The sequence below is a fragment of the Cervus canadensis genome, chromosome 7, assembly GCF_019320065.1.
Source record: "Cervus canadensis isolate Bull #8, Minnesota chromosome 7, ASM1932006v1, whole genome shotgun sequence".
Classification (NCBI taxonomy): Eukaryota; Metazoa; Chordata; class Mammalia; order Artiodactyla; family Cervidae; genus Cervus; species Cervus canadensis.
This window is the reverse complement of record NC_057392.1, coordinates 71,515,366-71,770,791: the sequence shown is the minus strand read 5'-3', so window position 1 is coordinate 71,770,791 and position 255,426 is coordinate 71,515,366. Positions and strand designations below refer to the sequence as shown.

General features: G+C 41.8%; 3 protein-coding genes and 2 non-coding genes across 8 annotated transcripts; 3 read left to right on the top strand and 2 right to left on the bottom strand.

The window, feature by feature from the left end:
- The first annotated feature begins 14,633 nt into the window (after positions 1 to 14,633).
- SKIL (SKI like proto-oncogene) lies at positions 14,634 to 41,051 on the top strand. 4 transcript variants are annotated; one of them, XM_043473756.1, is made up of 7 exons: positions 14,634 to 14,775; positions 16,415 to 18,185; positions 29,956 to 30,053; positions 31,578 to 31,810; positions 35,103 to 35,344; positions 35,637 to 35,792; positions 36,557 to 41,051. In XM_043473756.1, exons 2-7 carry the CDS (start codon positions 17,088 to 17,090, stop codon positions 36,713 to 36,715), a joined length of 1,986 nt encoding a protein of 661 aa, XP_043329691.1. In that variant the 5' UTR covers positions 14,634 to 14,775; positions 16,415 to 17,087; the 3' UTR covers positions 36,716 to 41,051. The 4 variants fall into 4 exon arrangements, with proteins under 4 accessions (XP_043329691.1, XP_043329688.1, XP_043329690.1 ...); XM_043473753.1 differs by having other exon boundaries at positions 35,637 to 35,861; XM_043473755.1 differs by lacking the exon at positions 14,634 to 14,775 and adding an exon at positions 14,813 to 15,144 and having other exon boundaries at positions 35,637 to 35,861.
- Positions 41,052 to 47,850: 6,799 nt separating this feature from the next.
- On the top strand, positions 47,851 to 47,922 carry TRNAY-GUA. Its single transcript has one exon. It is a non-coding gene; the product is annotated as a tRNA-Tyr (tRNA).
- Positions 47,923 to 57,766: 9,844 nt separating this feature from the next.
- Positions 57,767 to 71,402, top strand: CLDN11 (claudin 11). Its single transcript, XM_043473752.1, has 3 exons — positions 57,767 to 58,207; positions 62,258 to 62,422; positions 70,114 to 71,402. Exons 1-3 carry the CDS (start codon positions 57,982 to 57,984, stop codon positions 70,344 to 70,346), a joined length of 624 nt encoding a protein of 207 aa, XP_043329687.1. The 5' UTR covers positions 57,767 to 57,981; the 3' UTR covers positions 70,347 to 71,402.
- Positions 71,403 to 93,729: 22,327 nt separating this feature from the next.
- SLC7A14 (solute carrier family 7 member 14) lies at positions 93,730 to 201,040 on the bottom strand. Its single transcript, XM_043473751.1, has 8 exons — positions 200,828 to 201,040; positions 148,609 to 149,063; positions 127,774 to 128,010; positions 126,029 to 126,246; positions 115,687 to 115,833; positions 113,298 to 113,506; positions 109,202 to 110,079; positions 93,730 to 97,103 (listed from the first exon to the last, which is right to left on the bottom strand). The coding sequence occupies exons 2-8, from the start codon at positions 148,910 to 148,912 to the stop codon at positions 96,781 to 96,783; spliced, it is 2,316 nt and encodes a 771-aa protein (XP_043329686.1). The 5' UTR covers positions 148,913 to 149,063; positions 200,828 to 201,040; the 3' UTR covers positions 93,730 to 96,780.
- TRNAC-ACA lies at positions 143,952 to 144,024 on the bottom strand. Its single transcript has one exon. It is a non-coding gene; the product is annotated as a tRNA-Cys (tRNA).
- Positions 201,041 to 255,426: the final 54,386 nt, after the last annotated feature.

Sequence of the window (255,426 nt, the reverse complement as noted above, 5' to 3'; positions counted from 1 at the left end):
TTTTTCTCTGGAATTCATAAGTGCCTCAAAAAAACTTTGCTTACTTTTTTTTATTTATCTATGAACCACTCATTCATTATCAGACTTTCTCACTACACAATAAGGCTCTCTCAGTACATTCAAACATTAGGAAGTATGTCATTTTTCTATCGTTTCTCACTCTGCTGTGTTACACTGGATTGGAACACACTCGTCATTCTGCGGCTTCCTTTCCCCATCAGTCTCACATTTCCCTTTGCCCTCATTTCTTGAATTCCTTTTTTTCTGCTGTTGTTCTTGTGGTTTTATGCTTACTATATTCATTTGCTTCACTTATTTTTTAGAGGTATCTTTTAAAAATATTTATTTATTTAAAAAATTAAAAAAAAAATAGAAATATTGATTTATTTTGGCTGCAGTGGGTCTTAGTTGCAGCCTGCAAGATCTAGTTCCCCCACCAGGGATAGAACCTGGGACCCCTGCATTGGGAATGCAGAGTCTCAGCCACTGGACCACCAGGGAAGTCCTCCATTGACTTCACTTTTAATGAAGGTACAGGAAGATGCAGATACTAGCAGAAAATGATACTTTCCAATCTCAGTCTTTTAGAGTAAAGTCATAGCAGCCTCTCAGAAACAGCAGCATCTGAAAAACAAGACCCTGCATGGGTGCAACACCAATGACACAATAAGAGAAGCATTTCCTCCAGCTGTTGCTGACTCCAACCATCTGCATGATGGTTGACTCCACAGTCAAATGTAGAGTCCTCTTACACTCTAGTAACACATTAAGTTGGGGCTGTAAATATCACATTATATAAATCCTAACATCATTCTGTAAGTTCTGAAAAGGAGTTCTTAGTCATATGGGAAAGTGTGTGCTCACATGATTGTGGTCATTCATCTCTAAGAACCAAAGCGGCCGGATGGGTTCTTAGCAGCCCCAGGGCGGGACATTTTGAGCAAAACCACACTGTAATGGATTGAGATACATAAAATGTGCTGAAATCTATGAGTTCATAAGGACACAAGAAATTAAAACCCCCCAAAACTCCTTGGTTATCTTTGGAGGATGGTCATCCTTCTGAAAACCGGTAAATAAAAGGAAAGAATCAAATATCCTGCCTTTTCTGAAAACAATAACAAAAAGCTGTACTTCAGGTTCAGCAACAGATGGAAAGGGAGAGTTCTTTTTTTAAAAAAAAAAAAAAAGTTATTTGGCTGCAGTGCTGGGTTCTAGTTGTGGCATGCAGGATCTCAGATCTTTATCACAGTATGTGGGATCTTTTTTAGTTGCAGTATGTGGGATCTAGTTCTTCGCAGTATGGGCCACCAAGACCTGGGTTTGATCCTTGAGTTGGGAAGATCCCCTGGAGAAGGGAATAACTGCCCACTCCTGTATTCTTGCCAGGAGAATCCCATGGACAGAGGAACCTAGTGGGCTACAGTCCATGGGGTCACAAAGAGTTGGACATGACTGGGTGACTTTCACTTTATGTGTGGGATCTAATTCCCTGACCAGGGGTCAAACCTGGGCCCCCTGCATTGGGAGCACAGAGTCTTAGCTACTGGAACACCAGGGAAGTCCTGAGAGTTCTTTTTAAAAAACATCCCCACTAATGTATGCTGCTGCTGCTGCTAAGTCACTTCAGTCGTGTCTGACTCTGTGCGACCCCATAGATGGCAGCCCACCAGGCTCCCCCTTCGCTGGGATTCTCCAGGCAAGAACACTGGAGTGGGTTGCCATTTCCTTCTTCAATGCACGAAAATGAAAAGTGAAAGTGAAGTCGCTCAGTTGTGTCCGACTCTTCGCGACCCCATGGACTGCAGCCTACCAGGCTCCTCCGTCCATGGGATTTTCCAGGCAAGAGTACTGGAGTGGGGTGCCATTGCCTTCTCCACACTAATGTCTGAGAAAGGAGTAAATAAGTGCAGCCCCTAAGGAAACAATGGATCCAGGCAATGATCATCAGCGGTTACTAAAACCAATTACTGAAAACTGATGGGGATCTTTGTAATGGCGTGGTTGTAATTGCTGAGTATGAGAATGTGTGCCAGGGTCAGTGATAGGGAGTGGTGGGGCCGTGGTAAATCTATCTGAAGTCATTTAAATTCAATGTCAGAGAGAGAAAGGGAGAACGAGAGAGTATGAATCAACACTAGAGACCAAAGAGCACAGGCCTAGGCTATATCCTTTAGCCAAAGTAGTGATCCCCACTGCAGACCTGAAACTATGCTTGGGCCATATCTCAACTTTTTTCCAGAGGTATTAATTCAACTTTTGGCCATTTCCACCTCTTGGACAGTCAGTAGAGAATTCTAGCATCTAGTCAGAATGGATTAAAGAATACTATGCTTATTGAACTGACAAAGCAAGAATTGGTAGGAAATGCCCTACCAGGAAAAAGGCAGTCCCTTCGGGAGTCTGTCTGTGTTGATTTAATGATAAAGAATCTGTACACCAAGGGTGTCAGCCAGACCGGAAATTCCTTCTAGTGGAGAGTCAGAAGTGCCCCACTTGGACTGATAGGCTGTGGCCACATTGATTGGCTCCAAAGGGCATCCATATACACATACAGACAAAGGGCATATCTAAACTTCTCAGTCACTGGAGGCTTTCCTGGCCTCTGAAAGGGAGTGGAAGGAAGTGGGTGAAGGGCCTAAGAAAGTGGCAGAAAACTTACCTCTTCTTTCCTCCCTGTGATCAATTGATTTTTATTCAATTTAAAAACAATTCTAAGATTCTTCCTAAATACTAGAGAAATGTCAAAATTTGGTAGAAATTATTTATTTTTTAAAAAATGGGCTTATTGCTCTGTTTCAGGATCTTGCCAAAAGGATTATTAATTTACTTGGTGGGTTAGCAGAAAGACTGACTGTATCAACTTCTGCACAGTTAAGAGCAAACACTTCTTGAGAGTATGATGTAAAGAACCATACCAACCCCTGTGGTAAGACAGTTGTAAGTAAGAGGCAGTTCCCGCCCTGCCAGATCTTAAAATATAGATGGAAATCTGAGATTGTAAAATAACACTGTAAGACATAATGTGGTAAATGTAAATGACTGTGAAATTAGGAAAGGCAGAGTTGGATAGACAAAGCTTCACAAAAGACCCGGGGATTGACTCTAGTTTTGAAGGGTGGTCTGAATCTCAGTAGGCATTAAAGGGAGAAAAAGTTTTATTCCCATCTAATTCTTCCATGGTATACTAGATGTTTTCAGGGCATGCATGTCTTCATTCCCTCTGAAGAAACTGCCTTGCCCAAAGGCTCTCCTAGGCAGTCATGTTTCAATGTCTGCAACCCCCATTCCAGCAGGTTAGGCAAGAGGTGGTTTCCTGTCACTCCCGGTGTAGTCTGCCTAGTACAGCCTGGCTTAGATAGACATTCTGAGCCCAAGAAAGTCTTCTTTTTGATAATTTAAATGTAGGAACATAAAAGAGCTCAAGTTAAACAATCCCATGTGTGGTCAGTTGTGTCTGACTCTGTGACCCCATGGACTGTAGCCTGCTAGGCTCCTTTGTCCATGGAATTTTCCAGGCAAGAATACTGAAGTGGGTTGCCGTTCCTGACCCAGGGATGGAACTTGCTTCTCTTGTGTCTCCTGCATTGGCAGGCGGATTCTTTACCACTAGCACCACCTAGGAAGCCCAAAAAGGATGCCATATGTAAGTCAAAGTTAGGAAGGAAAGAGGGTGGGGCCAGGTTACCTTGGAGCACAAGGGCTTTCTGGTTCCAGTAACAGGTCTTCTTATAACCCTCCACCTCTAAGTGACTTGAAGTAAATGCAATGGATAACTGTTCCTTGACAAAATTATCTGATTAAATTCTATGGACAAGATGAACGGAAATAGTAACAAAGTTTTTTTTCTCTCAGCTCTGAGACTGTCTTGGTACAAATACCTTGAAAGTCATCTTAGTAATTATAAGGTGGACATTGGCCTTGCATTTGTATGTGAGAGGATTTGACAAATGGTGTAAGTTAGTCAGAACCTCCCGTTTCTCTCTGTTTTACCTCCAACTTCTTTCCCACCCTCCTTTATTTCTTGTCTCACAGATGAAATAAGAGCAATGAGAAATCAGGTGGGAAATAAAATCAAACCAAGTATAGAGTGAACACACAACTGTGTCTGGATGTAGCCTGCAAATTTGCTTCTGAGCGTCAAAGTACCTGAAGAGAAACCTGGTTAATAACAACCTTTTTAGTATTTGCAATAGAAGCAAAACAGTTGAAGCTCAACAGAAATTTCTCTCAAGGGTCCTCATAAAGGGAATGCCATTCTCAACCAGCAGATGACAGGTTCCTCTTATAAAAATCCTGCTAAGGAGGGGATCTCTCCTTGTTTCAAGTATGAAGACTTTGAATGGTTGATTTGATCCAAGGGTGGGGGTGGGGGGTGGAAATCTAAGGCGGAGAAGACATAACATGCCTAAGAAGAGTGAACGGCTTTCCAGTCCTCAAGGAAATCTTTGATGAATAGTATTCCTCACAACTGTATTTTGATAAGAATTAAAGGGCAGAGAACTTCCCTGTAGCTCAAACGGTAAAGAATTTGTCTGCAATGAAGGAGATCAGGGTTCAGTCCTTGGGTGGGGAAGATCCTCTGGAGAAGGGAACGGCAATCCACTCCAGTATTCTTGCCTGGAGAATCCCACGGACAGAGAAGCCTGGCGGGCTACAGTTCATGGGGTCACAAAGAGTCAGATGCGACTGAGCGACTAACACATACAACGTATGAAAGTGCAGAGAGGGACTTTCCTGGTGGTGCAGGGATAGAATCTGCTCATCAATGCAGGGGATACGGGTTCAACCCCTGGTCCAGGAAGATCCCACATGCTTGGAGCACCTAAGCCTGTGCACCACAACTACTAAGACCCACTCTAGAGCTTGCTAGCAGCAACGACCGAGCTTGCATGCTGCAACTACTGAAGCCTGTGAGCCTAGAACCTGTGCTCTGCAACAAGAGAAGCCACCATAATGGGAAGCCTGTGCACTGTGACGAAGAGTAGTCTCTGCTCGCTGCAAACAGAGAAAAGCCCATACAAAGCAAGAAAGACCTAGCACGGTAAAAAATTTAAAAAAAAAAAATTAAGAAAAAGGGGAGGTGGCAGAGAGACTGTATCCTGAAGGATAGAAATTGTATACAGCTGACAACCGCAGATGTGTATTTCTGACATTTTGGTATTGTGGGCAGTCAATATAGTTGGCCTCACTTTCTGGAAGCAAGGGACCAAACTTGGGAGAGGAGAAACCAGAAGATCTTCCAGTTTAGGTGAAGTTCTCAGTTGAATGTCTGAGCAGATGTGGGTGTGCTGATGACGTCCTAGAGGCCTGTTGGAGACTGGACTCACTTCCTTTTGGGCTGACCGTGGACTCTGCGGTGTAGACTTTGTGGAAGCCCTTAGGAGCCTGCAGTAGTGTGGGTAATTGTTTACAGCTAAGTAATTTGGTAACATTTCTTGGCAAGTTGTTCTCCATTTTCTTACAATTATGCTAATACAATGTTTATTTTGTCTATTTTTAAATGTGTAGAACATACTGAATGCCTGGCCCTTGTCCATCCAGGAGAAGGCAACGGAAGCACATGAGGAAACTATTATGCAGAGCTTTTTTTCGACAAACTGATTTATTTAAAAACCAACAAAGTGGCTAATGGAACTTTAGGGTAGTAATTTCACATTTATATTACCCTTTAATGAGCCCATGTGGTTTCTTTAAAATCTATATTACCTGTGTAAAGAAAACCTATTCATTAGAAGCCCAGTCTCTGATTTCAGTAACAGAGAAAATATTCATATCCCACAGAGACCAATTCTAGTGAGCTTTAAAATTCAAGATATTTAACTTTATGAATATAAGACTTTATTATCAACACTTATTTCCCATGCTGTCAGCTGAAAGAATATGTTGACCACCTATTGTAACTAGTTTAACTGGTAAATGATTGAGACATTAATGGATAAAACAACAGAGTTGTTAATATTTTTTCTAGGAAAATAACTTTCATACCTATATTCGGCATATTTGCAAATAACCATCTAACTGTCTGAGGTTTTAGTATATAACTTTATAATTAATTTATAAATAAAAATGTATATGTCAATTCCAATTGGCTAAGTCTATATTTTTATGTTAAATCATACAAGGAGAAAGTTTAATTGGCCTTATTAATTATAATCAACTTCTATGTGTTGGCTTTTTGGGTCAGGCTAAGACTAAGTTGTTGACCAGCCTGTGGTTTGGATCCCACTCCTGATCCACTCAGTAATCATCCTTCATTTTTTTGTTTTTGGCTGCCCCACTAGGCATGTGGGATCCCAGTTTCCTAGTTCCCCAACCAGGGATCAAACTGGCACCTCCTGCAGTGGATGCGCAGAGTCTAAACCACTGGATGGCCCCCTGCGAAGTCCCAATGATCATCCATCCTTTTTCAAAGAAAAGTCCGGGATCACAGTAAGGGAGTGTGAGCAGGGTGGTTTCTGTCGTAAGAGGATGGAGGAGTTGCCTGCATCATGATTGATGTATTTCACATTAGAACAGTTCAATCTTTCTGTATTATTAACAACATTGATACACAATCTTATTATACACTTGTCCATGTTTTGCACTTGTCCATTAACTTAGGATGAATTTACAAAAGAGTAACTGTTGAGTCAATGGGTATAAAATTTTTTAATTTTGCTACCTATCTTGTCTCATTTTTACCATTATATTTCTCTTGTTCTCTTAATATTTCAGTTATTGAACACTGAGAATATAATACTCCCTCTCTTCATGTGTGTAAACATTTAAGAAATGAAAGTTTCACTTCTGTAATTAACTCACAAATATGGTTGAGTCTTATGACCTTGTGCTTTTCCTTTTTTTTTTTTTTTCTATGAAACTGTTTTTGAAAGAATTTTAATATTATTTTGGGAAATATTCCTATTTCTAGAATTTTTTTTTTTTTTTAATTTCAGGAAAAGTTAAGACAGCTTGACTGCTGCTAGGGAGATTACAATCCAAGAAAGAAGGAAAGATAAAATTCCAGGTGCTCTTTTTCGCTTAATTTGGCAAATTTTGTAAAAGAAAATTAAAAAAAAAAAAACCCCAAACTGGTCTCAGCATGGTGGAACAGCTGACAAAGTTTGAAAAGTTGAGCCCGGCTCTTCTGTCAGGAAAGACTCTGCCCTGCCTGCCCAAGTGGCTGGTCTGAGGGATCCTGTTTCTGTGGGCATCACTGGTCACAGTTCAAGGAGGAGACTTCTTCCCTGTGCTTTTCTTTATACTGCTTGTGGTGGAGAGCTTCTCAGATGGAGAGGGCAGAGGAGCATCTGGGCATTTATGCAAAGTAGAGATTTCTGTGTTCCAGTCTCTGAGATAGTCTAACTACGTAGTTCCGGGGCCCAGCGATCTATTCATTTAAGAAGTTTCTCAGATAACTGGCCCAGGTGCTTGATAAACCACACTTTGAGAAAAATGGCTTCAGGGACTTAATGGGTACTTTTGGGGTGAGAGGAAATGAGAATTAAAAGTTTTCTATTTAAAAAGAGCTTGTTCTATTTTAAAAAATGGTTACGCTACTCTTTGTTTTAGTAAGTCAGTTCTGGGTCTTATCAAACAACTTTCTTAAAGAGTGTATTGAACTCTGTCTCTCCAATACTTTGCACACAAGAATGGCAATTGTGCTAAGTCACTTTAGTTTTGTCTGACTCTTTGTGACCCTATGGGACTGTAGCCCAGCTGGGTCCTCTGTCCATGGGATTCTCCAGGCTAGAATGCTGGAGTGAATTGCCATGCCCTGCTCCAAGAGATTTCCCCACCCCAGGATGGATCCTGCATTGACAGATGGGTTCTTTACCACTGGCACCACCTGGGAAGCCCAAGAATGCAATTTGCCCTTGCTTTTTCCTATTATCCATCCTATTTAATTGACTCTTCTGTCTCATAATCTTCCATTCCTGAATCCTCTGATTCTCCTTCTCGACCATGACAGAATCCACTGAGGAGCTCTACAGTTTCTCCAGATCCTACTTTAGGAATTAGTATTTTGAAAGACTAGTCACAGGTCAAGGAGTATGTGGGGAGGTCATTTGGCTGTCTGCCAGGAAAGGATCCAGCTGATGTTATCTGGGCTAATTAGAGCCTGGCTCTTTGCCTTGAAGGTTCAGATATTTGATTTTGTCAACAAACAAGACTGGATTTGGTCTGTGAGCAGGCAGGTTCACTTTAACCAAAGTCACAGCCAGTGGTACACACAACCAGCCTGCCATGTATTTGTTTGCAGCTAGAAAGGAACTGGAATACTTGCATTCCAGTGCTTTGGGAAGTCCAATCATAATCAGAAGTTGCTTCCTGGGTAAGAAATCAGAATAAAGGAGGTTCAATACATAATTAGCTTTCTGGGTACCTTAAGGCTGGTGCATTCATTGCAACAACTGAGATAGCCTTGCTAATCTTGCTGCCTGGATAGCTTACGAAGGGATACATTTATTTTGTAGATTTGTTCATGCTGTCAGTTGTTTTACTCTGACCAGAGTACTATCCTTTTTCTTCAAAATGACTTTACCTGTCTCTGCTTCCCTTCTTTTTTGTTTTGTTCCTTTCTCTCTTTTTGTATATATTTACAGGTAATCCAGTACTCTTGTCTGGAAAATCCCATGGACTGAGAAGCCTGGTAGGCTACGGTCCATGGGGTCGCAAAGAGTCGGATACGACTGAGCGACTTCACCTCATAGGTAATTTTTATTATCCTTCTCCCAAGTTATACCTTAGAGTAGGATGTAAGTGATGCGGTTTACAATTACTGGGTCAGGAGCTTCATAGTTGTGTCCTAATGTTTCTGCACTGCTCCCAGTTTCCTCTTGATTCTCATCTTGACACTGCAAACAGACTTTACTATTTGTATCGTGTTACAGAAGAAAACCTATTTTCTATAATTAGACAGCTATGTTGTCCAATATGGTAGCCACTAGCCACACGTGGTGGCTATTTAGATATATTTTAAAATTTTGGGGAATTCCCTGGTAGTTCAGTGGTTAGGACTCTGGGCTTTCACTGCCAAGGGCACAGGTTCAATCCCTGTTCAGGAAACTAAGATCTTGCAAGCCACATGGCACAACAACAACAACAACAAAAAAATCAGTTTCTTTGTTGCACCAGACACATTTCAAGCACTCAAGGCTTAGGTAGGGATTCTCTGTTGGACAACACAGATATAGAACATATCCATCATTGCAGGAAGTTCTTATTCAACAGCACTGGTCCACAGACTCCTACATTTAAGTGAGAGGATCCTTAAATATCTCATATGCCAAAGACAAAAGAAAAAATAGGGTGTTTTTTTAATTGTTGGTTTGGTTTGGTTGAGGACTCAACTGCTAATTAGATTTGGCAGTTTATAACTAAGTCCAGTGATACATAAAATTGCAGTGTGTGGGTCTTTCTGCCACTACTGCAACCTCCTACTTCTTCTTCAGACTTCCTGGTACAAAGTAACAGAAACCTACTCTGACTAGCTCAAGTCAAAAAGGGGATTCAGTTCAAAGCTGCAGGATCATCCAAGGACAGGAGAACAGCTCAGCCTGTAACCAAACTAGAACCTAAGACTTAGGTGTTATTAGCACTCCATCTGCTCCTCTCTTTGACCTGTCTTATTTTGGCTTCTCTCTGTAGACCAGCTTACACTGCTTTTCTCCATGATACAGCAAGTGTGACCACCAATAGCTCCTGAGATTATATTTCCTCCACTCAATAGGCCAGCTAGGCTGAGGCTAGGCTCTTTCAGGGCTCATTCCAATCATCTTTGGGAAGGTGTTCATTGGCCTAGCTTGGCTCAGGTGTCTATTCCTGGTCCAACTGGCTGTGACTGGGGGCAAGGTCAACTATAGCTACATGAAGCCTTGCTTCCATTGCCATGTGGTTTAGAGGGTTAGACAGGAGCCAGAAGAGAACACAGAGCTTGGCAGCCCACTCCCTGGGAGGCCACTGCAAGTCTCACTCTATGTTTTGGTGGCCCAAGACTCCCCTCTTTAGTCATTCACCTGAGCTCCCCTGAGAAAATAAAGAATGGAAACTTCACTGATTGGGGGTCGGATGCATTTAGTTCTAACCCCTGCTCTGTTACTGATCAGCAAAGTAGTTTGGCACATGACCTAAACTCTGTCTCAATTTCTCTCTATTAAGAAGGGAATTTTTGTACGGATCTCAAAGGGAAGTAAGTACTGAGAGCTCTATAGTCCAGCACTACCTATAAACTAGACAATACCTCTCAACTTGCAGGTTTTGAATTATAGCTTGGCAACATCTGGGGGTTATTTATGACTCCTCTCATTTTTTTTTTTTTTTTGGAAACCCGCCCCCTACCCCCCAGCACACACACACATTTGCAGCAAGTAAAACTTCTCTAAATTCTCTAAACACTCATGGATTTCCAGAATTGATGACAAAATACTTAATATATCTGTTACATTGATTTTCAAGTTTATTGAAACTTAAGCTGAAAATGCAAACATTTGTGGCATCACTTTTTTTTATTTTACCCTTTCCAGCTATTCCTTTTTGCTTTCTTCCTCTTACTTCCATTTCAACTGCACAGAGCCCAAGTTAAAACCTGAAGAAAAGAATTGCTCTATGACATTCAGGAAGAGGAAGTTACTTGTTTTTAAACATCTGGTTCTCATCTTATTTAAAATGGGAATTGGAATCTTGTAGACCCAATATTGATTTGGCAGTTAAGAGGAGAATGAAGTCCCAAGGAGGAAGTCTAGTCAGTGAGGGGGAAGGAACTTTGCACTGGCGGAAATATTAGCATTAAACTAATAAGGGGAGTAAAGTGCAAGGGAGGAGGATTGGTAGGAAAAAGATAAAAGTGCTCTGAGAGCATCATCATCATCATCATCATTGTGACAAGTAGAAATCAATGAAAAGCTACAGGAAAAAATGAGACGGGAAAAAAATAGTTGCAATTCTTTTGTGAAACTGAAGAAACTTATAGCATCTGACTTATTTAAAAATATTTCAAACAAATAATTGTTGATATTTAAAAAAAATATTTGTCTTTGTGGTTCAAGGAAGCAGGAGGAAGAGAACCATCTAGCTTAACTAGTTTCTCTTTCTAATGGAAAAGAGCAGAAAGTATAAATGAAAACAGAAGCCTGTTGCTGTGCTTGATAAACATTTGACTTTTCTTCCCCATACTTCATTAAACTAAAATGAATTTACATTGAACATTTGCACTTCACCCTATCTTTTTTGCTTCCATGTTCTTCATAATTAATATTAGTATGACAAGTTTGTGAAAGTTGTTCAGTTGTGTCCAATTCCTTGTGACCCCATGGACTGTAGCCCATCAGCCTCCTCTGTCCATGGAATTCTCCAGGCAAGAATAATGGAGTGGGTTGCCATTCCCTTCTCAGCGATCGAACCCAGGTCGCTTGCATTGCAGTCAGATTCTTTACCATCTGAGCCACCAGGGAGGCCTATTATATTAATAAGCTGTATTAGTAGGTCACTATCAATAGATCATCAAATGGAGACAAGAAGAAAGCATCTGCCTCAAACCATTTATCAGATCAGAAGGCAGAACTGGTCTTCAAATTTATAACCTTTAAATTCTTGGTTTATATTACTTGCGACATCTATAACTACTGAATTAGAAATTCTAGACCACCCAGTACCAGTTAGTTTGCATCTTGTATCTGTGCTGCTTAATGGAAATTGAGAATGCGTTAAGGCCACCATAGCCCCCTCTGTACCCCCAATCCTAATCATTTGGAATTTTAACATGCACACAGACTCACATTCACACTGTGGTCTTGCTCAGCTCTTGCTGACAGCCAACATGGTAGGAGGAGACCATGCAAAACCAATGTAATAGCTATTTACTAACCAATACTTAAACTTACTTTTCTACAGTGATGAAGACCATCTGTATGTTGGGATTACAATATTCATCACCAGGCTTCCCTGGTGGCTCAGTCAGGTAGAGTCTGCCTGCAATGTTTGAGACCTGGGTTCAATCCCTGGATTGGGAAGATCCCCTGGAGAAGGAAATGGCAACCCACTCCAGTATTCTAGCCTGGAGAATTCCATAGACAGAGGAGACTGGCAGGCTACAGTCCATGGTGCGGTCACAAAGAGTTGGACAGGACTGAGTGACTAACACTTCATTACCTCACCATGACTATTTTTTCTAGGGCCTGTGTTCTCTGGGTCCATTCAATTCTGTTTCGGAGATAAAGAACCATTATCATTTGTTTCGGGGCTTTTTGTTTTATGTTACACAATCAATTTTACTGATAATTTCTGAAAATCCTGAAGTAGGCCTGCAAAACCGTAGCTTGGTGTGTACCTTCCCACCTGCATCAGATCTATGCAAAGGTACCCTGCTCAGTTTCACTTGAGTTCTAACCTGTACCTTTGACGCCAAGGCCTTAGGAATTCAAGGGAAAAGTGAATTTTAATTTGGTACATTTTGTACTTTGATGAAAAATGAAAAAAAAGAAAGTCCTCAAAGCCTGATGGGTTCTAGTCACACTTGCCTGTCACTATTTCTCAAATCACTGTACACAAAACTACAGGCACAAAAGGTTCTTCATTCAAAAAACAGATTCCTGGGGAAAGCAAATCAAAAGAACAGGGGAGAGGATAAACTGTTTGATTTTTCAAGTCTATTTACTGTCCAGTTGATTCTGCTGCTTAGACCTTTGATTGTACTACCAAGTAATTATTTCTACGGTTGATAAAATGAGTACTGTATATTTATTTATCATTAATTGCAGTTTGAAATCACTTTAAAAAAAGATCTGTCATTTTGGCTTCTAAAATTGGTTTCTTCTCGTTAGACATGAGCCAAGTGCCCAGAGCTGACCAGATTGCCCACTCTCAAGACTGTCCAGTCTCCCACACTAGACCTTCAGCCGGGCCTTCTGACTATTCTTGAGGTTAGAAAACCTGTCCCCCCACCCCCGCCCCCCCCCTTCTCGCAGATGCTGTTCTCCCCGCACCGGCTCTGCACAGAACATCATTATCTTTGCTGAGCTTCTGTCTCTATGGCAATAACAGATGGGAAGTGCTGCGGAATTATTCATGTTCTGGAAAGGAGGCAGTCAAGGAGGGGAAGGTGGGGGGTGGGAGAGGGGGCACGACCTGGGAGCCCGGCGATGGGGGTGGGAGGAATGGAACTTGGGTGTGCAGGGAATGAGAGGCTTGTAAGCCTCGGGTAGGCCCGTTGGGAGGAAAAGAGGGGAAAAAAAAAAAAAAATCTATGAGCACAGGAGTATTCCCAGTCGGTTGGCTCCAAATGTGGATCCCATGAGTGACCTCGAAGCAATAAAACCAGAAGAAATTGGACGAAAATGCGCAAAAAGGGGAAAAAATCGGGGGGGGGGGGGCGGGGCTGGGGGGCACAATGCCAAGTCTTCTGAATTCGGTGCACTGAGATCTGGGGTACTATTTCAGTTCCTAATTTTGCGGTGGGGTGGAAAAAAGGGGTTTTTCTTAGTGTTTCGAAATATGACGGAGCAGCTCGGCAGAGTTCAATATGCTAATCGACCACAGCAGAACACCGACAAGGGAGACGGCTCTGTTCGGCCCCGAGGGTCACAGCCGAAAGCGCTTCGGTCATCGCTTTCCTCGTCTCATCTCCTGTTCGCCTCCAAAACAAAATCCCAAACCCCTCAGGAAACACTGTAGAAGCATGTAATTTCTAGCTCCCTTTTGGAACCGAGAGAGCAGTCTGGTGAGGGGGTAGGGGGAGGGAGGCTGAGAAGTAGAGACAAAAATGTTTTCTCTCGGTTTTGCCAGAACTTCTGCCAGCCCTCCAGCCCGGCCCGATGGCGGAGAAGGTCAGCCCAGGGAAGGCGTCTGGGCGGAGGCCGCCCAGGCAAGGCGGGGGCCACCGGGGTGGGGCGGAGCGCAGCGCAGCGCCGGCAGCTGGCGGGGCGGCCCTCGGGCGGGAGGCCCCGCGGGGGCGGGGGGCAGCCCCCGCGCGCAGGGCCCACACGGGGGGCGCGGCTGGGCGGCCGCCACCCGGCTGCCTCCGGGGCGGGGCGGCCCAGCTGCGGCCCCGCGGGGGGAGGGTCGCCTGTGCCTGACCTCGGGCCGCGGCGCTCGGCCGGGCGGGCCTTGCCTCCGCCCTGCCGGCTGCTGGGGTCGCGCAGTGCACCGCGCGGTCGCCCTGCCCCCCTCTCTCCGTGTCGCGCGGCGGCCGAGCGACCAGGGCGCCCCCGGGTCTGGCCCGTCTCCACGGAGCAGCGGGTGGGGCGGGGGCGGGGCGGTGGCGGCCCCAGACAGCCGGCTAGGCGACTCGAGGAAGGAAGGAGGGAGGGCGGCGGTGGGGGTGGGGCGGGGAGGGAACATCCTGTCTGCGCCGGGTGCACCGCAGACAGCGCCGCGCGCCAGCCGCCCAGACGGCGCGCGGGGCCAGGAGCGCCGAGCGCGCGCCTAGGGGGAGGGGCGCGCGCGCCAGACGCCTGGCTGGGGGAGCCCTAGGGAGCCACTATAGGGCAGACGGCGCGCGCGTCCCCGAGGGGCTAGGAGCCGCGAGGCGGCGGCGGCGGGCTCGCGCGCGCGGTGCCGCCGCTGGCTCAATTCTCCTCTCCTCCCCTCCCCCCCGCCGCCCTCGCTCTCCCCCGGGCGGCCGGAGACGGCGGCGGCGTCTGCGGGAAGCCGTGTGTCTCCGCAGTGACGTGGGCGGGCCGAGGGCTCGGTGACGTCAGAGGGCTGTGTGTAGCGATGTGTGTGGGGTTCGGAGCGGCGCCGGCACAGCCAAGGGGAGCGGGCGAGCGGCGGCGGCGGCGGCGGCGGCGGGCACAGGTGCGGCCTCGGCTCGCGGGGGGCGGACGCGGCGGGAGGCTAGGGGCGCGCGGCTCCCGGGGCGCCCGACGGCGGCCCCGGGCGTCAAGGGGAGTTAACAAAGATCGTCGGGCTTCCTCGGGTGCGGAGGCCGTAGTCGGGGGGTCCGGATGCTCGGGTCCCGGGTGGGGTCGGGGCCACTGGGGGGCGCGGGCCGGGTGTCCCACGGCGGGTCATGCCTCGCTGATCCCGGGTGATGGGCGCGGGCAGGGGCCAGGTGCTGCACTTGACTGGACCCGTCGGGACCCCGGACCCTGGACGCCAGTCACTGTCCCCTTCCGCCCCCCGCCGCCCGTCTGCGCTCCGCGGGGATGCCCCGGGCTCGACCCGGTAGGTCGGCGCTCAGCGACTGGGAGGTCCCGGCTCGGCGCCCCTCCCGCCCGCGGACCCCTCTCTCCTCTGCCCTGGGCAGGCAAGGGGAGGTGCAGCCTTACGGGTGCTGGGGTAACACCCGAGAACTTCCCGGGGAGAGGGTGCGCGGGGGATTTCCACAGTCCTGCCTGCGGCCCCCTTAGCGGGGCGGTGTTGGGAGGGCACCGGGGTGTTCCGAGACTGCGGGGGGGGCGGGGTTGGGGGGGACTCCTTTTCTTCCACTTCCCACTACCCGCTTGCAAGCCCGAGGCGTCCCGGGTCCCTTGCCCTCCTCTCCCCGCCTCCGCCTCGGGTTTTTAAGGTGGGTGAGTGGCTTTGCGTGGGCCGAGGATTTCAGGGTTTGAGGGCTCCCCATTCTAAGTCATGTCTCCTGCCCTCTTCCTTGGCCTGCGTAGGCTGAGGTGTTCCTGTGGTGGGCGAAAGTCAGTACGTTGGCTAGTGGCCTTGGTACTTAACCCTTTGGGTCTGTTTTAAGGTAAATTGCTGGGAGTTTGGCTGGCAAAAATTTCTGTTTACTGGATTTCTTTTGGATTTTCTCTCAAGAAGGAAGTGGAAGAAGAAGCTTTGCTTTTTCCCTCTTCCTCCATTTGCATTCTTTGTGAGGTCTGTCTGCCTTGTGCTTTTTGTCCCGGATTAGTCTTATTCAAGGATGGAGATTCCCAGGAGTGGAGTCTATAGCTTTTGGCTTCCATTAAGCAAATTCGCTAACCTTTTAAAGGGAAAGTTAATTTTTGCCTACAGCTATTCCAGAAAAATAACGTACACTGACTAGATGAATTATGCACTTAAGATTGTGACTTGCGTGTAGTAGATGTGTTATAACTGATATTTGATTTTTAGATGAAACTGGTGGGTTTTTTGTTTGTTTTTGTTTTTTAATTAAGAGATGAAGTAATAGGTTATTTTAATTAAAATCTCATAACTGAGGAAAAAACCTCTAGTATTGAGTTTTGGGTGAGATGATCTGTTTAAGGTTTTTCCTTTTCTGGGTTGGAGTAACCCTCTCCCTTTTGAGGGATATTACTGCTCCCTTTACTCATTCGCCAGTTGCTTTCCTATTTAAATGAAGGTACTTCTAATTAACTGGTGTTAGATTTAAAGAAATCACTCAAGTGTCACCTTTGGTAAAGTGAACTCAGTTTAAGATTAAGAAACTAGTTTCAAACTGACCCTTTGGCCTCTGGAACAAATTCAAATGTAACTCTTCCCCAACCCCCTTCTCTTCCAGATTAATTAAAAGAAGAATGAACAGTAATCCTTGAAGATAAATGGGCAGATTTTTCTTTAGGTTTCATTTTTAATCACTGAAATTCAAGTGGAGTCAGAGTCTCTTGTTACTGGTGTGAGGGTTTATTCAAGCCTTCATTTTGTCCACACAGACCAACAGATCATCATTTTTAGAGAAGATATTCCCCCCCCCCCCCTTTTTTTGGTGTCCTTGGTGCCAAATACTAAATTTGGGTGTATAATTTGACACAAGTGATTTTTGACACAAGCATAAACTTTTTGGGTTTTGTGCCTAAAACCAAACCAAACTGTTGCATTGAACATGGACATCTTGAATTGAGAGAAGTGGTAACTTTATTTTAGTACATATACCTGGAGATTAAAAAAAACAAAACCAAAAGGTTTCCTTGGAGGTGTGCCTCTTAAAATTATTTTCTTTGCTATTAGACATAATTTTTTTTATAGCACTGGTAGTGCTTATACTGAAGTATTAGCAGAACCAAACAAAGTTGCAAAATCTATTGAGTAGTGTAGGGATCTCTTTGGAAATTTAAATTTTCTTTGAGAATAAGTTACCATAAGTATTGGTATACATCAATTCTCTCTCTTAAAATAAGCAACTAAATAATAATGCAAATTTCAGACTTACTTGTTTAACACAATAGTTTTTAGCAATGGAAAACCTACAGACGAATTTTTCTTTGGTTCAGAGCGCAAATAAAAAATTGAATGGGATGGAAGATGATGGCAGCCCTCCAGTGAAAAAGATGATGACAGACATTCATGCAAATGGAAAAATGATGATAAACAAGTTGCCAACAGTAAAGAAGGAACACTTGGATGACTATGAAGCACCAATGGAAACCGATGAAGAGCATGTCAAGAGGACCTGCCCCTCTGTGCCTGAACCTTTACATTTAAATCCTAGTTTGAAACATACTTTGGCCCAATTCCATTTAAGTAGTCAGAGCTCTTTGGGTGGACCAGCAGCCTTTTCTGCTCGGTATTCCCAAGAAAGCATGTCACCTACGGTATTTCTGCCTCTTCCATCTCCTCAGGTTCTTCCTGGTCCACTGCTCATCCCTTCTGATAGCTCCACAGAACTCACCCAGACTATGTTGGAAGGGGAGTCTATTTCTTGTTTTCAGGTTGGAGGAGAAAAGAGACTCTGTTTGCCCCAAGTCCTAAATTCTGTTCTCCGAGAATTTTCACTCCAACAGATAAATACAGTGTGTGACGAATTGTACATCTATTGCTCAAGATGTACATCAGACCAGCTTCATATCTTAAAGGTCCTGGGAATACTTCCATTCAATGCCCCATCCTGTGGGCTGATCACATTAACTGATGCACAAAGACTATGTAATGCTTTATTGCGGCCACGCACCTTTCCTCAAAATGGTAGTATACTACCTGCAAAAAACTCATTGGCCCAATTGAAGGAAACTGGCAGTGCCTTTGAAGTGGAACATGAATGCTTGGGCAAATGTCAGGGTTTATTTGCACCCCAGTTTTATGTCCAGCCAGATGCTCCATGTATTCAGTGTCTGGAGTGCTGTGGAATGTTTGCGCCCCAGACATTTGTGATGCATTCTCACAGATCGCCGGACAAAAGGACTTGCCACTGGGGCTTTGAATCAGCCAAATGGCATTGCTATCTTCATGTGAACCAAAAATACTTGGGGACACCTGAAGAAAAGAAACTGAAGATAATTTTAGAAGAAATGAAGGAGAAATTTAGCATGAGAAACGGGAAGAGGGCTCAATCCAAGGCAAGTTTTTTTTTTTTCTTTTAAATAGCAATTTTGTACACTGGTAATGTTGTACTTTGAAATTGTCTATTTAGAATATAACTTAAACTATTACTACTCATTCAACAACAGCAAAAAATATTGATCTGTATAATATGTTTGTATTACACATTTTAGGCTGTGAAGTGCTGTCCTGTGTGTGTGCTCATTTGATGTTCCAAACAACCTGCTGAGAGAAATGGGATTATTCCCATTTTACAGATAAAGAAAATGAGGCTCAGAGAGATCAAGTGACTTTCCCAAGGTTATATAAGCAGGGAGTGGAGGATTTGGGGCTTTTTTCTCGAGTCTGCTTTCTTTTTCACACATTTTGCCTTTTGATGACTGAATCAGTTGTTTTCTTAGGACTCTTAGTTTACACTTTGGTCTTATCTCCATTTGCAAATGGTGTATAGCTAGCCAAAACAATTCTGGTGATGGGCTCCAAACAGTATTTTTCAAAGGTATATTTAGGATCTCTGACATTGTTTCTGTAATTGAATATTCAGACTTCATCAATATTGGAAACAAATGCAAAAGACAGATTGATCTGAAGACTTTGTGATTCTAGTCGCCAAGATTTTTTTAAAGAGAGGAATAATTTAAAAAGTTGTGACAGCTAGAGTAAAGATTATTCTAGATTAAATAAATATGAATATAAAAACTTACCAGCAAAGAGATTTTAAAGTTATTATTTTCTCACTGCATTATTTGGTAGGCTAAATGAGTGTCTTTATTCCAAGAGTTTGAGTACCTGGCTAATAAGATTTAGGCTATTAAATATTCAGTGTGTGGATCTGGTTTTAAAATATTTTCCTACTTGAATAAAATCAGTATAATAGCTAACACTGTTAAAATGTACCAAGCATTGTTCTTGAACAGTTTTATACACATAATTTTATTTTATTGGTACCACAAAAAAGTTGGCTGTATTTCATCTTAAAAATCTAATCTTTCCACTGTTAATTAGCTTTTATTCCTTGAAAGAGTATCTTTTCTCCTCACAGAAGAAATGAATGAAGTGTACGAAATGACCGAAGGTTATTTATAGCAAGACTAGAGCTTAGACAAGAACCCAAGGTTTGGTGTCCTGTCCTTCAATAGGGTATCTTTCCCTATTGGGGGAAATTTAGTTACAATGTAGGTCTAATACAGTGATTTGCTTCTGAAGCCCAGTGAAGATACTTTCAGACTTGAATTCAGGGTAGTTTGCTCCTTGCTGAATCCAAAGCATCAATACTTTGAAATTCCTTGCCTGTGGCTACTAGATAAGTTTATGTTGTTCTGGTGCCATTATTAACTGGTTTTAAAGCATAGTTGACCTCAAGCCAGTTCTCATGTTGTTGGACTTGCTTACAACTGGCCTGGTCACAAGCTGACGATTGTGCTTATTATATTATTAGAACTGTCTATATTCTCAAAATGTGGAATGCCCCCCCTTAATATTTATGGTATTTTGCCCTAACCTAACTAGAACTCTTACATGTCTGTAGGTGGCCACACTATTTGCTAGATGTTCTTGGTCTGATCTTGATTGCTCTGATTTAAGCATTTTGGGGATAAACTGCTTTGCCTAATGTTCCTGCTCTGTGTTTATGAGAAAAAAATACTTGAGAACCATGATAAAGGTAAAAAAAAAAGGTGATGAATTTACTTAACTGAAACTGAATGTGCTAGGGTTTGGTTAAAATTGAAACCGTCCTTCATCTGGATGTAGTCCTTTTATTGTATCAGAATTTATTAATTTGAATTCAGTTTTTATTTGGGGAAGATGTGAGATTTTTTTCGCCATCTTTTTACTATGTTATTTTTTGCAGTATTTGCTACAATGTTTTTGGCATATTTTGGTATTTTTTCTAATTTAATGTGAATTTTAAGCAATTTAAGAGAATTTAAGAAAATTTCCAATAATCAAGCTTTTCAGAAAGAAGTTTGGGGGCAGTTCATGTATAGTAATGTGTGCTTGCCAATTCACATTTTGGAAATACGTTCCTCAAAACATGTTAAAGTATTTATTTTTTAGAGTTCAGATGAGGGACCAGTCTCAGATGGGTTGCATGCTCCTGGCTGTGTAACTGATAAGACAGTAGAATCAGGAATTGAATGCAGGTCTTCTGACTTGAAGTCTAGAAATTTTCACTACTTTTCCCTAAAGCACACTCCATAGCAGAATCTGAATTTTGAGAAACATTAACTTTTCTTGTCAACTTACCTTCGTATAATGGTTCTTAAGCTCTCTATTAACTTTTATATAGTCTAAGACCAAGGTATTTTACTGGGAAGGAAGTAAGGAGAAGGTCTTTTGACTGGGGAACATTTTTCATTATCTTCTGTGAGTCATTGAATTAGTTGCCCAACAAACCAAGTAGATCCAGAGGAAGATCATTTTAAAAGTCAAAACAGACTTTAAAAAAAAATTAAAGAATAACCTACCATATAGCTCAAGGAACTCTGTTCAATGTTACGGTAGCAGCCGGGGTGGGAGGAGAGTTTGGGGGAGAAAGGATACATGTGTATGTATGGCTGAGTCCCTTTGCCACCCAACTTGAAACTATCAAAACATTGTTAATTAGTTATGCTCCAATACAAAACAAAAAGTTTAAAATGCTTAAAAAATTAAAGGATATACTAAATATATTAAATTTTTATCTAAAGGGCTTTAGGTTTAATCTGAACACTAATGTAATTGGGTATGTTTAGTTAAAGAGTAGATTTTTGCTTTTAAAAAACCCCCTCAAATTCAGTAGGCAATTGTTTGAAATGTAGCAACTGTTAAATTATCTCTAAGGATGAAAGTTATATTGGTAATGGTCACCAAACTATTTGCATAACTATATTGACTGCATAGTTAGGACTTAGATGAGAGAAATAAGTGGGATATGGTCAGTGTTCTAAGTGGAGAACTGACTATTCTTTGCAGACACCAGAGATAACAGTATTTTGAACTCTTTCTTAGGTCACCACAAGAAATAATACTTGATATTAGATCTGCCTAGCTTGCTTCGCAAAATGGTGTTATAAAAACTAAACTATCTCTTCATATCATTTGAGTTTTTTATGTTTTTATTAGAAAAATGATTATAGCATTTTACAGTGTGCAAATATATGCAAGAATATAATTTTTGATTCTTTTCCAAGCTTCGAGTGTTATTTGATCTAATTCTGATTTTGTTGAATGTTTCTATCTGGAAAAAGGTTTGCCAAGCAAACTGATCATTTGTAAATAAAATTTGAAGGGTAATGTTTACTTTAGATTATTTTTAAGCACATTAGAGAAACCTATTTGTAGTCAATTGATAAGATCTTTATAGGTGATTCTTTCCTGTTACAGCCTGTGGCCAACAATCTCCAGTTCACTGAGTAAAGATGATTTATGCCCTTACTTTTTTTTAGGAGTTAAAATTTAGATTTCTAGCATTTCGACTTGACTGTAAAATAGTATGGGGTTTACTCTACTTAGGGAAAAGGCCCTATGGATTATCTGTGATGCGAATAGATTACCTAAAGATATCAACTTAGAAGTTTTCCTCTTAAAGTCTGTTCAACATTTCACTTTTTTTTAGTTTTGCATTTTTCTTCCAGTTCATTTTTGTAGAGGTCATTTGAAATAATAATACTACAAAAACTTTCTCCCCTCTTGTAAGCTATTTTTGAGAGCTACTTTTGTTTAGAAGTTGTCTTTCTTTGTACAGACCTAAATGAGGGAAGGAAATAAACTAGAGAGGATGGGTAACTAGAAGAGTTGTGTTGGGACAAAGTATGTAACAGTAATAATTGTGATAGATGTGATGGTACTTTGTTACATCAGAGGCATAGTTTGCATTTTATGATTAGCATAAACTTTTATCGAGTGGTGGTAAGGTCAGAATCAAATGAAGTGTTTGTGCTCATAGAAAGGACCAGTATGAATATTTTTGTCTGACTTTCTACAATTAACAACTATCTTATTGAGTTTAGAGACTCCTGTTTTCCCAGAATTTAGTCTGGTGTTTGGCATGTCAGTTACTCAGGGAAAAGGAAGCTTTTAAACTGAACAAATTTTTAAGAGAGAATGCTGTATTTTAGAATAATTGGGATTTTTTTTTTTTTGAAAAATGATAGTTTAACCCTTAATAAACATATAATTTGCAAGTAAACTATTGAATAAGACAACTGATCAAATGAGGGAATGGATGTAAAAGTATTTTAAAAGTTGAGTCTAGAAACATACCATGATACTTCAAACTATTATTGAAATATTTACTAATATGTAGTTTTGGATTTTTCCTTTCCCCACTTTTTTGATTTATCTAGAATTATCTGAAGATATTTCTAAGTAAGATAACTGAGTATTGGGCTCAAATGTATCTCACATTAATGGTTTGTACACAGTAATTATACTAGTTGGATATTTGTTTCCTTACCAGAATGAAGTTTACAAGAACAAAGTACAAAACACGTTTGTTATAAAATATGTTATAGGGACATTTCAAGTGGAATCATTAGAATGGCTTTGGGAATAGTGCCCCCTTATGGTTTAGAAATACAGTCTATTCATTTTTATCATTAAAAAATGGTAGAACATTTGAAAATGTTAACATTTTAAAAAAGGCTTCTGATAAAAAACTTTATCCTTTTGGTCTGAGAAATGGGGAAAAACTTCAAGGAAATCAAGTCTCCTTAAGAAACTTTAAGGAAGAAAAGGGATAGGCCTGAATCAGTGCATAGTCAGCCAAATAGTGTTCTCGTAGCTATGCATATGTTATAATTTATGTCAGTTGAGAATAAGGAGGAAAGCAAGAATTGGATAATTTTATTGCCTTTAGAATTCTGAAAGCAGAACATATGGAGCCAGAACTCAATTTGATCAAGTAAAGAGGTAAAACTAGTTTGGGAATATGTATTTTGTCCCATGTGTAAAATTTTGCTCTTTTGAGGTTTTATGTATGCTACATATACATTAAGGTAATGTAAGGATTTTATTTGACTACAAAAAAACCTAAAGAATATATAATTAAACCTTAACCATTTTTAAGGGTGTGGCTTAGTTCCATCACTAAATAAAGTACCATAGCCCCATGTTAGGCAGAAAGAGGAATGAATAGGACAGATGTAAAGTTAGTTTCCCTGGAGGGGGCCATGGTGGCCCATTCCAGCATTCTTGCCTGGGGAGTCCTGTGGATGGAGGAGCCTGGTGTGCTGTAGTCCATGGGGTTGTGAAGAGTTAGCCATGACTGAAGTGAATGAGCGCACACACACAGTTAGTTTAAAACTCATTTTGATTCCGAAACAGAAATGGATCACAGAAGAGTGTGTGTAAAGACTAGCTGGAGGAGGCTCCCTAGGGCAGGAATTCATCTTGTAGTTTCTAAATGTAGAAGGTGGTAGATGCTTAACAAAGGTTTGGATAAAACTGAATGAAAAGTCCTAGCAGCCGTAGAAAGCTACTAGTGATTTTCAAGGAGGAAAACAGTTTAGTTTTAAAGCAGTACAGCATTTTGTTTTTATTTGTGGTATTGAATTTATCTTACGATTTCAAATAGCCCTAAAAGTATGTATTTTGATTATCTTACGGGGACAAAGAATACAAAAATTAAAGAAACTTAACTAAAAATCACTTTCGTACATAAAAATAGGGCTTTTACTTTTTTTTGAAAAGGTTTTTTGGTGTGATTATGGAAGCACTATAGGCCCATTATAAAAGTGCAAAGAAGAAAACAGAATTTTCTCATCATTTCACCATGGAGTGATAACCACCATTGGAATTTATTCCTTTATATCTGTAATGCTTTGTATTACAGATCTGCGCAAAATCATCTGTAGAGTGCACTTGTTAATTTAGGACTAATTGTTGAAATAATACATTTGGACCAACTGTAGAACTTGGAGCAGTAGTCATCAAATTGCAGTTTTTCATCTATATACCCTTTCCCATCCGGGGTTCTCTGAGGAGAATTAAGCCCTTTAGAAAGATTGTATATAGTGCTGTTTTAAGTACTTTGGAGCGAAGTTAATTTAATGCATACAATGGAAACTTTGCAGAATTTAGGCTTAGTTCTCTTGAGAACCTCAGTTGAGAAGGATGGGAGGATGTAAAGGAAGTCAATTCAGTGGGTCATCAGCACTTTAAAAATACATGAAATAGAGTAAGATTTTAAAAGTGCAATCTATAGCACATAGTAAAATAATTTACATTCTGATGTTACATTATTTGAAGGTCAAAATAATCTTAGTTTTTTAAAAGCGTATATGCTGAAATGGAATAGAAAAGCAACAATCTATCTACATTTACATAGATTAACTTTTGACAGTTTAGTGAAAGGATGTATATGACATGTACATTTTCAAATAATTTGCAATATTAAGTGAACTAGACACCATAGAATTCCACTGTAAAGAAGTTAACTTTTTTTAAGTCCCAGAAATTAACAGGATTTTTATTAGTTTGTTCTGATGGAAAAGGTAGTAATGTCGTACTACTGATTTTTACATGTCTTTTGTTTCCATGAAGGATTTAAATGATAATTGCACATAAGAATGTGAGCCTTTGCTTTTCCTGTGAGAGTTTTTACGCACTTTAAACCTAAAATTGGCTTTGTGAGGTAGATGATACCATTTTGTAGGGTTGAGTAGCAGGAGACATTGTTGATTGCTGCTTGTTGTGGTTGTTGCTTAGTTGTTACGTTGTGTCTGATTCTTTGGGATTCTGTGGACTTGCCAGGCTCCTCTGTTCATGGGATTTCCCAGGTGTGGGTTGCAATTTCCTTCTTCTGGGGATCTTCCCCATCCAGGGATCAAACCCGTGTCCCCTGCATTGGCAGGTGAATTCTTTACTGCTGAGCCACTGGGGAAGCCCATGATTTCCTGCAGATCATCTTTGATAAGTTAGTGGAAGTTGTTAGATCGTATTGTTACAGGTTTGTATCAGCTTGATTAATAATTACAATTAATCATTACAGTGATTATTTTTACAGTGAAATGAGGCACAAAACTAAGTCTTAAAATCTCTTAAGCACCTATTGCTACCTTGTAACACTATTCCTATTTCAGTTGTTGAAACACTCATTCACAACATGTTGAAAGTATTGAGGAAACCTGATCCTACTCTGAGAGATTCAGTTTCTTTCAGTAAGAGTATGTTGGCAGCTGTCTGATAGAGTGGTAGGGTGTCTTGTGTCCTGAAATCATTTATGGACCACTTGAATGTCTTAGTATTATATATAATAAAAGGAACTTGGCAGGGATATTTGCTTTATACTTAAGGAGTTACTGCTTGTGAGTTCAGTCGTGTATGTACTAAGGTTGCTAACAATTTATGTTTGACTTGTACAAAATAATGTGTATTTAATATGCATTATATTTTACTTAATGTAAGCACACCATTATAGGAGGATAGACTATGAAATTTACCAATCTACCAGTCCTTCATACATGTACTGGCTTATAAATACCAAAATGTACAAATTAATCTTTGTCTTTCTAAATTCTATTTTAAAAAATTCTTTTCCCACATATTAAAAAAAAATCTAATCCTGATTTTTTGAGGGGAACTTTTAAAATCCCATCAATACTTGGAGATACTGTCTTGATCACTTTAGTTCATCAGTGTTTGTCACTCAGTTCGGTCGCGTCTGACTGTTTGCGACCCCGTGGATTGCAGCACGCCAGGCCTCCCTGTCCATCACCAACTCCCGGAGTCCACCCAAACCCATGTCCATTGTGTTGGTGATGCCATCTGACCATCTCATCCTCTGTCATCCCCTTCTCCTCCTGCCTTCAGTCTTTCCCAGCATCAGGGTCTTTTCAAATGAGTCAGCTCTCCACATCAGGTGGCCAAAGTATTAGAGTTTCAGCTTCAACTTCAGTCCCTCCAATGAACACCCAGGACTGATCTCGTTTAGGATGGACTGGTTGGATCTCCTTGCAGTCCAAGGGACTCTCAAGAGTCTTCTCCAACACCACTATTCAAAAGCATCAATTCTTCGGCGCTCAGCTTTCCTCACAGTCCAACTCTCACATCCATACATGACCACTGGAAAAACCATAGCCTTGACTAGACGGACCTTTGTTGGCAAAGTAATGTCTCTGCTTTTTAATATGCTGTCTAGGTTGTTCATAACTTTCCTTCCACGGAGTAAGCGTCTTTTAATTTGATGGCTGCAATCACCATCTGCAGTGATTTTGGAGCCCAGAAAAATAAAGTCAGTCACTGTTTCCACTGTTTCCCCATCTATTTGGCATGAAGTGATGGGACTGGATGCCATGATCTTTTGTCATGTTTGTCATTAGGGTTTAATTAAAGATTACAATATTAATCTGCCACTATAATTAGAAACTAAGAGTGCCACCTAAATTCAAAGTTTACTATTGAAGATAAGTCTGGGAGTTTTAAAGAGTTTTTGTCTTATTGGTCTATATTTTTTTTAGTGCAAATTGGAATATATAGGTACTAATGGTGCTGAGTGGATAAAATTGCTTTTGTTACTAGAAAGTGATGACAGAAACTCTTATTGGTCTTTTTGTAAATGAAACCAAGTTCTCTATATTATTTGTCATTGTGAGACTAATAAGCATTGTACCGAAATACAGTAGTTCTTTTATCAGGATGCCTGATTATTAAAAGGTCATGTATACATAACACAGTAAGTTGAAATTTAGAGAAATTTTGTGTAAAACATTTTCTAATATTTACTTATTTAAAATTAATTCTTCTACTGTACATTTTGGACTTGTTTAAATTTTGCTTTCTTAGACGTATTTGTTGTTTTATGACTTAGAGAAAGAACTTTAGGAATGAAATCATATGTCTGAAATTTTTCTTATGTGTTTCCAATGAGGATGCCATCTGTTCATTTTGTGGTAGATAATGATGGGGAAGTTGAATGATAAAAGTATTTTAAAATGTTAAGGCTCTGACTTGAGCTACTAAGGGATCTATTTCTTTTCTTTGCTAAATAATGTAGTCTGTTTTAGTGTTTAATTACTTGAAGGGAATAAATTGTCCTCATATTGAAAGGTAAAAGAAAAGGCAATAGCTGTGTGTATCCTGGTGTCTCATTTTAAATTCCTGATCAGTAGTAAGTAGCATTACTGCTCTGCCATTTAATTATACTGTTATTTTTTTGAAGACCTAATTTGTATGTTGCCACAAATGCAGAATAGACGAGAAGATCTGGCATGACTGTGAATGTTCTGTTGTGTACTGTGTGCTTTTCTTAATTGTTTTTAACACGCAGTTAGGATAATTTGTTGTAAATGTGTTTATCGCTTACCACAGAATATTAGGTAAACTTAACTCCCAGCATTTTATCATGGTTAGTGTTGTGCATTTCCCCATCATTTATATTATTTAATTTGTAAGTCTGATCTCTAAAAATGCACCCAGAGACAGTTGAGATTCTTCGGCACTTCATGGAATAAAGGGGTATTAGTAGATGTGAAAGAGACTAGTAGCAGAGTAGCCTTAAAGGGGGCCACCCTGGGAATTTAATGAGCTACACTGTCATTCAGAATTCATTCAACGAGTATTTATTGAGTCCCTACTGCATTGCCAGGCGTGGTGCTAGGTACTGAAAATACGAAAGTAATTAAGACAGTCCTTGACCTCAAGCTGCCACTTAAGCAGAGGCCAGATAACCACTCATCAGGAGTTTTGTCTAGGAAATTCAGACATTTGCTAGAGGACTGCACTAGATGATCTTTAAGGAAGGGTTTTTTGAGAACCCCCTCCTCTGGGTTTCTCTTCGTGGGTAGGTGCAAGAATAGGAAACAAAATAAAGGTCAGAAACAAGAGAGGGATGGGTGTTGAAAAAGAAACGAATGTGCTAACAGTTACTTAAGGTGGCATTTGAAGTTTAGAGATTTTATCAAAACAAAACTATACTGAGTTTGGATCATGAATAAAAAAGTAAAACTTATACAAACTTATCAAGCTATAGAATTTTGAAATGAACGTGATCAAAATTGAGTCAGATTTGAAGTCAAGATCTTTGGCTAAAGAAGTTTAGAATTTATTCTGAAGATTTAAAATTCCAGCTATCCATAATAGGAAAAACTTTTAAATATAAATATCAATTTTAATAGTTTTAATTTAAAAAATCTGGAAACAGTTGATTTCTTGGGCAGTAGCACATCCAGGATGTCTCAGATATAAAACTGATGTAAAGTGGAGCTTTCTTTGTTTTCTAAATAATGAATTTAACAAATGACCTCTAAAAAGGAATTTCTCGTTTAATTGGAGCTGATCTTATATTTCATTGATTTGTTAGAATGAGCTTTTTGTTCATTAACACCTCTTTTATTACAGTGTTGGGGTGAAAAATGTTCTGCCTAAATGAGTTTTCTAGATAATGAAACTATTCTCAGCACTGTCTTTTTTTAAAACTTTAACCTTTTTTAAAATCTAAAATGTCAAATACTGTTCAGTCTAAGTGTATGTATGAGTACGTATGTATATGGTATGCTACTTATAAGTATAAATATTGACTATAGCTATGTCATATTGACTCAAGACGTCTTAAACGTCAGATACTCTGTTGGAATGAGGATAGGGAACAGTTGAGATATGTTATTTTTCCTAGCCTATGTATGATAAAGCCCTCAGATTGTCTTGTTTTTGAATCAGTTTTTGTGTTTCTGTCTTGTAATTCTTCTCTGTAGGCTGTCAGCTGGCACCTGGCATCTGTCATTTAGTATTTCTGTTGCCAGCAGTCAGTTCCCCTTCTAATTTATGGTAGAACTAAGCTATAGGCTGAGAAACTATGTAAACAAATGATTGTTGTGTTTTTTAAATAAGCAGTTGATGTTTGCCCTAGATCCTGAACTTCTTTAGAACACTTGACCAGGATTGTGAAGTTTTAAAACAAATTCTACTCTGTATATAGAGTCTAGAGGCCCTCACTGAATACTCACCTGTTAAATCCTTTCAAAATATTATTCTTTTCCCTATAATCTTATGGCCTTGTTAGTCTTTTAAATTCCTTGCCCATTAATTCTTAACAACATGTTGATTTCCCAGTATGTGTATGTAGGGGGAGGGGAGACATGTAAAACAAACCAAATGAGGAAGTTAGTAACCACAGGTTATTTATTCTTTCTCAGTTTCTGAGCCTCAGTTTTCTGATCTGTAAAGTGGAGATAATTGTACCTACTTAATAAGCTATTTGTTAGAATTAAGCAGGATATAAAGTTCTTATCATGAACTTTGAGGTAGCCAGTTACCCACTCCTTTTCCTTTACTTACAAGTACAAGGCTAAAAAGAGCTTTTCATATATGATAAAATGTGGTTTACTGATAAGTGTTAGCAGACAAAGTGGTTTCAAAATTTGGCAAAGTATTGTTGTAGGATGTTGTCTAATATAGTATGCGAAGAAATACTCTAGGGATGGAGCGGGTAGGTTATAGCTGATTGTAGTAGCAAGAAGAAGAATCAAAACTTACCAATGCTGTACATTTGCAGAGTACTATTATTTAAAATGGATTTTTAACACAGATTCTATAAGTATGATATTTGATGAAATCATTTCTGGTAGTCCATGTTAATATACATGCTGAAGCTGTTCTTGTGATGGGGTAGTTAATGTCTCTTTGAGTTTTAAGTGACTAGACATGGTATTTTAAAGAAAGACTGCCCTATTTGAAGATGATTCTTGAATTACATAATTCTTTACTAGTCAGTGTTCTCCAGAGGCAGCCTATGGCTCTGTTGAATAAACACGTAAGATTTACCATCACATCTTCAATAAACTTTTCCACTTCTACATTTTTCTACAGATAGATACACCGCCAGGAATGGAATTGCAGTCATGGTATCCAGTTATAAAACAGGAAGGTGACCATGTCTCTCAGACACATTCATTTTTACATCCCAGGTGAGTGGGTATTAGCTCGTTCATTCCTTCATTCAACATCTATACAGCAGCTGCTTTTCTCGGCTCTGGGAATTCATTATATCATTTTAGGGTTTTTTTTTTTTTTGCTAGTTCAGGGAATGAATTCTAAATGGGTTGAATATTTGAATTAACTTCTTTTGTGTGTTTCCATGTTTTTTCCTGGAAATACATTATTTCCTTTTTGCCCTAAAGTGGAAAAAATGAAAGTTTTTAAACATTTTCCTTGTTTCCCTTCGAGAGGTAAACCAACTTTACCAAGAGTGTGGTGTGCAACTTTGATATTTTAAAATGAACCTTTTTTGGAACTTAGAGGTTTTCATAGTAGCTGCACCCCTCAAAATCAATGTTCATATTTTCAATAAAGATGCACCTTAGATTATAAACTTTTTATTTAAAAAACCTAGACTTTCATCTGCTGCTGTACACATTTATCTCCCCAAGTACAGTGATGAAGAATCTCAATCTTACTTACATTTGTATAGTTCCTTCTATTCCTTTTACATTTGAAATAAACTTTGGAGCAGTATTAAACCTGTCAGTTTTCTTAGCAGGATACTGAGTTTTCACCCTCAGAATTTATGTAATTGGTCAAGAGGGACAATATAGATGTCCTGTACAAAGAAAATGTAATGTAAGAGGAGATTATTTAGAACTTAGAGGATGAAGTGTTAGGTCACTTAAATGGTTGCATCTTTTGGCTAAAGGTTAAGCAGATTATAGTTAATCATATGGTACTTAAATATCTAGCTCAAATTTGTTCCATTAGTCTCTCAGATAATCTCTTGCATAATTTTATGTGAGCTTTGAGCAAAATTGGTATTGGTGGTTATCCCTTTGATCCTAGCTTTGCTTGATTTTATTATTGCTGTTTTATCAAATTAGGTAGGAAATATCGAGTATTTTCAGAAGATTGCTTTGTGGAGTTTGATCCAAGGAGGATAGCCCAGTATACGGGCAGTATTCAGAACGCGGATTATCTTCTTGAAAAGGGAGAAGGGCCCTGGGAGCTCTTCGTTGGGGCTGCGGTGAATCAGGCCATAGCCATGCAGTGTGGCCTGAATCGGCCTCACGGTAGCAAAGAGCACGGACTCCTTGCTTTGGAGGGGTGGCACACGGGGAAACGGTCCTCCGAAGTGTCACGTAGTCTGTTTTCTCTCGGCATGAACATGACCGACTCAGGGTTGTTGACCTGCTCTGTAAAGTACTTCTTGGTTTTAGTTCTCATGAGGTTTTGAGGGAAGGAAAACTGGTTTTCTTTTCAGTGAGTATCTTTGTACTGTTTAGAAACTACTTTTTGCAAAATAACAAATATCCTCATAATTTTGCTCTTTGTGCCTCAACTACTTAATGACATTTTCAAGAATTCTTTTCTAAGACCCTTATTTTCTGAATTGTTGCGTTATATTTTTTAGTTAAAAAAAATTGTTTAACTATAGAAATTGATGTTAATATATTTTTACCTAAATGTAGTATGTATCTTATTTTGCCATTCTTTGTTTTCAGCTACTACTTATACATGTGTGATAAAGTGGTTGCCCCAAATGTGTCACTTACTTCAGCTGTACCCCAGGCTAAAGAGATCACAAAAACAGAGGCAAACAAATCTATACCAAGACAGTCAGAGAAGCCTCACAGTAGTGGGAAACATCAAAAAATAGTGTCTTATCCAGATGTCTCTCTGGAGGAACAGGAGAAAATGGATCTAAAAACAAGTAAAGAATTATATAGCTGCCTAGGTAAGTATTCAGAAATTACCTTTTTAAAACCATGTACCTAATCAACATATTTATCCAGCATTTTCAAAAAGAGGGTTTCTTTTAATAAGAGAATTTTCCTGATAATTGAAGCTTATATCTTAAAAAAAAACAACCACCTTTCAAAACTCTGAAGTCTGAGAAGATCCCACGTGCCAGGGAGTAACTGAGCCCATGCACCACAGCTGTTGAGCCTCTGCTCTAGATCCCAGGATCGGCAGCTGTTGAAGCCCGCACGCCCTATAGCCTGTGCTCTGCAAGAAGGGAAGCTACAGCAATGAGAAGCCTGCACACTGCAGTGAAGAGTAGCCCCCACTTGCTTCAACTAGAGAAAAGCCCGTCTAGTAACGAAGAGCCAGCACAATAGATAGCCAAAAATAGATTAATAAAATTATCTTTAAAAAATACATGATAAAAAAAAAAATACATGATAATCTGTAAAAGTATTGAATCAATTATGTTGTACACCTGGAACTAACATGATACTGTTAATCAACTATGCTTCAATTAAAAAGAGAAAGGGTACTAAGTGTAGTTAGGTATAGGACTCAGAGACATTAAGTTGTGGAATAAGCAAGGATTGAAAATGAATAGCTGTGGGAGCCATGCAGATGGCATAAATGCAGAATGCTGGCTGGACATTAAAAAGAAAAAAGCTGCATAGCTCCAGTGCCTTTTAAAATATGGTCTACCGAACAAGATGTGTCTGCTCACATGCTGCCTATGTTACCCTCTCTGTAGCTGCAGAGTTTTGCCTACAGCTTAGGCAAATGTAACAGTTCTTTCAGCTTTCTCAGAGCAATGGGAGAGTCCTTTGGTTATGTAATTGTTTTCATAGATAGTTGCAATTCTTTGGGGAGAGTTTGTACGTTAATTTTGAGATTTTCCTTGGATTTAAGTATAGCAAACAATAATTAGTAACATACCTTTATACCATGTTTGTATTATTTTTCCTAAAGTATTGTAGAGGCTTTAAAAAAATTGGGGTGTAATTCATATACCATAAGATTTATCCTTTTAGACTGTACAATTGAGTGGTTTTTAGTAAATTCACCAAGTTGTGTAATGATCACAATTAATTTCAGAACATTTCATCAACCTTAAATCCTGTAATCCAGAAGTTATCTTCATTCTTCCCTTTTACCAGCCTCTCATCTGTTTTCTGTTTTTATGGATTTGCCTGTTCTGGACATTTCATATAAAATGATTGTATAGCATGTGGCCTTCTGTTGCCTGGCTTCTTCCACTAAGGATGTTTTCTCAGTAGATGTTATAGCATGTGTTAGCACTTCTTCCCTGTTTATGGCTTAGTAACTTTCTGTTGTGTGGGTGGATAAGACCCTGTTTTGTTTATCCATTCATCAGCTGATGGACATTTGGATGTGTCCACCTTTGGCTGTTACGACTAATGCTGTCATGAACACTTAAGCACAGGTTTTAATGTGAACATACGTTTTTATTTCTCTTGGCTATATATTTAGGAGTGGATTGCTGGGTCATACGGCAACTCTATGTTTAATATCTTGAGGGACCGCCAAACTGTTTTTCAAAGCAACCATACCATTTTCATTTCTAGCAACGGTCTCTGAGGTTTCCAGTTTCTGCACATCTTTGCCAACAGTTGTCATTGCTTGTCTTTTGATGAGAGCCATCCTAAGTGGTTGTGAAGTGGTATCTCATAGTTTCGATTTGCATTTCTCCAAGTTGACTAATGATACTGAATATCTTTTCATGTTTTTATTGGACATTGCAAATCTCTCTTTTTTTTTAGTGTTTATTTTACTTATCTGGCTGCGCCAGGTCTTCCTTGCAGCACATAGGTAGGATCTTTAGTTGCATGTGAGCTCTCAGTTGCAGCGTGTGGACTCTAGTCCTCTGACCAGCGATTGAATCCAGGTCCCCTGCATTAGGACTGCAGAGCCTTAGCCACTGGACCACCAGGGAAGTCTACATTGCAGATCTTTGGAGAAGTACCTGTTGAGCTCCTTTGCCTGTTTTTAAATTGGGTTGTCTCTTTATTATTGAGTTGTAAGAGTTACTTGTACATTTTGGGTGCTAGAGCCTTACCAGATAGAGGATTTGCCATTGTGTCAGTTGTCTTTTCATTTTCTTGGTAGTGTTCTCTGAAACACAGAAGTTTTAAATTCAGATGAAGTCCAATTTGTTGTTTCTTTGGTTGCTTACTTTAGGTGTCATGTCTAAGAAACCATTGCCTAATCCAGTTAAGAATTTTCGCTCTTAAATTTAAGTCTGTGATCCATTTTTAATTAATTTTTATATAAATGTGAAGTTCAACCTCAATCGTATATAGACACAGTTGTCCCAGCACGGTTGAAAAAGCTACTGTTACTCATTGAATTGTTTTGGCACCCTGTTAAAAACCAGTTGCCTGTAAAAGTATACATTTATTTCTGGACTCAGTCTTTATGTCAGTACTACACAGGTTTTGATTTCTGTAGCTTCTTAACAAGCTTTGAAATTGGAGATTGTGAGTCCTCCAGCTTTGTTTTTCTTTTTCAAGATTACTTTGGCTATTTTGGTTTCCTTTTATTTCCATATGAGTTTTAGAATCAGTTTGCCAAATTCTGCCACACAGCCAGGTGAGATTTTGATAGGGTCTGCATTGAAAAAGTAGGTCAGTTTGGGACTACCATTTACTGTAGTCTGTTTGGGCTGCTGTAACAAAAATAACATGACTGTGTGACTTATACTGTAGACACTTACCCTTTCACTGCTCTAGAGGCTGGGAAGTCTAAGATCAAGGCACTAGTGGATTTGGTCGCAAGGGTTTGCCTCCTGGTTCATAGATGGCCGTCTTCTCATTGTGTACTCTTAATTGTGGGAGAGCTGTCTGGAGTCTCTTTTAAAAGGGCATAAATCCCATCATGGGGTCTCTACCCTTATGAACTAATTATCTCCTAAAGGTTTCATTTCCTAATACCATCACACTGGGGGTTAGGATTTCAGCATAGGAATTTTGGAGATCACTGACTTCCAGATCATGGTATCATCTTAATGATACTAAGTCTTCCAATCCGTGAACATAGGATTCCTTTCCATTTATTTAGGTCTTTTATTTCTTTCAATAATATTTTATAGTTTCTGTTGTATAAGTTTTATACTGCTTTTGTTAAATTTATTCATGAGTATCTTTATTATTTTTTTAATTTCATTTATAAATGAAGTTGTTTTCTTAATTTCATTTATGAATCATTCTAGTGACTTTTGACAGAGTGGTATTTATATTTTGTTACTTCTTTTTTTGCCTTTGAAGATCCATCAGTCTCAAATAATTCTACCAGCAAAAAGAAACCTGAGTCTACCACTTGCAGCTTAGCCAGAGACACAAGCAAGTCAGGAACTGACTGTGATGTTGCAGCTTCATCTCCACTTCTTGTCAAAGATGTCGTTTGTGAGGATGATAAGGGAAAAATCATGGAAGAAGTAGTGAGAACTTACGTAAAACAACAGGAAAAACTGAACTCAATTTTACAGAAGAAGCAACAACTTCAGATGGTAAAATTATTATTTAAATGATAGTCCATTGTGAAAAAATACTTTTTTGCATATTCTTCAAGATGAGATGCTGTAAATACATTTAACATTGTTCAGTTTTATACTTACAAGAAATATTAATATACTTTTAAATTTTTAGAGAAAATAGTTTTCAAGATAACTACTTATGTATAGAATTGATATGACACCTCAATTTTATAATAGATATTTTCTGTCCTGTTTTTTTCTGAATTGAAAGGTTTGATGTGATGGAAATAAAGTAAAAATTACATTGTGACTCTTTAAATTACAGGAAGTTGAAATGTTGAGTAGTTCAAAAGCTATGAAGGAACTTACTGAAGAACAGCAGAATTTACAGAAAGAGCTTGAATCTCTGCAGAATGAACATGCTCAAAGAATGGAAGAATTTTATGTTGAACAGAAAGACTTAGAGAAAAAACTAGAGCAGGTAATGAAGCAAAAATGTACCTGTGACTCAAATTTAGAAAAAGATAAAGAGGCTGAATATGCAGCACAGGTAAGAATTACACAGTTTGTATAGTGTTGCCTTTTCAATGTGGAAATTGAAGCTATTACTTTAATTTCATTAAAGAAATTACTTTTTGTTAAAAGTCATTTCATTTAGGCTAGACTTCAAAACAGATAATTCTGAAAAAAAACAAAAACAGATAATTCTGTTAAACAATTTTATGCTATATCATTTAAGATGATTGTTTTGATCTTGGTTGTTGCATTACTTTAAATTTTTATTGGATTTCTGTAGTTTAGTTGTCCTAATTGCTAATCTCTAGCTATCTGACTATCAGTGTTATTTTAATGTAATATATGGGCTTTCAAATCAATGGCTTAACAAATATAAACTGTTGCCTACTATGTTCACAAGCCCTGGGGCAAAAGTGGATAGTAGCTCACAATTTGGGAAAGATGAACAAATAACTCCTAATCTGAGCACGCTGTGGTAAAAGGTATACTGAGGTGTAAGGCATAATGAAAGTGTTCCAAGTGTTCAGTTCCCTTGACCCTTTGTTTTGCCCTCATTTTAAGGTCATTTCAAAGTCAGGTGAATAGTATTGGATACTCAAGAGATTATAATATGCATGAGTAGTTCATTTTTGCAAAAAGTGGTTTGAAAGTAGGTCTTTGCCATGATGTGAGAAGTAATGGAAAACCAAAACTGAATGAAAAACTGACAGAGTCTTCTAAATCACACAGCTGGCAGAGCTGAGACGGAGATTGGACCATGCTGAGGCTGATAGGCAGGAACTCCAAGATGAACTCAGACTGGAACGGGAGGCAAGACAGAAGTTAGAGATGATGATAAAAGAGCTAAAGCTGCAAATTTTGAAATCATCAAAGACTGCTAAAGAATAGAAACCTTCAAAGAAATCCATCTGTGTATTCCCAACAGGGTTTATTTTTATTTGTTTGTTTACTTTGGTAAATGGATTCTGAACAATTTATCTGCATGAAATAACTAGGCATTCTATCCATTTGTAGATCAGAGAAAGTGAAGAGATTATATATTAGTATATAAATTTTTACATTTTCCAAATGAATGAAAATGTATGTTTCTTTGTACTTTTCTTTTCAACCAGCTTCAGATCAGTACTTTGCAGTTTCAACTATTAGATACGATGCCTATATTTCTAATGCAGTTTAACAGTTGCATACTTTTTAAAAGCTGCATTGTGTGATGGAAAATAGTTTTGATCAATTTTGTTATCCATATTTTAGACTCAATTTTAGATACAATGGTGGCTTCATATTTCATATATAGAGCTACTCAAGGAGTTTTCCATTTTTTTCATTAACACAATCTCCTTTCTAAGTTGAAAGTATACTCATTATTATAATCAAAATTTTTTATTTTGTTTCGTCTTGTGGCATGAGTTTCCACCAGTTCCTTTCTATTTAATGTCTCTTAAGAGACATTTTGTCAGTAGAGGAATTTCATTGATGAGGTTATAGCACACCCCAAGGGGAAAGATAATATGCTTTCTTTTTTTTTTTTTTTTAGATTAAAATTCTTTTTTATTTTTTTTTATTTTTTTATTAGTTGGAGGCTAATTACTTCACAGATAATATGCTTTCTTATACACTGCTGCTAAACTCAAGAAGCAGTTGTAATTAGATTTTCTGTTTAAATGTGGTTATACTTAGAGAAAATTTTTTATGCAGCAACTTTCGAAGAGGGAATAAAATGTCATAATTTTTGAACTTTTGTTTATGTTAATAGTGAAATTGTGAAAATATTAATGTACTTGAGAAAAACTGATACCATTGATGTACATCGGTTTCTATATAATCCATAATCCTGTACAGTTTTTATATGTAGTTGTGAGTCTTACTGAAATTTATATAATGGATTTGTTTTCCTTTAAATTGTAAGATATTAAACACTTTGAAGGTTATTTTGGACTTTTGTATGTTTAAATGTTAAGTCTTACCAAATGTGCACGAATGGACCATTTTCAGTTATTATTTAATATCAAAATCAGGAATTTACAGTCAACTAGTAGTGTATGATAGGTTAATATAGGGAAGTTTACTTATCTGCTACTAAGAGGTTTTTAGATAGTTTTTAGAAGACAGGAATTCCATAGTTTGGGGAGGGACAACTTCTTCTGCACTTTTTTTTTTTTGCACAGAAAAGTCTGTCATTCTTTAATGGCAAATTTCATGTTAGTTAATTCTTGGCTTAAAAGATACTAGGTAAAATTCTTAGTATGCATTTTTTAAAAGAAATTTTCCTGAAGCTACCGTTAATTGACATTATTATCCCATGAATTTAATTTTTATATTCTTGTTTATGGTACTATATGAAATTACTTGAGAGCTAAATTTATTTTTTAAATAAATCAGCTAAAGTTAAGGTTTACTCTTCCCATCATAGACAGTAGATGCTTGGTATAGAACTTCAAAAGTAAGTAGGTTATCATTTAACCAGTTATTTTCATATTTTGCTTAATGGTACTTACATAGCCTAAAAGAATTTTTGTACTTCCCAAAGTATAGTTTCTTTACTAGCGTATCATCTAAATGTGTATTTTCTATTTTCCATTTAAGTTTTACTGTGCTAACCCTGCAATTTAATTGGTTGATCCTTGGAATCTCCTTAAGGAAGAACACATGTTAAAATGACATATAGGAATAAATATTAAAAATGACATATGCTTCTAATACTTTTTATTTGCCTTTATCTGGAGAAAGAAAAACAAAGATATTTTATGACACAGTTTCGTTTTAGTTTGTGGATTAGTTGCGTCACAGCTAAGCTTTTTGGGAGGTAAAACTCAAGCCTATATAATTTATTTTTCTATTTCACTCAAAATCTACTTATGTTACTTAGTTTAAATGATAAGCTATTGAAGTTTCAACTCAGAACATCTAAAATAATTTGTTTAATCGTTAAAATAAGTTTTTAAAAATTCTAAGCAATGCTTAATCACTTTTAAATTATCATAAGCTCTTAATTTATTAGCTTTGAATAAAGAACTATTTTTTCTAGTCCTTCACATAAGGGAAACTTGCCACATGAAATTGTATAGTCTTCATTTTTCAGAAGATACATTGATGTGCCATCAGTTTCTAACTTCTTTGAAAATAGTGATTTTTTTTTAAAGTCAACTGTAAATAGTATGCCTATTCTAGATAAAAGTAATTTTAAGTTAAACTGTACAACATAGCTTGAAAGTATAGAGATTTTGTAATACTTTACAAGTGGCCTCTGCTAAAAATATCTTATCCATATAATTCTTCTTCTATTCTTTGCATGCTCATTTTGTGTGTTGGTTGTTAGCTTAAAGTTTGTTTTAATGTTAACTTTTGTGTGCCAACTCATCAGGCAAGCAGATTTTCCCTCAGACTTCATGATATTTTTCTTTTTAGGAAAAATATAAAAGTATTTACTTTCAAAAGCTGTGTTAAAAGAACGACATATCAGAAGTGCTAGAACATCTTTGAAAGGAAGAAAAGATAGAATATTAGTTGACTGGGTGATAAGTGATGTTAAATTTGAATGATGATAGTTTCTGTATTCTAAACTTGATGAGAAAAAGGTACCAAATCTATTGTAAATGTAAAACCTGCTATCATTGAGAAAGCTCTGAACAACCCTGGTTTTGCAAATAACACTTTGAAAGAATTTGACCAATAATGTAAGTTTGGCTTGTGCTTTAGTTTTGTAAGGCATACTCTTTTGCTTGAATTTCTGTGTCCAGGAGAGTTTGGATGTTTTTTGGTTCTTGAACTAATTTTATAATATATTTAATATATTACCAGTTGAGATATAAAATCATTTGTACATATTGAATTAAAAACCAGTTGCTAAAATAGGTGTAATAGACTGAGTACAATGATACTTGCAGGTTACCCATATGTTCTAGAAGTCGTGACAGAACAACGAATTTATTTACACGTCTTTGGTTTCTGTTTGAAGAAAAGTAAAATGATAAAGAAACTTGAGCAGTGTAATACATGCTCAGAGTTATTTCCCTATAAGTAGTAGTAAAGCTGGTGCTGAAGATTTTTGATCAGTTTCTAAAATTTTCTTCTCAATGACTTATGTTTTGATTGCTTAGGGAAGAATCCTTACTTTTATTTGCTCTTATGCATTTAATCTGCACGACAGCATATTACAGATTAATAGAATGAAAAGTTGTGCTCATACTGTACATTTATTTCTGTGCTTAAAACTACTTGTTAGTTTTTATTGAAGCTGCCAGCAATAAGGGACACGTTACTGCTGTATTATACATTGTGAGATTGAATAAACAGCTTAAATTTTTTTCCTGGCATAAGACACTTAAGCATTTCCATTATTGGAAGGAATTTGTATGGGTATTCTATATTGCATCTTGTTTAAAAGGACAGTCTTTTTTTTTTTTTTTTGTAAAATCCATTTTAAATGGCTTCTAAACTACATAATGCAATATGGAGCCTGTTTTTTTTTAGTGATAGTAGTAAATGTTTTATATAGTGCTACTGTGTTTGAATTAAAGAGAACAAATGTAAAAACTGAAATTAAAAAATTAGGCCCAGAAAACAAAATAGTGTATTTAGTTGAATGTAAAAGAAATTTATAAGATTTTTTTCCTTTAATATAGATACCTCATTTGAAAATAAAGCACAGCATACTTAAAGTAGTTATAGTTAAAAAAAAAATCCTACTAAAAGAATTGCTAAATCTTGAACAACTCTTGGGGAATTGTAGTTTGGGAGAAATAAAATATACTTGCTTTTAACCATCCTGTTAGAAGTATTTATTTATCCTGATAATTTTAAGCCAACACAGTAGTCTTATTTCTGAATTTCTAATCTGTGAAAGCAGTAAATGAAAGATCTGTTGTGCAACTGTTGAAACAAATTGTTGACTACACTGACCATAATTCAATTTAAAATCTTGCCAATGATGTACAGTTTTATGGTTAAAATTGCTGTGGTTGGTTGCATTACATGACACACAGAACTGTCCTCTACCTCACGTGAAATAAGTATTTTATATGGTTTTACTATAAAACAAGACTCATCTATCTGGTTACTTAGTTTACAAATTTTGAATTATATTTATTGAAACATGACATACTGTGCTCTTAGCTTATACCTCAATTGTATTTTGTGCTGTTTTCCATTTTTCATGCCTTGTAAATAACTTGTATAGATTGTGGATCAAATTCCAAATAAAAACTTTTAATGCCAGTGAAATTGATTTAAGCCTTCTTGGTATCCTGTGTGAACTCGACTTTCTTATTTCTTAAGATTGACATTTTCTCCTTTGGTTCCTTTAAAGTCTATTCATTACACAGCAAGTGACTGGAAACTTTTTAAAAATAGTAAAATGTGAAATTCTGTGTGATTTTGTTTTATTCTGTTAGCCATACTGCACGACATCTGGGACTCTAGTTCCCTGACCAGGGATCTAACTCTTGTACCCTGCGTTGGAAGCACGGAGTCTTCTAGTAGACTGCCAGGGAAGTCCCCTATGTGATGTTTTATGTGATGAACATCTTAGCATTTTGTGTTTATTCTTGCTTTAACATCCTTTCCTCCCTCCACCTCAGGTATTAGTTATCAATTGCTATATAACACATTATTTTAAAAGCTAGAAGCTTAAAGTATCACATGCAGTGTCTGAGGGTCTGAAGTCCAGGAGCAGGTTGGTTGAACGTGATGGCTCTTAGAAGGGTACTTCTATGGCGTTACCTGGGGCCGAAGTCGAATGAGAGCTTGACGGCTGTGATCTGCTTCCCAGCTCACTCACAGGGCCATTGATTGACAGGAGCTCAGTTCCCACTGTATGAACCTGTCCATGAAGCTCTTTCAGTCTGGTGAATGACATCCCTCAACTGAGTGATCCAAAGGAGGGAAAGAGTGATGCCACAATTTCTTTTATGATCTAGACTCTTAAGTCATATGCTGTTAGTTTTGCCTTATGCAATTTGTTAGAAGTCAGTCACAAAGTACAGCCTGCACTCAGTTGGAGGAGATTATACAAGGGTATGGACCCCAGGAGGCAGGGATCACTGGGGACTTAAGAGTCTGGTTACCATATCCTCCAAATATTTTTGTGTGTGGCAAAATGTACATATCATTAATTTTACTATTTAACCATTTTAAAGTAATTCAGTGGCATTAAGTACATTCACAGTGTTGTGAAATTATCATCCCATATCCAGAACTTCTTAACTATCCCAAACAGAATCTCTGTACCTATTAAACAGTAACCCCCTATTCCCCCTCCCTCCAGCCCTTGATATCCTCTCTTCTATTTCCTATCTCTATGAATTTGCCTATTATAGGCAATCCACATCTACAAGTGGAATCAAAATATCCTTTTTCTCATTCTGCGTTGTGTTTCACTTAGCATAATGTTTTCAAGGTATATCATGTAGCATGTATCAATTTCATTCCTTTTTATGGCTTTATAACATCATTGTATCTGTATACAACTGGAAGAATGTCTATCCAGCTGCTTTGCCCATTTTTAAACTGGGTTTTTTTTGTTGTTGTTGAGTTGTAAGGCTTTATAAAATGTTAGGATATTAATTACTTATCAGATATATGATTTGCAAATATTTTCTCCCATTAAAAAAAAAATTTATGTATTTATTTGACTGCACTGATCTAGTTGTGGCATGCAGGATCTAGTTCTCTGACCCCATGTCCCCTGTGTTGGGAATGTGGAGTTCTGGCCACTGGACCACCAGGGAAGTCTCTCTCTCATTCTTGGGGGTGTGTTTTCACTCTCAGTAGTGTCCTTAAGTTTTGATCAAATTCATTTTATCTATTTTTTCTTTTGTAGTCTGTACTTTTGGTGTTATATCTAAGAAATCATTGCCAAATCCAATGTCATGAAGCTTTCTCCCTTTGTTTTCTTCTGAGAGTTTTTATTTTTAGTTCTTACTGGACTTGTGTTAGTTTCCATTTCAGATTGTTTATTGCTGGTGTTTAGAAAGTACAGTTGATTTTTGGGTGTTGATTCTGTATTCTGGAACTTTACTAAATTTTTTTATTAGCTCTGTGTGTGTGTGTGTGTGTGTAATCTTTAGGGTTTTCTGTGTGTAAGATCACATGACTTGGTGGTGGTTTCATGGTGGTGGGCTTCCCTGATGACTCAATTAATAAAGAATCCTTACCTGTAATGCAGGAGATGTGGGTTTGATCTTTGTGTTGGGAAGATCCCCTGGAGAAGGAAATGGCAACCCACTCCAGTATTCTTGCCTGAAAAATCCCATGGACACAGGAGCCTGGCAGGCTACTGTCCATGGGGTCAGAAGAATTGGGCACAACTTAGTGACTAAAACCACCACTACCAAGATCACATCACTTGGGAATAGAGATAATTTTACTTCTTCCTTTCCAATTTTGATTCTTTTTGTTTCTTTCTTTTGCCTAATTGCTCCAACTAGAACTTGCAATGCTATGTTGAATAGAAGTGGTGAAAGCAGGCATCCTTGTTTTTGCTCTTGTCCTAGAGGGAATGCTTTCAGTCTTGTACCTCTGAGTATGATGTTGGCTGTGGTTTTTTCATATATGGTCTATATCTTGAAGAAGCTCCCTTTTATACGGAGTTAAACGGATTTTTTTTTTTCTTTAAATGATGAAATGGCGCTGAATTTTGTCAAAGGTTCTTTTTTGTATCACTGGAGATGATAATGTAGTCTTTCCCTTCATTTTATTCCTGTGATATAGTACATTGCTTGATTTTCATAAATTGAACTGTCTTTTGCATTCTAAGAATAAATCTCACTTGTTTATAGTGTATAATCATTTTAATGTGTTGTTATTTATTTATTTGAAATAATTTGACATACAACATCCTATAAATTTAAGGTGCACAACAAGTTCATTTCATACATTTATATGTAGCCTATTATTCTTCTTTAGGCTATATATAGCTTAAAATTCTTCGAGAGATGGGAGTACCAGACCTCTTTACCTGCCTCCTGAGAAATCTGTGTGCAGGTGAAGAAGCAACAGTTAGAACTGGACATGGAAAAATGCACTGGTTCCAAATTGGGAAGGGAATACGTCAAGGCTGTATATTGTCATCCTACTTACTTAATTTATATGCAGAGGACAACATGAGAAATGCCAGGCTGAATGAAGCATAAGCTGGAAACAAGATTGCAGAGAGAAATAATAACCTCAGATATGCAGATAATACCACCCTTACGGCAGAAAGCGAAGAGGAACTACAGAACCTCTTGATGAAAGTGAAAGAGGAGAGGGAGAAAGTTGGCTTAAAACTCAACATTCAAATAACGAAGATCATGGCATCCAGTCCCATCACTTCATGGCAAATAGATGGGGAAACAATGGAAACAGTGACAGACTATTTTCTTGGGCTCCAGGATCACTTCAGATGGTGATTGCAGCCATGAAAATAAAAGATGCTTGCTCCTTGGAAGAAAAGCTATGACCAACCTAGACAGCATATTAAAAAGCAGAGACATTACTTTGCCAACAAAGGTCCGTCTAGTCAAAGCTATGGTTTTTCCAGTAGTCATGTATGGTTGTGAGAGTTGGACCATAAAGAAAACTGAGCGCTGAAGAATTGATGCTTTTGAACTGTGGTGTTGGAGAAGACTCTTGAGAGTCCTTTAGACTGCAAGGATATCACACTAGTCAGTTGTAAAGGAAATCAGTCCTGAATATTCATTGGAACAACTGGTGCTGAAGCTGAAGCTTGAATACCTTGGCCACCTGATGTGAAGAACTGACCCATTAGAAAAGATCCTTATGCTGGGAAAGATTGAAGGCAGGAGGAGAAGGGGATGACAGAGGATGAGATGGTTGGATGGCATCATCGACTTGATGAACATGAATTTGAGCAAGCTCCAGGAGTTGGTGATGGACAGGGAGGCCTGGTGTGCTGCAGTCCATGGGGTTGCAAAGAGTCGGACACGACTGAGCGAGTTAACTGAATATGCTGAATTTGGTTTGTTAAATTCATGGATGTTTGTAGCAATAGTCATAAGGGATACTGGTCTGTAGTTTTTTGTATGTTGGTTATTTTGCAGTGTCTTTGTTCTTGCGTGCTTGCATGCTCAGTTGCTTAACTCCTGTCTGACTCTTTGCAACCTTATGGACTGTACCCTGCCAGGTCCCTCTGACCAGGGGATTCCCCAGGCAAGACTACTGGAATGGGTTGCCATCCCCTCCTCCAGGACATTTTCTCAACCTAGGGATCAAACCTACATCTCCTGCTGCAGGTAGATTCTTTACCTCTGAGCCACCAGGGAAGCTCCATCTTTGTTGTTGGTATTAAGTTAATCCTGCATCATAAAGTGAGCTAGAAATTGTTCTCTCTGTTCTGATTTTTTTGCAAGAGTTTGAGAAGGATTGGTGTTAATTCTTCTTGCAATATTTGATAGAACTCACAAATGAAGCCATCTGGTCCTAGGCTTTGCTCTGTTGGGAGGTTTTGATTGCTGATTTAATTTCCTTAGTAAGTTATAGGTTTATCTGTCTCCTGTTTCTTCATGAGTCACTTTCATTTGTTTCTAGGAATTTGTCAGTTTCATCTAGTTTATCTAATTTGATGGCATACAATTATTCACAGCGTCCTCAAAATCCTTTTATTTCTGTAAAATAGTTTAAAGTGTTACTATTTTCATTTCTGATTTTAGGAATTTGAGTCTTTATTTTCCCCTTAGTCAATATAGGTAAGGGTTTGTTAATTTTGTTGATCTTTTCAAAGAACCAAGTTTTGATTTTTATTTTCTTTTTATAGTTTTTATTTTACTTATTTCCACTCTATATTATTTCCTTCTACTAGTTTTGAGTTTAGTTTGCTTTGTTTTTCTAGTTTCTCAGAGTTTGATTTGAGATCTCTTTTAACGGATGCTTTTGTAGTTATAAATTTCCATCTTAGAAAATAAAAAATAGTTACAAACCAAAATTGCAATAATTCTGGCTTTTATGTTTGTCCATGTATTCACCTTCACTGGAGATCTTTATTTCTTCTTACTTCTTTAAGTTACTGTCTAGTATACTGTGTCTAGTGTACTGTCTGCTGTGTCTTTTTATTTCCATTTAAAGGATTCCCGTTAACATTTCCTGTAAGACTGGTCTAGTGGTAGTCAGTTTTTGTTTTTTTTGTGCATGTGTGTTAGTTGCTCAGTCGTGTCTGACTCCTTGCCACCCCATGGACTGTAGCCCTCCAGGCTCCTCTGTCCATGGGATTCTCCAGGCAAGAATATCTGGAAGTGTCTTAATTTCTCCTTCATTTTGGAAGGACAGTTTTGCCATATATAAAATTCTTGTTGAAAAGTTTTTCTTTTGGCATTTTACATCATTCCACTGACTTCTAGTCTTCAAGGTTTTGACTGAGCCACTGTTAGTGACCTTACTGAGAATTCCTTATTCATGATGTTACGTTTCTCTAGCTGCTTTCAGGATTCTCCCTCTATCTATGTCTGTCAACAGTTTGATTATAATGTGTTTGGTGTGGGAGTTTACTTTATGTGCAATACATTAAGCTTTTTAGATTTGTAGATTTTAAGTATTTTGTCATATCTGCATTGTTTTCAGGCATTATTTCTTCAAATAATCTGCCATTTTCTCTCTTCTTCTAAGACTCCCATAATTTTTCAGAATTTGGTTTATTTTTAGAATTTCTATTTTATTGATATTCTTATTTTGTTCATAAGTTATTTTCCTGATTTCCTTTATTTTTTGTCCACATTTTCCTTTAGCTTTTTGAGCATATTTAATACCTTTATTATGAAGTCTTTGTCTAACAAGTCCAATGTCTGGACTTTTATGAGGGTGGTTTCTGTTAGTTCATTTGCTCTTTGTAAAGGATTATATATTTCTCTTTTTTTTTTGTATGATTTTTTGTTACTGAAAATTAAGCGTTTGACAACTATAATGTGGTAACTGGAAATCAGATTTTCCCTCTTCCTGAAGGTTTGCTGTTTTTTTTTTTTTTAAATTATTATTGCAGTAGGCTGTGATAGTCCACTTGCTTTGAGATTTTTCCACACTGTTTTGCAAAGACTATTCCTGATTGTGTGTGCTCATGAAAGTGTTTATTCCTTTAGCTCATGTTCAGCTAATGTTTTGACGGAGTTCCTTGAATGCCAGGAGCTAAACAAACAAAACAATAACAAAAACTCACAAAACAGAAAAGCAGAAAAATACAAGATCTAACTACTTCTCTCAGCCTGCAGCTTGGCTCTAAGATGCTCCTGCAATACTTAGGTAGGCTTGCTCTGATCCTAGGAATCAGTCCAAAGTGAAAACTTAGGGACTCTTAAGTCTTTTCCGGGTATGCATCTTGTTTGGGCTTTCTAAATTCCACATCTTATAGACAGCTGTTTTTGAATGTTCTAATTTCCCAGAGAGTCTCATCCTAGTACCCTCCCATTCTTAGTCTGTTGGTTTCCCAGGCATCTGAGTCTATAGTTCACCTTGCATCTTTTACAAGCAGTACCCACTGCTTTTTCCATCTAAGTTCCAAGTTAGGCAAATTGAAGATGAAAGTCTTGTGTTGGTAGTACAAGGATTCCCCAGAGAGGTCAGATCAGATGTACATGATGGTTTTCAAATAAGGTCTGCTTTGCTCCCTTGTTAAAGAGAAGAACTGGCAACAGGGCTGCTGCTGCGCCGGGATAGAAAGTGAAAAAAAGTGTAAGTTGCTCAGTCGTGTCTGACTCTGTGACCCCATGGACTGTAGCCCACCAGGTTCCTCAGTCCATGGGATTTTCCAGGCAAGAATACTGGAGTGGGTTGCCATGCCCTTCTCCGGGGGATCTTCCTGACTCAGGGTTGAACGTGGGTCTCCTGCATTGCAGGCGGACTTTTTCTCTGATCTGAGCCATCAGGGAAGCCCTAGGAAGGTGAAAGCATGAATAAAAATGTCCCAAACTTTCCTATCATTTTGAAGATGGCTTTTCTTGATTGGATGTTTGCTTGGTTGCTATAAGCATTTGACTGTTTTCCGGAGCAACAACAAAGTTGGTCCTGACATTTTCTTGTCTCTCTCTTTCTCTCTCGGGGCTTCCCTGGTGGCTCAGATGGTAAAGCGTCTGCCTGTAATGCAGAAGACCCAGGTTCAATCCCTGGGTCGGGAAGATCCCCTGGAGAAGGAAATGGCAACCCTCTCCAGTACTCTTGCCTGGAAAAGTCCATGGACTGAGGAGCCTGGTAGGCTACAGTCCATGGGGTTGCAAAGAGTCGGACACGACTTAGCAACTTGACTTTTCTTTCTCTCTCTTTGGATCTTTTTGTGGGAGAATGAGAGCTTGGAGTTTCCTAGTTGATCGTTTTTCTTACCACTCATCTATTTAGCCACAGTCTTTTTATAGCCTGATCTTGCAAGTGATACACCATCACTTCTGTCATGTGCTGTTCGTACAGACTCACCCTGGAACAATGTGGGGCGAACTACACAAGAGTGTGAATCCTAGAGGTGGGGATCACTGGACATCATCTTGGAGGTTGCTTACCACAGGCTAGGACCAGAACTTTCCTCCAAAGTGATTTGGGTTGAGGCCGCAGCATTTTAGACATTCAAACTAGAACTTTGGTTTGGAAAGCTTTAAGAGAAGGTGTTTAACTTAGATAAAAATGATTACTGTTTGCCTGGCCTGACACTGATACTCTGCTAGATATTGGACTTCCTAGAATGAGTCAGGCATAGCTTTGGCCTTTGAGGAACTCCCAGACAGCTGCATAGCAGAATGACTCAGTCCTATACAGAGGGCTAGGGAAACATGAGGAGTAAACTTCACTCAACCTGGGGTGAGGAACGTTCCAATTCCAAATGATACCTGGACAGAACTTAGAAGTGAGCTGGAGAGAGAGCTGTGGCTGTGTTGGAAAGCTTTCTAGGGAGAAGGAACTATGTGAGGATAGGTTGGAGGCTAGTAATGAATGCCATATTATGAAAGTGAAAGAAATTGTTAGTTGCTCAGTCGTGTCCAACTCTGTGACCCCATGGACTGTAGCCCACCAGGCTCCTCTCTCCATGGAATTCTCCAGGCAAGAATACTGGAGTGGGTTGCCATTCCCTTCTCCAGGAGATCTTCCTGATCCAGGGATTGAACATAGGTCTCCTGCATTGCAGGCAGATTCTTTACTGTCTGAGCCACCAGGAAAGCAAAAAATTCAGTAATGAATGCAATATTATACTTTCTGAGAAACAACTCACACAGTTAAATTAGAAACCAGATGGTAAAATATGGATAATTTAAGTTTTGTTGAAAACATGCACAAGGTATTATGGGAACTGTTCAGAACTTCATCAGAAGAGGTAGGATAGTCATGTCACAGGAGGTTCTTATGCTAATTTTGGGTGACTGAAAATTAGCTGGGTGGAGAGGTCACTTCTTGCAGGACGAAGGGCAGGTATAAAGCATAAGGGATGAGACTGTGATGTTTCCCTACGAGGAACTACCAAGGGGTTTATTATGACTGGTGTGGACGTTACGTGGGGTAGGGGGCTATACAGTGGAGGGAAGAGGTATTGAGGGGGTTGTGTCATAAAAGGCCTGTATCCTGTATCCTCAAGGGCTTGAATTATATTCCAAAGAGGACTGCCAGTGAGGTAGTAACATGATCATCACATAGTGTACAGGGACATGAGTATTCTTTATAGACCCTTAAAATAATGAGTATTTTTAAAATGTGAAAATCTTTAATTAATTTATTTATTGGCTGTGCCACATGGCTTGTGGGATCTTAGTTCCTAGACCAAGGATCAAACCCTTGCCCTCTGCAGTGGAAGCATGGAGTCCTAACCACTGGACCACCAGAGAACTCCCCCCAAATATTTTAAATTTAAAAATTAAACATTTTTTTCTCATTATAAAATCAACTCATGTTCATTACGGAAAGTTGGAAAATGCTGAGGCACAAAAGAGAAAAACCCATCAATATCACTGCTCCAAGGAACTGCTTGTTAACATTTCAGTGTAATTTTCCAAATATATTTATATATATTTAAAGATCAGTCTCCAACTGCACAGATATTTTGAAATTAAATTAGCAGTTTGCACTTTGAAATTAAAGTGTGATAAGATATCATCTACTTCTTAGTTGAACACCTAATTGAAATGTAAATTGAAAAAGTTAATTGAACACTTTGATAATAATTTTTTAAAACTTTTTTATTTTGTGTTGGGGTGTAGCCAGTTAACAATGTTGTGACAGTTTCAGGTGAACACTAAGGGAGTCAGCCATACACATACCTGTGTCCTCTCTCCCCCAAACTCCCCTCCCATCTAGGCTGCCACATAATACTTTTTTTTAGATAGACTGTTAGAAGCTGATCAAAGAATATACATATTTTATTCTATTTGCTATATATTGCTGCATTACTTTTGAAAAGAGATTTGTCAGTTGTGTTATTGGCATTTTTTGATGTTCATTCTTTGAATTGGTAATTTTTTTTTTTTTTGAATTGGTTATTTTTATTGAATCATTTTCCGTAGCATTAATGAGAGACTGTGCGAGCCCTCTAGTGGCCAAGCTAATTCCTGCAAAAATATTGTCAGTGGATTAAAAAGGAATTGAATTTAGTTTTCAAATCTTAATGGTAGAAAGAGGAGAGTGGCTAGAAATAGCTGATAAAAAAGGGATTATCCTGTAGTCAGGGAAGAGATGCCATTGGCTTTCCTTTCAAATTCTTGCTCATCTGCTGTTAGACTATGACATGTTTTGAATTTCACAGCTTTGTAAGATGAAGGTTAAGACTGTGTTAATTTCAAACAGGTTTACAATCAACTGATTAACTATTTTTGGTGTAAAAGCTAATACATATTGAGTACTTACTATGTATTAGGCAATACTGCAAGCATTTTACATGTAGCAATGCATTCTCCATGGCTATTATGAAATAATTACTATTCTTAATACCATTTTACTGACAGGAAATAGAATTTGAGTTTCTAAACACAGTTACTTATCACAAAGGTTAAATAAGTTGCCCAAGCCTGTATACCTAGTAAGTAACAGAGCCAAGATTCCAACCAGTGCCCTTAATTTCCCTGGTCGAATGCCTCCCTGGGAACTTGGTGTCCAAGAATGTTCTCATCCAGGATCGTTTCATAAAATAGAATCTTTATTTATGTAAGAAACAAACAGTAAAAACTATTGGTGTGATTGAGACATAAGCTTCTCTTCTAGCCATTTAAAAAAATGGAAATGGTATAGTATTGATGCTTCCTCAGTAGCTCAGCAGGTACAGAATCTGCCTGGCATGCAGGAGCTGCGGGAGAAGATTTGGTCCCTGGTCTGGAAGATGCCCTGGAGGAGGAAATGGCATCCCACTCCTGTATCCTTGCTGGGAAAATCCCATAGATAGAGGAGCCTGGTGGACTACAGTCCATGGGGTCGCAGATGGCGGCACAGACCACAATAGGCCTTCACTCTGCCTCTTGCCCTCTTCCTGCTGCTGCTGCTGCTGCTAAGTCACTTCAGTTGTGTCCGACTCTGTGCGACCCCATAGATGGCAGCCCACCAGGCTCCCCCATCCCTGGGATTCTCCAGGCAAGAATACTGGAGTGGGTTGCCATTTCCTTCTCCAATGCATGAAAGTGAAAAATGAAAGTGAAGTCACTCAGTCGTGTCCGATTCTTAGCGACCCCATGGACTGCAGCCTACCAGGCTCCTCCGTCCATGGGATTTTCCAGGCAAGAATACTGGAGTGGGGTGCCATTGCCTTCTGCCCTCTTCCTAGACCAGCTATAATCCCCACTTGATTTCTTCTGTGCTGTGTTTTCAGAGCCCCATCTGCTAGAGACTGTGTATTGTGTCCTACCATTCATACGGGGAAACCTAATCTTCAGTGTGATGATGTTTGGAACTGGTGTCTTTGGGAGGTGATTAAGTCGTGAGGATGGAGCCCTCATTAATGGGATTGGTGCCTTTATAAAAGAGATCCCAGAGAGCTCCTTTTTGTTCCTTCCACCATGAGAGGACACAGTGAGAAGACTGCTGTCTATGAACCAGGAGGAGGACTCTAAGCAGCTGGTGCCTTCATCTTGGATTTCCCATCTCCAGAACTGTAAGAAAGAAGTTTCTGCTGTCTATGGTATTCTGTCATAGCAGCCTAAACAGAGTAGGACAGCATCCCAGTGAAACCTGGAGGCTTGCAAATTCAATCTCCTTTTTGGAAGGATCCTTCAATTCACCTGGGAAGTAGGGGCTTCCCAGTAGTACCACCAGGAAACTGGTGGTAAAGAATACGCCTGCCAGTTCAGGCGACATGAGACTTGGGTTTGATCCCTGGATTGGGAAAATCCCCTGAAGGAGGGCATGGCAACCCACTCCAGTATTCTTGCCTGGAGAATTCCATGGACAGAGGAGCTTGGCGGGCTATGGTCCGTAGGGTCACAGAGGGTCTGAGACGACTGAAGCTACTTAGCATGCACACATATGCACTTGTTTAGAAGCATCCAACTGATATTTACTGAGCACCTTTATGCGTGCCAGGCACCGTGCTAGACCCAGACTTCAGTGACCAACCAACCAGACAAAACCCCCAAACTCCCAGGGCATTTAATTTTTTTTTTAAGGGGCGGGTCAGAAAAGATTTGTTTTATGTTTTTTTATATTTATTTTTATTGATGTATTTATTTTATTCTTTATTGCTTTATAACATCCTATAAGTTTCATGTGTACACATTATATTTCTAATTCCGTATACCACAACATGCTCCCCGCTGCAAGCCATTCCTTTGAAAGCTTTGCTTTCAATGTGGGCTTTTGATACCTTGCCAGTATGATATGCATTTGTGCCCTAACTGAATTACACTGTTTGATTAACTATTTTTAGGCATAAATGGCAGAGGAACAGTTAACCAGGCTGCTTCCTTTGTTCAGTTTCTAGCCATTATTATACAGTTGACACCTTTTACTCATTATGCCTTCCTTCTGCCCCTTCTCCTCTGATAAACACTACTCTGTTCCTGTATCTACATGTTTGTTTTTGTTCGGTTTACTCACTTATTTTGCTTGTTCTACATATGAATGAAATAATACAGTATTTGTCTTTCTCTGACATTTCACTTAGCATTAATACCCTCAAGATCCATTCACGTTATCACAAAAGGCAAGATTTCACCTTCTTTAAGGCTGAGTAGTATTTCACTGTAATATACCACATCTTTTCCCATTCATCTGTTCATGGACACTTCGGTTGTTTCTATATCTTCATTATAGTAAATGGCATTTCATTTTTAAAGCTTATGTTTGATACATTAATTTACACTATGGATTTGCACTACAATATTTCTAAAAATGTGTGTGTATGTGGAATTTTTCCATTACCAAATAGAAAAATCCACAAGAGAAATTTCTCCTTTTAAAAAGGGATCCTATTAAAAGTACATTATTTTTAAATGAATAATCTCACCTAAGTAATTTCATATATGTTCTATGTTTTCATGTTTGGTTTCCTAAAGAGATGCCTCTTAATATATGAGGAGAACTTTCTCGAGTAAATGTACATTGCATTTGGATCGAATGGTCATGCATTTGGAATTTGTGGTTAATCATGTTTCCCTGTGAGTCAGGCTCCTTTACACAGAAAATGTTTTCACCAGCTATGCAGTGATAAAAGATAACCACTAGTAGGCGCTGCGAGCCCATTCCTTTGAAAGCTTCGCTTTCAATGTGTACTTTTGATGCCTGTCCCCAAATACATTTGCCAGTATGATATGCATTTGTGCTTTAACTGAATCACATTGAGTTTGATTAACTATTTTTAGGTATAAATGGTAGAATAACAGTTAACCAGCCTGCATCCTTTGTTCAGTACACATCTGGGGTTTAGGACACTGGCCATTTCTCTAATCTTCCCCTTTAAATATCTTTAAATAAGAATAAGGTTGAGAAAAGTATGCTCAAACCACAGGAAAGACCATTCTTATATTTCTCATAATGGAAAGAATGTTGGACTTAGGGACAGAAGACCTGAATCAGATTTCAGGTGTACTTTACTATTAATAGCTCTGCTATATACTAGAGAAATGTGAAGAGATGGCAAAATTTTGTGAGAGAAAATTAACTGGAAAAACCTCTGTCCAGGAGGTCTGGGGATTCATTGTTCTCACTCATCTGCCATGACTGGACTCTGAGAGACTGTTTCTCACAACTAAAAGGATACCCGGAACAGTGGTAGACCTAGAATGTCAGTTTATTAAGTTACACTATGTTGGAAGTCAGATTCTAATTATGGGGAAGGCTTAGGGGAGCAGAGTCACAACCAAAGAATGCAGATGACTTTAGGAAAAGTCCCTTGGCTAAGACAGCTTGAGGGACTTCCCCACTTTACAAAGAGCCTTGCCAAAGGGACCACATCCTTGGATTCTGTGGCCACCATACCATCTGCATCTCCTGTGGATAGCAGAGGATTCTCATGGTCTCTCTCTGCTTTTTGGCTCCCAGTTTTCTGTGATTGCAGGGCTGCCCAATTTCCTTTCCAAGGGACACACTCTCTTTATTGACAGCTAATTCCTCCAAACAGGGTATTCTTTGCTGGCCTCCCTTGAGTAGCCTTCTGTCCATCTGTGCTGTGATTGTTTAGACACAGATACAATCTCCCATTAATAGAAAATGATAATAATAACCTAATTATTTAAGTTTTAGTCTTTATCAAAGGTAACTCATATTTCCAGTTAACCCATTTTGCCTGTGAATAATACTAACAGTAGTTGACATTTCTGAGAATCCATCCATGCTGGGCATTGTGCTTTGCATAATTGTTAAAGTTATCTCAGTCCATACAATAACCCTGTGGGGACATCTGCTAGTCTTACTTTAAAAGATGAATCACATAGGATAATGGACAGCCCAAGTGGTAAAGTCAGACTATGAACTCAAGAAATTCCATTCCAAGATCTTAACTTCACAACTCTTTCTACCAGTTAGTGCCTAAGTTCTGAAATCTGTCTTTACAAAGCTTCTATGTGTATGTGTGTGTGTGTGTGTGTGTGTGCGTGTGTGAGTGACCTGTGGGAGATCTGAGCATTGTTGAATTATGATTGGTTTAATTTTTATCATTAGAATGTCAATTCTGTGCTCACGCCAAATGCATGAGATCAGATTTCATAACTGCTGTTTCAATGAATGATGTTGCTAGGGTTTTATATTTATATTGTACTTCATATAAAAGCTCTTTTTTTATGTTATAAGGAAATACCTGAAAGCATCCAGGTCAATAAACCCTGGTGATGACAAGCCCCCAGACACAATGACTCACTCCAAAAAAAGGACATAGTCCTATAATATAGTCGTTTCCACAAATCAGACTTGTATGAATTCAAGAACACATACGAGTACCAAAGCAAGAGTTCTGAATTTTATATAGATAAGAATTCTATATACAAGAGCATATGTACATATACAATAGCAGCCCAGGTTCCCTGAGGTCTTACTTTGTATCAGACATTGTTTAAAGCTTTAAACACATAATCATTATGATTACGTGATGATTAACTCATGTTGTGATTATCACAGCTCTTGCACTTGACACTCTGGCATCTATTACAGAGGTTTTTCTGTCTATGCACTTGATTTCTTTGGGGTCTCCTTGAGGCGAGTCTTCTCTAGGAAACACGGTGATTTACCCTGACACCCAACAGAGATAGAAGGAAGCTTAGTACTTGTGACTTACAATCCATATCTTAAGAGTGTTGAGTAGGAAGTTTTGTGTTTGCTGAAATCCTTCTCATCTTTAAATCTCATGATTGTTGATAGAAGGATACAAAAAGCCAAATGTATGAAAGAGAGTTAAAACTGTTTAATGTAAATATAGCCCAAGGAGGGCCTCTCCACATGATAGAAAAGTACATATAATAGGTCATTATTGAATGCATGGTGAGAAGGTGACTTGATGTTGACGGTGGTAATGATGGTGATGGTAATGATGGTGGTGGTGGTGATGAAGGCGATGGAGATGATGGTGGTGATGAAGGCGATGGAGATGATGGTGGTGGTGATGGAGATGATGGTGGTGATGAAGGTGATGGAGATGATGGTGGTGGTGGTGATGAAGGCGATGGAGATGATGGTGGTGGTGATGAAGGTGATGATGATTGATGATGGTGGTGGTGGTGATGAAAGTGATGGAGATGGTGGTGGTGGTGATGAAGGTGATGGAGATGATGGTGGTGGTGATGAAGGTGATGGAGATGATGGTGGTGGTGGTGATGAAGGTGATGGAGATGATGGTGGTGGTGGTGATGAAGGTGATGGAGATGGTGGTGGTGATGATGAAGGTGATGGAGATGATGGTGGTGGTGATGAAGGCGATGGAGATGATGGTGGTGGTGGTGATGAAGGTGATGGAGATGATGGTGGTGGTGATGATGAAGGTGATGGAGATGATGGTGGTGGTGATGATGAAGGTGATGGAGATGATGGTGGTGGTGATGAAAGTGATGGAGATGATGGTGGTGGTGGTGATGAAGGTGATGGAGATGGTGGTGGTGATGATGAAGGTGATGGAGATGATGGTGGTGGTGATGAAGGCGATGGTGATTGATGATGGTGGTGGTGGTGATGAAAGTGATGGAGATGATGGTGGTGGTGGTGATGAAGGTGATGGTGATGGTGGTGGTGATGAAGGCGATGGAGATGATGGTGGTGGTGGTGATGAAGGAGATGGAGATGATGGTGGTGGTGGTGATGAAAGTAGTGGAGATGATGGTGGTGGTGGTGACGAAGGTGATGGTGAAGATGTGGCGGTGATGAGGGTGATGGTGATAATGATTATAATGATGATGATGACAGCTTACACTTGCAGAGCACTCGTTCTAGGCTAGGTAGTGTTCTCAGTGGAGAACAGGTATTAACTTATTTACATTGAGAAGGCACTGTCAGCCTAGCTTTTAGGGTAACAAATGAGACACTTGAGTCCTTTAGGAATTTTCAGGAAGTGATAGGATAGGTTCCCAGGAATGGTCAGTGAGGAGGGGTGAGGTGGGAGGGTGGAATCTATCCCTTCCTTGCTATTGTACTCAGCCAACTTACCCTCTCTCATGCTGCCTCTTCATGAGTACCATGTATAAACAATTGTTCCTAGGACAAAGGACAAATTGTTCCTACGTTTAAACAAATGTAGCAATCGTTTAAATGAGATAACTACGTATGCAAAAACACATTCATCAGGCTTCCCCGGTGGCTCAGTCGGTTCAGAATCTGCCTGCAATGTGGGAGACCTGGGTTCGATTCCTGGGTTGGGAAGATCCCCTGGAAAAGGGCATGGCAACCCACTTCAGTATTCTTGCCTGGAGAATCCCCAGGGACAGAGGAGCCAGGTGGGCTACAGTCCATGGAGGACTGAGCAACTAAACACAGCTCAAATACAAACACATAGTACATGACGCAGCTGCACAAATGTGAGTGGCTACAGACAGCAACAACGGTGGTGTTGTCATGTCCATGGCCATGGCCACCTCTGATGATTTGGGCAAAGGTTCATTTTCTTTCTGCCAGTAACTAGGATATGCTGAATGCTTCGCGGCTGTTCTTTAGGGCAATTCTCAGCTCATCAGTTACCATCATGGGTCGAGGAGGAACTGTACTGGGCTCCCCCTGGAGTCCCACGGTCCCTGCTCTCAGCTGGGGAAAAGGAGTAGGGAGAAGCCGAGGAGGGATGGAGCGAAGCGGAGACCCAGAGATAGAGATGAAAGAAGGGCAGCAAGAAGGGAAATAATTCTCAGCAAAATAGAACTCGCGCCCTACGCGGGCCCTCTTGTCGCTCTTCATCACTGGGACGTGGTTCGATTTATTTTATTTCCAAACTTTGCTATTTCCAACACTAACCGTGCAAAGACCGCCCGCGGGCCCCCCTTCTCCCGCTTCCCTCCACATCCCACTCCGGACCCCGCCCTGCAATTGGCCAGAGGACAGGGAGCCGTCGCGGATTGGAGCTCGCCGGCGTGGTCTGCGGGGTTTAAAGAGGGGGGCGGGGGCGCGCTGCCCAGCCGCTCTGCTATCCCCGCCGGGTGCCCGTCGCGCAGCTGGGCTTGTAGCCTCTCTTGGCCTCCCGCCACCTCCAGCGTCCCGCATCGCGCCGTCACCGGCCGGCGGCTCGAGAGCGCGGGAGAGGGGCAGGCGCCGTCCAACCCGGACGCGGGCACAGCTAGTAAGGGGCGAGGCGCGGGGACGCCAAGCTGGCCACCATGGTGGCCACATGCCTGCAGGTAGTGGGCTTCGTCACGAGCTTCGTGGGATGGATCGGCATCATCGTCACCACGTCTACCAATGACTGGGTGGTGACATGCGGCTACACCATCCCCACCTGCCGCAAGCTGGACGAGCTGGGCTCCAAGGGGCTGTGGGCCGACTGCGTCATGGCCACGGGGCTGTATCACTGCAAGCCCCTGGTGGACATCCTCATCCTGCCGGGTAAGGACCCCTCCCCATGCCCCGCAAGTGGCTGCTCCTGAATAAACCCTTTCCCTCTGGGCAGACGCGGGAGGGGGCATTGGGAGGCGTTCAAAGAAATATGTGGGCGCTTGAAGGTTTGGGGGGCACCCTTTGACATCTGCAGTACCACTCGGTTGAGGAGGAATTAGGCAGCCCTGAGATTAACCTCTCTCGGTCTCAGTTTTCTTATCTGAAATTTGGGATGATAGTGGTGACCACTGGCCGAGTCACCCTGAGAAGGTGATGAACTGGGACGTGGACACACAGTTGGAACTCCTTGCATGTTAATTACCTCCGCCCCACCCGCAGCCTGCTCCCACCGTCCATGACAGATCAGAAGTACTTCCACACCCCCCACCCCTCCCCACCTCCCCCAGGCGCCCTGCTTTCCCAGTAAGAATGTACCCACAGGGGCGAGGAGGAAAAAGAGAAACACAAGCATTCCTGCAAACGGAACAGGCCCAGGCTGAGTTTCCCAGTCCTTGTGGAACGGCCGAGGTGTCCTGGCCAAGTTAAGGTCCTCCTAGCTGCGCCCGAAGGGTCCCCGCGGCCCCCGCGGCCTGTCTCTTTTCCCCCACCCTCTGCCCCTCGATTAGTAATAGTAATATTAGTCGGGCCTGCCGCGACTCCCCTTCGCGGCTCTGCACCCTGGGGTCGGACAGAGAAGAGCGCTGGAGGCCCCACCCACCCTAGGAAAAGGCGCACCGCCGCGGGCCGCCCCCTCCTCTCCGGGAGCGTCCCACAGTGGGGAGGGGAGGGAAGATTGCCTAGTCTCCTCTTTCCCCGACGCCACTCGAGTCCCATCCTTACTTGCTGCCCCGGTGAAAATTCTGGGCCAGTTTCAATTCAGATTTAAACCTCGAGCCAGTTGGGTGATTGACAAGGTGTCGGGCGCCCCTGTGGGTTTTCTGCTCGGAATCTTGGCTTATCCCTGCCCTGGCATAAGCACCACTGCCTTCTGGGCCGCTAGCCTTGAGGATGGTGCGCCTCTGAAGGCCTTTCCTGGCTTCTTTAACAAGCGGAGTAACTGGGGCCCCAGGCCGCCAGCCTGAGATCCTCTGGCTTTTGCCTTCCCTGGGTGAGCCTTTCGCTCCCTCCCTCCTAGAGGCTGTGTGTGTGTGTGTGTGTGTGTGTGTGTCTGTGTGTGTGTGTGTCTGTGTGTGTGTGTGTGTCTGTGTGTGAAAGTCGCTCAGTCGTGTCCGACTTTTCGCGACCCCATGGACCGTAGCCTCCCAGGCTCCTCTGTCTATGTGATTCTCCGGGCAAGAATGCTGGAGTGGGTAGCGATTATTTTCTCCAGGGGATGCAACCGGGTGGAACGCGGGTCTCCCGAGTCTCCTGCATTGCGGGCAGGTACTTTACAGTCTGAGCCTCCAGGGAAGCCCCGCCTCCTCCCCGCCCCTTCCCCCCCAGCCCGTCCCCCGTCCAGGCTCTGCCCTTCTTTAAGCCTCACCTCAACGCTTCCTGTTTCCGGGTCTCTGTAGTTGAAATCTATCCCTTCCTCCTTGTTACCGTGATATTTGACTCTTTTCCCCGTTAGTGCAGATTAAGGGCTTTTTTTGCTCATTGTTTGTGAGTCAGGTTCTACTTTGTTGTTCAGTCGCTAAACTGTGTCTGACTCTTTGCGACCCCATGGACTGCAGCAGCATGCCTGGCTTTCCTGTCCTTCACCATCTCCCAGAGTTTGCTCAAACTCATGTCTGTTGAGTCGATGATGCCATCCAACCATCTCATCCTCTGTCACTCCCTTCTCCTGCGCTTACTCTTTCCTGGCATCAGGTTCTCCTACCACATTTTAAATTCCTCAGAGATATAGAGATAGCATCCTGCCCTTCCTGCATCTTCCCCTGCTCTGCTCTCCATTTTAGACTTTCAGAATGACAGAGGTCAGGGACCCAGATCTGGATATGCCTTCAGTTAAAGCTGCTGTTGGTAGATCTGGGTCAGACTCTGGGATCCAGCGCTCACAACCTGGGTGACTGGGGACATGTTACTAACCTCTATGAACCCCAGCTGTCTTCTTCATTCTATCTTTCAGAATTGTTTTGGGGATTAAATGAGATGAGAGATGCAAAAGCCTCCTTAGATGTAGTAAAGGCTTCATAAATGGTAGTTTTATTAATTTTTTTTATTAAAAGCTGGGCATGGTATATGTTAGACTCTGAGTGAAGCAAATAATTACTCTCTGCTTCCTTTTCCTGAAATTAAGTTTGCTGAGCATTTGGTGAAAAGTGGTTTGTTTTCAGAGAACACAGACCATCCCACAGATGGGGTGCGTTTTGGGGAGGGACTCATTCTTCCTGGGGTCCCCTCTCTCACACTCTAGGTGGGGACAGGGACTTATCTCAGTCTCCTTCTTTAGATTCTCAAACGTGGCCTTGGCACCTAGCTTGTGGACTGCCTGAGCCATAAATTTTGGAACCTGGGTGGCTGACTGACTCTCTTTTTTGCCAGGCCTGGTTCTCAGCCACAGGGGCACGGTCCTGTGGTCAGAGGTCTTGCCTCAGACCACCTGTAGCTGCTTTCTGGGGGTCTTCAGGTCAACAGATACTTGATTGATTATCCTTAATTCAGAAGAAACTGAGGTGAGCGATGGTTGAGAGTGCCCTTGTGGACTCCTGCGGTTCAATTGCTCAGTTGTGTCCAACTCTTTGCAGCCCCATGGACTACAGCAGGCCAGGCTGCCCTGTCCTTCACCACCTCCCAGAGTTTGTTCAAACTCATGTTGGTGATGTCAGTCGCTGTGGACTCTGAATTCTGGCAAACTACATCTTGCTAAGAGGCAATCTTGCAGTTGGGTCTTGGTGCACAGGTAGGCTGGTTTGGTGTCAGGGTCCTGGCACATGAGGCAGAAGTTGGGGCTTGTTTCTGGTTTTGCCATTATCTCTTCCTCCCCCAGGCCACTGGCTCTACTTTCCACTGAGTAAAGAGGAGGGTTAGATATGTACCATTCCCCTCCTTTTTTGGAAAGAAGGAGTGTTTTAGTGAGAAACAGTGTGTTTAAGTCTGTCTTATTCTCCCAGCATTTCATATTTATTTTACATAAACATTGAACATATTCTAATCTGTTTCTTAATAAAGTAGTTACCTGGCATTTTATTGGAGAGTATAAAGTTCAGGTAGTTTTGCTCCACTGTTATTATTCAACTTGTTAACGCCATCATTCATAATTGTATGTTTGCATCATCTGCTGTGACCACTGTGTTAATTCCACAAAGGCCAAGGCAGGTGTCTGTTCTCCAAGAATCCTTGGGGGGGTTGGAGAGATTCCTTTATGGATAATTGACCATTGTGGAAGTATGTCCAGGGCACTGTGGGGGAGCCTGACCATCTTTGGGGAGAGGATTCATGAGCATAGCAGCTTCTCAGGAGATAATCAAGAAAATGACCCTGAGCCTTAGCTTAGTCTAGTTAGAACCACACACTATACACAATGTGAATTAAAAACACATAGTTAAGGGACAAAAATCACCCAGTACACCTGGAGATAAAAGTACTGCCTTGACACAGAATAATATTGGCAATACCAGTAATAATAGCGGACCCCTTTTGCAGTACTTAGATTGGGTTAGGCACTGTTCGAGCACTGCATGAATTTACGAATTGAATCTTAGATTCCATTGGCAAGACGTAGGTGCTATTATTATTTTTACTCTTTAGATGAGGAAAAGTGTCAAGGCACTTGGCCAAGGTCACGCAGGTAGAGCACGTCAACAGCAGAAGACTTCTTGGAAGATTTAGATTTCAATCTGAATCTTTTAGAAGGTGATGTAACAGTGTAATTGGACTCTTGGCGCCTTCATCTTGGAAACTTGGATGAGTGGTCTAAAACCAGGGATCCTTGTTCAGTCTCTCCTGCCCCCAGCCTCTCTTTCATCTGTCACTGCGTTTGGACACCTTTGAACATATTTGAAGTCCTGCAGTGGGACAAAGGGAAAGCAGGCACATGGTGCTGAATTCTGTGAGGCGGGATTCAGGATCCAAGGGGACCTGTGGCCTAACCCACCCTGTCTGCGCTCTTGTTTCCAGGCTATGTGCAGGCCTGCCGAGCCCTGATGATCGCTGCCTCCGTCCTGGGTCTGCCGGCTATTCTCCTGCTGCTCACAGTTCTCCCGTGCATCCGAATGGGCCACGAGCCTGGTGTGGCCAAGTACAGGCGGGCCCAGCTGGCTGGTGTCATGCTCATTCTTGTGGGTAAGACAGCTTTTTGTAGAGCACCCCAACTCGGAGCGGACCTGAAGAATCTCAGGTCTTGCTGCTCAAGAGATGTGGCCAGGAAGACATGTGAATCCACTGGGGAAAATACCTCACCATGTGTATTCCTTTATGTTTCCTGGTGGGTGAGGCAGAGGGACAAATAATGTCTGTGGGAGTCACTGGACATAAAAATAAGAAAAAACGAACAAAAAGGATTTTGAGGGAATACGTAAGAGAGAGACCAGAGGGCAGAAGAGGGTTATAGGGTGGCCCTCCACTCAGGCTTCACCATGGAGTCTGTTTTTGGAAACACCTGCGCCCAGGTCCCACTGCAGGTCCATTGACTCAGAATTTCTGGACAGCTGACCAGGCAAAGATATTTTTTTGAAAGCTTCCCAGGTGGCTCTTAAGTGCAACCAAGATTGAGAACTTAACATATAAAGACTAGAGGAAAAGAAGGGCAAGAGAAAAGTAAGATGTCAAGGGTAGTAGATCACTAGGTGATGAATCACTCCATCTTTTATTCTGTACGCATTTCATTGAGCACTTGCTGAGGGCCAGGCACCATGGTAGACACTTGGCACATTGGCAAACAGAAGGCAGCCTCTGCCTTGAGTATTCTTGGACATCTTGATAGAGCGTGGGACATGCTTACCTAGAAAAGGTACACGGGCTGTGCATACCTGAGCAAGGTATCTGGTTCAGACTGGAGGAGTTTCCCAGAGCAGAGGATCCCAGCGATGACTTTTGAGAGTTGGAGAGAAGATGGTCAGGTCATGGATTGGAGAGAGGGACAGCTCATACCAAGGACATGACATGTGCTTGTTCAGTGTTCCTATTACGCCTGCACACTGGGGTCGTGGTTTACCAACCTGGGGAGGGTCCTTGCTCTCATCAGTGATTTCATCTCTTGGTTTTTTTTTGAAGGTTATTTCTACCATTCTAAATCTTAATAGAAGACAGGCATTTTCAGAATGGCAGCTCTTGTTGCAAAATGCACTGAGCTATCAGTGAAGAGACATTGGTCTGGGTATAAGTTAGATATAAATTAAGTTCCCCTGGGACAGGAAATTTCCATCCCCAAACTTGGTATCAGACTGGGTGTTTGAGGGGGCAAGGTAGGGAGTCAGAGTTCTGTGTAGGTCAGTGCTATTTAGTGATGGTCACCCACAGTGTCACTGGTGAGGTGAGGGGGACATAAGAAATAGGGGTGCCTATGATTGTAAAGGTGTTTAGAGACTTGTGAATCTGTGGAGAATTCAGAGGAGGGGCTTGCCTGTGTATGTGTGAATAGGAGTAAAAAGATCAGAAAACCTCTATAATTTGGGGAGAAGAATCTGGGCATGGACCTTTTGGTTCCAGCCACAAAGAATTTCTGTGGGAGTGCCATGAGGAACACATGGTGGTCAGCATCACATGTGTTTCATCCAACTCACAGGGTCCTTCCTTGTGAAGCTTTTTGGTGGTCAGATCTTTGTATCTGAACTCCCTTTCCAGTAAGTAGACCAAAGTTCTGCAAGTAAGCTGTTTTGCAGAATCCAGGTGAAACCCTTCTCATCCTAGACGTTTGCGGTTGTTTGTAACTTTCCTTACAGTGTTACAGAAGCCCCAGCAGGCTCTCTCTTTGACTCTGAGGATGCCAAAGCCAAAGAATGGGTCTGCTGTGTTGAGTGTTCATCTTTAGAAACCCTGGTCATCCGTATGAGAGTCACATTAAAAGAGAATACATGAAAATATCCCAAACCCAAATCTTGTAGGAAATAAAGACATAAAAGCAAAGTCATACACACAAATTGGTATTTAAAACTCTCCTGAAAACCGCTGAATTATCTAGTTGAATATAATGGCTATTAAAAAAAAAATAGCAACCTATTGTCTGAAACTTCCTAGTCAAATTATATACAGTTAATCTTTTTCAAGTGGGCTGGTGGATATAGACAGAATCTTAGGAGATTGTGAGGTGGGTGGGCAGGTAGGGATGGGAGCTCCTCAGTCCCTGTTTGCAGCCTGGAGGGAGCCGGTGGAGGGGGCGTTGAGTGTTTGGACGCCCCGCCACGTGGGGAGGCTGCCCCTTCGGACCGTCACTGTTATGGTGGAACAAGGGCACCGCTCCTTGCATCTCCAGCGGTGCCTGCGTCCTCTTTGATTGCTCCTGTCCGGATTTACTTCTCAGTGGGTCGCCCCTTGCCTTTGGGCTGGATGTTGTTTAGACTGGAACCAGCTCGCCCACTCTGGAAATGTAAAGCTCATTGTCTCAAGTGTGGCACCTGCTGGCCTCGCCTGTCTTCTCTGCTGGGAGCCCAAGAGCCTTGCTTCCCCGGCTGGCAGCGGGTGGGAGGAGCAGGAGAGAGTGAAGGCTCCCTTTGTGTGGCTGGGAGGGGCTGCTGGGGCTCTTCTAGCAGAAGCTGGCACTGGGCTCCTGCTGGGTCCTCGGGGTCACTGACAGTGCTCCAGGTGAGGTGTGGTCCCTGACCAAGCACACTTTGGGTGTGGGGACCTGGGAACCAGAACAGAGTCGAAGCTAATCTTGGAATGAAAACTGTAAGCACTATTAATTAAAATCCATTCTTCCTGACTCTAGAAACCTTTATTTTTCTGAAAGTTTAAAAAATTATGTCTCCCATACAACAGCTTGTCGTCTCAGGAGTCTGAGTTCAGTGGTGTGAGGATTTGGTTCCTGCTTTGAGGGAAGGAATGGGAGCCTGATGCTGCTGACTTCTTAAGCCAGATGAGTAGTTCAAGGAGCATCTGGCTTCTCAGATCCAGGATGTATATCATTCTAATCTGTGGCTTTTCAAGAGCTCCTGCCGAAGCAGGTGATACCTATGCCTTGAGATGCTTCATCTTATCATGTGGAGTCAGACCAACTGTACTAAATCTCAGACCTGCCGCTTTCTAGCTCTGTGAACGGGGACAGTTAAAGTCACTTAAAGCCTCTGAGGCTTTATATAAAATGGGGACAATACTGCCTACTTCTGAGGTTGGTAAGAACAGTGAAATGAGATATCCAAGTTATTTAGTGTCCTGTCTGGCACATACTAAGTGCTCAACAAATGGTTGCTATTTTGTAGCTATTGTTGGTTACAGGAAATAGAGAGGTAACCTAGAAAGGAGCTGCCTAGAAGGCAACTGGGTATTCCTTCCATCATGTCTAATTTCTGCAGGGTCATGTCCACACGTGGAACTGGTAAGGAGAGATGACACCACGTCACATCCTGGTCTAATGGAAATACTGCCTTTGCTTGCTTTGTGGAAACTAGAATGTAGGGCTTAATGGTTTGAGTTTTTGGCTTATTCCATTATAAAAAGTCACAGGAAGCTATACAATTGAAAGTGCTCAAGCTTGGTTCTGATTCATAAATGCTGATTTCCTATTTTATACATCTGAAATTTATATAATATGTTAAGTGAAATATATTTCAATAAAATTAATTAATTTAAAAAAAAAGTTTTTTCAGTGCTTAGTATAGAAAGTGACAAAGTCTGAAAACAGGTGTTCGTTGGAGGAAGGAAGAAATGTAAGAATCTGCTGCTCTTTTGTCTCTCTAGGCTTCTCTGTCTATCTGTCCATCTCTTTCTAGGTTGTTACCTCCAAAGCTAAACACCTGTGCCAATTTCATTTAATTTCATCATACTTATTTAACTCCATATATATGTGTTGTCTAACCCTAAAGAGATGAAAAACTGCACTTAATATTTCATTGCTCTAAAACTGCTTTCCCAAATATTTTCTGTTTGGCTACATCAAGATCATTGATAACTTTTAATGAGGCTGTTTTCTATCAACTAAAGAATTGATTATATTAAATGATTTGAAATTTATCAAAAGAGACAGACTATTTTCCTTTATGAAGAGCATGGAATTTTGCTTGTGAGAGGACCAAGTCCAGATGAATCTCTATCTACAAAGTGAAGCTTTCTTTCTCCCCTTCTTCTTCTTTTGATTTTTAAGATGGTGATATTTCTGATTTTCCCTTTCTACTCCCCCGCAAGTGGCAAAATTTTTTTCCTCTTGTGCAGTTAACTGTTGCATCTTCTGAAGGTAGAAGGGGAAAAACAGAAATATCTGAGTGTTAAAATTCCCCTGTCTTATTTTTAGAGACTTAAATTCTGATGACATAAAAATAAATGAAAGTTCCCTTCCATGTTCTTTACTTTATGGGTAACTGTGGGTTTTTAAGAAAAACATTGTATTTTCCTCAGATATGGAGAGAATCATTACAAATTCGCGCGTGCACACGTGTGTATGTGTCTGCAAGTAGAAATAAGTCTAGCAGGCCTTCTATGTCTTTAAGAAAGCCCAAAATTACTGCCAGTTCTATTAACATTTCACATCTTTTAGTTGAGTATGATATGACTTGCATTTTTAACTTTACTGATTAAAACATATTCTTCTTTCCCTTCAAGCCATGCTCAAATTGAGTAAACTCTCCCTTTTTTAGTTCTCAAGCATTCTTCAATGTGAGTTCAACTGAAGGTCACTCTTCCCAGTGAACCTCTCATTCCCTTCATGTTGTGTGGTGGTCTGTCATCTTCTAGTGGTTTTTGATGTGGTTGGTCTCTGAGAGCCACAGGAATTCCACCCAGAGTTCAATTATCTATGAGGAAATAAAGGGTCTGCTGGTGCTCATTTGCCTTGTTTTGCATGGATTGTAAAAGAAGGAAATCTAATGAGGTAAATCATGAGTTTGTAGCTTTGAGTGTGTTAAGTTACATTAAAGTTTTATAATTTTAGAAGCCTATTTTGGTGTGAATGAAGTGGAGAATAGACTAGAAATGGGTCTACCTCTCATCTATCCATTTGTCCATCCATCCACCCACTCACTCACCCAGTCCTATAAGTTCATTATTTAAATCTTTAGACATTTTTCTGATTTTTCCTTTTCCTAGTAAACTATATAGGAATAAAGTCTAACAAAATCTAACACTCAAAATCAAGACTGATGGTTACTTTTGGTATGTTGAGCCTGATTCTTTCCCTATATGAAAATAACCTAGTTTTATTACTTTGCTTAGTAAAAGAGGAAGAATTCAGAGAAATTAGAGGCAATATTTAAATCTTACTCTGTAAAATCTAAACCAAACCTGGAAGTTAAGTGAGATTAAAATGAAATGTGAAGAATGCCCATGTGTGTATGTGTGTGTGTGAGTGTGTATGTGTGATATGTGTAAATAATTGGAAAACATAAAACTTTACTTGAACCGTAACCTGTTTTGAATCCAGTTAATTGTTTATAGGAAAGATCAATTGGATTGAGCCACATCAACTGGGAATCAAATCTTTTTTTCCTATGGAATTCAGCTTTTCCCTCTAATCAAGCATGGGTGTTTGGAAGCTCTTGCTAGATTGTCCATCTCAGAACAAATGCCCCCTTTTGGTATTTAAGCGTGTGTAGCTGGATCATATTTTGATGTGGAGAATCTAGAGCAATTCTTTCTGGCTCAGACACTCTAGATTATAACTATGACAATAGCCAAGCAGTTCTCCAAGAGTGCCAGACTTGGAATCTGTGGCCAGAGGAAGAGAAAGAAAAAAATGTATCATAGATCTTTAAAGCCCTGTGCTGGAAAGGGAAGGTTTGGTCAATCAGATCAGCTGGTCTTTTTGAGTATACTCTATTCACAGAAGGAAAATACATCTTCTCAATCTCATATAAAAATTTTACAGAAGCTGGCATGATGGGGCTTTGCTGTTTAAATAAAGTGAAGTTATTAACATATGAATAGATTTTAGCATCTAAGATAATCTATGTAAACTCCTTAAATATGTGAGTAGTTCACAACTAATGGAGTGGGTTTAGGCTGTTAGAAAGCCAGTTGGAGCAATCAGAGCCCCCAAATTCACTTCTTTACTCTGACTTTCACTTAGAATCTGTACATTTTTAGGACATGAATCATGTCTATTTATGTATATCTATACATACCTTGTGGGGATGGGCTTAGTGTGTTGTCAACAAAACCTTATTGTACAAGCTAGACAAGTGCAATGAAATAGTCTAAGAGGTCTTTCAAGATGGGTAAGACTTAAATCTTTTCTTTAGTTTGGATCTAATGTACAAGGCTGTAAGATTTGAGTGCTATTAAAGAAAAATTACGTTTTTTCTCTGTGGGCATAGAGGTCAGTTAGAAAATTACTCAGGATGAGCAGAAATCAGAAAAAGTGTGCTAAGTGGAAGTGACAAGAGTTCCCTGGGTAGCAAACAGTGCAACGACTGCCTTGAATTTATCAAAGTGTTTATGACTAACAATTAGAAACATGTTTATTTTGGCCTGTCAACTTTAATGTGGCATCCTAACTTAAAGTTTTTAAAAATATATTTATTTTAATATTTGTTTTAAAAAATGTTTATTTGGCTGCCTCAGGTCTTAGTTGCAGTGGGCAGGCCTTAGTCCCCCTGCAACATGTGAGATCTTAGTTCCCCAACCAGGGATCAAACGAGTTCTTTGCGTTGAGGAGTGGATTCTTAACCACTGGACCACCAGGAAGTCCCCCCACTCAAAGCTTTACCTAAAATTTCTGTCTAGTTGTAGTCATGAGAAATCAGATGATACCAAAGTAAGAATAAAGTTACTTTCTAGAGCTTTGTGGCTTAGTACATTAGCCGCTAGCTACGTGTTCACTTAAATTTAATGAAAACTCAGAATTTGGTTTTCAATCTCACTAGCCTCATAAGAAATGTTCGATAGCCCATGTAGCTTGTTAGCTACCCTATTTGGCAGTGCTGGTGTAGACGTGTAAAACCTTCTAAAAAATCGTTATAGGCTCCTGTCTCTCCTGTTTTGTTACTTTGCTTACGAGGAGGGGAAAACTAACTGATGAAGAGGCTATTTCTTATGATGATGACTTTTATTGTGATGGGTCACAGTCCTTGAATGGGTAACTTCTTTTACTCTGGGAACTGTTCATGTGTGTGTGTATGTGGAGGTTTTGTGATTGTGAGCAGCACAATCAGACTCAGACTCCTAGCTGATACTCCGCTGATATCTGGCAGTATTCCCCACAGCAAGAGAATTTGTATAGCTTCTTCAGGTCTTTGTACTGTGAATTGACCAAATAGAAAAAAAGAGTGGACATTGAAATGGGTACCATCTTGTTTCTCATTTCTGAATAGCTCAGGTCATCCAGTCATTCACCTGGTATACATCAAGCACATACTTTGTACTTGGTTCTGAGCTAAACACTGACTTTACAAACATAAGACATGGGCCCTGCCTTCAAGGATCTCAGAACTTGGAATGGGGAATAGAGTTGTAAAGAGATAATTACAATACAATTAAGGAAGTGTAAGAATAGAATTATAAGTATATAAAGTCAGGATATATAAATAAATACAGATGCATAGTTTTTGGACTTAAATGATTTATTTCTAGGTTTTTACATTGGACTTTTATTTTGTTTCTGGGGAAGATCCTCTGGAGAAGGGCATGGCAACCCAGTCCAGTATTCTTACCTGGAGAACTCCGTGGACAGGAGCCTGGCAGGCTACAGTCCACAGGGTCTCACAGAGTTGATGTGAGATAGATGTCAACCTTTAGGTTCAGATTGTCCGCGAGGGAGCAGAGCTGAGCGTGCTGAGTTTTGGAGTTGGTTGGAAGCCAGAGGGGCGCGTGTGTGGACTGAAGGGGAGCCTGGTCTTGTGGGTGTGCGATGGGGCTCCTCAGTCACAGCCCTCTTCTTGTCCCCCCAGCTCTCTGCGCCATGGTCGCCACCATCTGGTTCCCCGTGTGCGCCCACCGTGAGACCACCATCGTGAGCTTTGGCTACTCCCTGTATGCGGGCTGGATCGGTGCCGTGCTGTGCCTCGTGGGGGGCTGTGTCATCGTCTGCTGCGCTGGAGATGCCCAGGCGTTCGGGGAAAATCGTTTCTACTACTCTTCAGGCTCCAGTTCCCCTACTCACGCCAAGAGTGCGCACGTATAAGACAGCTGCCAGCCTGCCCACGGAGGTGCTGTAGATGCTGGGCCCCTGGCCCTAGGTTCGCTTGCCACTGCGAGGGGGTGGGAAGCCCACTCCTCTGCCAGGCTCCAAAGCCAAAGTTCTAGAAGAGCATGCTGTCTGGCATTCTGTAGTCTTAACATCTCCTTCTCCTTCTGTCGCCTTAAAAGAAATGTTTAGCTCAGATAATGCCGCACATTTTTTTCCCATGGTTTTGCCCATTACTAGCTCTTTTCTTGGGCATTCTTTTGTCATACATATATATATGTATATATATGTACACACACATATATATATTAAAAAATTTTTCCTCTCTCTTTAAATTTCAAATATCTTGCAAACATTGCCGAGTTGGGTGTGGGGAGAGAAATAAAAGACACTTTCAAACTGTTACAGATGACAATGGGAGCCTCATAGAGATGCCTCTCTGTTCCCTCCCTCCTCTCAGCTCCAAGGTCACTTAGTTATAACCAATAGAAAAAGATAGAATTGGGAATGCGGGGTGGGGTAGGGAAGGGCATTGTGGACCTTGCCCTCCGTGGGGATGTTTCCCTTTTGTAAGGTGAGGGCAAGGGGTGGGGATATTTTTTAGTTTGTGATTTTACATTTATCTGTACATACTTTTTAGGGTTGCTCATTTTTATAACCACGGTTTTCCTGAAATTCTCAATGCATCAGTATGAAGGAAATGAACCAAACAGACTTTAATGATACCGTAAATAATAGCACAAGTGAGTATAACTAACTGACATGCCACAGAACATTCTTGATTTCCAGGTTTGTAGGATATAGTTTTTAATCCTACACTTGCATATGCTTCAATTTAACATATTTTAAAAACTTTCTCCCTTTTCTATTTTCATTCTGTTAGCTGTCTTGAAGTGGTATTGTTTAACATAAATCGTACTGTTGAATTTGGCTTTACGGGTGCAAACACTGATGGTGTACCGGTATCCAAGACCCTAAACTCTCCAAACATTGATGGTGCATTTTGTTCTTTAAATGAAATCTGTGCAATAAAATAACAGACTGTCTGCAAAACTGGCCTGTAATATTCTGTTGTATCCAGAGGTATCTTCCATCAATTTAAACTTTTTTGTTGATCTCTACTAGTAATTTATAGGGAATCTGGTCAGGGATTCAAGAGTAAGCCTTTCTGCCCTGAATAGTTGAAAAGATATTTTATTCACTGTATCGTGATGGTTACATGTGGTCATAAGGGGAACTTAGATGCTCTGTAGGTCTCTTAAGGAGGGACATTATGGCTTCTTTAAGTCATACAAATAGGCAACCATCAGATACCGAGTGCCAAGTATCACATACACTCCTTTATCTATTCTCAGCATAGTAAAGGAATTGGCTCAGTATAAAAGAAACTATAAAACAACCTCATTTTTATTGGGTCTTCAGGTAATAATATCTAAGTGCATTTTGTTGGAACATATGCATGTAGATGTTTAGAAATTTTGAACAAAGATGGATATAGCGAATTGATTTTTGTTTTTTTTTCTATTCCAGAAAGTCTGTTAAGTTATGAGTCTGCTCTTAGGAAGAACAGATTATAATCTATTTTGGTAGTATTTTTCCAAAAATACTAATTTCATCAGCTGATAGGATAATGGTTGGCAAACATTTCCTCTTTGGAAATATCCACTTGGACTAATCATTTTTGTAGAGATTTGTGTACATTAGGAGATTATAACCTAGTGGAAAGTATTTCTAAATTAACTTGTGGAGAAAAGATAGTCTTCATGTTGACCAAAATATTTGCTCAGTTATGACAGCTTTGTAAGGATGCAAGTTGTGTGATCACATTGCAGGACCCTGTCTACCTCGTGAAAACTTGCCAGAGTGTAATGACTGTGACCCTGAATGGAGCAGGAGGGCCTCGGGGGGTGTGGCCAAGGAAGACTGTAGGTCTCATACCCCTTCGTCTCCTCACAGAATCAGAAGTGTCCTCTTGTGGATGTGCTCACTCACACACCTCTTTCCCCGAGGCTGCTGCATGCTTTCTCACATGACGGGGAGTGCTGTAGGAGCCCCACTTTCCCCTGCAGCAGAAGAAGAGACGCCCCCAGTGTCTCCTGGATGATCATTGCCTCATTAGGGAATCCCATTTTGTACGTCATAACTCCAGTGCTGGGCTATATTATCAGTGTGAGGGAGGAGGGGAGGGATCGATGTTCCCCCTGAACAGCACTGTCCAGTAGAAATATAACCTGAGCCACATATATTATTTAAAATGTCCTAGGAACCACATTAAAGAGCTAAATGTAAACAAGTGAAATTAATTTTTAATATATTCTATTTTATTCCAGTGCATTCAAAGTATTATCATTTCAATTTGTAATCAATTACATTTTTACGTTCTTCTTTTTGTGTTAAGTCTTTGGACTCCGGTGTGGATTTTACACTTACAGCATCTTTGCATTTGTCCTGCAACACTGTAAGTGCTCAGTGGCCACATATGGTTGATGGCTCTTGGACTGGACAGCACAGCTATAGAATAACATGTTCTGCCTTAGTGACAAAAGGGGGATGATTCTTGATCTTAGCTGCCCTCATTAAAGCTCCATGAGAACCTGGCACTTAACAGTGACAGTAGATTGCCACCCAGGGAAGACAACGACCCCCCAGTCACAGGTAAAATGGCAGACCCAAAGAGCTCTGCCTGAGTAATAGGGAAAAGGGAAGACCTGCTCTTGAGACCTGTTTGTTCCAGGAACTTCACACACTTAATCCTTCTCACAGTCCCTGTTGTATAGATAAGGGAAAGGAGGTGTAGAGAGTTTAGGTTATTTGTCAAGGTCAGATTGCCCTTATACAGAACTAAAATAAGATTCAAGTCTAACTCTAAAGCCTTTGTTCTCCAAGATAACAGTCACTACAGAAAGTCAGGTAAATTTCAGATTCACTTCAGACACCAACTCAGTAGATGGGGGTTGGTACCCAAGAACCTGCACTTCTATTGTGCATCCCCGGTGATTCTGAAGAGGTGATCCCCATGCCACAATTCAATAGAGTGAAGGCAAGGGCCCCTTTCTCATGTCTTTTGGTAGTGCAGCTGATCCCCTCCCTCATCCCTTTTAGATGGTCCTCAGAGGCAAGATGACTTTGTTATACCCAGCCTCCCTCCAACTCCTCGGTCCCTTCTGAAGGGACCACATGCAGAGGGTCTTTAGTTTGAAATGAACCAGTTCTGCTCATCCTTTCCAAGAATTTGATAGAAACCAAATTAAAGAAAGAATGTTTCAAGAAATCTCTGCATCTACAGATGCTAGTTACAACAGCAAAAAAAAAAAAGAGAGAGAAGATTGTGTACTTTAACAATACAAGTTACATATTTGTGCTGAACTGGTGGTTAGGGATAACAATAGAACAAAGTTGGGTTGTATCTTGTCCTGTAGTTCTCTCTCTCTCTCTTTTTTTTGAAATTTCAAATCTGCATGTCAGTGTTTCTCTATACAATGTACACAATGTGAACTGCAACATCTTAAATGTTTGGCAGGACATTCATGCTCATGACATCACATGCTGGGAAGACAGGGAGGCCACTGTAGGGCTGGCCTCGGGCAGAGGCAGCATCAGTGCGGCCATTGAGATGTCCCCACAAAAGAGTGTGTGACAGCCAGCTGGGCAGCCTAAAGGAGACTGAACCAGAATTGTGGGTGGAACTCTGGCACATGCTGCTTATGGCTTGAATAGCAGCTCTTGAGGAATCTATATTATTCTACCTCATGCAGAATCTCAGAGCTCAGGCTTTGTGGCTCCGGGACAGGGGGAGGGAGTGGAGATGGAGGAACTTGTCACTGCTCCATGCCCCATTGTCGAAATGAAAAATGTGGACACCATAAGATTGGAGGGTTGTCGAAGGTAAGAACTGCTTATGCTTTACAACAAAATGACCTTATAAATGGCAAAGGGCACCTAGTTGTCACAGTCGGGTACTTTCTTTAATTAAAATGTTACATTGAGTTATATTCAACTTTGCTTTTCAAATTGTAAGGGACACATGGATCACGTGGGGGTCTTATTAAAATGCAGTCTCTGATTCAGCAGGTCTAGGGTGGGGCCTGGGACTCTGTCATCTAACCAGTTCTCAGGGGATCCTGATGCTGTTGGTCTAGACTCAAACCTGATGTCACAGACACTCATTAAAGAAAATCTGAACGCTAGAAAAAGGCAGTTCACATACTCTTAGAACTTGGGTCATCCTAAAACGGATTTTAAGAGCAGCTGCTAAAATTATTTATTTATTTATTCATTCATTCATTGATTCTTTTTTAATTAATTAAACAAGCATTTGATGAGCCCTTGTTATATGCCAGCCATGTGTTAGCCACCAGATATAAAAAAGAATCACGAAGTCAATCCGAGTCCTCAATTAAGTTGTAGTCTAGTGATGTAGTTAAGAGCATCATGAATAGTGATGCTGTTAGCTTCTTATCATTGTCATCTTTAATTGACTTTGGAAACTTACAATCTGACTGAGAGGGGAAAATAAAATACCAGCAGAAGCATATTAGTGCACAGATGGAAGATGAGAGTTTACAGAATATTTGATATATTATAAAGACATGTTGACTAGATCTTCTTCCAACTTGATACATTTTTAAAATGGGTGTTGAAAGTCAGCCAACTCCGAAACTCCTTAAAGTCTATGGATTTAATTATGTGCAGAAGAGTGAGGAATGGGCCTTGTCCAGGCTTTTGCCGAGTCCTGCTGAAACCTTCCACAGAGGAGCTCGCTGATTTTTAGGGCTGGAATTTAGTTGAAGGTGTCAATCTCTCTGGTTTGAATGTTTTACAAAATTCCTCTCCAGGGATTTTCCTGGTAGTCCAGTGGTTAAGATTCAACGCTTCCAATGCAAGGTGTATGGGTTCAATTCCTGGTCCAGGAACTAGGATCCCACATGCTGTGCTGTGCGACCAAATTAAAAAAAATAGTGAAAACAAACAAAAACTTCCTCTCCTGGTGACAGACTCAATTTTTATTGTGATAAGTACAACAGGGGCAGCAGAATCTGCTGGCACTGATTTGTACTTAAAAGGCTCAGCCAGGTACAGTGAGCAAAGTGGAAACTTGAAGCAGAGATCCCCAAGCTGGGCCTTGTAGATGATCAGAGGGTGCTGAACTGTTCCCAAGAGAAATATGAAGAATAATATATGTTTTCCTAGTTGACTGAAAACAAACAATAAAAATGAAAATCTAGCCATTCGTTGAGTGACTAATATAGAGATATACTATCACATGAATCATTTCATGAAATCCATTCCACACAGTGTAAAAGTTCAGCAATCCACAGTCTTGGCTATTTAGGTGCTTCTTCTTCACAAAGCCTTCAGGGATCCTGGCTCCTTCCAACTCACTGCTTCACCAAACCCAGGGGTCCAAGATGGTAACATCTACATTTCAGGTGGAGAAAGGATCAAAGGAGAAGAGCAAAGGTTCGTGCCCACCGTCTCCTAAGATAGTTCCCTGAAGCTGCTGCAGGAATCTGCTTGCAGTAAGTCACATGGCCACATGTTGCAACAAGAGACACTGGGAAGCTTTTTTTTTTAATCAAGATTGGCTATGTAATTTGTAGAGCCCAGTATAAAATGAAAATATACAACTCCTTTTATAAAAAAACAGGGAAAAGGTGTTGTTACTTAAAACAGATAGCTTCTACCTTGTTTTGTGGTCTCTCTCTTGATTTGTCAAGGTGGTTTTTTGTTTTTTGTTTTTTTTGGCTATTTAATGTGGTCCTAAAGTAAAAAATGAAATTTTTCTAAGTATATTTTCTAAGAAAAACAAATTACAAGCATGAATTTTACCATTTTTTAAAATTGTGCAATCTGTTTTAAGTGCAAATAAAAGATCATTTCACTTTTTCTGTGGAAACACCAAAACCCCACAATTTGTATTTGGTAGCATGTACACATTTCAGTATTACTCATTAGAATAGTGGAAACATTGCACAAAACTAACTCACTTATATTTTTATTTTACTTCTTGATATGCACCCATTCTGCCAACACACTCTGCCTTCAGCTTACTGAAGAGTAAGAACGAATGAAATGAATGGGACCGAAATGAATGAGACCTATCTTTCCCTTTCTATCTATGTCATCATTTTCAGCATAAAATGGTTGGCGAATACAGGGAAATTATTAATATGAGCCTAAGGTCATTCATGTTTCTTAGAACTCCACTGCCTTCTTCCTACATTTGAAGAAAGTTGTGGTTTGAATGGTAATGTGTCCTCTGGGGACTGTCAGTGGTCCTATTTACTCAGTTTTAGCCTGTGCAGGCTGCTATAACAAAATACCACAGACTGGAAGCTTATGAACTACAGAAACTTATTTCTCACTGTTCTAGGAAGTCCAAGACCAAGGGACCAACATGGTCGCTTTCTAATGAGGACCTTCTTCCTGGCTCAGAGCTGGTGTCTTTCCCTGTGTCCTCATGTGGTAGAAGGGGTGAGGTGGTTCTGTGGGGCCACCTTTATGAAAGCCCTAACCCTGTTATAAGGACTTCACCCTCATGACCTAAACACCTCCCAAAGGCCCCACCTCCTAATACCATCGCTTGTGGTTGTTGGGATTTCAACATATGGATTCTGGGCAGATACAAACATTCAGACCATGGAACTCAGCCACAGGCATAACACATGCTTACCTCTGAACTTCTGAGTCCTGCTGAACTTCCACACATTGTGGGTCCACCGGAAATCTGTGCTCATGGGGTATCATGGGGACTATGTGCGGATATAGTGGCAAGAAGTGATGGACACGTATACTGCATGTATTTTCTTTCCTCACAAACATGCTCCATGGTCTCCTTAGACTTCACTTACAAAACACAAGTTCAATGAAAAAATTATTGAGAATCCAAAATGCCAACAGAACAGAATTAAACCAGGGTTTAATAATCCTTCTGCTTGTGGGGCCTGTGAGGCTACACAGCTGACTCTGGCCTTTATTCTATCTGGCTATGTACCTGGTTAAACTTTTGAGTGAGTTCCTAAAAAGAAAACGTAGATTTTGAGGGAAACTTGTAGCCTATGTTATATCTTCTGACACTCTTAGGAGGGCATCTGTCTTAGTCAGTTGGGATTGCTACAACAAAATACCATAGACTGGGGGGCTTAAACAATCTACATTTATTTCTCACAGTTCTGGAGGCGGGAAAGCCCAAGATCAAGGTGTTGGCTGATCTGGTGTCTGGGGAGGACTCTTCTGCTGGTTTGTAGACAGATGCCTTATTGCTATGTCATTGCTTGGTGGGGAGAGAGGATGAGGGAAGAGAGAGATAGAAAGACAGGTTCTAGTGTTTCTTCTTCTTACAAAGACCCAAATTCTATCATGGGAGCTCCATCTTCCTGACCTCATCTAAACTTATTACTTCCTAAGGGACTCACCTCGAAATATTACATCAGGGATTAGGGCTTCAGCACATGAATTTTGCAGACCACACATTCAGTCCATTCAGCGATCAGTATCATCCCTCTTATCTACATGACGAAATTGGAGGTTAAGGAGGTGAAGTAATGAGTCCAGGCCACAGAGCTAGTAAGTATCAAGGTCAGGATTGAACCCATGTCTTCCAATGCTAAGGCCAGTTCTCACACTGCTACATCATATTTGGAATTTACAAAATGAAACTAAATTAAGTGTAATGAAATACAGTAGAATGAAATGTCAAGGGTATGTGTCTTTCTCATAAGATATTAAAGACAAGCATACATTTTAGTTAAAATAGTAACTGAGTGCACCATACATATATTGTTCATTCAGTTCTTCTAACAATTTAATGAATTGAGAGCTATCATATACCCATTTTCTAGATGAGAAAGCAGAGACACAGAGAGGTTAAGGAGATTGCCTAAGGTTCCACAGCCTTGCAAGCCTGATTCTAAAGCCTCAAGTACTGACCACTGCTCCAGCCTTCAAGTGAAATTTGTTCTTTGAGAAAAGGGAATGAATTACTATAGAAAGCCATTTAATGAAAGGACAGATTCAAAATTAGCTTAAGATTCTTTTTTTTTTTTTTGGCCATGCTGCTCAGCTTGTGGTATCTTAGCTCCCTGACCAGGGATCAAACCCCGGGCCCCCTGCAATGAAAGCACAGAATCTTAACCATTGGACCTCCAGGAAATTCCCTTAAGATTCATTAACATAAATATTCTCCCAATTGAGAATGTTAGTTTAGGAGTAAGGTTAAATTCTGGACCTGTTAGTCTTCAAAAACAAATGTCCTAAAAACAAAAACAAAATTGTTCTTAGAAATGGTTCCTTTAATCTGTGGTAACTGGAAAATAGAGGGAATTCAAGCTTCTCTATAGGGAAGCCTCACACATGCAAGACTCTCTATAGTATAAGGGCTAATGAATATTTGTATCTCTGGAAAGAGGAAATGTGGACTCATATTCTCCACAAACAGATTTTCAGGAAATAAGGGGAATTAGCTACTAAAGGGAGTATACTCTGTTGTAGCCTTTGAAGTTATAGTGAATGACAGAGATCATAATCTGTGCATAAAAAGCAAAGTCACAGAGGAGCACGTTTTGCTGGGAACAGACCACTGTGGTTACTATGTGTTAGCAATTCCAGTGTTAAGGGTGAGAGGTGAGGTGGGGGATGATAAACAGAGTTCAAACCATGGGTTTGGTTTGCAAACAAATGCCAAGATGAGTGAGTACACTTTTTATTTTTTAGCAAAGAAATCATTGGGCTGGAAAACCCTCAAAATATCAATCACTCAATAAGGCCTCCTTAGGAAAACAATGCTATGATTTTTGTACAGAGACCTTTGAAGTCAACCAGTTTTGGCTTAGAATTTGAAAATAAAAAAAAAGAGCACTGTAGGTCAAGAGGTCTTTCTGAACTACTTTGAATTCCAAAATGCCCCTCAAAGGGAAGTAGGGCCTTGATTTTGTTAAAAAAGTATATTTAGCTTCAGAATGGGAAAGAGAGAGCCAGGATTCTGATTTCTTAGTCACGTACTTTCCTCCCTAGCCCAAGGAGGGTTGGTGGGCCAAGACTTGTTGTTCAGTCTCTTGGTTATGTCCAACTCTTTGTGACCCCTGGACTGCAGCACGCCAGGCTTCCCTATCATCACCAATTCCCAGAGCTTGCTCAAACTCATGCCCCTCAAGTCAGTGATGCCATCCAACCACCTCATCCTCTGTCGTCCTCTTCTCCTCCTGCCTTCAGTCTTTCGCAGCATCAGGGTCTTTTCCAATGAGTCACTTCTTCACATCAGTATTGGCCAAAGTATTGGAATTTCAGCTTCAACATCAGTCCTTTCAATGAATTTTCGGGACTGATTTCCTTTACAATTGACTGGTGTGATATACTTGCAGTCTGAAGGACTCTCAAGAGTCTTTTCCAACACCACAGTTCAAAAGCATCAATTCTTCAGTGCTCAGCCTTCTTTATGGTCCAACTCTCACATTCATATATGACTGCTGGAAAAACCATAGCTTTGACTAGAAGGACCTTTGTCGACAAAGTAATGTCTCTGCTTTTTAATACGCTGTCTAGGTTGGTCATAGCTTTTCTTCCAAGGAGCAAGTGTCTTTTAATTTCATGGCTGCAGTCACCATCTGCAGTGATTTTGGAGCTCAAGAAAATAAAGTCTGTCACTGTTTCCATTGTCGCCCCATCTATCTGCCATGAAGTGATGAAACCGGATGCCATGATCTTCGTTTTTGATTTGCTGAGTTTTAAGCCAGCTTTTTCACTCTCCTCTCTCACCTTCATCAAGAGGCTGTTTAGTTCCTTTGCTTTCTGCCATAAGGGTGGTATCATCTGCGTATCTGAGATTATTGATATTTCTCTCTGCAATCTTGATTCCAGCTTGTGCTTCATCCAGCCCTGCATTTCTCATGTTGTCCTCTGTATATAAGTTAAATAAGCAGGGTGACAGTATACAGCCTTGATGATATACAGCCAAGACCTGGGATTCTATCAAAGATGCCCTCTGTGTAATAGGATCTGGAATTTATTTCTGATGTCATGGTAAGAACAGAATAACTTTGCTCTGTGTCAGGCTGGAGTGACTGCCGTGCTTTTAATGGCTAGAAGAGTGGGATTCAGGTTCTCCTTGAGGGCCATCTCCGGGGCAGGGAGTTTTCCCCAACAAGCCTAATTTCCATTTAATAACCCTTTAGAGAGTTTTTCTCTCTGAATGTATCTGAACCTTCCATGAACCCATTTACGCTTCAGTTAGCACTGTCACTTGGATTTAACGAGTTCCATATGTTTGCCACCCATGGTGAGAGTATTTTCCTTTGATTTGTCCTCAGATCGTCCCTGGTGAGCTGGTTGCTTTTGTCTCAATCAGAGTTCCCTTGGTTGCCACTCAGTTTGCTCACCTCCTTTCACAGGTCAGTAAGCTGATCTCAGCAACTGAGCCGCTCTTTTTCTTTTTCCCTTTCTCAAGATACTTTATTTGTTGGAAAATATTCATGTCAATGATTACCATGGGTTTTTAAAAATGGGACTATGGTTGCTTTACAAGGTTGTGTTAATTTCTGCTGTTCCACAAAGTGAATCAGCTATAGTATACATATATCCCCCCCCCCCCTTTGAGCCTCCTTCCCAGCTCGCCCCCTCAGCTACCCCCACCCCCCGCCCACCCCCAGGTTGTCCCAGCACACCCAACCCACTCCCTGAGCAGCTTTGGAGATGCAAGTTTGGGGAGGAAGATTGGGTAGATATTCTGTAGCAATTGAGGATCTGGGCATAGTAACAAGTGAAGCAGCTTCCAATGCATCCATCTTCTAATCTGTTAAATGGAAACAAAAGCTCCACAGAATTTAAGAGAAGAAAACACAAAACATGTTTGAATCCCATTTTCAAAGCACTATATTGCTCTATGATGATAAGTGATAAAAACACCTCATTTCCCTCTGAGCAGTTTCTGGAAACAAAATTTCATTATATTCATGAATTCAAATCAGGGTCCTCTTAGGAAAGATACTAGAATGTGCCTTTGTTTGGTCAAGTGACTTTATTTAATGATGAGATGAGAGTTTGTCAGAAAATGCCAATAAATTTCAATATTTAATTCCTCTCTGAGAGCTGAATGTATGATTTCACGTCTTTATCTTGCACAGTGCTATAATTTACATTCTGATCTTCTATTTGGTGCTATAGTTTAAATTCTAGGACACCAAAACTTTTAGAGAGAGTTTCTCTCCTCTTAATTACTACAGAATAAGCAAACAGTAGCCTACCTAAAAGTATTCCCCCCTCCCAAGTTTTAAATTTTTTTCACATTCTGTGCAGAGGATCCATGGGCACTTTTTATACTTTTGCTATTAAATTTTATGAGAAGATTTTCATTCTGCAAACTTTTATTAATTATCTCTTCTGTCTCTAGATAAACCTGTGTATGTTTATTTACTTATCTCTATAGATGAACAACTGTATTAATGGATTATGTACAGTATAAAATGTACAAAAAGTTGGAAGAATGGGGGAAAATGGCATAATATTTTAATTTTATTTCATATTATTTATTAATTACACAAGCTATTTTTCTTTTTACTAGTAATAATATTTTAATGAGAGCAATGCTTTTGAACCTACTTCATTATTTAATACTGAGATAAAAACATTCAGAAGTCTAATTCTTAGCTCAGTTAATTTTACTACTTGGTTTTAATAGCTGCTTTAACTGAAAAAAGATACTTCATATGTATACACAGAACCATATAGAAGAAGTACATCATTGGCCATATTCCTCAATCGTTATACTCTTGTGTCAACCTCCTCCACCAATTTTGCAAAGATTTGTATTAAAATTTGGCAGGTCTCCATATTCCTTGATGCCTTTCAATTGTTTTTTCAAACTAATCAGGTAGGTTGCATGTTTTTATTTGTAAATAAATTATTTGAAAGACTATAGATACTCTGTAAAATTTCTTAATCAGGCTGTAAAATTTTCTACATGTACAGAACTGTTTTCCTAGTTGATACACATTATTTTCAGTAAGAAAATCACATACGTGTCCAAATATCTTTTTACAAAATGATTTCTCTTTTGCGTTAATTTCAAAATGCAACTGCTGTCTCATGAATTGTACAAGACCATTGATTAATAAGTTTTATTTTGTTTTAAATTCTTGTCAGATAGCAAACTTTTGTACTTTTAGCTTCGCTGTTTTTGCTGCAATGGGCTATTTTATGCTTTCTTTGCAGGAATCTTTTTAAATGACTAGCTCTTTTTGTGCAGTCAGTGTGGTAAAAACAGATAATACAATCTATGTGCGTGTGTGCTAAGTCGTTTCAGTCGTGTCCGACTCTTTGTGACCCTCTGGACGATAGGCTGCCAGGCTCCTCTGCCCATGGGATTCTCCAGGCAAGAATACTGAGAGGGTTACCATTTCCTTCTCCAGGGGATCTTCCTGGTCCGGGGATCAAACCCAAGTCTCTTAAGTCTCCTGCACTGGCAGGTGGGTTCTTTACCACTAGGGCCACCTGGGAATGCAATCTATAAATCTACTTAAATGGATATGTGTATTATACAAAATATCATAACTTGAATGAAATAGTGAAGGTGGTGAGGGCGGTGCTGTATACCCCTCCTCATTGAAGACGAACCTCTAGCATTAGGAGCTCTTCAAGACCCAGATGACCATTAGACCCTTACAGGGATAGTCTGATGAATACGGGCCTCAATAGGATCCATATAATAATAATACAATACAAATCAAATTATGCCTTATATTTAACACTGAATATATTATTACAACAATATGTTATAATCAACATATTATATTCTTACTTTAATATATATTGTAATCAATACATTGTAATGTATTGCTATTATATTATACTAATTTAAGGCTTAATTTTATTCTTAATTTTTAGATGAAAAGTATTTTAGAAAAACAGTTCTAATAGTTTTTTCATATTTTTTGGAGGCTTATGATCTATAGCAGAAGAGAGACATATAAACAAATAACTGTATTCAACATGTAAAATGCTATATACATGGGAAAAAATGCTATGGAATCATGTGATCAGGGTAGGACAGAGGTTAAATTCCAGAAATTCAGAGAGAAGATACATTTGAGAGGAGCTTGAAGGATGAATGGGAGATTGTTGAGTGGGTAAGGGGGTGAAGGATATTCAAGGAGACACAAGAAGACAAGAGAGTATACCCAGAAAATCTCGAGGAGTCTGCTGGGATCAGAATATAGGATGCCTGGGGGGAGAGTTAGACATGAGACTGGAGATGTGGATGGGATTCAGGCAGTGAAGGGCTTCATTCCATTGGCAAGTGGGAACTACTGGAGATTTTAAATAAAGGAATGACCTCAGTGAAGGATGTATTTCATTTATAAATCATGAAAAAAATGCAGGTTTTGAAATAATTAAATTTTTGGCAGGTGTGAGTGAAATTCTGTTCAATCTAACTTAACTAATATTACTGACCATATTCTGTGTGACAGGCTATATCCCCAAGGCAACACAAAGGTATATTGGAGCATATTTTACTTGGTAGAAGAATTAAGCTAAGTATTTACAACTCAATACGCACATATCTGCGTTTATTCTTTACCATTGTGATGTCTTTTTGATATCCTCAACATCTGGAACAAATTAACACTGGTATTTAATACTTAACAATACACATGTGATCCAAGTACCCAAGCTTATGAACTCGAGTTTGGATTTCTTCTGCTGAAGGAATATGGGCATCCTACAAGTGCCAATATATAGAGAGAAATCTGCCTATGATATGGCTTTGAAAGGATAGCTTCTATTGTTTGTGTCATTGCTTGCAGGGAGGTGCCAAGGTGTCTTACTGGTTTGCCATTTAGGATGTGACAAATATTTGAAGAGGCCTTGTGTCACAGGGACTAAACATTAATTACATTGTATCTTTGAAAATGAAAGTGAAATATGCTTTGAAGAAAGTCTTGAAAAAACAGAAAATCATAAAGAAGAAAATGTAAATCTATCCCAAATCAGACTTCTCAGAGGTAACAATGGTCTCCCTCATTACAGGCAGATTCTTTACCAGCTGAGGCACAGGGGAAGCCCACAATGGTTAATACTTTATATAATCGCCTAAACGTTTTTTATGTGCATATGTAAAATACATGTATTTTCAAAACTAAAGACATTATATATAATCTTTTCATCTTATTACCTTAAAAATTTAATATAGCTAGTGAATATTTTTATGTCATGGAATGTTCATTGAAGATATTTTTATATGACTGTGCAGTATTGAGTTCTAAAATTATACTATAATTTATTTAAACAATGTTCAGTTTGGGACATTAGATTGATTATATTTTTTTTTCCTGTAATTATAGAGATATTCTTTGGCATAAATCTTTGACCACATCTCTGAATATTTATTTTTTTAGGATCAATTTCTAAAACTCCTCAAAGGATCTGGAATTTGTAGGAGAGGTGATCTGTCGAATATTTAAAGAGAGTGATTGAAATTGTTCTCCATTTTGGCAAAAGCATATGGAGGGCCTTTGTATGATAAGAGAACACTTAACTTCTATTCATCCAGCCCTTCAACAAATATTCTCTGAATGCCTCCTCATCCCAGGCTCTGTTCTAGGTGCTAAAGTGCAGCTAGAAGCAAGAGAGATGTATTCACCTCCATCACGGCAGTAATCCAGAAACTGAGAAATCATGGGTCAACTTCCTGTTACAGAAAACAGGGCAAGCAGCTTGTCCGGTTTTACACAGCCATCCACGGAGAGCCAGGACTGGAATACAGGATTCTCTCCTGCAGTTGAAGCCTCTTTGCACCCAACCAGCCATCTCTCCCCTCAGTGAGATCTTGAGGGCATCAGATCAGGGCTGGCTTTTGGTGTCTTCCGTACTTAGAGCTAACTCTCAGCAAAGTTGTGAAGTGAATGGGGCCAAGCCTGTTGTTGGGGCTTGGGCGTCTCCCTTTTGTGCCATTTCCCCTCCTGGAGTCCCCTAATCCTCTCTCTCATCATCTTTTCTCATGACTTGTGAAAACTCCCCTTTCTGGAAAGGAACTGATATCAGTCACTTGTATCCCAATGTGAATGAATTAAGACAGTGTTTCTTCTTCCAAGGGGTGTTAACTGTGAAGGCATTTGAAGATCTCTTTCTTATCAGAGAATGCCAGACTTTGTTTCCAATGGAGGCATTTTGGGCATCAGGGAGTAGGTATGCAGGGGTGCCCTTCCTTCACAGCACATCTTCCCACACCATTTCTACCATAGTTGGTTAGCCCAATCTCCCCCTTAAATACAAGGTTGACAAGGCTGGGTGGGGAAGTTGAGGACATTGTATCCATATCCTGAGTTTATTTCCAGTATATTACAGGGGCTGCTTTAGTTTCAGGAAGAGTGGATACCTGTATATGTAAGGCTGAGTCCCTTCACTGGTAATGTGAAACTATCACAACATTGTTCATCGGTTATATTGCAATACAAATTAAAACATTAAAAAAAAGAGGCTGCTTTGAACCTAGAGCTTCAGAGAAGAGGGAACCCCATGGTTAGGAAACCCCCTTCCCCCTCCCCACCTGCCCTGTGAGGAGTGTCTCCGCTAGGAAGGAAATTCAATTACAGTCTTCCAGTCACCAGAATTGAATTTGGATGGACTATTTCCTCTTTGGATTCTGTTCCAAATTGTATTCCTGTTGCTGTGTTTGAAGTTAATTAGAGTCACAAATCATTCATATTTTCCTTCTCTGAAGGCAAGTCTGCCACAGTACTTATCTCATCCAGTTAACTGACTTTCAGAGGGCTCATCCCTTCCTGAAAACACTCTAAATGACTCTGTAAGCATCAGACTTACACATATATGTAATAAGCACTTGGAGAATTCAAGTTTTAGGTCATAAAAATGGTGGGGGGGCACGCAGTGAGGCTTTTCTCTCAGAGCCTCACAGCTTAGAGTTTTTCTTGATTTCATTGAGCCCAGTATGAGAATGGAAGGAACTTCTCCTGGGGCAGATGCATGTGGGCTGAGGAGCGGAAGGGAACTTGACACAGAAAGGACTCTCATCGCCAGTCAGTGAACTCCTAACAGTTGGAAATAACATGTGGAAGAGCTGTCCATTGAATGTTTGAGATATGTGAATTCTTTACATTTCTAATGGGTATTTAATTTTTAAAAATGGTTTTGAGTTATAGACTAAGGAGAAGATGCCTCTAAAACACCTTCAGTCCTCTGAGTAAACCTTTTAATCTTTTTTTTTTTTCCAATTTTTAGAATTATGGTAAAATATACATAACATAAAACATACCATAGTAGCCATTTTTAAGAGTACAGTTCAGTGGTATTAAGTACATTCATATTGTTGTGCACATGTCAACACCATCCTCTCCCAGCGAGAAGCTCTACATCCATTACACAGTAACTCTGCACTATTCCCTCCCCCAGCCCCTGGAAACCTCTATTCTTCTCACTGTCTCTATGATTTTGACTACTCTTGGTACCTCATATTAGTGAAGTCAAAGAATTAACATTTGTCTCTTTGCAATTGGCTTATTTAACTTAGCATAATGTCCTCCATGCTGTAGCATATGTCAGAACTGTATTCATTTTTAAGGCTGAATAATTTTCTATCCTATGTATAGACCACATTTTCTTTATTCATTTATTCATTGATGGACATTTGGTTCCCTTCATGTGTTAGCCATGGTGAATAATGCTGCTATGAACAAATACCTTCGAGACTCTACTTTCATTATTTTTGGATATATGCCTAGAAGTGGAATTGTTGGATCATATGGTACTTCTATCTTGAATGCTTTGGGGAATTGCCAAGCTGTTTTCACAGCAGCTGCATCATTTTACATTTTTACTAACAGTGCACAAGGGTTCCATTTTCTCCAAATAGTCATCAGTATTTGTTATTAAATAACCTTTCAACCTTAAGACCCATGTAATCAGGTTGTAGTTTGGAATATCAATCCAATTATTTTTGATCCTGATAATCCCTAGTTCCAGGTTGCCCTATCTTATTCTTCTTGGATACTGTTTGTAAACAGGCAAATGGGCATCCTCCCACCATTAAGACTAAATTACCAGGCTATTGCCCCTCCGGAAGAAGGATAATATGTAGGGAAATCCTTTTCAGACTGAAACAAGAGGGCTAGTCCAGCCACTACTGGTCCTGCTGGATGATGGGGAGAGGAAGAGAAATAGAGGTAAGACAGAGAGGGAAAAACACATGTCCAGGCTCTCCCCACTCTGTGGGCAGGGTGTGATAGGAGTGAGAATGCCTGAAGACATCCGAAGGGTTATGGTACCATTAGCTGGAAAGGATATAAGCTGTGGTGTGCTTGTTGTTGTTCAGTCACTAAGTTGTGTCTGACCCTCTGTGACCCTATGAATGCCGCACACCGTCCTTCACAATCTCCTGTTTGCTCAGATTCATTCCACTGAGTCAGTGATGCTATCTAACCATCTCATCCTCTGCTGTCCTCCTCTCCTTTTGCCTTCAGTCTTTTCCATCACCAGGGTCTTTCCCAATGAGTTGGTTCTTCCCATCAGGTGGCCAAAGTATTGGAGCTTTAGCTTCAGCATCAGTCCTTCCAATGAATATTCAGGATTGATTTCCTTTAGGATGGACTGGTTTGATCTCCTTGCAGTCCAAAGGACTCTCAGGAGTCTTCTCCAGCACCACAATTTGAAGGCATCAATTCTTTGGCACTCAGCCTTCTTTATGGTCTAACTCTCACATCCATACATGACTACTGGAAAAACCACAGTTTTGATGATACTGACCTTTGTCAGCAAAGTCTTTGTTTTTTAATACACTGTTTTCATTTGTGGTTTGCTTATAAAGGTTTAATAGACAGCTCTCTGGGAAAGAAAAAAAAAACAACAACCCTGATCTTGCAGCTTGTGCTAATTTGCATGGCATAAATAACACTCACCGTGGCTGATTTCAAGCTATCAGTGTGAATTCACTGAACACAGAGCTGGGAAGAAAAGTGTAACAGCACATCATTACATAGTATTTCCTCCATACAGACATAACAGTTGTAAATAACCCCAAGAGCATAGATCATAGTTACATATCAATAAAACAGTTTTGAGTATTTATCACCTTTACTTTCAATATAACTAACTGTAAGTTTGTAGAAGTTAAGTGTTAATTATGATTGTTTCCGCAACTGAATCACCAAAGTCATGGAAAGTTAATCGTTCTCATGAGCAGGCTGTCACACACCACTGACTATATGCCTCCATGAGCAGAGCCCAGAAATGATAGTGTATCGTTAGTGACAGGAGTGGCTGCTACTTGAGCCCCAGGTGGTTCTCTTGGTTCTCAGGCCCAGAAGGTGTGTGGTGGGATGCAGTGAATTCTAATCCAGAAGTGCTGAGGCTTCAGCAGACCAGCAAAGGCCTGGAGTCCAGCTGAAGAGGCGTCAATGTTCAGGACCTTTTCCAGAGTTAATCGCCAGGCCTATGAACTTTGTAAGTGAGTGTCATCATGAGACCCACACGGCCAATTGTTCTTCAGTGGTCATCTGTCCAGGGAGCTGCTTAGTGAATCCTTCTTCAGGAGCATCCATTAGCGATCCAGAGAACCCTAGTTCTCATCTACACCCAAACTCCCCACTCTTATGAGATCTCATCGGCTCTGCTCCCAGATGCCATTTTGGAGAGAAGCAAGGGTGAAGGGAGGAAATCCAGAAGATGGAGAATTTATTACAAAGAGACTAGATCATCTAAAAAGAGACCAAACTGGAAGGCAAATGTGATTCCATAAATTAATATATTTAAAGTGTTTTTCTCTCCCCTGCTACCCAGTGGGGTAGACCTTTGCAAGGGAGATTAAGGAGTTGTAGGTAATAAAGACAAGGTAGATTCTTCACATCTCATGTGGTGTAGACAATATGTGACCCTGATGGTCCTCTCTATCTTTTCTACAGGGGTCACTACCTATGCCATCAAAAAGTAAACTAAATGAATGCTATCATCATTAATTGCGTTTGAGACTATAGGCAGGTAATGTTCTTGCAATTAGGCCATAAAATGAATGTGGGCAATGACTCTAACGTTCTGTGGTGCCAAGGGTGGAGGGGTGTGTGGCTGTGACTGGAAATTGGAACTGGGAAAGGGGTAACTCATGAGGCAGCGTAGTGGGCAGGGTCCCAGGGAGAGCCCTCTACCTTGCTGGAGGAAAATGGTGAAAGGGAGATGGAGTCACTTCATGTTTTCCCAAGTCTGCTAAAGAGGAACTTTTAGTTTCTTTACAGAAGTAAAGTGAATTTTAAAAGGTAGGATGGCACTGACTTTCTTCAAATTTAAATTTTAATAGTCGATTACCTGTAATTTTTAAAATATTTTTTTATTCTTAAAATGAATTTTCCACAATAATGCAATTAGTTCCAAAAAATGAGCTCATTTGTCTTGCTTTTCTACAAAGGACAATTGAAACATTTAAGGCAAGATTCACTTATTCATCTCCATTTTAATATGGAAAGAAAGTAGCAGACTTCAGATATTGGTTAAGGTTAACAAAATATGGGAAAGCTCCTTTTTCTTTTCTTTTTTTTTCTTTTGGTCGCTTCCTGTATAAGAGCTTTACATTACTATGGATATTTTATAGTAAGACACTTTTGTTTCTGACTTTCTTTATAAGCCCATTTTTAAATTTAAAGGCACACAATAAAGCTTTATGCATTTATTAAAATATACACATTTTGGTAAATTTAGAATTTTTCCCTTAGTATCTTGATAAATCAATGTATTGTCAACATCACAGTCATTTAAAAATAAAACACACTTCATAACATATCTGCATATTATTTCTTTCCTCATAACACTACACACCCCATTGTATAGTGCACCAATGGGAATTTGAAACCACAAAACGAACAAACTTTTAACAAATACAGAAGTTCATACCAGGAAAAAAAAAGCAGAGAACAACACCAGAAGTTACCATCTGCAGAAGGCAATTTGTACTTCTCAAGGACCAAACAAAAATGAAACATGTTAGTAAAATTTACAAGCTGTATTTATAACTTTGGATATGAATTAAACAGTAACATTTCTTTTCCACAGTGAGAAAAGCTAGAATGTGATTCCTGGTTAGATGGTGTGCCAACATGGGATGAGGACTGTAGCTGCTCTTTAAAAGACCTGCAGCCCCTTCTATCAGCCCAGACAGATGAGGTATTTATGCACCATCATAGCAGTAACCGTGCTTTTGCTTTGGAAAGTAGGGGTTTCTGATTTCCAGGGTAGATTCTAGCTTTTGTGAGCATGAGTGAGTGAGGCAAAGTATCTGCAACTGCAAAGACCAATCAGTAGGAGATGTACAAGGAACAGCTTCCTCATCCCAATACCAGAATGAACACAGTCCTTCATAGTCCGCACTTTCTGGGGGACTCACATGACCCACAGTTCCCATTAGCCAATGTCACCAACGCCAATGTCAGAAAAATGGGGGAAAAAATCACAGAGTCTACATGAAAAAATCCACAGACTGCCCCTGTTTCCTAGTTCTAATACCAAGCCATTTTCTTTCCTTATTGTATCAAAATACACTACATGTTCTTATAGAATATGGAATTACAGTTGCCGGCTTTCAGAAGACTTCAAGCCCAAACCTGTTGTGCATTTTGTTAACTCCATACAGGTAGTATACTGTTTAATGATTTCTAACCCTATTTTAGCTGATACTACAGAAAATATGTTCACTTTCGATGCAAAACTTCCACTAATCCTTTTTGGGCTTTAAGTTCTAAAAATAGAAGAGAACGTTTTCTTAGAGAAGGAGTTTTGGCAAAAGGCAAGTGCCTATGTATTTCAAAAGGATGCGTGAGTTACTCAAGCCAAGCAAAAGAAGGAAAGCTTTTTAAACGAACTTGTTCCTGAGTGGGGAGAAAATTACACCAGCCTCTCCTCTAAAATCTTTGAGACAATGAAAGTAGATACAGGATTATCATACATGATAGGGGTTTCTTGCTGCTGCAGCTGCTGCTAAGTCACTTCAGTCCTGTCCGACTCTGTGCGACCCCATAGACGGCAGCCCACCAGGCTCCCCCGGCCCTGGGATTCTCCAGGCAAGAACACAGGAGTGGGTTGCCATTTCCTTCTCCAATGCGTGAAAGTGAAAAGTGAAAGGGAAGTCGCTCAGTCGTGTTCGACTCTTAGTGACCCCATGGACTGCAGCCCACCAGGCTCCTCCGTCCATGGGATTTTCCAGGCAAGAGTACTGGAGTGGGGTGCCATTGCCTTCTCCGAGGGGTTTCTTGTTACCCAGCATTATTCCAGCTGGGAAATACAAATGCCTTGGGAAAACAGCACCCGGATTTCCGCTCGCGGCGGAGGCCTGCTGGCTGGGACGCTGTCCTGCGCGTGCGCGTTGTTCACGTACACATGACTGGCTCTTTCAGGGCGTCACCATTGCTGCTTACAGGTTGGCGCCCATCTTTCCAAGGGGCTCTAGAGGCCCCTTGTAGACAAAGGGGTGCTTAGAGTCCGGGAAGTGCATGCATATGGGAGAAACCGAGGCTCTGCGAAAATTTGGGATAGAAAAACGCTCCTGAACAAGTTACGTTCTGAAACAGCAAGAAAATGGAGTGCAAATTCCACGTGGCGAGTCTGGTGGGTGTGTTTCCTTTGCTCCGTTCTCTCCACTAGCATAAGATATTAAGGCCAACTTCGGAGTGCTCACTAACCCGAAGGCTTTAGTCCAAGAGTGGACTGCTGACTGCCTCCTGGACTCGGTGAGTTGACCCCAGCTGTGCCTTCAGACACGCTTTCTGATTTCTGACATCTCCACCCAACAAGGCAGTCTAATTGGAGACACAAAATCAGTAAACCTGTGGCTGAGCCTCAGTGGGCTTTTCTCTGACATCTCAGCCCTGCTAAAACCTGGTGAGAAAGTGGACAGCGATTTCCTCTAGTCTTTTAGGCTGATTCTCAGGCTCTTGTAGCTTCTCTTTATATTGCCGTGAAGAGTTATATAGCCCCTTGTAAAGTAGATTTCCAACAAGTGGGGTGTAAAGGAGTTCAGGTTCATTAACTCTTTTCGGAATGGAAGACATTTCTTTGAAGGAGTTTGTGTTTTATTTTCCCAATATTACTAGGTTTATATCCTGACCAACCCATAGGTTTTAGAGAAAGAAAGGTCATTAAATTCAATAGTTTTCTCCCTCTGTTTGTTAAACAGGCTCATCATAATCAATATGTTGATATTTGATTAGTTGTTAGTTTGTTACTAAGAAGTAGAACTGGATTCTTGACCTAATTCTGTCATTCTTTTCCTTTCACTAGTTCAAAGTGGCTTTGTACCCAGGTTTGAGTAAAATCTTGAGCTGCAGTTTTACGTTTAGGTTAGATAGATATAAAATGTTGTTAGCTTTGTTGTTTAAACGTATTACTGGAAATTTTAATGTGGGTGGGAATAACTGTGTTGTCTGTCCACATGTTGAATGAACAAACTTCTCCTCGCCTAATGATGAAATCAGACAGGATTTCAAAGCAAGTATCATATGTTGTTTTAAGTATGGATATTTTTCCCCTTAATATATGAAATCAACCTGAAGTGTGTATGTGATTTATTAGCTCCTTGCCAGGGCAGAGGGAGCCATTGCCCCAGCTTCTTAAAGTCCAGCCTTCCCTGATTCATACTTTCATCATTTTCTCAGTGCCTCCCCACCCAAGGAGAGCTGCTGAGCTGAGTTCAACATTCATTTCTATCTGTCATGAGCCCTGACCTGCCTTCTCAGCATTATTTCCTACAGTTCAAAATATAAATCATGTTTTCTTGTCAAACTAGCTTCTTGCTTTCCCTTGAAGGAGACACAGTACAAATTATTAGTCAGGAGATAGTTATCAGCCACAATCTATACCTTACTCATGCTGATCCTGCATTTGGCAGGCATCTCCCTCATTTCTACCTGCAAAATTTTGCCCATCCCACAAGCCTCAACACGAGGATTGCGTTCTCTTTGATCTTTCCATTGGAGGAAGGTCTTTCCCATATTTGAATCTCTATAGCACATAATATGCTCTCCACAAATATTGTTGAATAAATATTTCATTTTCCTTTCATTCATCCATCTACCCATCCATCTGATTATCAGATATTTATTGAACATCCACTATAAGCCAGGCACATGTAGTTGGTAAAATCTAGCCCTGAAGCTTATCTGTGGGTGTCAATGGTCTATGCAATTGCAGTTCTCCGCCCTCATGAGGAAAGATTTATTCTTATCATGCAGAAATACTTCTTGCTGTCATTATCAACAATTTCATTATTTCTTAAGTTGCTCCCTCATTGGCAAATTTAGCAGTGCACATAAAGGTTCTACATTTGTGCACTAAATACACTTCTAGCTTTGTCTTATCCTTTCTTTTCTATTTTTATTTGCCTCACATTCCTCATTTCTTTTTTTGGTATTATATGTATTTTAATAACCACTTGAAATCCTCTTGAAATGAAGGCGAGTACTAATAAGTAGCATACATTTAAAAAATCAAATAATTAGCTCCTAACCATAAATCCATGTGATGAAATCTCACTGAACGAGCTCTTGCTACAGAGGATTCGGTAACATATAGGTCTTCCTAGGATGTTGTTCAAGGGGCTAAGTGTCTGAGGTAATTATAGGGTGATCTTACTTTTAATGTGGCCCCACAAATATAGTCTTAAGAAAATGAATTAGGAAATGCTAATATCATTCTAGTGATTAATGGTATTTGAAAACTGCACTGTGACATCTGAGATTATTTCACAGAGGCTGGGAACCATGAGGGAAAAACATGTCTATTTATCTTGAAAAACTTTTTCTATCATAGTGACTAATTTTAAAAAAAACCAAGGTCACTGGTGAAATGACTAACCAGTTTAGAGCAATAAAGAGAGCAAAGCTTAAAAAAATATACTGTTTGAGAGGAATGACTCCTGAAATGTGGGTGATTTCGAGAGGGTCTATATGAAATCAGTACCAACAGGGTTTTCCAAGCACAGGTCCTCTCTTCTCATGCTACAGAAACTCCACACATCTGCCAGCAGACAGTTGTTACAATAATACTTACACCTTATTAGTAAAAGGAGGCTCTTTCACGCATGTTAAGGTTTTGTTATTTTGCATTCGTATTTCTCATATTTCTCTTTGAACACTTTTAATAAATACAACTCCACCCCATCTGTCTGGATATGTCTCAAGTCTAATACATTATATTTAAGCTAGGCAGATTTGTTCAGTCCTAAGACCAGTTCCAAAGTTTGTTTTCACAAGAAGTACTAATTTAATCCCCAAAGATATATTTCACACATCAGCCACTGTATCTTTATGGTTAATCTTAGGGGAGAGAGAAATGGAATTGCCAAGCATTACATTAAGATGAATAATTGACCTCAGAAAAACCAGAGTGCTGAACAATTACTATAGAGGAATAAAAAAAAAAAAAAGATCTGGAGAACAGTAATTATTTGAATTTAAATGGCATACATGGCTTTGGGTGGGATATCCAATTTATTAAAGAAAAACTAGTTTCAGTTGGTCTTTTTATAAATATTATTATTTTTAAAGCCCAGTTCATCAACCAAGAGGACTTGCCATGTTTGGTTGTCTTATCTACATTTATCAGGTTCTGGTGCTGCTGTTTCCCTGGGTTGTGAACCTCCAAGGGCAGATGTTACATTTCTTTTTATTCCTATTGTTTAGGATTTGGTGCATTTTTGATCAGTGTTAGTTTCACATAAAAATGTGCTTTTGTGTCCTGTCTATAATCCTGAACCATGCCAAGATGGCACAAATCTCAACCTTTAAGAAAGAACAGACTTAAACATTCGTTGATGTTCTGGAAAACTTTTGGCATAACTCGAGATCCAGGAGACAGAGAGAGCAAAGAATTTACTATTTTGTCCTGCTTTCAGGAAATCCTCACAAAGATTTTAGCTTGATCCAAACTGTGCCTTCATACACATGTGTACACATCTCAAGGCACTGTATGAATCCCTGTAACCCAAGACTAGAATGCATAGACCATGTGTTTTTTTCTTGTTGCAAGTGTCCTCTTCCAGTTTGTTTCTGCGAAAATAATCTTTAAGAGCCCCTCTAATGGTCCAGGTTTAGACCTTGTGTGATAAGTCGCTTCATTCGTGTCTGACTCTTTGCGACCCCATGGACTGTAGCCCACCAGGCTTCCCTATCCATGAGGATTCTCCAGGCAAGAATACTGGAGTGGGTTGCCTTGCCCTTCTCCAAGGTTTAGACCTTATCAGGTAGATTTTTTTTCCTCTGGGCTTTAGTGAAACTACTTTGGGAAATAACAGGAAAAATCCATGTCTGAAAGTGAGCTACTCCAGAGGAGTAAGGTTCAGAATGAAATGTGATCTCATGGAATGTGATTACCTAAGTAGCTGTGCTTCATTATTTTTTTGTTTTCAGAGTAGCACCCACCAGTCAAGTGGTTGCATATCTCAAAAAACTTCAGAATTTATAATTTTAGAAATCTGAAAGAGAGTTTGCAATGTGATCTCAGTGGCTGGGTCACTTCTCCTTGTAAAGCTTTTTTATCTGATCATAAAACAAATAGCCTACTTCTTCAAGGCATATTAGTGCCATGAAATCATGCTCTGCTTTGCCCTCTTTCATCCTATCAGCAGGAGCTTAGAGTCTGGTATAAGAGAAGGCATGACATGACAGAGTTAGTTTTTGCCAGTGCCCTTCTGGCCTTCACTGCAAGAGATGGTTATTCAGTTTTTTTTTTTTTTTCCTGGGCATTTAAGTTGATGGTGCTTCTTACCTTGTTATTGGGTCTGACTGCCTTACGGTGAGTCTGAGATCTTTGGGATCATGGTCTCAGAGTTCCTGACCTTTACTGCATCCTAAAGTTCTAGTTTGGGGACTGTGAGAACCTTGGCGAAGGAAAAAGAAGTATGCATCACCATGAATTTGTTTTTGTGAGATTTCAGAACAGAATGTTGCTTTCTGAGGAAGTGCCAAGTGCCATGTGGCCTCGAGGAGTGGCTGTCAGCCTAGCGTGCTGAGAACAGGGCTTTGCCCTTGAGATCTCAGGTGGTTGAAATGCTGCCTTGTGCCCACCTCCACCTGCTTTGGCACATCTCCAGGGGTTTTACTCCCTGCTGCTTGGGGCCTTAGTAAGAAGCAAAAAGATTCAACCAGCAAAGCAAAGGCCTGGGAGACACTGCCATCAGCTCTGGTGGTTGCACCTGATAGAATTTCTCATAGCTTTTAGTTGTTTTCTGTTTGTTTTCGCAAGGGAACTAGTTATGGGAGCCAGATGAAGCCCTTCCACAGAACTGTCGTGAAGAGCAGGGGTGCAGATGACAGGCTATGACTGGGGACTGACTTTGGGGAAGGCTGGAGTTTTGAAATGAGAGCCAAAGAAGTTTCCACCTTCTAGCCCACAGGTGAATTTACTGAAAAGAAATCACCGTCATGTCTGCACATTTCTGGTGTGTGTGCTCCTACTCTGGAGAGTAATCTAACTCATCGTTTGCAATCAGGGCCTCTGAGTTCTGTTTGTGTTTGCTTTTGCTCTTTGCCTTGCTGCTCGTCCGGGTGCTGGGCTGCGAATCTGACATCTGCTGGTAATAGAAGCCTTTGTCCTCGGCCGGCCCGCCCCAGTTCTCCTGGCTCTCGCCCTCCGTGGCGTAGGAGAAGCCCTCCTCCACTGAGAAAGGGTCGTCCACGTCGTAGCGCTGGTATGTGCTCTGGTGCAGAGCTTCTTCTCTGGCGCTGATTTCCAGGGTGCTATTCCAGATGCCATACCCAAAATAAATCAGCATACCTGCAGCAGGGGTGGGGTGAGTGGGGGGAAGCACAGGTGAATAAGTTGTTGTTTGGGGATCCACGCATCAAGCAGGGGGCTGACTCCCAATGGTGAGGGCAGACCTGGTGGTAGATGTGTTTTCTTTGGTCTACACAGTGTTTTGAAAAGACTCGACTTAGATACCATTTAAAAATGGTCGATCTTAAGCAACCCCTACTTAGAGCAGAAGGACGGACAATGCTATACCCACATTCCTACATGGAAACTTCTGGCTGGAGGTGAGAGCTGGCCATCTCTTTAGTTGGCATATGACGCACTTGAGGTCACCTCAGTCCCCACTCCCCTGCTGACATCTAGCTCACTGTACTCATGTAGGTGCCAGCCAGGAATTTGCCTTTTCTTTTCTGGTTTAAATAGTTACGGATCACCCACAGTGTACCCCCAGCCTGCTCATTTTACTATCCCAGATTTCCACTTACGGACTCATTCTTTTATTTCACCACACGTGTGGGTGCTGAGTTGCTTCGGTCATGTCTGACTTTTTGCAACTCTATGGACTATATAGCCCACCAGGTCCCTCTCTCCATGGGATTCTCCAGGCAAGAATACTGGGGTAGATTGCCCTTCCCTCCTCCAGGTTATCTCCTCGGCCCAGGATCGAACCCACATCTCTTCTGTCTCCTACATTGGTGAGCAGGTTCTTGACCACTAGCGCCCCTGGGAAGCCCCATTTTACCATGTAGCAACATGCATATATGGTCCTACGATTTACTTTGCCACTTTTCACTCAGCAGAGTCATCATACTTTACCGTCACTCAGCTGTCCACTTAGAATATCTGTTGTGTGATTATCTGTATGGGTTGGTTCTATTTTATAGACTGTAGAACACTGGCACTTAATGTTTGTTGAAGGCATGAAGGAGAACTCCCAATGAGCATGAAATGTTCAATGCAACCTCCTTGTTTTGATGTCATTCCAAGCAAAGGAAAGAAGCCTGCCTTCCTAGTTAACCTGTAGCATTATACGGGCTAATGTCTCATTTCTATAAGAATTTTTAGGAAAAAAATATATGAAAATAGTTTGAGAAAAGCCCATGGAGGCTCAGGGCGTGGAATGCTGAGAACCACAGCCTTGGAGGCCAAGGGGCCTGATGGTTAAGAAGGTGAGGTCTGAGTACAAATCCTGCCTCCATCACTGTGTAACCCTGGACCAGTTACTGAGCCTCGTTGTGGCTCAGCTTTCTCTTGTATGAAATCTCGAGTGTACTGTACCAATGCATGGGGCTGCTGTGAGGAGGAAACAACATAAGCAGTGATTCTCAACCCTGGCTGCACCTGGTGGTCACCTGGGGCATTCCTGCACAACCCTGATACCTCATCCCTTGGAGATTCTGATTAATCTTCAGTGTGACTCAGGTGTAGGTATTTTTAGAGCTTCACAGGCGATTCCAGTGGTCAGCCAAAGCTGAGAACCCCTGAGATAGGGAACCTTAAAGCTCCTGAGGCAGGAATTCCCTTGCAGTCCAATAGTTAGGACTTAGCATTTCATCGCCCTGGGCCCAGTTCAATCCTTGGTCGGGGAACTAAGATCCCGCCAGCCACACAGCTTGGTGAAAAAAACAACATTGGGGGTTGAGGCTTCAACATGAATTTGGGAGGGACACAATTCAGTCCATAATATTAATATAAACTAACAAAGGAGATAAAATGGACTCATAAGACACCACCACAAGCCTCGTGACGTGGCCAAAAAAAACCCCAAACTCCTGATGCGTGTGCTCTACTGCCAACTTTGGCCCTTTGGTGGCCTGGCCACTGCCGTCCCCTCGGTTATGCACCTCCTTCCAGGTACCAACACACTCTTCTGGGTGGCACCTAGTCTCTCTGACTTTGCTAACCCTGCGGGCATCTGCTGGGCTGTTTGCTTAGAACCACAAGGTGAAGCCTGCTTTCCGCTCTGGTCCCCGAGGTATTCTGCTTCCTTTTGAATTTGAAGTGTGTCTTTTTAAGCTTGGATTTCTCCCTCCTTGTCTCAAATGACTCTCCCTGCCACTTTCCCCCACCCCCCCATTTTCCTGTGAAATCAACTTTCCAGGAGCCAAAGTAAGCAGAGATTTATACTCCTAATTGGTAATAAATCCTGGAGTTAATCATTGGCAGATGTGGCTGTTCTCAAATAGCAATTTCATTTTTTTCTGAGCTTGGATCTTACTCTTTCTTGTCTGGGGCTGAGGGTGGGGTGGGCATGGGGGGATAGTTCTTATCGTTGTGGAGAACAAGGCACCAAATTGAGGCCTCTTTTAAAAGGGCCAGCAGTTTGCTGCTTGGAGAATACCTCTGTTGGAAGCACATTTGAAACGAGAGAGTAAATTTCAGGAGACTGAGTTTATTGTCAGGCACACACCACCCTTTGCCCAATTTTTCTCTCTTGCTGTCTTTTCTCCTAGATATCCAAGTAGGTGGCAAAGCTTGCCTCCTCTGTCTGCTTGGTATCTGTTATGTCAATTCTTTCCTTTTTGATCCTGTTCTCAGATCCTGTTTGTAAGCGTGTTGTTTCCCTACTAGACTTAATAAAAGTTTTTCTTTTCCCCTTGCCCCTGGCTTCTCTTCTCAGTACTACAGAGGTCATCAAGCACTGGTTTGACATCTATTCTGACAGACCTTCCCCTAACCCCACCAAGTATTGGGATGTTTTGTCTGATAGACTTGTGAAATGAAAGTGTGAAAGTGTTAGTTCAGTTGTGTCCGACTCTTTGTGACTCCATAGACTGTAGCCCCCGCCAGGCTCCTCTGTCCACGGAATTGTCCAGGCAAGAATACTGGAGTGGGTAGCCGGTCCCTTCTCCAGGGGATCTTCCTGATCCAGGGATTGAACTTGCATTTCCTGCATTGCAGGCAGATTCTTTACTGTCTGAACCCCCAGGGAAGCACATCAGATAGATTGGTTTATGGTAATTCTCTAAGAACTTTGGTGTGACTCCTCATAGAATCACAGATATTTAGAGCTGGAAAAGAGTCTGTGTCATTTATCTGTTTGAATACCTTCATTTTACTGATGGAGAAATGGAGACTGGGAAAGACTAATTCCCTTGCCTGGGTGTGTGAGGGGCAGCACCAGCAGTCCATGAGAGAGGGAAGGCTCTAGCTTATCCAGCCCTTCACATCCCCTCCCTCGCTGGGTTAGAGACTGCCTAGTGCAGAAATAGTCAGTACGAGCTTAGGTTTTGTTTTGGGAGTGGCTGGGCTTGGAAGGAACACGAGTATGTATATGTGTGTGTGTGTGTGTGTATCAGTACGCAAATGTGTCAGCTATGATTACTTTGGGAAAGCAATCCATGGAAACTCGCCACATAAATATTTATGGGCCTTTTAATGTTTGCTCTGAGCCCCCTACAGTTTCGAAGGTGTGTCACGCTGTCTTCAAAAGTACACTGCAAATAAGAGGGCTGTGAACCCAGAAGCGACTGTGTGCATTGGCCTGACAGCATGAATCGACAGCTTGGGCAAACGCGTTCTCCTAGGGCTTGGTGTTCTGTCTGCCTTTCTCTTTCTTGCTGGCCCTTGCGTCAGTTCAGGAAAAGTGGTGTGAGGCAGAGAAGGACTGGAGAAAAGGAGGAATGGAGAAGGACAAAGAAACAGAGGGGAACAGATGAAAGGGGAGCAGAGAGAGAGAGACAGGGCGGGAGGAGAGAAACATGTATTCCCATCTGTCACACATAAACAAGGGCTTTGTGTTGGAGGAGTAAACAGAACCGCTAAAAGCCTCCTGTGTGGAAGCAGGGTGTTTTGTTTCTGCTCCTTTCTTCAGCTGGCTTAGAGAATGAAGCATGAGGTAGTTTCTGAAAAATCTGTGGGGATTCTGGGAATCCTGAACAACACTTCACCCAGCGCCCCTGCGTGATGCGGCCTTTCTCCCAAGGAACTAAAAATACTCTACAAGTGTTATCTTGTTTAGGTTCCTCCTGAGAATGGTGTGTGTGTGTGTGTGTGTGTGTAGGTTATGATTATGGCATTTCACAGACAGAAGACCAAATACAGGATTTTCTACAGCTGCGTAGTCAGTGTTTAGACTGTTCAGATGGCAGTTCCTTCCAGGTCCTTCCATGTCCTGATCCTGGCTGCTTCTAATTGTTATTTTTCCCACCTACCAGGGGGTGGTTGGGAGGTACACACTAATTTGAAACTATTTTGCTGAACTTTACTTTTTATAACATTTATTATTTTATTATGTATTTATTTGGCAGTGCCGGGTCTTAGCTGTGGCATGCGGGATCTTATAGATGCTACGTGTGGACTCTAGTTCCCAGACCAGGGATTGAACTGGTCCCTTTGCATGGAGAGCGCAGAGTCTTAGCCACTGGACTGCGAGGGGAGTCCCTGAACTTTACTTTTGAAGAATTTAAAACATACAGAAGTGGAGAGAACAGTATTAAAAGGCCCATGTATTCATCACTAGCTTTCTCCCTCCTGACACCCACTCGACTACACCTTTCTCATTAGATTAGTTTGAAACAAATTCCTTTCGTCCTGTTTCCTCTGTAAATGCTTTAGCAGGTGTCTATAAAATAGACTCCTCTAAAAAACTTATTACCATTATCACATCTAAAAACTAATAATTCCTTAATATCATCTGATAGCCAGAAGCATAAAAATTTCCCTGAATTATTTGTTTGTATAGACTCTTCACTTTTTAAAGCTATACACTTATTCCAATGATGCTGTCTTTGCTTGAAATAGTTTTTGGGTCCTGTTATTCAGGTTGTCAGTGGGATTGGGTTTATTCTTTTGTAAATCCTTGTGGATGGCAAAGTTTTGTCTTTTGACAGTGGATTAGCTTTTAGCACAAGCCAGAAGTCATTTGGAGTAAAGTTTCAAGAATAAGGTGGCTAATTGATAAGTAATATTATTTATTCTGTTTGTGGATTTAATTCTCCAGTTCCATAAAAACATAGATTCACTGCTTTGTAGTTTTCTATCTGATATCTGAATAAATGAAAGGCAGATAAAAAATCAGAAGGCAGCCAGCTTTTGTGCTGCAGAGGGTCTTGGAGGCCCCCCTGCTAGGCTGGAGTTATTTTTTATGTGATGGATTGCTGAGGGAGCATTCAAGGCAGCAACTAGTTAGCAGAAGGCACAGAAGTGTTTCAATATTTTAACAGCAAACATGGCTGTTCTGGGCACCCAGTAATGGCAATAAGTCCCATGGGAGGCTATTTGTATGGAAGGTAAATATTCAAAGGGAGGCTCTGGCTTCTTTTCCAGACAGTTCTGTGCCTGTGAGAGGTTCAGGCTGGACGAGGTGAAGGATCATGCCTTCAGCCGTTGCACGGGGTTTCTTTATGTAACAGGACACCTTGTAATTGGAAAGCCCTTTATACAAACCCACTTTCTTGCGCATCATCCCGGAGGAGTTAAGACCTGCGCAATATGCAGGGATTGAAATGGCATCAGAACTCACATCTCTTGAGTCTGCATGGAGGGCTGCCTACTGGGGGCCTACAGGGAGATTTGGGATGCCAAGTTGCTTTCACAAGCCTGGGGCACCTCAGTATCAGCTGGCAAAACACCTATTTATTCCACTTGTCTTGGCCCTGTGTCATCCTGTGCAAACTAAACAAATGACCTCAAACCTACAAATGAGAGGGGTAGGGGGTCCTCTGGATCAGGTGGGAGAAATCCTAGGACAAAAACTCAGCTCTGAAGAGACTAGGTGACCCAGAGCTAGACAGATTTCCAACCTGGCGGGTTCTCACTCGGGTCACAAAGCAGGTTCCTGCTCTCTGAAGTCCCCCAGGAGCTTCCCCTGCCCTGCACATGGCTCCACACGCAGTGCCAGAGGGGGTGGGCCCCCTGACCGCAGGCTGGGTGGAGCTGTCTCTTTCTGGGGCACCCGATCAGGCAGGAAGCCCTGCCTGCTGCAGATAACTGATGCACTTTGTTATGCCCAGAGGCTTTTTTATTTTTTCTTGTCTGGGATCAACTTTCCAAAACAGACACTTGCTGGTGCAGAAATGAAGATAGTAATGAGAAGGTGCCCTCCCATCCAGCACAATCCCCACCAACTCCCACTTTGCTGGTTATTTTTTAAATACCCACAAGCCCTGTTGATTGTAACTAACGGCTTGTTTCATATGGTGTGGCCAGGAAGAGCAAGGCTCAGGACGAAGTGGGGACCAGGGGAGCTTCTCTTCTGGGCCTGCAGTTGATCTAACATAATGTCACATTATGTATGCCTTAGTTTCCCAGCTGCAAAATGGAGCTGGGGGCCCTTATTTTGTTTGAGGAGTATAATGGCTATGAGACCAAAGGCAGCCTTCTTAAAGAACATGAAAAACTCCAGCAGTTCCACCTCTCACTCAGCAGAAACCCAACCAAAACACAAACCCGGTGTGTCCATTGAAATCACGTATAAGAAGGTTCATAGCAGCTGCCATGCTGAATGCCCATGGGTACAAGAATGGATAAATACATTGTGGTGTATCAACACCGTGGGAGGCTAGACAGCAAGGAGAACGAACAAGCTAAAACTGCAAGCACAAGGTTAGGATGACCTCATGCCTGTACTGCCGAGGGAAAGAAGCCCATCACTCACTCACAGCACTGTCTGTTCTGGGTGGACTGCACACGCCCGCTCCAGGGCCTTCCACTGTGTGGTCTCCTGGCCCTTCAGTCTCAGCTGCCCCCTCCTCCCCAGGTGTCTCCCTGGCCAGCCCAGCACCTCCACCAGCATCCGGTGGCTACAGGGTTTGCCTGCTCCCTCCCGCCCTCTTGGAATCATCTGGGCTTTGTTGCCATCCTCATCCTGGCCTCTGTGATTTTTCTTGCTCTTCTGAGCATAATTTTGATGTTGAAGCTGCCAATTGTTTTCTCACTTCCTACAAGGAGAATTTCAAACTGATTTATGGGACATAGCGTCAGGAGTTTGTTTATCTTGGTGCCCTCTCAGGTCGAATTCATGGCCCCCTTCTCCCCCTTCTCTTCCCTTCATCACAACGGCTGCTTTGAGTCAGTTTCCGGTAGGAGTTCAGATGAGCGCTCAGGCGAAAACCGTGAAGTGTGTCTTCTCTTTGGGATGTTGATGGTGCTAAGTTGCTTCGCTTGTGGCCAACTCCCTGCAACCCTATGGACTGTAGCCTGCCAGGATCCTCTGTCTGTGGGATTCTCTCGGCAAGAATACTGGAGGGTTGCTGGGCCCTCCTCCAGGGGATCTTCCCAACCCAGGGATGGAACCCGCATTTCTAGTCTCCTGTATTGGCCAGCGGTTTCTTTACTACTAGCGCCACCTGGTTTTCCTTAGAGGGACGGAAAAACTTCCAAATGAAATCTTGACAACACCTAGAGTAAGGGTTATGGTCCATAGGGTCACAAAGAGTCAGACACGACTGAAGCAAAGTGGCCTGCAGGGTCAGGGTTCCTGTGAGCTGGTCTAACGGATGGTTAATTTACAGTAAGGACCCACAGGGACCAGTAGACCTGACACATGCCTGGAGAATACCATCATACAGTGTTCTGACTGGTCCCTGCTGGTTTCTGGGACCCTGTCCAACTCCTTGAGGTATTCTTTTACAAAACTGCATCATTTAAGAGAAAAGGCAAATGAAGGCTGGCTTTGTGTTCATTTTGTTGGGGATTATTAAACTTTTTCTATGTGTGTTATTTCTCTTGTCGGAAGGAAAAGAAACAAGTGCTGGGTATCTATTAACTGCTTCGTTTTTCGCTATGAGTTGTGCTCTTCTGAAGGACAAAAGCTTAGCTAAACATTGTTACAAAAATGCTGTAATTAAGATTCATTTAGAGAAGTTTGGGTAAAAAATGTGAGAAGATTATCAAGTTATGACTCAGCCCAATTATGTAAATCTTTTTAAAAAGTAGTGGATGTTTCATAATAAGCTCCATTTAGAAAGGTCTCTAGTCTTCTCCTTGGGAAACTTATATTATGAATAGAGAGATGAAAAATCTGACATTTTGGAGACTCAGATGTTTAGAGATGGGAAATTTATTCTATAAGATCATTAAAGATTTTATAAGCCAATTTGGGGTTGTGGGATGGATATATTTTATATATCAAAAAACAGGGAGTTTTGTAATTAAATTATCTGCCTACCTGCTAATTATCTTCTTATTCTTCTCTCTAGATCAGTGGATCTCATATTTGAGCACACATCAGAATTACCTGGCAGACTTGTTAAAATCTACATTGCCCTCAGAGATTCTGATTCTGTGTGTAGGTCTGGGCTGGGGTCTGAAATTGCATTTTTCACCAGTTTCCACGTGATACAGATGTGGTAGATCTGAGACCTTACTTTGAGAACCACTGTTCTAGATCATTGTAAACCTGTCTACACAACAGAATTACCCAAGGAAGCTTTAAGAATACCATGGTTGGCCATGAATTGAATCAGAACATCTCTGCTGGGGGGGATCCTGGGCGTAGAATGTTTCAGAAGCAACTCATGTGATTCTGTTGTGTAGTCTGAGTTGAGAATCTTTGTTCTGGGTGAAACTTAGTTATCTATGAGCCTTCAGAGATAAGGATACCAAAGCAGTTCGTAGCCAGCAGCTGGGTGCTTCTTAGACTGCAGGCTCCAGTGCCCTCTGCCTGGCCAGCTCAGGCTGCAGGGTGGCACCCTCCCATGCCAGGGAGTATCAGTTTCGGGAGCCAGCTTGAAGTTTGTGTTATCAGCAAGTTTACAAAGGGTTCTCTGGGAACTTTCTTCTGCCTGATAATTGGGAAGGCAGCCTGAGTCAGAACAGGTTCACGTTGTACTTTCGCATGTGACAGCTAGTCTGGGAGACAATGAATCATTTCAGCTTTTTAAAAGAAAGGCAGGAAAGAAATAGTTCTTACTGCTTTCCCTGCTGTTTTCTTGTTTAAGCCCCAAACTGCAACCAGATCAAGTCTAGTAGAGTTATCGGCATTTTTACAGATGAGTAAACTGAGGCCCAAAGGAGTAAGCGAATTTCCCAAGGTCACAAGAAAATGGCAGAGTTTTGATTTGAACTTGGGGCTGTCTGAGTCTAAAGGCAATAGGCTACTACATCACTTTTGCAAAATTCCTCTGGTGTTCCAGAAACGTGGATATTATGCAGGACTGACTACATAAGTTATAGGTCCCAGTGCAAAATGAAACCATGGAGCCTCTTGTTAAAACATTGTTAAGAATTCAAGAAGACAGCACCAGAGCATTAAGCCAAGCACGGGGCCCTGTTTGACCGCCCAGATCATCCACCCATGAAGCCAGCCCTCTGTTAATCTGCACAGACTACAGCTCAAACATTCTGGGCAGATACGAAGGTCTGTTCAGAAGCGCTGTGGTGGGGAGGTAGGAGGCCCCCATCTGAGCATGGAGATTCTGGATTGTGGTAATAGCTCTGTGAATAATTTCCTGTTATTCTTGCTGACCTTGAGCATGTTATTGAATCTTTCGGAGGTTCAGTTTACTTATCTGTAAAGTTGAGAGAGGGAGCAGTGGGGAGTGTTTCAATGTTTCTCAAACTTTATTTACATTTTATTTATATACTACATTTTTATTTATTTATTTATTTTATTTATTTTTATAATTTATATACTACATTTTTAATATAGTGGCTATGATTGTGGATTCTGGAATTATACCACCTGAGTTCTAATTTGGCTTTGCTATATTCTAACTATGTGACCTCAGTCAAGTGCCTTAGTTTCCTCATCTGTAAAATGGATCTGGTTGTGTGGATTAAATAAGTTAATATAAGTGAAGCCTTGGGAATGATGGCTGATAGGTGGTAAGTGCCATATAAGTGTTATTTATCGCTTTGAATCATATGGCACATGTACTAATGTTTTTTTCTTCTGTTTAACTCACTTTTGAAATTTAAAAATAATTGGACTTCCCTGGTGGTACCATGGATGAGAGTCTGCCTGCCAGTGCCGGGGACATGGGTTTGATCCCTGGTCTGGGAAGATCCTACATGCCTTGGAGCAACTAGGCCTGTGTGCCACATCTGCTGAGTCCTTGGGCTGCAAATACTGAACCCTCGTGCCACAACTACTGAAGCCTGCAAACACTGGAGCCTGTGCTCCGCAACAAAAGAAGTCGCCGCAATGAGAAGCCCAAGCACTGAAACTAGAGAGTAGCTTCTGCTCACAGCAACTAGAGAAAGCCTGAGAAAGCCTGAGTACAGCAATGAAGACCCAGCACAGTCAAAATTAAAATAAATAAATTATTTAAAAAGTAATGATTTGAGTATGTCTGTTTTTGTAGTGTTTGTGAAAGTGAGTAATAACCATACGATATTTTGAAAAGTTCATATACTCTCTAAAATCAGTCCAAATATTAACAGTGGAATGATTACCACAATGTGGGTAACGTTGTACTAGATATTGAAGGCTATATCTAGCTTGGATAGTCCAGGAAAATATGAATAAATTCTTGGGTATTTGTGTCTGTGCCTTTATTATTCATCTGACAAATACATGACTCTACACACTTCAGTTATTTCTACCCATAGTATCATCTTTCCATTGGTTTGCTTCTTGTTCCAGTGGCAAAATGTTTAAACAGAAGTGAGAGATTATGAATAAATTATGTAAATGCTTAGAACTTTGACAAGTCAGTGGGGTCCTTTCAAGAGATCCCTTAAAGTCTAACAAGAGATGAGGCTCAGGTAGTGGAAAATTGGTACAAGGTGCTTACAGGAAGGTGCAGGATGGCCTTCAGAGGTGAGGAATCATCTGGGAGATATATGCTCTTGCCTTTGATTACTGTGTTTCCCCCCCACTTCCCTCTGTCTAAAACTTATCTTGTCGTCCAGTTCAAATTCTGCCTCCTTAAAGTCCTTCCCAACTATTCTGACTGAAAGTTTCCTTTTTCTTATCTGAAGAGTGCTTTATAATCACAGATAAGTATTTATTAAGCATGAACAACAGTATGGTTTGGGAACAGAGGTCACCACATTGAACACCCATATTCCTCATCTCAAGGAGTGGTTGGGCTACAACTCCACAAGTTTTTTTGTTGCCTTGCCCAGGCTGGTTGATTCACACATATTTATTTTGCCTCCCTTATTCTTTACTTTTCTATTCCTCAAAGCACCTAAGGACACTCCTTAGCTAAGTATTTGTTGCCAGAGACCCCAGGGTTACCAAATTATATAGGAAATATAAAAATAATAAATAAGGAACCTTAAAATAAGCATTCACTTAAACATCTCTCTTAAGTTATCATGAGCACCTACCCCAGCCATTTCATCAGTAATGGTCAAATATGTTAAACATGTAATGTAAATATAATATAAACTGATTCCAAAGGAAAATTAGAAATCTTGGGGAAGATACAGGATTGTCTGAAGGCAGTGAAAGTGAGTTTAGAGAGAGCAATGGTAATTCACTTAAAGTTGTGGATGTTGAGAACCTGACAGAGTCTTATCAGTTATCAAAAGAAGAAGAGAAAATCAACAAGGATGATGACATGATAGGTATTTTCCAAGAAAATGATTGGAATATCAGTGGATGAGGAGAGATCTTGGGAAAAAATAAAATGCTCAAATATTTTGTGAAAGTTGAGAAAAAGTGAGGATTATTAAATGGTGCCAGGATGTAATTTTGTCAAAAAATTATGCCAAGAATGCATACTTAATTCATATTTTGCTTGTTTAAAAATATGGCATGATTACTATTTTAATTCTGTCCAACATAAGATAAATAAAATTCTTCATAATTATTAGTTTTTAAGAATGCCAATCAACCTTTCCCACCCTCAATTTATGTTATTTTTGTCCTTTTTAAAAAATGTGGATTCATTTTAAAATGTGGATCCACTTAAAATGAAATAAGTATCACTTTCTATGATACTAATTATCCACAAGAAGAATATCCAGTAATAGCATTCAGTGAAGTGATGGATTGATCAGTATCATTCTTCAGAACGAACAACCAAGATCATAACAGAAAGGGCACACGTGGCTTTTTTTTTTTCCACACATGGCTTTTTTGACTCTAAAAAAAAAGCAAGGATGCACAGAACCAGCCAGAATTCTCTTGGCAAGGGGATGCCTAGTTGGGCTAGGAGGTAATTTTGGGATAAGCCTGGTCAAGGCCTTAGAAGGGAACTCTCAAGGCTCCAAAGGAAGTTGCTTACCGACAAAGCACCAGACTGCAAACCGGATCCACGTGATGGTGGAGAGCTTTAGCATGAGATAGATGTTCACCAGCATGGCAAAGGCAGGCACGAAGGGGAGGCAGGGAGCCATGTAGGGCAGCTTCTTGGGGTTCTCTGGCTGCTGCAGGATCACAAACACCAGGGCGCTGATCAGCAGCACCATCAGAACAACTAGAAGGATGGCCCACCAGCTCTGCTCTGAGATGTAGTCAGAACCAAAGATGATGAATGAGCAGAAGACGAACATGAGGATGAAGAGCAGGAGCACACAGATGGTCACCGTGTGCCCTGTAGCGGCTGTGGGCCGGTCCATCTTGCCCGGAAGGCCCAGCTGGATCCTCATGGTGTAGTAACGGGGCCCAATCAGCTTCTTCAACTTGATGAGATAAATGTTTTCAGATTCATCAGCTTCTATGCCTGTGGTCATGTCCACAGTGCCGTAGTTTGGGTGGTTGACGTTGTAGGTCGACTTGTCTGATTTCCCTATGAGCATCTCATTGTCTCCCAAGGATGGCAGGTTCTTGGCCCCACATGTGTTGGTGGCTGGGCCGGAGAACTCTTCCCCTTCACTCACGGGAGAGCAGCCTTCCTTCTCACAGTCAGCCAGAACACCCTCCTTCTTCTTCGTGTGCTCCTCAGACAGGAATTTGACAAAGCCGTCAATGTCACTCTCGGGCTGGTATCGAAGGAGCAAGACACAGACGGAGACTAAGGTGTAGGCAAGGAGGGTGCCGATGGACATCATCTCAATCAGGTCTCTCAAGCTGACTAGCAGGGAGAGAAGAGCTGCCAGGAACCCCGAAACGATGCAGGCCACCACGGGGGTCTCTGTGTAGGAGCTCACGTGAGCCAGGAATCTGGAGGAGGGGCAAGCAGAGGGTTAGTGGTGATGGATTCAACATGGTTTAACACCTCCTGGTCCTGCTCCTCCAGTTTACTTCTGGATTCACTGCTTTAAATACTGTTGCTGTTCCTACTCCAGGATCTCGTTTCTGAAATATAATTTAAACAGAATCTATTTTAATTCCTTGGGTATGAGGCAAACTGCTCTATTAAAGTGCCTACTTCATTATGTCATGTGGTGGGTTAATGGAATCTAGGAGGTTCTCAGGAATCTAAATTGAAGCCCAGACTTTGCTATGAACAGGAGACAGTTGAAGTCACATACCTGCCTGGTGGCCCTCTCCACCTGTGTTATCCAAAGTATGGTCCATGGATCAGCAGTGTTAGCAATACCTTGGAACTTGTTCGAAATATGTATTTTCAGGTTTTACCTACTATGTCAAGACTCTCTGGGAGTGGGGCCCAACAAACTATACACTTTAAAAAACCTCTAGAGGATTCTGGTTTATGCCAAATCCTGAGAAGCTTGCTCTCCAATGAAAGTACAGGGATTTGGTTGCAAAATAGCACAGTCATTAAGAACATGTGCTCATGGATGAAAGCTAAATATGGCCAGTCACTCACTGGAGAAGATAGAGAAGACCAACAAGGGTGACTGAATGACAGGTGCTTGTTTGGCAGTTCCTTAGACTTAGATAGGCTCCCACCTTCCACCTTCCTGTCCTCCTGGCCCTCATTCTTGCTGCTCTTCCAGTCCTCCCTTATTTCCGTGATTCACACAAGCCTATAAACTGCTCAGCGGAGAAGGCAATGGCACCCCACTCCAGTACTCTTGCCTGGAAAAGCCCATGGACAGAGGAGCCTGGTAGGCTGCAGTCCATGGGGTCGTGAAGCGTCAGACACGACTGAGCGACTTCACTTTCACTTTTCACTTTCATGCATTGGAGAAGGAAATGGCAGCCCACTCCAGTGTTCTTGCCTGGAGAATCCCAGGGGTGGTGGAGCCTGGTGGGCTGCCGTCTATGGGGTCGCACAGAGTCAGACACGACTGAAGCGACTTAGCAGCAGCAGCAGCAGCATAAACTGCTCAGAGCCCTGGCATCTCTCGGTTTTCTTTGACAGCAGAAAGACCTTGTGGATGTGTGAAGTTGTCACATCTCCACCACGATCAGCCTCCAGCTCCCCCAAGGTCTCAGCTCTGACCTCAGAGGGTATGCACAGGAACTGTTGCAGAAGGTGACAGCTGATGGCAGAGGAAAAGTCTCTGAGCTGGGTCCCTCTGAACTCCTGAGACCTTCTTGGCAATTTGCTCCTTGTTTGGTGCACTTGAAGAATGCTTTACCTGCAGGTTCCTCACACAGGAGGCATGAGGCACCAAGAGATGGGGCCACATCCCCTGTGTACCATGGGCAGATAGGCTACTTTCTGGCCAGATTAGGGGACTGGAAGTGTCAGTGTCTTGACGTGGTTAAAAATCTGGTCATTTGGGTCAAACAGTCCTGGGTTCAAATCCTGACCCACCCCACCCAGCACCTGGGAGATTTGGGGCAAGTTTTTGTTTTTTTTAACTCTCTGAGTATTTTCATCTAGTACACTATTCTGTACTAGATGAAAAACATCTATTTCTGCTTTATTGACTATGCCAAAGCCTTTGACTGTGTGGATCACAATAAACTGTGGAAAATTCTGAAAAAGATGGGAATACCAGACCACCTGACCTGCCTCTTGAGAAACTTATATGCAGGTCAGGAAGCAACAGTTAGAACTGGACATGGAACAACAGACCGGTTCCAAATAGGAAAAGGAGTACGTCAAGGCTGTATATTGTCACCCTGTTTATTTAATTTCTATGCAGAGTACATCATGAGAAACGCTGGGCTGGAAGAAGCATAAGCTGGAATCAAGATTGCTGGGAGAAATATCAATAACCTCAGATATGCAGATGACACCACCCTTATGGCAGAAAGGGAAGAGGAACTAAAAAGCCTCTTGATGAAAGTGAAAGAGGAGAGTAAAAAGTTGGCTTAAAGCTCAACATTCAGAAAACTAAGATCATGGCATCAGGTCCCATCACTTCATGGGAAATAGATGGGGAAACAGTGGAAACAGTGTCAGACTTTATTTTTCTGGGCTCCAAAATCACGGCAGCCATCAAATTAAAAGACACTTACTCCTTGGAAGGAAAGTTACGACCAACCTAGATAGCATATTAAAAAGCAGAGACATTACTTTGCCAACAAAGGTCTGTCTGGTCAAGGCTATGGTTTTTCCAGTCATCATGTATGGATGTGAGAGTTGGACTATAAAGAAAGCTGATCACAGAAGAATTGATGCTTTTGAACTGTGGTGTTGGAGAAGACTCTTGAGAGTCCCTTGGACTGCAAGGAGATCCAACCAGTCCATCCTAAAGGAGATCAGTCCTGGGTGTTCATTGGAAGGACTGATGCTGAAGCTGAAACTCCAGTACTTTGGCCACCTCATGTGAAGAGTTGACTCACTGGAAAAGACCCTGATGCTGGGAGGGATTGGGGGCAGGAGGAGAAGGGGATGATAGAGGATGAGATGGCTGGATGGCATCACCGACTTAATGGGCATGAGTTTGAGTAAACTCTGGGAGTTTGTGATGGACAGGGAGGCCTGATGTGCTGCAATTCATGGGGTCGCAAAGAGTCAGACATGACTGAGTGATTGAACTGAACTGAACTGAACTGAACTTACACTGTTCTGTTAAATAGAGTTATTGTGATGGCTAAATGGGATACCGTATACCTGGGATACACAGACGTTCAATAAATGGTGGTAGTCATTGCTAGTATTACTAGGTTCTGCTCAAAGGGTCTTATCCTCTCTTTGATTGTAACTTTGAACTTTCTTCAATGTCAGAGGAGCAGGTGTCAGGGCTCAATGTGAGGGCAAGCCTAAGATGCCCCTGGGATGGGTCCTTCCTTCTGGAGGCCACCCATGTAGCATTTTGGCACTCACCATCTTTACGAAGGAACAGACAGTGTCACATAAAAGGGGAGGGGCAGTTGGGGGAACATATCAGTTTGTTGCTAGATTGAGGGACCCAGAGTCAAACTGAGGGGCTGTTTTAGGACCTAAATTATTTTCACTCAAACTCTTTGCCAAGATATATGACAAGTTCCATGGTCCATATGACAGGGAAGATGGGTGACAGTCTCCCTGGACAGGCATGGAAGAGTAAAATAAATGCCACGAGCATAGCCCTTACCTGAAGAGGAGCCCATCGCCGGCCATGGCATAGATAACCCTCGGCATTGGGAAGAGGGAGCCCAGCAAGCTGACCGTCAGTCCTGCAACCGACCCGATGGCCACGACAAACTTTGCGGCATAGAACCCACGAGCCACAAACATCTCCATGAGTGGGGACTCCGTGTCAATGGCGTCATATGGCACCATCAGAGTTAGGATCATGCTCACCTGTTAAAACGAGATGAAACGTGGTTGGAGGTAGAGGGATCAGTCTGACGCATGGATGGGTGTCCTGTAGCAGAGGAAAGAGGCCTGGTCCTGCATGGAAGCCTGCATCTGCCACTTTCTGGTGTGTGCCTTTACTTTGCCTCTGGAGCTCTTGGTCTCAGAATTTCCTCCCCACATGTGAATTCAGTGGACTGGACCAGGTCATTTCTACTGTCTCTCTGTGGTCCTTTCATATCTGAGGAATAAGTCTGCTGGTATTTCAGCTCCTGAAAGCGGAGCTACATGGATAGTTCAGTGAAGAGCAGGTGTTATCCGATGGCAGGGGCTGTAGCCAGAGGCCCTGTGCCCTCATGGACAAGACTCATTTTTTTTGTACTTTCCAGGCCCTACAGGGTCTTAACTGTCCGACTTCTTACCCCAAAGACCAGAGATCAAAACTCAAAAGATAAATGTGTAGGGGATCCATAGCCGATTAACTGATGGGACTCATATTTCCATTTCCTCTCTGTAGCTCAGTCCCAGGAACCAGGCAGGCCAAGAAATAAATGATGGCATCAGAACGGAGTCCAGTTCTGCTGTGAGCTAGAAGACCATTATGGCTTTGCTTAACCAGGACCTATTTCTCCTCACATGTCATAGATCTACCATGACATTCCTCCCTTCATAATTGGCCCCAGGCCATGGAGACGCCAGTCATAAGGCCAGGAGACCCCTGGGCTGTGAAGGCCAATCTTGGCATCGTTGAGGGAGTCCAGAGCCTGAAGAGGAGAGGGTGGTTCATTTCTAGATCACTTTTTCGCCTGTGTCTCAGGAGCCGAGATCCCCCAGTGTAACAGAGTGGCCACTGGGGAGGCTGGCGAGATGTGTGACCACAGCCCAGCAGTGTGGCTCTTCTGGTGGTAGAGTGGGCCTGGTGACCAACACAAGACCAAACAACTCCTGAGGTGTGGTTAGGCCCCACACATTCTAAAAGGGAACCTGTCCCAGTAACACCATCACTTGCAATATCCTCTTTGAGGATGTGGTGGGGTAGACTGGAGGAGAGTGGGGTGGATTCTTACAGCAGTTCTTGCTGAGTCTCCCGCCCATGTTCGATTAGGGCAAAATGTGGTAGACTTACTCTGTAGTCTATAAAGCACTATCCTAAGGAAGGAACTGTGGTTTAACTTTATTGTGTGTGCTACAAGGGTTGACTCCTGGAGGAGGGGAAGTATGGGGTGGTACAGGAGGGGGAATACACAGCAGAGTGTCTCTGTTGCTCCCCCTGCTGCCCCTCCCCCACACTGTTTCTGAACATTCTGTCTGCAGGGATAATCAGGGCTGGAGAAGATAAGTTGCATGTGTGTGCATAAGCTCTGTGCTCAGTCGTGTCTGACTCTTTGTGACCCCATGGACTGTAGCCCTCCAGGCTCCTCTCTCTGTGGGATTTTCCCTGCAAGAATACTGGAGTGGGTTGACGTGCCCTTTTTCAGGGAATCTTCCCCATCCAGGGATCCAACCCATGTCTCCTGCGTTGGCAGGTGGGTTCTTTACCACTAATGCTGCCTGAGAAGCCGTGTGCATAGGGGAAATGATAATTGACCTGTCCATGAATAGAAACATTTTGGTGGGCAGACCATATCCAGTGCTGCTCTCGTGTTTCCCGTTGGCTTCCAGGACAATCCTGTTTTCTCCTTGCCCCCTCTGGGGGAGCCTTGCCTCTTTGCTGCTGGGAAGCTCCCAGAAGACAGAAGAGCATTGAGGAGGGTGCACAGAGGCCCACAATGCCTCTGCTTGCTTGCACACCCACCCGTTACTGCCAGCCTATGATCTGAACTCTTTGGACGGCAGCCCACTCTCTGCACGCTCCCCCCACCATCCCCACTCCCTGCACAGGATGCCGGGATGCTGAGAGCCGTGCATAGGGCGGAGCAGGGATGTGAGCCACAGCCCAAGTGAGGGCCTGGGGCTTCTCCTGTGTCCAGCTTGGAACCTTGATTTTCTCCCTGTCATCAGTGGGTGGGGTGAGCTTGAGCTCGTGTTAAAAGAGGAAGCAACATGAACATATGCGTACAAACACCACAAATGCACAAGTGAAGGATTACTTCCTGACAGAAGGAAACCCAGTCCCAGAGCCACATTTTAAGGTCAAATATGAAAAGTCCATGTGGAAGGTGCCATAATAAGCTTTTGTTACTTACGGATACATATGCTGTCAGGCAGATGACCAGGGAGGCGGTGATAGCATAAGGGATGGATGTGTTGGGATTCTTGGCTTCCTCTCCAGTGGTGGCGATGATGTCAAAGCCAATGAAAGCATAGAAACATGTGGCTGCTCCTTGCAGCACCTGTAGAGATGAAGACATTTGAAATACTTAGAGTGTAAGTGGATCACCAGTGCCTGACACGTGGTCCCCTTAATTGCCCGATGGTCAGCAGACATTACTGAGTGGTAGAGGGGGTAACATGGTGGAACTTGTGCTAAAGGCTTGAGTTCTGACTTCTACTAGCTGTGTGACACTGGGAAATTTCTTCATGTATAAAATGAAGATAAGAAGAATTATGCCCAAATAAAAATTAGGTTCATTCAACACATTGAAATCATTTTTGGGAGTAAGTGAGCTTATAAGTAAATCAGTAAGTTGGCTAACCCTATGTCTTGGGGGGAACTCATTAATTTCTTTGTGCTTTATTTTCATTTAGTGGTTCTCAACCATAACCAGGGGCTGTGTGACAACCCCTAGGAAATGTTTGAAAATGTGGGGAGGTACTTGTGACTGATACAGGGACACGGAGTGGGCACTTGTGGCATTTAGTAGGGGTCTCAGATGCAGTTGCACAAATTCTCCTGCTCAAATTACTACTAGTGACCCTGGTAGATCATTTTCAGGATATCTTCCACATGTTAAACGATATAAAGGATTTTTAGATTTTTCAGGTAGACTCTTGTCTTCCATGGAAAGAAAGGAAGGGTCAATTTTGGGGGTTTGAGCAGCCTGGTTGGGCTACATGGCCGGGGAAGGGATGAAGAGTGAGGCAGAGTGAAGCTGGGGAGGTGGTATCCAGTGACATCTGCTGGATGTCTGTCTGATAGGAGCCTATGTGATTCCAAAGATGGTTGTAATTTGATGGGTCAAGATGTCAGTGAAAATCCTCCATTGAGGAGCATGTAACTTTCTTCCAAAGAATTTTTCAAAGTTTAAATTCTGTTTTCCCACCTTAGCATTCTCCTTACCAGCTGAAAGTAAGAAATGCTTGGGGATATCCTTTTAGGGGAAGATGAAAGAGATGTTTCTGGATTTTCTGTGTATGGGGTAAAGGCATTTGATACCGTGCAAACTCTAGCTAGGAGTCCAGGAGTGTGGCTCATTGTAGACTGGGCCACTTTTTCCTTTTCGTCCATATTTGGTTTGTAAAGGATGAAATTCTAAAAATGTGCCAAGCAGATACCTGTCCCTAAATTTCCACTCTTACCTTTCTGACTGACTTCTCAGTAAGTAAAAGGCATAATACTAAGAACTAGAACCTACAAAGTACATCACAAAATGGAAGATCATCTCAAACTTTCAAAAGCAACATTTGCTCATCTGTAAAATGAGTTAGTCTCTTCCATTGCCTCTAATGCTTCAGTTCTCTAACTGGGGGCTCTTATTCTGGGGTCCATGCAATTCAGGAGAGTCTGAGAATTTTGATGAGAAAAATAAATCTTTATTTTCCTTACCCTTCTATTGAATGTTATCATTTCTTTTCATTATGAGTATAGATGACACACTAACAGGATTGTGATATTTGTCACCAATCAGATATTTTCCCAATCATATTAGTTGTTGCAGAGATCTTGAAATACCATTTGTGCTCATTGCTACTTGCAATTTATGTTAGTTATTAGGCATACATATTAATATTTAAAGCACTAATAAAGAAGCCCATGGTTATATCACAATTTAAAAATATTTTTGTAACTGTATTTCAATTTACAGTTGACCCTGGAACAACGTGGGGGTTAGGGATGCTGACCCCAGCACAGCAGAAAATTCGAGTATAACTTATACTGGCCCTCTGTATCCATGGTTCCTCGTGTACTTGATCCCTCCATGTCTGTGGTCCATGTCCAGAGAGTGAGCTAACCACTCACTGACGTAGTACCATAGTATTTACTTTTGGAAAAAAAAAGGTGTAACAGCCTGATTCAGACTGCTATTGTTGATAGGTTAACTGTAATTGGTTTCTTTCGAACTTCTAATTAGGTTATTCATTTATAAACACAGTTTATATACAATATAAATACAATCCCAAAGGAGCTTCATCTCCTTCACCAGACTGCCAAGGAGTCTACTGCACACACAAGAATCTAAGAACTCCTGATCTATTCTAGTAGAAAGAACTTCCATACAAGCAGTTGTCACCAGGGGGCTTCTGTCTGGGAGAGGAGATAACTCCCACTTTCACTCCAGCAGAGTCCTGCATTTCAGGGCGTGGAAAGTGTCTTTTGCCTCCAGACAAGGAGATCAAAGAGATCTTACCTCATGGTACATGGGGGTTCACAGGTTTGGAAATGTACTTGTTTTCACTTGTCTAAAAAATGTTTCTGGTGTTCAAGGACGGATGGATGCTGGAATTTCAGGCTCACCAAGCTGCCCCAATCCAGGAAGGCCTAGCTTTAAGACAGCTTCCAGAAAAACAGGTCCTGCTTTCTCTTCCTTTAACATCTTTCTTTCCATACACATGCACACACACACACACACACACACACACACACACACACACACACACACACCCCTCTTATAAATCATACAGTGACATTTTATGACAATCAGTCTAATGATGCAATCAATCCCAATTAGGACGTCCCAGGGCTACACTGCCATACCCACTTGGAGTGATCAGTGCTGGATGGTCTTAGATACTGGAAGAGCTCCCTGCTGAGGATAGGAGGGTGGGAAGGTCCTAAGTAAGAATTCAGGGCCAAGCTACCCTGGAAAAAGGTAAAAGAGACACGTGTACCCCAATGTTCATCACAGCACTGTTTACAATAGCTAGGACATGGAAGCAACCTAGATGTCCTTCGGCAGATGAATGGATGAGAAAGCTGTGGTACATATACACAATAGAATATTACCCAGCTATTAAAAAGAATGCATTTGAATCAATTCTAATGAGGTGGATGAAACTGGAGCCTATTATACAGAGTGAAGTAAGTCAGAAAAACACCAATACAGTATACTAACGCATATATATGGAATTTAGAAAGATGGTAATGATGACCCTATATGCGAGACAACAAAAGAGACACAGATGTAAAGAACAGACTTTTGGACTCTGTGGGAGAAGGCGAGGAAGAGATGATTTGAGAGACTAGCATTGAAACATGTATATTACCATATATGAAAAAGATCGCCTGTCCAGGTTTGATGCATGAGACAGGGCGCTCAGGGCTGGTGCACTGGGATGACCCTGAGGGATGGGATGGCTGGGGGAGGTGGGAGGGGGGTTCAGGATGGGGGACACATGTACACCCATGGCTGATTCATGTGAATGTATGGCAAAAACCACTACAATATTGTAAAGTAATTAGCCTCCAATTAAAATAAATAAATTAATTTACCAAAAAAAAAAAAAAAGGGGAGAGGTCTAAACCATCCCATAAGAAGATTAACTGAGGACAAAGGGAGGGCTAACTGAACAGAAGGCTCAGTGGAAGATACCTCCAAGGTACAGGTATCTTGGAGCAACACCTTCCAGTTTTGAAGTATGAATCATATAGTTGTTGGAGGAGAGGTGCACTGTAGGCTCCAGGGGGAATCTCAGAGCCGTGTGTATGGGTGGGATAGGACTTGGTTAGGAGTGCAGATTCTATAGCCTGTCAGACCTTGCTTGGTTCTGCCAAGAACTAGCTTGGTGACATAGAACAAGTTCCTAACCCCATGGGGCTTCATTTTCTTTATCACTTAAATGGAAAGAAAAATAGTATTTAGCTCATTGGATTGTTACAAGTATTAAATGAGATAGTCCACCACAGTTGTAGAATATATGCTCAGTTACTCAGTCATGTCCAACTTTCTGTGTGGCCCCATGGAGTGTAGCCCGCCAGGCTCCTCTGTCCATGAGATTCTCCAGGCAAGAATACTGGAGTGGGTTGCCATTTCCTTCTCCAGGGGATCTTCCCAACCCAGGGATCAAACCCCAGTCTTTTGTATTTCCTGCTTTGGCAGGCAGATTCTTTACCACACCTGGGTAGGTGCTTAATAAATATTGCTCTTATCAGTAGTATTTTTATTACTATTGTAAGTTTTTCTAGAACAGATGAAACCAAGGACACAAATAAATTTCCTCTCTTCTTCCTCCTTATTTTTCTTTTAGAACTTGATTCATATTTTTTTCTCTGTATTTATTTATTTATTCCCATTTATTTTTATTAGTTGGAGGCTAATTACTTTACAATATTGTAGTGGGTTTTATTTATTTATTTATTTTTTATTTTTCATTTATTTTTATTAGTTGGAGGACAACCATTTCACAACATTGCAGTGGGTTTTGCCATATATTGACATGGATCAGCCATGGATTTACATGTGTTCCCCATCCCGACCCCCCGGTGATATGGATACAGTCATATGCAAAAAGTACTCTGAGCATGACCTCCTGGGGTTAGGGGCCTAGAGGACACTGCAAGACCAGAAATGCTACCTTGATTGTGATAACAAATTGATTGAGATTAGCAAATACCTACATTATTACAAAGCAGAGACATCATTTTACCAGCAAAGGTCCATATAGTCAAAGCTATGGTTTTTCCAGTAGTCATGTATGGATGTGAGAGTTGGACTATAAAGAAAGTTGAGCACTGAAGAATTGATGCTTTTGAACTGTGGTGTTGGAGATGACTCTTGAGAGTCGCTTTGGACAGCAAGGAGATCAAACCAGTCAGTCCTAAAGGAATGCAGTCCTGAATATTCATTGGAAGGACTGATGCTGAAGCTGAAGCTCCAATACTTTGGCCACCTGATGTGAAGAACTGACTCATTGGAAAAGACCCTGATGCTGGGAAAGAGTGAAGGCAGGAGACGAACAGAGGATGAAATGGTTGGATGGCATCACCAACTTGATGGACATGAGTTTGAGCAAGCTCAAACTCATGTTTGAGTATGGATAGGGAAGCCTGGTGTGCTGCAGTCCATGGGGTCACTGAGTCGGACACAACTGAGGAACTGAACTGAACTGAATATTATTTGTAAAACACAGATGCTCAATTCAGTTCCGTTCAGTCGCTCAGCCATGTCCGACTCTTTGCGACCCCATGAATCGCAGCACGCCAGGCCTCCCTGTCCATCACCAACAGATGCTACTGTTTCCCAAATGAGTGAAAGCATGAATGGCAATTACTGATAATGATTAGATACCAGAAAGTTAACTATGGGAACTAGGTTAGCTGGGAAGAGAGAGAATAAGTTTGCAAAGAGAATGTCTGTTAGCCCCAATTTGCATATGTAGAACTAGAAAGCAGTTATGATTGAAGAAAGACTCAACAGATCAAAAGTAGGCCATCTGGAGGTTCTACTGTGATGGGAAGTCCATGAAATTTAACTCAGATGGTTAAAATGGAATGATTTCGATGAAGGGACTCTAGGGGTCGAGGCTGAGAGGAAGTGAGGAAGAAATACCCGGGCCTGTTCTCTTCTCCGCTTCTGATCTCCTGATTGATATCTCCCATTGGCTAAACCTAACAGGAAGCCACCAGCGGGGGGTCTTCTGGAGCACAGAACGGAGCAGGAGGAGTAGAGAGGCGATCTGGGAGAGTGTGGGCAAATGGAAAACCAGCACACCTGCTAGGATCAAACAGACTCTGGCCTAACAAGATATAGATTAAATAAACAGACTATTTAAGAGAAGATAATACAGTTAACAAATAGGGTCACCTTTTTACATGAACTAATTTGAATGAGGTTTTTTTTTTGACCTTCAAGCAAATAATCCCTGGTCGGTAAATACAAAAAAGCCATGAAATGAAACTCTATGGGTGTGTCTCTACCCCAAAACCACTAAAACTGCTTTCTACTTCACTCTACCCAGATTTCAGATCGAGCCTCTGGTATTTACAATCAGGATACACTTCCATGCTTGAAAGAATGTGTTTGGTACCCAGGGGTGGGCATCTGTGAATTAAATGAGTGGGTGAAGCATGTGTGTGTGTCTGTATACATGTTTCTGCCTTCATCAGGACTTTATCCTAACCTTCCTTTAATGTCTTACATAAGTAAAAACCAGTATTGACTTTTCAATTTGATGATGTCACTGGAAATTATTTTCCAAGGTCAACTTGGTAAAGCTGCTCAGCCAGATGATGCAGGCCAGTCTTTCCCTCTCCAGAGCTTTGTGGGGCAGCAGCACCTGCCTCAGTTGCTGGAGGACTGTTGCTTAATTAGTTGACAAAAGAATGTCATTGCCGGCCTGCTACTCAACTTCAGGGATCCCTAAAAGCTGGGATCCCTGTGCCTTGCTGATATTTGAGAGGCGTTAGGCTCTCCCTATTCTACTTTAGATATGCCCACGAGATAATTAGGCACCTTTGTGTAATTCACTCTCAAAGTAACAAGACAAAACTCCAACTTCAGCAGCATTTCCTACCACCCTCTTGCTCCAGATCTGTTAGTAGCCTGTCCACGGCGACAGTGGAATGTGCTAATAGGTTCCAGCAAGTGGCTTCAAATGTGGAGACACGGAAAACAGCTTTTCCTCTTTTTGGAGACTGTCAGCATTCCCCACAAATACTTGCTCTGAACCATTTTCCTGGGAGCTATTTGTGCTGGTAGAATGTTTTATTTGGTTAAACAGAAACCATAAGATAGCATCGAGAACAAATAACATACAGTGAATACGCAGCAACAATGTTCAGGGGCTGAGGAATTGCAGATGGAAGTGGGGGTTCAGCTGAGGGCCAGCAGTTACTTGATATAGGGAAAAAATGTTTGTTGTTCTTAAGCTCTTCAAGACCAAAGAAGCATTTGACCCAGAACCCGTAAGTGAGTAAACCATTCCTTATGCTATTTTCTTTGGAAGGAAGTGTTTGGAACAGGGAAAGACTAGGCTTCTGAGGCGTCCATGGCCAGAGGATGGATTGCTCATTAACCCCTTAGAAGTCCTTGAGAGTTGTGTTTTAAGTCACGTAACAGTATCCGTTTAAACCATTCCCTCCACAATGGTGTCCTCCATCCCGTCTTACCTATAGGGATTGAAGAAGAAAGTGGGTTGGTACTCTGAACTTGTCAGTCCCCTTGTCAGAGGTGGGCTTCCTTTGTGGCTCAGATGGTAAAGAATCTGCCTACAATGCAGGAGACCCAGGTTCAATCCCTGGGTCGGGAAGATCCCCTGGAGAAGGAAATGGCAACCCACTCTAGTATTCTTGCCTGGAAAATTCCATGGACAGAGGAGCCTGGCAGGCTACAGTCCATGGGGTTGCCAAGAGCTGGATATGCCTGAGTGACTAATAAATTTCATCAGTTTTTTTTTTTTTTTTTGGTCAGGGGTGGGGGTCGGATTTTCCCTAAGGAGTGTGGAAGTTCATGCAGTTGGCAAGTAGGCAACTTGATTTTGCTGACAGTTGTTAGAGAAGGGAGTAGGGAGTGTGTTTATTCACTTGGTGGATGACATGCTCATGAGAAGGTGTCAGATCTCAAAAAATACCATGTATATTCAGAGTGGCTTTGCTGGACTGGAAAAGTGACCTAAAACCAAAGTCAAGAAAGAACAGGTCCAGGCAGTGGGCTGGGGAGGAGATGTACGATGCAGAAATCCAAGGCCAGGCAGAGAGGATGAGTCATCATCATCTTCACGCTGGGCTGTCCTCTGTGCTCAGATGATGTTTTTAGGCACAGCCACGAGGACACATATTTGAATTTCCTGCAGGGAAAGAGGACTCACAGCAAAAAACCCAAAATCCAAGTCAGGCTTTTTTGGTGACCAACGACCAGCCTACTCCAGGTAGTAGGTTTGGGTTGGAGTGAGGTCAGTGGCCAGAGGTGCAAAAAAAGACAGATGGTCCCATGCGTGAGGTCCTGGGGGCAGTGGAGTGAATCAGGACTTTGGCTCCTCCAGGACTGGAGTTGAATTTCACTCTATTATGGTCTAGACCTGTGATCTTAACTTTGCTTGTGCTCAGTCGCTCAGTAAGGTCTGACTCTTTGTGACCCCACAGACTGTAGCCTGCCAGGTTCTTCTGTCCATGGGATTCTCCAGACAAGGATACTGGAGTGGGTTATATGCCCCTCTCCAGGGGATCTTCCTGATCCAGGGATTGAGTCTGAGTCTCTTATGTCTCCTGCATTGGCAGGAAGGTTCTTTACCACTAACACCACCTGGGAAGCCCCAGGCTTAACTATCATCTTAATGCTCCTCCCAGCTCCAAGACTCCCAGTCTTTGTGAAGCTTAAAGGAAGTATTAAGAAGACTCAGAAGGCAGGAATCATACACAAGGTACTCAATGTAGTGGCAGGGGCTTTGGAGCCAAACACCTGGGTGGGGATTTCAGTCCTGGCACTGACTAGCTAAGTGACTTCCAGCAAGTTACCCAGCTTCTCTGAGCCTTGAGTTCTCCATCTGTAAGTTGGGGATAGCAGCACCTGCTTCAAAGTTTTGTTATAAGAGTGAGATAATATTCATAGAGCACGTGCTGGGCACCCAGAAGGTAGTGGGTAAATTCTAGCTCCTTCCTCCATCATGATCATTGTTACTAATTATACAATGTGGACTTAAAAATGTCTAAGGTTTTATTACTTTTTTGCAAATATTTGGTGCAATTGGTTTTACCACCTGATAGATGAGAAAAATGGAAAGCATAGAAGTTAATTGTTGGCCAAAGCCTTACAGTAAGTCCATGACCCAGTAATTTCTTACATTGTTAAGAAAATGGTGAGAACATCTTCATGTGCTATGATGAAAATGCAGTTGAGTTCTGGGAAAACATTCTTTCTTTGTCACTATTATCATTTGTTGTTTTCTTATATGATAGGAAGGGAACAATTTGTATCATAAGAAAATATAGACTTGGGGATCCAGAATGGGGTCAACAGTGTTTTTTTGTCTCTTCTGGTTTTAACCAGTTTGAGGATTTATTCACCTCAAGTGGGAGGGATGAAATCTGTGGCTCTGCAGAATTCTTACTGATAAGCAGAAGACTAGAAACCTTGGCTTAAATTGTTTCTTTGCTTATTTCTCTTCATTGAACAGCGTGGCATGGTTTAGAATACACAGAAGTTATTTTGAGTGCTCTCCAAGAGAGATTTCTGGTCCCTGGAAAGCCAGCGTAAGCAAAGACTACAAAAAGAAATCTGGTGGAATCCTGGCCTTCTGTCACTGATGCTGGGCAGGCTTGTCTTCTGGCCTCGGTTTCTTTATCTGTTAAGGGAGAGGGTGGGACCAGGGGGCCTCTAAGATCCCTTCTAGCTCGAACGTCTCTGCTTTATGTTCTACAGTTTGAAAAAAAGAAGAATGGGAGAGTGAATTTTACCAGTAAATCCATAAAGGTGGCATTTTTAGTCATATAGAGGAAGAATTCAGGTGTGACTTGGAACGAGCACTTGTCAGTATAAAGAATTTGCCACTCAGACCTTTCCACCTTTCTTTAGCATAAACCACACCATCAGATCACTGGGATGAGATCTGAAGATGTCCTTTTGGTCCAGCTCACTCTTTTGTCAATCCCCCAGACCACACCAGTAGGCTTCTCTGCTCTCAGACCCCAGCAGGACTCTCCACCTTGGATCAAACATTGAGTTTAGATTTGAGAACTGTTCCTTTCTTAGTTCCATACCGAAGCAATGCTCGTCCCTTCCTTGCCTGCCCACTGTTCGGGCCTCTTTTACTGCTTGTCTATTTACCAACTGTCTGAACTGAATAGTCCTATAGAGAGATTCTATAGGACTGAGCTGTTCATGTGCAGGCTTTGGAATCAGACAGTCCTGTCTTTGGCTCCTAACTTGGGCACTTATGCTATGTGCTTAGTATCTAGTCATTTGACCTCTCTGAGTGTTGAGTTTTTTCATCTGTAAGACTAGAATGTAAATATCCTCCTTGCAAGGTTATTGAGTGAATGTTAGTCTTTCAGTCATGTCTGACTCTGTGACCCCATGGACTGATGCCAGGCTCCTCTGTCTATGGAATTCTTCAGGAAAGAATACTGGAGTGGGTAACCATTTCCTTCTCCAGGGAATCTTCCCGACCCAGGGATAGAATCCCAGTCTCCTGCACTGCAGGAAGATTAAATGAGATATATGCAGAATTAGGCATATTGCAAGTGACCAAAATTTCAAATCTATGACTGTTTTCCATATAATATAGGAGCTCAAGAAATGTTCGTGAAACAGCTAAATAAAAAAGAACCATTTCTTCAGAACATTCTGATGAAATTCAGATAAAAGGTGATGAAGAGAGTGCCATGAAGGTTATGGGACAAGCAACATTTCCTTTAACTCATGTCTCAAACTGGTCATAGGGTAGTAGGCAGAGAGTGCAGCAGGTACACCCACAGGGATTTAGGAATGAACTTACCCCTGACCAGCCATAGGGCAAGAATTGGCCCTCAGCCCAGTATTTCCCATTGATGAAGAAGAAGCCTGCAATCATGATGAACACCCACACGGCCAGGTTCAGCACATTGAGTACGTTGTTGAAGCCCACAGAATTCTTCACCCCCAGTGCGACGATGATGGTGACGATAATTGCGATCACCAGAGCCAGAAGGTCAGGGTATGATTGCTCTCCCTTCCCTAGAGGAATAAGACGTGAATTAAAAACATTGTCCAGGCCCACCCAGTGTATCTGCACTCAGCTTAGAGGAGGTTGTGGAGGGAGAAGGGACTGTGTGTGTGTGGTCCACACGTGTCTAGATGCAAATAGGAAGGTTTTGGTATATAGGTGAGATGACCTGATATCCTGGACCAAAAATTGGGATCCATAATATGACAACTACAGCAGTTCCTCTGGAGCCATGGCATGGAACATCCGAAGTCAGGACTATCCAAGGACATTCTAATGTATACACGGATCTAACATGTTATTTGAACGATTTTATCTTCATTGTTGTTTACTTTATAGCCCATAAATATTCCATTTCATTCCAGCAATCTCTTTATTAGCAAATTTAAAAATGTGTGTCTTTGACAATTATTGGAAGAAGGGTGTTCTGTCCATTTGTGTGACTGCAAAGAAGATGGCTGGGGGACTCTCCCCGCCTCTTTGTTCTTGTCTGTTGGCCAGTGGACTCCTGCCCTCTATAGAGGGAAAGTGGCACTGCTTCGCAGTCAGGCTCCTGGATTTCAGCTCAACTCTGACCTGGAACCAGCCGTGTGGCCGTGGGCAAATGTCTCCTTTCTCTGAACCTCATCTGTAAAGTGAAAATTTTGGGCTACCTGATTTTGGAGGACCCTTTCAGACCTAAAATTCTATGAAATCAGTATTCTGAGAAGATGTTGTCTTCATATTTTTAAAATTTTCTCATGGTATCTTGGTGCTCAGCATTTTGGTCAGCTCTTCTGAGACGGGGGCGCCAATGACTTGCATGCAGCCACTGAATTAGTCCCTGGATGTTTTGGGGCAAGACTTCCGAAGTCTCCTCCACTACAGTTTAGCTTCCCTTGATTGTGAAGGGATAGTCCGATATCAGAATGGAAGGTGGGGCTCAGACCTGAAGTCTCAAGGTATTTGTTACATGAGCTGGTTATTTAGTATTCACTCATTTTGTTATACCCATTCATTTTGTTTCTTTTAAATAGATTCTCTTATTTAAAAATTAATGCATGCTGATTTAGGATAAATTTTTTAAAATCTCCTAAAGAACCCATCAGAGAAGTTCCTCATAGTTCTTTTTCCAAATTACTCATATTTTTATACAGTTATTAATGTGATGCATATACAATTTGTGTCCTTTGTCTTACAGCATTGCATTAAAAACATTCCACACTCTTACAACAGCCTTCCTGGTCATCCTTTTAATTGCTAGCTATGTCATACACTGCCATAGTTTCCTTCATCAGTTGCTCCAATGTAGAATACTTAAACAGTTTCTAATTTTTTTGTTATTATAAATAAGGTGGTGATGAACATTTTTTCATATAAAAATTTTATGGAAATTAAAATAGTTTTGTTAGGACAGATTCATTCATCCATTACTTGGCAAAAAAAAAAGACATATTAAGGCCCTTGGTACTTTTTGCCAAATTGCATCCTGGAAGAGGAGCCCCTTTATTTGGCTCAGTGAGTTTGCACGTTGGAGTTAGAGGCTGTGGCAGTCTCACCCAGGCCGTTGAGGGTTCCCACGCTGTCCACCATCCAGCGGCTGATGGTGTGGTTGGCCAGTGAGTCAAACATGCTGCTCAGGGCGCTGGCGCCGGCCGCGGTGCCAATCAGGTACTCCAGGATCAGGTTCCAGCCGATGAAAAATGCCACAAACTCCCCGACAGTGACGTAGCTGTAGGTGTAGGCTGACCCTGTGGTCTTGGGGACGCGGACTCCAAACTCTGCATAGCAGACGCCTGCATGGGACACACACATGAAAGACGGATTTCAGGAGATGAGCTAACCTTTTGGTGGCTAACCATCTGGGATAGATAAATCCTGGACATCTATGGGGTCTTAGAACAAATACGCAAAGTTTTATGTAAACGAATCAATTCAAAGCCAGTTCTGATGTCTTCCAACTTTACTTCTGAAAAAAGTCTAAACCCGAATGCCACACCTAATTCTAAAGAACAATTAGAAACTGATCTTCTTTATTAGAAAAACTCCCATTTATTGTATGTGTCTCTGTTGTTGTTCCTTAGGTGTCAGATATCCTGAGTGAACTTGGGTCTAATTCATTATGACCACACAACTGATGTCACCAAGGTTAGATTATGTTAGCATTCTTCTCTTTTCATTTTTATTTGTTACAAAATGTGTTCCTCATTTAAGGGTGATACCTGGAGCAATCTTTGAAAATCCTGTACTATATGGGATGGGGGGTTAATTAAAAATGCAAATATAAATAAATGACTAGTTATTAACTAGGAAATTTGCACATGCAAAAGATAATCTAATGAACACTTTTAGACTGTCTCCTATGTGCTTGGCAAGATGCCAAATGCTGGGAATAGAAAAAAAGACAAGTGAGGCAGGGCCTTGCCTTCAGGAGCTATGCCAGGGAATCCCCACACTTTGTAGGCTGTATGAGCTCAACAATGCAAAGACACACAGGAACACAGAGAGCAGAATTGAAACGTGTGCATCAGCTGGTTTTGAGGTGTGTGGAGGAATTAATTGGACTCAGAAGTGGACTGTGAGGCAAAGGCATGGTCTGGAGAGACTGTATGAAGTTTTGCGTGGAAGGGGATGTGCACTGGGGGACTGGGAGGAGACGAGGCTGGAGAGGCAGGCAGAAGCCACATGTTTTCCAAAGTGGGTCTGGTGCGACACTCAACCAGAGTCATCTATTACACTTGATCTTAGCCAGAAGGCCAAGAAGCGATCAGAGTCCTCTATTGAGTTGTGATTTCAGGAGACGGAGACCAGGAATATGCATTTTAATAAGCTTGCCATTTATATTTGAGAAACACTGGTATATTGCCTCATTTTGTTTGTTTTACAGAATTAGAAATTAAATTAGAAAGAGGCTGGGAGTATATCAAACTTCTGGAAGTTGGGAGAATATTCTACATTGTACTAGAAACTCTAGATTTGGGGCCAATGGGTGGGGTACAAAGTGGGAGGACAGCCATGCGACAGTTTGGAGGAGACACACCAGGAATGGGAGATAGAGGGAGAGGGGAACGCAAAGTAAACGTTACTTTCAGTCCCAATTTTGTTCAGGGCCAGTCCTGCGGTTCTCATCACAAATCAGGGAAAAATCGTTCATTCTTTTGTGACTGAAGAGAGCAAGTTTCTTCTCCTTTGGAAGAGAGTAAAATCAGTGCAAGGATGCAAAAGCAGAGATGTTAGAAGCAGCCACACAATGCATGACTACATGTGATGCACTCTCCCTTCCCTCCCCTCCGTGGCGGCAGGGTGGGCGCCTCCATAGGGAAGGAGCCCTGGACAGCCGGGTTGCCCTCTTTGTCTCAACTCTGCCTCGAACCTGTGCACCCCTTTACGTGTTTCCTTCCTTGTAAGGTAAAGGAATTAGGCCAGGATGCTCTCTTTAGGATCTTCCTACTCTTCCCACCTAGGATTCTATTGTTATATGGAATTTTGCTACAAAATATATTAAGCATCGTTTCCTTTCACATTAGTTACTATACTGTTCTGTATTATGGAGATGCTCTCAAGGCCAGCAAAGCTGTTCGTCCCTACCTTGAATGGCCTAGGCTGTTATTATTTTGAGTTTCTATATCAGCCCCCTTCCCTCCACTTTGTAAAATAGATTTCCATCTCCTTGGAGGTCAGACTGTCAGTCATTTCTTCTTGTTACTATTGTGGGGCTTACCTGGAGCAGTCTGACCTCCTCCTTTTCTAAATTGCTGCTTCTAACACCTGATGTTAAAATTGTTAGAGTGAGTCTAAAATTAAGAGGAAGTGGTCTCGGAAGGAAAGCCTGAGGAACTCTAGGAGGAAAGTATAGAATGTGAGGACCTGATGATATTTTCTTGGTTGCTAGGGGAACTGGTATAACTTATGTGTTCTCATCTCCTGAAGGGAGTTGAGTTTGCACGTTGAGTAGGTGTCTCTTTAACTGCAGTGTAAGGAATTGGGAGGGAAATGATTTAGTCTCTTTAGCGCAGGATGCACAACTTTACCCAGTAATTCTTATACTCTGTGAGCTTCTTGTCTTCATCCTTCTTCACCACCTGATAATGTACAAGGCTTATAAATAGGATTTTTTCCAAGTGACACTTTTGAAATGGGCATCAGTTTGATTACAGATTTAACTTGGAGAGCCAATATTGTGCAGTTTGGGCAATCAAACATTTTTTTCCTTAATATTTGATCTGCCAAATTAAGTTAGAAAAACACTCAAGTCACTGGCCAAGGGTGATTAGCAAAGAGCCAAATCTTCCTTAGGTCTTGTGAAGGGACCTGCCCGTCCCTTGCTCTCCCGGGTCAGAGGAATGGGCCCTGTGTGGTGCGCGGTGTAGGAGCATATGGAATCTTAGTTACGTATTTCCCCCAAACATGCTTGGATCTTGATGACTGGGGTTTGGGGAGAACAGTGGGAAAATCAATTAGCCACTAATCACGTGGGATAGTTTCTGCTCCCAGAAATCATTCTTTGGGACACACTTTCATTTTGAACATGTTGTAAAGTATTTTATTTTTGAAACCTTCTGATTTATTTGCATGCAGGAATCCAAGCTTTTAGTGGGCGCTAAGGGCTTCACTGCAGCCATGAAATTAAAAGATGCTTACTCCTTGGAAGTAAGGAGTAACCAACCTAGACAGCATATTTAAAAGCAGAGACATTACTTTGCCAACAAAGGTCCGTCTGGTCAAGGCTATGGTTTTTCCAGTGGTCATGTATGGAAGTGAGAGTTGGACTATAAAGAAAGCTGAGTGCCGAAAAATTAATGCTTTTGAACTGTGGTGTTGGAGAAGACTCTTGAGAGTCCCTTGGACTGCAAGGAGATCCAACCAGTCCATCCTAAAGGAGATCAGTCCTGGGTGTTCATTGGAACGACTGATGTTGAAGCTGAAACTCCAATTCTTTGGCCACCTGATGCGAAGAGTTGACTCATTGGAAAAGACCCTGATGCTGGGAGGGATTGGGGGCGGGAGGAGAAGGGGATGACAGAGGATAAGATGGTTGGATGGCATCACCGACTCGATGGACATGGGTTTGAGTAAACTCTGGGAGTTTGTGATGGACAGGGAGGCCTGATGTGCTGCAATTCATGGGGTCGCAAAGGGTCGGACACGACTGAGTGACTGAACTGAACTGAACTGACTGAAGGGCTTCACTGGTGGCTCAGTGGTAAAGAACCCACCTGCCAATGCAAGAGACGTGGATTCTATCCCTGGGTCAGGAAGATCCCCTGGAGGAGGGCATGGAAACCCACTCTAATATTCTTGCCTGGGGAATTCCATGGACAGAAGAGTCTGGTGGGCTACAGTCCATAGGGTCGCATAGTCAGACATAACTGAGCACACATTTTATATAGAATGTATCCAGGGAAACTCAGTGATGAGGAGTGAATGATTTCAACTCCAGTATCCTGGAAAAAAGAACTGGAAAATGTTGTCAATATTTCTACTACCCGCTCCCCCAGCTATCTCATGTGTAAGCGACACATTCAAGGGTGTCTTTCTAATTTCAATAAGAAATAAAAACCATGGAAAAGGATGCCATTAAAAAAATTTTTTTTATCCTAGATTAGGTGGTCACTGAGTATTCAAAAGCAAGTTACTTATCTCACGTGGGTAAAACTAGAAGGCCAGTTAGAGGAGCTTCATGCTCCCTTCTAGTGCTGTCGTTCTTTGGTTTTACACCTAGAATCAACTCTTAATCATTTGTGTTAATGGGGAAAGCCCTGTAGGAAATACTGCAAGCCAGTAGTCTTGCAAGGTTGTACTGCCTCCTAGGGGGAGTTTTGGTATTCTGTGAGGGCATCTATGGTTCACATGATTATTGTGGGCCCTCCTGGCATTAAATGGGCAAAAGGCTGGGCTGTTAGACATTTTGTAGTGTGTGGGACTGTCCCACAGGATGATGCATTGTTCTCTTGAAAGTGAAAGTGAAGTCACTCAGTTGTGTCCAACTCTTTGTGACCCCATGACACGAGGCTCTTCTGTCCATGGAATTTTCTAGGCAAGAGTACTGGAGTGGGTTGCCATTTCCTTCTCCAGGGAATCTTCCCGACCCAGGGATCGAACCCAGATCTCCTGCATTGTAGACAGACGCTTTACCGTCTGAGCCTGATTCCAAAGGTCCCAGTGGACATTCATGTAAGACACAACATGTTTGTAATTTCTGAGCTTGACTCTATCTTCATTGCACAAAGCATTTTTTGTTTGCATGGTTTTACATTATTCAGGGATGTAACAATTGGGTAAATTAAGGGACAGTTGTAATTTGTTTTGTTTGAAATTTACCAGGAATTGGTTGTCACTTGGGAAAGCCACATCAGCAGCAGCTCAAGACTCATGGTCTTTGAGTGCCGAATGGCACACATATGTGAGTGTGCATTTGTAGCAGCTGCATTCACAGTGGTTATGCCCCAGCATTCATATGCTGAAATATTATTTTTATGAAAAATTACTTTTCTTTCCTTTGTCTTCCATACAGAGGTGATTTTTTTTTTAAAAGTTAGAGCGTAGGAAGGTAACATTATCACTAGTTTGCATTGCAGAATAGTAGAAAAAGAATTGCAGAATATTTATCATCTAAAATTGATTTGGTGAACCAAGATGCACACTCACTATTCTAAATGAGAGATAAGTTTATAAATAATCTCTACTCAATTTAGCAACTCATTTCAAAAATTTATTGCCCCAGAGTTACCCTCCTACATATTTGCCTTATGCTGTTATCAAAGTGACTTTGCATTCCTTGGCTATTTATCAAGTGGTTGGAGAGGGAGAGGCATATTGATTCCAAAAGTATAACCGTGTAGCAGGGAAAATCAATATGAGTACAATGTCAGGGTGCAGATGGCCATCGAGTGAGTGTGTGCTGCAGACATGATGGACGTGTTCCCTTTAGAGCTGTTCAGAGAGGCAAGTCCTTGAGCAATACAGTGGCTTCATTTCAGCGGGACTAAAGAGAACAGGAGTGATTTGTTCCTCATATCCTGCAACTCTGATACCCTTTTTGGTTATCTGCCTTTTAAGTATATTATAAACATTCATTGTTGTCATTTAGTTGCTTAGTTGTGTCCGACTGTTTGCGACCGCATGGACTGTAGCCTGCTAGGCTCCTCTGTCTATGGGATTTTCCAGGCAAGAATACTGGTTGCCATTTCCTTCTCCAGAAGAACTTCCTGACCCAGGGATCGAACTCTTGTCTCCTGCATTGCAGGCAGATCCTTTACCACTATGCCTCCTGGGAAGCCCCTCCCCCTGTTCTTATTTTGTAGTATCCCTAATGTTCTGATTTATTTCTATATCTAGAACTATTTTTGGTTAAAATGACTAACTACCAGCCTGAAACCCAGTGAAAATTAGAACTTACACATTGAAAAGAGGCTTGGGACAAGATACCAGAAGCTTTCATCTTTGAAACATTCACTGTCAATCCCTCTGTGTATACCCCAAGTGATATGTGATTTGAGGTTCAGAAAAATTTTGTTCCTTTCAATGTGAATTTCTTTTGAGCTTTGCTATGACATATATAGGTCTAACAGACCAACCTTCAATGAGATGCTCCCAGAGAGTCTACAAACAATATTGAACTTTCTAAACTTGTGCCAAAGACAGCACTACCCACAACAATCATACATAGTCCTCCCCATATAATGTCATCCTGTCACTTAAAACCTGTGCTGGTTCTCTAGTTCCAGGAGGCATAGAACCAGGAGGCAAAGATTCTCCACCCTAGGAGGGTATAAAGGAGAGAGATCCAGCTGACAGTAGGTAAAAGTTAGAGAAGACTTTCTCCACTCAAGAAATACGTTTCCCTCTTCCTTACACCAAAGAGAGCCATCAGACAAATAAGTCCTTTTTAAAAGTGTACTTCCTCCTAGAAAGATTAAATCTAGTGATTATTTACACTCGAATGCCAATTACCCTACTCAGATAAAGAGAGGTTTTCCCATTACCGTGTAGTTGAACTTATTGACTAATTCACTAATCTACTTATCAGTGGACTTACTAATTTCCTGAACAACTTCAGACGTCCTAATTTCCTTCCTTTAGTGACTATTAAGTCAGGCACTGTGGTGATATCCTATCAGATATCGGTAAGTAAGGCAGCTCTTAAACGGTAAATAAGGCAGCTCTCCTGACCTTGAAGTGTCTATATTCTAGTCGGGAAACGGTTTAATAAAGAGATGATTCCACACAGCTGGTGTTTAATCTATAGAGTATATATGAGGTGCTCTGGGAGCCCAGTGTGGGGAGCGTGGTTCTTGGGGAGCATGGTTCTTTGGTGGCTGGGGAAGTGGAGACAAAGTGAGGAGGCTTTTGAACTGTATCTTGAAGGGTGAGCTGGGCTTTCCCAGGCAGAAGAAAATGGGAAAGGATGGTCTCAGGCAGATGAAAGGGAACAGCTGGGATGATCTATGGGCAACTCTGGGGACTGAGGGTGATGAATCTGCAGAGGGGGACAGGGACCAAGTGTTGAGGGAAAGAACCTGGTTATTAGGTTGGGGGAATCTAGCAGAAAAGGGCTGTACAGTTATCTACTATAGTTGTAAAGATTTGTCCTGGTTGGAAAACCCACTCTGCACACAAAGTCTTATTTGAGAGCTTAATTCATAAGTAAGTGAAAGCAGGGTGGCTCTGTCTGAGGAGGGAGTGGGAGGCCTGCCCAGGACCTCCCTCATCCCACGCCCCCCAGAGCCTCTGAGTATTCTCTGTGGACCCACAGGCTGTACTGAGCATGGCATGGGGAAGGGGATTGGCTTCTCATCGGGGTGGTTTTCTTACTGGACAGATGATGCAGCTGAGCCCCAGACATGAAGCTGAGTATTTAGTTAATGACAGAGCTGGGATCTGAACGGAAGTCCCCAGACACCCAGTTCAGGGCACTTTCCAATTCATTCTTTCATCACCTGAAATATTTATACGGTACCATCTTGATGCATCTATGTGAGATTTTAGGAACTTAAAGGTGAATAGGAGGAATATAGTCCTTCTTTTTGTGGGTCTGACAGTCTAGTGGAGAAGACAGACCTGAAAAGCAACAAGTTTAAGAAAAACAAGAAAGAAGATGTTAGTTGCGGGAGCTGGGGGACTACATGGGCTGATTTAAAGAGATGCAACATTGAGTTCTGAAGTGAGATCTTCAGACAGCTGGAAGGACTACCCATAGGGAAAAAGGGCGTCAGGAGGTATGAGAAGAAGTGGAAAGAAGTGTTCATGGAAACAGTTAACCAGCCCTGCAGTTTCATTCAGGTCTTTGGGATCAGTCCCGGCCTGCGTATTGATCAGAGGGTCTGCCTGGGGTAACTGGCCACAGGTTGCAGATACCCAGCCTGGCTGTTTGTTTGGAACATGTTTTACCTGTCAGCAGTCCTCCTGAGTGCCACTTATCCTATGTCTTCCAGACTCAGGGAGGAATCAGTTGTCGGGCAACACCAGAGCAACTCACCACTTAGACCCAAACATGTCTTTAAGGACATCCTCACCAAAGACGGCATTTTGCTGAGATGATTGTTATCCATTTCCTTCTCATTTTCTTAGTCTTCTTAAAACGTCTCTGTTACATTTATAAATTCACAGCAAGGCTATAGATGTTATATATACAGTGAGTCCCCTACATATGAACCTTCAGGTCGCAAACTTTCAAAGATGTAAACATGCATTCACACGTCCAATCACGTAAGTTAGTGCCTGTGTCCACATACATTGTCACATGCGTGATCCCCTACAAGTGTTTGTGCTTCTGTGTGCCTTACTGTACATTCCTGTGTAGAGTACAGTAGTACAGTATCTTTATTTCAAGCCCAGGAGGTCTAGAAGCAGCATAACAGCATCAGTGATGTAGCTGGTACTAGTGCACTTTTCAAGGTACTGTACTCTAAGATTAAAAATGTTTTCTTTATTTTTTGTGTTTGCTTTTTATATATTATTTGTGTGAAAAGTATTATAAACTTATTACAGTACAGGACTGTATAGCCGAATGTGTTAGGTACCGAGGCTGACTCTGTTGGATTTTTGAATGAATTGGACTTGCAGGCTCTTAGAATGGAACTTACCTGTATGTCGTGGGCTTCCTGTATTGCTCTGGTTGCTAGTACTGCTTATGTGTGGCTTTGGAGTGGGGTATAAGGAGAAATCACAGGACCCTAGAGAGAAATAATGTGTGGATTCTCTGGGAAATGTTTGTTTTCTCAGCAGCACTGAATTCCAGGAGGTGGTACTGAAGTATCCCCATCATTTTGTCCCTCTTGAGGAGCAGACTGTTGGGATCTAAGAAACATCTATTCAACCCCCTGTCAAGTGTGGTGAACCCCTACGTCCCTGCCCCAGTGTCCTGTTCTTATGCTCTTTGTGAGTCAAGAAACTGTGGGGTTTCTTTTCCAGGGGGTAATCCATCAGGCACTCTCTCCTCACCTCAGCTGTCTCTTCTACCCGAGTAACCTTGGTTACTCCATCACTTGTCAGTGGAGCTCGGGCAATTTTTACAAATGTGTCTGGAAGAAAAATAATTTGTCTTGGAACCCCTGTTTCTTTGCGTCTGTGAAGAGACTTATAATTTTTCTGCCAAAGTGGGCCTCGGGTGGACAGTAAGAGCTTGTGTTTAGGGGATGGGCAGCATCTTCAATCAGGGGTGTGTGGCAGTATTATTTACCTAAACTGACAGGACTCCAAGTACAGTTGGGCAGGAAGCAGATAACTGGAAAGTTCCCAGCCCATAGCACCAACACATCAACATACAAACGGGAAGGAAAGAAGCTGACCTCAGGGTCAGAGAAGTGACCCCCAAAATAGGTCAAGGAAGTTTAATGATTTACTGATTAAGTGTGGTCAGAATGTTTACTCTCTTGCCTTGATATCCCCTTTGAAATTATTTTAAAGGTTATTAGAGGTATGGTTTTCATAATATGATGAATTCCAGTAATATTAATCCATAATATGATGAATTATACTGTCTGGTCATGCTGTTATTAATATCATCATTAGTGTACATTAGTTAATTTTTAATACCTTATCAAGGTATGAGGATGGTAATAATAATAATGATCAGGTGGCTGCTTTCAACTAAAGAATCCACAGGGTTAGCTGTTTCTGAGTCTGTCTTCTGGCCCAGATTGGTCCCTCTTCATTGCTAAGGTGGCAGGTGGTCTCAAACTGCCCTTTTTTCTGCTCCTAACAATTTCATGTTGATGACCCTAGGTAAACATCAAAGGCAGCCTCGGAGGGCAAAAGATGTTACAACAGGGAAAGACATGTTTGGGGGTAATTACCTCTCTTAGGCCCATTGTATGCAGTTACCCATCAGATGCTAGGTGAGCTGTGAGGTAATGCTAGAGTCTCCATCAACAGCCCCTCTTTGCTTTAGGAGAAGCTGTGAGGTGTCATAGGAGTCACACAGCCTCTGGAGAGAGACAGAGCGTACTTATGACAGTTAGATAAGATAATGCACACAGATCACATTGCCTAGTGTCTAGCACACTGTAAGTGCTCGATAAATGGCAACTAGAATTTTTGCTAACTGTCGCCTTGAGTAAGTCACCCAGTTCACGGAGCCTTAGTTTCTCCATCTGGAAAATGGCAATGGTGATGCCTCCCAGGCAGGCTGTCACGGGTCTTGGCATTTAGCAGGCACCCCTCCAGTGGGATCTATGGCTGTAATTATAGTTGAGGAAAAGGAATCTGAGAACTTTGCTTAGACGTAGCTTCTGGAGTGTTTATGTGGGAGCCTTGGCCTTAAAGGTGGAATAAAAGAGATTAGAAGCAAGTATTGTTGGCTGGTGGTGTTAGAGAGTCAGCATTGGCAGAGATGTCAGAAGTCATCTAGCATTCAGACCAAGCCCTGCGTGTGCTCGATTCACTTCTAAATCTGAACCTGGAAAAATTTCTTTCTGGGTTCTTAATCTTTAGTATAGGAATAACTGTTCTGTTCCACAAATCCAGTTAGAAATTGTGAGGATGAAAAGAGAGTTCCCATTTGCTTGTTCAGCCTTTCTTTATGAGACCTGCTGCCCCTCATCCAGATGACTCTGATGACTGGACCAAAATGGCTTTGTGCAGAAAGGCAAGGAGAGCAGGCATTGAAGTAACAGCTTGTCGAAGATTTTCCAGCTCATTTCTCTCCAAAATTGGGCAGTGCCCCTATTCCTGAAGCATAGAATTGTGGCACCGACAGAGAAGACAGTTCTAAGAAGTGAGGGGACCAGACCGCTACCTCCTTGTCCTGAGAATTTAATGGGCAGGATTGAAAGTGAGTGCTAAGAGAACACACTTGAGCGCTTGTGTGGCCTCCTCAGCCCACTTGATGAGCAGGCAGGACCAGGTTTTGCTGGGACAGGCTGTGTTCTCGGCAGGTGCCTGGGAGTGTGAGACTCAGTCTTTCGTGGGCCTGGGTCTGCTCTCAGTGGAGGATATTCCTAGAGAAACCCCCTTAAGAGACAGGCGCCATCTTGACTTTTTTCCAAAGTGGCCACATGCAGGGAGGGCAGAGTAGGGCCAGAGAGCCTCAGGATTTAGGAGGCAGTTAGAGAGAACTTTCTGGGTGTGGGGATCTGGTGGCAGCTCCTGCTTCTCTAATTGTCCTCCCTCCCAGGATACAAACGCCTACCGCTTTCACCTCCCTTCCTCTCCGGCCCTGTTTCTACTCTCTGGCCCACAAACTCTAGAAGAGTTTGGTCTTCTGTAGTGCATAAGTCTGAAGTTTGTATTTTAGGAGTGAGTGTTGCTGCCTACTGGTCCATGAGGAAGGAAGGATGGTGTGTGTGTTAAACAGTACGGGGCACAGCTGACCAGGATCCAGGGGTTGCTGCTCTTGCCAGATTCTCATCTAAGTGGTCCTGATGGGTTTTTTCTAACTAGACAGCCCCTACTGAATGCAGTAGCAGTGGTGGGATTTGAGCTGACTCTTCTGTAAGACCACTCCAGTGAACGGAGCAGTGAATCCCTTGGATATGTCAGTGGCTTCTTGACAGAGGCATTCCCTCCAAGGGGAGCACGGAATGCTTTTGGCCTGATGTATCGTGTCGAGTGCTCTAATAACTAAAACACACTCTTAGAAGTGTTTGCAAAGGAGCAGGCATTTGTATCCATGTTTAATACATAAGAGAAACTCACTGCATTGTTTATTTTCCTTCTAATAAGTCTAGGAAATTATAAACTGGGGTATTTATAAATAAAATCTCAAGATAAATAGCCAAGGAGTGGGAGGCAGGTTCAAGAGGGAGGGGATATATGCTTACTTATGATTCACGTTGTTGTATGGCAGAAACCAACACAACATTGTAAGGCAATTATTCTCTGATTAAAAAAAAGATAAATATATATGGAATTTAGAAAGATGGTAACGATAACCCTATATGCAAAACAGAAAAAGAGACACAGAAATACAGAACAGACTTTTGAACTCTGTGGGAGAAGGTGAGGGTGGGATGTTTCAAAAGAACAGCATGTATACTATCTATGGTGAAACAGATCACCAGCCCAGGTGGGATGCACGAGACAAGTGCTCCAGCCTGGTGCACTGGGAAGACCCAGAGGAATCGGGTGGAGAGGGAGATGGGAGGGGGGATCGGGATGGGGAATAAGTGTAAATCTATGGCTGATTCATATCAATGTATGACAAAACCCACTGAAATGTTGTGAAGCAATTAGCCTCCAACTAATAAAAAAATTAAAAAAAAAAAAAAAAGATAAATAGCAAAGGACTATTAACTTTTTTAAACTTTTTATTTTGTACTGGGGTAGATCCAATTAACAATGTTGTGGTAGTTTCAGGTGAACACTGAAGGGATTCAGCCATACATATACAAGTATCCATTCTCCCCCAAGCCCCCTCCCATCCAGCCAGGCTGGCCCAGAACAGTGAGCAGTGTTCCCTGTACTATATAATAGGTTGCCAAGGGCTATTATTGAATTCATTCCAGAATAGGAAATTCCTGAAGCATTGATAGGATATAAAGATATATTTATGTGTGTATGTGTATACATACATAATTATATAAATGTATACATATATTTCTATATTTTCAACGACTTTGCATGGAATTTTGGGACCAAGTCTATGTCTAGTAGTCATGTATGGATATGAGAGTTGGACTATAAAGAAAGCTGAGCACCGAAGAATTGATTCTTTTGAACTGTGGTGTTGGAGAAGACTCTTGAGAGTCCCTTGGACTGCAAGGAGATCCAACCAGTCCATCCTAAAGGAGATCAGTCCTGGGTGTTCATTGGAAGGACTGATGTTGAAGCTGAGACTCCAATATTTTGGCCACCTGATGTGAAGAACTGACTCATTGGAAAAGACCCTGATCCTGGGAAAGATTGGAGGAGGGAGGAGAAGGGGACGACAGAGGCTGAGATGGTTGGATGGCATCACCGACTCAGTGAACATGAGTTTGAGTATCTGAGAGTTGGTGATGGACAGGGAGGCCTGGCGTGCTGCGGTCCATGGGGTTGCAAAGAGTTGGACACAACTGAGTGACTGAACTGAACTGAAGTCTGTGTCAGTGGCCATGGTGAAGTAGAGCATGAGACATGTGAGATGCTTGCTTTTCACACACATACAGTCACCCACAGACACGCAATAAAGTACAGGCCCAAGTTGTGTCCAGGATGAATGCACTCCCTGGGCTGTTAGATCAAAGGTTCACTTTACTGCTTGCTGTTCGCTCTTTTTCATGCCCCCTCTCCCCTTTGTCTCACACTGTTTGTCTATGCTGTACCCCGGAAGTGGCCAGCTCCAGTGGGTAGGCAGTCCACTGCAAAGGCCGTTCATCATTGTCCCTGTGGCTCGGGATGTCAGCACTTATACATTCTTCACTTCCTTGTGTAAGAATCTATTCTTCCTTCAGTTTCATTCCTACTCCTCAGCCTACATTTTTCTTTCTCCACCATTGCTTCCTGTTTCTCCATCTCCATCTGACTTGGCCGTTTAACAAAGTCCTGCCCTTACTTCTTTTCTCTCCTTACCCCCTCTTCTTTGGTGACCTCACCTCTTTGCCAGGGCCTGGGGAATTTTCAGGGGCCTTCCTGATCCACTTGGGTGGCTCTGGCCCCTTAACCCCAGCCTCTGTGACCTGGCAGCATGAGGAGGCTGTCATTACTCCATTTACAGAGATTGAGGTCAAGATCTAGGTAGCTTCTCAGGACTCCCTGATCTTTTCCACTTGGCAGAATACACCTAGACGTGACACTTGTGTGAATGTGGTCAGGAGGTCCTGTGTAAAGGGACAAGGCTGTTCATAGATACAAGTGACAAGCCTGGGGCCTCTGCCACCTCCTGTGGCCCTGAGGGCTAAGGGAACCATGCCTTGGCACACCTGTCATTTTTGGCAACCTGCTTGGGGAGCCCTGGGTGAAGTGCATTTTTTAAGTCTCACAAGTAGTAAATGGCTGAGCAGGGCTTGAAGTGAGGTATGTCAGCTCCGGGACTGATCACTCCCATGCTATGTGGTGTTGGGGTGTGTGTGTGGGGAATTGAGGCACTAGACCTTTCTTTACAAATCTTTCCCCTCCCTGGGTTCTCTTTTTTCACCCTAACTCATGTGGGTAAGCTTCCCTGGTAGCTCAGATGGTCAAGAATCTGCCTGCAATTCAGGAGACCCAGATTTGATCCCTGGGTCCAGAAGATCCCCTGGAGAAAGGAAAGGCAACACACTCTAGTATTCTTGCCTGGGAAATTCCATGGACAGAGGAGCCTGGTGGGATACAGTCCATGGGGTCGCAAAGAGTTGGACATGACTGAAGTGACTAACACTTTCACTTTCAATCTAAACTCGTCATTTTGCAGAGGCGGACACTGAAGGCACAAGATGTAAATGACTTGTTCCAGGGTCCCAAGCTGCCGGGGGACAGAGCTGGACCCAGATCCCGGGTGTCCCAGGCCCTTTGTCTCCTGCAGTGCCCACGACTATTTCATGTGTGCCTGTCCTGTTTCTTTGCATCCATGCCAAGCCCCTTGTCCTGGAGTTCTTTCCTGTCTTCTGCAACATCTCTGTGTTGCCAAGCCCAGAGCTGGCGGTCAGTCCCTCCCACGGCCACGCTGGGTGCTCTCAATAGGCCCTGTCCACCCCAGCCAGTGCTGGAGAAGAGGTAAGAGAAGCCCAGCCTCTCCTGGGTTTGCTGGAGGAAGCTCATTTTCACAATAAGTCATCTGAGAAACTTGCATATTTCTATTAGATTGTGCTCACCTTTTCTGAACTGGTAACTGACAGCCTTCCTATAGAGCTGTCAATCCAGCCCTGGAAGAGCTGCCTGCACTTCACAGGACCCTTCTCACTGCTGACAGGTGATGGAAAGGCACTGAACTTTGAAGTCATTTTCATGACCTGGGTTACAGAAGTTTTGATCTAGAAAAGTACTCATTTAATCAACAGAACAGAGTGAGCTAAGGCTCTTTTAATACCCCAATAAGAATGAAGCTTTAGTTAAAAAAAAGAATGAGGGTTTCCTTGATTCACTCAGTTTTCTCTGGTGAGTTTTTAAATTTTGCGGGTGTGTGTCTGCATGAAGCAACATGGGGGTAACAGCCTCTGGAGAAGGCAGAATCAAATTTAGACTTGCCTTTTTGCCTCTGACTGCTTTGTTGTCCTGGACAAGTCACCCAACCCCTCTGAGCCTCAGTTTTGTCATCTGCAAGGTGAATCTGACAGTCGTACTTATTTTGTAGGATTCGTTGGGAGGATTGTGCAGCTGGTGTTCAGCTGCTGCCAGGCATGTTATCAGTGCCCAGTGGTTTAGCTATTATGGTGAGTTACACAACAGGAAAAGTCCTATCACCTAGCAGGGAGGCTGAGAGGATTAAATGAGGTAGTATATGCATGGTGCCTAGGGCACAGTATTTGCTTAATATTAATAATAACAACAGTAATAATAGTAGTGGCTAACATTTATCAAGTGTTTACTAACTGATGTCTTAGAGACGTTACAAACATCAGGGACAGCCATTATCATTATTAAGATTTCCAACTTAGGGCTGTGTATTTGGAAAATATGTTGGAGATCTAGTCTTCAAGAAGCTTGAAGACCACTCTGCATTTGTTCATCTTTGCATTTCTTCTCTACCCTCTCAATATTTCTGCCTGTCCCACTCTCCCTGGTGATTAAGAGCAGTTCTCAGATATGTTTGGGCGAACTAGTAAATGCAAGTTTGTGGAATGAATGAGTGATCTAGGTCATTGAAAACAGGTTGCAGAAGGGCCAACCCTTCTGGGGGTCACCTCTTACCTCTGCTTCAGTTTGAGGCAGGGAAGCTCACCAGACTATCTAAATAGACCCTAAATCTTTAGAGATCTCTTTGGTCATGAAAATCAACTGGAGATAAACACTGGAATGAGGAGGCCCGGCTTAAACTTTGTGAAGATCTGCAGAGCCATTGCAGGGAGGAGATAGGGAGCCTCGTCTGTGGGAAAGAGTTCTGCTCCCCTTACCACCTCCCCAGGGATTCAGTTACCAGGGCTCACGTGATGATGGATGTTGCTGCTGCTGCTAAGCTGCTTCAGTCGTGTCCGACTCTGTGTGACCCCATAGACGGCAGCCCACCAGGCTCCCCCGTCCCTGGGATTCTCCAGGCAAGAACACTGGAGTGGGTTGCTATTTCCTTAGACGTGTCTGATTATTTGCGACCCCATGGACTGTAGCCTACCAGGCTCCTCTGTCCGTGGGATTTTCCAGGCAAGAATACTAGAGTGGGTTGCCATTTCCTTCTCCAGGAGATCTTCCTGACCCAGGGATTGAACCTGGGTCTCCCGCATTGTAGGCAGATGCTTTACCATCTGAGCCATCAGGGAAGTCCCATTTCCTTCTCCAATGCATGAAATGAAAAGTGAAAGTGAAGTCGCTCAGTCATGTCCAGCTCTTCGCGACCCCATGGACTGCAGCCTACCAGGCTCCTCCATCCATGGGATTTTCCAGGCAAGAGTACTCGAGTGGGGTGCCATCGCCTTCTCCGGGTGATGGATGAGAAGATGTGAAAGAGCAAGTGAGAATCTTTCACATGATCAACACAAAATGATCAACCCTAGTGCTGAACCATAAACTGAGAGTGCCAAGTGGTCACTGGAGTCAGACTGTGTTCATGCTGTTCCTTGTTCTGTCACCTCTTAAGCAAGAACCTTAAACCAGTTGCCAAACTTTTCAGAAGCCTCCTTTTTTTCTCATCTGTAATATGAGGACAATAACACCACTTACCACATAGGGTTGTTGTGAAGACTGAGTAAAATAATGTGTAAATCCCTTAGAACTCTCTTGGTACACAGGAAGTGCTCAAATCAGCTGTTTCTGCTGCCACTGTTATTATCAGTCCTATTATTGCTGAAATTGCTTATCAGGTTTAGTGTTCATCTCCAACAGTGGAGATGAACCCAATAAGTGATTGGTCCTTTAGGGTAGAGACAGTTTCTTATTTATTTCTGGTATTGCCCTAAGACTGGCATATAGTGGGTACCCAATACAGCTTTCCCAAACTATATCTTATTAGATTTTTGCTACTGTTTTTCATGAGCAGATAAAAATTATGAGTATATTGTATCAGCCAGGGGACTGATGTTGTGAATGCTTATTGTCATTTAATCCTTACAAACCCCCCTGAGATGTGGGCTCAAAGAGTTATTGTAGATAGTGCATGATCTTAGGAGTCATCCAGACCTATACTCTGTTTGAGGTTCAATTTTATTAATATTAAAAGGGCTGGAAATAAACGACTTTGATTTCCCCACTCACGTCCACAGGAGCCTCTTGGGGCAGGTTGCATTGAATGGCCAGGTGTCGCTAGCATGGAGACCTTGCTTTGTGTTTCATCCCAAGCCAGTTGAACTAGAGAAAGTCTGAAAACTATCCTGCTTTCATCCCTCATCTCTTCATAAAGCTGTCAGTGGCAACCAGAGAGAAAACTACTTCCCCTATCTGGTTTATACAATCTGGTATACACAAAGGGTTTTTAAGGTTTGGCACGGGCATGGGGTCTGGATGTGTGCTGCTGAGCTATTCGAGAAGAGATAAGACCTTTTGGATAAAGGGTAACGGTCACAGCACAAGCTGCTTCCTCTGATAAATTTTCCCCTACCTGTGATAGGCTGTGGGCAGTTGTGATGTTGGGGCAGGAACGGTAGGAGGAGCCTGGGAAGTTATTGTAGCTTTAAATCTTGTCCAATTATAGAGAAAGTGGCTCCGTCTCTTAGTCGGATTTGTTCTGTATCATAAACTGGTTTGCATGGCGTGAAGGATGATGTCACAAGTGCAAAAATCCTGTAAGAATTTGCTGGCCAAATAGTTTCTATCTTAGCATATGTTTCCTCTTCTTGTAGGTCATGGCTATTCCATAGGGAGGTCCTGGTTCCTATAATGGAGTAATTCTTAACCTGGGCTGCACATTAGAATTCCCCAGGGAATTAAAAAAAAAAAAAGCTATCAATCCCTGGGCTGTACCCCGATCCAACTGAATTGGATTAGAATCTCTAGGGGGTAGAGCCTGGGCATCAGTATTTTAAAAAAGAAAACAAAATCAAAAGAAGATTTAAAAATGAGCCACAAGCTGAGAGAAAATGTTTGTAAAACCACATATCTAATAAAGGACTTGTATACAAAATATATAAAGGAGTTTTAAAAGTTTATTAAAAAAAACCCTGAAGACTCCAATTAAATAATGGGAAAAAGATTTGAACAAATACTTTACCAAAGAGTATATATGCATGGCAAATAAATACAAAAAGATGTTCAAATATTCATAATTAGGGAAATGCAAATTAAAACCATCCTGCTTAAGGCCACAGTAGAAAAGGACCATGTATTAAAAAGCCTGAGGGTAGACAGGAGTTTGATTACTGTGATATGGAGAAGTGGGGAATTGGGTCCTGTGAGAGGCACTACTGAGGTCATGGTGTAGGAGTGGAAGGAACATGGCGGAGGGGGACTTTCCTTGGTCTAGTGACCAAGGATCATAGAGTGAGATGCCTGGATGAAGAAACCTAATGTAAAATTGCCAACTTTGGCACAGTTATTTTGGTCCTGGCCCTGGCTGGGAGCTCAGGGAAGGTTCCGGTTGGCCTCAGTGAGGAGGTATCTGTTAGGAAGGGTAGAGCAGTATTATGGCTGAGACCAGGTGCGGAGAGGAGTGTCCCTAATGGGGGAGAAGCAGGACTTTCTTTTGGTGCCTGATGGAGTTACTGGATAGTACTGGGCCTTCGGAGAAGCTAGGCCAGTGATGTGCTGGTTAATGTATAACTACTCACTCTCAACAACAAACAAATGCTGATTTGTAGTGTTTGCCAATATCTGTGGCGTCAACACTCCCTCCAGAACCCTGGTCTAGGTTACACGTGAGCATGGTGAGAGGGGGAGAGGCTCCCAGAATGTGACTGGGCCTGGTTCTAATTTCTAAATGTAATCCAGCGCCATGAAGGATAAGCTGTGGGGATTCACTTGTGGGAACTATTCTGGGTTTGGGGGACTGGGGCACAATAGAATGGGACATGGAGGAGACTGTGGGGCTTCCCCGATGGCTCAGCAGGTAAAGAATCTTCCTGCCAACGCAGGAGATGTGGGTTTGATCCCTAGGTTGGGAAGATCCCTTGGAGAAGGAAATGGCAACTCACTCCAGCATTCTTGCCTGAAAATTTCCATGGACAGGGGAGCTAGAGGGTTAGAGTCCATAGGGCCACAAAGAGTTGGACACAACTGAGCGACTGAGCGGAGAGCAGAGTGGTCTGCATTAACCAGGCAGGACCTTAGCCATCTGCCCTATGCCCTGTCGGACCTGTGGTTACATGCCTTCCTTTTGTCTTACCGTTGCTATTCTGTTCTGTATGCTGACACTTTCAGATTTATAAATTTATGGTGAGTAATAATCTGGCATCTTCCCCCAAATAATTTCTTTGCCAAACAAGTTTGAAAAATGATTGTAATCAGGTTAGTAGAATTTCAAGCATCCACAGAATTCATTCATGTGAATAAAATTTATTTTCATCTATAAGGAAAAAAATCTTCTTTTCTGCAGGAATCTCAATTATTAGGATATTCATGCATATTAGAGAATGATTTAAGGAAAACATAGTGGTAAAACCAACAAGGATATAAGCCATGGCAGGAGATAAATATTTCAAATCAGTCTGGAATTATTTTTCTCATCACATTAAAAAGATGACAAATGTAAACCAGTGTACTTTGTGGTTGCGTGTCCCTGGTCTGTGCCCCCTGTATGTGTGGGATGTATGCTCAGTTGTGTCTGTTTGTGACCCCATGGACTGTAGCCCATCAGGCTCTTCTGTCCGTGGAATTTTCCAGGCAAGATTACTGGAGTGGGTTACCATTTCCTACTCCAAGGGAATCTTCCCAACCTAGGGATTGAACCCACATCTCTTGCTTCTCCTGCATTGGCAGGTAATGCCACCTGGGAAGCCCGTGCATCCCATAAAGATGAAGACTATTTAGCCTGGATGTGTGATACTAGTGTGGAACTCTGCTTGTGGTCGTATGCATTAGTACATAGAACTCCCAGCGTAAGTCAGCACGTTTACTGCCCCAGAAACATTTCTTTGATGAATGCCACAACATTCATTGCCGAGACATGAGTTGACCCACGTGATTTGCCAACCTCAAATCCACCTCGACCTTTTGCAGTATAACCATCAAGAAGCAAGATGTTTCCCTTCTTTTTCAGGGTTTCCATTGACCCACCCCTGGCATTCTGGGAAAATACTGTGGATCCCAACTCAAGAGGAGGAAAGAGGAATAGGAAATAGCACTGTTTCGTAAACTATCAGTATGTAAGTCCTGGTACCTTATTTAATAAAACGAACAAATGAGCTTTATGATTTTTTTTTCTCAAGGAGAGAGAAGGTGCTTGCTGAGCTACCACTGCAGAATATCAGTCTGTTGAAGTGCTTGTAGCAGGTGGTGCTTTATGGTTCTCACAATGGCTTTATATTTCCTAGTTTGATTTCCTCCTGCTTGGAGATCACAATGCCAGTTTGAGGCTCATCAAGTCCCAATCATATCAGGTTTACTGACGTGTCATTTTGCTACTCTGCCTATCCATTATTTATTATTTATATCTTGGCTATATCCAGTGCCCCACCCCCCACACAAAGGGAACCGACCTACCTTCCCATGAAAGGAGACAGAATAAAAATAGAGTCATTGGGACATGACAGGGAATGAGACGCTGGGCAGTAGCTAGGCACCAGAGTAATTATTTGGATGGAGAAACCAAAGGAAAAGGAAGCTACTCCAATGAGCCAAACCTAGCGCTGAACTCCCTATTAGTCAAGGCAAAAAGGTCTGCCATTTCACTCCTCTCACTACCGAATACTGCAGAAGAGTGGGAGGAACAGTAACAGGCCGGTGAGCGCGGCCTTCGCCTTCACGGAGATGCTTACCTGACAGTATGGATGCGACGGCTGCAATGATGAAGGATACGATGACCCCGGGTCCTGCCATTTCCTTGGCCACCAGCCCAGACACCACGTACATGCCCGTGCCCACGCAGCTGCCCACGCCGAGCGAGATGAGGTCCACGGTGGTGAGCACTTGGGCTAGCTTGGTGCCATGTGCGGTGGTGGCCCCCGTTCCCTCCAGCATGGACTCCACCGGTTTGGTGCGTAGGATCCGAGAGTGCATGGCGTGCCAGGCGGCCCCCCACTGCACTCGCCGGGGGTCGAGGGAGGTGAGGAAGCCACTCATCCTGAGAGACAGGTTGTGGTGAAGGTCAGCGGACAGAGGTGGGCTGCAGAAGCCTCAGTGGATGCTTCTGGAACTCATCTAGGGAATGGGGATCTCCCTTTCAGGAAAGGTCCAGAGGGATCTGCAGCAGCCTTCTCCTGGGCATGGATGTCTGCAGGAAACACACAAGAAGGAGGAAGGTGAGACCAAGGGGGAAACAAACCAAGACTTGGAGACATAGGTAGAGGTCAGTGCGCTGAACTGGTGGAACTGATCTGTCCTGTGTATTCATAACGCGAGGTATGCTTTTTCCGCTTTGCGTCCCTTCCAGTCCTAAATGACAGTCTGTAGTTTGCTCTATGTTGCATTCATTCTGAAGAGGGTGCTCTGAGTTAGGGCTCTGCCAGTGGACCTGTGGGAAGTTACGTCATGTCTCTGCTTGTTTCAACTGCCCAGGGGCGATGGTCAAGCCTCCTGCCTTGTGTTGATGTGAGAATTAAATAGTGTCTGTCTAAAAAGATCTTAGGGGCTTCCCTGGTAGCTCAGATAGTAAAGAATCTGCCTGTAGTATAGGAGACCCAGGTTTGATCCCTAGGTCAGGAAGAGCCCCTGGAGAAGGAAATGGCAACCGACTTATTCTTGCCTGGAGAATTCTGTGGACAGAGACGCCTGGTAGGCTACAGTCCATGGGGTTGCAAAGAGTTGGATACACATACACAGAAAGATCTTAAGACAATGCCTGGCAGGTGGAAGATGCGCTTCTGTCAACCCCCAAGTGCTTCTTACCTGGCTCTGCGAAGGCTTGGTGTGTGATTCTTGAGCATATTCTTTGGGGACACAAATCCTCATTTTTTAATATAAAGATGTAACGTTAGATCTCAAGAGGGGAAGAACCACCCCTTGGAATTGTCTTGGAGGTTTGTTCTCTGATGAAATGGAAAGTTTTGAGGATTTTTTGCTCTCAGAGGTTGGGGTAGGGGCAGTGCCCATGGCATTTGGTGGGTGGGGCCCAGAGATGCTAAATGTGTTGGGTGGCATCATACTATCTTCAGATGTCTCATTGGATATTCTTGTAGGTGAAGGATCTGGTTATGATCATCTGAACCTGGAAACCTATCCCTGTTTTATATATAAGCACATGAGACTATTTTGGATGTTTTTAGAAGACCAGTCTCTTGGCTTTTCCAGGAAGACAATTATAGAATAAATTGAAGGAAGATTGTAAATTCTTTACTTTGGAACTTTAAAGGAGTTCATCACCATTTTGGAAAATCAGGACCCCCTTTCAGTGCAACCCATGGTACTGCATCACCCATTCAGTACACCTATAACAGCTTGTAAATGTGCCATTTGAAACTGGCACATTGACATTAATTTTTCATAAAGTGTAAGCACCTTATGACAATATATGTAGTTGCCTGAGTGTTTACATACTGACATATGTTATATACAGGCAAGTTACTCATGAATTTTGCTTTAGGACATTAAAGAAGGGTATGTCAAAATGATTATTATAAAAAGGAGATGCTTGGTCTGATAGATTTGAGAATTGTAATAGATGATTTCTAAAATTTTGTCAAGTTGTTACAGAAAATGGAAAGATTATATGAAGCTACTTTCTTTGAAAGTCAGTGTTAAAGCGTCAGTCACTAAGTCATGTCCGACTCTTTGTGAACCCATGGACTGTAGCTTGCCTGGCTCCTCTGTCCATGGAATTCTCTAGGCAGAAATACTGGAGTGGGTTTCCATTCCCTTCTCCAGGGGATCTTCCTGACCCAGGGATTCAACCTGGGTCTCCTGCCTTGCAGGCTGATTCTTTACCATCTGAGTTACCAGGGAAGCCTTGGAAGTCAGAGGCTTTATAAAATTCTATGAAGAATTTTTAAAGTACAACTAGAACATTGATTCCAGGTACTATGCTGATAGGCTTAGAACATTTACATTTACAGCTAAGTACCAGCTTGTGTAATCTACCAATATTATTAATTAATACTACTTAGCACTTGATGTAACACTTGTCTGGTTCTAAAGACATTGCAGACACAACCTAATTAGAAGAATTAGGTGAAATGTGGCAGTTTAGTTCACAGGGATGGGGTGATGGACCTACTGGTTTAATTTCCTCCTAGATTTGACAGCATTGCTTCATGCTGCGTGTTAATTCTTGACAACGTCTAAGATATCAGTACAGTTGAATTGTGCTACTCTATATGCCGGTGTCATTCAAAAGGTTAGAGTGCTGGCATTATTTTTTTTTAAGATTTCCAGATTTGTGAGAAAATGTATATCTGGAAGGCTGCAAGAACAAGTGCTCTACTTGAGCTCTTGAGCTCCTGTGGGGAAATCAGTGCACATAACTATCTATTCAATCCAACCCAGCCTGTATGTACTGAGCATCCATTAAGAGCAAACATGATGTGAAGCTCAGGGGTGCAAAGACACAGTCCCGGCTCTCGTGGAGTTTTCAGTCTAGAATTGGAGATGATAGTCACCCAAATCACAATGCAAGGGAGAAAGCTTATTTTTGTTTTTTTCTAAAAAGCTTATCTTTCACTATTTTTTTGTGTAACAAAGGTATAGCATGGCTATTGCAGAAAAATCAGGCCGTGTAAACAATGACATTCAGTGAGGAGAGACAAGATAATTCAATACACAGATAGAAAAATAAAACCAGATCATTCTAGAGAGGGATGAAGGTATGTTATGGGGTGAACAGTGTCTCCCCCTCCAAATTTATATGTTGAAGCCTCAACCCTCAGTGCCTGAGAAAGTGATCTCGTTTGGAGCCTGAGTTGCTACAGCAGTAACTAAGATGAAGCCCTACTGGAGAAGGACGGGACCCTAATCCAGCATGACTGGTCTTCTTATAAAAAGAGGAAATTTAGACACAGAGCCACACACACAGGGAGCACGGGACGCGAAGATGTAGGCAGACATCATGTGATGCAGCTGCCATCCAGGGGACACAAGGGCTGCCAGCCAGCCACCAGAACCTAGGAGAGAGCCCTGCAGCAGATTGTTACTCAAAGCCCTCAGAAGGAACCCACACTTCTGAACCCTGATCTCAGACTTGCAGCCTCCAGAACTGTGAGACAATGCATTTCTGTTAGGTCATGCAGTTTGTGGTACTTTGCTACAGCAGCCCCGGTGAATGAATACAGGCTATAAAGAAAATAAAACAGGGCAGTGAAGGGGTGAGAGGGGCTCTGCAGTCATAGCATTGGCTCCCGAGTGATGGGAAGTCACGCCAGGTGTCAGCGAGAGTGTCCTGCAGAGCCGGGTCAGAGGGGAGACGGGATGACTGCTTTGGGGACTGAGTGACATTGGGCCAGGGTGACGAGGAGGAGTCAGGTCCATGTTAGAGTGTTACGTGTGTCGACTAGTCGAATCCTTACAGCAAACCTGCATTGACAGATGAGGCAGAGAAGGCCGGGGGTCCGGTAACTCCTCTGAAGTCATGAAGCACATCAGGGCAGAGCGGGCCTGTGGCCCCGCTTTCAGAGTGTTAGTCTCAGCTCTCATGCTTGAGGGCTTTCCTGGTGGCTCAGTCTGTAAAAAATCCACTTGCAATGCGGGAGAACCAGGTTCCATCCCTGGGTGGGAAAGATCCCCTGGAGAAGGAAATGGCAACCACTCCAGTATTCTTGCCTGGGAAATTCCTGGACATTCTTTGAAATTCCTTGCCTGGACAGAGGAGCTGGGTGGGCTATAGTCCAGTTCAGTCGCTCAGTCATGTCTAACTCTTTGTGACCCCATGGACTGCGGCATGCCAGGCTTCCCTGTCCATCACCAACTCCCGGAGCTTGCTGAAAGTCATGTCCATCAAATCAGTGATGCCATCCAACCATCTCATCCTCTGTTGTCCCCTTGTCCTCCCGCTTTCAATCTTTCCCAGCAACAGGGTCTTTTCCAGTGAGTCAGTTCTTCGCATCAGGTGGCCAAAGTATTGGAGTTTCAGCTTCAGCATCAGTCCTTCCAATGAATATTCAGGACTGCTTTCCTTTAGGATTGACTGGTTCCATCTTCTTGCTGTCCAAGGAACTCTCAAGAGTCATCTCCAACACCACAGTTCAAAAGCATCAATTCTTCAGTGCTAAGCTTTCTTTATAGTCGAACTCTCACATGACTATGGATGTTGTGCTGTCTGGAGATACCATTTGGGGTATTTGTTCTGATCAGCCCTTCATCAGAAACTGTCACAAGGACACCGAGAAAAGGACCAGATGGGTTAGGGAAGTGAGAGTTTCAATTTGATAATTAGAAATCATGATGAAAACACTGAAAATCAACTAGAAGAAAGGTTGAAGATGGTGAGAATTCCTTCCTGGCTCTATTCCCCCCATGTAATTCCTCTGAGTGCTTGCTTTATTGATGCAGGCAGGGACTTGGGGCGTTTCCTTTCTTGGTTGGAAATTTACTGGAGAGAACAAAATGTGCAAAAGAAAACATGCTTCTAAGTGACTATTGACAATATCCATATTCATTACCCCCAGATTATGCTAATCAAAGGGAGTTTTGGAAGCTTATTGCTGTTGTCTTTCCAAGATGAGCAATAAATGTGTGTTGTGCTTTCTCTAGCACTTTAATTCAGGTTTCTCAAAATACTTCACAGCTATAACTAAGGAAGGCTTGCGGGGCCCTTCGGAGGAGGGAGGCATCCTTGTGGTGTTGGCCTGCATGCTTGAGGGTTCAGTGGGCTCCAAGGATAATGATGGTAAGAGCAGGTTTGTGTGAGGATGAGAATAATTATGGCTTGGAAGTTTACTGGCTAGGTAAGATTATCGAATTAGGTTGGAGCCTGCCTTTGGAGGTGAGGAGAGGGAGTAAATGAAGGCAAACAAAACAGTAACCAGCTTCAAATCTTTCCTGCCTGATTTTGCAAATACACGAAGGGATTACAGAAATCCCTTCCTGACTCTCCCCGGGAGCAGGCCTTTGTTGGAACATCTGGAGCAGCAGGAAGCAGTGGCTGACGGGAACTGCCCCTCATGTGGCTGGACAGTTAGGATTGCAGCAAAATCCTTCTCATCTTTTTTTTTCTTTCTGTACCTTGCTTGCATGCAGGTCTGCTTGGTTGCATCCTACTCTTTGTGACCCCATGGACTGTAGCCCTCCAGGCTTCTCTGTCCATGGGATTTTTCAGGCAAGAATACCAGAGTGAGTTGCCATTTCCTTCTCCAGGGGATCTCCCCGACCCAGGGATCGAACCTGCGTCTCCTGTGTCTCCTGGATTGCAGGCGGATTCTTTACCCAGGCAAATGGAAGTTGTAGTTGAAGGTGCCAGGTTTGAAGAGCCCCTCCTTGCAACCGCAGGATGTAAAGAAGCCTTCGGAGACCCCTCCCTACTCCTGTACCCAGGTCATGTGCTAGCCCCTCCACCCTCACCCCCAGCTTCACTGCTTATCCTCTGCCCTGAGCTCCTGGCTCCTGATTCAGGACCTAATTCAGAAGCCATATTTGCTGGGTTCAAAGTCTGACTCTGCCTTTACTAGCTATGAGCCTCTCTCTGCCTGGCTGGTGCCGTCTATAAAATGGGATAAGAAGGGCACTAACTAGCTCACAGGGCTGTGAGGAGGACCAGAGTTAACGTGTGTGGAGCTTTTAGCACAGGGCCTGGCGTGCACGAGAGCCAGAGAATAGCCGCCTGCTAGCATCACCCAGCTCTGGTGGATGACCAGGTCTTTCTGTCCCCTACTGCTGACACGCCCTCCCACCCCCACTAGGCAGCCCTCAGAGGGCCCTTGGCCGGCTGCCCAGCCCTCACCCACAACTCTTCTCTGCTGAAACCTCCTGGATCCTCTGGCTGCAGACTGTAGTACACCTTGGTATTGCAATCCTAGGTGCACATGTTTGCCTTTCTCAAGCTTTTAGAGAAATTCTTTCTCCTTTCCTGTCTTTTATTATCTAAAGACAGTCCTTGGCAGATTTGCTTGGACCTTTGAATGTTACATCTGCTCTCATCTCTTACACCCTTGACTTTTCTGCCCCAGACGCATACACATGCTGGTGACTAGGGCATGGTGGGTTCATCTATAGTCACCACCCTATCTCTGAAAGCATGACCTCATTCTGACCTTCATGCCTTCATGCGTGCTAAGTCATTTCAGTCTTGTCCAACTCTTTGTGACCCTATGGACTGCAGTCCGCCAGGCTCCTCTGTCCATGGGATTTTCCAGGCAAGAATCCTGGAGTGCGTTGCCATGCCCTTCTTCAGGGGATCTTCCAGACCCAAGGACTGAACCCATGTCTCTTATGTCTCCTGAGTGGCAGATGAATTCTTTACCATTAGCGCCACCTGGAAAGCCCCGGACCATCATGTGTGTGGCTGACTGTGGCTCACTTGGCCAGAGTCTTTGATGGCAGATTCTCTGCTGAGATCCTGGCTTCTGTTGCTCTTCTGTTTCTTCCAAGCTTGTCAATTGCAGCTCTATGTTTGTATCTCAACTGTGGAGTCACTTGTCTGTCAGTCACTGTGGTTTTACATGGGTGGCCAGATACAGGTCAGATATATGTGAACCCCAGGGTCTGTGCCATCTGAACAGAACACCTTGTAAATTGAATTGAGATGGATGTCCTGGTAAATTTCTCCTGTTGTCCCCCGTTTTGCTGTCTGTATCTGTTCAGATTAGGGTTAATCTGTTTACGGGAACATCTTCAAGTCTTTGAAGGCAGCTAACATGTCTCTTGGAGTCTTATCTTCCCTAGACTAAACATCTTCAGTTTCTTCAGTGATCAGCTATGTCTCATGTGGTACAGCTTCCAGATTTTTCACTTTCTGATTTGTACTTCCTGGGCAGGCTGCAGTTTATCATGGTGACAGTTTTGGACCAAAGTGTTAAGGGAGATGTTTTTGATCTGTCTGGCTGTGTTTGTGTATGTATGTATCTCTTAAATCATGCAATACTAGTGCCTGACAGACTCACTCAGATGTACAATTGGCTTTAAAACCAGGGTTCCTGATTTTCAGATTGCTAATCTTCCCAATAATGTCTTTGCTAAGTGTTTGATTGATCAAGCCTACCTCAGTTATTTCTTGATCACCTTCCACGTTGCTTACCCATGTGCTAGCCCGTTTATATTGTATATGGGATCTCAGACACAGCTGACTTTGTTTCACGTGGAAGATTTTTAAAGGAGAGTTTGAATCTATGACATCTGAATAGCTATGCAAAAGAGGTGGTATCATTTCAGCTTCCTTTACAAAGTGTGCTATTTCTTTTTCTGTTTCTAAAAAGTTATTGATTGCATTAATAAGCTTTTGCTGCAGTAACAAGAAATGTGTTAAATTTCAATATGTTAAAACAATCACATCTATCTTTTTTTCTGATAAATTTTTTTAAAAAAATACTAATTTTTATTGACTTATAATGTGTTAGTTTCAGTGCACAGCAAAGTGATTCAGATATACACATACATACATTTGTTCTTTTAGTTGCTCAGTTGTGACCGACTCTTTGGAGACCACACGGACTGTAGTCCATACCAGGCTCCTCTGTCCATGGGGCTCTTCAGGCAAGGATACTGGAACAGGTTGCTATTTCCTTCTCCAGGGGATTTCTGACCCAGGGGTTGAACCCGTACCTCCTGCAGGGAAGCCCTTTCTCCTCCATACCAGGTCAGGGAGGACATCCCCGCCTGACATCATCTTCCTCTCCTTCCTCCCCCTGACCTCACACCAGTGTTCTTCCTACTGCTCTATATTTAAGACGGCGGACAGAGCTGCCTATATTTTTTCTGTATGAAATTATTGTTGTGTCAGGCTTGCGATGATCCCTGAAGGAAAATGAGGCATTTACATAGTTGTCTAGGTGGTAATGCTCCTTTAGAGGAGCTGAGGATGTTTAGTGTTCCTCAGGAGTTTTCCTAGTGACTCGGCCTCAGTGGGAATTTCTTCATCTAATTTGGAGAAGCAGGAGTCTTGCAGGGATTTAATAAATGCTTTTCATTATTAACCGGTTGGTTTCCTCAGCACCACTCTGGAAAATCCTTCAGTAGATACATCCGTGTAGCTTCTCTCCCTGGAAAGGCAGACCAGAACTGCCGATGTGAGAAGCTCCCTCACGCATTTGTGACTGCAGTTAGTCTGACGTTGTGCCTTGGGTTTGGAGCTTATGTCTGAAACTTATTTTGTGTTCCCTCATCACTGTGTGTCAACACATACCCAGACCCCTTTGTACTTTGATCCAGTTATTCTAGAGATTCCTGGCTCTGTGTTGCCTTCCAAGGCCCCCAAAGGAAATTTCTACTCTTCTAAAGAGTCTGTATTTTAAGTCAGATAGTTTCAAGCAGGTCCTTCACATTTTGAAAATGGCCATTTCTATGTGATACAACAATCAACAGACAAGTGGATGGAATATAAATTTGACGGATGTAGGTTATTATACATGCTTCACGAACTTTCAGTTCTCAACAAAGCCTGATGCCACATTCCCCGCCCCTCTCTCCTCTGGGCGGGTACTGTTTCCAGTACACACCATCTGCTTTAATGGGTTCAGAGCATCGTGTGTGCAAGAGGCAGAAACAGAAAGAAGAAGAAGATGGGCTCCTTGCTCTTGGAGCCCCTAGACTGGCCGGGAAGACAGGCATGATGATGATGTAACCATAGCAGGTCTCCCTGATGCCTACAGTGATTTCACTTCTCAGCTGTTCTTCTTGCTGCTTTCCCCACTTTCCCCTCCCCAAAGCTATCCACATTTTCATGTTCTTTTGGCACTTAGCTCATAGCCCACCTGTCATTAAGTGTGTGTTAACCAGTTGGGCCACTTCTTCTCTGATTTCCCCCAACTCAGCATATATTAATTTGTGCCTTGACACAGATTGATATACACCTGAAGGCTTGTATCTCCTTAAAACCCTGCAAATGGTCATATCTTGGAAAGAGTAAAGTCCAAGTTCCTTATAATGGTCTGGGTGTGTGCTCCATCGCGTCAGTCATGTCCGACTCTTTGCAACCCTGTGGACTGTAGCCCACCAGGCTCCTCTGTCCATGGGGTTCTCCAGGCAAGGATGCTGGAGTGGGTTGTCATGCCCTTCTCCAGGGGAATCTTCCTGACCTAGGGATTGAACCTGCATCTCTTATGTCCCCTGCACAGATGGGTTCTTGACCACAAGTACCACCTGAGAAGCCCTTTACAATGGCCTAAAGAGCTCTAAGTGGCCTGGTACCTACTTCATCTCAGAGTTGGTTGCCTGCCACCCTCCCTTTTGGTTCAGCCACACTGCCCTCTATGTTCTTAAAACACACACTCTTTAGACTGTAAACTCCCTGAAGGTATGGATTTGTCTGTCTCATTTTTTGCTGAATCCTCAGGGACCACACCAGGGACTGACAAGTCATAGGTAATCAACAAATGTTTGTAGAATGAAGGTTTTTCCACAGTGCTAAAATGAATATTCTACATAAATATTTCTTTATGAAAGATTTCTTTGACAATAGCAGTTTGTAATAATCCCTGTTCTCTGTTACAATATAGGATGACTTCCTTTGTTGAGTACTTTGTGTGCATAAAATCAATGAACACAAAACCTCAGAAATCATTTAATCCAAGTCTCAGATTTTACAAATGATTCAACTCTATTTTCATTGACTGCCTTCACAAATCCCTTTGGGAAACCAAATTATCTATATTACCTAGTTATATATAAATGATCTTTCTATGTTTTTGATCCTTTAATATTCAGTCAAGGGAAGACAGTTAAAAATCCACAATATTATAATTTTAAAAATATTTAACATTAAAACATTAACATCCAGTTAGGGTTAGAGTTGTATTTTTTGATGTTGATGATTCGTGTAGCTCCTTGGAGACCTCAGAAAGTCTTTCACCCCATCGGAGCAGTAAACATCTCATAAATCGTAGAGTATCCACCATAGAAGAGAGGGTTTAAGTTTTAGTTTGCTTCATTTTTTTCTTTTTCAATCTGTGCAGAATATAGTTGAGAACTTTGACAACCTGGAATTCAACATTTTTTTTTTGAAAAATGGAGATCACTTTGCCCTGTGGGTACATGTTCATTTCCAGCTTCTGGGCTTCCTTGGAAGAGAGCACCCACTCAGGGTTCATGGGCCTGGGGCCTATGGGGTACACTCTGGATACATAGCCAGAGAACTCTCTGGAGGCAGGTTCCTTTCCTGACAATCAGCATGTCTTTTCATTAGGAAATCTGAAAATTCAGAGAGCGTATTTCAATGCCAATGGTGCTTAACTCACAAAGAAATGCCAGATTTCATTTGGGGACTTTTAAATGAATTTCCAGACTACAAGCTATTTGACTGAAAAGTGCTTGCTTCCATTCTGTTGAGTTAACATTTTTGCAAACTGCAAGTTCTTGAGTTTGAATGTATTCCTCATAGAGCACTTTAAGGAGCAATTGTTAATGCAAATACAAATATTCAATAATATGGATCAAAGAAATGATACTTCCATAAATTGATGGTGGGAGTGTAAGCTGACATAAGTGTGTTTGGAATATATTCACATGGAATATATCATGTGAAAATGATCATGTACAAAAAAAGGTTTTTTCCCCTTAATGATTGTTCCAACGTCATCTATAGTGGTGAAAATTGGGGATAATCTGAATGTCTGAAAATAGGGACAGAGTTAAATGGATTTAAGGGATTCAAAATATAAAATTTTAAGCAACCAACAAAATATTGTTCAGAAATAATATTTAATGACATAACAAATTATTCAGAATATATTAAATTTAAAAACTAACAATAAAGGGTATAAACTGTATAGCATATGATCTGATTGCATTCTCTTCTGGAAGCAGAGGGCTAAAAATGTTAAAGGGGCTTCCCTGGTGGCTCAGATGGTTAAGAATCTGCCTGCAATGCTGGAGACCTGGGCTCAGCCCCTAGGTCGGGAAGATCCCCTGGAGAAGAGAATGGCAACCCACTCCAGTATTCTTGCCTGGAGAATTCCATAGACAGAGGAGCCTGGTGGGCTACAGCCCATGGAGTTGCTAAGAGCAGACACAACTAAGCAACTAACACACAAAATGTTAAAAGGAGGGATCATGGGTGATTGAATTAGAAATTATTTCTATTTTCATCTTTTCTGTGGTCAGCATGTATTTTTTTTTAAATCAGGGAAAAATATTTAATTGAAAATCAGAACAAAACATAGAAGATCCCAGAATAATGAGTCTGTTCCTGTTCCTTGCCATGAAGATTTATCCTTGGGTTTTGTAGTTATGCTTCTATACATCTCTGTTACAGGGAACTGTTTTAGCATCTGTTTCCCCCATGGAATTAGATTAGCCAATATTATCACTGTCAATCTCTTCACTTTGGAGATAGAATTTTCAGGGAATTTCCAGGGAATGCTCTGACTTGGTTAAAGAATCAGCCTTACACAGCAGATAGGAGTTACCTGGAACCCGGAGACAGGATTCTCCCAGATGCTGCACAAAGCTCATGCCAATATAGGAAGATAGAATCTGCCCCTGAAGCAAGTGTCTCAGTCCTGTGACCTTGGCTTCTCTTAATATTTAATTTATTTATTTGGCTGCACCTGGTCTTAGTTGTGGCATGTGGGATCTACTCTTCTAACCAGGGATCGAACCCAGGCTCCCAGCATTTGGAGTGCAGAGACCCAGTCACTGGACCACCAGGGAAGTCCCCTTGGTTTCTCTTAGATTGGCTTTCTTTCATTCCATGTTGATTATCCTCCATCCCCCAAAGGCAACTAATTCTGTTGATTTCTTGGACTTTTCTAAGAATTTGAATTATTCTTAACAGGTTCTAAAACAAACAATGAAAAACAGCCCCCCTCCCCCAAACCGCCATGCCCTCTTTAGGAATTGCCACTATTGTCATTCTGGCGGTCTCCACTTCTTAGTAACCTGTCAGTCGTTGGCCTTCTTTGTTCTGCCTTCTGTATTTTCCTTGTCTCCAAAACTGCATTGCTGAAGTCAGTGACTTCTGTGTTGCTAAATCCAATGGACATATCTTAGCTCTCATCTCCGCTCCCTTGACCCGTCAGAGGCATTCAACATAGCTGTTCACACCCTCCTTCTCAAACACTCTTGATTTCATCTGATAGCAGTGAGAGCCAGAAGTTGTGTGTATGTAATGTACAAGCTTGACGGTGACCTCCTAATAGGAATAAGCTATTGTGATTTTCTTCTTCAGTGTAATGCAGTTTTGAAAGGAAGAATGCATCCTCTAGAAGATCCTCACTGCTGGTACATTTTTAGTCCTTGATATGGTGTCTATCTACTATTAAATGGAATCATAGGATGATATTTACAAGTAACCAGTATTGGTCAATGTGAGTCAACATCAAGAAACCATTATGCCGCGATGCGCTGGAATGTCTGCCAAATGATCTGGAAGGGGAAAGGACACCCTTTCATTCAACATGAAAAATAAGTGGAAGAACCTACTTACACAATTAAAGCTAGAATAAAAATATTCCTTGAGGTAGAGAATTAGATGGTTTACAAGCTTTCAAGTCCATCTGGACTGTGGGTCATCTGTGCACCTTGACGCATACTTGGAGCTGACCTGTCTGAGGCTGTTGCCCTCTCTGAGATCTGAAGCTTGGTAGAAAGTGTAAAGTCCCTTTGCCAGGCTAGGCTGATGGATCTGCTGCCCTGGAGCCTTTGACCTCCTCTTTCTCCCCAGAAGACACCAGCCCAGATGTGACCTAGTCTTCTCTGTCTCCCCTAGAAGAGAAGTCTGGGGTGTCTGGTGCTTAGAACCAGCGCCAGAAGACCCATTTCACTATGTTCTGCATCAGTGGGATACATAAGTATAATCTCTCTAGTACCAAGCAGGCTGGGCTGGGAAAAGTGAAATGAAGTCACTCAGTCATGTCTGACTCTGTGACCCCATGGACTGTAGCCTACCATGCTCCTCCATTCATGGGATTTTCCAGGCAAGAGTACTAGAGTGGGTTGCCATGAAAAGGGTGGGTCAAACTCTGTGTCATATTTTTGACAGCTGATGAGTATCCCAACAAGTGAGCGTCTGTGTTCAGAACCTGGCATTGAGAACACTTAATTGGCTCCACCTGTCCTAGACACATGCTGAGAGTGTAATTCTTTCCTGTCTGTGGTTTGGGTTTGACTAGGACCCCAATTCCACTTAGTGAACATCCCCAAGTGTAAAATGGGGTGTGCACCCCTTGGGACAAATAAAAGGATTAAAATTGCCCCCTTGTCATTTTGAACTCTGGGTCTCATTCTGTTGCAAGTGGATAAAGGATAAAATAGACAAAAAAAGAGAGTCCCTTATTGTGAGGCTAAAAAAATGGGGAGGTTACATGGTTATGTATCTAAAATGTAAGTCATAGTGCTTAAAAAAAGGGTCCTCCCTCTCTGCCTTTTTTTGTCCACGCACCTCAGGTAGAAATATTTGCTCATCTCATTCTATGTGCCAGATGCTGCCTTGTCCTCTCCTGGGTAAACTTCGCTTATAGAAGAGCACCACTTATATGAGGCTTACTATGTATCAGGCACAACTTTAACTGATTTATATATATATGTTATAAATATAATATATATAAATACATGTATATTATTCTTTTGGAGAAGGAAATGGCAACCCACTCCAGTATTCTTGTCTAGGAAATCCCATGGACAAAGTCTGAGGTTGGTGGGCGACAGTCCATGGGGTTGCAAAGAGTCAGACATGACTTAGCAACTGAGCATGTGTTGTTCTTACAACAGCCCTGTGAGGGAGATTTATTTTTAACCGTCTCCAGACTGAGGTACAGAAGAGTTAAGGCATTTATTCAAAGTGACACAGCTATGAAGTGGCAGAGCTGGGATTTGAACCCAGGAAGTGAATCTTCAGAGCAGTGGCCAGTCTAGAGCAGCAGCGTCCAGCTGAGTCCTGTGATGATGAAGTGTTCTTTGCGAAGTCTGTTATGGTAGCCATAACCACAGGTGGCTATTGGGCACTGGAAATGTGGCTAGTGCAGCTGAAAAACTGAATTTAAAATTTTATTTAATTTTAAATGGTCACATGTGGTTAGTGGCTATGATACTGGACCACATGGTTGTAGAGTCTAATAACTTTCAAAATAGCATCAGAGAGGTGGTGGTATCCTTTAGAGAAGAGGACAGCGAGTGTCAGTGAAACTGGGGGGATTTATTCAAGGTTCTGAAGCTGGAATGTGGAAGAGCCAGGACGCCACATGCTGAAACCACAAGCTCTGGTCACCAGAGATGCAACCCCTGCCCCCCATCCACTCTCCTGGCTCTTCATCTCTTTCCAAACAGGATCGGAAAGCATCTTTCTTCCTTCACCCTTATCAAAGAGTCTCTTTTTCCCTTCCTCCATTATTAACGCTGTAACAGTAGAACAGTGCTTTGTGACAGGACATCATGCTGCATGTTTGGGGGACGTGGCATGGTCCTGGTATAGTTTAATTGAGTAGACTGGAACAGCTTAACTTGGTAGTGAGTAGTGTGCTCACTCTTAACATTCTTAAGGGCTTATCTCAAACATTATTCCGTTGTCTCTTTATTCTTGGTTATTCTTCCTTCAACCCACTCCAATTCTTTTACCACTGGTAACAAAATGTATGGGCTTCCCAAGTGGCTCAGTGGTAAAGAATCCATCTGCCAATGCAGGAGACATGAATTTGATCCTTGGGTCAGAAAGATCCCATGGAGAAGGAAATGGCAACCCACTCCAGTATTCTTGCCTGGAGAATCCCATGGGCAGAGGAGCCTGGAGGGCTGCAGTCCATGGGGTAGTGGAAGAGTTGGACACAAGTTGGCGACTAAACAACAAGAAAACAATAACAAAATATATGCTCCCAAATCAAAACAGCCTTTAGTGAAAAGTACTAAATTTATGTCTACCTCAAGCTTTGTTCTTTAATTTGAACCCACTCCCCCACCAAAACACCCACAAACCAACAAAACAAAACCTTTTGTTCAATTAGGTTCCCATTATCTAGTAGTAGTATTAAAGAAAAGATACACAATCATGTATGGTTCGGGAGACTGTCACTTTTCTTAAGCATAGTTTTGAATAAACCAACCTCATGTTACCCACGGTGAACCAAGCTCAGTATCTTGTACCCCATAAACTCTCAACAACTATTAATATTAACATTTCATTGATTTGCCTTCCTCCACATTCCGTTAGAGTCTTAGGACTTATGTGAATAGGAAACCCTACTTTAACTCTCGGGCATGGACAGAGAAAACAGAACTCTTTTAAGCAAAGAAAGCCCCGATTCTAATACTGAGGTACCCAGGCTTTGGGTACTGGGTACTGCTGCCTGGGAGGCCAGTCCTTTCTGGCATCACAAGAAAAGAAATGCTGTGACTTCTTCAGGGAGCAGTTCTGCCCATCTGATCACAAAATGTGATTGCGTCTCGTCTGGAGACAAGACTCATCCAACTCCCAGACAGGAGGGAGAATCTAATGTTTCCTGTTGAGGAGCACGCCAGTATTTCCAGTGACCTGGAAAGTAGTTCATTGGAAAGCAGCTTGAGAGACTGAGGACTCTTCTAGGACAGTGAATGATGGGGAAGAAGGGCATCTGTGTTTGAATCTCCTTGATGCTTCCAGTTCCCATGTGACAAACCCTGGACTTAGCGGCTCTCAAATGATGACTGAGTTATGCAACTACAGCCGACCTGATGGTACTTAAAAATTCAGAGCATTGATGTAGATTAGCGTTCTCATTTCCACTGACTCATTTAGAGGGAACAAATTCACGTGGTAGAACAAATAGAGAAGGAGAAAGGGGTAAGAAGGCACTTTATAATTTCTCAAGGTATGAAATCTAGCATTGTACTTTTAAACGGAAGCTCTTTCTATTCCCAGTCAGACCTCCAAGCCACCTCCTGGAGCAATTCCACTGTTAGTCGGTGCTGTTTCCTGATGTGCCCACCAATAAAGCAGTTGGGTTGACCCTCGCACTGATGCTCAGCTGATCTAGAAGGTGATTTGGTTCAGCCTTTCACTTGTCAAATCCTTTTTCTTTCCCTGAAAACTGGACTTGAACTAGTGTCATTGGTGAAAGTTGTAGCGCCATGAATATTGGATGAGACATAGATGTCATTGGTCTTTCATATTAGACTCCCAGGGATTCTCAGCCTTTGAACTTTTTTTAGAACAATTTGAGTCATTTGGGGAGGTTCTAAAAGTAACAGGGACCAGTTCCACACCCAAAAGATTTATATTTAACTGGTCTGAGTTGGGAAACTGGCATCACTGATGTGTGGGAATCCCAGCTGATTCCAGTGCAGTGAGACCCTGGATGGAGCAACTAGCAACCTCAGGACATCAGAACTTTGTCCTGCTCCTCCTCCTCCCCTTCCTCCTCCCTGTCTCCTGCAGCGACTCAACAAGCCAAATGGAGTCTGTTCTACTTTCTGAAGTATGGGGTTTTCTTTTCTTTTATGAGCATGATAATGTTTTCCATTGCCTGTAAACAAAACAATATATGAGCCAAGCTGTGTGTGCTAAGTCGCTTCAACCATGTCTGATTCTTTGCGACCCTATGGACTATAGCCCCCCAGGCTCCTCTGTCCATGGGATTCTCCAAGCAAGAATACTGGAGTGTGTTGCCAAACTCTCCTCCAGGGGATCTTCCTGACCTAAGGTTTGAACCAAGGAGTCTCTAAATTCTCCTGCGTTGGCAGATAGTTCTTTTTCTCTAGCGCCACCTAGGAAGCCTAAAACAATATATACCTCTTGTAAATAATCTCAGATGATTTAGAGATATCTAAAAAAAATGTTAAACTACTACTATTTCTTTTTAACTACACACACGTATGCACACACACACACATACATTTACGGAATTGAAACCCTATTTTATGATATTCTTTCACTTAGTGTATCAGAGATATTGAGACCGTACACATAGATGTACATCATTTTAAAGAGTTACAATATTTGCTCTTTTTATGTATATAGACATTCCCCAACTTACAATGGTTTGACTTATGATGGTGTGAAAGCAATACATATTCAGTAGAAACTGTATTTCAAATTTTGATCTTTTTCCAGGTTAGTGATATATGGTACGATACTGTCTTGTGATGCTGGGCAGTGGCAATCAGCTGCTGTGTAAATGGCAGACACAATTACAACCATTCTGAATCCACACAACTATTTTATTTTTCACTTTTGAAGAAGGGAGTGACAGAGGATGAGATGGTTGACTGCATCACTGATTCAATGGACATGAGTTTGAGCAAACTCTGAGAGATAGTGAAGGACAGGGAAGCCTGGCATGTTGCAGTCCATGGGGTCACAAAGAGTCAGACACAACGGAGCAACTGAACAATAACAATGAGATTCAATAAATTACATGATCTATTCAACACTTTATTACAAAAGAGGCTTTGTGTTAGATGATTTTTGCCTAACTGTAGGCTAATGCAAGTGTTCTGAGCACATTTAAGGTACGTTAGGCTGAGCTACGGTTTTTGGTAGGTTAGGTGTATTAAATGCAATTTTGACTTCTGATTTCTTGGGATGTAATTCCATCACAAGTAGAGGAAGATCAGTAAACAACAATTAGTCTAATCTTCTTTTAATGGAAATTGAAGCTCTTCTCATTATTTTCCTCTCGTAAGCAATGCCATGGTGGACATATTTTTGGCAGACATTTCCATATCTTACCCTAAGTTCCTAGAAGTGGAGCTCCCAAGTGAATAGGCATACACCTTTTATGTTTAGGTGCCTTTGCCAGATTGGCCTTTCAAAAGATTGTGCCACTTTACACACTCCTCGGTATAATGTGCCTGTACCCATTTCCTGTCAGTCTTAACAGCTTCTGAAATGGAGAGTCCCCATAAAATAAAAATCTTCACCTGTAAAACTTGATTCAGGCTGCCTTTACAGAGTGCCTGATACGTGCTGGGTGCTAAGCATATCAAGACATATAAGCCAAAGTTCTTGCCTTTTCCTACCCAGTGCTCCTGGGTGCCTTCATATACATACATATATCCTGGGCATTTTATTAAAATGTAGTTTCTGCCTTGGTGAGTCTGAGACAGGACTTCAGATTCTGCATTTCTAAGAACCTTCGAGAAGATGCTGTGCCTCTGCAGTTGTTCTGCATCTGGCAGCAAGACTCAGTCCCACCTCTGGGCCTTCACAGTGGCTTGCTCTCTTTAACCTGCTTAATCTTCCCTCCTCTTAGCTCAGGTCAGTTGTTCCCACATCTGGCTGTACATGAGACATCACCCAGGAAACTAAAAAAAAAAAAAAAAGCACAAACATAGCTCCTCAGGCTTTTCCACATCTCTGAGAGTGAGGTATAAGAATTTGTGTTTTAAGAATCTGTGTTTTAAACAAAATTACAGATCAGACTCTTGGAATTGCTGGTTAGGTTGCTCTTACCAACCCCAGGCTTCACCGGAGCATCATTTCTGATCTATGAATGAGTTTGACCCTATCCCGCCTCTATAAGCTGTTATAGCACCCCACACTTCTCCTTTGGATCCCTCCGTGGAATCAGTGAACTAATTGTGTCGTTATTGATTACAGTCTGTGTCCCTTTTCATCCCTGAAGTCCCATGCGGGCAGAGCTGTGTCTATCTTGGGCACTGTAGTGTCCCCAGCACCAAGCCAGAGCCTTCTGGCAGGAAGGTGACACTCAGAACATAGGAATGAATAAATGAGCTGATACCTTATAAAACACTTTGTAAATATTTTCACATTAAATAGTCATACGTCTGTAAGGCAGAAAGCATAGGCATCAATATCCATAACCTACAAATGAAGAAGAGAAGTTTGGAGACAGAAAATGACTCATTAATGATGACACAGCTTAGGTCCAGACTTGGACATTGAATTTCTGTCCCTTCTCTGCCTCTCCTGACAGTTCCTCTACATCTTTTTATACTCAGCTAGAGCTGAGGAAATTTGTTTAAATGTCCTCAATGTGACACTTTGTTATGATCTCAGAAATTAAGAATGCTAACAGTTATCCCCACCTGACATCCTGCAGAGAGGCACTTGGCTTGAACAGTGACATGAAGATTGCATCCTTTGAGAATAAATAATGGTTCCTGTGGTCCCTTCCACATTATACTTTAAAACATGAGCAGGGGAGAAAACATACATAGATCAATCAGCAAAAATCACCTTGCCCCCAAACCATGGAGATGTGGGGAGTCTGAACACTCCCAAAGACAGAAAAGCAATTTAAGCTTTTTACAGGAAATCTTTGTAATTGCAGAGGCAGAGACCTAATTTGTGCAGGCTTCAATGTAAGGAAATACTGAAGCTGGGCTGCTATGGTTTCACCTGTCTGAGGTTTTATGTGCAGAGAAGAAAAGAGGAAGATCTTGGGCTATAATTAAATGATGTGATTCGGCACATGTGTAATGAGGGGTTGATTTGAGCCCTCAATTCTATTAGCCTCAGTGCCAGCTTTTTTATAGCACACAATACATTATTAATGTGATGAGGAATCACACTCATTCCTATACTGACATGAAATTCATAGATAATATACTTAACCCACAGACATTATTTAAGAAAAATCAATACAGTGCACTCATAGTATGAAGAACTAGAAGGCAATTAATTTATAATAAAAATACTCTTCAAACTGTAAATGCTCAAGCACAATATAATGAAGTACTCAAACTTGCATCTTTGCCCAGAGTGATCTCAACAACCACAAGTAATAAAGTTGTGGGGTGTTGGTGATGCAAATACTACTGATGAGGGCTTGTGGGTGAAGTGATTTTTCAGAAAATTTCAAGTTAAACCTAATACCACTTTTCCTTGATTTGTATGTTAGTTGCCTTCCTGAAAATTAAGCACATGTAAATTAAAAAAAATTGAGGCATAACTCATCTGCCATAAAATTCATTTCTTAAATGCATGATTCAATTGTTTTTAATTGCATATCCATCACAGTTATCCAATTTCAGAGCATTTTATCACCCCCAAAGAAACCCATACCCATGAGCAACCCCTCCCCTAAACTTCTGAAAACCACTAATCTACCTTCTGTCTGCATGGATTTGCCTTTTTCAAGTATTTCATATAAATGTAATAGTATTTGTGGCCTTTTGTGTCTGGCTTCTTGCATTTATAATGTTTTCAAAGTTGATGCATGTTGTTTCATGTATCAGAACTTCATTTCTTTTTATAGTTGAATAATATTCTGTGGTATGGGTATAGCACATTTTGTTTATCCATTTTGGTTGTTTACACTATTTGGCTATTATGAATAATGTTGCTGTGAACATTTATGCACAAATTTTTGTCTGGGCAGATGCCTTGAAGTCTATTGTGTATATACGAGGGGTGAAATTGCTGTATATGTCAACTCTATGTTTAACATTTTAAGGAAATGCTAGACTGTGTTCCAAGGCAGCAGCAGTGTTTTACTTTCCCACCAGCACATGTGAAGTCACCAATTTCTCCACATCTTCATCAACACTTGTTACTGTCCTTTTTTTTTTTTATTATCACTGTCCTAGTGAGTATCATTTGGTATCTCATTGTGGTTTTGATTTGAATTTCTTTAATAACTAATGAACATCTTTTCATGTGTTTATTATCCATTTGTATATCTCCTTGAGAGAAATGTCTATTGAAATCCTTTGTATATGTGTTAGTTGCTCAGTCGTGTCTGACTCTTTGTGACCCCGGGACTGTAGCTCACCAGGCTCCTCTGTCCATGGGATTTCCCAGGCAAAAATACTGGAGTGGGTTGCCATTCCCTTCTCCAGGGGATCTTCCCTACCTGGGTCTCCTGCATTGCAGCCAGATTCTTTACCATCTGAGCCACCAGGGAAGCCCTTGAAATCCTTTGCCCATCTTTAAATTGAGTATTCATCTTTTTATAATTGAGCCCTAAGAGTTCTTTATATATTCTGGATCTTTATCAGATGTATAATTTGCTAACACTTTCTCCCATCCCATGGAGTGTCTTTTTACTTTCTTGATGGAGTCATTTGCATGCAAAAGTTTTTGGTTTTGATCTAGTCTAATTTATCTGTTTTTTCTTTTATTGCTTGCTTTTGGTGTCAGAAACTTGCTTACTCCAAGGTCATGAAGACTTATGCTTATGTTTTCTTTTAAGACTTTCATAGTTTTAACTCTACACTTAGGTCTTTGATCATTATGAGTTAATTTTTGTGTATGGTTTGAGATAAGAGTCTTTTGTGTATGGATATCCAGCTGCCCCAGCACCATTTGTTGAAAAGACTGTACTTTCCTCATTGAATTATCTTGATACCTTTGTCAAAATCAATTGCCTGTAAGTGTAAGGGTTTAATTTGGGGCTCTCAATTCTATTTCATTGATCTATATGCCTGTCTTTATGGCATATATAAAATGTATGCACAAGGAGAGTGAAGTTGCTCAGTCGTGTCTGACTCTTTGCAACCCCATGGACTGTAGCGTACCATGCTCCTCCATCCAGGGGAGTTTCCAGGCAAGAGTACTGGAGTGGGTTGCCATTTCCTTCTCCAGAGGATCTTCCTGACCCAGGGATCGAACCCGGGTCTCCCACATTGTAGGCAGACGCTTTATTTACCGTCTGAGCCACCAGGGAAATCCTATGCACAATATTTATATACAAAATGGAATTATGTTCTGGGCTCAGACAATTGTCAACAGATTTTTCACCTGTGTAATTGTCTAGTGGGACATTTGAACATCATGTGAGCGGCAAGGCCATTCTTCCTCCTGTGAGACTATGCTACCCACTGCAGTATATCTGGCATCATTTGCTGCCGCCAATTAAATGCCAGTGTGCCCTCCAGTCACTGTGACAGCTAAGATGTCTCATAAATCTTTAGGATATCCCTCAGGAAGCAGCATTCCCATTAAGAACCACTTCTGTAAAGGCACCTTCTGCACCCTTCAACTTCCTTCCTTCTCCTCCTCCCCAGTACTTCTCTCATGGCTAAACTATGAGTCTTTCCAGGTTATTCCTTGCTGAAAGGCTTGTAATAGTTCCTTATGCTCTGTGAAATGAATGTCAAGCTTTCCTACATGGCCCATCAGCTTGATGGTTGAGGGGCCATGCCTTCAGATTGAGGGGCCATACCTTCAGATTGAGGGTACCCTGCATACCACCTGGCCTAGGAGCTGGCCTTGTTGCCCCTCCATTGGGTACACTGACAGCTCTTTGGAAATCACATTCATTTTTCAGAACCAGGTCCATCAGCCCCTCTTGGAAGCCTTGTGGGTCTCCTCTCCGACTGGTGATGCCCTTCCGTTAGTTCCCAATGTGCTTTGACTTTGCTCATCTTGTCATCTGTAGTTTCACCTCAGTCCCAAACACACCATCTGGCACTGTTAGGATCAATGAATTTTGTTGAAAGGATGAATCCTCAGTACTCCTTTAAGTTCTTATTCCTCAGAAAACTAACTACTCTCTTTCTCCTGATGCATTGATTTACCTTGCAACTCATAATGATTTATTATCACTTATTTATATAACACATATACATTTATTTGAGAAGATAGACAAGGGACTGTATGTTTAATTCCAGAGAGTAAGGAAAAGAAGCTTCCAGGTCAAAACATCAACTTTGATATTCGGCAGAAAACAACAAAATTCTGTAAAGCAGTTATCTTTCAACTAAAAAATAAATCAATTAAACCCATCAACTTCATCATCATCATCATCAAGGACAACAATGATAGAAAGTCTTCCAAATGTTAGAAGTTCTCTGATGGGACAAAACATTTTTGTTCCATGAGGAGAGAGGTGGTTTAAAACTCAAATGTCCCATGTGAGATATTCAAGGAAAGTGGAGATGTCTGGTGGAAAATAAGCAGAGGCTATGGAGAGATTAGGGAGCCTGAGGGACCTAAAAGCAGCCAGAATATAGGGAACAGTTGGAAGAATACGTTTGTCTGAGATGGCAGGTGCTGTGTTTAAATTACTTGTTTGCAAATATTGACAGGGGAGTCGACCTCGGACACCAATCCTGCTAGGACTCTGATGTCCAAGCCATTGTTAAAAATTTTTTTTTTCATGATTTGACATTTTTAAATAACTTTTTTTCATTCCAAAATGACTACATGTTAGTTAGAAAAATATGAAGAAATATGATTAAATAAAAAGAGACAACACCCATCACCATGAATTCCACTGCCTACAGATGGCACTGTGAATATTCTGGTGCACATGTTTCCAGTCACTTTATCTCCATACTTTTAACCCCTCCTCGGTTTGTTTTTGATAGTTAGTCATTGGGCAGAACTGCCAATTTCAGAGTTACAAAAGAAAAAATGGGACAAGAGCAAAAAGAGGGTAAACAAGAAGTGGTGAGAAGTTTGCCGGCTCTTTTCCTCTGTCCAAGGACTGTGCTGGGCATGGCTCTGACCGATTCGAGTATTGATTCTATTATATCTTGCACTGCACAGCTGTGACGTCAGTAACACAATTCAGAATGACCAGAATGAAATTAACCATGAGTCAGATGGCAGCTCCTGGCTTTTTAAGCCAAGGAGGAATGATTTTGGTCAGGGTTTTTTGATTCAATATTTTCTCTCCTATGGCTGTGTTTCATTTTTGCAGTATGAAGTCCAAAGGGTGATGTTGAAACTGCATTCTAACTGAGGTTCAGCATTTTCTTCTCCACAAACGGCCAATACTAAGCCTGTGCAAGGCTCCCCTCCTCCTTCCCACAGTCCGCACATACTTCAGCCTTCATGAGCTAGGGTTGCCCTGACTGCTTCTGACAGCCCATCAGATTCTGCTTTCAATTGCTTCCTCCACATCCTCTGCCCCACAGCAGACGCAGCTCTTAAAGCCCAGCCCTAGTTATTACCTTTTTCTCAGAAACCTTTAACAGGACCCTGATGTAAAAGGAATTAAGTTCAGCCCTTAGCAGGTTGTTTGCCCCTGTCTGCCACTCCTGTCTGCTATTCTGTTATTCTCAAATGGCTCCAGTGGAAAGAAATCTTGGAAGAGACTGCCAAGCACTTTGAAAAATATTTGCTTGTTTAGCTAATTTGAAAGATACACATCCAGTTGTAGACAATTTTTAAAACAGAGAATGTAAAGAAGAAATTAATAATCACTCGTATCTCACTGCCTAGAATTAGCCACTGTTAACATTTTGGGCCCAAATGTTTCAAATTACACTCAAGCTATACATAAAATACTGTATTCTGATGTTTTCAGTTCTTATTATGTTATGGACGTTTGCTCAGATCATTAAATATTCTCATAAAATGTGATTCGGGTGGTTGTTCAATGTTTCATGATATAGTTGTGCCATAATTAGTGTAATCATTCAACTATTGTTGCTACTGTTAGACATTTAGGTTTCTTTTCGTTTTTTTTTGGCCATGTCATGCTGCATGCAGAATCTCAGTTCCCCCACCAGGGATGGAACCAGTGTCCCTTGAAGTGGAAGTGTGTCCTTAACCACTGGACCTCCAGGGAATGCCCCAGACATTTAAGGTTCTATTAAGATTTTACTATTATAAGTAATGCAAAATGATCTTGCTTGCATATACATTTTTACCACATTTTTTATATTTGCTTAGAAGAGATTCCTAGAGGATGGCACTTTATAATACTTTTGCCTACTATATTTTAATAAATGGTATATTTGTTTTATTTCCGTTACTAAGCAAGTAACGTACACTGTGTACACTGTGTGAACTGGCAGAAGGTTTTGCCCGAAGTAGGTATACTCTCACTGTTGGCTGAATTAGAAGACAATTCACCTCCCCAGATCTCAGATTCTTTCTTTGCAAAATGGAAGCATTGAATTATAATACCTTTTAAGCCATGACATTTCAAATTTTTTGTACCTTCAGACTTTAGCTAATACTGTATATTTAAGACATGATCTTCATAAATAGTTGGAATCACAGCCCATTTCTCATATAGATAACTAGTGTCCGTGAGGCTCAAGATGGCCTGCGGCCTGTGTAAGTACGGGCGGTAGACGCTGGGAGGTGGGATGGCAAGTTGGGAAGTCCACAGGATTGCATTCCCTTAGTCCTGGCTTCCATTTCCCCTCTTTGTGACCTTGGACAAAGTACCTTTGCCTTTCTGGATTTCAGATCTTTTGTAAACACTATCAATCATGCCTACTTTCATAGGAGGATTAGAAGAAATATATAGCCCTCCCTATGTAGGGCTCCTTGAAAGGGTGGGTTTTCATTGTCATGCTATTTTTGTAATACACATTTTAGTCAATCACTTAGGCATCATGTGCCCTGAATGATGACACACAAGTTTGATTGAACAGGGTTGCTCTTCAAGGAAGGCATTAATCCTCTTTTTTCAACATCAGCACGTTAAATGGTGAGTCACCACATAAGCCTATTTTCTGTACAGGCCTTTAATATTTTTAATATTGTATTTTTAATAGCAGAATCTAGACACAGGGGCTGTTTAAACATTCCTCACGAAATCTAGAGAAACTAGGTATTGCTTTTGCCCTACCATAGGCATACACAGAAAATGAAATCAATTTATTGATTTTTCAGGTAAATTATTAAATATTTTGAGATCAGCATTTCATGTGTGCGTGCTAAGTCACTTCAGTCGTGTCTGACTCTCTGCGACCCTACGGACTGTAACCCACCAGGCTCCTGTGTCCATGGGATTCTCTAGGCAAGAATACTGGAGTGGGTTGCCATGCCCTCCTCCAGGGAGTCTTCCCTACCCAGGGATCGAACCCATGTCTCTTACATTTCCTACACTGGCAGGCAGTTTCTTTACCACTAGCGCCAAGGTCTACATTATCCTTGCTGAAATAAAGCCTACCAGGCTCTCCTCCACTCCCATCACAACCTTGTAACAAAAGTAATATTAAGACCACTAAGGTGGGAGGGGGGATCGGAATGGGGAATACATGTAAATCCATGGCTGATTCATGTCAATGTATGACAAAAACCACTACAATATTGTAAAGTAATTAGCCTCCAACTAATAAAAATAAATGAAAAAAAATAAAATAAAATACTGGAGACATACAAAAAAAAAAAAAAAGACCACTAAGTAATAATATTAAGACCACTAAGGTACTAATGGTGGAAAACAAGAGGAAGGTCCTAGAAGAGGCCAGAGGAATAAATACATTTTTTTTAAAGTGATAAAAACAAAATTTAAAAAATAGTGTTTATGAGGCCTCTCTGGTGCCTCAAGGAATTCCTCTTTTTTCACCTGTGTCTCAGTCCTAATGAGAGAGGTCGATCAGGCTTCAAGTACATTCTCACCCCTTGCTTTTCCAGTGGTTTCCAGGTGGGTTATGGAGCGCAGTTCTGTTTAGTGTATTTCTGTGCTAGCTGCTGCCTTTGGGGAATGAATTAGTTGGTCTCCTTACTGGGTGAAAGCTGTCTAGGACTTCATCATGAGATGTGCTCTGGGAGTTCACTGGAAGCTCATCCTTTGGAATCTGGAGCCCACTTTTGCAGAAGCCACATAATGATGGGTGGTTCTATTGCCCAGTTGAGCCTGAATCCACCGAGTGGGGAGATGTAGACACCTCATCAGCAGAGACAGACTAGTTGAACTGGGTCCTATAAAGGGAAGAGGTGTGGCTGAGGAAGGATGGGGAGGTTACAAACAAGATAAGTGCTTGCTGCCCGGGCACTGCCCAGATCCTTACTGTCTGTATCTCAGAGAAAGGGGGCAGAAGCATGTTCCCTAGAGCGAGATCAGCCTGGCCTCCCTGCCGAGCTGGCACTGCCCTCCTGCCTTTCTCCTTCCAGCTGCTGGGGCCCAAGAATATTCTGGACAGCTGAAGTGGGTGGTGGGGGTGGGCAGTCTTCAACATGAGTATTTATGTTAACAAACTGGTGAAAAGATTTTGGGAAAAATAGTACCAATGGCTGGGTTAACACTCATTTCACAGTTTGGAATGAAGCGTTTCTGTGTGAGAAGTCTGTCTCCACCCCGTACTAATGCCTGGTCTTGGGCAAGCTACTCCACCAGGGTGAGCTGGGGAGAATCACGGACATGTTACAGGAGCTCTGTGAGCAGTTCTATACAATGATGTACGTGAAGTGCTCAGTACAGTCCAGGCACATTGGAAGTGCTTAGGAAACAAACCCAAACAAACCCTCAAGCCAAACCTTTTATGATTTAAAATGCCATGGCTTCAGGCCAGGAAGTTTTCAATCAGCCTTAGTTTGTCACTATCCTTGAGTTATGTAATTCAATATTGATTTTAAGAACAGTGCATCTGGAGTTGCCCATATTTGTTACATAGAGAAGTTCAACCCCTTTTATCAAACTTAGTAAGTGACGAGTCTGTGTCAGAGCCTGTGCTGGGTGCTAAGGCCAGAGATGAAGGAGTGGGACCCCTCTGAGCCTGTGCGGCGGAGATGGCATTGGAGTGGGAGACAGACGGGAAGGAAGAACGAAGGCCTGGTGGATGAGAGTGGAGGTCTGGGGTCCGACTACCTCTTTCAAATCCCAGCTCTATCACTGATGGCCTTGTGACCTTGTAACTTGAGCTCTCCACATCTCCGTTTTTCCTGTTGTAAAGTCAAAGTGTTAGTTGCTCAGTCGTGTCCAACTCTTTGCGACCCCATCGACTATAGCCAGCCAGGCTCCTCTGTCCTTGGGATTCTCCAGGCAAGAATACTGGAGTGGGGTGCCATTCCCTTCTCCTGGGGATCTTCCCGACCCAGGGATCAAACCCACGTCTCATGCATTGCAGGGAAGCTCTTTACCACCTGAGCCACCAGGGAAGCCCTTCCTTTCGTAAAATGGGGGTAATAATAGCATATTTCCTAAAAGTGCTATTGCAGGGATTTTTTTTTTCTAATTTTAGCCACATTAAAAACATGTTTTAAATTGGAGTATAGCTGCTTTATAGTGTTGTGTTAGTTTCTGCTGTAATAGCAAAGTGGATCAGCTATGCACATACATGTATCTCCTCTTTTTCAGATTTCCTTTACCGTTTAGGTCACCACAGATCACGGAACAGAGTTCTCTCTTCTACACAGTAGGTTCTCACTAGTGATCTCTTTTATACATAGCAGTGTATATACAGCAGTGCCAATCTCCCAGTTCACCACTCCCCCACCCCCACCTTCTCCCCTTGGTAACCGTAAGCTTGTTCTCTACCTCTGTGACTCTATTTCTGCTCTGCTAATGAGTTCATCTGTACCAGTTTTCTCGGTTCCACATATAAGCGATATTATGCAGTTATTCGTTTTTCTCGTTGTAGGGATTAAATGAGATGCTCCGTGCATCTTGCTTAAGAAAATGCAGGGCTGAAGGTAAGCATCAGTAAATGTTGTTTAATTACTGTCTCGTGAGAAGCAAGAGTGAATTCTGAGTTCTAGTCTTCTCTTTCCCACTGAATAGTTTTGTAATCTTGGGCAAGGCTCATGTCTCTGAATGAAAAAGGAAGGAAGGGGGTTACTGTGTCGGCTGGGCCAGTTGGTTCTGACTGTCAAGGAGAAATGGGGCTGTACTACACAGTGGGGGCAGGCTTCCCAGGTGGCTCAGTGGATAAAGAATCTGCCTGCAATGCAGGAAATGCGGGTTCGATGCCTGGGTCAGGAAGATCCCCGGGAAGAGGGCATAGCAACCCACTCCAGTATTCTTGTCTGGAGAACCCCGTGGACAGAGGAGCCTTGTGGGCTACAGTCCATAGTGTCTCAAGGAATCAGGCACAGGCTGAAGTGACTGACCACACACATACCCACTGGGGGCAAGAAGGATAAGTCTGGAATACAGCATCTTTCACTCCCTTGTCCTGTGTTCAAGTCACTGGGAAACTGTACCAAGCCAATTCAGACAAGACTACTTGGAGGCTTGGTATTCTCAGTTTAGAAAATAAAAAGGCAGGGTCGGGGGAATTAACTATCTACATTACCTTTCAGATTTATAATTCTCAAGTTCTAAATCCCCATTCTACTTCTAACTTGCTGTGTTTTGTATACTGAGGTATCCGGGCAAATAGCCAGTTTTATTTTCAGATCACAGTGGTAGATGTGAGTAGCTCAGTAATAAGACTGTGGCTGAAATTCAAATAGGAAACACACCCACTTGGTATGAAAATGTCAAATGACAGAGTTAAACATGATGTTTTTCCTACAGTGTTATTCTGAATGGAGAATTACAAAGTTGGATTTCAATGACTGGCCTTTTTCACTGGCTATAAATACAAGGTTATAGTATAAGAATGGCTTGTTTAAGTTTCTCCTTACACCTAAGCAGAAGGGGTGGCAATTCCTTCCTGTTATAATAGTGCTTAGTCCTGGTATAAATAGTTCTCACTGAGTGTGACCCTGTTCAGATAAAGGATGTGACCTGCTGATTTTCATGCTAGTAACTGCTGGGCTGAATGACTGTTCTGGGAGGTTTATATAGGAGTCCAATTCCATGAAAGTCTATTTCATAAAACCCACAAATGGCATACAGTGCTTTCAAAACCTGGACCTCACAAAATTACTAATTAATGTGTTCCTACCAGCTGCCAGTATTAATGCTGATAAAGGGCCTATTTAAACAGAACATTAGTGATTTGAAAGGGTTGTTTTAATTTTTAAATTTGTTCAGGGGGAGAAGATAGAATATAGTTCTTTCCTCTTTTAGAAAGGTGGAATGCCATTAATTAAAACTGATTTCTTAAGCAGTTGTAAGATACTCTTTCAGGTACCAGAAAAGATCTATTTCTCTCAACCAGTATAACTAATTGATTTCAGAAATACAGTGTTACTCCTTTTTACGAAAAATTTTGTTACTATGAAAAAGTGATAATTAACTATCATTATAAAAAATTTAGGAAGGAGGAAGAAGACTATAGTCTGTCACTTTAACACGCCTACTGTTACATCAGTTTAAAGATTATTTTCATGTAAGAGATGTAGCATTCAGAGCATATTTTTTGTTCCTCCCTTTTTCCCTAGAAAAATTTTTTCACCCATGAACACTCATTAGTTTGCTTGATTCAAGAATGGGATATTGATTAAGTCCTGTTTTAAGTGAATGCCATAGATTTTTTAAAAATTACTAATTCTAATACCTAGGTTATAAAACAAGCAAATAGATTCAACTGATAACATGCAGAGTTCCTCTCCACCCACCCCTCTTTCGAATTTGGGAGGCCGCACTATGGTTGGCTTTATTAGGTGGGACTCCAGTCCCACACAGTGTATAATGAACAACCAAGTCAAACTGGCATTTCAGAGGTGAGAAGGACCAGTCCAGTCTTTGCCAACCCTCTGGCCAGGCTGAATCATCCACTGGGACCAGGGACTTCCTTCCAAGACCAAGTGCCTGTGGCTGTAGCTGCTGGGGTCTCCCGTCTCTGAATAAACAAGCCCTGACCCAGCTGGGCTGGTAGAGGTGTGGAGAGCCCTGCCTGGCGTACCTGAGTGTCTCATTCCTCGTCTCTCTCCGTGGGACCGTGACCTCTAAATTCTACTGTCCCTCAGTAATGGTTAGGAAGACTTTTCTCAGTCCCTGCCGACCTCACTGAGGCCATCTTGCTCTCTGATATGGGGCTAGGCACAGTGCGTCAACTTTTAAAACAAAACCTTAAAAAATTTACATTATGAAATATTTCAGACCTAAGCAAAAGTGTAGAGAGCAGAGGCTTCCCCCGTGGCTCTGGGGTAAAGAATCAGCCTGCCAAAGATCCCTGATCTGGGAAGGTCCCACATGTCGGTGGAGCAACTAAGCCCCATGTGCCACAACTGTTGAGCCTGTGCTCCAGAGCCCAGGAGCCGGAACAAGAAAAGCCACTACAATGGGGAGCCCATGCACCACAATTAGAGAGTAGCCCCCACTCACCCCAGCTACAGAAAAGCCCATGCAGCAATGAAGACCCAGCACACCCAAAAATAAATAAGTAAATAAAATTATCTTTTTAAAAAAAGTTTAGAAAGCAAAATGATAACTGCTCCTATTTAACAGATTTTTTTTTTTTTTTTTTACCAGTTTTGCTATAGATCTTTCTTTCTGGAAATAAATAAAAGGTACCAATCAATAGCTAAGACTCTTCTATTTCCTTGCTTCCTTCTTTCTCCGTAGTGGTAACTACTATCCTGGAGATGATATTCATCATTCCCACAGATGTTTTAAACATTTTTTTAATCACATAAGCTGTATCCTTATAGATTGTTTTGTGTGTGTTCAAAACGTTTAAAAATAGCATCAACTAGCGTTTTCATTCAGAGTTTTAATTTTGAGGTTAATCTGTCTCTAGGTCTAGATAATCTATTATAACTCAGGTGTAATCTCTTACTGAATTGTTGCTGTTCAATTGCTAAGTTGTGGCCAACTTTGTGACCCCATGTACTACAGCACACCAGGCTTTCCTGTCCTTCACCATCTCCCAGAATTTGCTCAAACTCATGTCCATTGAGTCTGTGATCTATCCAACCATCTCATCCTCTGTCACTCCCTTCTCCTTTTGCTTTCAATCTTTCCCAGCATCAGAGTCTTTTCCAATGAGTCTGCTCTTTGCACCAGGTGGCCAAAGTATTGGAGATTCAGCTTTAGCATCAAGTCCTTCCAGTGAGTATTCAGGGTTGATTTCCTTTAGGATTGACTGGTTTGATCTCCTTGCAGTCCAAGGGACTCTCAAGAGTCTTCTCCAGCACCACAGTTTGAAAGCATCAATTCTTTGGCACTCAGCCTTCTTTCTAGTACAACTCTCACATCCATACATGACTACTGGAAAAACCATAGCTTTCACTATATGGACCTTTTTTGGCAAAGTATGTTTCCTTACACATGTGTGCTTGGAGTTACTGGGATGTAAAGTAACTTTAACTTTACAAGATATTGCCAAATTTCTTTCTGAAATTTGTTCTTCCATCAGACATATGTAAGACTTTTTGTTTCTGCACATCATCACCAACACCTAGTGTTATGAGACTTTTAAGTTGTTGTCTAAATGATAGGTTTAGAAAGACTTCAGTGGGTTTAATTTGTTCAGTATTTCTCTGATTATTCAGTTTGTTAAGTAGGTCTTTTTTTTCTTTACCTTTTCTGTGAATTACTTGTTTCTAATCTTTGCCCATTTTCTATTGTTGTTTCTTTTTTTAATACATCTGTAGGAATTTTAAAATACATGTGATTTATACTAATCCTTAGTTAGATACAGTGAATGTATCTTTTCTAGATCTGTGGCTTTTCTTTCTTTCTTTTCTTTTTTAAAGTTCATTTTATCATGGTGTCATGGAGACTTACAGCTATTGTATTTGGCCAACAGAATCTTCAAAATAAAGAGGGATGGTTTTCAGAACCTAAAATGGAAAACGCTAAAATATCATGGCAAATGTAGACCTCCCATGCTCTTTCTCTCCACTTCTGATAGCTAATGTAAAATTTGCTTCAAAAGAGAATTTAATTGGGGCAATGCTCAGGTTCTTGGGATAATCTCCAGTTCTTTGTGTTTACCCATTCTGACTCATGGGAGAATATTTCTTTATATGTTTTTAAATTTTTTGGTTGTGAGCAAACTTCAATGGAGTTTATTTTGTCTGGGATATCCCATCTGGCCTGGGTGGTCCGAGTATCCTTGCAGAGTTTTTTGCATTTTTCTTCTGCAAGGTTGTTTAGTTGCTCAGTTGTGTCTGACTCTTTGTGACCCCATGGACTGTAGCCCACCAGAGTCCTCTGTCCATGGGATTCTCCAGACAAGAATACTGGAGTGGGTTGACATTTCCTCCTCCAGGGGATCTTCCTGACCCAAGGGTCAGGAGAATCCGTGTCTCCTTTGTCTCCAGCATTGGCAGGCAGATTCTTTACCACTGGGCCACCTGGGAAGCCTTTGTGAAAGGTGCCTTATGGGTATTTGTGGCCCAGTTTTTATGTTAAATTCTTAGCCTTGGAATTCTCATACTGAGTGAGTAGTGTGAATCTAGACTCCACCCTTTTGTGGAAAGGCTAAGGTTTTGGTCTCTCATGCAAGCCTTTTTTGTTTTGTATTCAGAACTCTGGGCAGAGACCAGCTTCCTTGATGATCACTGATGCGGTGAGTAGGATTTTTCTTGTGTTTCCTTTCACTGACAATGAGGTCCTTTGAAAGTCCTAGATCTGTGTAGGGGTCTCAGTTCCAACTCCCCTCTTCCAGTGGGCCTCAATCTACAGTCCCTCCTATGTGGGCCTTCAAGTCCTTAAGCATTAGTGTCCTGTCCTGGGTACTAACCCTTCTTTCCCTCATTCTCCCATTTTCCCCTTCTGATTCACCTCTTCATTCTCTGAGCCTTAACTGATGCTAATACTATTTTTGATAATACATCTTGTGGTTTCAAGTCCCTTCACAGTCTAGGTCTCACAGCTATCAGCTCCCTGAGGACATGGCCCATGTTTTAGCCTTTTTCAGGGTTAATATACGATTGAGCAGACTTCTTGCAACAAGTATTTGTTTACTGATTCACAAACTTCCCAGTGTGGGAAATTGCTGTGTCTATATCTTCACACAAAACCTAAGAGCTGCCTTCCACTTAAACCTGTGAAAGAGGGTGCTCCAAGCCTCAGATCCTATTGGGGTATAGAGAGCATTGGACTAAGAGTCAGAAGTCCAGGGTTTTAGATTAAGCTGTTACAGAAAAAGTGTATGTTTTTAAACAAACCCGCCTACCTTTCTGAACCTGTTTCTTTGTCTTCAAAACGAAGATAATATATTGGCTCTGCTTACCCTGAAGAGTTGTGAAGAGGATTAAATAAGAACTGCCACGTGAAAAGAGGGTATAAACTTTAAAAGGCAATCCACAGTGTGTTGTTGGTAGTTTTGTTGTTTGTGGGTCAGGACATGGTAGACCACAAAGGCAGTAATAAGATTTCCTGATTCCTCCTGGGAGATGTTGTTTATGCTAGCATTGTCTGATTGCTGGCCTTGCTACAAGAAATATTGCTTTTGCTTGTCAAACTCTCTTTAATGGTTAACATACTGACCGAAGAAGCCCTATTGATATTCTAGATGGCTTAGACAAAGGTTCATTTTTGGTTGTTCAACTCGAAGAATCGCACCATATATCATCCTCTTTTCTAGCAACATCCTTTTTTTTTTCCCTGTCATTACAATTTTTACTGCCATGATGCCTTTCTAAGCAGAAATGAGGCTCCCTCACATCTTACCTCCATGTCCCTTTCTCCCTCCCTCACCCTTGCGCATCCAGCCCCTCTATGTAGATTTGTACCCAGAGGGCTCCTGCCATCACATCAGTTCAGCAAACACTGGTTCCTAACGCTTATGTGTAAAGCAAACCTTTGTAAACAGGATATCTTGTCTTCAGTTTAAATAACGCATGTTCTCACTTTGGTTTTGATCTGCATTCAGTCATGTTGGTTTAGTGTCTATCTCTCCATCAAGTTCAGTCTCTGCAGACTATAAACATACACTATTTAGGACTCCTGGTGATTCCTTTTATTAAATGAAGACTCCTTGCTGGTAAATAACCCCAGCCCTCCTTGCCATTAACACGTTCTTGTAATGGGTTTTCACATAAGAGGTCTGTGTGGGTTGTAATGCAGATTTTTTTTACCCTGTTTCATTTTTGAGTCACAATCCCTTTTAAACACATGTGTTTAGAAAGCTGAGCATAGCTCCTGTCTCCACTGTTGTCAGAGTGCCGTGGAATGGAATGCTGGAGGAGTAAACAGTGCTGAGTGTTACCTAGGCCCTGACCGGTGGGGTAATCACAGTCATATAAATTACAGGTTCTCTTTGGAGAACAGAATGATTTTCTGAGTCATTTCCAGAGCCTCTGAAGTGGCACTTCCTGTTGTTAGAGATCTGTGGTGCTGAGGTAAGATTTTAGCTGTTGGCTCCTGTGGCAGAGACATGCAGGGACTAGAAAGCTCACTCCCAGGTGCTGGGTTGGAAGAAATGGTTGGATCCCAAACTTGGCATTTCATAGACAAGAAAGTGTGGCCTAAAGGATGTGCCCAGGGTCACACTGCTGGTCCCTGGACCCAGAAGTTCTGCCTCCAGTTCATTGGCTTTGGTTTTATTTTACCAAGTTTAAGTTTCAGCAGTTTATCTTTTTGCAGAAGTAATCATCTCTAGTCTCTGAAGTCAGACAGATCTGTGTTAGAGTTATGGTCTTTCTGAGCCTGGTTTCTTTATCTAAAGTATTAGTCTGCTCAGTCGTGTCTGACTCTCTGGGAACCCATGGACTATATCCCGCCAGGCTTCTCTGTCCATGGGATTCTCCAGGCAAGAATACTGGAGTTGGTTGCCATTCCCTTCTCCAGGGGATCTCCCCGACCCAGGGATCAAACCCAGGTCTCCTGCATTGCAGGCAGATTCTTTACCACCTGAGCCACCAGGGAAGAGCTTTTCTTTTTCTAAAAAAATGGGCGTTAAAAATGCCCACCTTATTAGGATTGTTGTGCTAATTCATGTTAACGTATATGAAGTGTGTGGTATGTACTAGATTAAAATACAGATATTATTGTTATTGCTCTAGGAGATGGGGCTGGATCAACTGCTCCTGCTAACTTTAATAATAATTTACATTTTCTATAATACTTTTTGGCAACTAAGTCTTTCCTCATCTCTCCAGCTTTGGGCTCCATGTACATCCACATAGGCCTCTCTTGGGTATTTATTTTTAAAGTATTTCTAGCTGCCCAGTAACCTGGTTTTCATTGCAGAATCCTGGACTGTTAGGAGGAAATCTCTAGCCTCCTTAGGCTGTGAGCACTGGAAGAAATAGATTCTCACTTCCTATGCTGGTCTGTTTCTCTTTCTTTAGAGGTGACGAAGTTGTGCTTAGAATATTAACCAGACTGGTGTAGGAAGTAAGACGCTGAGTGGGGGGTTGAAAGTCTTGAGCTGGGGTTGGGGGTGGGGTGGGGCAATAAAATAGGGGAGACCCTAGCTGAGCTCAGCTTCCACTGAGATGAGCAAGACAAGTATTTGATAGTTCTCAAATGGAATAGTAGCTCAGGGGACTAAAAGACAAGTGACTAATTCAGGGTTCAGTCGTTTCCTCGGGAGTGAGGCCTCCATGGCCCTGCTCTCTGGCTAGATTTGAGTGGGCCATGGTTAAACAGATGCAGTTGCATTCAAGAGGCTGGGCTGTGTATGTACATGTGCGCATGCATATTAATTATTGTCAAGTTAAACTACAGCAAGATGGTATAAATAGCCTCTTTATTAGTTTTCCTAGGGAAAAGTGGGTAACAGCAATCATCTTGCTTGACCTGTAGGCAGTGAGGGAGAGTTGCCTAGAACATCTGGAAGCCTGCAGCTTTGTGGAGAAAGCAGTGATTAAAAAACAAAAGTCAGAAGGGAGGTTGAGTTCAACTTCCTCTTCCTGCTGGTAGAGGACTGCGGGTCATCAGTAGAATGATGTGGAAAAGAGCTGGCCTTGTCCTGTCAATAAACAGATGATCTCAGTGTCTTGTCTTATGGAAACAGTCCCCTCCCTGCTACCACCAGAAAATGGGGGTGGGGGGGTGGGGGGGGGAAGGAATGGGGGAAAAATACTTTATCTGAAAAATAATGGAAAAATACAAGAAATGGAGTGGTGGGGAATAAAGGGAGGAAATCAAACCCTTAGGAGCTTTGGCATTTTGCACACTGTCCACCCTGGAATTGAACTGAATTGAATGTGGTCCATGAAATGCATCTTTAAATTAATAACACACTGCTGATTTTATAAATTCTCAAGCTGGAAAGAACCATGGCAATCATCCACAGTAGCCTTTCTGTTGGAAGGTTGAGGCATCTCAGGCCCAGAAAAGCAAAGAAACCTGTGCGAGGTGAGGCACATGCTGCTAGGGAGACTGGCCTGAAACCACCATCCCTGCTTTGCTTCCCGTGGTGCCTTCTTGGCACCATCTTGGATCCAGGCAGGCAAAGCTCATCTGGTTTACCTCTCTCTGGACTCCAGCCCATCCCCACCAACCCTTTCACCAGGCGTGGAGAGGGGTTCCAGTCAGCTGACAGAAAGTGGCGGGGAGGGCGTGGGTCAGGTGTGAAGTCAAGGAGAGAGTACTCTTGAGCCCTAGTCCTGGGACCTGTGCTCATCTCCAGATCCAGGCGACATGATTCAACACCAGCCAAGAAATAACAATGGCCCCTGATTCTACAGCTATGAAATGCTCTTTCTTTTGAATGTTTTTGACAGTTTAATCTCCTGACTTGACTTTTCTGTTCCCACCCTCTCTCTGTCTCCCTCAGGTATCCCACTCACTGGTAACAGAACCTTCTGTCACACTTCTGGTCACAACTTTTACCATTCTAAAACCTTTGGTGGCTCCCACTGCTTGTGGCTTAAAGCTTAATACCCTTAGATCAGCATTCAAGGTCCAGAGAGATGAGTTTTACTAATCTTATAGCCATCGAGCTTGTAATGAAACACTTCTCCAAAAAAACTGCAAGCAGCTGAGCAGCAAATAAATTCCAGTAAGGACCACCTTATAGTTCACTAAAAAACAAACAAAAAAAAGCCAACACTGAGAACTTTGCTTTGCTATTTAAAGCTAAGTTAAAATGGATCACCTTGAGTGATATGACACAGTCAAGTCATAAATCACATTTTAACATTCCATTTACAACTCTTATTTATCCTACTTTTTTGACTGGAAACTGGCCCTCCAAACAAGTTAAGCTTTGAGATTAGGCTGGCAAATTTCCTTCATTTTCTATGGCAGTGCTTCCCCATTGATTTTTTGAGTCTGTGTTTGTTTTGTTTTTATGTTAAGAAAGGCTTGATGTCCCTTTTCTTAACAGGAGAAAATTACTTTAAAAGTCCAAATAGTTTCCTGTGTATAAATTAGGCTTCTAGGCTTGGTGAATTTGCAATCATTCGTTAAGGATTCATGATGATGCCTTTTGCCAAGTGACTTCTGAAAACTGGGGACAAACTGGATGATTCAGAACTGAAGAAAGAGCCATCTGCTTATTTATGTGTAAGATGTCTCTTACTCTCAAGCCTGGGACGCGGTAAAGTCTTTGATTGAGGGGAAGGAAACGCATCTCACTTCTCACCGCCCAGCAAACACTTCTGCACCTCCTTCTCTAACTCTTCCTTTCTAGGGAAAGGGCTTTAGGAAGAATGCCATCTCTTCCCCCTCCTTTTTGTGGGTTGACTTTAGCTGAAGCTCCAGTACTTGGACCACCTGATGTGAAGAGTCATCAGAAAAGACCCTGATGCTGGGAAGGATCAAGGGCAGGAGGAGAAAAGGGGCGGCAGAGGATGAGATGGTTGGATGGCATCACTGACTCAATGGATATGAGTTTGAGCAAACTCCAGGAGATAGTGAAGGACAGGGAAGCCTGAAGCGCTACAGTCAATGGGGTCGCAAAGAGTCAGACACGACTTAGCAACTGAGCAACAAGTTTTTTTTTTTTACTCTCTCATTCAGGGTTTTCTTAATATTCTCTAGTTCATCAGCAAGCTTAAACTTAAGAATTTTCTTAAACTGAACAAAATGGGCTTTCAAAATGGCCTTAACTTCCCTTCGTTTCAAATCACCCCTTCTGTTTGCTTAATAAATATCTCTTTTGCCATCCGTTCTCCCATTGCAGATTATTAGTCTCCTGTCCTATGTTCTTGCTTTGTGGTAATCACATAATCTCAGCCTTCCCTGAAAGAAATGAGTTCCTTAGGCAAATGAAAAGGCACTTTGAAGTTCTGTAATAATTTAAGTCTAAAGATGTATTGTTCATCGCTTAGAACAAATTTGTCTTCAGAAACCATTCACAAGAACCTTGAGGATCCAGGCTATTGTTTTTCATAAGTCATAACTTACACTACATTGGTCAGTTGGGCCTGTAGTTTTACTCGACAGATACATGAGAAGAATTCAAACTGCTTTGCTGATTAAGAAACTAACCCAAAACAATCTTGAGTGGAGTCTTCCACATACCCTAGGCCATTGGCACTTAGTAGTATCTTTATTTTAACAACAATAATCTGAACGGGGTTCTTATTTTTGTTAACAGCTTTTAACCTGTGTTTTTGTCCATTGTCACTTCAGTTTTTAGTATATTTGTTGAATGAGTGAATAGCTAAAGAGCCACTATTATTTTTCTTTCTTAGATGGAGTGACTGAGGCCTAGAAAAAGTACGACTTTTTCACAGTTCCACATCAAGTCTTTGGACCTCTGGGTCTAACTCCTCTGATAAGGCCATGAAGGTAAGTGCACTTGCAAAGTCATTCTTGTCATCCGTGTACTCATGTAAGATATATTAGGATCAGTCTGTCTCAGAGAGAATTTTAAAATTGTGGCTGAGTTACACAAAAATAAACTCAAAGTAGATTAAAGATCTAAATGTGAGACCAGAAACTATTAAACTCTTAGAGGAAAACAGAGGTAAAACACTTTCTGACATAAATCACAGCAAGATCCTCTATGACCCACCTCCCAAAGTAATGGAAAAACAAAACAAAACAAAAATAAACAAATGGGATCTAATTAAACTTAAAAACTTTTGCACAATGAAGGAAACTATAAGCAAGGTGAAAAGACAGCCTTCAGAATGGGAGAGAATAGCAAACAAAACAACTGACAGAGAATTAATCTCCAAAATATATAAGCAGCTCATGCAGCTCAATACCAGAAAAATAAATGACCCAATCAAAAAGTGGGCCAAAGAACTAAACAGACATTTCTCCAAAGAAGACATGCAGATGGCTAACAAATACATGAAACGTTGCTCAACATCACTCATTATTAGAGAAATGCAAGTCAAAACCACAATGAGGTTTCATCTCACACTGGTCAGAATGGCTGCCATCAAAAAGTCTACAAACAGTAAATGCTAGAGAGGGTGTGGAGAAAACGGAACCCTCTTATACTGCGGGTGGGAATGCAGACTGGTGTAGCCACTATGGAGAACAGTGTGAAGATTCCTTAAAAAACTGGAAATAGAACTGCCATATGATTCAGCAATTCCACTGCTGGGCATACACACCAAAGAAAGCAGAATTGAAAGAGACACATGTACCCCAATGTTCACTGTAGCACTGTTTATAATAGATAGGACATGGAAGCAACCTAGATGTCCATCAGTACATGAATGGATAAGGAAGTTGTGGTACATATACACAATGGAATACTACTCAGCTATAAAAAAAGAATGCATTTGAGTCAGTTCTAAAGAGGTAGATGAAACCGAAGCCTATTATACAGAGTGAAGTAAGTCAGAAAGGGAAATACCAATACAGTATATTAATGCATATATATGGAATTTAGACAATAACAATGACCCTATATGCAAGACAGCAAAAGAGACGCAAATGTAAAGAACAGACTTTTGGACTATATGGGAGAAGACGAGGGTGGGATGATTTGAGAGAATAGCATTGAAACATGTATATTACCATGTTTAAAATAGATGGCCAGTGCAGGTTCAATGTGTGAAGCAGGGTACTCAAAGTCGGTGTTCTGGGAGAACCCAGAGGGATTTGGTGGGGAGGGAGGCGGGAGGGGGGTTCAGGATGGGGGGACACATGTGCACCTGTGGCTAATTCATGTTGATGTTTGGCAAAACCTGTCACAATATTGTAAAGTAATTATCCTCCAATTAAAATAAATAAATTAATTAAGAAAATTGTGGATGAGTAGTACGAATGGGGAGGATTTTGGTGTCAGGTAGCACAGATCTGAATCTGGCTCTGAGACCTTGGGCACGTCATTTAAATTTGATAATTCTCATATGAAGAATTGGGATAAATAGACCTACTCCTTGGATTAAATGAATACATGTGAGCTGTTGTGACTATTATCAGAAGTATTATCATGTAGAATAATATGAAGTATTATCATGTAATTATCCCTGACTTCAGTAACTTGCCATATTGGAATCACGAGTGTGAAGAGATGACATCACAAAGCTCAACTGACAGGTTCTCCCCAGATACCTAGGATTACTGTGTTGGCCCCATAATATTTATTTACAGCCAGTTTGGAATAGACTTGGGGGCAGAAAAGAAGAACACAGCTAGTCACTAAGACAGAAATGAAATGGAGAAGTCTTGTTTCTGTTTGACAGTTAAGTTCTATGGTGGCATGTTTTAGTTGTCTATATCAGGAACTTATTTCTGGCACAACAGTCTATACTCATTGAGATATTTTCTTCCTCTATGTTCTGATGCTGGAATAGAAAGTGTGTCAAAAGTCTATGTGACTAGGAAAGAACTTAAGATGAATCCCAGACTGTCTGTTGCAGTTTATGCCTGCTTGGAACTAGGATAACTAGCCTGCTCAAGGGGAGAATAAAAACAGTTAAATGATTGTTTGACCTCTGGCAGAGGTAACAATGGTGTCTGATTTTTTTTTTTAAAACCTTTTGAGAGTTGATTCCTTTGGCATTTTTATGGATGAGTCATAGTCACCCCATGAATGTTTTCTGTGTTGAGAGTGACTAATGAATACAGTTTCAAATGTCAGGGTCCACACATGAAGATTTCTGACAAGGATAAACCAGACCCGGTTCTCTCAGAGTGAGGTCAGATCATGGCACCCTCTGAGAAGTGGAATAAATAGAATGTGCACAAAATACAAGAGATTTGCCCCTCAGAGAAATAACCCAACCACTAGGGTGGCTTATTCATGACTGGTGGTTAAACTGGGGCATCTATCAGAACTCCCTAAAGGAGACTAGAATGAAACTAAGTATAAGACAAGCTATGAGTTAAGTAGTTATAACATGTATGAAAGAATATCCTAACAGAAGATGAGGGATGCACAGAAGCTAACGTATACCTTCTACTGAAATAATTTTCCAAAGTCTCTCTAACACTAGGGAAAGGGGAAACAAGATCCTCCACTTGGAGGGCCCAATGTTCCAGTAATCTGAAAGGTGTTCTTGGTGGAATTTGGAAGAATTCTCTAGGCCCTGTTTCAGCATGGATGGTAGATTTCCTGAGCCTGCTTCTCCAACTCCACTGATCCTGATCTTGTGCTCTCAAGTCATCTTCGATCACTCGCTCGGTTTTCTTACTCTCCTAATACCAGGATGGAAATGACCTGGGCAACACTCGCAAGCATCCTACATTGGAGTGACTGTATTGGCATCTAGTCATCAGATCAGTCTCTTGGGATTTGGGGAGCATGGCTTGACTCTGCAGAGCTGGAAGACTTTTGATAGAACTGATAAAATCAAGTTTCTAAACCTAATAAGCCTGGTCAGATGATGAGACAATCATGACCGTATGAAGCCCTGCCTAAGAAGCTGGTTGTTAAATTTCTTCACCAATTCTCTTTTCAGTGCAATTTTTACTGAAACACCACCTGTTTTTGTTTTAAAATGATTCCTCAGAATGAATTTAAATAGAAAATGTTTCATTGATTTTCTAAAAAAAAAGAAAAACCCTATTATTGTAAGCCTTGTGTACATTAAATTAAATGTAACATGCTAATCAATTCCCTGGAGAAGGAAATGGCAACCCACTCCAGTATTCTTGCCTGGAGAATCCCATGGACAGCAGCCTGGTGGGGTACAGTCCACTGGGTCGCAAAGAGTTGGACACGACTAAAGCAACTTAGCATGAACACATACTGATCAATTCAGGAAAAACACCTTGATCCTAAAGCAGACATGGTTTAGGAGTTGTCTTTTTTTAACTTTCTTATTCTTTTAATCCTACCCATTTACCCCGTTATCTGCTTTCTGGGATTATGAATCCAATGACCTGCCATTTACAGTGAATGCGGGGTGAACTTTGCTCCATTATCAAGTAATGGGATCCATGGATCATGCCCTCTTTTTTCTTGGGCACAGTTTTCTGTGGTGATCTCTGCCTTGATGACATTGATTATATATATCCTCTGGATTAGAAAGTGTCCTCCATAACCAGCTTCTTAATGTGATAGATGGATCAATACAATGTGAGGGACAGTAAGTTGTGGATATTCTAAACAAGGTCCTGGAATAAGCATCAGAACACAGTGCAGCCAGTCATTTCCACCCATCCTTATGGGGTTGGTCAGCGAATGGGAGGTGTGTGGGGAGTGGGAAGATACTCTTTTACCTACCCCTGGAAAGTCACAGCTTGGTGTGGAGGGAAAAGCATGGGGGTGGGAGTCAGAGAATCTAGTCCATTTACAGTACTACTTTTAGCTGTGCAACCTTGAACGGGCAGCTTTGCCTCTCTGGCTTTCAGAGAGAGAGTTCCATCTCTTGTAAATTGAGAGGATTGGTTTAGATGATCTCTATTGGATGTACATTGGATGAGAGGTGGAAGAAAGGTGGCCAGGGAATGAAAAGTAGGAAATAAGCAATTTCAGAATCTATGCACAAACTAACTTGACTGTGAGGTGAAATTTAAGACCATAAGCCTGGATAAATAGGAATGTGCAGATGGGTGAAAAATTTAACCCTGCTACAAAGAGAGCTGGTGCTTGGAGTCTGAAAATGCTCTCTCTGACATGCTCTGTGTGCAGGCAACTTCATCTTTCTGAAGTCTCCCTCATCTGGAAAGTAGAGAGGCTGTGATCATTTATATGCAAGCATGAACAGCATATTATTTACAGAATCACCGGAGATTAAGATGCCTTCTGTTCAGGCTGTGCCTCTATAATCTCTGGCAGTTTGAAACGAGGAGGCAGGGGAGGGTGTGTGAGGCGGGGGAAGAATGCCATGCCCATGTGTTGAGTATGCTGCTTATCTGTATTTCTAAGAAGAATGCTCTTGTGTAGAAGTAGCCCAGGATATGATCTCTTACCTGGTTGTTATTAAGGAACCATATCTTAATAGTGAGCAATGGAAAACTTGGAGCTTCATAAATACTTAACAATCACACTGTGTGTTACACTGGATTGTGCTCCAAGGATGAATACAATTCCTGAAGGCAGTACAGAGCAGGGCAAAATTCTATGAACAAAGAGGATGGACTGGGCTCTAGTCTTTGTCCTGTCACTGATTTGCTGGCTGACCTTAGGCAAGTCACTTAACATTCCTGAGTTTTAATTACTTCATCTTTAAAACATAGGGAAGGGAGAAGGCTGGTTGGGGTGATTTCTGAGGTTTCTCATAGCTGTGAGAATAGACTTCATGATTCTGATGTCTGCCATGAACCAGCCCTGAGTTCAATAAAATTACTGGAATCCCAGTAATGCTTCTGAGCTGCTGTAGACTTCACATTGGCTGCATTCCATCTGGGGAAGGATACCAAAGTAAATTCTCTGTATCAATTGGGGAATTAGGAAGCTGGAACAGCATCTCACTTCAAGCATGATTTCTCAGTGTAGGGGGAGTGCTATTGGCATTTCAGGTGGTATTTTTTTTTTTTTAATTGTGCAGGGTTGTCCTGCCTGGTGCAGGATATTTAGCATCCCTGATCCCGGGATGCCAAAGCCAGTGATAATACCTCACCCTACCCCCAGTGTTTGTAAGAAAAAAAAAACCCTTTAGTGAGATAGCACCTGAGGTTGAGAACTAGTGATTTTAGAAGAAACCAGGAAGCCTCCCTTATTGTTAATAACCATTTTCTAGACATGCAAGCTTAGATCTAAGGTCTTCTTAACCCTAAAGACTTTGATTTGGCTGTCGAGTCAGGTTCAGGACTGGATATCGGCAACCTGAGAGCTATTTTTGAAAAGAACCAAAAGGACAGAAAATCCATCCTTTCTTTTGTAAAGACCTTATGGTTCACAAGGAGTATCTAATTGGCCTTCTTTGTGATATGAGGAGCAGACTTAGTACATGTTAAAATCCACAGTGAGGTAGATAGGTACTGTGATGTATTCTATTTGAGTAATTTGGTATTAAGGTAGGGTTAATGAAAAGAAAATGAATTCTACACATGATTTTGACAATTTTAGTCTTATTTTTGATAGAAGCCCATCACTAGGAAATGACACTCTGGAAGCTCTCCTTCTCTGCCTTAAAAGCTGTCTAGATTGTCACTCTGAGTAAAAAACCTGGAGGCAAAAGCCAGAAAACTCTACTGAACAGTGAAGATGTGGTAGGCTGACATTTGGAGCCTTAAAAGGTGATGGATCCTGAGCCAGCATTCATTCATTTCTGGCAGTACAGGCAGTTCATGTATTCTGGGAAAAGCAGTATGGTGCAAAGCACCAACGTTCAGTACTGAACTACTGAAACAATTGATCAGTAGCGTAACTTACAGAAGGACAAGAGCCATCTTGCAGAAAGACAATACAGATCCCTATGTAACTTCATCAGAACCAGAGACCTGAAGTTCTATTCACCTTGTGATTGGTATTCTAGCCAGAAAATGTAGGTAAAGTGAAAATTCCCCAGAGAAGGGGCTCATATGTTGTGGCCTAAAAATGATTCACATCAGTTATCTGAGAGACTAGTGGTTTTCAAAGAAGAAGTGTCAGGCTTCCCTGGTGGCCGAGTGGTTAAGAATTCGCCTGCCAACACAGGGGACACGGGTTCTATCCCTGGTCTGGGAAGATTCCACATGCCATGAGGCAACTAAGTCTGTGCACAACTACTGAAGCCTGCACGCCCTAGAGCCCATGCTCCACAACAAGAGAAGCCACTGCAATGAGAAGCCTGAGCATTGCAACATGAGAGTAGCCCCCAATCTCCACAACTAGAGAAAGCCCATGTGTAGCAGTGAAGATCCAGCACAGCCATAAAGAAATAAGAATTGGGGCAGGTTATTTAAGTACTCTGGGATCCAGTTCTTCATCTGTAAAAAAGGGATAATAACATTACCAACATTTAGGGTCAGAGTAAGGGTATTAGCTATCATGATCATTATCATCATTATTATTTTTGCTGTTACTGGGTGAAATACTAGCATGACATGTCAGAGTTTCTGATAAATAATGATGTAAAAATAGGAATCCTTCATTTATTTTTGATTCTTTGGGCTCAGTGAGGCAGCATATTCAAGTCTTCAGCCCCATTTCATAGAAGCATAGAATGCTACATCTTGCAGGACCTGAAACACTATTTAATCCAAATTTCTTGGTTTAAAGATGAAGATGATGAAGGTAAGAGAAGTAAAATCCTTGTACAAATTCTTGGCAACAAAGATTCTGAAGTTTTGAATGCTTTTCTTCGGTCTTATAATACCAGCCATGAAATTTCTACCTGTTGACTATCCTTGACTAGTAGTTCACACCAGGGTGCAAGGGAAATAATCTGAAATCCAGATACATTCATTTTCCTACTCTTAGCATCTCTGGTAAAGTTTTGGTGGCTAAAGTTACTGATAAAAATTTTAATGACTAATGAAAAGATGCATGATATTAAAAGACGCAAGGAGCAGTGAATTGTGAAAGAATACTCAAGTCTTGCTTCTGCCTCTGTTATTAACTTGAGTGACAATTCTCAGCCTCAGTTTTTCTGTTTGCAAAGTAAGAGAATTAGGTTATGCAATTGTTACAAAATATTGGCACAATAGTATATTATATAAGGATTTTCTCTAATGAAGAATTAAATCTTTACAATTGTGAGAAACATTTTGTCATCAAAGTGTTCAAACACCTGAATGCAATTATTTTTTAAAATTTGCTGATTATTTTTAAAACAAGCAAAGGAAAACAATTTTTTAAATGAACAGACGATGGAGATCTGCTTGCTCATTTGTAGGACAGTTTATTGGGTTGGAATATTTTGCCTTTGGCAAGTGAGAATCTGCTAATTCCAGACATTTGCTTAATGACTTGCTAGAATGGAAAGATGTTTTTCTTTCAATTTTGTCAGTAATCACCAGTTAAAACTTTTAAAGGGAAGCCCAATTATTCCTGGAAAAGGATAATATTATATGACCAATCAAACTGTGATGTCATCGGCTCTCCTCTAATTATTATATGTGTTTTCATTTTAAGCTAAGCTCCTTCTGAACTTAGGAATAATAGTAGTTGCCTGCAACAATCATGAAGGCCAATCAAATACTTTCTTAAGGAAATAAATGTCTCTTTAAGGTAAAAGTGAAAAGTATCATACAGTTCCATTTAAGTATTGTTCGTGAAATTGCCTCATCATAAGGAAGTGAAACACTCTTGGACTGATGTGTCCCTTGTTCCCTGGAGGAGAACAGCAAGACCCAGTTCTCACTGACAGTCTGTCTTGGCCATCACTCCCTATGCCCCCAGAGGGGTTAGGAGGGTGGTTATCAGGGTAGGATTTGATGTTCTGTGTCTGTCTCCTGTTTTATTTCATAAGGGAAAATGCCAAGGGGAGTACTCACTTCTTGGCTAGATGAGTTTGTGGCATGAAGTGACCTGGAACAATGGTATGAATTCAGCAAATATTTATTGAGCACCCATGTGCTAGGCTATAGGAGTTCCAAACACCTGTGACCACAGTCTTTCTGTGCAAATATATGACACTCCTCAACTACTTTATTGATTAAGTGAATGATTGTATGCTACCAGCATGAGTTTCCAAGCTACACTGTCAGTTCCATTTATTTCTTGAGATACAAAATCAGTTAAATCCCTCAAGCTGAAGACAGTGAAAATTAAACTCTTTTCAGCTCCAAGGTAATGTATTTCTCTCTTCCAAAATCCAGGCCTCTCTAAGAGATAAAGAGTTCCCATGAAATGAATAAACCATGATTCCCCCCAAAGTGGTATTTATTATTAAAGCCAGCATGATCTGCTGGAGACCGGAGTAGACAGTTTCTCTAAGTTTTCCTTTAGTAATAAGATTCCATATGCAACAATTGCCTGAGAATGGCATGCTTGACCAACATCAGGCTGAGAGTGTATCTCAGCTCTTTCTCTGAAAGAGTATCTTTCAAGTTACCATCCACTCCTTTGTTAAGATCTATTTATCTATCTTAAGATAAATATATATATATGTATAAAAGATATTTACATATAAAGTATATGTAAATTTGAACTCTGAATAAGAACTGCTATATTATTTCTAAGTTGGAACTCAGGAAACCAGTAAGACCAGTAAAATAGAACATTTGACTTTATGGTAAAAAGGAATCTATGTGAAATTAAACTCCAGAAGTCATCGGCTCCTTCAGTGAGATACATGTTTTTCCTTCCTAGCCTTATTGTCTTGAGCATCTTTGGGCTTTGGGGGATGTTCTCAGCACAGGTGGATTTTCCTCTTCTCTTGGAAACAGTTTCAAAGCAGAGTCCCAAGTCCTTATTCCCAATTTCTGTTCTCAGTTGCTGTGATGTTTTTAGCACTTCCTAAAGAAATGTTGTCCAATAGAGCTTTCTGCAATGCTGGAAATTTTCTATATCTGCATTGTCCAATAAGGCAGTCAGTAGCCACATATGGTTTTATTAAGTAGCTGAAATATGCCTAGTGTGATTAAGGAGCTGAATTTTTAACATTTAAATTTTAACTAATTAAAATGGTAAATAACTACATATGGCTAGTGACTACCATATTGGATAGAGTGGTTCTAGACAGTGTAAGATTATGGTACCTGGGACCGAGTAATCCAGCAACATCATCCTTGCAGAATCACCCAGTGATGATATAATAGAAGTTATGTATTTAATTATGAGTTATGCCTTGCTTCTGGAGCAGGTTTGAAGCAGAATGTCAGTAATGGCATTAGGAAGGCATAATGGGATCTTTAAGTAAAGGATAACAAATGGGAGGAATATGTTATGGTAAATATTAAGAGATGAAACAGCAGAACAGCACCATTTGAACTGAATTTGAGTTTCTAAATTCTACATTTTGGAGCAGGATAGAACTGTCTAATTCAATATAAAAGTTTAATCTTGCCAGTGTGATTGCTAGGGCTACAAAAATTTAATTAATGAAAGTGAGATTTTACTATGGGCTGGAAGAGAAGCAAGCAAAAATGAATAGAGTATCGGGTCTGTTGTATGTTAGAGTGGACTAGAAATCTAGGACCATGTCTAATGAAATTGTCCACTTGATAGAATTGTGAAAATTCAATGACTTATGAAAGGACTTAGCATACTGCCTAGCATTGATAAATATCAGGACTTAGGATGATCACTCATTTCTGCCTAAATCTTTTTGAGGCCTCTTCCAATTACCTGTGAGAATATAGGAAGATGCTAAGGGTAATTGATTTTGGAAAAATTATTGTGTTGAGAATAGATCATAGAAGAGGAAATATAGACAGCATAAAGGCAAGTGAAGAAATGCCATATCACCATTCCAATTTGCAAATTGTTGTTATAGGGAAAACAGTTATTGAGGAATGTGGGTCAGGTATCTCAGTTATATTCCATCAGCCAACACTGGAATAGTGAGACCAGAGAGGGAAAAACAGGAAGAAAAATTAGGTAGGAGGACTACTTGTATTTTCAGTGTTTGTGACTCTCAGGTGGCTCAGTGGTAAATGAATATGCCTGCCAAAGAGGCAATGCAGGTTCAACCCCTGGATTGGGAGGATCCCCTGGAGAAGGAAATGGCAACCCACTCCAGTATTCTTGCCTGGAAAATTCCATGGACAGAGAAGCCTGGTGAGCTACCATTCATTGGGTGGCAAAGAGTTGGACATGACTTAGTGACTAAATGACAACAACAAAAACAACAAATTACTGAATATAGTTCAGTCCTGCTGATGTTCTTGTCACAGATAATCAGAGAAGGCATGGAAGAATATTTGAGGCACCATGGGAGTAGTGGAAAGGGCACTGGACTTGGAGTCAGGTCAACTGGATTCCAGTCCTAACTTTTCAGTCATGTGAGTTAGACTAATAAGCATCTTTGGGTTCCCAAATTATCTTTTTTTGTAAAATAATGATGCTTAATGATCTTGAAAGTTTTCCCAGCCCTATAAGTCAAGGGTGTAATTCTAAATATGAAAGCACGAGTGGGATCTAGTCCTCCAGATTCCCCAAAGCCTTGCTGTTCTTCAGAAAAGCCTGCCGTTTATTCCTCTATTGGGTTTCTGTTATCCTGAAGCTCAAGTGTGTGAACAGTGGTATCTCAAGCAGCATGCACAAAAGCAGTTGGTATGGTGGGAGTTAGTGACAGTGAGTGGGTGAACAGATTAAAGAGGAAAGGATTGGAAGAGAGAGTAGTGTCTGTGAAAAGCAAAGCAGGTCCTCTACCTTTGACAGATTCTTGCTATAGTCTCCAGTAACCACTGCCCAAAGTCAATACCAAAATGAGGGCATGAAAATAGCTTGGGCTTCAGAGTTAAGCAGACTTGAATTTGAATCCAAGCTCTGGATTTGAGATACATAACTTCAGTTTTCTGAACTTTGTGATACGTTTGGTTAGCAGCTATTTTGAAGCTTAAATGAGATGATATGACCCAGCAAATAGTAGGTTTTTTTTAAAGTAAATACTCTCTTAATTTGGCCTCCTGAAATTGGCTTAGTTCATTCCTCATCTAGCCCATAATGTAAAAGACTCTCAAAGAAACACAAAAGACTGCTTAGAGATCTATATCTAGAGGATGTAAAATTTACATTGTAGATAACGCGTGGTGGAGAGAGACGGGTGCTGAAGAGAGAAAAAACCTCAGCCAGGAATAGAAAGCCTAGTTAGTCTCTCCGTTAATGAAGCCTCTTCCTTTGTGCAGCCTTACAGTTCTCTGGTTCTTGAAAGCCACAGTAACGTTTATCAGAACAACAACCCTAACTGTGTTTCCAACACTTCACCAACAGGAAGATTCACAGCGCAGGCAGAGAAAACAGAATGAGGCACCACATTCTTTCCCATTCAAGTTAGCAAAGCTGGATCCTGGAGAGACACCCGCTCCTTGCTCCTCAACCCAGCACTGGGGAAAACCTGCTTCCAAGTGGAGTCCAGGGGTGGGGGGGTGGGAAGACAGAGAAACGGGGAATGCATAGCACCTTTACCCCTCCCTCTAGGTCACTTGCTCCACTTGACTTCCTTTACGAGGTTCTAACACAGTTTCTGCTTTGGAGAAAAAATGTTGGCAAGCAGTGAACCTCCAGTCCCTTGGCGGTGTTATCTCACGGCCTTGGAGAACTTTCAGCACCGCGGACAGCGCCCGCCCCGCCATCCTGTCTGTGGCCCACTCACGGGACTGCAGCTATCCTGCCCCTGGCATTCTCCCGAACCCCTTCCAGGAGGGGGCTCCGGTCGGAGTGGGGTTGGGGGAGGGGAGGTGGGCTATCATTCTGTGTTTCTTGGTGAACTCTGGCCAGTGACCGGCCCTGCCACTATGGTGAGAATACCTCCCAAGAGCCGGTTTCTTTTCGCCTCTCGGTTGAAGACCCACAAGAACCGAGGTCAGCATAGGTGGTGGGGTGGGGAGTGCCGGGAGCCGGTGAGGGCTCTATTTTTCCAGCATTCCTGCACCTTTTCTCCACCTTTACTTCTAGTCATTCGGCGACTTCGGTCTTACTTTTCAATCACAATACAAAATACATGTGTGTGGGGGGGTGGGGGGCGGGGGCTGACTCAAGAGCTAGAAGGAGGTTGTGGCTGCCTCAGGCGAGGCTACACTGCCCTGCTCTGGCCCTTTGGATTCTCAGGGCACTGATGTGCTTTGGGATGGGGAAGTGGGGCGGGCTCTGACTTAGGTGTGAGTGTGAGAGTCCTCTCCCCAGGGATCTTCCCTGACACCTCACCCATCACGTCCTCCTCGTCGCCCCCGCTGTGTCACCGGTCTCTGGGGACAGATGCCCCCACGAGCGCATGGCCTTGTCAGGTCACCTGGCTCAGACAGAGTCCCTTTGAAGAGTTTGCTCTAATGTAAAAGGGCAGACATTGTTCCCGCCCGTCCTTCGGGCTTCGGCCGGAAAAGCATCTTTCTCTCGTTGGACTCTTTCAGAGGCCGAGAAAACCCAGCTGCGCGAGCCAAGGTGCGTGCCCAGGCACTGGGGGGACAGGACGGGCCCGGCGGCAGTGGAGACCTGGCGGCCCGGACGCTGCTCGCGGTTCCCTCCTCCGCCTCTAGCTCCCGCGGGCCGGACCTGCCTGGCAGCCCCGCGAGTTGGAGCCCGGCGTCCCCCGACCCTGGATGCTGTCCAGGCCCCATTCCGGGCCAGAGCCGGAGAGACCCCGGCCCGGCTCCGTCCTTCCTTCTAGGAGACCCCTTCCCGGAGGGCGCCCTCAGCCTCCGCGCCATGTTCCTGCTTACCCGCTCCGGGTGGCTCCGGCTCCCTGGTTCATTCAACAAGAGGTGATCATCCCGTTTTCCAGCTGGGATGCAGGTGCCACGGAGGGGGACAGACTACAGCGAAAGGGGGACGTTCACTCACCGGAGGGCTGGAGGTGATGAACTGGTTACCGGGGCGGATGGCTGGCGGTCCTCACTTACAGCTCCAGGTTTGTCTCTTCGGTGATGCGGAGTGGTGGCGGCAAAGGAAAGCAGGAGGCAGCCGCCGCTGCCGAACAGCTCCTCAATTATTCAGATTGCCCCTCTATCCTGCACCCCTCCCCGAGGCCTGTCAGTCCTCCCTCCAGCTAGCCTGTCTCCGCCTTCCTGGAGTCACGTGGGCTGCCCAACCCCTTACATTATTGAGCAGAAGCCTCTCACCAGACGCCCCCACCCCCAGCCCCCAGTACACACACACACACACACACACACACACTCCGCTATTTGCCGCTCTCAATTCCTGCCTGGCCTATTAAGCCTCCAGGTGCTGCTTCCAGTACCTCCTGCTATGTGAGGCTGAGGGGAAGAGATGCGGGCTGCTCTCCGCCCTGGGAGAGGATCAGGCAGGACTCTGCAGTGTTGATGTGTTGCAAACTCACAGCTTCTGTGAGAAGCTCCACCTCTGCTGGACTTGACATTGGGCAAAGCTGGCTACCCAGACCTGGTTCCTGCCCTCTGGAAGCTTCCCCCTTCTTCACCGAGCCCTTGCTGCTCTTAAATGTCTTCCACCTCCCTCAGCGTTACTGAAAGGAAAGGATGGGAGAGATTGATTTCCCCTCCCCTCCTAAAAAAAGACAAGACCTTCCTCTTTCTCCAATAGATCAAGTTTATCTTTGGATTCTCAACATCTTATGAGTAGAAAAGATTGAGGCTTTGAGATTTGAAGATTGAGGAGGAATTTTGTTCCATGCCAAAAATAGATACCCTTGGGAGTATCTAACTTCTGTTAGCCTTTCTTCTCTCATCTGTGAAATGACCCCTTAAGAACTATTATGAGAATTTAAAATGGTAATATTCTTAAAATTGCCTAACATATTTAGAACTCAATAAATGGGGATCCTTCCCCCATCTCTGTTAAAATAAATTTCAGAAACAAGGAGATATGTGATTTGCACCAGTAGAATGGAAGTATCTTTTGTAAACTTAGAAGGGAGTATCTGTGCATTCAGGCTTGACAGATAATATATGAAAGGAGAAAAGCAATTTACTGGGCTTATATTTTTTCATTGGTTTTGTTGAGAACTATGTTATGTCTCAAAAGGATGAGGACTATGTAGTACAAACCGAAGTGTGTTTGGCCTCATCAGAGAATGAATTATTTAAAATGCATTGAAAAGACTGCTTTAGATGGACAGTACCTACATAATCTTGCATCTTTGGTCCAGGTCTTCAAAATATATGGGAGCTAATGAGATATAACGCCCCGTCCTTGGAAACACATTCACTGGGCTTCTGATTGAGAAGAATGTTGGCTGTCTGACACTTCTTTCCTAGCATGGAGCAGTCAAATGTACCTTTAGATTGTGGGTTCTAGCTAGAGGACCTGGGTTCTCCCCAGAAAAATGGCTGATCAGTGCCAGGACAGTCTGGGAAAGTCTACCTAGCTTAAGTTTATTGCTGCCTTGGACCAGCATCCAGGTCTTAAGTATTGAGATATCTCCTTCATTTGAGCTTATGCAGGGTATATCAGATCTTCTAGGATACCCAAGAAGCTGTGAAACTTGCAGGAAAGGCATAGAGTTAAAGAATCAGAAGTTTGGCATCTTAATACAGGCTCTGGTGGTGGTGGTGGTTTAGTTGCTAAGTCATGTATGACTCTTGCGACCCCAGAGGACTGTAGGCTCCTCTGACCATGGGTTTCTCCAGGCAAGAATACTGGAGTGGGTTGCTGTTTCCTTCTCCAAATACAGGCTCTGCCATTTACTTATCATATGATCTTTGGCAAATCACTCAAGCTGTTAGAGTTTCAGCTTTACAATGGGAATAGAATGTTTGTCTGCCTTCTCCATGAGCTGGTTCAAATGGAGGATAATGTATGAGAAGCCATACCATTAAATGTCCAGAGTGAATAAATGTGAATTATTGACATTACAGACTGAAGAAAACCCTGAATTTATTCTAGTCCAGATGAATTATGGGCATGAAGGGGTAGGAAGTTGGGATTTATCATGGAATGGGCAACAACTAAAGTGTCAGTATTTTTCTGTAAGTCTGTGTGTGTGCATGTAATTTAAGGGGTATAGTGTTTTGAGCATTATATTTTCATTTTCAGTGTCTTCTGTGATGGATTTCTGGATTAATTGAATTTTTTTCCTGACTTTTAATTTTTAGAATGATACCAGCCACAGTCACAGTGGTTATGAGTATTTCATAATTGAGATTAAGTTTGTGCTTATATTTCAGGACAGCAGCTTTATACTCTTCTGCCTTTCCCAGGTAAAACTGATTTGGGTTAGAAATTCAAAATGAATTTGACTTCAAAGCAAGAATATTCAGCATCCAGGAGAAATTTCTGGTTAGTCTTCAGCCCCTTGAGTGATATGAGTCTCCAGTTCACTGCCAATAAACCCAATGACATCTTTACACAAACCAGGAACTCCTGAGGAGTTTTCCCATTTGTAAGCAAATTCGAGTCCACTTTGCTGATTTTCTTTTTAAAAATATTCTTCAGAAAGTGTCAGTTGGGACCTCTTTATATTTAGGGACACCAAAAGACCAGAAGGTGCCAACTCATGCTCCTATATATATCATTAAAAAAAAGTTGTCCGGGCTAGGTAAAATGCTACCTCTGTCTCCTCTACTTCTGGGTTGTCATGAGGAAGCATGAGAAATGGAAGAATTAGCGTGAAATAATTTAATTTTGCCTCAAAAATGGTACCTTTATGAGCAGTTACTTGGATGAGTATAAATTTCAGAAAAATTTGGACAGTTTTACCAGAAATTGCCCTGGGACTCTGAATAATTTTTTCAAGCACGTTTTCAATGTTCAAGTCACCTTTCCCAGCACAGGACAGAAAAAGGAAGCTTGGGGGACAAATCTTGCATTGATTGTAATTGAAAGTTACACCTTAACAATGATTTCCTGATAAGGTTTCCCTTGGGTCGTACTCCTTTACTTACAAGGTCTTATCTTTTACCTGTTGACTGTTGCCTTTATGAGTCGCTGCAGACACTTTCCAGCTGTAGGCCAAGCATTAATGAACCAATGAATAGAAATTCAGTAGATAAGAGAGTAGCAGAACATTTAGAGCCACACACAGCAGGAACAATTGATGCATATCTCAGTTCCAGGGTTAAGCAAAGATACTACAAATTGACTACTAATTACATCTAGAAAGTACACATTCTATTTTTCTTTTTCTAACAATTATATGGGACTGTTTATTCATTTATTTATTCATTTATTCAGTGTGTTCTAGACACTTGAGATATAGCCACACACTGCACAGAAATGGCTCCTGTTCTCCTTGAGTTTACAGTCTAGTAGAGGGAGTCAGACCCTAATCAAGTAAACAAAGAGGTGGAGATAAGAACCATGGTGAAAAAAAAAAAAAAAGAAATAGAGTGATATACAAGGAATGAGGTGAAAAAAAAAAAAGAAATAGAGTGATATACAAGGAATGAGGACACCACTTTAGTTGAGTGGTGGAGAACTGACGAAAGCAAATGCAGGGGCCTAGACCTACACGTTACTACTTTCCAAGGAAAGGACAGTGCCCTCTGTTGTTCAGCTTCTCAGTCGTGTCTGACTCTTTGCAGCCCCATGGACTGCAGCACGTCAGGCTTCCCTGTCCTTCACCATCTCCCAGAGCTTGCTCAACTCATGTCCACTGAGTTGGTGATTCCATCCAACAATCTCATCCTCTGTCATCTCCTTCTCCTCCTGCCTTCAATCTTTCTCAGCATCAGGGTCTTTTCCAATAAGTCGACTCTTTGCATCAGGTGGCCCAAGTATTGGAGTTTCAGCTTCAGCATCAGTCATTCTAGTGAATATTCAGGATTGATTTTCCTTTAGGATTGACTGGTTTAATCTCCTTGCAGTCCAAGGGACTCTCACTCTCAAAAGAGTCTTCTCCAACACCACAGTTCAAAAGCATCAATTCTTTGGCATTCAGCCTTATTTATGGCCCAGTTCTCGCACATTTACATGACTACTGGCAAAACCATAGCTTTGACTATATGGACATTTGTTGGCAAAGTAATGTCTCTGCTTTTTAATATGCTGTCTAGGTTTGTCATAGCTTTTCTTCCAAGGAGCAAGTGTCTTTTAATTTCATGGTTGCAGTCACCACCTGCAGTGATTTTGGAGCCCAAGAAAATAAAGTCTGTCACTCTTTCCATTGTTTCCCCATCTATTTGCCATGAAGTGATGGGACCAGATGTCATGATCTTCATTTTTTAATGTTGAGTTATAAGCCAGCTTTTTCACTCTCCTCTTTCATCTTCATCCAAAGGCTCTTTAGTTCCTCTTCACTTTCTGCCATAAAGATGGTGTCATCTGCATGTCTGAGGTTGTTGATACTTCTTCCAGCAATCTTGATTCCATCTTGGGCTTCATCCAGCCTGACATTTTGCATGATGTACTCTGCATATAAGTTAAATAAGCAGGGTGACAATATACAGCCTTGACTACTCCTTTCCCAATTTTGACCTAGTCTGTTGTTCCATGTCTGATTCTAAATGTTCCTTTTTGTCCTGCATACAGGTTTCTCAGGAGGCAGGTAAGGTGGTCTGGTATTCCCATCTCTTGAAGAATTTTCCACAATTTCTTGTGATCCACATAGTCAAAGACTTTAGCATAGTCAATGAAGCAGAAGTATATGCTTTTCTGTAAATCTCTTGTTTTTTCTATGATCCAACAGATGTTGACAATTTGATCTCTGGTTCCTCTGCCTTTTCTAAATCCATCTTGTACGTCTGGAAGTTTTTGGTTCATGTACTATTGAAGCCTAGCTTTGAGGATTTTGAGTGTTACTTTGCTAGCATGTGAAATGAGTGCAATTGTGCAGTATTTTGAACATTCTTTGGCATTACCCTTCTTTGGGATTGGAATGAAAATGTACATTTTCCAGTGCCCTCTTACCCAAGGACTTTCGCCAAAAGTCTACATCATTAGCAGGGTAATCACTAAAACCTTCATGATTGACCCACATGGATGGATTATGATTAGGCCACCAGGAGATTGACCAGATGCTTTAATGACCATTACATGTTTTTGTCTCATGATTCATGGTGATGAATAGTTGACGCTTTCTTCTAAAAGGACCACAAACTCATCTTAAAGACTTCTGCCTTTAAGAGATTCAGAGGCTGAGAAATCAAAAGCACTGTGACAGCCTGGCCAGAGGCTGGTCAAGAACCTTCTGAATGGAGAGGTTGCTTACTGTGCAGAAAAAGAAGAAAAGATAGACCCAGAACTCAACTACCACAAGGCATACAATAAATATATACTAAACAAATAACTTGCTGCTGGGATTCTACCAATTGCCTGGGAATTTATAAGCAATTATCTGTGAGTAACTATCCTCCTTGTATCTAAATTCCAAGAGGAAGAAGGGTGATGCTGACTTGAACATGTTCATTTCATTCCTCCCAAATTTACGGTGAGGTACAGCAACTTTCCCCATCCCACCCCATGCAGTATGAATAAAGTTCCTTAAAGATGAAGCTGTGGAAAGAAGTCAGAAATACTAAAACAGTGGAATTCCTTGACATGGAAGGGAGTATTAAAGCAAATACTTCTTCCCATTTATTATGTTTTCTTTAAATACATTCACTTTTACACTTAATTAATTTTAAAGAGGTTTCTGTCACTGGTTTAAGTAGAAAATGGGTATCTGTTGCCATATGTACAAGATAATTATTTAAATAAGCACAGTGAAAATAAAATGATGCTATTATAGTCAAGCTAAATACTATTGCCTGCCCAGGAATCTGAGGTTTGCTTTCTCATTATTAAAAAAAGAAAGCAACTGTAAAAGAGGTGTTAAAGACATATTGGCATCAAACTGAGGTTTTCTCCATGAAGTAATCAGAAACACTGAAGGACAAATGGAAAAGAATAATTTTCTCACTGTGTGATGATAGGTGATTTAGTACTGAGCCTTGCATGCATGCTATGCCCCTTCAGTTGTGTCTGATTCTTTGAGACCCTATGGACCATAGCCCTCTTGGCTCCTCTGTCCATGGGATTCTCCAGACAAGAGCACTGGAGTGGGTTACCATGCCCTCCTCCAGGGGATCTTTCCAATCCAGGGATTGAATCCACATCTCTTATGTCTCCTGCACTAGCAGGTAGGTTCTTTACCACTAGCACCACCTGGGAAGCCCTATTTAAATCAGCATTTCTCCCAGTTTTAGCATGCATAGCAATCAAATGGAGAGCTTGTTAAAAATGCTGAATTGAATTCAGTAGTTCTGGGGTGGAACCCAAGGACTTGCATTTCTAACACAATTTCAGTGATGCTGGTGCTTCTAGTTGTTGGATCACTCTTTTGAGTGGCAAGGATCCAAAGTACCAGTGATGGTATGTGTCCCACATTTTGGAAGATGACAGCTTTTAATTTATAGATGAGAAAAGTAAGGAGTTGGAGGTTGTAAATAACCTAAGGTCCAATAGTTAGTTAGTAGATGAACCAGGTCTAAAACTCATTTTCTTAGGCTTCCAGGTTCTCAGTCCAGTGTTCTTTCCCAAAAGATCTGTATGGTCACTGACTTGCTGCTAGAGCCCCCCAGAACTGTTTTTCAAGGGGCTATGGCATGAAAGTCAAGGTTTGGATTGCTGTGTTTTATAGGTTATTCTGTGGTAACAGACATGCACAAACTCTCAGTAGCTTAAAATAACAATTGTTGACATTATGTCTCATTAAGTCACATTATTATTGTTCACATTGTCTCTCTTGTGGATTACTATGGGTTCTGCGCCACATAAGTCACTTTATCCGATCTTATGATGCCCCATCTCAACAAGATACTTCAGAGCTGACTTTGGCAGGTAGAGCCAAAGCTGGAGGACCTTGCACCAGCAACTAAATGCTCTGGCTTGAAAGTGATGCATGTCACTATTGCCCACAACCCAATTAGCCAGAACATGGACCCACTCAACTGCAATTGCAAGCCAGGAGTGGAGAAGAAGACTCCCATCTTCTTGGAATAAGAGTACAATCAGAGAGAGGGAACACTGAAAGTGTCTGTCAAATAAATAGTTTTTCTGTTACTAACAATCCTTCATTTCATTATCTCAGTCTTTTCTCTTTTCTCAGGATCTCACAAATCCAATGTTCCCAGGCCAATGGGGCCACTGTTAGTGGCCTCCCCACCCCCGCCCCACCCCCAAGTCCTTCTGCATCATACAGAAAAAATAGGCGATATAATGGTGAGGGAATTCAGGATGCCAGAAACTGTGGTGATAGCAGGAGCGTCAAAAGAGACAGACCAAGTCAAGGAAAATGGCCATGGTGACTGGGAGAGAGAGGGGTAGAGAAAAAAAGAAGTCAGGGGAAGGAGAGGAAAAAAATCATTTCTTTAGGCCTACTAAAGGGTAGGCCCTATGCTATCATATTTACATGATTTTTCCCTTATAACATTCACGTTGTTATTGGCCTGTTCCACACTCAAGGAAACAGAGGCTCAGAAGGCTTATATAACTTGTCAAGGTCAATGCAGAGGGTAAACCAGGATCGATGCCAGACTGTAAGCCTAGAATCTCTCCCAGGAAGTCTAAGAAAGTCACTCTCACAAAGCAAGGCAGAATTGGTCCTGAAGAATAGACTCCTTGTTCACACTGACATTGGAATTCCTTGGCTGTAATAGGCATGTGTAGACAAACAACTGAGTTGTCCTGATTCCATTCTGGCTTAACATGAGGTTATGCAGTATGCCTGGAGAGACCAAGCCTCTTCTAAAGGCCCTGAAGGAGGATGTAATAGTTAAGGTCAGTGTGAGTGCTGAGAAGTCATGCTCTGGAAGCCTGATAGTGATAGGGGCTAGAATTGTCACGTGTACTATTCAGGTCAAGGTGGGAAGGGACAGGGACTCTGGAGTCAGACAGACCTAGGTTTGTATCCAGACATAACCGCTTATTAATGATGTGGTATTTGGCGAATTGTTCAAGTTCTCTGAGACTCAGTATTCCAACCTGTAGAAGGGGATAGTAATGCCTAACTGCAGAGTTTGGGTGAAGACTGGAAATAACATACATAAAGAGCCCAGAACACATAGTTGCTCAATGTCAATGGCTAGTCTTAGTGTTATTTGCAGTAATAAGGTGCCTTTACCTACCTGAGTTCATCCTTGGAGGTGTCTTGTTCTGAGCCTCTATTTGTTCTTCAGAAAATTGAGGGAATGGGAGCAGATTTCCTCTAACAGCTCTTCCATGGACTCAACTTAGTACACCAGGAGTCATGGGGTTCTCCTGGGGACAGCTGGAGAATGGGCCTGGTGAGCAGCCATATTCAGTGCAGCATTGATAAGGGTTGAATAGCTTCTGCTGAATTAAGAGTCCCTGGGTCCACCAGTAGGGCTCCCGGGCCCCAGACGGTAACAGGCTTCTTTGTTGCCATTGCCACTGATCAGTGACCCACTGCAACAATAGGCAATGTAGGGATGGCTGTGGGTCCAGGGGTGGTCTTTGCAGTCACTTTTCCATAGGAAAAGTCACATTGTTAACAGAAGCAGTGCCTGCCAAGGCAGCAACCACAAGCCACAGCTTTGAATACAGAACAAAAATGTCAATAAGCACCAGAGAGAATTGGAGGGAGAGGAATGATGCTTGCACTAATGGGATTGTTAGCTTACTCCAGTCTCAGCAGCCCATGCTATTGCTGCCAAGCGGAGAATGGATTATACTGGTAGTGGGTCAATTAAGTCCACAGCAGATTCCCTTCATGAGATGGGCAGGCAAATCACTACCCTCTGAGTAAGCATCCATCATGTAAAACAGTGATTATTTTATTGTCAGCCTTTTGAAGATATGTATTCACCTGCTGTGTATAAGCTTTCTCCTGTTTAATTCAATGACTTTTAGAAAATGAGAATATTTCATGCCATTTACTCATTTCTTAAAGCTCTTAAGAAGACCAAAGCCTCTATAAAGCCTTCTAGTACATTAGATGAAAGTGATAAGACAATTGAGGGAAGGGAATGAAGCTGCAGTCTCTGTCTTTTCCCAGTCTCAGCTAGAGAAGGCCTCAATCCTCAACCACAGAGGTCAGTTTTCAGAACCCCAGGGAGGGAGAGTTCACTGGCTGCTTCCACAAAATGTTAGTGTTTAATTGTCCTTGCATTAACATTTTTGTCTCAGTGTCTGTATCAGGTACCAGGAATGCCTTCAGGATGATTCAAGGCAAGAATTAGTATGTCCTGCTTGGAGGATTCAGTCATCCCATCCCTGCAGCCCTCTGTCTTCAGGTTGGCCAAACGCTCTGGGCACGGGCTGTCAGCTCTGTGTCCAACTTGGTTTGGGACACCTTCTCCAAGGGGTTTGGAGCAACTGCCAGTGAACATCCAGGTCTTGAAACATGACTTGGCCTCTTGGATCAAGTCCTGAACCAGACACTAGATCATGGCTTTCTAGGTTCTGAGCCTGCAGGCCCCACTTTTAATTATCTAGCCAACCCTTGTGTAATTCCACAAGAAGTTTTTTCTTGAAGTTTCTTGAAGTTTTTTCTTAATTTGATCTATGTTTATATGCAAGCTAAGTTGTTCAGTCATGTCCGACTCTTTGCAACCCTATGGACTGTAACCTGCCAGGCTCCTCTGTCCATGGGATTTCCCTGGCAAGAATACTGCAGTGGGTTGCCATGCCCTCCTCCGGGGGATCTTCCCAACCCAGGGACTGAACCCCTGTCTCCTGCAGCTCCTGAATTGCAGGCAGATTCTTTACCACTGAGCCACCGTGGAAGCCCGTATGTTTATATATCCATGTTCAGTAGAGGCTGGAGCATCTATTAAAATGGTGATCAAAAGGAGGTCCTGATGTAATGTATAAAAACGCTGTTTTGAGAAATAAAGATGGCTCCCTTTATCCTTAACCTGTCCTGATGAGAAACATGAGTTTGCTTCATTCAGGAGGTGTGTTTCCAGTCTTGAGGTCTGTTCTCTGGGTTTTCTACCTACTGATGTGGCGACGTGGTGACACAGATGATGATGGCAATGCAGTAACAGGGCCAACATCTTCCCACCCACTCTCCACACCTCAAGTCCCCTACCCTGGCTGAATCGTCTGCTGCCCTTTCCACTACGCTTAGCCTAGCAGGCATTTGTACCAATTAATGTATCATCAGAAGAAGTACTTTAAGCAATAATGGGAAATGAGGCAAACTTAATCCCATCTCACAATAGCTTCAAGACTTTAATTGTTTTGTCCAGAGCAGATGCTAACAATGGCTGGTTTAACAAGTAACTGCCCATCTCCTGTGAATTCTTTAAGTGGTTTTAACTCCCTGATTCTTTATTAAAAGAACTCTGCATAAAACTTGGGCTGCCTCACACATGCCAATATATTTCGTTGGTTAGGAATCTTCATAAAAAGATTCTAAATTGACTTCCTAAAAAGTCAATGTGAAGGACAGCAAAATAAAATGTTTGCCCTACTCAGGAAGGTGATGTCACCTCTGACTATGGGAACAGTCTGTCTGTAGTCAAGGGAATATCACGAAACTTCAAGAATTAGGTCTTCCATGTCGGGTAAGTGAATTACAAGATAAAGAAATCCCAAGTTGAATGTATTGTGTTTATGCTGGGGGAGGGGGTGTAGAGTGTAAAATAACCTTAGTGATGTGAGATGTGAAAATGATTGTTATGCCCTGAAGCCTTCTGTGATGAGACTTGGGTGGGTTTAGGACAGTTGTTGGTGGGGCTGTTTATTTGAACAAAATGGGGAAGATGCAAGTAAAAAAAAAAGCAACATTTTTTTTGAGGGGGGGAAGGGTGATTTCAACCTAGTCAAGAAAGCCAGAAGAAGTTTAAAAGTTAAAATTATAATGACTAACATTTATTGGGAGCTGATTAGATAGGGCTCAAGAAGGTCATAGATATTAGCCATTTGTTGAATGAGTCAAATAAACTCTGACCAAATTAGTGGTAGAATCTGGTGTATGAGTTTTCAAAGAGAATTTCAGAATATCTGCCTTGTGGAAAATTCACTAAACGAAGATCGTGTATTAATAGATATTTCTCAAGAGCTGACTGCTTGCATGGTGACCAAGTAGGGCCTTTGTGATAAAGGAAAAGAGGAAAAACAGAACTGTCTACAACCAAGTTGCTGAGTAAAACTAAGATTTTTTAAAATATAGAGCCCAATATGGGGTGTGTATATGAAGAATAGGTAGGGGTGAGCGGAAATTGGTATCCAGCAGTTTGGCTAGCTTGCTGTGATCTAACATTAAGTGGGAAATATGGAGAATGTGACTGTGGCCTGGCCTTTTCAGTCTTCCCTTCTAAATGAAAAGTTAGGGGCTTCAGGCATAGCTGGGTCCAGGTGCTGAGAGAACATCAAGAGGTGTCTGTCAGCATCTCTCAGTTCTGTTTGTTTCAGCGTTAGCTTCCTCCTCAGCCAAGCTCTCTACTCAAGGGTGGCAGACAGCAGCCAGGGGCCACATAATCACTTTTTACATTTTTTAAAACCAGGTTGACAATCCAAGTAGGAGCAGAGGATCTCGTTTCTAATCCTTCCCACACAAGTCCCAGGGCTGACTCTCATTGAGCTGACAGAGGTCATTTGCTCATTCATTAGTTAATAACTAAGTTCAGGGAAATGGTATGTAATAATCGGCTAGTCTATGCCCTGTATTCACTATAGTTCTGGGAAGTGAGGTTAGGACCACAGAAGCCACACAGACTAGTAGGGGGGATAAGATACTGTTATTAGGAGAAAGAAATACATTCTAGACAGGTGAAAACAATGGAGCATTTCCCAAAATTTATCGCTCAAAGAATAATTTTTTTTTCTTGAAGTTAACTATTCAGTAGAACATATTTGGGGAAATGCAGTCTTCAGTGTCTCATAATATTCCTTGTCTTGTGCCTAGAATTTCTTTTTTTTTTAATTCTTTTTTATTAGTTGGAGGCTAATTACTTCACAACATTTCAGTGGGTTTTGTCATACATTGATATGAATCAGCCATAGAGTTACACGTATTCCCCATCCCGATCCCCCCTCCCACCTCCCTCTCCACCCGATTTCTCTGGGTCTTCCCAGTGCATCAGGCCCGAGCACTTGTCTCATGCATCCCACCTGGGCTGGTGATCTGTTTCACCATAGATAATATACATGCTGCTCTTTTGAAACATCCCACCCTCACCTTCTCCCACAGAGTTCAAAAGTCTGTTCTGTACTTCTGTGTCTCTTTTTCTGTTTTGCATATAGGGTTATCGTTACCATCTTTCTAAATTCCATATATATGTGTTAGTATGCTGTAATGTTCTTTATCTTTCTGGCTTACTTCACTCTGTATAATGGGCTCCAGTTTCATCCATCTCATTAGAACTGATTCAAATGAATTCTTTTTAATGGCTGAGTAATATTCCATGGTGTATATGTACCACAGCTTCCTTATCCATTCATTTGCTGATGTAGAATTTCTTATCTGACCCATTAATATTGTTTTTAAACAAAGATGAAAAATGCATTGCCCGATGTTTTATGCCCTTGTGTGTGTGTGTGTGCTAAGTTGTTTCAGTTGCGTCTGTCTCTTTGCAGCCCTGCTGTATGTAGCCTGGCGGACTACAGTCCATAGAGTCGCAAAGAGTCAGGCACGACTGAAGTGACTTAGCCCAGGCCATAGCCCCCCAGGCTCCTCTGTCCATGGGATTCTCCAGGCAAGAACACTGCAGTGGGTTGCTGTGCCCTCCTTCAAGGGATCTTCCCAACCCAGGGATCGGACCTGCATCTCTGAGGTCTTCTGCATTGGCAGGTGTGTTCTTTACCACTAGCACCACCTGGGAAGCCCTTTGATGCCCTTAGGAACTGCCATATTGACAATGATAATGGTGATTAAATTTGTTCTTAAGAGTGAAGTGAAAGTCGCTCAGTTGTGTCTGACTCTTGGTGACCCCATGGACTATACAGTCCATGGAATTCTCTAGGCCAGAATACTGGAGTGGGTAGCCTTTCCCTTCTCCACGAGATCTTCCCAACCTAGGGATCGAGCCCAGGTCTCCCACATTGCAGGCGGATTCTTTACCAGCTGAGACACATGGGAAGCCCAAGAATACTGGAGTGGGTAGCCTATCCCTTCTCCAGGGATCTTGCTTGCCCAGGAATCAAACTGGGGTCTCCTGCATTGTAGGCGGATTCTTTACTAACTGAGCTATCAGGGAAGCCCATTCTTAAGAGTATCTCTCTGCATTTGTTCAGTGCTTTACATGTTATCAAGTTTTTCCCCCATATACCATTTCATTAGCTCTGAGATGCTATCAACTGTAGTTAATTACTCAATGACCTCAGTTACCAGACATCAGTCTTCTTGTCATTAATTGTCAAAATATCATACCTGATTCCCAGCTCCCTTCAGCTTCACCTGTCACCTTGCTGGACTCAAAAACTCTTAATGAAGGTGTTAAATGTGCTAATTAACTTTGCCTTGGTGAAAATGTCTTTTGTTTTAGTGCCATAAGAGATTAGCAGAGGAAAGAGCTGCTTGAAGGAAGAAGACACAAATTACTCCCAGCTGTCAAACTGAAAAGTGACAAAAGGTAGTGGTCCAGGCTCCAAGTTATTTGTTTTCAAAAGCAGTGGCATTGAGATAGTTTACTTGGAGCTGTCACTGAGCACTGGGTACTTCATTTTCACCCAAGAGTGTATAAATGTATGCATGCATGTATCAGTGAGGACGCATTTGGTTGCAAGTAAAGGAAAGCCCAATTCAAACTGACTTGAAAATAAAGGGAATTTATGGCTCTTATAAGCCTATGTCTACCTTAGATCTTTTTAGGACAAGAATGGATAGATAGATAGCTTGATTGGTCAATCATATCATGTGTAGGGTAGAATTCAAGATTTGTTTGATTTAGTAGCTTAACACAGTCATCAGAAAAGGGTTCTTTTCATGGTGTCAAAATGGCTGCAATGGTTCCAGGCTCCACATCTGCAACATATGCCATCCAGGAGGAGAGAGAACAAGCCTTTCTTTCCTATGAACTCTTTCATATACCCTCTTCTGATCAAAAGCTCTGACTGGATGTTTGCTTTATGCCAGTTAGTATTCTGCCTCTGAAGCCAGACTTGAAATTATTTTCCCTTTAGTCATTTGGGGTTCAAGTGAACTGGGTGGTTACCAAGGAATGGGAGCTGGATACGGGGGAGGCAACTTCAATGCCCATTGGAGTAGGACTATTATATTATATTCCCTCTCTACTTCTCTCTTCTTTAGAATATTATCTATTTATCCTCGTTCTACAAAGGATTTCAGGCAGACACAGGCTGTCTATAGGAGGGATTTGGGGATAACAGAAAGAGCACTGGATATGGAATTCAGTGATGCCATGTCCTATCTCTACGACCTTGGGCAAGTCCCCATATCTCACATCTAAAATTCAACCTTTCTCATTGGATAAATGAGACTAATATTTACCTGTTCACCTCACAAGGTTGTTGTGATCAAAGAAAAGATCATGAATTTAGTAGCATTTTCTAATTTACAATTCAAATGCAAATTATTACTGTTTTTTTTCATAAGTGGCTTCATTTAGTGAGGAATAGAGATTTCAGATCAATCACTCAGAGAAATGGATTTGCTTTGGAAAGCGTTCTATCCCAAACATCCAGTTGCAGAAAAAAAGCAGCAGCAGTGGTTTTTGATATATGGTGCTGAGCACAGAAAACAATGACTTTGGAATAGCTGGAGAAAGACCAGATGGAGGCCTGTATGATCAAAGGGGTTATTTTTAGAAACATGTTCAGTATCCTAGGACAGTGTCATGTGGGGAGAAATTATGCTCCATAGTATAAAGTACTATACAAGTATTCCCCTTGGAATATCTAGAGGTACAAAAAACATGAGTTTTGAAACAGACAGATACCTAATTATCATGTAACCTTGAGCCAATCATTAACCTCTTTGATTTTCAGCTTTCTTACATGATGAAGTTGAAAATAACACTGACTTTATAGTATTTGTGGGATGGTTATACAAGTGGTGACATTCAGGGCCAAATGGTGCCTGGCACATAGCAGCTGTTGATTAAATAACACTTCTGGCTGCCTACAGTAATCAATAAATGTATAAGTAGATAATAATAGGAGGACTTTATCTCTGATGGAGAAGGAAATGGCAACCCACTCCAGTATTTTTGCCTGGAGAATTCCATGGACAGGCTCCATAGGGGAAAGTTAAGTCCATGGGGTCGCAAAGAGTCAGACACGCCTGAGCGACTAAACACACACACGCACACTTTTATCTCTGAAGCTTTCTTCTCTAAACCACAGAAGTCCATAAACATTTTGAATAGAACTCTTTATATCCTTATTCCCAGGAAAAATGATTTAGGGATGACACTAAGATATTTAAAGTCACACAGTGATTTCTGAATTTCTTAAAATGTCTTAGCATGATTGGCTCCATGTTTCCTACTCAATTTCTATTACCAGAGTGATTTGGATATAAAGTACAAACAGGTAGCCATTCATTTATTTATTTATGTGTCAATTTATTGACCTAATTCTCAACCTTTTGGAAAGTTTAAAGGATTTCTTTATAGAAAATAGCTATTCTTCTTTTTCAAAATTCAAGAAAATTTAATGGTTCTTGGAAATTTGGGAAATCAATTTTAGCCTTTATATACTGGAAATTTCTGATGGCCAATACAACTATGAATTAATATTTACTTCAGTATTGGTTAATATTTGTAATGATGACTTTTAAGATATTGCTAATATCTCTGATATTAATATCTTATAGTATATAAGGTGAGTAACATTCAAAATAGATTTAGTGTTAAATGCATTTTGTTCTATTTGAATTCTCTGAAATTTGTATTCATGGCACAAAATCTATCTTGCTACTAGACATTTTTATAGGTTGAACTTGAGAAATTTGTTTCTGAACCTGGAACTAATACAGAAATCGCAATCCAACTTGAAATTCCAAGTAGACTTTGTACTCTAATAAAAACTGTAGGTTTGTGTTTAAAGATGATTGTTAACATTTATGGGCTTCCCAGGTGGTAGTGCAAGTGGTCAACAACCTGCCTGCCAATGTAGGAGACATAAAAGATGTGGTTCGATCCCTGGGTCAGGAAGATCCCCTGGAGGAGGAAATAGCAACCCATTTCAGTATCTTTGCCTGGAGAATACCAGGGACAGAGGAGCCTAGCAGGCCACAGTCCATGGGGTCACACAGAGTCAGACATGACTGAAATGACTTAGCATGCATGCACATAAACATTTACAAACAGTAATAATCACCAATACTGTGGGCTAATGGAAGGATCACAGGCTAACAATTAGGAGGTATAGGTTCTAAACCATAAGTATTTTCATAACCTTGAGCAAGTCAACCTCCCTGGTTTCAACTTTGTAAAATAATGGAGTTGTACTAGATGATTGGTTTTCCCTGATGGCTTTACCACTGATGCTTTCAGTGGTAAAGCATCCGCCTGCAATTTAGGAGACCATCTATAATGCAGGAGACACAGGTCCATTCCCTGGGTCAGGAAGATCCCCTGGAGGAGGAAATGGCAATCCACTCCAGGATTTTTGCCTGGGAGATCCCATGGACAGAGAAGCCTGATGGGCTATAGTCTATCCGGTTGCTAGAGGTGGACACGACTAAGTGACTAAACCACCACTACATGACGTGTTACCTTTATAAAGACAATCACTGTTTAAAACAATTGAGTAAGGAAAAACCTCAGGGAACAAACCCCAAATGTATAAATCATTAGTATTTTTGAGGTTGAAGTACCTTATTTTGGATAGACAGTTAAGATATATTGATATATTTATCAATATATTGATATGAGAATAGTTCTATGCATATAGGTCTATTCACATTTATTGAAATGTGAATAGGTCTATGTTGTGAGCAAATTTGCTGTCTTCCCTTATTAATAACTATTAAATCATTATCTTCTTCAAATCTTGATATAAATGAATAACTTCAATTATAGACACATCTATTTACGTATATACTGTTACAGCAAATGTCTATCAACTGGCTAAAATTCATTAATAATCCTCAAATCAATATATGTGCATTTGTTGACATTTTTTTCTTACATTCTCTAATGATCTGTTCCTTATTTAAGGATTAATCATAAAAAATACTTAGCACAACAAAAAAGCTTTAAAATGCCCAATTGTGATAAGCACCAGGATCAACAAACATGGCTGGATGTGTAAACAGCCATCAGTAAAGATGACTTGTGTATATTTCAGAAAAGCTGGCATTGACCGATGTTAACTTGTTAGTGGACTTTGGTCATGGCATGTTCACTCCAGCTGCCATAGTATTTATGATGGACACTCCCCCAGAAGCAAATGTAGCAGCATCAATTTCAGCTGATTAGATTGTTGCCTTAAATATGCACCAGCAAGAGCTGGAGAAAAATGTATTCAGACTTCAGCAATGGGAAGTCAAGAGATGCATGATCTGCGTCATGCAGCAAAACTGACGTGATTGTTGAGGTAGAGAAGACATGCTGTGACCCTTACCATGACACCAGGCTTTAGAGGAGAATGCAACATGGCTTTCTCTGAAAGCAGAGAAAATGGAGCCTTAATTATAGTTACTGTAGTGAGTAACTAAATGTGAAAATATCACTAGGTGTAGCCTAAATTCAAGGAAATACATATTATTACTCGTATGACCTTTTGTATGTCATTTTCAAAGTACTGTCAGTCCCTAAGATGTTAATAGTATGGCTCTCCTTATAGAAAAAGAGTCTTTTAGGACGGTGAGGGCAAACAAGATCAGTGTCAAACCAGGTGTGTCTGACAAACTGACAACAAGAGCTTCCAACCTCAAATCATTGTAAAGAATAAGGAAATTTATCTACAATCTAGAGGTAGGTACAATCGATGTTAACTTAATCCATTTACTTTTTTTTTTTTTTTTTTGCTTTTATCTTAGTTCTTCTCTCCTGCAGGGTAGCTTCATACTGGTATTGAGGGGTTACCCTAGAATTAGATCTCATGTCTGCTAATGAGATCTAAAAGGGAGAAAAAGTATGAAAGGGAGAAAAAGCTGGTGACCTCTAGAAGACCAGACCAAGAACTAACTTTTCAGGACACCATTAGGAAATTTCTTTCTGCTTTAATTGACCCGGTTGACATCATGGACTAATATGGTCCAATTTATAGCAAAGAAGATGGGCTGCCCTTTAACAAATCAAGCTCACTTCTGGGGCTAAATATGGAGACAGCCCCAATACAAGGGCACCATGTGTGGGAGGAATAGGTACCTGAAAAAAATCAGGGTTCTGTTAAGAGAAAGAAGAAAGAAACGAATGGACGCTCAGAACCTAGTCTAGAATCTGTCCTTATCAGCTGTGTGATATCAGGCAAGCAAGATAGCTACTTTGAGCTCTATTTTCCTTATCCAAATAACAGAGGCTTCTCATGTACTTGGTATGCACTTTCTCTTTCCTTAGTAACAAGACCTCCTTTATGTTCTGGTTGGGAAATTGCCAGCTAAAGTCTCTACTTAGTCTACTGTGCCACAAGGCCTTTGAAAAAAATCTCTTTGAAAAGTATGCTGATAGTTCTTATGTGACTTTCTTGTCTTTCTCTGTTTTATCTTTCTCCCTACCTTGAATCAGGAGCCCAGGTTTCCATTTTGGACCAGGAGGTGGTCTTGAGAATGGAGACCATGTGATGAGATGGTAGGGCAGAGAGAGAGGAGGACCTTTATGACTATAGAATTACCTGTTCAGCCCCAGGCTCCTACCTAGAGCCCTCTTTTATGTGAAGGAAAAATTAACATATAAATCTTTTAAACTACTCTTATGTGAAGTGTTTGTTACACATAGTAGAATGTATTACTCAAAGGATCATCTTCAGTGTATAATAATTTGTTAGTAAAGTTGATATCACTATGGCAAGCTATGGCCACTCAAATGAATGATATGTCAAAGCTTCCATATGTCCATGCAAATGTTTTTTCTATTCCAATGGAGATTTTTCATGAGATAAAATTCTACTAAATTAAATGACCATACTTTCTGTTTATTTTCACAGAGGAATAGTTGAAAAAAATCAGAGCATTCATTAGAGACTGTGAGTTTGCAGAAAAAATGAGTAGAATTTCTTCTCCATATTGCTTTATTCTGAAACAGTCTGCATCAGAGTTCATGATTCATTTAACACTTCAGTACAAATTTTTCATGGAAAAGTACATCATTTTAAAGGGGAGCACTTCTATGCTATTGCAAAACTAAGTGAACAGTTCTTAAAATGTCTTAAGTCATGTTGAAGTTGAATTGCTGTTAAGGTATGTCTGCAGGTACTAAGTGATGGCAGAAATAACTAAGTGCTTCGATTAGAAATTGCCTGTGTTTATGCCAGGAGTTATTTGTGAATATTTTTTCTGAAAAAAATTACGTTAAGACAGAGAATGAACTTACAGTTACCAGGGGGCAAGGGTCTGGGGGTGGGGGGTTAGATTGGGAGTTTGGGATTGGCGTGTGAACACTGCTATATATAAACTATAATGCCTTTCAATGAAAAAGACATATTTTCATTGTTTCTTTTAAATTATCTAGATAGATTGGCATCCACAAATAGAGTGTGTGACTTGTACTCTCCTTTATGCCTCCATGTTCAAAGATAATGACATTCACTTATGTCTGCTCTTGCTTCCATCTTACTAACTTTGAATCTGTACTCTGTACTCTGACTTCAGTGCCTTTGGCTTTGGACAGTCTCCTGGCATTTTTACTGAGCACCCTTGTATGTGTCTTCCTTTATAATTATTATTATTCCTATGATTTCTTTTTTGATTTTTGGAGTTGACATTACCTTGAGTGAAATCATTCCGCTTTACCACCAGGTCCACTGAGTTACTCTTTCACTATCTTCTCAGCCATGCTCAATTTCTAGATCACGTTTTTGAGTGGATAAAGATAATTGTTTTATGATTCTTCTTTCAGTTTAAGATGGTGGCTTGATTGAATGAGGTGGGGAAGGCTTGGTGTTGGGGAGGAAGTAAAAAAAGGACCAAGGAAGTGATTATGCAATGTAGCCCTTGATTTTAGCTTTAAAACCTTGTACATCCTCTGGGGTGTTTACTTAAACTCATCATGAAACTCTGAATCTCATTTACTTAAGCAGCCACTTAGAGAGCTTCTACATACCCAATGATACACTATTTACTAGGCATAAGGAGGTACAAGATACAGTATCTGCTTTCCAGGAGCTTACTCTAACGGAGGAAATGGAGAAGTACACTGAAAATTACAGTTCACTGAGCGACTGAACTGATGGTGGGTGTTACTGGAAAGCTCCAAAAGAATCACGGATTACCTAAAGCAATAGTTAGTGTTTATGGCTTTCGTTTCATGAGACGGCCTGGAAATAAAGTAGGGGTTGGTCAGTTAGGCAGAAAAGATCAAACACTATTCCAGACAGTATTTATAAGTCCTTTTCACCTCCTGAAGACATTTTCCTTAAACTTGGTGTGGTTCTTAGAACGGCAGGACATTGCACCTAGGAAACCAGCTGTTGCTGTCCTTGGTGCTGTAAGTGCTATGTCTTGTAGGTGAAACAGATCATATAAATAGTGCTGGTTTCTGGAACTAGGGGCAAGAATGAAGCTATTTATTTAGATAGAGGTCAAGCTGGGCAGAATGTGGGTGAACTTCGTTTGGCTAATAGAGACAGAAGTGTTCATATACAGCCATCATTGAGAGATAGCACATAGATAGCACAGTTCCTTGATAGTCCAACTCCTTTTGTGATTCACTGGATCCAAGGAAGATTTACCATACTAGTGTGAAAGTGAAAGTCACTCAGTCCTGTCTGACTCTTTGTGACCCCATGGACTATACAGTCCATGGAATTCTCTAGGCCAGAATACTGGAATGGGTAGCCTTTCACTTCTCCAGGGGATCTTCCCAACCCAGGGATCAAACCCAGGTCTCTCAAATTGCAGGTAGATTCTTTACCAGCTGAGCCACCAGGAATATTGGAGTGGGTAGCCTATCCCTTCGCCAGCGGATCTTCCGGGCCCAGGAATCAAACCGGGTTCTCCTGCATTGCAGGCAGATTCTTCACCGACTGAGCTGCCAGGGAATCCCTAGTAGTGCGGGGGCAGTACAGTGAGTGGAGGTGTTCTCTGTCGCCATATCCTGATGGAGAAAATGCCATCGATGTGTGTAGGCAGATGGGGGTGAGTGTCTGGAAAAACACAGTACAGCAGCTATGCCTGATTCCACTTTCCCAGCAGCTATTGTCAGAGTTGTGGTCAAGACTGTCTATTTAAATGTGCCAATTCTGGGGACACACTTTTTAAAAAAGTGTTTAAACAGGTGAATGCTTTCCATCCTTTAGTCATATGATGTCTAGATATGTTGTCCTGAAGGGCTTGTATCTGTTTCTTGAGACCAGTGTGGAGGCAACACAGTCAGTTTCAGATAGACTTGGAAGCTCAGTTTATTTGTTTGCCAGCTTTATGTTTTGGGGGGCAATTAAATCTCTAAGCACTGATTTGTGAATATATGAAATGGAATAAGAAACTCAGCTTGCAGAATTGTGGTGAAGCTTTACAGGCATAACACATGGAAACTGCTAGTACAGTTCCTGACAAACATAGGTGCCTCATAAATGGTAGTTATTAAACTTAAATATTACTGTTCTCAGTAAGGTGTTTGTTTTCCTCTTGGGGAGGGTGTGTGGGCAGAGAAGCTGAATGTATTATTTTTTGATAGGAGCCAATGCAGTCTCATTGCAGGTAGGCCTGGAGCACCTTTATTTCTTTCATTCTTACCGGGAAAGGAGCTGACTAGTAGGTATATGGCAGAGTCTTAGGAAGCCAGAAATGAGCCCTTTATGGCTTTGGCACTAAATTTCCTACACAGGCAGCATCAAAATGGATTATCCACTGTTCTTGGATTTCTTTTTCTTCTCTTGAATTTTGGAGTACAGAACTGAGTTCATCATACTTACTCCCAAGTTCATGCCTCATTCTCATCATTGGTTCAGAGAAAATCTTTCTTTTGTTTACATTTCATTTCAATATTTTCTTCTCTCTTTCTATAACACTGACCCTTCTTTCTTCCTTCATTCAAAGACAGTTCAGTCGTTCAGTCGTGTCCGACTTTTTGCGACCCCATGGACTGCCGCACACCAGGCATCCCTGTCCATCACCAACTCCCAGAGCTTGCTCAAACTCATGTCCATCGAGTTGGTGATGCCATCCAACCATCTCATCCTCTGTCATCCCCTTCTCCTCCTGCCTTCAATCTTGCCCAGCATCAGGGTCTTTTCCAAGGAGTCAGTTCTTCGCATCAGGTGGCCAATGTATTGGAGTTTCAGCTTCAGCATCAGTCCTTCCAGTAAATATTAGAGCTAATTTCCTTTAGGATTGACTGGTTTGATCTCCTTGCATTCCAAGGGACTCTCCAGAGTCTTCTCAAACACCACAGTTCAAAAGCATCAATTCTTCAGTGCTCAGCTTTTTTTTATAGTCCAGTTCTCACATCCATACAAGACTACTGGAAAAACCATAGCTTTGGCTAGATGGACCTATGTCGGCAAAGTAATGTCTTTGCTTTTTAATATGCTGTCTATGTTGGTCATAGCTTTTCTTCCAAGGAGCAAGTGTCTTTTAATTTCATGACTACAGTCACTATCTGCAGTGATTTTGGAGTTCCCCAAATATAAAGTCTCTCACTGTTTCCATTGTTTCCCCAGCTATTTGCCATGAAGTGAGGGGACCGGATGCTGTGATCTTAGTTTTTTGAATGTTGAGTTTTAAACCAACATTTTCACTCTCCTCTTTCACTTTCATTAAGAGGCTCTTTCGTTCTTCTTTGCTTTCTGCCATAAGGGTGGGGTCACCTGTGTATCTGAGGTTATTGATATTTCTTCTGGCAATCTTGATTCAAAGACATTCACTCTTAAATGGACACATGTATATGTATGGCCGAGTCTCTTTACCGTCCATCTGAAACTATCACAACATTGTTAGTTGTTTATACTTCAATACAAAATAAAAAGTTCTTTTTAAAAAAGACACTCACTCTTGCTTAATTTATGAATATCTTTCTATTTTACTACTCATATGTCTATTTACACAAATGTCTATAAATAAAAATGCATGTTTTTTTATGTATGTTTTCAATGTACAGAAATGGCACTTCATCAGAAATCTCATTTGTTTCTCATTTGAAAGTTTAGAATTATGTTTTGAGCTTCATTTCCATTGCAGACTTCAGATATATTTTATTCTATCAGATACCTGTATAGATTTCCTTCTTGTGCATCTACTGCATTTTATTTAAGAAATCCCTGGTGTTTGACTCTTACTGTTTCATATCACACTTCAATTAATACTCACTTACATGTTTCCTTGTGCTCTCGTATGGGAGTTTCTGTGAGTATACATCTAGGAGTACAATTACAGAGTTGTCAAGTACAAGCATATTCTATAGGCTTGACTGCTTTAAACTGGCTGCTTAGTTTGAATTTCCAATAATAGTGCATCAGAGGGTTTCCGTTCTTGTATGTCCTCATCAGTGCTTAATAGTACCTGCTTTTCTATTTTTGCCCATCTGATGTGTATGAAGTGACACCTTTCTATTGTTTTACTTGAATTTCTTGATTGCTGGTGAAGTTGAACATTTCTTTACATAGTTGTTAAGTAATTGAATTTCCTTTACTATGAATTACTATTGTTATTTGACCACTTTCCTATTTGTATTGCAGAATTCTTTGTCTACTTTATGTATTAATCTATTGTTCATTGTGGACATTATAAACATCTTCCAGTCACCTGGAATTTTGTTAATTTTGTCTGTAGTGTCTTTTTAATGACATTAGAAAAGATCTTTTGAATCAAAAAATTGAATTTATGAAAAAATTTAGGTTGAGTTATAATTAGAATATAAATAGTTATAAAAGTTTGCCCAAATCATAAGTGTACAGCTTATTGATTTCTCAGAATACTCCTATGTTAATCTTTCAAAATAAGAAATAAAACTTTATGAATGTCTTCCTTTTGCTCCCTTTCTTCTTTTTTTCAATTTTTTAATTGAAGTGTAGCTATTTACAACATTGTGCCAATCTCTGCTGTAGAGAAAAGTGACTCAGTTATGCATATATACATTCTTTTTTAATATTCTTTTCCATTATGGGTTATTACAGGATATCGAATGTAGTTCCCTGCACTATACTTTAAGACCTGTTGTTTGTCCATTCTAAATATAATATTAGGTTGGTGCAAAAGTAATAGCAGTTTTGCCTTGTCACGCTTTGCCATTTGATATTGGAATACATTTTAAAATAAATGTGGTTATGTTATGCATCATTTTAATGTACAGTTCTCACTTTATTTTTTTTTGCTAATGACTTAATACTTGCCCTTTATTTTATATTTATTTTAGAATATAGAAATTATGTTAGACAAAAAGTAAATTCGAGTGTTTTTTTATTCGAGTTCAAAATGGGTCATAAAGCAGTGGAGACAACTTGCACCATCAGCAACACAATTTGGCCCAGGAACTGCTAACGAACATACAGTGCAGTGGTGGTTCAAGAAGTTTTGCAAAGGAGATGAGAACCTTGAAGATGAGGACGGTAGTGGCCGGCCATCAGAAGTTGACAATGACCAGTTGAATATTATCATTGAAGATGATCCTCTTACAGCTACACGAGAAGTTGCCAAAGAACTCAGTGTTGACCATTCTACAGTCATTTGGCATTTGAAGCAAATTGGAAAGGTGAAAAAACTCAATAAGTAGGTTCCTCATGAGCTGACCACAAATCAAAAAAGTTGTCATTTCAAAGAGTCATCTTTTATTCTGAGCAACAACAACAAACCATTTCTTGATTGGATTGTGACATGCTGCAAAAAGTTGATTTTATCCAGCACCTGGCGATGTCCAACTTAGTGGCTGGACCAAGAAAAAGCTCCAAAGCACTTCTCAAAGCCAAACTTGCACCAAAAAAGGTCATGGTTACTGTGGTCTGCTGTCCTTCTAACATACTACAACTTTCTGAATCCCAGGGAAAGCATTACATCTGAGAAGTATGTTCAGCAAACCGATGAGATGCACTGAAAACTGCAGCACCTGCATCTAGTATTGTTCAACAGAAAGAACCTAATTCTTCTCCATGATAATACCCGAATGTATGTTGCACAACCACATGTTGTGTAACCAATGCTTCAACAGTTGAATGAATGGGGTTATGAAGTTTTGGTTCATCTGCCATATTCACCTGGCCTCTCACCAACTGACCACCACTTCTTCAGGCATCTCAACAGCTTTTTGCAGGGAAAACACTTGCACAGGCAGCAGGAGGCTGGAAATGCTTTCCAAGAGTTCGTTGACTCCTGAAGCACAGGATATGCTACAGGAGTAAACAAACTTATTTCTCATTGGCAAAATGAGTTGATTGGAATGGTTCCTATTTTGATGAATAAAGATGTGTTTGAGCCTAGTTATAATGATTTGAAATTCACAGTCTGAAACTTCAATTACATTTGTACCAAAAGCTAGTGAAGGTGATGGAATTCCAACTGAGCTATTTCAAATCCTGAAAGATGATGCTGTGAAAGTGCTGCACTCAATATGCCAGCAAATTTGGAAAACTCAGCAGTGGCCACAGGACTGGAAAAGGTCAGTTTTCATTCCAATCCCAAAGAAAGGCAATGCCAAAGAATGCTCAAACTACCACACAATTGCACTCATCTCACACGCTAGTAAAGTAATGCTCAAAATTCTCCAAGTCAGACTTCATCAATACATGAACCTTGAACTTCCAGATGTTCAAGCTGGTTTTAGAAAAAGCAGAGGAACCAGAGATCAAATTGTCAACATCCACTGGATCATCGAAAAATCAAGTTTCAGAAAAACATCTATTTCTGCTTTAGTGACTATGCCAAAGCCTTTGACTGTGTGGATCACAATAAACTGTGGAAAATCCTGAAAGAGATGGGAATACCAGACCACCTGACCTGCCTCTTGAGAAACCTGTATGCAGGTCAGGAAGCAACAGTTAGAACTGGACATGGAACAACAGACTGGTTCCAAATAGGAAAAGGATTATGTCAAGCTGTATATTGTCACCCTGCTTATTTAACTGACATGCAGAGTACATCGTAAGAAACGCTGGGCTGGAGGAAGCACAGGATGAAATCAAGATTGCCAGGAGAAATATCAATAACCTCAGATATACAGATGACACCACCCTTATGGCAGAAAGTGAAGAAAAACTAGAGAGCCTCTTGAGGAAAGTGAAAGAAGAGGGTGAAAAAGTTGGCTTAAAGCTCAACATTCAGAAAACTAAGATCATGGCATCTGGTCCCATCACTTCATGGCAAATAGATCGGGAAACAGTGGAAACAGTGGCTGACTTTATTTTTCTGGGCTCCAAAATAACTGTGAATGGTGATTGCAGCCATGAAATTAAAAGACACTCCTTGGAGGGAAAGTTATGACCAACCTAGACAGCATATTGAAAAGCAGAGACATTACTTTGTCAACAAGGTCCATCTAGTCAAGCCTATGGTTTTTCCAGTGGTCATATATGGATGTGAGAGTTGGACTATAAAGAAAGCTGATCACAGAAGAATTGATGCTTTTGAACTGTGGTGCTGGAGAAGACTCTTGAGAGTCCCTTGTACTGCAAGGAGATCCAACCAGTCCATCCTAAAGGAGATCAGTCCTGGGTGTTCAGTGGTAGGACTGATGTTAAAGCTGAAACTCCAATACTTTGGCCACCTGATGTGAAGAGCTGACTCATTTGAAAAGACCCTGATGCTGGGAAAGATTGAGGGCAGGAGGAGAAGCGGACGACAGAGGATGAGATGGTTGGATGGCATCACTGACTCAATGGACATAGGTTTGGGTGAACTCCGGGAATTGGTGATGGATAGGGAGGCCTGGTGTGCTGCGGTTCATGGGGTTGGACACAACTGAGCGACTGAACTGAACTGAATCTTCTGTTTAATTTCTGGATAGTGTTCTATTATGTAAATGTATGACAGTTGATTTATTCATGAATATGGGTTGATCCTAGTTTGGTGCTATTATAAACAGTAGTGCATGAATGTTCTTGGACATAACCTGTAGTGTATTTCTGATAGTTATATATTTTGGAGTGAATTGCTGGATCATAGAGTATGCAGCCTTATGTACTTAGCATTAGTAAATGATGCCGAGCATTTTCCATAGTGGTTGTATTGATTTACATTTCCACCAGAGGTATATGAGAGTTTTGGTTGCTCCACATTTTTGTTAGCACTAAGTATGATCAGTCTGTTAAGTTTTAGTCATCTAGGAAATGTATTGCAGCATCTCATTTTAGTTTTAATTTGTATTTTCTGATGACTAATGAGATTGACCTCATTTGACCATTTGGATAACTTCTCTTGTAAATTGTCTCTTGAAGTCTCTTGCTGACTTTTCTACTGAGTTGTTCATCTTTTTTTTTTTTTATTGATATATGGAAATTCTTTATAAGCTTTTACTGCATGAATTACAAAACCTTTTCCCATTCTGTGACTTACTTTTTTTTCACTCTCTTAATTGCATCTTTTGATAAATAGAAGTTTTTTACTTTAATCCAATTTTTAAAATAATTTCCTTTGCTATTAGTGCATTTTTTTCTGTTTATCTTTCTCTATGTCTAATATGAAAATATTAATCTACATTATTTTCATTAAATTTTAATGTTTTACCTTCTCCAGATAGATCTTCAGTTGATCTGGCATTGATTTCTGTGTAAGGTAAAGTAGGAGTCATTCCATTTTTTAAAGCATTCACGTAAATAATTGACTCAGCATTGAAAAGATTGTCCTTTGTCTCTACTCTGCTTTGCTACCTATGTTATAGTTCAGGTCAGTAGGTTTAGGGGTCTGTTTCTAGACTCTATTATATTTCATTCATCTACTTAACACTTCAGTACTACACCCGATTAAAAACCATATCTTCATATGTCTTGAATTTATTCAAGAACTTCCTTTCAAAATTATCTAATATTTTTGCCTATTCTTGACCCTTTGCACTTCTTTATTAATTTTGGAATCATCCTTTTCATTTCTTTAAAAGAATCTACTTAGAATTTCAACTTGGATTGTATTAAATATTGAGATTAGTTTTAGGTTGGATCAATTGATTTACAACATGGAGTATTCTAATCCACAACATGCTGGAGCCTTCCATTTATTTAGATATCTTTTATTTATCTCAGTAATGTTTTACAGTTTTTGATAGAGGCCTTGTGTATCTTTTGTTAAATTTATTCCTAGGCAATTGAAATATTTTCTTTTTTTTTTTGTTTACATGTAGAAATACCACTGATTTTTAAAATATTGACTTGGTACCCCATAACTGTGCTGAATTAATTTATTAGTTCTAAATGTTTACTGTCTATGGATTGCGTATACTATCATGTCATGTACAAATAACAGTAGTTTAATTTTTCTTTTCCAGATGTTATTTATTTATTTTTGCATTGCACTGGCCATGACTTCGAGTACAATGTTTAATAGGAGGGATGGTAGCAAACATTCTTGCTCTATTTCTAATCTCAGAATTTGAAATCTATGCCTACTTCTTTGCATTTACCTTTATATTTAAATATCAATCCACACAAAGCATCTTTAAAAACATAGTAAGATGTGGGAATTCCACTCAGTTTTTTCTACATATTGAAATTTTTTCCAATGCCCTATTCTAAATAATACATTTGTTTCCTACTGATTTGATTTGTCCATTTGATTATATACCAGATAAGCAATAATGATCACTTGTGTCAGTGTAGGAGTGATAGATTTTGTGAGACATGGCCAGATTTGGGGTATTGTTTAAAAGACCTTTTATTTTTTCTAATTTAAATGTTAGTACAATCCATGAAAACAGAAAAGATTGCATATACTCTGGGTGTGGCATGACAGTGATAAAGATTTCTGGTTATTTGCTTAGTTTAAGAGTACATAATTCTTATCATAGATATCTTTGTAAGGGCAGCAGTTCACTATAAACCTGCTTGATACCAAGAATCAAGGCAATAATGAATTTAAAGTTGTTCATGTGGCATCTGGCCTATTGGCAAAGAACAGCTGAAGAAATGTATATCTATGTATGCAGGTTGATCCAAAAGGAGTTAAATAAGTTCTTTTCTTAAAAGATTTTTTAAAAAGTCCTAAGTAGCTGTTAGACTTCAGTGATTGCCTTTTATGCATCTACTGAGGTATGTGGGTTTTCACATATAGTGGAATCATGTGGTATAAATCACATTGATAGATTTTCTAATGATCTCTATGTTATTGTGTTTAAACTTTCTTAATCATAATATTATATTTAATATGCTAATCAATTCAGTTAGCTGAAGTAGTAGATGCTATTTGTGCCCTGCTCATACCCACATGCGATGAACCATTTCCATGCATGCTGAGCCCACTACCGGTATCTGTGACTCTTGGCTTGAGAGTTTTCTCTAGTCATTGGAACCTCTTCTGTCTGTATGCAGGTCAGGCTGCAAGCACCAGAGAATTAACACTTTTCCCATGACAGAGGCAGCCCTCAGCCAATGACTGATGGAGTTGAGAGGATAAAAGACCTATCTTCTATGCCCCCTTGGAAGGATAATTCTGAGACGTGTTCTCCATTGGCTTCCAGTCTAAGCTAATGGATTAAACACAAGTTGCTCACCATGATAACTTGCTTGAAAAATGCACTTGTTTCCTTTTGTTCTCTTACTCCCTTACTGGTATTTCCTAGAGTCACCTTCCAAGCAAATCATTGCCCATGAATCCTTATCTTAGTATTTGTTTCTGGAGTGTCCCCAAATAAATAACTAACATTTTCTTTTAAATTCTGTACCTATGTTAAAAAGTAAACCCAGCCTGAATTTTTCAATCTTATTTTGCCCTTTTACAGTTTTCTTATGAATGTTATACAATCCTAATAAAGTTAGTTTGAAAGCTTTACCTTTTTTCTTCTTAAAGAACTTATGTTAGAGAGTGATTATCTGTTCTTCACAGTTCTATAAAACTTATCCAGAACCATCTGGGTGTGGTGATTTGGGGGGAGGAAAGAGAAAGCTTTGACTGTAATTATAATTTGTCTAGTAGTGATTGGTTTACATAAATTTTCTATTTCTTCTTGTGTAAACTTTGCTATATTTTATATATATTGCAAAAAAGTTATTCACTTTAACTAGAATTTCAAGTACATTGGTTTATAGTTGTTCATAATAGTTATGTACGTGCTATATTTTATATATATTGGAAGAAACTTATTCACTTTAACTAGAATTTCAAGTACATTGGTTTATAGTTGTTCATAATAGTCATGTAAGCGGTATGATGAAGCTGATTCACACTGGTTCATAAGAGGTGATGACTGTTAAATTTTCAGTAATGATGAGTGGTTAATATCACATTGGTAGTTGGTCACAATTGGAAATTGGCTATGGTGGGAGTATGTACTCCATGGAAATTGGTAAACACTATACATTAGGATTTTCTTTTCTACTAAAGTGGTTGTTAAAATTGCCTGCACAACACCGGTTACTCTCATAATTCACTGGTCCCTCCTTCTCAATCTCCTTTATTGATTTTTCCTCTTTTCCTTAACTCTTAAGATTTCAGTGCCCCATTACACAATCCCTGGTCCCCTTTTCATCTCTGCCTACACTGACTGCCCCTGGTGATCTCGTCTAATTTCAGGGTTTTAAACCCACCCATATTCCCATGAGTTCCAGATTTCTATCTCTAGCCTGGACCATTCTCCTAAATGCTAGACTTACATGGCCAGTTGTCAACTCAACTCTCTTCCTTGATGTTTAATAGACATTTTGGATTTAACATGATCAAAGCTGACCTCCTGATATAGTCCCCCAGACTATAGTCTCCCAGACTGCCTGCTCCCCTGGCAGTCTCAGTTGTTGGCAACTCCGCATTCCAGTTACTCACTCAGGAAATCTTATAGTCGTTCACAAGTTCTGTCTTTCTATCATGTTGTACATCAATATATACACAAATTTGGTTATTTCTCACTCTTCTACCCTAAGTCCCTACTCTCTCTTAACTGAATTTTGCTATAGCCTCCAAATGGGTTTTCTGCCACCCACCCTTGCCCTCTGTAGAATCTATCACCAAATCCTTCAAGTAGCCAGAATGATCCTTTTTTTAAGCATCAGATCATGTTACTCCTCTGCTCAAAAATTTCTGCTGGCTCTGTTTCACACAGAATACAATCCAGAGCCCCTGTGATGGGCCTTACCTTTACTTCTATGACCATATCTCCTACCAAATGCCCCTTCCCTCACACTTACTCTAGTCACACTGGCCTTTTCACTGCTCTTCAGAACAAACAAACAGAAAACCCCAAGACCCCAAACCAAAAAAACAACACAGGCAAGCCCCTGCCTCAGAGCCTCTGGAATATTCTTCTCCTAGATAATTGCACAGCCCACTTCCTCACTTGATTCAAAAACCATATACTATATGGTCGCTGTTTATGATGTCTCTCTGAGCCCTACAAGGGTAGGATATACATGTGTTCACTGATATATCCCCACAGTGAAGCAGAGGGTTGCTGACGCACTGTGGTGCTCAGCACACATTATATCAGATGAAACAGTGTATTGGCTCAATCAGTGAAGATGTGGCCTTGCTCCTCTATTAACGAAGATTCAGGGCTCTGCCTTGCCTCCCCAGGAAAATCTCAGGTAACAGGACACACCAGTCCATGCTTTCATATCACATCTTCTGAGAGCAGTTCCCATGCTGTCCTTTCCTCTGTCTGGAGGAAGCAGATCTAATTTTCTTAGGAAATCACAGTTGGAATCACTCCATCCCTTCTTTGTCATCCTTAAGTGTGAAATCCTACTTGGAATGTGAAGAAACTTTACCCTTCCTTGGCTGACAGCTTTATACTCTTTTGGAATCCTTCAAATTAGGATTGAGATAGGGAGGCAGATTTTCTAAATATTTATTTTATTTATTTATTTGGCTGTGCTGTGTCTTGTTTTTTGCTGGTTTTTTTTTTTTGGCTAACCCCCTTTTGAATGACAGAGCCAAGGCCATGGCATAGTTCATCTCTTTTTCAAACATTTTTAAATTAATTTATTTTAATTGGAAGGTAATTGCTTTACAATATGGTGATGGGTTTGCCATACCTCAATATGAATCGGCCATAGTGTGCTGGGTCTTCATTCTGCCACATGGAATCTTCAGTCTTCTTTGTGGCATGCAGGATCTTTACTTGTGGCCTGTGAACTTTCAGCTGCGGTCTGTAGGATCTAGTTTCCTGACCAGGGATTGAATCTGGCCCCTTGCATTGGGAGCGTGGCGTCTTAGCCACTGGACCACCAGGGAAATCTCTGTAAGGCAGATTTAAAGCTTGATTAGGTTTTACCTCTGCTTACCAGCCTGAATTCCCTGAATTAATGCCTTCTATTTAAAGGAAAAAGAACCTGCTTTTAACTCTACCCCTGAAATTAGAAAGTTAGTCTTTAATCAGCCAAGTACAAACAGGTAATGATTCATAAATAGGCTTAACAGTGTATCGAGGAGATTTAATTCAGTGGAGTATAACAGTTTTACTTTTTCCAATTACCTCTTTAAACTATGCTCTGATAAGTCCTCCATTTCTTGTTTCTTAACAGTATCTCAGCTGATTCCATAACTTCCTTGTCACTATTGCTAATTCAAAGTCCAGTTCAATTTCACAGTCTATTACAATTCATCCACTCCCCTCCCTCCGACACAGGCCTGACAGACCCTGATTTTGTAAGTAGAGGATTGGAGGCGCATACGTCCTGCCTTCTTCTCTTCTAGGTCTCCATCCTCCTGGACAGTAGGGGGCTGGATGGAGAGATGGTATAAGAGGGTCGTCTTACATACCTGGCCACATGTGTGTGGCAGGGAGATGTCCCTGGACCGTTTAGTTTTGATATGGTTCTGTTTGATGCTGGTGGCCTCTGCTAATGCAGAGGTTTTGCACAGATGCTATTCAAGGTTTTTTGAGGGTGTTATCGAATTTTGTCTGCTTCCCTTCCCTTTCCACCCTAGTACTGAGAATCCCGCAGTGAAAGACAAATGGGTATCCTTTGGTCTGGCAAGTGGTCCAGGTCTTTACCCTCCCCTTCTGATGGGGTATCACCTCACCTGGCCCAGTGGCTGCCTTGATAACCCTGTAACTCCTCTCTCCTGCTACAGCTCCTATGCTTCTTGAGTGATGTCATCAAAACCACTGAAGTATGTTCCACCCCTGTGAGAGTGCTGGGGGCCTGGATTGAGGCTGTCTCAACTGTCATTTCTGTACCTAGCATGATACATTATAGCTCTTTCTCATTCTGACAGCCCTCCTTTAGACATATCCATACAAGAAGCCATAACCAGTCTCTAGATTCAGGAGTATCTCCTCTCCCCATCAGCGACGGAATGTCAAGATGTCCTAAGAATTCTGTCATCACATTCTGGGTCTCCCTGGAAGGCAGTGTCTGAACAGGATTTAGACTCCATTGCTCAGCGAGCATCCATATGGGGACGAGATGATAGGTGCCACTTCTTGCAAGTACCTCCAATTTCTGCAAAAGGTTCCCAGGGCTTCCCTAGTGGTCCAGTGGTTAAGAATCTGCATTTCAATACAGGGTACATGGGTTTGATCCCTGGTCCAGAAACTAAGGTCCCAAATGCTGTGGTGCAACTAAGCCTACACTCCACAACTACTGAAGCCTGTGTGCTGGAGCCTGTGTGCCACAACTAGAGAGAAGCCCCCACACCGCAGTGAAGATCCTGAGTGCCACAACTAAGACCTGACAAAGCCAAGATAAAAATAAATAAATAGATAAACAAATATTAAAAAATAAAGAGGGATCCCATCTCTTTAAAAAAAAAAAGATTTCCTTGGAGTCTTCTCTCCATCACGTGGTACTGGGTGATGTGTGGTTGTAGGTAGGTGTCTCCTCCAATCTGAGTTCCTTTTCCACAATAGAGAGGTCTCTGGGAAAGAGCTTCCCAATCAGGAACAGCAATTCTCAGCCCGCTTTGCATCTAGGTTTGCCTATGCAACTTGCTCTCACTGGTGAAAGGTGAGCAGAAGTGATACAGGACACTTCCCGAGTGAAGCGTTTAAGAAGTAGAATTGCTCCCTCCAGGCACTCTTTCCACTTCCAATGCTTGGTTGCAGATGATGATGAAGATTCAGGAGATGATGGCAAAACCAAATGATAGGAGAAGTTAGAATCCCTGAATCACGTGTAGATAAGAGCTCTCGGCTAAATGAGAACATCTGGTTTGAACTGTGATGTGAGAAATAGACTATTGTGTTTGAGCTGTTCTGTAGTTTGGGCTCATTGGTTATGGCAGCCAATATTACACTAACTACTACACGTAAGAAGGAAGCTCCTGCCCTCTCCCCTGGTTAAGGAAGAAAGAAGTCTCCCACAGTGAACAGTGAACTCCCTCCATGGGACACTTCACATTCTCTTTCTCAGTTTCCAGTCTTATATAAACTAGAGGCATAAAAGGAAAAAAAAAATTAAAACTAGAGGCAAGAATGAAGCTTGGGAGTAGGAGGGGTTGTTTTGGTTCCTATTTGGCTCTGAACACAGTGTGTGATCCAGCCATTGATGGTCCAGCCATTGATGGTTGTGTTAGAAAGTAAAACTATCTGGTTACCAATTCTAGGGCAATAGAAACGTCTCCTTCAGCATGTAGTGACAAGAAATTCTGAAAATACGAAAACATGTTCATAATGGACTCCTCATCATCATCATCACAAAGCCTTGAAAGGGCCAGAAGCCTGAGACTGGTAATAGATGTGGACTGCTTGCTTTTGTTCATTGTTGCCTTTGTCCCCATCACTGGCCTACTATTGTTGAGACTTTGTGGAGGTACATCTGTGGTGACCCCAGCTGCTGAAGAAAATGTCTTTTGGTCTTGTGCCTAGAGGAACTATTTATGGACTATTAGTCAGGCCTGGCTTTGCTGGCAGTACATGACTGCACGTGTACTCCACAAAATGCCTCCTCTACTACCTGCTGCAGAACTGAAGGGCGGTTGGGTCTGGACCATCAGAATATGTTTTTATGGCCCTAAGATATCGGTGGGACTTTGGAAGGTACAATTAACCGGCAAGAGGCAGTAATCCAGACAGGTGGATAGTAAGTATCAGAGGGGGTCTGGGGAGGCAAAAAATGAATGCCCTGGCAGGTGGGAGAACTGTGGCATTGTTTAATTTATCTAAGAGGACTGGAAGACAGGAGCTCCCAGGCTAGAGGTCAGAAGGAGGACTCTGGTTTCCAGAAGGTGGGGGCCAGTGTGGTAGCAAGGCAGGCTTTAGAAGAAAGTGGTACATGGCAGCAAATCAGGATAGAACCTGATGAACCACATGAAGAACCACATGAAAAGGTCCATGGGGCTCTTTTTAAGGTTGCCTTGGTACCGAGTCACCAAGTGTCTGTTCTGGGGTTATGTACTCTTCCATGGTGATAGAGATGAATGGCCAAGGGTTGAATCTACTGATAAAGTTGCTCCTTTAGCCTGGGTCTTGAGATGAAAACTTTGGCTGACCTATAGTGGATGTGTAGACTGAGTGAGAAGTAAACCTCTGTTATGTCAGCCACCAAGATTCTGGATTTGTTTTGTTACTGCAGCATAATTGAGCCTAAGCTGAATAAAACAGCGACTGAAACAGGATTTGAACCCAGGCCTGTCTGACACCCAGGGGTCACGTTCTTTCCTTCATAGCACGGTAAACCCCACTGCAGAAAGGACACGGAGGCGTAAACACCTGTCTCAGAGCAGGTGGCTTCTCTGTCTCTTCCCTCTTCCCACCTCCATCTATGAGTTTGCCTAGTGGAAGCCTGAGAAAGTGTCAGGAGAGCACAGCCATCCCCAGAGAAGCCCCGCCTAGATGTGAATAAAATGCTTCCACATAGCAGATCTGGTTCCTCAGTTTCCGGCCAGCTTCCCTCGGTTTCCCATCAGCCTACCCCTTCTTGGAAGGACTAAAGATGAAAGTTAAAGAGGAGAGTGAAAAAGTTGGCTTAAAGCTCAACATTCAGAAAACTAAGATCATGGCATCCAGTCCCATCACTTCATAGCAAATAGATAGGGAAATAGTGGAAACAGTGGCTGCTTTTATTTTTTTGGGCTCCAAAATCATTGCAGATGGTGATTGCAGCCATGAAATTAAAAGAAACTTACTCCTTGGAAGGAAAGTTATGACCAACCTAGACAGTATATTAATAAGCAGAGATATTACTTTGCCAACAAAGGTCCCTCTAGTCAAGGCTATGGTTTTTCCAGTAGTCATGTATGGATGTGAGAGTTCGACTATAAAGAAAGCTGATCACAGAAGAATTGATGCTTTTGAACTGTGGTGCTGGAGAAGACTCTTGAGAGTCCCTTGGACTGCAAGGAGATCCAAACAGTCCATCCTAAAGATCAGTCCTGAGTGTTCATTGAAAGGACTGATGTTGAAGCTGAAACTCCAATACTTTGGCCACCTGATGCGAAGAGCTGACTCATTTGAAAAGACCCTGATGCTGGGAAAGATTGAAGGCAGGAGGAGAAGGGGATGACAGGGGATGAGATGGTTGGATGGCATCACCAGCTCGATGGACATGAGTTTGAGCAAGCTCTGGGAGTTGGTGATGGAGAGGGAGGCCTGGCATGCTGCGGTCCATGGGGTCACAAAGAGTTGGACACAACTGAGCGACTGAACTGAACTGAAAGCAGGAGAGCGAAGAACAGGATGACCGCAAGGAGATCTGTGCTGCCTAAGCGCTTTCCAGATATTCTCTCTGGCTTGGCTTAGCGAAGCTGGTGTGATCTGGTGGACAGACCCTGACTAGAGTGATAGGCCTGCACTCCTTTCCCAGCTTTCTCCCTGACCCTCAAGTACCTGGGAAATCCATCATCCGAGACTGGATGAAGGCACTTCCCTGTAGGAAGGGGAATGCTCCCAGCGCCTCTCATTCAACACAAATAGGTGAGCTAATGAAAATCAGGCTGTCCGTTCAGGCAGAGTGAAATTTTGCTCCTTAGACTGCCAGGTTAAGTGAGGGGAGCAGGGAGAAACAAACCCACCAACCTATGTACAGAGCTCAGCTAATCCAAAAAGGGGTCTGACATTGCTGCTTTTTTTTTTTTTTTTTTAATACACCTATGACATTTTTCCTCCGGAGAATTAAACTCAGAAAATGGAGTTGGCAACCTCTTCTTCCTTTGTTCAATTCCCTCCCTAGGTTTCTGTGTTTCAGAGAAAACCCAGCCTGGGTCAGTGGCCTGGAGAATTGCTCAGAAGAGTCAACTGCTCTGGCATCTGTCACAGGGGCCAGCGTCCAGGAGCAGGTGTGGCTGCCTAGGAGAGAGGAGGGCAGAATGAGTCAGCTGTTAGCCTGTGATCATGGAAAGGAGAGCTGTGTAGTCAACCACAGGACACCAGCCATCATTTGTTTTGCTTTTGAAGTGTGTTTGAGCCCCTATGTAATCTGCCCCAAGTGTTGGATCATTTCGAGGAACTGATATGCACTTAACATTTCTTAGGTCTCTTTCTGCATTCCTAGAATTCAGAGCACCAAAAATATCATTTTGCTCTGTTTCATGATATTTTCTTTTGATATGCATTCAAAAAAGGCATTCTGTAGAATACCTAAGGGTCAACACTGATATTTAAGTGATTTACAAAAAGCAAGAGGATAACAAAATTCCCCTTGTTCCACCATGTGTATATATGCTCCTGCTATATTGACCATGAAGCTTTCCCTCACTGTAAGTCACCATTTGGGGGAACAAAAGCATCTCATTGCCTCTGGTACTCTCAAGATACCCAATGGCTGTAACGGACTGGTCAGGTGGCCAGTCCACTGAACCTGGCTTTTGTTTCAATTCTTCATTTTGTTTAATTCTCCAATGTAATAATAGCCAACATTTGAAGAGGGCCTCACTGCTCCTACAATGTTTTTACATGCATTGCCTAATCAAACCCTCAAAATATCTGTGGAGTAAGTTGAGCAGAATATCATTAGGAGTCCTTGTATTTAGTGGGTCATATAATGGCTTCACCATCATACTCTGTAGATCTGGAAAGTGAGGGACCAAGTTGCCTTGGTGTAGTTCTGGACCATGTGCTCTTTTACCTATATAAAATTGTAAAAAATGAGACCAAAATGAGGAAAGAAAGAAAGGAGAAACTGGGTAAGAGGAAGCAAAGAAAGAAGATGGGTCAGAGTATTAATATAATAGTTGAGCATTTAACCAACGGAAAGCCCCAGTTGGCTGGATTGAGCACTCCACCAGGGAAGACTTGATGGTTCCCTTCTCTGATCGTTCACAAGCTCTGAAATGGCCTGAGCACCTAGTGGGGGCACGCACTTCAGTATTTGCTACCTGAATTGATTAACAGGGGTGATTTATAAGGCTTCCTCCTGAATGGAGGAATTCTAATATTTGTATGTGTATGAGTTTACTCTCTTGTTCTTGTCGTAAATTAACTGGTAACAAAGAAAGCATTCCAACAATCCTAATTTTCTCTTCCTTATTAGATAATTTCAAATAGCATGAGGGTAATGTCTTTCCACTAAAATGATTGAATTAGTGAGTTGCTCTGATAACATGCCTCCCATATTATAATCTAGTGAACTAATTGTTTTCCCAAACTCAGTGTAGGCAGACCTTTGCCCTGTACACAATGCCTGAGACAAGGACTGTTTTCCTCCTCCTATGTTCTGATTTCTATTTTTTTAAAATAAAGAGTTTGTGCCTGGGAATCTTTAGAAAATTGTACCGCTTAGCTTCTAGATTATCATTCACTTTGATATTTAATTGTTTGCTACCCTTAACATTGTTTCAAGCATATATGGCTTAGCTCCCTGACTCAATTGAAAACTCCTCAAGGACAGTGCTGTGGACTCAATTGTTGTTGTTTAGTCGCTAAGTCGTGTCTGACTCTTTATGACCCCATGGACTGTAGCCTGCCAGGCTCCTCTGTCCATGGCATTTCCCAGGCAACAATACTGGAGTGGGTTGACATTTCCTTCTCCAGGGATCTTCCCCACCTGGGGACTGAACCCAGGTCTCTTGCATCTCCTGCACTGGCAGGTGGATTCTTTATCACTGAGCCACCAGGGGACTCTGCAGATTCAATTGTGTTCCCCCAAATCCATATGCTGAAGCCTTCAACATGTCATTGTATCTGGAAAGAGGGCCTTTAACAAAAGCAATAAAATTAAAATGAGGCTGTTGGGGTGGGTTGTAATCCAATCTGACTGTGTCTTTATAAAAAAAGAGATTGGCTTCTATAAAGAGACACCAGGGATGAACCCTCAGAAGGAAAAAACCATGACAAGAAGGCAGCCATCTGCAAATCAAGGAAAGAGGCCTCAAAAGAAACGAAACCTGCTGGCATCTTGGTCTTCCAGACTCCAGAGCTGTGAGATCTGTTGGTTGAGCAACTCGGTGATATTTTGTTACGGCAGCCCGAGCAGGCTCATACGGATAGTGACATCTTGAGTTTCTCTGGAGCATCTCTGCCACATTGTGCCTCACAAATGCCCAGCACACGATTTAGATGGCACATAATAATACCACCTGCAGTTACTTTATTTTTCATTATGTATTTAGTAAAATTTATTCATAAAATCTTTAACATAATTTATTTCATATGCAGTTATTTTGGTTTGTTGGCCATCAACTCTACTCTCATTAACAGAGACTAAATCACTTGCTTGAATAGCTAGTATATGTCCATGGTAAAAATTTTAAACAGCTGTGAAGGACTATATAGTGAAAAATAAACCTAACTCCTGGGGACTTTCTAAGTGACTCAGTGGTAAAGAATCCAGCTGCCAAGCAGGAGATGCAGGTTCAATCCCTGGGTTGGGAAGATCCCCTGGAGAAGGAGATGGCAACCCATTCAGTATTCTTGCCTGGAGAACCCCATGGACAGAGGGGGTCACAAAGAGTTGGACACGACTGAATACACACTCGCAAACCTTACTCACATCTCAGTCCCTCATTCTCTTATCTGGAGGCAGCTATCATTACCAATGTAGGGTTTATCTATCTTCCCAGTTACCTTTACTTAAAAACCTCACTGTCTATGTAGGACCTACATATTCATATTACAGATATATAACATACCTATTTATACAAACATATACTTTATGAAGCTCTCTCTATAGATAAAAATTTATGTCCTCCTCTCTGATTTTCTTTTCTGTTCTATTTTGTTTTTAACAAATCATAACATAATGCACTCTCTTCTACTTTTTAAAGAGAATGAATTTAGCGGTGTATCTTGGGAGTGGTTCCACATAGAACATACTAATCCACCTTGGTCTCTGTAACTTCTTTCATTGCATTTATTTTAAATGTGTTGTCCTGCCTGCTTCCTCCTTGATTAACCCACACACTTTCATATGATAGCCACATGGAGCATGAATAGGAAATAAAATTTTAAAGAGGCTCATTCTTGCTGTTGTTTCCTGATATGAATGTTTGAGTGAAGGATTTAATCAGGCACTAAAGCACAGGCATTAAACAGAAGGGCATGGTTTTTAGACAGTTCGAATAAGCAGGAATAGTCACAGCAAGACTGTTTTCAGATAGACCTCGTGTGTTTCTAGTCAGTGCTGTAACTACAGCAACCCACCAGCAATCACATTTATATTTGGTGTTTCTCTGACTTTATAATACAATTTATATTGCACCAAGAAATAATAATTTTTTAAAAGAATTGTGCACAAATTCACTATGCTAGAAAACCAAGGTGTTCCTCCTTGTTCCCTACAGTAGTTGTTCATTTGTGTACATAGTTTTAATTACTAATCAGAGCAATTATGTATCCTGCTTTTCTCTCTTACAGTGAATCATAAACATTGCCATTTGTTACTCTAGTGCTATTTGTTTACATAATAATTTTGCATGGTTGGATAATAATCTATCCAGTTGATATATTGTTTCTTCTAATTAAAAAATGGACAACTGTATTATCTGAGCTATAATTAAATAAAGCTTACAAGAAAATCAATCTGACACATATTAATGATATATATAAATGTTATAAGCTGCAGTGTAATTGACTATAAAATGGAGAGCAGCTCACATAAATTATAATAATAATTTTCTATACCCTATGAAATCAGAATGTTTTAGGGGAGAAGTGATGGAAAAGGAAACTGTTGAGATGCTCTCCTAAAAAGGAACTGATGTTTCTATTCCTTTAAGAGTTAGTTTCAGGAAATGAGGCTGTGTTTTTTCCCCTTTTCTGCATCTGGATCTCTGCTTGCACAGAGATGAAGGGGAAAAAAATTGTGTGCCTCAAATCAGATTAGATTAATTAGATTGATTTCCTAACAACTAGCTGGCAAGTGTGAATCACTAATGGTCTTCTTTAATTCATTAACTTATCAATAAATATTTATTGAGCACCTATCATGTGCTGGGTGTGAAATACATAGGGAAGAAGATAACCTCTGCTCCCTTAGTGTTTACAATCTAGATAAGGTGTAGAACCGTAACTAACTAAATAATAAAATAATTTCAAGTTCCAATAAATGCTAAGAAAGAAACCGCACAATCACAGATAGAAATGAAGGTGGGTATGCTTTAGACAGATGATCAGAAAAGGTCTCTCTAAGTCATATCAACACTGAAACTTGGAGAAGAAAGCGTCAGCTACACAAAGAGTAGGGGAAAGGAGGAACAGTGGGGCAGAGGCTCTAAGGTGTGGTTAAAGCTGCCAGATCGACATGGCCAGTGGGAGTGCAGTGTGTCGGCAAAAGGAAGTGTGGGCCTGGGTAAGGTGAAGAGGCAGGTAAGGGTCCCATGGTGCACAGTCTAGGACACCATGATATGAAACTGGATTTCATTATAAGTACGTGGGAAGCTAGATGAAACTTAAGCAGGTTCATAGAATAATACAAACCATATTTTAAAAGGAACTTTTGACTCCTGCATGGAAAATAGACTGGAGGGTGGGAAAGAGTGGCGGTCAAGAGAGTAATTAAGAGTTGCTCGGTGTCATTCCCATGAGAGGTGACTGTGGCTGACACCTGAGTGGTCACAGTGATGGTGGACACTGATGGTGGGTCTCCATCAGACACAGCTGAAATGGCTATGAGGATGAGGAAAAAGGAAGATATCAGTAATGACTCTGGAGATTCTAGGGGGTCCCCAAACTCAGAAGTGGAAGGCAGACAATCAGGAGTTCTCTTTGGATCTTGAAGTTGGAGGGGCCTTCAGTTCAGTTCAGTTCAGTCGCTCAGTCATGTCCGACTCTTTGCGACCCCATGAACTGCAGCACGCCAGGCCTCCCTGTCCATCACCAACTCCCAGAGTTTACTCAAACTCACGTCCATCGAGTTGGTGATGCGATCCAACCATCCCATCCTCTGTTGTCCCCTTCTCCTCCTGCCCCCAATCCTTCCCAGCATCAGGGTCTTTTCTAACGAGTCAACTCTTCGCATCAGGTGGCCAAAGTATTGGAGTTTCAACTTCAGCATCAGTCCTTCCAATGAACACCCAGGACTGATCTCCTTTAGGATGGACTGGTTGGATCTCCTTGCAGTCCAAAGGACTTTCAAGAGTCTTCTCCAACACCGTAGTTCAAAGGCATCAATTTTTTTGGCGCTTAGCTTTCTTCACAGTCCAACTCTCACATCCATACATGACCTTATGAGGCATCAAAGTGGAGCTGTCAGCCAGACAGTTAGATGAGTCTGGGATCAATTTGGGAGTTGTTCGCAGCCTGATGATATTTGACACCTGAAGACTGGATGAGACTCTGAAGGAGAGTGTGTAGTTATGGAAGAGAAAGGGGCCCAGGACTAAACCTGTGACCTGCCCAAAGATGCCCAGTCATGACCAGAAGTAAATCCCCATGTGCTGGGACCTCAAGTTCTCTGAGGATTCATCGTGTAGTCATTATTACCTGACCCCACCCTCCATGATTGGGAAATTGTCCAGAGATGTTTTTTCCTTTCAGATCTCTTAGTTTCTTTCCTGCATCTCTCTCTCTCTCTTTTAAAAAATATTTATTTATTTCTGGCTATGCTGAGTCTTCACTGCTGCTCGGGTTTTTCTTTAGTTGTGGCGAGTGGGTCTACTCTTAGTTGCGGTGTATAGGCTTCTCATTGCCATGGCTTTTCTTGCTGTGGAGCTCTAGGGCACCTGGGCTTCAGTCGTTGGGTTTTCCTGGCTCTAGAGCACAGGCTCAGTAATTGTGGTACGTGAACTTTGTTGCTCCGAGCCATGTGGGGTCTTTCTGGATTGAACCCGTGTCTCCTGCATTGGCAGCTGGATTCTTAACCTGTGAGCCACCAGGGAAGCCCCCCGCCTCTCTCTCTTAACTCTGGTATCCTCTGAACCCTGGGAGCCCTCCTACGAAAAAGAGGAGGCGAGCGTGGGTCAGGTTGTTCATGCTCAGTGACTGTGTGGGCTGTCACCTTTAGCAGCTGGATGTTGGAAGCTCTGCACAGTTGCTGTATTATTTGCCATTTGTTTTTCTCTTTTCAAGGGTGCAAGCAGCTATTGAGGGTCTTCTCTGAGAGCCAGGATACCCCAAACTCTTATCTCTGCAGTGTCTAATAGTTTGTGGGTCAGCGTTTCACAGCTCAGATGCCCCAGAGCGAGACTTTAAAGTAAAGAGCCAGAAGGGACCTCTGGAAGTATAAAGCCCAAGCCTCTCATTTTATGAATGAGGGAATTTATTCACCCACAGTCCCCCCATGAAATGAAAGATATTTCAGTTTTCATTTCACCAACCACTGATAACTTCCTCTGATCAAGTGAACCCATTAGCCTTCATTCAGTCCATGAGCTGACTTCACTGTGACTCCTAAGAAAAGATTGATTCAATGTTTAAAACCTCTCTGATTAGAAAAAGAGTGTATTTCCTGGCCTGAAGCACAGATGTGACTATCTGACTAGTGCTGTACTTTACCCCATCCTGAAGAAATGACATAGATTGCGTTATTCAGGATCATCTCCAGTTTGAGATGCTGGGTCTGCAGAGGCTCAGAGTATGCTGTACTGTGAGTGACCATAAAAAAAGCAAGAGACCCTATCAACTAGAGAGACGGTTTTACGTTGGCCTAAGGAAACCCGAAGCCTACAAAAAAGGCATCGTCTTCACAAGCAAGGCTGAATAACAGTTAACTCACATGTGTTAAGTTATTGATAAAGCGTCTTCTTCCATAAAGACACGAACCAGAGGACAAAATGAATTCAGTGGGGGAAAAGACACTGTTTAATCTTTTCTGAGAAATGTCTGATGAGCCCAACAGGCACTATTTTCTGATTCTGTCTCTTCTTTACACATGTTTTGCACCGGATTTATGTGAAGTGTCTCTATGCCTGTTAGTGATTTCAGTGAAAATTGAGGCATGTACTCTGCCTTCTAGGATGTCAAGATTCATAGATTTTAGGGGCAGCAAGGGCTTTGAAGATAATTCAGTGCATCTCTCTTACTTTCCAAAGGCAGAATGAGAGAGGTAAAGGGTTTGTTCATCATGGCTCTGAGTAGTGAGACAGGCCTACCATCCAGGACTCAGGATGCCCTGCTTTTTCTGTTGTTTGAATTCCAACTAGTAGAGAGCTGCTTGACATGGGTAAGATTTTGCTTTCTTGTTAACTATTCATTCTATGCCAGTTGGGCTTTTCATTCTATTGAAAAACTGGGAGGACCTAGGAAGAAGAAACTTAATCACTGTTAGCATTTTAACATATTGTTTCCCAGAGGTTTTTTTCTGTGCCTATTTTCAAGTAATTGTTATTTAGTGTTTACATAATTTTCAATTTTGCAGTTAATACGTTAGAAGCATTTCTAATGAATGCAGAGTAGTCAGACAAATGGATATACCGTAACTCACTGAATGTTTCTGTGGTTGTTGGGTATTTTGGGTGATTACAATTTTTACTACTGTATCTAGTAATATTTTATATGATATATAAATTTCTTATGGCATATAGCTTTCCTGATAGATTGTGCTGTTAATATGGAACTCCAGAAATAGAATTAAAGAACCATGGTTAAGGTCATCTTGATTCACTCTTGCTTTATAACATTAAGTATTATTGTTAAAAATATTTGCTATTTTCTCATTGAAACTGGCACTTGTTTAAGCTCTCACTTCTTTAACGGCTGCTGAGTTCGCCTCTGGACATCTTTACCATTTCTACCGTAAGCATTTTAGCTTCTTAACTGCTTATAGTTCCCTAAACAAAACAGCCTGCTCCATGGTTCTTGTTTTCAGGTCTCTCTTGAAGAGGAACCCTTTGATGATAAACTCTTTTATTTATCTATAGGTGTCCAGGAGCTTGTGTAGTGCTTGGCACACAGTGGGTGCTCAGTAAATATTTATTTAACAAATGGATGAATGAATGAACGAGTAAATGAAGCTGAACATCCTGCCCTCCATATTTGTTCAGTAGCTGTGATTTCTGAATGCATTGTCTGGTTGTGTCCTTTGTCTGTTTACTTATCAGAGTCAGACTTTTATTCATTTTTACTAGCGTTTGAATAGGAGAACTCTTTGCCTGTCACATTGGGACTAATATATTTTTTCCAACAAATATGGTTTGTTTCATATTTTCAAACAGGGGGTAGACATTGGGCTCACAAATGTGTCATCTCCTGCTGCATTTTGTGTCCCTAAATGAGCTTGGAAGAGGGGGGCATGAAGAAAGAGAGAGACAGGAAAGATGAGGAGGACGGGAGGGGAGGGAGAGAGAGAAGAGAAGGGAAGAGAATTCTAAAGCAATGAGTTCTGAGAAAAATCAGACAATTTGGTTAGTCTATTTAGGCAGATTTCATGGGTTTTTGTTGTGAAAAGGGTGACTGTGCCAGCCATGTTTCAGGCCCTCTGAAGTTGGAAAGGTCAACCAGCCCCTGCCTGCAGTGAAAACAAATTCTGCTTGTCTGTGCAGAGAGGTAGGTTTCAATTAAAAGACACACGGAGTGGTTGAGTAATTTCTTAACATATTCCATTTGCAAATGAGAAGGGAAAACACCCATTAGCAACCCTTAAATCATTGGTGAATCAGCACTGTCCATAGAAAACAAATCCATACTATCCTATTTACAGCGAAAAGAGAAAGAAGACTCTACTTGATTCCCCCACCCCCCACCTCTTGCAGTTAGTTAGCCTTTTCGGGTTTTTTTTTTTTTTTTTTAACATATCGAAAATTGTATCATCACACTGTCCCTCTGGGTCTGTTGGTGAATTTGCAAACTTTATTTATTTATTTATTTCCATTTATTTTTTATTAGTTGGAGGCTAATTACTTTACAATATTGTAGTGGTTTTTGTCATACATTGACATGAATCAGCCATGGATTTACATGTATTCCCCATCCTGATCCCCCCTCCCACCTCCCGAATTTGCAAACTTTAATATTTCCCTGGTTAATGCCTTACCAAGCAGACAGACTCATAAAATGCAAACTGTCAGAAGTCTTCAAGATAATATCAGCCCCCTCTAATCAGCGTGGAAGCTAAAGTCACATAGTTGGAAATAGAAATGAATTCTGATTTCCCAAAATTGTTGCATCTATTCTTTGGAAGAGATTTATGATTCACAGGCAAAACAAACAAAACTCCCAAACAAATAACAATGAAAACCCATCTCCCCTAGTAGCAAAAAAAGCTTCTTGAGGTTGTACTTTGTCTCTCAGTCGTGTCCAACTCTTTGTGACCCCATGGGCTGTAGCCCACCAGGCTCCTCTGTCCTTGGGGATTCTCCAGGCAAGAATACTGGAGTGGGTTGCCATGCCCTGCTCCAGGGGATCTTCCCAACCCAGGAATCGAACTGGGGCCTCCTGCATTGCAGGTGGATTCTTTACCAGCTAAGCTACTAGGGAAGCCCTTCTTAAGGTAGGGATTCATTATAGACACGTCATTGTGAACCTGGTGCATTGTCTAGGAGATGTCTCTGAATACTCATTTGAAAGATGAATAAATGATTGGGGTGGCCCTGCCTTGGATGGTGGGTCCCTCCCGTGTGCACCTCTAGGCCCACTCTCATCGTCTACCTGCTTCTCTGCCTGGGAGGCTGCCCGCATCCATGGGCTCCCTTCACCTATGGCTTTCCATCTGAGTTCAGCCAACAAGGGACCCCAGAAACAGTCTGGAGGGCTGAAGCAGAGTGAGGTTAGGGTATTTATTTCCTGGGTGTCCTCCAAGTGAGACTGTCTCTGGCAGGCTACTCTCCAGAGATCACAGCACCTGCCTGGAAACCTTTCACCTGATCCAGGTCCTAGTGGTCCCCTGACCCTCATCCCTTGAGCCTAGTGTTGCAGGAAGGGGGACCCCTTCCAGGGCCCGAAACTGGGCTCTTGTCTAACACTCAGAAATGAATTGTCCAAGGAGACACATGTGCTGACAAAGCAAGAAATTTTATTGGGAAATGGCGCCCGGGTGGAGAGCAGGAGGGCAAGGGAACCCAGGAGAACTGCTCTGTCACATGGCTCGCAGTCGGGTTTTATGGTGATGGGATTAGTTTCCGGGTTGTCTTTAGCTAATTATTCTGACTCAGAGTCCTTCCTGGTGGTGCACGCCTTGTTCAGCCAAGATGGATGCCAGAGAGGAGGATTCTGGGTGGTGGTCGGACAGGTGGTGTCTCCTTTTGACCTTTCCTGAACTCTTCCGGTTGGTGGTGGCTTATTAGTTCCGTGTTCATTACCAGGACCTCCTAAAACAACTCATGCAAATGGTTACCATGGTGCCTGGCCAGGGTGGGCGGTTTCAGTCAGTGTGCTTCCCCTAACACTAGGAGCTCTGTGCTGTCCGTCGTGGCTCCTTCCCTACACCCTGCCCTCACCTTAAGGGATGTCTCTTTATTAAACTCTCCACAAAGTACCCTAATTTGAGTGTGCCAACTCTTTCCTGCTGGAACATGACTGATATGGAAGGTGACAAAGTGTATGATGGTTAGATAGCATCGCCAACTCAGTGGACATGAATTTGAGCGAACTCTGGAATATAGTGGAGGACAGAAGAGTCCATGGAGTCGCAAAGAGTCAGACATGACTTAGCAACTGAACAACAGTGACAACAATGGGGTACATGTCTGTTGGTTTAGTGACTGCACCCTAAAATTCAGCCTACCATCTGCTCACTAGGCTGTGTGCCCTGGGGGAAGGAGGTGTCTCTTCCAAATGTTCATACTGGAGAGCATGGGTCGTGCCGCCTTTGGCTGAGTGTCTGTACCTGAGCCTTAACTTATTAGCTGACAGATCTGTTCTCTCTGCTGTCTTCCCCTCCCTCCCTGCTTATCCTGTGAGTTGCAGCTTTGTCTGCAGCCCTAGTGAGTCATCTCTCGCCACAGCTGCAGCCACAAAAGCAGTGACACTTTGGGGGGCGGGGGCTCCTACTGCCATCCAAATGTTGACTGCTTTGGCTGATTCTACGGAAAGGTCACACACACCAGTAACACCTCTGGTGGTTTGGTGTTTGGTGGGCAGAGCAGCCTCTGGTGGCTGTTTCGCCTGTTCCTTCCGCTGAATTTTTCTGCAGACTTACCCTTCCGGCAGGACTGGTAGAACCTGTTCTTACCATTTGTATACTCAGTGTGGATGAAGGGAGCAGATGGAAAGGACAAAGGATGCCTCGCTGCCATGATGTGATCTGCTCTGACCTCTCACCCCTTCCCTTGTGAGACGCAAGGCCCAGTCCCTTGGTGGGGCTTTGACTTCCAGCCCATTTATTTTGTTCGGGTTTCCTTGCCAGTCATTGCTGATGGTTTTAATTGACTTCGCAGTTTCTGCCTTAGAGCCTGAATGCTCCCAAGTGAGGGTGCTGTGAACCGCATGCTAGAAATGGGATGTGTCATTCTGTTTGATCTGTCTGTCTTCAGTGACTGAGGGTGTGCTGGCTGAGGACAGTGAAGAAGACATTCATCTCTCCTTATCCACACAAAGGAATGGACAGTACCTGGGTTACTAGACGAGCCTCGGACCCCTAGATCCGTTCAGATGTTGCTTTCCATTTTCCTCTTGAGTGTGCATTTTGAAGTTCATCTGACCCTCTGGCTGTTCAGCTCCTTGTTGAGCACTATCATGCTATAGTGTCTCCCTACAATGCTAGTGTCAAGCTGATTTCAGATCAGAATCCAACAGACCCTTTCAGCAGTGCTCAAAGAGATGAAATCTCTAGCTGCAGACTGTTCTTGCCGCTGAAAGAGACTGGCTAGATGTCAACAGCAATAATTAATTTCCAAGAACTCTTCCGTCTCCAGGCCTTTGCATCTCACTAATTATTTTCAAGGTAAATTGGATTTGCTCTGTGGTATCTTCCAGCCCCACCTTGCAATAAGCAATTTAATATGAAATTGCTGACCTGTACTTGCTCAATCCAGCCATGCATCCCTAATCTTTCCACAATTTAGAGTGATATCATCATAGAGCAACAACTGACTTTTCCAGCAGCATAATAACCACTTTCTTTATTTTTACCTGAAACAAGCAGCAGTAGTACTGAAGCAAACAGGAAAGCTTCAGTTACTTACTGAAAATTACAGAATGTCAATCGTCAGCTTCTATGCTGTGGGTGGGTGGCAGCATATTAGAAAATGAAACTGTAGGTCATTTGGGGAAAATATTTCAATGAAATCCACCAAGCTGGGTGATGTGCTGAATCTTAAACCAGAAAGAAAGTCAAACCAAACAAAAAATGGTTGTTTTTCACTTTGAAGGAAGAGATAGCAACAACTTTAAATGCGAAATAATGTCATCCCAAGCCCTCTCGAATGCCCCTCAGGGACTGTTGTCTGAACTGACAATCAAATCTCTTGGTTTTCTGCCTTCTGTGCTTCTTTCTTTTCCCAGCTTTCATTCAAATCTTCTGCAGTGATTAATAGAGTAGTTGGCCTTTTATTTTGCAAGACCTCCTGTAATATTGAGGACTTCCTTGGTGTCTCAGATGTAAAGAATCTGCCTGCAATGCAGGATGCTTGGGTTCAATCCCCGGGTGGGGAAGATCCCCTGGAGAAAAGAATGGTACCCCACTCCAGCATTCTTGCTTGGAGAATCCCATGGACAAAGGAACCTGGCGGGCTACAGTCCATGGGGTAGCCAAGGGTCAGACAGGAGTGAGTGACTAACACTGTAATGTTAGAACTGTATTAGAGTTATTTGCAAATCATTCTGCATAATGGCTTAATATCATCACACCTATACGGCAGCCAGTGATAGGCAGAATCTCTAGACTTTTGATTTCTGTTTGGCCCCATGTTAAGTCATTCCTCCTTTGAAGGTTGCCAAGTGCCTTAGGAACTGATTCCCGTGGAGGCCCCTGGTCCCTGTGTAATGAAACAGGCTCTGTGTAAGGAAGGAGTGTGCACAGGGGGTGGCAAGGATGGTGGATGAAGAGCCCACTGCCCAGCAGGAGAGGAGGTGTGTGCGTTCAGGAGCGCCCTTGACCTTGAGATGGAACTCAGACCTCTGAGAAGGGTGCAACAGGGTGGGGCTGAAGCTCCCAGGAAGGCGAGTGTAAACCCCCAGTAGTTCTCAACCAGGGCATTTTTGTCCCCTTGGGAACATTTGCTAACATCTGGAGATGTTTTTGGTTGGCAAAACTGAGGCGTGGGTGCTAGGCTCAAAATGAAGGCGTGAACTTAGAGCGGTCACAGACTGGGAGGTGGTGGACCTGGGCAAAGCAAGTGTCAGTGGGACTGAGAAAGGGGGTTGGCAGTTCCAAAGGTTCTGAACCCTGCCTTTTTGACCCAAGTCCAACAGCCGCAAATATCGGGAGAAGCTTCTCTGGAGACCAAACAGGTCACCATGTAACATGCAATTAGAGTAGCAGTTTAAATGGAAAAAGGAATTAATTACCGTCAAATTTGCCTGGCCCATTATTTACGCACATGGCCAAAAGTCCAGGGCAAGGCTCTATAGCTGATAGCTGGCTGTGGTTTCCCACTCGCTCTGGGAGAACATGAGTCCAAGGTCAAGGGTGTTTACTAAACCATAACCACTGAAGCCTATGGCAACAAGGGAAAAGATCCAGGACATCTCTCACCCTCTATCATCCAACCCCAGGCTCACACACAATGAAGATGTCCAGACTTGTCCAGACATCTGTGGGCAAATTATATTCATTTATGAGATTCAATACATACTTCGACTAAACACCAGTGTATCGAGTTTCTTAGTGTGAAAAGGAAAATATTTACTGCAGATACATAAAGACTCTGAAACCCAATAACACTCCAAGGAATGTACTAATTATAATCAAAGCCTTTCGTAATGAAGGGAAACAAAATGAATAAACACATGTCAGTCCAATGTTGGAGCCTCAGGAGTAACTTCTTTGCTACTACTGATAGATACCATTGTAATGTTGAAGCCAAAAGCAGCAGATGTCCACAGAGAGAAATAAGGGACTTGGAGATGCAATGTTGATGAGCTGGCATCTCATTTTCCTGCTAAATTACATCTGGACCTTCTCTTCCTAAACAGCTTAGGTCTTGGTTTGGCTTCAGAAAAGAGAACTATCAACAAACTGGCCACTGATAGATAGTGGGAGCCAGCTGTCACCTGGCCTTAGTTTTGTGAATCTGGTTTCTTCATGTCCTCACAAGAAAGTCTTTAGTTTTATTGAGTGAAACGTGGAAATGCTTGGCTCTCAGCTGATGCCAAAACCTACAGAAAACAATTATCACTTGGAATAAAGTGGTGGTTGAATCCAGATCCATAGTGAACCACATCCAAACAGTGGGTCTGAACCAGAGAGTTTTGAAGATTTCCAGTGGGAAGTGGCTGAGCCTAGATCACGTGGGTGCTTGATGGTGGCAGAGAGGCTCAACTTTACAGTTTTCCTAGAACTAGTCTGGTCCCTGGGGTTGTATACAATGTGAAGAGCCTAATGATGCCAGTCTGCTCCCCCAGGACCAGTGTTGGACCAGGTACAGACAATTTAGAGCTCAAATGAAGCTCAAAAATCATGAGCTTTTTTGCGTTCTTATTGTTGTTCAGTCACTAAGTTGTGTCTGACTCTTTGCAACCCCATGGACTACAGCACACTAGACTCTTCTGTACTCCACTGTCTCTTGGGGTTTGCTCAGATTCACATCCATTGAGTCAGTGGTGCTATCTAACCATCTCATCCTCTGCCGCACGCTTCTCCTTTTGCCCTCAATCTTTCCCAGCATCAGAGTCTTTTCCAGTGAGTTGGCTCTTTGCATCAGGTGGCCAAAGTATTGGAGCTTCAGCTTTGTTGTAGGATGGGGTAAAATGTGGAATGTGGGGCTGTTGTAGGGCGATGGAGTATAGTTTTACAGTTAAGACCACTCTGTCCCATGCTTGAAAATTGCCAGGCATCATTCTTTTCACTTAGCTCACAATTACTCTGCATCATATTACCAGCTAGTGCTTCCTGCTCCTTTGTTCATGAACGAAATACTTATCATGGAAGATTCCAATGACCATATTTGTTAGGAAAAATATTATAACCAGAAGAAGGTATGATAGTCACAGAGATGACCCCTGGATGTGCATTCCCCACCTATGGTCCTGTGATGGGACCCCCTCCCCTCCTTCCCGCCCTCCTGTGACAGAGGAATTGTACCCTCCAGAGACCCATGAAACACTGTGAGGAAGTCTGGGTGAGCTTCCCCCCTCACACTACCTGGATCCCCCCTCCAGAGGCCTACACCTGTGTGGAGCCTGGGCCCTAGCCTGCTGTCAGCGGCTGCAGCACCTGCCTGGAGTGGAAGGCCTGGGAGACCACCACCCACTTTGTATCCAGCTGACTCAGCCCAGCCATCTTGCTCCCGAGGACTCATTCATGGAAGGGTCACTAGGTCATGTCTGCACTTAGGGATTTCCTGCATCGGACTAACAACTTCTTTGATTTCTCTTCCCCTCTAACCGAGACAAGCCATTTGAAGCTCTGGTGTTGTTTCCCCTTCAAAGTGAGGGACTTTGTTGTCACCAAAAAGGCCAGTGCCCCAGGTCCCGGGGCTCAGTATGGCTGGAGGTGGGGCACCCAGGCTGGTGGGACTCCCAGGCAGCCACACGGCACCCCCAGGGGTTCCCCATGACCCCTCAGCCTCAGCGCTCAGACACGACTATGAATGTCAAGCAGGAACTAGGCTGTGGGAGGGCAGAGGTCTTTTCTGATTCTCACCGTGTTTGTGTTCGCTTGTCTAAACAGAAGCAGAAAGTTGCTTCTGTGCTTCACAAGTCAGACAAAGAAAACAGAGCCAGGATCCCAAAGGGCGGGTGGAGGGCTGGCCTTTGGGCCTGGGCTTTTGCTTTTTGGGAAACTGTCACTTCACTTCCCACCAGTTCAGTTCAGTCACTACGTCATGTCCGACTCTGTGACCCCATGGATTGTGGCACGCCAGGCTTCCTTGTCCTTCACCAACTCCAGGAGCTTGCTCAGACTTATGTCCATTGAGTTGGTGATGCCATCCAACCATCTCATCCTCTGTCATCCCCTTCTCCTCCAGCCTTCCTTCTTTCCCAGCATCAGGGTCTTTTCCAATGAGTCAGTTCTTCACATTAAGTGGTCAAAGTATTGGCGTTTCAGCTTCAGCATCAGTCCTTCCAATGAATATTCAGGATTGATTTCCTGGAGAATTGACATGACAGTGTGAAGACTGCACAGGGCCCGACTTGCCCATGCCGCTTCTCTGTTGCCACGAGGCGATCAGAGCTGAGGAGGGAGGCTGTTTAAATGGCCCTCTGCCAGAGCATCTCTCTTCATATAGGGCAGGCTGAGAGGACGAAGGAGCGAACGACTGACTCAGCAGGAACCCCAGCCCAGGGCCAGGCTGGCAGAGCCCACAGCCGGCCCCAGTCATTGCCATCAGCAGGGTTTTTCTGTCAGACTTCCGGTGCGGAAACCGGGGCCTCATGGAGGATGTTGCTCCCTGGGAGGCTGGAGAGATGGATGCCCAGCCATCCAGGAGAGGCTGTGGTGTGGCTGGAACTCACACAGCCTGGGGGAGGGGCTATGCTGCGGGGTTTGAGCTGAGGCAGGTTGGTGCCCGAGCAACATGGGCGAGGTGGCTTTTTGGCCTGGACTTGGTTTGGTGTTTGATGGCCCCTCTGCAGAGCTTGTGGCAGTACCGCGGCAAGCTCCTGCTCCTCCCTGACATGCTTGCTGTTGCCACTTAGCAGACAAACCCTGGTTACTGAGGACTGCTCACCTCCAGCCACATGCAGGCTGTGAGGGGCGCCGACTCCCAGTCTGCCATCACTGCTCGCAGGATTTCTGCTCATCCCATCCTTCACCTCCGCTCTCCTCCCTGCCTCCCTTTCCTTCTCCCCCTTGTCTTCTTCACTGAATTCCACTTGTTCCTCTTTGCCCATCTTCAAATTCTTTTCATCTTCTTTTAAATTGACCACTTGTCTCTTTCTAGACTTTAGGTTCTGGAAAACTTTTATTTGTATGTAGGTCAAGAATAAGGAGTCCTGAAGACACACAGATGGCCAACAGACATGGGAGAAGATGCTCAACATCACTAACCTTCAGGGAAATGCAAATCAAAACCACAGTGAGATACAGCCTCACACCTGTCACAATGACTGTTCTCAAGAAGACCAAAAATAGCAAGTGCTGGGTAAGCTATGAAG

What these genes read in the sequence shown, in the direction of transcription:
- SKIL (XM_043473753.1), top strand. Translation starts at nt 17,088, where the DNA reads ATGGAAAACCTACAGACGAATTTTTCTTTGGTTCAGAGCGCAAATAAA. An exon ending in GGAAGAGGGCTCAATCCAAG is followed by an intron (nt 18,186 to 29,955) that starts GCAAGTTTTTTT and finishes ATTTTTCTACAG; the next exon opens with ATAGATACACCGCCAGGAAT. An exon ending in CATTCATTTTTACATCCCAG is followed by an intron (nt 30,054 to 31,577) that starts GTGAGTGGGTAT and finishes CTTTGTTTTCAG; the next exon opens with CTACTACTTATACATGTGTG.
- CLDN11 (XM_043473752.1), top strand. Translation starts at nt 57,982, where the DNA reads ATGGTGGCCACATGCCTGCAGGTAGTGGGCTTCGTCACGAGCTTCGTG. An exon ending in GGACATCCTCATCCTGCCGG is followed by an intron (nt 58,208 to 62,257) that starts GTAAGGACCCCT and finishes TCTTGTTTCCAG; the next exon opens with GCTATGTGCAGGCCTGCCGA. An exon ending in TGTCATGCTCATTCTTGTGG is followed by an intron (nt 62,423 to 70,113) that starts GTAAGACAGCTT and finishes TTGTCCCCCCAG; the next exon opens with CTCTCTGCGCCATGGTCGCC.
- SLC7A14 (XM_043473751.1), bottom strand. Translation starts at nt 148,912, where the DNA reads ATGAGTGGCTTCCTCACCTCCCTCGACCCCCGGCGAGTGCAGTGGGGG. An exon ending in GGGAACCCTCAACGGCCTGG is followed by an intron (nt 126,247 to 127,773) that starts GTGAGACTGCCA and finishes TTATTCCTCTAG; the next exon opens with GGAAGGGAGAGCAATCATAC. An exon ending in TGCAGTCTGGTGCTTTGTCG is followed by an intron (nt 97,104 to 109,201) that starts GTAAGCAACTTC and finishes CCCCTGCTGCAG; the next exon opens with GTATGCTGATTTATTTTGGG.